General features: G+C 40.9%; 1 protein-coding gene across 3 annotated transcripts; it reads right to left on the bottom strand.

The window, feature by feature from the left end:
* Positions 1 to 2,180: 2,180 nt before the first annotated feature.
* fam171a1 (family with sequence similarity 171 member A1) lies at positions 2,181 to 172,285 on the bottom strand. Of its 3 annotated transcripts, none has more exons than XM_059972235.1 (8): positions 171,983 to 172,285; positions 65,570 to 65,797; positions 54,953 to 55,045; positions 50,621 to 50,779; positions 38,785 to 38,961; positions 6,456 to 6,572; positions 5,929 to 6,052; positions 2,181 to 5,123 (listed from the first exon to the last, which is right to left on the bottom strand). In XM_059972235.1, the coding sequence occupies exons 1-8, from the start codon at positions 172,080 to 172,082 to the stop codon at positions 3,557 to 3,559; spliced, it is 2,565 nt and encodes an 854-aa protein (XP_059828218.1). In that variant the 5' UTR covers positions 172,083 to 172,285; the 3' UTR covers positions 2,181 to 3,556. The 3 variants fall into 3 exon arrangements, with proteins under 3 accessions (XP_059828218.1, XP_059828220.1, XP_059828219.1); XM_059972237.1 differs by lacking the exon at positions 171,983 to 172,285 and adding an exon at positions 129,801 to 129,880; XM_059972236.1 differs by lacking the exon at positions 171,983 to 172,285 and adding an exon at positions 96,958 to 97,071.
* Positions 172,286 to 263,843: the final 91,558 nt, after the last annotated feature.

Genomic DNA, 263,843 nt, shown 5'->3' on the forward strand with positions numbered 1-263,843 from the left:
ATCATGAGAAGTAGAGGTCCCAGATCCTTGTGGGACAACACTAGTCACAACACTCCAATCTGAATGTACTCCCTCCACCACGACCCTCTGCTTTCTGCAGGCAAGCCAATTCTGAAACCACCTGGCCAAACTTCCCTGGATCCCATGCTTTCTGACTTTCTGAATAAGCCTACCGTGTGGAACTTTTGCAAGATGTGGGAAGTCACACTGTCTCCTTGATGACTACATCTGTGGGAAATGCACTCAGCTGCAGCTTCTCACAGACTGGGTTAACGAACTGGAACTGGAGTTGGATGTATTCAGGATCATTTGGGATTTTGAGAATATCATGGGTGAGACTCTTCACTGAGGAACAGGCTTCAAACAGATGGGTTGACTACCAGAAAAGCAAGGGGTCGAGAAAACAGTTTGCCTGTGGCTACTCACCTCACTAACAGGTATACCTCTTGGGCTACTGTTGAGGTTGATCCTTCAGGTTTCAGCAGCTGTCAAGTCTCTGTCACTGTGACCAGCTGTGAGGCTCAAAGGGAAAGGGTACAGTTAGATGGGATTATAGTGATAAGAGATTCAATAATTAGAGGGACAGATAGGGGGGTTTAGTGGCCACAGGGAGACACCAGTATAATGTGATGCCTTCCCAGTGCCAGGAACAAGTATATTTCTGAAAGGCTGCAGAAAATTCTAGAGTGGGAGGGTGAACAGCTGGAAGTCATGGTACAAACAACATGAGTACAAGGAGTTAGGCAAAAAGTTAAAAAGCAGAACCTTGACGGTAGTGATCCTCAAAATACTCTGGTGCCACTGAGGTCAGAAATAGAAAGCTTGGCCAGATGAATACGTTGTGGAGGAACTGCTGCAGAAGGCAAGGGATTCAGGTTCTTAGATCATTGGGATCTCTTCTGCAGTAGAAGCGACCGGCACAAGAGGATGGGTTGTATTTAAACTCCAGGGGGACCAGTATCTTCACAGAGAAATTTGCTGGTGCACGAGAGGCTTTGCTACACCTAAAGATCTGATGCGGTGGGGGGGGGGGGGGGGGAAAGAGGGAATGTGTGGGACTCTGGACAGAAGCAATTAATGGGATAAAGCAATAACTAGCTAGAGCAGTTTAGTCTTCAGAATAGCCAGGGCCTCAGTAAAAGCAGGGAAAGGAACACCCAGTTAAACTGCATTTACAGTATTTCAATACACAAGGTTAACAGTTAGGGTGAGATTAAATAACTGAGAGAATGGCAGGAGTGGCAGGCAATGTTCCAACATACAGATGCTACAGATATGTGGGAGGTGCAGTTGAGCCAGGAGGGGTGTTGCCTTTTTGATAAGGAAGGACAACAGTTCTGAGAAATGACCTTGGAGGGTTGTCCAGTCAGGCCATAATGAATAGAACTTAGAAACAAGAAGGGCAGGGTGATCCCAGTGGGGCTGTCCATTAGCATCAAACATCTCCACAGTCCAAGAACTGTGCTGGATGCTCCACGACTTTTTGTAGGATTTTCCTTTCACAGGGCACAAGTGTTTCCACACCAGGCAGTGATGGAACTGGTCAGAATGCTCTCCACGGCACATCTCTAAAGCTCCAGAGTTTTAGATGATATGATGAATCTTCAAACTTCTAAGACAGTAGAAGCACTGCCCCCACTTAGAGAGTAATGAGTATGTGCAAGCTGCTAGAAGAAGTGGTGGAAGCCTTGGTAGTAGAGACTGAGGGTTTCAGAGGCACTGTTGCAAAAGCCTAGGTGAGTAGCAAGTGGGTTATGCACACTGCAGCCAAGTTGCACCAGTGTTGGAAAGACAAAATGTTGTTAAAAGTGATGATGGGTGACAATCATGTGAACTCATTAGCCCACGATGGTGTTGAACAAATTCAGGGTTGTTGAAGCTGCACTGAATCAGACAAGTGGAAAGTATTACATTGTAGGTGATTGTAGAGGTGTTGGGAGTGTCAGAAGCCAATTATGCAACAACCATAATCACACCAGTCTCTGTGCAGTTTCCACTTCCACGAGAGCTGACAGTGTTATACAAAAGCATTTTCTTGATTAACTACAGGTGAATACCACATGCCAACTTAAAACAAAGACCTGGTGTTTGTTACCTGCACCTCGACTTCCAGCCATTAACATGTAATCCATAATTAACCCATAATACTTTAAACAGCTTCAGTAAAACAACACAGCATCTTCATTCCAGGCGCAGATTTATTATAATCTACACTAGTGGTCATCGAGTAAGCAAATATTTAACACTTCTTCATATTTAACCATTTTAATCCATGACAAAAACAAAACTGAAAGCCAGAGAAAAATTGATTTTCTATTTATATAATTTAAAATACAGGATTATAAAAAGTGACAAGAAACATTCCAAAATTAAAATAAAACAAGGAAATATACCTTTTACCCAAGATTTATTTGAGCAATAGCCATGAGAAACAAGCAAACAATCCAAAAGATTGTACCGCAAAGGAATCCTGGCACTGTAAGATGTTACAGAGAGATAAAATGTTGCGTATACACACTGATCACTCACTCTTGACCACTCAATAATCTCAATTGGAAATACATTGGAAATGCTAGCAATTAAAACATTCAACTGCAGCCAAACACACAATATTTACAAAACATCCAGTCCTGGTACTTTCTTCATGTCTCATTATACGTCCTCTAGTCTAGTCTGTAGTTCAACAGCAAACCAGTAATACAATACACATTACTACCTACAGTATACTGTTGTATTTTAAGCATGACAAAAAAGCACAAATGATTGGTAATTGCATGCAAATCATTAAAGAACTGTCAAAAAACTGACAATTATGAAAAGCAGAATTTCAAGAGTCCAGAGATAAGAACTATTGAAATAGGGTTTGATTACTGGAAATCATGAAGGCACTTGGAGAATACCGGACCAGATTTTTTTTTTGACGAGGACAGTTTGGTTTTATTCAAAGGCTTATGCCATCACTGAGTGTTGTCATTCACAGCATACAAGGAGCTAAATGTTCTATCAATATTAAACATAATTCTAATAGAATAAAAGATCTTAAAAGAAAATAGTTTACATCAAATATTAGACAAGTGATTTAAGCAACATAAATTTTAAAAGCAGCAATGCATAGCCTTTCTCTCAAATATTCCATATCTGTGGACACAGCATCTATGTATATCTTTTAATACACTATCACCGTAAAATTCTGACAAATAAGTAGAAATCCTTCAACTGCCATCATTAACAGGGATATTTGAGTAAAATATCTGGGGATGGAATTGAATATTTTGCACAATAGGCCATTTATGGTAAAAATAAATCTGAAGACATTTGTCTTGCTATAATCATCTGGCAGTCTTATAGGTCTTCATTCAAGCAATATTTGCTTTGGAAACTCTCTCTCCACACTATCAGAAAGATCAGAACATCATTCACAGTTCTTTTTCAAATATATTCATGTGTTTAGCTATTTTTAAAGATCTGAAGTTCTCAAAACTGAACAAGCATTTTCATAAAAGAATATTTGGCAACTTTATTTTTTAAACTCCAGCAAAAGTAAACCCATAAGCTATCATTTCAAATTAAATGCGATTAAAGGTCTTTCCTCCCGTTTCTGCCAAGGGCTCTTTTTATCCTCATCTTGGTCTGTGCTGTCATTATCATCGTTCTCATTGATTTGATCATTGTCATTAATACGATCATTTTCAATATTTATCATCTGATCATCAGTATGTTTTGGAGTAGACGGAAGACATGCTTCAATTTCTTCAATTCTCTGGATGTTTTCATTCTGTAGACATTTTGTTGTGCTGCTCTGTCCTTCTTCAGCAGATCCTTCCAGTGGCTTCATTGAAGCATCCTCTGGACTGCAAACGGCTGTACCACTTTCACTGCCACTCTGCTCCATGTCATCCACGTACACCAGTCTCGTGTATGTCACGCTGCCAGAAAGATTCCGTTCCCGTGCCTCTTTCCCCTTTCGAATGGGCTTTGATTCATTCATATCCACACCGGAATCCAAGCTGGCATCGTTGCTCCCATTCTTCCCAGCTTTCTGCAAGTCAATATACGAATGTCTGACCTGGGCATTGGCACGGCCATCTAGGGATACAAACCAAGCTCTAGGGTGAGGGAGTGGCTTTCCTCCAGCAAGTTCCAACAGTGCTTTTTCAGTAAAGAGTTGCACTTCACCATTCATTTGAGCCATTGCAGCTTCTGTGAGTGTCGCTGGGATAGATACAGATTCGGACATGGCACTTGACTGTGGGCTCCAGTCTTCCCCCTCTGCTTCCTGAAGCTGCTGCTGTGATAGAGCTTGTGCTGCCACTTGCTGCTGCTGAGAATGTGGGTGTAACTGTTGGTGAGAAAGTGAAAGATCTGCCTGAAGCCTCTCCAACTCTACCTGTTGTTCTGTTGGGGCAGTCAGGGGCTGTCCTGTGGATCCATATTCCATGGGCAATTTCATATAATGGGCAGGTATGACTAATGTAGGGAGCACTTTTCTATAAACATTGTCATTCACCTCATCTGCTGAACTGCAGCAAAGCAATTGACCTGGCTGGGGGAAAGCAGTTGGTCTTTCAAGGTGGTCAACGGACCGAGACATCATGTAATCAGTTGCTTTTCTGTCAGTGTTTTGTGCTTTGTCGGGAACATAAGACAGTTGGTAATCCGGGGCTCGGATGCTACTTTTACTGTCAGTGGTGAACAGGCTCATTGAAGCTTGAACTTCTTTATCCCTTTTATCCAACAGTGGCTGGGAAACAACAGAGTTGTAGCTCTTCCGATATTCTTCTCTGACAGGAGATTCAAGATCTTCAGAAATATCAATTGATCTAGCCATTTTGAGGCGATAACTTCTAGGAGATCTACAATAGTTGTCCTTTAATGCATCTCTCAAAGTTGGATCTCGATGTGAAATTAATTCTTCTCTTGAACTGAATTCTCGTGAAGTACTATACAAGGGTTTAAGCATTGGTGTATGAACATCAGCCTCTCCATTGGATACAAGTTCCATGTGAACGGCACTAATTAAATTGAGGGGAGACATAGAAGTTGCCTGGTCCTTCTTTGAAATGTCCAATGCAGAGGACAGCTGAATTTTCCTGTGGTGTAGACGAGGCTTTAGGCATTTTCTCCTGCAAGATAAATGGGTAGGATGAGAAGAGGAGAAAGAAAATTTCAGTTTGTTTTGGAAAGGTCTAAACATAATTAAAAAGATCAAATGGACACTTAAAAAAAAGCAAATCAAGCAAAAAGAAAAAGCTACATGACAATTTAAAAATCAATTGACTTGCGTACAGAAAAATAAGCTTAGGATATACCTTGCAAGCACAAATCTTATAGCAGGAAAGAGGAAGTTTGGAATTATTTATTGACCAAATTTATCGCAAAAATCAATTGTTGGAACAGGTATTGTATAAAAATTCTATAAATTTGGAAAGAATTTTCTGAAGGAAAATCTCCAAGACTGTAAAGTGTTCCCAACAGCTTCTTATTAAATTGTTCACATCAATTTTTGTTTACCACAATGAATAAACACGTACTTTTTAAATATACAAAATGGTATATTACCCTTTTTCCTTCGCACTGTATTTTAATCTCCCAATCCAAACAATTTCGCAGCTAACAGATGTTTCCCTGAGAGCATGGCTGAAATTGGGCACTCATTGAATGAAGAATCACAGTATGGAGCAATTTCCTACCACACTGTGGTACAACATATTGAACAAAATGCATTAATATAATTGAAAATTACTGCAGTGGAACAAATAGCCTTTCAAGCACCTTATGGTTTTAATAAATATTTTAAGGATTGCACAAGAAATAGCACATCTCAAGTTATGATTAAAATATTAAAAAATTCAGTTTCATACTTTGGAAGTGGACTATGCTGTATTTTAAAGTGCTCAGCTTCACTTTGTTTTTCCTTTTTGGATTTACCTGCAATAATAGATGAGTAAGCAAAGCAAAACAAGCAAAATGATGGTCATCCCTCCGAGAATGGCCAACAGGAAGACAGTATGGTAGACAGTGATGTCGCGGGCTCCAAAACCACCCAGATTACCTAAAACAAATACATTGTATTATATAAAAATAGTTTCTTCTTTCTGGTAGAGGGCCAATGTATAGAATTTTATTAAAAACAAAATAATTAAGAGAGAGTTAGTTGCAATGCATTTGTGCCTGGAAATTGGGCCCATTGCACTTTGATTTAACTCTTAAGTTGTGCAAAATTATGTGTTCTGTGCTAAGTGCCTGCTGTTTTTCAATGTTAGGACATACACAGCAGGCAGTTAGCACACCAAAAAAGGTGAAATCCTGATTCTAGGTCTACTTCTCCTAAGACTGAACGGTAATACATAAATTTATTATCCATGTCACTGTTTTAGTATACAGTACCACTTTCAACTCCCAAGCACCTGTAACAATCCTCAAATGTGATCATAATGATAATAATATTTATTTACCAGGGCTTTGAGGAGACATGGCTGCAATCCAGTAACCCAACTGTGGAGCGAAATACGTCCAAGTTAAAGAATCCCCTTCCTTTTGTACAATGCCCAATCCACTATGCAGCCAAGCACCTGAAAAAGACAAAATAAATTTTGATTTAAATCATTGTTGGATGTTTGAAGCAGTTTTACCTCAAAGTTAAATGAAAAATGGATGTTTTTGTGCAGAAAGACACCCAATTTTCTTCTCTAATTTAAATCAGAAAATGTAATAAAATTTGATAATAGCTTACAATAATCTGTCTTGGCACATTTCTTCTGATCTATGTGTATCGATTAATCATTTATATCATTGTATTTCTTTGTATTCACCTGATTTAAAGGCAGTGGGCTCAAAGCATCCCATTCTCCATTCTCCAACCTGGATGGTGACTCACTGAGGAGGACACACCTGTTGAACCCAACTGATCGCTTTGACATTTGGTAAAACTACACCGTGGCTTTGGCAACCAAGCTCCTGGGCTATTTAGCAGTTCTTACAGTGTCTTGAAAAAGCATTCATCCCCCATTACTATTTTCACATTTTACTGTCTTATTTTTAAAATTTTAAATATATTGAAGTTGGATTCTTTGAGCTAATCTTCAAAACATTGGACGTCATGTTAAATCAAAAAAAAATTCCAAAACTTGTCAGCAACTTACTAAAAATTAACAAACAAAACCGTGAAGCTGAAAAGGGATTCATCCCCTTTGTAATTACTACGCTAACTTTCCTCAGGTGCAATACTGGATATTAGCTTACCAACTCACCTGATTTATAGATGTACAATACTGGAGGATCACCTGAATAAATACACCCTTTCTCTGCAAGGTCCAACAGTATGGTAGATTTTCAACAGCCCACACCAAAATGAACACCAAAGAACATTCAAGGCAAGTCAAGGGAATGATAATGGAGAACTACAAATGTGGGGAAGGGTACAAGACCATTTCAAAGGCAGTGAACATACCTTGGAACTTGGTGTAATCCATCGTGAAAAAGTGAAAAAAATATGAAACCACAGCCACACTGCCTAGGTCAGGCTACCCCTCCAAACTTGGTCACCAAAGAAGAATGGCGTTTGTGAGAGAGGTTACTGTAATGCCAACAGGCACTCTGAGTGAGCTGTAGAAGTCAGTGGCTGCAACCGGAGATAAAGTTCATGGCTCCACAATCTCTAAAGCCTTGCACAAAAGGGGAAGAGTGGCAAGGAAGAAGCCCTGGCAAAAAAAAAACATATCCTTGCCATAAAGACTTTGCAAATTGCCACTTAGAAGATACTGTGACGACGTGGAACAAGATCTAGTGATTGGATGAGACTGAAGTGGAGCTCTTGACCTCAACGCTAAGCGGTACACATGGCATAAATCTTAGACTGCTCATCAGCCAAGTAATATCATCCCTATTGTAAAGTATGGTGCAGGTAGCATCATACTATGGGGATATTTTCTGCAGCAGGGATTGGAAATCTGGTCAGGATTGATGGGAAGATGAAGGCTGCTAAATGTAGAGCAAACCTGCCTCTGTTAGAAAGCTTGAACTGAGGAGGAATTTCATCTTTCAGCAGGACAATGACACAAAGCACACTGCCAGAGCAATCATGGACTGGCTTCAAATGAAGAACACTGATGTTGTCCATTTAGAGTCCTAACCTTAATCCGATGGAACACCTCTGGCAAGACCTCTAGACTGCTGTTCACCACCGCTCCCAACTAACCTGGCACAGCTTCAGCAACTCTGCAAGGAGGAAATGGGTAAATATTGCTCCATGACATAATGCAAAGCTAATAGAGACTTATCCAATAGCTATGAGAGATGGTTCAACTACGTACTGAGTAAAGAGGGATGAATACTTCTCCGTTTTTGAATTTTTAGTTTTTCATGCTTTACAATTTTCTGTATTTTTTGGGCTCTACTGTGGGGAAAAAAAGGAAATTGAGATTCACAAATAAAAATTCTCAGTTAAATTGACCAAAATCCCTAGTTGTAATACTCATTTATGTGAACAAAGGGTTGGGAGCTGAATACTATTACAAGGTACTGTAAATATCTATCTTTCATTGAAGCAAATAATTAAAACAGAAATATTAAAAAATGAAAATGACGTTTAGTCATCTAAAAATAATTCAACATAATTAAAAAAATTAACTAAATCAAAATCATTAAAACTTTTCACTCACTTGCATGATAACCCACAGTTCTACAATCAACTTTGAAATGGGATCTAAGAGTGGCTTCATCAGTAGAATTCTGGGAATCCCAGCCAAACTGGATTCTGTTAGTAGACTCATCAAATATCCTATATCCATCAGAGAGGCTGGGATAATGTTTGCTGATGCATGCACAAAATTCCCACTGTTGAAATAGCTGAACAGTGGCACTTTTGTTTGGAACTGCCAGCATTAACTCGAGAAACCCAGCCCAATAAGTGATGAATTCAAAAAAAGGACAAATCATCGTTTTTTTTTAAAAAAGAGGTGAAGTGAGATTTAAATTGCTTTGTGTTGACAACCAAATATGTGCATCAATTATTCATGTATAATTCACTGAAACATCTACACAGCGTAAATATGCAGGGTAAAATATGCATGGTATAAAGCATTAGATGTGAAAAGTTGTGAGACCCATGGCAATGCCAGATTCTTGTCATTAATTTGGTCCACCACCCAATGTTAGGTACAATCATTTCTTCATCATTCAAAATCACTCTGCTTATACCCCTCATGATTTTAAATGGACACAACAGACCTCTCACACTTTTCCCCACGGGGAAACATTCCAGCTTCTTCAGTTCTGAAATTTTAGTTAGTTTAAGTAATTTCTTGTACCTTCTTCAGAGCCTCTGCATTTTGCCAAAGTTGAAGTGCCCAGAACAAGTACAGTAGACCATCTGTAGCCCAACCAGTGTTATTCTAAGGTTCAGCGTGCCTTCTTTACTCTTGTTCTCTACCCTTCTACTTGCAATGGCCAGGATACCAAATGCTGTTTTAAAAACTATTTTTTCAACTGTCCTGCAAATTGCAAAGAACCATGTTCATGCACCTCTAGATCTCAGCATTCCTTTATCCTTTTACGAACGATGCCCTCTAATCTCTTCCTCCTCATTCTTCCTATAAAAATGCAACATGCTCCATTTCACCTGCTTGTCCTTGAACTCAATTACAATCATTCTCATAATTCATTTAACAAGTCTACAGGTTTTGGGTCATCCATAAAATTAGAAACTGACCCAAAACTACCAGCGCTTTAATATACATTTAGAAAAGGAGTGGCCAGAGTGCTGAGCCCAGGGTAATTCTACCTTACACTTCTCTTCAGTCTGAAAGACAGACTTTCACTATTATTTCATTCCCTGTTCAGTCGACGTACCCACTGATATAAAATCTTCCAACAGACTCACTCAATCAATACAATGAAACCAAGTTCAGGCACTAAAGCAAAGTAACTATTAGCAGCTTTAGTACATTTATAAAAGAAGAAAATCCGTTTCCAATATTTGTCTTTTATATTGTAATACAATACATTAAGATGAGACAAATGAAACAGTTTAGATGTGAATATTTGTAATTAAAGTGGGACACCTAAAGATTTAATGACCTATTTGCTTTTCAGTCACGTTTGTTGCTATGTTGCTTTTACTAAAGAATAATGAATAATTTTATTACTAGTTATAACGAACATCTTTACATCAGCAGAGTTAGAGATCTTCATCATCTTTTTGATAGGAGAAATAATTAACCACCTATCAATTACCTTGTATCTACATCCCAGGGCTATTAATCTGTGTGCCAAGGGAAATCCATCCTTCCTACCTGCCACTTCTACTCATCACAATAAATTGCTCGGCGTCTTCCTTTGTTCAAAACCAGCCCAGCCTTGTTGATTTCTCCTCATAACGTGAACTTGAATTTATGGCAATATTGTCATAAATCTCTTCTTCACCTTCTTTACTGTTAATACTTCCTGTTGTGAGGTGATCAGATTTATACACGACACTCACTTAACAATCACTTAACTATAATCTGATATTGCTCTACAAGATCTACCTACTCTCAGAATCCATGTTTCAGTCAATAATAACTAGTGTCCCATATGTATTCTTAAACAACTTATCTATTTGTACTGCTGTCTTCAGAGATCCATAGACACATTGTGTTGCCCTTAAGGCATTTATTTAATTTTATTACATTCCACTGTAAATAATTTGTTTGCAACTATTTCTAGTTAAAGCTAAAGATAAAGTTCATTGTCTGTGATGTATCGTGGCATATGATGTCACCCCTGGTTTCGCTGCATCTTGTGGGTAAGTTCCGGTTCGGAGAAGGTGGAAAGGTGGGGCTGTGTGTGCAGCATGATTGTGAAGAGCTCCGTGTCTACCCACAAAGAAACATTAGAGAAGCAACGCCGTAAGTTCATGTAACAGTATTTGAAGTAAAAATTTTAATGCGGATTCTGTTAAAAGGAAGCAGCGGTTGGAGCGGCGTGCTTGGCGGATTTTCAATTTCAAACGCGGGGTCAGCTCGAGCCCAGCGGCGGTTTGATGCGACCCCCTCCCTCCCGAGTGGTTGAAGGCACTCGCTAAAAGAGCGCGCGTGGTCTCAAGAATGAAACAGATACTGTATATATCTTGTATTATTTTATCAACAGTTTCCACCTGTGTTAATGTGGAAGAGTGAACAGTAAACGGTTAATCTTACTGCAACTCTGTCTTCATTGGCTCCGGGTTAACTTGGTGTTTAGTCAGAGTTTCAACACACTGCACAAGAACACTACACACATAAACCAAAATCCCTTTGTTTTCCTAACCTGATCATTACCTCACAAATTACCATAAGACCATTAGAACATATCCCTTGCCTTAATGCCCTTCTTAATGCAGTTGTCTCCTTTCTGCCATCTAACCAACCACTAGCATCTCATAGCTGTCCAAAGATTTCCTTCTCACTATCAACTGCTCTGTCAATTTTGCCATTACCAACCATCTTAATCCTGGCTTCTCCAGACAAACTCAGGCTGTCAATATCTGTACTGCAAGACAGAAGGAGCCCTACCTTCCTGACACCAACATTCAACTTCAACCATTTATTGGAAACCATTAATTAGCATGTGAATCTAAATGCTATTACATTTCCTTTGATTTGTATCGGCTGATGTCATGTTATGAAAATTTCAAAATAATAAATGTTCCTAGTTTCATTACACTACTCACTCTTTGTTTCTTAGTCATGTGAAGGAGCCTTCATTATTCAGACAGAAGAAACTAAATTTCAAACTCTGGCTTACAAACCAAGGGACTTCTTAAGAAACTCCATGACAATGGGAAACAGTAATGATGCACTCTAAACAGAAGTAAACTCTATTATAATAAAAATTAGTTAATATTTAAATTTACAGACAAATTCCATTTAGTTGCATAAACTATGTTGTAAATCACTAAGGACATCAAATAAAATCTGCTGAAACTTTTGCTGCATAGAGACCAAGAGGGAATGTGTGAACATTGTAGAATAAACCAAAAAAAAAAGAGCTCCTTGCAAAATGTCCCATTTAAAAAGACATCACTTTTTAATGTCCCTCAACTAAGATCAATGACAGGTTGACAGGCATATACAACAATTAGAATGAGCTGAATCGTGACTATGAATTCTTGTACAAACAGATCAGTATCAATAGATGTTAAAAATAAAAGAGTACACTTTTAAAAGTTCCATTAATTGTATGTAACCTAAATATTTAAACCATTAGATCTTCCAACTGCATCCTGGAAAAGGAATAAAATTCAACTGTTTTTGTGGCATTGTCAGATTTAGCTACAAATATTCCTGATTGGTGGGCATTCTGATTTATTTATTATACATTGTTTCAGAATATGCAGAAACAATCAAATAAAAATAATGTAGTAACTTGAAGAAGATAAGGTGAATGAGAGCTATGAATGATTTCACCTTGCACTGGCAAGTCCTTTTGTTTCTATGAAGGATTATATAATCAAATTTCTCCTGATCAAACTCAAGGCACATGCCTACAACTTGGTAAGCCAGTTTATGTCTGTCACCTGCACTGAGACACAGGGAAACAGACAGTAAGATCAAGTCCAGCTGTACTTCAGTTTGACCTACAATTCAAAAATCAATTAAAAGAAAACTGCAAACACCAGAAATCTTAAGTACAAACAAAATACTGTAAACACTTCATTGGGAAGCATTTGTGGAAAGAGAAAGAGTTCATATTTCAGGTTAAAGATCCTCATTATCCATTCTGATGAAGAGCCCTCAACCTGAAACACCAATTCTGTTTACAGCATTTTCTGTTTTTGTTTGACTGCTAGATTTATTTACTCTCTCCAATATACTCCGCATTGGATAGCTGGCCACAGGTTTTTGGAAATTTGACGCTTTACATACAGAGTGTTTTGTGAAAGCTACAATCACTTAAGCATGTTCCTACTCAGAATAAAAAGACTTGTTTAATCTTTTCCAGAAACCCCCAGAAAATGTTTCAACGGACTTGCAATTGCTGTTCAACATCTGTGACTTTGGTTTTGGGATACAATTTCTGGACCATTCATTAAAGTTTTCTTCTACCAATCAACTATTTTCTAAAACATGTTAGTAAACTGACAAATACAATAGGATTTAGATTTCCCAGAAAAATCATTGGTAAAAATTAACGGAGTATCAAGAATCTTGTATTTAAAATTACAAGACTGATTCAGAACTAAAAGTTCCAAATGTTGGCTCAATGTGTAAACATTGCATGGGTCTGAATTATATAAACAAACAAAAATTGTTAGACCCTCTCAAATGTGTTTTGTGTTGGTCTGCTCATATTTTTGGAATACATCTTAACCTATCAAACCTCTGCAAATGGCCAGCCTCAAATTTTATGACTTTATTTTGCATTTTACTGATCTCAATCTTCCTTGAATTACATTACAGTATAATTCAATCTGGAACAGTCGCAGGTGGTGAGTGAACCAATTCTTAGCAGCTCAAAGTTAGGCATACATGAAACACTGTGAACCATCAATTTGAAACTGCATGGCACAGCATGCTCCTCCTTTTCCTGCCAGGTCCAACAGTTGGTGCAGAAGGACAAACCAGAAACTACACAGGGAACCGCAGGTCATGTATGCACCTGAAGAATGAAAGCAGCATGCAATAGATAAAGCAAAGTGCTCTCTCAGTCAACAGAGCAAAGCAAACCTCTGTAACCCTGTCACATTGGCTCAGCAATGGTGGTAAACAATTAAACAGCAAATAGAGATTCTGAGAATACCATAGGCAGAACACAGCCTATGCCTATGCCTATGACTACCAAAAGGTTGATGCATTTGCAACCATTTTAATCTGCTAGAGTCAAGAGGATGATTCATCTTGACTTCCTCTTGAAATCATAAGCATTATAAATGCCCACGTCAACCAAATGGAGTCACTTCACGTGAAACCATGGAAAAGCTGAAAGCACTGTACACGGCAAGGTTTATGGAACCAGGGAGCCTCTTGAGCGTAATAGGTGGAAGTGCTACACTGCGGACTTGCTGTGTTTCCAGCCAAGATTTTCAAATAGTCACAACACTAGCATTCAGCTCATGAAAAATCACCCAATTATGCCTGGCTCACGAAAATCAGAAGAATTAAATTTGGCCTATTAGTATAAAACGAGTTCACTTTCAATAATTAGTAAAGTGATAGTGAGTGTCCTTGACAGGACGATTAAATGGCACTTTTTGTATCTATTTAATACTTAAGCAATATTTGAGTAATACTGTAAATATGCTGTTTGATTAAGCATTCTTGTTCACTTAAATAAGTCATTACTGCGTATATGTAGAAGTACATGAATGGCGTACATCATCACAACACTTTGTCATACACGCACACCTCGCTAAAGGAAAAAATAAAACATATACAGTTACTTACAGCTCTGTACTTTTCTTTCAATTAGTTTTATGTTTTGGAGTTTTAAAGGAACCTGAGATGACTACCAAACTATTTAGTGAGATGACAGCGTTGAAAAAAAAAGAGCAACACATTACGTACTTCTTCAGGAAGGGGCAGAAACAGATGAGTTAAAATAAATGGCAGAAAACAGACTAAATTCACCAGTTCATAAATAGTGTGTTGTTGTTTTGTATGGCATTCACACTTCTAATTTGAAGTGTGGCCTGGGAGGGGCAGGCACTAGTCTGTCTGTTGGGGAGCCGAGGTTGGATCAACCTTTGTCTGGCATCTCAATCACAGCCATTCCAACGTGTGTGGCCCTGAGTTGGCATTGCCTGAAGGAGTCTTTGAAGCACTCAAGCCTCCACACAACATCAATATGAGGACCAGGTGATAACAATAATAAATAAATAAATAAATAAATAGATAGATAGATAATCGTCAATGAAAATAAGCAGAAATGGTTGACTACATCAGAAAGTTAGATGCATTTGATTGCACAGGAGATAACTGGATATTATATACTGAGAAAATTGAGCTTTACGTTCAAGCAAATGGAATAGCTAATTCAATTCAAGATTAATTGTCATTTAACCATATATGAATAGTCATGAACACAGGCAAATGAGACAGCATTACTCCGGGGTCAAGGCACAAATACAAGACCACAATCATGTAATAAGAGCCCCAAGGCTCATCTCCCTTCTCCTCCACCTGTGACACTTAAGATTAATGCACTTTAAGTAAATATAGAATATCAGTAAAAATACAACACAGAATATGCATGAATGTAGTCCAAACCCCTTAGTCCATTTTAAATCTTTAGTCTCCACAACTGCACTACGGCACCCCCAGTAGAGTGCCGGCAGCTGAAAAGACAACAACCCCACAGCTTGAGGGCCAAGACCCTTGAGTGCTGCTAAAAACCTGCAGTTGGCCATAACAGCACCTGTCTTCTGCCGAGTGAATCCCCAGGAGGGCAGCTCTGGCTCTGTTCTGGACACAGCAACACACCCCGGTGAAGCTCTCCAGGTAGCCGCAAACAGGCATAAGCGTGGCTTCATGCCTATTCCTCACTATGACCAAGGACTAGGCCCCTCCATCCATCCCGTTCGTGTCTAACAAATCATACTTGTGGCATACCAGATTAATAAAGTCCAAAAGATCTTGTGATCACAGGAAGAGTGACCGTAACAGCCACACGCCTTTTGACTGAGCCTCCACTGACTCAGGCAGCAGCACATTGCACAACTCCTTCATTATCTCCGCCAGCAAGCTGATGGTGTAGACCTACAGTACTTTGAGTTATTTAACTCAGAGCAGGATCTTGCGATCATTAGATATGCATTTAAATATAACGGTAGCACCTTTGTTGACCCCATAGAAGTTGCTGCAAACAGTTGCATTGCCATCTTGACAGAAATTTTTCAGTGTAAGATAGAATGAGAAGAGAGTGCCAGTTTTGCTGAATATAACAGCCAGAAGAGCATATAGTTTGCATGGAAGTTTGACCACTCCAACAAAACCAGCTGAAATGAGCTCTGCTGATATCATGAAAGTGATACAGGAACATTTAGAACTGAAGTTATTGAGATGATCCAAAGGAAAACCAAAAAAGGCCCCATACTGCCCCAGGTTTGCGTGGCCACTCCAAATGCAGCAGAAATAACAGTTCCCCCATTTTTACCAGCACCGGGATGAGCTTGCCCTTGATGGAGGCTGCCTTATGCGGGGATTGTGAGTTGTTTTACCATCCAAACTGAGAGCTAAAGTGTTGGAGGAGCTACATGCCGGTCATCTAGGCTACGTCAAAATTAAAGTGTTAGCTCGAGGCTTTGTCTGGTAGCCTAGGATAGATCCGTAGCTTGGCATAGATCAGCAGTGCAGCTTGATGTGCTCTGTTGGGGATGCCAGCACATCCAAAACTACTTCCTGCAGTTCAAAAGTCAACTCCTACAAACACCATGTTGGAAGCCACAGAAATATGAAATACAGTTACTCCTGGCTCTTGTGTTTTTCTTTCAGTTAGTTTTATGCTTTTGAGTTACACAAAGGAACAGCACTCACTGACAACTAATGCCCAGTTTGGGTTTTATCAGTGTCAGTTAGCTCCATATCTCAACACACCCTTGGTGTAAATATGGATCAAAGAAACAACCTGAAAATGATCATCTTTGGGTCGTGCTTTTTAATCTCCTTCTTAACTTGTTAAAGTTTATCTGCAGAGCCACATCCCAATGTCACTGATACTGACAGTCATCACACCCTTGGATCGCTCTCTCCACCCTGCAGAATGCTCTGCACCCCCTCAGTAATGTCATTTATCCTGACGCTGAGATAACACACTGATAGAACTATCCAGATTGCCCCTGTGTAGGTTCATTAACATGGCATTTCCATCGCCCTCATCTACAACCGCCTTGTTGCTTTCAAGTACTTACCTGATTTGCTTTTTGCGAGTTTCAATGTAAAGAGTTTTCATCCATCTCTTTAGAAGTTAAAAAAAATTTCCACTTCCACTGTGTTGTTACTAATTTGCAGAATAAAGCATAGAAAAAGACACTATCTAACAATTTTTTCTAGAGAGTTATCTAATACAATATATCTCAGAAAATTATGTTCTAAATAAAATTGCAAGCCCTTTTGGCCACACCTATTTTAAGCCAATGGTGATGTAACTGGAAGAATTGTCTGTAATGAATGTTGCAATACCTTGAAGTACATACTCCTACCTCAAACAATGTCATCAATTAAAGTGTGCATATCAATGAATCTCTCAGATTCTGATCACAGAGGTCTTTTTTGCTCAACCAAAATTACTGATCCCATGAGTCACATAAATCACTGTTTCATTTGGATACAGATCAGGCCAATGTTTGCAGACATAAAAACTTGGTTTCAAGTTTATTTAGATAGTACATTTAACCATATGTTGGCAAGAGAGCAGCTCATGAAAGAGAACAAACTGGTGCATAATAAACATGATGATGAATATAGAGATGGTGATTACTATGGAATAAATGTTCAAATAACTTTGAACCCCAATCTTAAAAATCTGTTGGCAAAATCTAGTACAAAACTAGACATTTGTAAAGTGCTTTAACATGGCACTGGCCAGAAGATTCCAAAGGTCCACGTCTAATCATGAAAAGTTTCCAAAGAAAAATGATAAAATCCTCATAAAAGCTAGCAAAATGCAAAATTTATTTATGGGGACTTTTACTATACAGGCATGAAACAAAGGAATTTATATTACATGTCAGAGAAAAGCCTAGAAGTCTACTGCAGGGTGAAAATTTCCATGTACCGTAAATTCCGGACTATAAGCCGCTACTTTTTTCCCACGCTTTGAACACTGCGGCAACGCTGCAGCCTATACTACGGTGCGGCTAATGCATGTTTTTTTTTCATGCCGCCAAAAACATTTTGCCTCGTAACAGTAGACCAATAAAATTGATGAGTAGTTCACAGAGGTCCAATGAAATTGTACGATAAATCAAGCACACTTTCACAATTAAATTATTGTAAATCAGTCATTTGTACTCACCCTCATCAACATGGAAAACACTCGAAGAAAAGCATATGATGCAGCTTTTAAGTTAAAGGCAATCAATCTGGCGGTTGAAGAAGGAAATTGAGCTGCTGCACATAATCTTGGCATAAAGAAATCGATGTTGAGACGGTGGCGACGCCAGCGTGAAGAACTGAGTCAATGCAAAAAGACGACAAAAGCTTTCAGAGGTAATCATAACAGATGGCCCGAACTTGAAAACTTTCTTGAAGACTGGGTTAACACACAGAGAGCAGGCGGCCGCGGTGTTTCCACCGTGCAGATCAGACTGAAGGCTAAAGCAATCGCCACCAAAATGAAAATCGAAGATTTTAGAGGTGGGCCATCGTGGTGTTTTAGATTTATGAGACGAAAAGGCCTGTCCGTCAGGGTACGCACGACTCTGTGTCAGCAGCTCCCTCCCGACCACGAGGAACAACTTGCTAACTTCCGCACATTCACTCAAACAAAGATAGCGGACAATTCCATCGGGCCAGATGATATCATAAATATGGATGAAGTACCTTTGACGTTTGACCTGCCTCTCACTCGGACTGTTAATAAAAAAGGTGACTCGCCCATCACACTGAAAACAAGTGGCCATGAGAGAACGCATTTTACTTGTGTTCTGAGCTGCACAGCATCCGGACTAAAGCTTCCACTGATGGTGAATTTTTAAGCGGCTGACAATGAAAGTTCAGTGAAAGCTGCCATCAAGAGTACAAACTCAATTCCAGCTGTGATTCCTGGGGGCACCAGGAAGTATTTGCAGCCACTGGGCATTTAAAGTGGCGCTGCGCGTTGAGGCTTGGATGACGAGCGGCGAGAAATCCTTTACCAAAACAGGACGCATGCGAAGAGCATCTTTAACTCAAGTCTGCCAGTGGATCCTAAATGCGTGGAGCGGTGTCACAACTTCCACCATCACCAGCAGGTTTCGAAAGGCTGGACTGCTGTGTGATGAAGAGGACCGCGTGCGCTCAAGTGAGAGCGACAACGAAGAGACTGAAGTGAGTGACGAGATCCTGAGATTTTATTCTATTCGGACACTGAAGGACTTTGATGGTTTTAGTGTGCAGGAGGAAGATGAAGAAGGCGATCAATAACTTTTCCTGGTAGGCTGCAGTATATATATTTTTTTTACCAGTCGTTAGGAGATACTGGAATGTTGTTCGTGCACTGTTCAGTAAAAAAGTATATGCAACGTAATTTGTGTGTTACCGATACGTATGTATATTTAAAAGTAGCTGTGTTACAGGCACTGTTCGAAAAAAAAGCATTTGCAATATATATTTGTTTATGTTACCATACGGATTTAATTAAAAGTTAAAAAATCCTCACGTGTAATATCTTTCTGTGTAAATATCTCATATTACAATGTGGGACACCTGCGGCTTAAAATCCGGTGCGGCTTGTACAAGTACAAAATTGATTTTCTTTCTAAAATTAGAGTATGTGGCTTTTAATCAGGTGCGCTCTGTAGTCCGGAATCTACGGTACTCCAAAGTTCAACTGGACCTTGTATATCAATAGTTCATGTGGAGCCTTCTAGGTTCACATAGCAACATATGACATTGTCTGCAACAAATTCTACTGCATGACAATGCCCACAAAATAGACCAATTTCAAGCATTTAAAAAGATGGGCAGATAAGTCAACATACAGAACAGGAGCATCAATAAGTCAAATGGATCTTTAAATGCCTTCATCATTCAGTATCCTCTGATTGAATTTCAGCCTCGATACCACTTCCTTATTCTCTCCATACTCCTTGAATCCCTTGTAGTTCAAACATGGCTGAGGTGCAGGGGGATTTAGGAGTTCTAGTACAAGACTCCCAGTAGATTAATTTACAGGTTGAGACTGTGGTAAAGAAGGCAAATGCAATGTTGGTATTTATTTCAAGGGAGATGGAATATAAAAGCAAGGAGATAATGCTTAGAGTATTGTCAACAGTTTTGGGTCCCATATCTCAGAAAGGATAAAGAGTTAACATATGAGGAGCAACTTACCGAACGTTGAAAGGTTTAGATAGGGTGGATGTGGAGAGGATGTTGCCTATGGTGGGGGTATTCAGAACAAGAGGATACACCCTCAGAACTGAGGGGCAACCCTTTTGAACAGCAGTAAGGAGGAATTTTTTATCCCAAGAGTAGTAAATCTGTGAAATGCTCTGCTGCAGCCTGCAGTGGAGGCCAAGTCCGTGTGTCTATTTAAGGCAATAGTTGATATTTTCCTGACTGGTCAGGGCATCAATGGATATGGCAAGAAGGCAGGTATATGGGATTGAGTGGGATCCGGGTTCAGTCTTGATGGCTGAATGGCTTAATTCTGCTCCGATGTCTTATGGTCTGTTTATCCCTTGAACTCTCTGCTATAGAGAATTTCAAAATATTCTTCCTCATGTCTGTCCTAAATTGGTGCTGCCTTATTTTGAAGCTATAATCATTAAGCAATTAAACCTCAGATCTGATTGTAGTATTCCTAGTTGTAGACTCTTATGCCAGTGGATACTTGCTCACTGAGTCTACCTTGCAAGCTTCTCAAAGGAAACATTTTCTTTCCTTCAATGCACGCAGTTTTCCAAATGTGGTGGCATTAATCCCTATGCAGTTGTAGTTATGGTCTTCAAATTAAAGAAAAGTCAAGAAAACAAACAAACCTAACATACATATACATTGTTACAAACAAGAGAAAATCTGCAGATGCTGAAAATCCAAAGCAACACACACAAAATGTTGGAGGAACTCAGCAAGTCAGGCATCATCTACACAAAAGAGTAAACAGTCGATGTTTCAAGCCAGACCCTTCATCAGGGAACGTTTTGGGCTTCATCAGGACTTCCCTGATGAAAGGTCTTGGCCAGAAACAGCAACTGTTCACTCTTTTCCATAGAAGCTGCCTGACCTGCTGAGTTCCTCCAGCATCTTGTGTGTGTTGATTTAGAGTACGCACGAACAGTATTTTATATAAATATGTATATTTACTCCCCATCATAAATTTCTACAAAGAACCATAAGCCACATTGCTCACAAGATGAGGATAATGAGCTAAGAAAAGTTTCATGTTTCTCAAATTCATGTTATTCTAACTTTCAATTTTAGGCAATTGTAAGACAGAACATAATACATAATTTGCCATCTTCTGGTTTGGTGAATTTTGTAATTGAAGCTGCTGAAACTTAGATTCTCAGAAAGCTAAAGTTCTTCAGAATATTATTAACAGGCAGGAAATTTACTGCATCAGCAACAATTTCACCAAATACCAACATTGCTGGACACAGTGACTGTTGGTCTGTCTAGCGTGTGAACACACACACACACACACACCCCACCCCTCCAGCAGCAGGAAATATCAATCCTGACAGTTACTGTTCTTTTTGTAGGTTATGTTATCCTAAATTATAAAACAAAACCTCCTAATTATTGCTTGTAGTAGTAATTTGGTTTACACTGTGCAACAAAATCTATTTATTGTCATGTACTTATGTTATTTTTGGTAGAAATGGATAACCCTAATTATAATGATTTGGACTCACATACCAGTTCCTCAGATATGCTAATATGCATCTGCATTCACTGAATTCTTCCTGAAAAATTACTGGCTTGTGTAGCAATTTCATAACTTTACATTAAAATATTAGAAATATTCCCTTATATTATTTTTGATAATTTGTATCTATGTTTAAAAATCTGTTAGCCATGTAAGTAAATCCATTGTAACAATATTTGTTATATGCAGGCAGTATCAGGTACAACAGTACACAATTGAATAGATGGAATTCCCATGCCAGGTGCATATAAAGCAAGGAAGGCATTTCAATCTAAATTAGAAGCAAACCACATCCACCACCAGTTAAAAGCACTTCGCTGAAAAGGAAGCCCTGGGTAAATCCCAATTAAACTCCATTATATTTTAGATGCAAAGTCCCTTTCATTAAGGATTAATTATGATTTATGGGCCATTCCTAGTAACATACACACACAGATGAACATCTTGTGCTGCTGGAAGATCATCAGTTTAGTGAAAGACAGTCTTTGGTCTGCATGAAAATCGTTAGTCTACCAGTACAGTGTGAAGTCCATAAATGAATCACATGAGGGAGGGTGGAATAGATGGTTCCCTCTCCTTCAATTCCCCATTCTGGCCTCTTACCTCTTTCTCTCACCTCCCACCTCCCCCTGTTGCCCTCCTTCTTCCCTTTCTCCCATTGTTCACTGTCCTCTCCTATCAAGTGCCCTCTCCTCCAGCCCTTTACCCCCCCCCCCAATCTGACTTCACCCATCATCTTCAAGCAAGACCTCCATTCCCTCCCCCTTCCCATTTTTTTCTGGCGTCTTCTCCCTCTCCTTCCAGTCCTGATGAAGGGTCCTGGCACAAAACATCAACTGTTTATCCATTTCCTGGTATGTTGCCTGACCAGCTGAGTTCCTCCAACATTTTGTGTGTGTTGCTCCAGATTTCCAGCACCTGCAGAATCTTTTGTATCCAAAAGGGAATGCTGCTCACTGGTGCTTACCATACTGCAGATAGACATGCATTGAAGCTTGGCGCAGCCAACACATAGGCTCTGTGGGAAGGGACCAGCCTAGGGAACTTCTGCTAATGGACACTGAGGGCATTTCCTCAAACAGTGGAAAGGTCTATGATACCAGGGAGCTGGCTAAGTGATTGACAATAGTACTACATACAAAAAGAAAATGTACTAACATTTCTATGTATAGAGCCAGCAACACTGAATGTAAAAAAACCTTTGACTATGTTATATTCTTCTGCACATATTTTCAAATTGTAAATAAAGATTATATTTGAAACAAAAGTATGCAAGAAATGTGTTCTTAGTCTTTAAAACAGAGACCAATCATCTTGAATACAATGAAAATGTAAAACAAACTCCCCTTTTGTTGTGAAATGGGTGATAGCTCTCTTTCCCTTGTTGGTGAGAGAGAGAGAGAGAGAGAGAGAGAGCCTGTAGCATGCTGAACTGTCAGGTTTTCATTGACTGCAGATCACGGTCTCTCTTTGGGTGCTTTGCTGTTGCTGGGTAGGTGTTGGTGCTGAAGCTTTTTGCTGAAACAGGTAGGCGAAGGGAGAGATTGATGCATTGGTGCTTGCTGCTTGTACAGGGGGAGGGGGCTTTAGGATTCTAATGCTTTTTGTCATTTGTTCTTTTGGAGTTCTGTTTTTTCATGGATGTATTTCAGGTTGGATATTATATACATTTTCTGATAATAAACGGAACCATTTAAGGAAATTGGCAAGTTTCATTCAGTTAATGCTTTGTCAGGTCCCTGCAGGAAAAATATCAGTCTAACAGACAGAAGGCACATAATCCAATTCTCAACAAACCAACATAAAACCTTAACATTTCACATTCCAGGTCATTATCAAAAATATCCAACCACAGGAATAATGCCATAAATTATTTGAATTTGTTCAATTAGTAGCTTTAGGCAAAATGAGGCAATACCTGAAACGTGAGCAAACCAAACTTCTCTTATATGAGTCAAAACCTATTGAACTCTGGCAAGCAGAGGATCACTGGTAGCATCTGCCCTGTAGGATATCTGTATATGCGGACTGAAACACAAGTTAGAAATCTGGAAGCCAGTAGCATGTGGATCTGACTATTACTTTTGGCACTGGATTTGCAGGAGTCTGGTGATGAAATAAGATCTTCAGCTAAAGGGCTATGAATGCCACTTCACTTCCCGAATGCCAGCCATGAATGACGTTCATACCCCTACCACATTTGATTGAATAGGACTGCCAGTCTTGAGTACAGTGGCAAGTGCATGCAAATAGTAGTTTTATTTGTTCTACTTTGCATAAAGTTGCTTTTAATAATTTAATTTCCTTTAACATTTATTTAATTCCGTTTGAAAGTTATGACAGTCTTTTGCCAGTGGCAAGCTCTCAAAAGCTAATCAGGACTCTGGGGGCAGGTGCTCAGATCTAAGCTCATTCAGCCCTCATGACCCTCTCGACTTTATGGGACAGCTGTGATATCCATTCCTATAGGTCACCACGAGCTGATCCACAAATGGTGACAGTGGTCACGGGAAATAACCAGAGTGAAGAATGTGGGGAGGAAAAAGTGCTGACAGTGAACAAGATCATTTTTTTGGGTATAAAAATATTAAAAGGAAACTTGGAGTCAAAACATTTCTAAGTACATTAAAAATAGTCTTTAAGAATTCCAACAAAAAAAACACTGAAGGTTTGATGTGGTTGGTGATGATGGAGGAACAGAAGCAAGCATAAACACTACTCTTGGGCGATTTTTGACTAGGGTACAATAGCTTTGGCAGAGAAAAAAATCAAAGATAAAAAAGATACAAGACTTTACTTGCTCAATATAAATTAGAAACATAGAAAACCTACAGCACAATACAGCAGCTATAAGGAGAAGCACTGTCAACGTTTCGAGCCGAGACCCTTCGTCAGGACAGTCAGAAACATCGACAGTGCTTCTCCTTATAGATGCTGCCTGGCCTGCTGTGTTCCACCAGCATTTTGTGTGTGTTGTTTGAATTTCCAGCATCTGCAGATTTCCTCGTGTTAGCACAATACAGGCCCTTTGGCCCACAATGCTGTGCTGAGCACGTTCTTACTTGAGAAATTATCTCCGGTTACCCATAACCCTCCACTTTTCTACGCTCCATGTACCTATCCAGAAGACTCTTAATAGACCCTATTATATCTGCCTCCACCACCACCGCCAGCAACCCATTCCATGCACTCACCACTCTGCATAAAAAAACTCACCCCTGCCATCTCCTCTGTGCCTTCTTCCAAGCACCTTAAAACTGTGTCCTCTCGTGCTAGCCACTTCAGCCCTGGAAAAAAAGCCTCTGACTGGTCAGCTATGGCCAGCCTTTTGGGGACACAGCTGCACCACACAACTGCCTACCACCCACAGCCGAACGGACTGGTGGAGCGTTTCCACCGTCACCTGAAGTCGGCTCTCATGGCCCGCTTGAGAGGACCTAACTGGGTGGATGAGCTTCCCTGGGTCCTGCTCGGAATCCGCACGGCGCCCAAAGAAGATCTGCACACCTCGTCGGCTGAGTTGGTGTACGGCGCACCCCTGGTTGTCCCAGGGGAGTTCATACCAGCCCCACGGGGGCAAGAGGAAGAACCCGCAGCAGGCCTGGGCAGACTACGTGAGAGGCTCCGTAACCTGGCCCCCATACCCACTTCGCAGCATGGGCAGAACCCGACCTGCGTACCCAAAGACCTGCTAAACCGCAAGTTCGTTTTTGTACGACGGGGCGGACATCGGGCACCGCTACAGCGGCCCTACGAGGGGCCGTTTATGGTGATTGGAAACAATGAGTCCACATTCGTGCTGGACATTGGGGGGAGAGAGGAGGTTTTCACGGTGGACCGACTCAAACCGGCCCATGTGGACGTGGCGCACCGGTACACCAAAGCGAGATACCCAGGTGGCGATCAGTGCCCGGGCGCAAGATTCGGAGGTGGTGTCGATGAGTAGGACCGCCTCTGGCCATCTTGTGAACCAGTCCACGATAGTGAGGAGTTGCCGCACTCTGTGCGACACTAGCAGGGGGCCCATGATATCCACATGAATGTGGTCGAAACGTGGGGTGGAACTGCAGTGACAGAGCCTTGGTGTGCCGCTGCACCTTGGCAGTTTCGCAGTGCATGCACGTTTCGGCCCATTCACTGACCTGCTTGCAGGGTCCGTGCCAAACAAACCTGTTGGAGACCATCCGACGGTTGTTCTGATGAAGGGGTGCGCTAAGTTATGAATGGAGTCGAAAATGCGCCACCACCAGGCTGCCGGGACGACGGGACGGGGTTGGCCGGTGGTGACATCACAGAGTAGGGTCCTCTCACCTGGGCCTATGGCGAGATCCTGGAGCTGCAAACCGCAGACTGCGGTTCTTTAACTTGGGATCTCCTCGTGTGCCTGCTGCGCCTCCGCCAATGCTTCATAGTCTACCCGTTGGGACAGGGCTTGGATGGTAGGGCAAGAGAAAGCATCCGCCACGACATTGTCCTTTCCCGAGACATGCCGGACAAACGTCGTGTATTCAGAGGTGTAGGACAGATGTCACTGCTGGCGGGATGACCAGGGATCGGACACCTTCATGAACGCAAAGGTAAGTGGTTTGTGGTCCATGAACGCGGTGAAGGGCCTACCTTCCAAGAAGTACCTGAAGTGCCGGGTTGCCAGGTATAGCGCCAACAGTTCCCGGTCGAAAGCACTGTATTTGAGCTCGGGTGGTTGCAGGTGTTTGCTGAAAAACGCTAGGGGTTGCCAGCGACCCTCGATGAGTTGTTCCAGCACCCCACCGACTGCCGTGTTGGATGCGTCCACTGTGAGGGCGGTAGGGACGTCCATTCTGGGGTCCACTAGCATCGCGGCATTTACCAAGGCTTCCTTCGTTTTAATGAAAGCGGCGGCAGACTCCTCGTCCCAGGTAATGTCCTTGCCCTTACCTGACATCAGGGCAAACAGGGGGCGCATGATTTGGGCATCTGAAGGGAGGAAACGGTGGTAGAAATTTACCATACCCACGAATTCTTGAAGGCCTTTGATTGTGTTGGGTGGGGGAAATGGCGGTCTGCGTCCACCTTAGCGGGCAGAGGGGTTGCCCCGTCTTTAGCAATCCTGTGGCCCAGGAAGTCAATGGTGTTGAGCCTGAACTGGCATTTGGCCAGGTTGATTGTCAGGCCGTATTTACTCAGTCGGGCGTAGAGTTGACGGAGGTGGGACAGTTGCTCCTGATGACTGCTGCTGGCTATGAGGATGTCGTCCTAATAGATGAAAGCAAAGTCCAGGTCGCGTCCCACCGCTTCCATTAACTGCTGAAACATCTGTGCGGCATTCTTCAGGCCGAACGGCATGCAGAGGAACTTGAAAAGGCCAAAAGGGGTGATGAGTGCCGTTTTGGGGACGTCGTCCGGATGCATCCAGATTTGATGGTATCCCCGGACGAGGTCCACCTTGGAGAAGATCCGTGCGCCGTGCAGGTTTGCTGCAAAATCCTGTATGAGCGGCACAGGGTAGCGGTCCGGTGTTGTAGCCTCGTTCAGCCTGCAGTAGTCGCCACACGGTCTCCAGCCCCCTGATGCTTTGGGCACCATGTGCGGGGGGAGGCTCATGGGCTGTCGGACCGCCGTATGATCCCTAATTCCTCCATCCTCTTGAACTCCTCCTTTGCCAGTCGGAGCTTGTCCGGGGGAAGCCTTCGAGCATGGGTGTGGAGGGGTGGTCCCTGCGTCGGGATGTGGTGCTGTACGCCGTGCCTGGGCATGGCTGCCGTGACGCAGAGGCAGACCTCCCAAACAGAGACCGGCCCAGACTGTGGACATTTGGGGGTGTATCGCTGATTCTGGGGGGGGGGGGAGGTTGTGTGACAACCCACTTCCCAGCACACTCGAACCGGCTCACAAATCGGCGCGCGCCGGCATTGAGGTCAGTCCCAAAAAGGGCGCCAAGCCTGCTTCACCAGCATGGGGAAAAGCCCACACGTGGGACGGGACTGTGAATATGCACCCCCTACAGCATTCCCGCCCTCCCCGGGCGGGATCAGGAAGGCTTTAAAGCGAGGCCGCGAAGTTCGAATAAAGCTCTTTTGCAACCGCAGCTCATCGACTATGTGTTGTTATTTCAGCGCTGCGTGTAGCACATTGCTACATGACTATCCATGTGATCAATGCTTCTCATCAGCTTACACACCCCTATCAGGTCACCTTTCATCCTTTGTTGCTCCAAGGAGAAAAGGCCGAGTTCACTCAACCTATTCTCATAAGGCATGCTCCCCAATCCTTGTAAATCTCCTCTGCACCCTTTCTATGGCTTCCACATCCTTCCTGTAAGTGAGGTGACCAGAACCAAGAACAGTATTCCAAGTGGGGTATGACCAGGGTTTGGAGACCTGAGCTATTAAAACTGTACTCATATGTTCAGGCCTAGTATCAGTTGAAAGAGAAAATAACTTACTCTGTCTCAGATTTTTCACACGACAAGGGAACTTGGAACAGTTTTTCGTGGTTCAAGGGTAGCTCTTTGCTGGACACACCCATGAAATTTTACCTCTGGCATTATGTGGCGAAAGGACATTCTGCCTTTTTATTGAGCCCCATAGAAAAATAGCTAATTCTTTACCATTCCCCTGCCCAAGTTTCCTGCTACAACTTTCACAAATTTCCCATCTTACAAAGCCAAGCCCTGTGGTTTCTGGCATCTTCAGTGAACAACAAAAATAATTCAGTGTCTTTTATTTAACATTAGTTTTCCTGTAGCATCGGTTCCAAGCTCAACTGCTGATTACCAGGACATGATGGCTTTGAGGAGCTAAGAAGTTTAAAAGCAGTAGGCTCTCTTTTAGGGCATAAAATTACTCCTTCTTATGAAAAGTCTTTCAGATTAGAAGAGTTCATCAACAAATAAAAATAAAGATTAGGGATAGCTAGTTAGGTAGTGAATATTTTTTGTTGCTGAAATAACTTGTCACAGATGTAAAACACTTACTTAGAAAAGATGGTAAATATTTCTATTTTCTTAATAAAACAGATATTTCTGATTTAATACCATAGTCTCTGCCTTGATACAATAGAACTTGCTTCCTCAGTCTTATCTAAGTTTGGTGGAGTCAACTTGAATTCAGTCTCAAAAGAAACACCACCAGACTACAGTGCTCTAGCTAGGAGTGTAAGTGCTGTTGTAACTTTAGGCGCAAGATACAATTGAACAGTTGTGAAGTTACTTAGAATAATCCATGCATGTTTAGTAAAGATTACTATTTAAAACTGGCCGATATTGGAGAAATATTTTGGCAGATATAGTAACATCCCTCTTATGGCCTCCCGTCTCCAAAACTTTACTATTTTGGCAACATTCCTAAGATGTGTGAAAGAAAGTGAAACCTCTTACTTTTCTAAATCTTTGGCATTTCTTGCAGGACCACATGCATCATAAAATATCATCGCGTGCAAACACCCTGCTCAATTATGTTGGTTTTCTACTGTGCTTCATAATAGACTTTTTTTCAGTCTACACAAACAAAATGCTGGTGGAACACAGCAGGCCAGGCATCATCTATAGGGAGAAGCGCTGTCGACGTTTCGGGCCGAGACCCTTCATCAGAACTAACTGAAAGGAAAGATAGTAAGACATTTGAAAGTAGGAGGGGGAGAGGAAAATGCAAAATGATAGAAGACCGGAAGGGGTGGGGTGAAGCTGAGAGCCAGAAAGGTGATTGGCAAAAGGGATACAGAGCTAGGGAAGGGAAAGGATCATGGGACAGGAGACCTCAGGAGAAAGAAAGGGGGAGGGGGAAGAGCATCAGAGGGAAATGGAGAACAGGCAGAGTGATGGGCAGAGAGAGAGAAAAAAAACAACTAAATATATCAGGGATGGGGTAAGAAGGGGAGGAGGGGCATTAACGGAAGTTAGAGAAGTCAATGTTCATGCCATCAGGTTGGAGGCTACCCAGCCGGTATCTAAGGTGTTGTTCCTCCAACCTGATTTTGGATTTATTTTGACAGTAGAGGAGGCCATGGATAGACATATCAGAATAGGAATGGGACGTGGAATTAAAATGTGTGGCCACTGGAAGATCCTGCTTTCTCTGGTGGACAGAGCGTAGGTGTTCAGCGAAACGGTCTCTCAGTCTGCATCGGGTCTCACCAATATATAAAAGGCCACACTGGGAGCACCAGATGCAGTATACCACACCAGCTGAATCACAGGTGAAGTGTCGCCTCACCTGGAAGGACTGTCTGGGGCCCTGAATGGTGGTGAGGGAGGAAGTGTAAGGGCAGGTGTAGCACTTGTTCTACTTGCAAGAGTAAGAGCCAGGAGGGAGATCGGTGGGAAGGGATGGGGGGGTATGAATGGACAAGGCAGTCACGTAGGGAGCAATCCCTGTGGAAAGCAGAGGGGGGAGGGGAGGGAAAGATGTGCTTGGTAGTGGGATCCCGTTGGAGGTGGTGGAAGTCACAGAGAAGTTTCCACTCCCCCTCCTACTTTCAAATGTCTTACTATCTTTCCTTTCAGTTAGTCCTGACGAAGGGTCTCGGCACGAAACGTTGACAGCACTTCTCCCACTGCTTGGCCTGCTGCGTTCCACTAGCATTTTGTGTGTGTTGCTTGAATTTCCAGCATCTGCAGATTTCTTTGTGTTTGCTTTTCTTCAGTCTTATGGTTTGTTTATATTCTGTGTATTTTGCCTGAACTTTCTCTTTTTGTGTGCGTAGTAGGGGGATTTGAGGATCAATATGCCTGAATTTTTGTGTGGAGAGGAGGAATTTGGGGGTTGATGATTGTGCTGCTGGTCTTTTCTTTCTTGGCTTCGTGGCTATCTGGAAAAGAACGATTTCAGAGTTGTATACTTTGATAATAAATGAACCTTTGAACCTTGGACAAATTTAGTTTAAAAATAATCTAGCTTCATGTTTTTATGGGTATTCTGGAGTTAATATGGGCAACATTCCACTGGTAAAAAGGTATAAAGTTATAAATAACTTTTTTGATGACAGGCAAAATCCTTTATTGACAGTCCATGAGTTTTTAAAAATCTTAAACCAACAGACGTATTAACATGTATTAGGAGCTACTGTAGCCCTAAAAAGATTACAATCCAGTTTGAAAGGCACAGTTTAATATCAAAGATACAAAAAAATCTGACTTTCAGCTTATGGTTGTAACAACTTGACTTTGAGGATAGTAAATACTTATTATAGCCAAAGTATTCTGTAAATTGTATGCAAGTGTAGAAACTGCAATCTAATTCTCCTCACAAGAGCCCAAATAAAAGGAACTACACTAATTTCATATTTAGTACAATCCTTTACTTAATAGCAGTTACAAATACTTGGACAATCATTACTTTTTTATTCTGAGAGAAATGTTGAAATTTAAGTGTAAATTTTTATCAACAATTCTTTTTTATTGCAACATTTCCAAGTAAACATTTCAGCGTATCGTCCTTGAAAATGCACTTTCAATTCACATATCCTGTCCTTCACATTTCAGTAAAATGACAGTTCAAGATCACGCACTTAATCTCATTCTTTTTGTTGGTTTAAAATGGAAGGTCAGGAACCCAAACTCACTGTGGTGCTATTACTGCTGTCCAATTTCTTTTTTGTGTGCATTTCTCTTACCAGGCTCCAATATAGTAGTAATGTAAGCAGCTGCTGTTTATGTGGTGCTGCAAAGAGCATGTCTAATCAGTCTTATACATCAAAAGCCTGCCAATCCAGTTTACAACCACTGGAGTCAGTTACAAAACAAGCAGGAAAAGAGAAAGACAAAGGAAGAACAAGTATAGAGAGTGGGGGTAGGGGAAGGAGAGTGCAGAGTTGACAGGGGATGCTATAATTAGAAGCAAAAGTAGACAGCAGAAGAAATATATGATTTAAAAAAGCAACAATTAAGAGGAATAATAAAAAGCAATCACACTTACTCATCAACAGTAAATAATTTAAAAATAAACATAGACCACCTGCAGAGTTTTACCAATGGGCATTCGATTACATGAGGGTCAACAATATACTTTTGCACATTTTGCTTTATGACCATAGATATAACCCATAAGTTGCTTTGTAAAATTACCAGCAGATTAACTGTGTCTGGCATATACTTTACTCTTGAAACTTACACCTGATGGTCTAATTTATATGAAAGGGGGTAAGATTTTGACCGGATAACTGGAGTTACCAAATATCAAAGAGAAATCCATGAGCTAGACTTTGACAGTTCTCAGCTATACAAAAACAAATCAGTTCTGGAAATACCAGAGAGCTCAGTCAGAATCGGAGTCATAGAGAGGGGCAGCAAGGAAACAAGACCCTTCGGTCCATCAAACCCACACTATCTGCACTAATCCTACATTAATCCAGCTGATTCTCATCAAATCCCACTCACCCACTTAATTCACAGTGGCCAATTAACCTACCAACCTGCACGTTGCTGGGATGTGGAAAGAAACTAGAGCACAGGGAGAAAACCCATATAGTCACAAGGAGAAAGAGCATACACCGTGCAGACAGCACTCAAGATCAGCACTGAACGCGTCTTACCGGCAATGTGAGGCACCACCTCTACCCAATGTGTCACTGCAGTTCACTTCCAAAGTAAACTTACTAAATTTATCTTCATTTGCATTTGTATTTATTTTATTTCTTACATCCAAGGGAGTAAAAACCTTGTCTCCGTCGCAATGTACAAGCAACAAAGAGGGGAAATGTGGGAGGATGTTGCCCAAACACTGAGACTATATGCATAATTGTCTTGTATACATGTATGTACAGTCTGATATGCAATCAGATCAATGTGTATTGATCAATCTGATGGTCTGGTGAAAGAAATAGTCCTGGAGCCTGTTGGTCCTGACCTTAATGCTACGGTATCGTTTGCCAGACGGAAGCAGCTGAAACAGTTTGTGCTTGGGGTGCCTGGAATCTCTGATGATCCTCTGGGCCCTTTTTGCGAACCTGCTGCTGTAAAAGTCCTGAATAGAGGAAAGTTCACATCCACAGATATGCTGGGCTGTCTGCGCCACTCTCTGCAGTGCCCTGCGATTGAGGGTAGTACAGTTCCCGTACCAGGCAGTGATGCAGCCAGTCAGGGTGCTCTCGATGATGCCCCTGAAGAAAGTCCCGAGGATTTGGAGACTCATGCCAAACTTCTTCAGCCGTTGAGGTGAAAGAGGGACTGTTGTGCTTTTATCACCACACAGCCAGTACATACAGACCACATGAGATCCTCAGTGATATGTACACAGAAGAACTTGAAACTACACACTCTCTCAGCTACAGTCCATTGATGTCAATAGGGGCTAGCCTGTCTCCATTTCTCCTGTAACCCATAAACAATTCTTGTTTTTTTTGACATTGAGGGAGAGTTTGTTTTTGTGGCACCACTGTGTCAGGGCATTGACATCTTCTCTGTAGGCAGTCTCATCATTTTTGGAAATAAGGTCTATCAATGTCATGTCATCTGCAAATTTGATCAGCAAGTTAGAGCTGTGTGTGGGAACACAGTCATAGGTATATAGGGAATAGAGGAGGGGGCTCAGGACACAGCTCTGTGGTGCTCCTGCGTTGAGGGTCAGAGGGTCAGAGGTGAGGGTGCCCATCCTCACCACCTGCCGGCAATCCAACAGGAGATCCAGGATCCAGCTGCACAAGGAGTCAGGCCAAGATCTCTGAGCTTCTTGTCGAGCCTGGGATGAATTATGATGTTGAATGCTGAACTATAGTCAAGAACAACATTCTAACATAAACATCCCTCTAACCCACTGTGAGTGAGGATGGTGTGCAGGGGTGTGATTATGGCATCATCTGTTCTTCGGTTGTGTCGGTGTGGGTGGTAGCATGATGTCTTCCTTGACCAGCCTCTCAAACCATTTGCTTATGATGGAAGTGAGTGTGACAGGACGCCAATCATTCAGACATGTTTTCTTTGGTACAGAGCAATGGGTTATGTTTTGAAACAGTAGGGCAATCAACACTGGGAGAGGGAGAGAGTAAAAATGTCTGTAAACACCCCCAGCCAGCTGTGCCACGCGCACTTTGAGTACTCACATTAGAATGCCATCAGGCTCTGCTGCCTTGCAGTTGTTGACGCATTGGAATGACCTACGTACCTCCACCTCAGAGATGACCAAGGTGCAGTTCATGTCAGCAGCTCTCCTCGGGGGTTCAGTGTCAATGTCTTTGAGATGAATGTAAAGAAGATCTAGCTCATCTGGGAGAGAGGCACTGATGTTGGCTGCACTGCTGCATTTCCCTTGAAGCCTGAAATGGTATGCAGACCTTGCCATATGCCACATGTGTCGTTGGCACAGAGCTGTATTTATCCCTGTATTGATGTTTGCTATCTTGATGACTCTTCGTAAATTGTAGTAACATTTCTTGAGCTCCCGTCGGTCTCCAGAGACGAAGGCTTTATCTGGAGTGGTGAGTGAAGTACACACAGAACTATCAAACCAAGGTTTCCAGTTTGGGTAGACCCAGACAATATTTGGGAGCAACATCCTCGATGTTGATGAAGTCTGTGACCAGTTCTGTGTACTTGGTGTTGTCCTCAACTCAGAACACATCCCGGCTGACGTCATCAAAGCAGTCCTGTAACACGGAATCTGATTGGTCAGACCAGCAGTGAACGGTTTTCACTATGGCCACAGGCCACAGGCCACTATGGCAAGATGGATCAGACTTCTCAAATAGCAGACAGAGGAGCACTTTCTAGGTATTGTGGAAGGTAGACTTAATTCTGCTTTAACTCCTTCCTCTCATTACTATGCACACTTGTGACCTTCCTTGGAAGTGAGGTTGATACAGACAATGCTTAGCTCTTTGTAACTACGTGTAATATTATTGAAACATCCCAAAATGTGATTGATGAGAAGTGGCTGGCAATTGATGTTTTCTCCACTGAAGAGGAAACCTTGCAATAAACTGGATATGAAGTAGTTAACTGGCCACTGACAAATGCTGACAAAAAATTTTGGAAAAACTCAGAAGATTGAGCAGCATCTGTGGAGGCAAAGGGAAGGTTGTCGCTTCAAGCTGAGACTCTGCATCAGGACTGGACTACTTTTGCTCCAGATTTCTGCATCTGCACCATTGCATCTCCAGACTATGTATGCTTATTTGTCTTGCGCAGAGAGCATGTATTCACAATTACCATAAAATGTGCTTAATTGCAACTAACTAAGCATTCAAGTATTCAAGCATTATACCACCTATGCAAAAGTAGTAATTTGAACCTTGATCTCCCAACAAGATGGCCATACATGCTTGAAGAAAGGACAATAAAACTAGATAGTTTCCTAATAGAACTGATTATCTATGTGTAAAGGGGGTTTCTTTTTTTTCTTTACTGTTGGGAAAGGGTTTCCTTTTGTTAACTAGCAGGAATGCTAATTTACTGATAACGAGAATGGTATTCCTTTGTAAACCAAATGGGGATTAATGTTCTTTCTTCTGAGTCTGTAAGCTTTTGTTGACGGGCTTTTGGGCAGATCAGCGCAAGGGGGTCGAGAGAGAGGACGCAATGCTCTAAGCTGGGCGAGGATCGGACCCCAAAGGGGGGTCCGAGGCTGGGAGATTCTCCGAGGGGGGGGAGGATGAAGCTAGATGTGCTTGGTTGACCACTAGGAGGGTCCTGAGCTGTTTGGAGAGTCGAGGAGTTCGGAGGGTCCTGAGCTGCGAGTCCGAGGAGTTCGGAGGGGATCGAATGGTGGCCAGAAGACTTCAGTAATTGAGCTCCAACGGCTGTGCACGAAGTGGTTTGGACTTTGATAAGTTTGGCGCCTTTTCTTTAATTTTCTCTTCATATATACTGTATCGTTATTAATCACTTAGTTATAGTAACCTTTATAAATTGTACTCATTTAATCGCATATGGTGTACTGTCTGGTTTTGGGCGAGGCGGGGACATCACACAGCATCCACACCAGCTGATTACCCAGTTTGGCGGGGCCGAAGGCTGCTCCCCCTAGACAAGAACGAGCTGAGCGAGCCTGAGGAGACCCAGGGAGTTACATTGTGGGGTGCTCGTCCGGGGTTGATTTCTGTGGAAGCTGTGTGATCACCCTCTTTAAATTGTGTCTGCGGCGAAGAGCTGGTGTGCCTTTGTGGGTGTGCGATTGCTGGTTATCGCTGTGTGTGTGTTGGGTGGGGTGGTTGCTGTTGGCTGATGAAATGGTGGTGGGACCATGGGTTGTCCGTACTGTTTGGAGATTGAGGAGTGACAGGTTGGGATGTTTCAGCAGTGGTGAGCTCCACCCGGTTATTGGAATAATGTCCAGCCCTAAAGGGGCGGAGCGGACCTCTCAGTTGTTGGGTGAGTGGCAGTGCTTGGCTGAGGAAAAACGACAGGGACAGGTTGAAAGTTTGAGTAGGCGGGCTGGTGACTTTGTTAGAACTGTCAGGCCCAATTACCTCGAAGTGACCGCTGCCAGTTCTGGGAAAGTGTGGGAAAATGCGTGTGGTTTGACTGGAAGTCAAATGCCGCAGCTGGGGGGCTTATTATATCTGTGGCAGGAGATTGGTGGGAAGTTTTTAGGGTATCCCTTTTTGCCTAGGGGGGCAGATAAATTGCTTGTGGTGCCAAGGGGATCTGTCAAGGAGATCAGTTGTTCCGTTGATTCGAGAGGTGTCGGGAAACTTAGAGGAGGCCCAGTGGGGGAACGGCTTGGGGTCTCTGGGGGAGCACGTTCCCAGCAATGTACCAACGAACTCCCGAAAGGAACAGACTCTATTCCTGAAGGCTTAGAGGGACCAAAGCGCACAGGTGTTGTTACGGATGGATGGAAGTCAAGTTAAAGCCATCCTCGGCACCGGGGCGCCAGTGAAGTTGCTGTACAGTTTGTTTCATAACCGTTATTGGAAGCATTTACCCTTGACAACATTGAGGACACTGGAGATTCGGGGTACCAGTGCTGGTGATTATCCAGACAACGGTTGTTGGTCAGTGAAAATGGAGTTCTTAGAGGCAAATGTGGAGGAGACTGAGGTTCATGAATCATTAATGCTGATGTGTCCGGACCCTGTTGAGACGGGCAGTGTTTCTGTTCTAGAGAGAACCAATATCCTGCTGGTGTGCTTGGGGGCCTGCCCAGAGGAGGCTGGTGAGCACTGTTTGGAGGAATTGTCGATGCACCCAGGGTTTCGAGCTGCTTGTGCGGACGTGTGTAGCAGCATTGGGCTGATACCGAATTCAAACAAGAGCCAGTGGTGGTAGGGCCTGGGGGAAGTATCTGAGGGTGAGACCCTCTTCGTGGACACTGCGAAATACCTCGGAGAGAGAGAGGTTGCGGCGACTGGCCCCTACAGCCGTGGAAGATGTAGGCAGCGTGTGTATGGATTATATTGCGTTGAAGAGGCGCACTGTCAGTGACCAGAATATGGCCCTGAGGGCCAGAGAGGCAATGGCCTGTCTGAGTGGTGTGAAGTGGTTTAAGGTGCAGGATCTGAGGAGTGGATTTTGCCAGATCCCGATGAGTGGGGCCAACAAGGAGAAGACGGCTGTTATAAATTCCCTAGGAGTCTTCGGGTCCGAAAAGATGCCACAGGGCATATCTGGAGCCCTTGCAACCTTCCTGCGGGGCAGGTGGAAGACTATAGGGGATGTGGAGGCGTTTGGAGTTTTGGTGTATGTGGATGATCTCTTGGTATTTGGATTTGCCTCAGGAGAATATGAAGTGAGGTCGTTGCAGAACTACAGAGTTAAAGTGTTTTCGGGACACGTGCCAGGGCTGGCGAAGGTCGCAACTCGTGAGAGACTGTCTCTACGGAATCAAGTTTGAAATGAAGACGGAGAGACTGGAGAAAGTGATCTGGAACCATTCGGAAGACTTACAAGTTGGAGAGAATGAAGAAAGTTGTCTGACTGAGGGTAATAGCAAACTGAGAACCCGGAGAGGGGAGTTTGCAGAGGTGAAGAAATTACAGACGAATCTCAGAAGAGAGAAGCGGAAGCTTGAAGGGAACCTGAAGATGACCATCGACAGTTCAAATGAAGTGTAAAACCTGAAAGTTGATCTGGAAGAAGTCATGAGGAAGAAAAAGCTGGAGAGAAGTGCAGTGAATACTGAACAGGAGGCTGAAGAGACTGCGGGAGCAGTGCAGGCCACGTGTTTCCGTTTGGAGAAGATCAAACAGCAGCTACCGATCACAGGAATGAGGAAGAATACAGATTCGATGGATGATGTGCTGGATGTGTGGTACATGCTGCCTTTTGCTGACTTTCCCTCGATTGAGGAAGAGACCTTTGGCCCTTCTCCCATTGAGTCAGGTGTAGCGGGGAGGGTTAGCTGTGTGCAGTGTGGGGCATGAGTGAGAGGTTGAGAGAGGAGTTGGTAGTGGGCCCAAGGTATCCCCAGTTGTGTCCGAGCCTGAAGGGTTTAGGTGAGGGGGTACGGAGGCCTCAGAAGGGTTAGGGAACTCCCAGATAGTTGGCCTAAGTAGCGCCTGAGGAACAGGGCGTGAGGGTTACTGTGTGGGGAAGAGATGTCACTGTTTGTGCTTGGGTTACGGTGCGTTGGCAGGAAAGGTGGCGAGTTATTTAGTAGTCATGAGGACATGACTTTTATTTGGTGGAGGAAGTGTGTAAAGGGGGTTTCTTTTTTTTCTTTGTTACTGTTGGGAAAGGGTTTCCTTTTGTTAACTAGCAGGAATGCTAATTTACTGATAACGAGAATGGTATTCCTTTGTAAACCAAATGGGGATTAATGTTCTTTCTTCTGAGTCTGTAAGCTTTTGTTGACGGGCTTTTGGGCAGATCGGCGCGAGGGGGTCGAGAGAGAGGACGCAATGCTCTAAGCTGGGCGAGGATTGGACCCCAAAGGGGGGTCCGAGGCCGGGAGATTCTCCGAGGGGCGGGGGGGATGAAGCTAGATGTGCTTGGTTGACCACTCGGAGGGTCCTGAGCTGTTTGGAGAGTCGAGGAGTTCGGAGGGTCCTGAGCTGCGAGTCCGAGGAGTTCGGAGGGGATCGAATGGTGGCCAGAAGACTTCAGTAATTGAGCTCCAACGGCTGTGCACGAAGTGGTTTGGACTTTGATAAGTTTGGCGCCTTTTCTTTAATTTTCTCTTCATATATACTGTATCGTTATTAATCACTTAGTTATAGTAACCTTTATAAATTGTACTCATTTAATCGCATATGGTGTACTGTCTGGTTTTGGGCGAGGCGGGGACATCACACAGCATCCACACCAGCTGATTACCCAGTTTGGCGGGGCCGAAGGCTGCTCCCCCTAGACAAGAACGAGCTGAGCGAGCCTGAGGAGACCCAGGGAGTTACATATGTATTGCTTACCAATTTTCATATCCAACTTCCATGCTGGGATAGTGTCACCATGCTTCAAAGGGCTACTGGCTGGCAGAGGAATAGTCACACAAATAGGCCCATTCACTTGGATTTCAGTTCCATCACTATTCAACAGATGAACGCTCACTCCTGTGACAGGGCTTAGCTCAAAACTGCTGCTGTTTCCTGTCATAAAGAAAAGAAAAAGGTCATTTTGGAGTAATGAAAAGATTAACCCTGTCATGTCTGTGGAAGAAAGAGATAATACGGCTATCAGACGTTCGCTATTTCTGCATAGACAAAGAAAACCACGATGGATTATGAAGTCATCCATATCTTGAGTACCAAGACAATATACGCTAGTTGTGGCTATCCGTTTTCCCTTTTAACTGAATATAAGCTACGATTAGGTGAAGGTAAATTTCACAGAACTCACAGCACAAGGACTGCACAATTACACAAATGGTAGACACATTTCTAGTAATTGATGAATTCATCACCAGCTTGTAAGTGACTCACAAAATCAAGTACATGGTTCCAAATTATTTGTGCAGCACTGGGAATGTGGAACTCCTTCCCATTCAAAAATGGACTTGAATAAACATTCCCAATTCATCTAATGATGGCTGCATCTACAAAGTGACTAGCGTTTCACAACCAAAAAATCAAACTCCCCATTGATGATGAATAGTTATTTATTGACAATGAAATAAACTGCTAAAAGCAACTGACAGATCTTTCTACCTGTAGCACAATTCCTGAATGGAAGGAAAATAGTACTGTACGACCAAGAGATAATAAGTAAAATTTGAAGAGAATTTACTCGTGAATTTAATAATACAATTTAGGCATTCAAAATATCATATTGCATGAAATTAAAAATGTTTGTTTAATTAATGGTCTATTGGTCCTGAAAATTACAGTATTATTTTAATACAACTTATTTTTTTTTTTTAAAAGGACAGCCTTCAATTTTATCCAATTAAGGATATAATAATAACTCAAGTAATTTTAATCGATAGCCATTCAAGCTTGAATGGCTAGGATCACAAGTTCCAGTTGGATGACAACTAGTAGATTTTTTTTATTACAGATCAGATAGTCTGAAATCTCAGGTATACAGTGAAAGTTAATATCTGAATAATACACAATTCCTGAAAATATTTATCCTTCAGCCAACATCTTTATAACATAGATTAGATGATCATTATTGTTTGTGGGATTTCACTATAAATCAATTATCTGTCCCAATTTCCAACAAATATTAAGGGTTGCTTACAGAGTAACTTCTTTGGCTTTAAGACATAATGTGGCTATAAAATGACAAGCAAGAAATAGAAGCCCTTGCTTTTTCAGTGTGATGTTAATTATTATATTAACAAATGGTGTCACGTAATATGAGTTAAAGTGGCCACTCATTATGTCCTGAGCAAAACAAAATCCCACAATAATATATAGTAATCGTGTGCAATTTTCTCTTCAATGTTATCAGGCAGACTACCTTAACACGAGATGTAAAACTATAGATGTAAAAGAAAATCATGAACAATTTCAGAAAGACCATTTAACCACAGGATGCATTTAAAGTTAAACACTGCAGATTATGGAAAAACTGAAACACAGAGTGCTGGAAAAACTCAGCGGTCAAAGAGCATCTATGAAGAGAGGAACACAGTGATCAAGATCAATCAAGAGGTAAACATTAGAGGTTCCAACAGCATAATGAACAATTCAAAACCCACAGGAAACTTAAACTATATCAGAACCAAAAGTGACCATGGATGTTTCAAATCATTGTACAAGTTTTAAAATGTTCATGGTAAAGCTGTTAGGAGTTCACTGGGTTCATTAAAAATATGGTTAGATCTGAAGAGAGAGAGCTATTGAATAATATGATGGAACACTAGAATAGATTTGTCTTTGTTGGATTTCATTTAACTGCTGATGGGACTAAATCCGTATCTTAAAAAGGTCATTAATTTCAGGATATGTCTGTGTTTTGAGAAATATTCTTTAAATTAATATAGAAATTCAGTAATGGCAATGGAATGACTCAGATATAGCATACATGTTAATATACACTGATGAAAATCTCTTACCCCGTAAGGGGATGATATAAAAGCAGGATCTAGTATTTAAGTGAACATTTAATTGGATCAATTAACATTTCACACTATTACAACATAGTAAAATAGTTACAGTGAAATTTAAAAGATACCAAGCAATGAAGTAATATAGCTTTATTAAAAACACAATTTTACTGGATTAAGATGTAGATTCAGTGGCATTGGGTTAACAGGGCCATCGATTCATCAGGGCAGCAGCTAATTTGTGACAACTCTTACAGAACAAAAACACAGAGAAATTAGCCGAGATTCCCTTTGTTTATTTGGAACATTATACCACTTAACTGGGATAGGAGACTGTTGCTGAACAGTTTCTAACTAGCATCAATCATGTGCATGTGTGGCCATTAGACACTACACTCACTTGGAGTGAACAGTTTTTAAATAGCATCAGTTGCATGTGTTTGTGTTCAAAAAACAATGACTTTTGTCACTGATAGTTGGCAAGAAATAACAGCCAAGACAATTTTGAATCGTTTAACTCACTGGTTTTAAGCATTTATGCTTGGAGATGCCAGAAACTGCTGGGAGTGAAAGTGAAATTATTTCATTTCTTCAACAAGTTAGAAATTACAAAGAATTTGAAGGCATTGACAATCATCTTGAATGTTACAATGAAAACTGAAGATTTGGAGGATCCAGTTGTTGAAACCATTGCATGAAGGCACTGAGTGTCTGTGCAGATTTAGTCTATTTACAGTCAAACAAACTCTGCAATGTACACTGGATTAATTCCTCCATCAATAATTATTAGGGGCCAATACAGTTTTATAGTACTGTAGCAGTATTAGTGGTGTTCTAATTTGTTCAGTATTTCATTTAAGTACATAATTTGTTACTCAGTTAAACAGTAGCTTGTTCTTTTTAACTATTTCCATGAAACTTTGTCTAATTGAGACAGTGGCTTAATTGGGTCAAGGCATATTGGTCCCAATTAACCAGAATCCACTGTATATAGTTATGTGAATGTGTATGTATATCTAATTCCTTCATTGTTACTTTTTTAATATTCAAAACTGGACAGAGAAGACACAAAAAAAATTAGTTGACCACATATTTCTAAAATTATCCAGTGACACCCATTCAGGATTAGATAGTAACAAGAATTAATATTTTTGGAAGCTGAAATTGACCAAAATCTAAACACAAGATATTCTGAAGATGCTGGAAATCCAAGCAACACACAAAAAATACAGGAGGAACTCAGGCAGCATCTAAAGAAATTAACAATTAGTTAACGTTTCGGGCTGAGACCCTTCTTCAGGACTGGAAGGGAAGGGGGAAGATGCCAGAATAAAAAAGTGGGGGAGAGGAAGGAGGATAGCTAGAAGATGATAGTTGAAGCCAGGTGGGTGGGAAAGGTAAAGGGCTGGAGATGACGGAATCTGACAGGAGAGGAGAGTGGACCATAGGAGAAAGTGTAGGAGCAGCACCAAGGGGAGGTGACAGACAGGTGAGGGGCCAGTGTGGGGAATAGTGTGGTCTCTTCGTGGCACAAGAGGCAGCCATGGACCTGCATGCTGGAGCATGACCAAAATCTGTTGTGTAGTCACATGTTGGTCCCATAATTTCTGGAAGTTTTGAGCAGAGAAACATCAATTTGTCTTTCTGTATGACATGAACTACTGGCCACAGAATGAAATGAGGTGGGACTGTTTTCATCCTCACAGACAACTTGAGGAAAATGTTCAAAACTTTTCTGGCTGTATAGAGTAACTCCTGCGGGCTATCCAGCAATGGACAAATTCAATGATTCTTCATCTGGAAATAAAAGGGTCCAGAATATTAGCTCTGCACATGTGTTGTCAACCTCCCGAGTATTTCAGCATTTTTATTTTTAATTCAGATTTCCAACATCCATAGTATTTTGCATTCTTAGAAGTTAAGAAGCTTCTTTTTCAAAGACAAATAACTGACTTCACAATAGGCAAATGAACCCATTCTAGATTTTCATAAGAAGTTCCAATTAAAAGACAAATTCTGCAGTAAAATTTACTCACTAATAAAGTTGAAGTTTATTTTCAAAAGATTTCCCTTGAAATAACATCAGAAAAATAAGACTTCTGATGGCAACTAACCAATGATAATGCAGAACTGCTTTCTGAAGAGTCTCTGCAAACACTTATTCACAGGCTCACATAGCTTTCCCAAAAAATGCAGCAAAAAAGAGCAACGAGGAATGTTTTCTTTTGATGGAAATGACCTGGAACTTGTTCGCTTGTTTCTGGTTGCAGGTTGCCGTAGTTAGAATGAAGCAGTGACCAAAGTAATCCAAGACTAGGCTGCAATCAAAAGAACGTGACTGCAACTGGTAAGAATGTGTGCTCTCTCCCAGACCGTAAGTCCTCCATAACAAGAGATTTGATATAACTGCACTAACTATCCTTGTAACCTAACTTATGATTTTACTAAAAAGAATATAGTAATATATCACACAGGACTATGAATACAGAAAACAGATTTTGTTCAACACTTAAAAGTCTAGATAAAAATCTCATCACTTTGTTTCTTTACAGTAAGGTTACTCATTATGTTGCCAATGTAAAGAAAGATAAAACTGCATAATCTATTTTGAGCTTTTTCAGAAGAAAAGTTAATTTGAGACAAAGTTCCGATGTTTAACCTAAATGGATGCAGGGTCTAATATCAAACTAAGCTACTTCACAACAGTTCAGAATCATGAGAGAGGAAACTCGCAGTTGTGTTGTCACAGGAATCCTGGATAAAGTCACAGCATCAAACAGTAAAATACAACATGCTTGGTAGTGGTTTCCTGATGACAGAGAGAACTTTAAGTAATATTAATAGGAACAAAGGTAATTCGGGTGGAATAGTAACCAAGGGGATGGAATTAATGATTCATTGGTTCGCCACAGCAGCTGAAAATCTGAAATTCAGTTATTTAAATTACTGAATTAAATAAACATATATCACACCAGCTATCTGTTTCAATAATCCTTTAAGGAAGGAGTGTGTCTAATCTGCCCCTTCCCCAAACACATTGTGGTTAGCTTGACTCTAAACCATCCTCTGAAATGGCCTGCAAACCATTCAGTTGCATCAAATCATTACATTGAAGACAAGAATTAAACCAAGTGTACCATCTAAGACTGAACTCACAACAGGATACATCAGCAACAAAAACGATCGCACTCCAGGCCAATTAGACAACATGACACAGACTCAAATCCTTTAAGTAATATCTCAGACTGTTCTATTACCATCTTTCTGCCTCACTAGCAGAACTGACCCACAAGAGGCGACATCAAGGAGCTAGGGCTTTCCTCTTCGGAGAGAAGGAGTACAAGAGGAGACATGACAGGGGTGTACAAGATATTAAGAAGAATAGACAGAGTGGACAGCCAGCGCCTCTTCCTCAGGGCACCACTGCTCAGTACAAGAGGACATGACTTTAAGGTAAGGGGTGGGAAGTTTAAGGGGGATATCAGATGAAGGTTTTTTACTCAGAGCGGTTAGTGTGTGGAATGCACTGCCTGAGTCAGTGGGGGAGGCAGAAAAACTAGTGAAATTTAAGAGACTACTAGACAGGTATATGGAGGAATTTAAGGTGGGGGGTTATATGGGAGGCAGAGTTTAAGGGTAGGCACAACATTGTGGGCCGAAGGGCCTGTACATTGCTGTACTATTCTACACTCTATCAAAGTGAAATATAGTAAGGAAGAAACGATCCATCAGAATCCAATGGAAACATGGAATTTCACAGTGTCAGATTCAGGTTTAAAATCACTGACATCCAATATGTCATGAAATTTGTTCTGCGGCAGCAGTATGTTGCAATACATAATAATTAAACAAAATCTATAAATTACAATAATAAACATATACAAAAAAATTAAGTATCGCAAAAAGAGAGCAAAACAATAGTGAGGTAGTGTTCCTGAAACATTGAGTGTGTGTCTTCAGACTCTTGTACCTCCCACTTGATGGTAACAATGGAAAGAGGGCAAGTTCTGGGTGATGGGGGTCCTTAATGATACATGCTACTTTCTTGAGACATTGCTTTTTGAAGGTATCCTCAATGGAACTGGCAGAGTGTACTTCAGCAGCTTTTTCTGATCCTGTGCAGTGGCACCCACTCACCCCTATCCCTTCCCCGATAACAGATGGTATTTCAACTGGTTAGAATATTCTCCATGGTACACCTGTAGAAATTTGCAATAGTCTTTGGTGACATACGAAGTCTCTTCAAACCCCTAATGAAATACAGCCACAGTCACACCTTCCATGTAATTGCATCAATATGTTAGACCCAGGAAAGATCTTCAGAGATGTTGGAAATCCAGGAACTTTAAACTGCTCATGCCTTCAATGAGGACTGGTGTGCATTTCCTCGATTTCCCCTTCCATACGTCCACAATAAATTCCTCACTGATGTTGAGTACAAGGTTGATAGTGTAATACTAGTCAACCATCTGATCTATCTCACTGCTATTTGCCTCCTGATCATCATCTGAAATTCTGCCAAAAATAGTTGTGTTATCAGCCAATTTATAGATTGCATTTGAGCTGTGCCTAGCCACACACAGTCACAGGTGCAGAGAGAATAGAGCACCTCACATCCTTGAAGTGGGCTAGTGTTGAGAGAGGAGGAGGTATTATTTATGATCTACATAGACTGTGGTCTTGTTATGAAGAAGTCAAGGATCCAATTGTAGAGGAAGGTACAGAGGTAACCTGTAGTTGCAGAGGATGTAACATGGCAACCTGTCTCAATGACCATAATCCAGCTGCACTTACATCCACAGTGATGAAGTGTTTTGAGAGGCTGGTGGTGAACTATATCAACTGCTGGCTGCGAAGCCACTTGGATCTGCTTCATTTTACCTAATGGCACAACAGGTCCACGGCAGATGCCACTGCATTGACCCTTCACTCAATCCTGGAACACCTGGACAGCAAAGATGCATACATCACGATGTTCTTTATTGATTACAGCCCACCATTCAATACTATCATCCCCTCAAAACTAATCAATAAGCTTCAAGATGTTAACCTTAGTACCTTCTTGTGCAATTGGATCCTCTACTTCTTCACTTGCATACCCCAGTCAGTTCGGATTAGCAATAACATCTCCTGTACAATCTCCATCACTTTCCACTTATGACTGTGTGGCTCAGCACAGCTTTGACACCACATTTAAGTTTTCTGATGACACCACAGTCATAGGCCAAATCAAAGGTGGTGACAAATCAGTATAGACAATAGACAATAGGTGCAGAAGTAGACCATTCGGCCCTTCGAGCCCGCACCGCCATTCTGAGATCATGGCTGATCAATTCCTATCAATACCCGGTTCCTGCCTTGTCCCCATATCCCTTGATTCCCCTATCCATAAGATACCTATCTAGCTCCTTCTTGAAAGCATCCAGAGAATTGGCCTCCACTACCTTCTGAGGCAGTGCATTCCAGACACCCACAACTCTCTGGGAGAAGAAGTTTTTCCTTAACTCTGTCCTAAATGACCAACCCCTTATTCTCAAACCATGCCCTCTGGTACTGGACTCTCCCAGCAACTGGAACATATTTCCTGCCTCCATCTTGTCCAATCCCTTAATAATATATGCTTCAATCAGATCCCCTCTCAATCTCCTTAATTCCAGTGTGTACAAGCCCAGTCTCTCTAACCTCTCTGCGTAAGACAGTCCAGACATCCCAGGAATTACCACCCAGTTGGTGGTAAGGATAGGGGTGGGGGGAATAGAAGGTATACAATCAGTACCAGAAAGGCAACAGAAATAGGAGGACCTGAAGGGAGCATGCATGAGCTTAAGGAATCCAGAGTTAAGGATTACCACACATATAGAATGAAGTGTTGCTCTAGTTTGCTCTAGTATACAAGAGGAAAATTGGAAATCTGGCTGATTGATGTCACAACACCAACCTCTTACTCAATGTCAGCAAGACCAAGAAGCTGATTATTGACTAAGGAGGAGGAAACCAGAGGTCCATGAGCCAGTCCTCATCTGGGGCTCAGAAGTGGAGATGATCAGCAACTTTAAATTCCTTGGTGTTATCATTTTGGAGGGCCAGTCTTGAGCCTAATATGTAAGGTGCAATTATGAAGAAAGCACGGTAACACCTCTACTTTCTTAGTTATTTGTGAGGATACAGCATTCAGCATTCAGCATTGTGAGGATTCTAAAACCTTGACTAACTTCTATAGATGTGACAGGGAGTTTATATAGACTGGCTGCATCACAACCTAGTATGGAAACACAAATGCCCTTCAATGGAAAATCCTAGATAAAGTAGTTGAGCACATCTATATGGAGTATTGGAGGAAAGTAGCATCCATCATCAGGGACATTCACTACCCAGATCATGCTTTCTTCTCACTGCTGCCATCAGGTAGAAGGTCCAGGAGCCTCAGAACTTGCACCACCAGGCACAGGAACAGCTTCTACCCCACAACCATCAGGCTTCTGAACAAGAAGGGATTCAGATTCACTGTCCCATCTCTGAACTGTTCCCACAACCTATGGACTGTTTCAAAAACTCTTCATCTCATGTTCGCAATATAATGTACATTGTGTTATTATTATTATTTTCTTTTTTTGTATTTCCACAGCTTGTTGATTTTTGCAGATTGGTTGTCCATCCTACTGGTGCAGCCTTTCATTAATTTTAATATGGTTATAGGATATATTGAGTACACCCTCAAGAAAATGAATCACAGGATTATATACAGAGACTTTGATAATAAATTTAATTTGAACTTTGAGAGGCCCAGGTTTTGGAAGTTGTTGATTAGAACTGAGAGCATGATTGTGTTGAACACTTATCTGTAATCAATAAACAGTCACCTTAAGCAGATTTTGCTGTTGTCCAGGTGATCAGACACGGACAAAGAATGTGCCATATATTAAAAAAAGCTGCAGATGTTGAAAATATGAAATAAAAGCATATTTTACTCAAGATAGGCAACATTCTTGGAAATAAAAATAGATTTAGTTTGTCAAGTTAAATGCCCTTTATTAGAATGCAGAAAGAGAGAAATCCATTACTTTTAATTCACAGACACAGTGGGAGGAAGAATGGGAGGAGGGAGGATATCAGTGATAGGGCCGTGCCAAGGCTGTCATGCAGTTAATATGTAGAAGTGCTCTATAACGGACAATAACTGTACTGGAAGTAGTCAAGAGAGGGGACACAAACAAAGAAATGTAAGAAGTTGTGAAGTTCAGGTTTGTAGGAGACATATAGCAGGTTAGGCTATGCCAGTGGTGAGAGAAAAACATCCAAATTCAGACAGGTGATTTACTGCAGAAATAGAGAGCGAAGGTACAGTTAGAAAAAATAAGTTACCTAGAGCATAGAATTTGACATAAATCCCAGAAGGCTGTAAGAAGCTGTTCTTCAAGTTTGCTTCAAACCTCATTAGAACAGAGCGGCTAGGTCAGAGTGGAAGTGGGAAAGAAAATTATAGTGGCAGGCGGCGGGAGGCTCAGAGCCACTCCTACAGCCGAGCATAGATGATCCACAAAAGATACTGAAAAAAATGAATTCACATTTGGGTTCTCCAGTGCAGAGACCAGCACATTCTGAATGCAGTACACTAGATCACTGGCTCACCTTAAATTATCTTGGATGGTGAGAAGAAATGAAAGGATACAATGTCATATCTCCTGCATAATGGCGCTGACACAAGAGTGGGGCAGGAAGTTGATGAGAGCAGTTCATTTGAAATGCTGTATGCAGAGCGGGGAGAAAGATGGGTCTGATGGTGGCATCTTGTTGGAAACTGCAAAGTAAAATCTATTGGATATGGAAGCTGGTGGGATGCAAGGTGGAAAAGGACTGAGAACAGAAGATTGAGAAATGGATGAGCTGTGCTCATGGATCTACCAACTGTGGTAGATGGGAAGTCACAATTCAGGAAGTATGACATCTTAGAGGCACCTGTATGGAAAGCCTGAACATCAATGCATATACGATGCAGACAGGAAGTGGTGAGAGGTTGTGATAGCTGTGCAAGTCTGTAGGCTGATAATGGACGTTTGTCACTAGCCTCTCCTGGAAAATGGAGATGGAGTGATCCAGAAACAGAAGGGAAAAGTCAGACAGGGAATGTGCGAACATGAGAGAAAAGGCGAGTTTTCTCTTCTGAGTACAGAAAGCAGCACTAATGCACCGAGAAAGAGAAATGAGAAAGGAGTTAGATTAGGACTGTAAAGCAGATTGTTCCTTTAAGCATATAATATGATCGGTGAAGCTAAGGCCATTGTTGAGATGCCTGAGGCTACATGTTTGTTCTGGAGAATGTAAATAAAGCTTAAAGAGAAGTTGTTCAACAGCAAAGAGGAGGAAGCTACAAAAATATTCCCACCCCAACAGTGGCAAAGCCAGGTGCAGGAGTGCTAAGGATAAGGCTGAAGCATTTACAGCTAAGAGAAATACCTAGACAATATAACTTGTTTTCTTTCTGAGACTCTGTTGTCATAGAAACAGTCTTCAGTCCTTTTAATCTTTCTCATCTGATGTCAAGAAACACTTGAACACACGAGAAACAGCAATGACAATGGGATAAGGCAACATCTTAGCTGAGTACTAAGTAAGTCTCTAACCACGTACAAATAAACTGGAGGAACTCAGCAGGTCGGGCAGCATGTCAAAACGAGCAGTCAACGTTTTGGGCCGAGACCCTTCGTCAGGACTGAAGGGGGGGGAAGGGGCCCCATAAAGAAGGTGGGGGGGGGGAGGGTGAAATGTGTCAGGTGTGTCAGAGGAAAGATCAAGGGGTGGGGGAGGGGATAGGCAGGAGAGCTGAAGAAGGAATGTAAGGGGAAAGCACTATGGGTAGTAGAAGGCAGAATCATGAGAGAGATGATAGGCAGCTAGAAGCAGAGACAGAGTGAAAGTGGGATGGGGGAAGGGAGAGGGAGGGAATTACCGGAAGTTGGAGAATTCGATGTTCATACCAAGGGGCTGGAGACTACCCAGATGGTATATGAGGTGTTGCTCCTCCAATCTGAGTTTGGCCTCATTATGGCAGTAGAGGAGGCCATGTATGGACATATCCAAATGAGAATGTGAAGCAGAGTTGAAGTGAGTGGCAACCGGGAGATCCTTTTTGCTGTGGCAGACGGAGCAGAAGTGCTCGACGAAGCGGTCCCCCAATCTGCGTCGGGTCTCGCCGATGTACAGGAGGCCGACCGGGAGCACCGGATGCAATAGATTACCCCAAAAGACTCACAAGTGAAGTGTTGCCTCACCTGGAAGTACTGTTTGGGGCCCTGAATGGTGGTAAAAGAGGAGGTGTAGGGACAGGTGTAGCACTTACGCTTGCAGGGATAAGTACCAGGTGGGAGATCTGTGGGAAGGGACACGTGGACCAGGCAGTCGTGGAGGGAACGATCCCTGCAAAAAGCAGAGGGGTAGAGAGGGAAAGATGTCCTTAGTGGTGGGGTCCTGTTGAAGGTGGCAGATACTAAGTCCCTAACCAAGCTGTTCCAGTACAATCCAAACACTGGTATCTACCCAACAATGTAGAAAATTGTCCAGATACTCCTTCTGCACATACTTCAGGGCAAATTTAACATCGATAATTAGCAGCAAGTCAGACTATTTCTCAAGGAGGACTACAGCTGTTCAAGGTTGCAGCTCAATGCCAGCTTCAAAGGTCATTATAGATTAGCAATAAATGCTGACATTTCCAGCAATACCCTCATCTTATCAATGAATTTAAGGAGATATCTTACCTGTTTGATTTACATCAATTCCTTGTAAATGTGGGAAACCGCCTACTTCCCAAGGAGTGACGGCTACTGTGAGAAAAGCAATCAGGTCCCGGTAGGTTAAGTTCTTTGGCAAGTTGAGAGACCTTCTCTGGAACTGAATCTTAGGTTGAATTAGGGTGCCTGTGGAGTAAGAACAACAGGGATTTTTTTTTGTAAGCCATCATTATGACAGAATTAAACTTTGTTAAATATAATGAACCATGAAAACGATTTACATCAATTAACAGCACAGTTTAGGATAATCATTACATTAGCATGTAGCATCACATCAGTTAGATCTAAAAAGCAAGTTCAATCTACTGGAAAATAACCAGCACAGATCCAACGTGTTGATGTTTGGCTACATTTTATTTTTGTGGTTAAGTTTTTCCCTTGGACCTGAAGTACCTAGTGTTTAATTTTTTTTAAAACTCTGTTGCCCATTCATTTGTTGTTTTCTTTACTCGAAAAGGGTGTTGAAGCAATGCAGTAACACTGTGGCTTTTTCTCACCTATGCCCTCAACCTCACCAACTTCTCACTTTACTGACCAGGAATCTTGAGCCACGTCGTTTGGCCCTGACAGTTTGCAGACCACTGTAGTAGAGGACCCTGATCAGGTAACATCAAAGACATGGGCATCCAGAAAGTGAGTCACGTGGCCGTGGCCTTGTGGAACTGGATACCAAGGGTACCAGTTGATAAAACGGCACAGATGGACAATATCCATCACTGGTGTGACAGTTCTATTGGGAGTAAACAGTCAGTTCTGCACATTCATCCATTTCAAGGCATGCTGTACTATGGAAAAGCTAAACCACTCATTCACACCTCACCCTGTAGTACCTTAACACAAAGTGCACTGCAGATGCTGTGGTCAAATCAAGACGTACAAAAAGGCTGGATGAACTCAGCAGGATGACTGTTTCTTTCAACGGATGCTGCCCGACCTGCTGAGTTCATTCACCCTGTACCTTCACTGTTATCCACCACAAGCTGCAGTCGTTTCCAGCTTCTACATTTACCCCTTTGGCCCATAACGTTGTGCTGAACTAATTAGGCAAATGATGCCTAATTAAACCAATCCCTTCTGCCTGCATGTTATCTGTATCCCTCCATTCTCTGCATATTCCTGTGCCTCTATAAGAACATGCTAAAATGCCACCATCTTATTTGCCACCACCACCCACGACAGCACATTCTAGGTACCCACTACTTTCTGTGCAAAGTACAACTTACCCGCACATCTCCTTAGAACTCACCCCCACTCACCTTAATGCATGGCTTTTAGTTTTTGATGTTTTGACTCTGTGAAAGATACTAGCTGTCTATCTGCGCATCTCATAACCTTATAAACTTCTATCAGGTGTCTCCGCTACTGCAGAAAGAACAAAGTTTGTCCAACCTCTCCTTGAGCGCATGCCCTCTAATCCTGGCAGTGTCCTGGTAAACCTCTTCTGCACCCTCTCCAAAGCCTCATGTCCTTCCCATAGCAGGGTAACCAGAACTGAAAGCAACACTCCAGATGCTTCCTGACCAGTTTTATAAAGCTACAACACAACCTCCTGACTCTTCACCAATGCCTTGACTTACAGTGACAAGCTGGCCATACGCCTTCTTTACCACCTATCAACGTGTGCCTTTACTTTCAGGGACTTGGACTGAAAGATCCCTCTGTACATGAGGGCTGTTAAGTGTCCTACTGTTAGCTGTGTACTGTCCCTTTACACTTGACCTTCCAAAGTGCAGCACATCACATTTGGCTACATCCAATTCCAATCATCATTCCTTATCTGCAACTGATCTTTATCTCAACTATGCCCTTTGGCAATCTTTTCAGTCTTCCACACCATCAATAGCACCACCAATCATTGCATTACTAACTCACCCATCTATGTTTTATTGCAAGTAAATACAACAAATAGCAGAGGTCTTATTATGAATTTCTGTGGATCAACAGCAGGAACTGAACTTTAGCCAAAATAAGACCCCTCAATATCTACCCCGTCTTCTTTGAGCAAGCCAATTCAGCCAAGTCACCATGGATCCTATGGTGATCCTATGGATAAACCTTCCATGAGAGAGCCTATCAAATGTCTTACTAAAGCCCATGTGGACAACATTCACTGCTCTACTTCATCACCTGCTGAAAAAAAATATTAAATCAACTTAGTAAGACATGACCTGCTCTACACAAAGCCATGCTGACTGTCCCATGGATTTCCAAATACTCATATAGCCTATCTACTTCATCTTTACTACACCCAACAGATGAGCTCCCACAGGCCTCTTGATGTGAGAATTCCATTAACTCACTACCCTCTGGGTGAAGAGATTTCATCTAATCTCAATGGTGAATCCCTACTTTATTACTGCAGATTCTAGACACTCCAGCTGAGAGAAGCATTACCTCTGAACCAATCCTATCAAACCTTCCAAAAATTATACATTTTTCCAACTGGATAATATAGAAACATAAGAAATAGAAAGTCACAGTCATTTGGCCTGCATTCCTTTTTCATCATCCAATAAGATCAAGAGTAATCTTTTCTATCAGCATCTCTTTCCCATATTGATCCTACAGTCCTTGTTCATCTCTTATTACTCTTTTGAGATATTTTTGTTTGTTTGTTTGGTGAGATACAGTGTGGAGTAGGTCCTTCTGGCTTTTCGAGCCAATGCCACCCACCAATCTAATCCTAGCCTAATCACAGGACAATTTACAATGTAGCCTACCACCCGGTACGTCCTTGGACTGTGGGGGGAAGCCAGAGCACCCAGAGGAAATCCACGTGGTCATGGGGAGAACGTCTGTGTCAGAATTAAGCAGATTCAGTCTGTTTAATTTCTCCTCACAGTTGGGGTTTAAATGGGATGTTTTACATTAAATGCACGAATGATTTTCTAAAGTAAATTTCACTAACTGCTTATTACCACTCAAAACTGAAAACAACATTTTTCCATTCTAATTCTTTTTCAACTTGTTAACCCCTTTCATAATAAGTAATGTCTAAACAAATGGCCATTGACATTTCTAACTGTAAATTAGGTTGTGATGTCTTAACATAGAAATCAGTAAATATTCCTCTGCTGAAGAGGAAACAAAACCTCAGCTTCTCTGGCTGTTACAAAAGCCAAAGCAAATCCAACAGTAAAGTACAGACAAAATTTATTAATTAAAGACTTGGGTCTTGACTAAATCTTGGCATAATGGTTATATATCAACAAAACAGCCCGATACATAAAGAGCACCATTGGTTTCACATTTTTATGTGTGAGTCAGACACTGTTCCCTGGCAAGTCAGATTCCTCAATTGTGCTGTGAACTTCAATTGTTCTGCAACCCAGCAATAAAGTCTGTCAATAGAATTATTAAGAATGTTCGCTTATCTAATTGCAGCATCCATGCAAAAGTTTATCAGGAGAAGTAACTTGGCCCTCACACTTTCTTTACTTGTTCAAAGAGCTAAGAGAACAATCAGCAAATTCCCTTTCCTTCTGAGGACAGTTTCATGTTTACTTCTGTCCACCACCAGATAGTCTCCATCAACCACTGAAGTCCTGCATCAGGCAACTTCACTGAGGCTGAAAATTTAGTAGGGATGTGTTGCACAAGATCACCCAAAGATGGAATTTTGTAAATTCACTCATCCAAGCTACAGGATGGTGTGCAACACCTCCTGTGAAAATGGAAAAGAATTATTCTCTTGCCTTCTACAACGTGACTAATTAACACCCACTATTTTATGTATTTATGTATTGAATCTCCAAACCATGCAAACAAATTCTTGCTATTCACCTCTCCTGTCTCATCCATTTGTGATAAATGTCCTAATATTTATGTCTACAATGAATACTTGGCTAAATTATGTAATTTTAAACTGTTTTTAACTGACATGTGGCTGTTGTGTTTTACTATTTATTGTTATGTTTATTATTTAGTGTTGCGTTTATTATTATGTTATGATTGCACTGCTCCTGGGAAACGCTGTCTCATTCTGCCCTGCAGAGCTGATGTACGGTTAGAATGACAATAAAGTTTTTTTATCTTGAAACAACAGGACACCAGAAGCATTATTATTTGGCTTTAAAATTACAGGAAAATATTTACATCTTTACAAGAATAATGTACTGCATTTTTAGGCTATTCTGGAAAAAAATAAGGTATTATTTTTAAATTGTATATTTATTTTAAACCCCCACAATGAAAAACTTAAAATAATAAAATCTCCAATAATTTCAAGTTATCTGCTCTGTCAGGTCTAAGCCAATAAATCTCAGGCAGACATCTCAAAATATGAGGTTCAGTACACACCTTGAAATCCAGAGACAATCTGTACAATATCATCGTATACCATCAGGGTTGCTGACCGCTCCGGATGCAGAAGGAGACTCACAGATGAAAACACTGTTAAAGAAATTATATATGTGTATTTACATACATCATTGAGGTTCGGTACAGGCAGAAAAGTACCAGTGATGAAGAACATATTTTGCAAAAGCTGCATCAATACGTACAGTCATCAGCTCTGGACACGTATTTTATACAGGATGGTCACTGGGTATTCAAAATAGTGTGTTAGCAAGAATTGATTCACACTTGCAAGATTAGAACTGAAGGGCATGACAGCATAATGGTAACTCATAACTGTATGAAGAACCATATCATGACTTCTATTATAGACAATCTCATCAGACTGTGAATTAATGGTTTCCATTCAATTAATTTGTAAAGAAACAAGATACAAGGTCACTGTTCAGTGCATTCCCTCAGCTCTTTTTTTTATCTATTGGATCCATATAATACAAATGCAAAAACATCTTATAATATTGACTTCCAATTTGCTTCTTGCAAATAACAACTAAAGACTTGAGAATTACATGTTAAACTGAAATTATAAATTTAAATTTGGTTCTTAATATTTAGTGTATATTTAGTGTATATAAGTATGAAGACCAATGAAAACTACTCCTCATTTCTCCCAATTTCAAGGCCATTCTTTGCACTCCTTATAATCTAAACCACTTTCAGTCTTTATCCATTAACTATTAATATTTAAATTGGATCCCTTATTATGCATATCATCATAAGAATAATAAAAAAAAGAATTTAAACTATTGGACAACATTAGTGAGATGAGATTGACATAACATAAATGTTTTATCTGAATGACACCTGGCCTACTGTGCCACATATCATTGTTGGCACTTCCGATTTCTTAAATAGTCAAATTTAAGAAATTGTCTATGGTTAGCCAATAAAATGCACTGTACATAATTCTAGATGCAAATCCAGTATGTCTAACAGATAGCTTTCTGAGGTATCACTTAAAGCAGCTCAGACTATAAACAATGGTTGTAATTTTTGAGGGCAGCAGGAATCATCCGAAATGACATTTTTAGATTTATCTGTGCATGTGTTGGTGAAGTCAGAACATAATGTGGCAGCTTGTCTTTGTGCATTTTTGGTAATTTTCCAGTGCAGTTGACAGTCAACTACACTGAAAAGACAGAATGGGAGTTCCATATACAGTGCCTTGAAAAAGTATTCAGCCCTCAACCCTCTCTTTACATAAAAGAGTATTACAATCAAGGACTTTTATCAATTTAAACGAGAATTTTTATTTGTGGATCACATGCTCCACTTTCACAGCAAAATGTAAAAATTCAAAAACTGAAATGTAGTAGGCATTTCAAAAGTATTCATCCCCTTTGCTCAGTACTTAGTTGAAACACTCCTCATAGCCAGTACAGTCAGAAGACTTTTTGGATCAGTCTCTATTTGCTTTACACAATGTGATGAAGCAAGATTTACTCATTTGTCCTTGCAAAATTGTTCAAGTTATGTAAGATTAGTTGGGGAGTGGCAGTGGACAGCAATCTTGAGGCCCCACCAGAGATGTTCGATTGTACTGTATTAAGGTCAGGACTCTAACTGGGCCATTCCATGGTTGCTCTGGCAGAATTCTTCGGGTCAGTGTCCTGCTGAAAGACAAACTTCTTCCTCAGTTTAGGCTTTCTGGCAGAGGCTAGAAGGTTTTTTACCCAGGATCTCTCTGTGTTTAGCAGCATTCATTTTAACATCAATACTGACCAGACTTCCAGTCCCTGCTGCTGAAAAAGTATCCCCATAGCATGATGCCACCTCCACCACATTTTACAGTAGGGATGATGTTACCTGGTTGATGTAGAGTATTTAATTTATGCCACATGTACTGCTTAGTGTTCCACTGGTCATCTGACCTTCTTCCACATCTTTAGAGCATCTTCTAAGTGATGCTTTGCAAAGTCTTTACAGGCAAGGATGCACTTTTATTTTTTTTAAGATAGGGCTTCTTACTTGCCACTCTTTTCGTGCAAGGCCCTAAGACGGGGGTCGGCAACCCGCGGCTCCGGAGCCACATGTGGCTCTTTTACGTCTGTGCTGCGGCTCCCTGTTGCTTTGGGAAATAATTGGTTGTGGCGACCCTTTTCCTGGCACATCCGAACCGACTCACAATTAGATAGCCTACGGGGTTTTGCAAGCACAGAGCTTTGGAGCCTCTGCGCCATGGGGGAGGGGGGGGGGCAGGTTGAGGGAGGCTTAAAAGTGAGGCTGAAGATTTCGAATAAAGTTTTTTCCTTCGACTGCAGTTACCGACACCGTGTCGTAATTTTAGCGCTGCGTGTAGCACACCGCTACATGGTCAGTATTTAATTAAAATGTATTTTATGTTAGTTTGTTAGTTTTTGAAATGTAAATCTAAATTTGAAGATTATGGTGATCTTGTACAATCTAAATAAGACGTCGTGGCGACCCATTTCCTGACACATCCGAACCGGCTCACAATTAGCCAGCGTTCAGGCTAAGGGAGATAGCCTACGGGGGTTTGTGAGTACGTGTCTTTTGCAGCATCCGCGCCCATGGGGGGCGGGTTGAGGGAGGCTTAAAAGCAAGGCTGTTTAGTTCGAATAAAGCTATCTTTGACTGCAGTTTACTGACTGCGTGTAGCACACCGCTACAACGTGTTTTTATCGCTGGCTGTCCAGAGGGGAGGTGCTGAAACGCTTTGTCGCGTGTCTGGAAGAAGTGAAAACTTTCCTGGGCAGCAAAGGGCTTACCTTTCCTGAGCTGGAACAGCCAGAGTGGCTGGAAAAGCTACACTTCATGGTAGACATGACAGCGCACCTGAACACGCTGAACACAGCTCTTCAGGGGAAAGGATGTACAGCCCTGCACATGTTGGAGGATGTTTTGGCACTCGAGCGCAAGTTGACGTTGCTTGCCAGAGATTTACAGAAAGGCATATTGTCTCACTTCCCCAATTTGAGAGAGTTCAAACAAGGTCACGACATGATAAATTCGGGGTATTTACATTCTGCAATCATCGCAATGCAAACATCGTTTGGGAAACGCTTCTGTGAGTTCAGAGAGGAAAAAAACACATTATCCTTCCCGGTCACTCCCCTAAGCATCGATCCATCCCTACTGAATACGACTGCATTGTCAGGTGTGAGTCAACCTGAAAAAGTATGATAAATATTTTAATTGCCTATTATTTTACGTATATTCATATGTTTTCATTGTTCAGTGAAATAGTCCTTTTATTTTTCAGGTTGACAGCTGGCTGACGTTATTTTTGGTTTGCTGCTGGCGGCAAATTTAAGTTTGGCGTTTTTCATAAATAAAAGAAGGACTCAAATAGCCGTTGAGTATTTTACTTAAAAGTAACCTTCAACCCAACGTCTTTTTTTCGGAGTTCAAAATGTTTTTGTTGCATGCAGAAATGTAATTTCGTTTTCTCTGCAGGAGTTCATCAATTTCATAAATGCAACACATTATAGTTTGTTTATACATAGCATAAAGGCAAAACAAAACGTTGTATGCAGTGTTATTTCATTTTAAATGTCAAACGGGTTTTGCGGCTCCCAGTGTTTTCTTTTCTGTGGGAAACGGGTCCAAATGGCTCTTTCAGTGGTAAAGGTTGCTGACCCCTGCCCTAAGAGATTGTGGAGCCATGAACTTAATTTCCAGTTGCAGCCACTGACTTCTGCATCTCACTCAGAGTGACAGTTCGTGTCACAGCAGCCTCTCTTGCAAATGCCATTCTTCTCGGGCAACTAAGTTGGGAGGGGCAGCCTAACCTAGGCAGTGTGGCTCTGCTTGCATGTGTTTTCCACTTTTTCATGATGAACTGCGCTGAGCTCTGAGATAGTGAGATGGTCTTATACCCTTCCGCAAACATGTGTTTCTCTATCATTTCCCTGACTTGTATTGAATGCTCTTTTGACTCTATTTTGGTTTCATCTGCTGAAAATCTACAGGGTGACCCTCCAATTTTCTACATCAACAAATAAGATAACAGTATATTGCTCTGGAGGAAAGCTAGTGTAGTAATTACAAAGGAAGTGAATACTTTTTCAGCCACACAATTTTGGTTTTAAATTTTTAGCAAATTGTTGACAGGTTTTGGAATTTTTATTTGGATTTGACATGATGCACAAAGTTTTGTAGATTAGCTCAAAAATCCTACTTCAATGCATTTTAAATGTAGAAAACGAGGCAGTAAAATGTGAAAAGAGATGAGGGGGCTGAGTACTTTTTCAAGGCTACTCAAGGTATACTACAATGTTCATATCTACTCAAGGTAAAAGCTACAATGTTCATATCTGAACTAATGCTGTGTGATTATTCATCTAGATTTCTATATTACTATCCCAGTAATTTAAGATGTTGTTATCATATACAAATTAAATATGGAGCAACTTTGACAACTGCAGTTTTTCTTGGGGATTACACCACAATCAAGCTTGACTGGGTTTCAGGAATTGTTCATTAGACATTTTAATATTTAATTCTAATTTTAATTTATGAGGTTTTTTAAAAAAACTTGCTAATTTGGAAGCACACTTGCTGCTTGACTGTGCTTTGTTTATTGACCTCTGCTATTTTGCAAGCATGCACTTTCTGTTAGCAAAAAAAAATACAGAAAACTACATTCTCATTTCTTAAACATATCAATTTCGAATGCGATATGATGCTGGTCAACATGAAGGCAAGACTGTGAGAGAGGATTCTGGGGGACCCTCTCTGGAGCAATACACAGAAAATGCTGGCGGAACTCAGCAGGTCAGGCAGCAGCTTTGGAAATTGATAAACAGTTGATGTTTCAGGCCAAGACCCTTCATCAGGACTGGAAAGGGGAAGAAACCAAACTAGGAAGGTGCGGGTGGAGGAGCAGGGCAATCTCTAAGCTGATAGGTGAAGCCAGGTTGGGGGAGGAGGGGAGGATGAAGGAAGAAGTTGGGAGGTGATAAGTGGAAAAGGCAAAGGGCTAGAGAAGAAGGAATCTAATGGTAGAGGAAAGTGGATTATGGGAGAAAGGAGGAGGGGCACCAGGGAGAAGTGACAGGCTGATAAGGACAAGATACCAGAGGGGGGAGATGAAGAGAAGTGGGGGGGGGGGGGGGGAGTGGAAAAAATTTCTGAAAGTTGGAGAAATCTTCAACATCATTGTTTCCTCACCTGGAAGAACTGTTTGTTGTCCTGAACAGAGGTGAGTGGGAGTTTTGTAAACCCATTGATTCCCAAGGCTATCTTGACTATACTTCTTCCTACACTGTCTCCTGTAAAAATGCCATTCCTTTTCTCAGTTCCTTTGTCTCCAATTCATCTTTTCCCAGGACGAAATTTTCCTTTCCAGGACATCGGAGAAGTCCTTCTTTAAAGAATGGGGTTTCTGTTCCTCCACCATTGATGCTCACTCGCCCAAAATCTCCATTTCCCAGACATCTGCACTCAACCCATCTTCCCACCACCTTAACAGGGATAAATCTCTTCGTCCTCAACTACCATCCCATGAGTCTCCTCATCCAACACACCATTCTCCCACAACCTCCGCCATCTTCAACAGGACCCTACCACAAAACACATTTTTGCCTCCCTCCCAGCTCTCCAGCTTTCACAAGGATTACTCTTTCTACGATACTTTGCCCATCTGTCCCTCTCAGCACTTATCCTTGTAAACAGCAGAAGGGCTACACCTACCCATTTTACTTCCTGCCTCACCTTCATTCTGGACCCCAAGCAGTCCTTCCAGGTGAGGCACCACTTCACATGCAAATCCCTTGGGGTCGTCCACTGTATCTGTGTGTCCTCCTCTACATTGGGGAGACCCGACATAGTTTGGAAGATTGCTTTATCAACCACCTCATCTCCAGCCACAAGAAGCAGAATTTCCTAGTGTCCAACCATTTAAATTCCTATCCCTATCCCCATTCTAATATATTGGTCCATGACCTCCTCTTACGTCATGATGTGGCCAGTCTCAGGATGGAGGAGCAGCTCCTCGTATTCCATTTAGGTAGCCTCCACTCTGATGGCATGGACATTGGTTTATCCAATTTCCAGTAACTTTTTTCCCCCTCGCTCCTCCCTCTTCATTATTTTCCCACCCTGGCCTCTCACCTTTCCACCTCACCTACCCAGGTGCTCTCCCTCCCTCCCCTTCTCCTATGATCCACTCTCCCCTCCTATCCTACCTCTCCAAAACTCTGCCTTCTCCACTTATTACCTCCTGACTTCCTACTTCACTCCCCCCCCCCACTGACCTACCTTTGAGCTTATCCTCTTCCTCCTTCCCCCACATTCCTACTCTGCCTTCTTCCCTCTTCCTTTCCAGTCCTGATGTAGAGTCTCGGCCCGAAACATGAACTGTTTATTAATTTCCAAAGATGCTGCCTGACCTGTTGAGTTTTAACAGCATTTTGTGTGTTTAATATGCCTAAGGTAATTTGCAGTAGTAGGCTCGGAAAATGTAGGCATCAGAACATTTTTTTTTGTGGCCTGCTTAATTTAAGGAACTCTGGTTTATGTATGTGCCAATCTGCTGGGAGGTGACCTAATGAGAATTCCCAACACACCTAAACTCACTAATAGAAAATCAAAGCCAGCATACTCCCAAGCTCATGGGTAACAGAGATGTGTTGCTTCAATCTACATAACACAAACATCAAAGAGTTCAAAGTAACATTAACTTTTGATGTCAGGTTACCCTCACAGGAGCTAGTTGCTGCAGAATGTAAGCAGAGCAGGTGGTCCTCTCTGTTACAGAGCATGAAAGGCTATCACATAGTTTTAAAAAAGTAGTTTTATAACTACTATCTTATAACTCAGCTTTAAATTGAGTTTATAATGTGAACGCAGAATACAGATGGCCAGTAATGGCACTCAGTAGGAGAGTAATAATATTAAACTCTCTTCCAAGATAAATACTTTCATCATGTGCCAGGATTTCCACTGGTTTAGTTTATTCATAACAATTCTTTACTGATCATAAATTTATTCTTCACTGGTCACAAGCAGGATCTTTTGCCAGCTGTCGGCACAATCCTTTGGCAGCTAAAGGCCGTCAGCTTGGCTCAGTTGGTGACATGATCGTCTTTTGATCAGACGTTTGCAGATTTGGGCTGAATGACACAAGTTTCTACTGACAAGCTGCTGAGGGAGAACTGTTGCACTGTTAAAGATGCCACTTTTCAGATAAAACTGGGGCCACATAGGTGAGTACAGAGCAAAAAACTGAAAGGCATTTGTTTAAAGGGAGCATATGTTTAACGTCTAATGCCACATTTCCCATTATTTTCTATCTATTAATTTTAATTCAATTTCAAGAATAATGAAAATTAAATTTTACTTCCATGACAGACAGGCTAAAACGAAGTACCAACAGGATTTATAAATTCTGCATCCAATTGTTTAAACAAACTAAAAGGTAATCTATATTAACTGAGCTCCATTTCCTGTCTTTAACATTATCAAAATGTTCCTCATCCAATGAATTACTTTTAAAATAGCCACTGTTTTGTAGTTAACTGCCAGTAGTAAAAGACTTGAGCATGGTTTAAATTTAAACAGAAAAAAATAAAGCAATATTTTCAGCAAGAGGTAAGGCTTTAACGTGTTCTCCATCCTTTTTTCATCATCTCTATAAAGAATTGCTGTTTATTACAGCTACAGAAGGGTATCAATTGTGTTGTCAGCAAAGGACCCTGAACAACGCTCCAATCAAATCAACTGAGCTCCAGCAACTTCATGAGCCCATTCATAGATCTTATTGGTGAACCACCTGTGGACCCAAGCCAAAGCCACTTCTCCCCAAAGCCAACAGCAGGCAAGCCTATTAAAAGCATCCAGCAAATCTACCAAAGGATTGATAATGCAAGTGTTCTCTACGTACCACAGCTGGATCGCTGAGGTTTGGGTAACCTTTTATTCTAGAGTGTAGAAATGGAAGAGTAGTTTCCCATTAGTTCTGAAGACAAATTCAACTATAGTGGGAAGCCTGTTGGAGATGAGATGCAACATTGTGGCAAGAATGACTGAGAAGTATGTTGGTGCAAATCCATAGCCTTGTTTGACACTGGTCTTCACTGAGAGGTTCAATTAAAGACCTTTCATACAACCATTTAAGGTTAGTTGTGTTGTGTCTTATTTTGTGCATTGGATGTTTATCATATTCATTCTTGAAAAGAAAAGATTATCTTTGGAAAATTTGACCCAACACCTTGAACTTAGAAGACTGAGAGGTGATCTTTCATAATATACAAGATTCTAAGAGACAGAAAAAATTGCAGATACAAAAACTTATGAAAGAACTCAGTGGGTTGAGCGGCATCTGTAGGAAAAGGTGTGGCGGGGAAAAGGAACCCTTAATCAAATGGTATTCTACAATACACATGGTATGAACACTGAATTTTCCAGTTTCAGGTAACCGCCCCCCCCCCCCCCCCCCCCGTGCTCTCACTTTCATTCATGCTCTCTCACTCTCCCCCCCTTCTAATTCATCTTTAGCTCCCCCCCAATTAGATGTAGCATTGGCATCCTGTTTCCATCCACCTAATGCTCAAACATTTCATCTACTAGTTCCATTTGCTCTACATCTCCTCACAAATGGTTCCCATCGTCAGGTTCCAGCACTAGTACTTGGTAATTAGCTTACTACAAGTTTTCTGTCTCAGCAGCTGTCTCGATCTTTACTTCCACCTCCCACCCATTTGGGGAATCTATAATGGGAAAGCTCCCATGATATTGAGATTATGTCCTATTTTTTCTCACTTTTCTTGCTCAGTAGGGTTTTTTTATTCACAAAAATTTTCAATCTTTAAGATAATTTTTTTTGAGGCATTGTAAGTGTTGTTACTTCGATGTACCTGTGGATTTTTGAATAATAATAATAATAATAATAATAAAAAGATTTGAGATTATGTTCTTTTAAGACAAAGATGAAGAAGAATGTTTTGATTTCTCTGTTTAGAGAGCTGTGGATTCTGAGTCATTACATTTTTCCAAGGCTGAGATAAACTGGAAATGAACCATTAAGGAAAGAAAGGATTAGGGGGACAAGGCAGGAAAGTGATGCTGAGGCCAACATCAAACATACGCTTACTAAATGGCAGAGCACAGTTGAGGAACCAAATGGTATTGTCAGGTTAGTTTCTCCTATGCATCAATTTTTCCATGCTACTGGTGTCACAAAAGGATACAAGTTTAATTATACTGCTATCAATTGTACTCTGTTATGTTTCTCAACTTGCAGATTTAAAATGCAGTTCACATCTCGTTTATAGTTTTTAATGTCCAAAAAGAGGAAAACCTACTTGTTCAACTTTGTATATTAAAATATTTTTCATATCAATGTGTAATACTAAAAAACACAAACCATGCCATTGAAAAAATAGAAAATAAATGCAACCAAGCTAGTTCAATCAATTTAAAGAACTAAGACCCAGAACTAGATATAGGCCATGGTAAGTGTCGCTTTGGGATGGCAGTACAGAGCAAGATGTAAAAATTACTAAGTTGTTATAAATAAGGGGAATAGAGAAGTAGTGTTCATGGACAGTTCAAAACTAAAACTTATTAACTTCTGAAACTGTCCTTCGCCAAGGAAATGAATGGAGCTGCTAACCTGTGCTGGGGTTAACCTGGTGCGGATTTAGTGGATAGGATTAGTCCGTCACCTTATTCGCTGGAAATCTGCAGAAAGTTTTACTGTAAATCATGAACTCCTGTCTTGTTTATCATGCTCATATGAGCACCTTGTCAAAGGTCTTCTGACAAGCCAAGTAAATAATATTCACGGCCTCTCTCTTGTTTATCCTGCCTAAGGTTCATTTGCTGGCCTCACTTGTGGGATCAGGGTCAAACAAAATGTCTCTGTCTCCAAACAAGCTTCCACATTGAGAAATGGGGTACAGATGTTTCTGCTCATTGCCAGTTAGGTACTGAATTTTCTGGCTTTTGTAGGTCACATGGTTATAAATCATGAACCTAAAAAGGAGTGTCTTAAGCTTATTCAGAACAAATAAAGAGCTTCCTACTGATTCCTCAAACTTCACAGTACTGAATATTGGGTGAGAACAGATGTTCATTACAGCTATTTATTGCTCTTCATTAAGGCTGTGGAGTAAAGTTCCAGATAGAGTTCATTGCAGCAACACTAAAACTGCAGAGATTATAAAGTGGCTATAAATTTGAAACAAAGAACAGTATCAAAAACATTTTAGTTCTAAATTTAAATCTGATTGACAGAATGCAATGTCCTTCCATTTCCAAGTGCAAAGCCTTTCAACAAATTATTCCTGTATATATACAAGTTTCTGGCATTTCAACACAATTTACTGTCATGCACCAGACTTCATGATCTGGCACAGAGAAATGCAAGGACTTCACTTCCTTTTAATAATAGTTAACACTTCCTTTTAACAATAGTGTGTATCCTTTGCCTTCTCTTTCATAAACACACACCCATGCTTCCACCACCCTCCTTGCCTTCTTAGCAATCCCTTCCTTGCCACCCAACACCCATACACAACTTCCCACACACACACACACACACATGCACACACAGGAAACTAATGCAAAGAGCAAGAGCAAAGATTACAAACTTACAGGGCAGTTTGGTGGCACGCCATGGTGAGGAGTTTGGCACATAACCACGTTTTGTTGCAATAATAAACAGTTGAGCTTCAAGTGTATACTGAAAGCTGATGAAGGCTATCCCATCCGCCTTGGAATATTCTGAAGCAAATGAAGTCTGGTTGGTAAAAATCTCAATGAAGACTTTACCCAAAGGCTGATGTGTAGTGGAATCACTCACATGGACTTTTAATGTCACTTCTGTAAAGAAAAGAGGAGAATATTGTGTGAAAGTACGAAGTAAGCAGAAAGTTAGGTGAACTCTGAAAGTTATGTACTCTGAAATTTTAGATATGCATTACAACTCCCTGTTCCTGCTTATCATATTACAGAGATAATTTTTCATACAAAGCAACAATAATAAGTATTTTTAAAACTACAGGAGTAAAACATGCAGAACTAAATAATAATAGAGCACAGCAGAAAAAATTAATGAGTGCTGATATAATATCCTTCAAAGTTCTTACACGATGCAGTATCAGAGCTCTGCTGTTTGAATGGCTACTTACATTGACTGACTGCTCTGAATGTCCACTGGTCTCCAGTGCAGAGAGCAAAAGCAAAAATCAATAGCAACCTGATACCAAAAGCAACAAACTTCACTATCTTCTATTTTCTATTTGAAGCACATGTCAAGTTGCTGATTTTACAGTCCGAGGTCCCACAGACAAATACTGGCCATGTAGTTACACCACAGTTAGCTTTGGTGCGACATTTCTGCAACTCCCTAATGGTAAGGAAGGGGCACAGCTCAACTTTATTTTCCACAAACATACCAATTGCACATTTTACCTAATGAGATTTTACAGTATGCACAATAAGACTTACTGTCCCCTTTGTACCACCTTGATATACTTACATTTTGCTATGACCTGCATAGATGGCATATAATAGTTTTCACTGTATCCCTGTATATGTGACAATAATAAAGCAACTACAGACACGCTTGAACTAGGACACTTGAAAACATTTATTAAAGGACATACATTATGAAATATTTATTAAAGGACACAAACAGCATGTGTTAAGTTAAACACCATAGTCATAATACAAGGTCAAAGAGAACATACAGCATGACACAAGGACAATGGTCCAAGAAATCCCAACATCAGCCACATTCACAAAAAAATTTCTCCAGCTATTTCCCTCAATTCCTCTTAAGTTCATTCACTAACACACTAGGGGAAATTTACAGTAGCAATTAATCCTCTAACATGCATGCCTTTGGAAACATGGGGAGTATGTGCAAATTTCACTCAGGCAGCATGTAAAATCAAGTCTGAACCAAGGTTTCTGACACTGGAAGACACCAGCTCTACCATCTGTGCTACTGTTCCAGCCCACCAATCCAATCTCAAGAGATCGCAGAACTCATTGCATTAAGTCCTTTACTGCTTACAACAGGACAAAGCTCCTGTGTCCACAACTTCCTGCAAGGATTGTACACAAAGATTCACTGAAGATAGCAGAGAGTGTTTGTAAAAGAAACACATTCAATGGTATGGGAAGAACTTTCCCCAGCATCTACTGAAGTACAGAAATTGCACTACATTGGCTTGGTGATAGTAGAGGTATTTTTTTCAATCTTTGCAACTGGAAATTTGTGACTGGGGATTGGTGCTGAGATCCTTGCTGTTTGTTATACACAGGATGTGAAGGCAGGGAGGTACGATAAGCCAGTTTACAGATGATGAAAATTTGAAGTGGTGTTGTTAGTAAGGAGAACGATATTGATGAAATAGGACTTTATGCCCTGGAGCAGAGGAGAATGGGAGGATATTTGGCATATAAAATTAGGAGTGGTATAGACAGGGTAAAGGCAAGCAGGCTTTTTCCATTGTGACTGGGTGAGACTAGAATTAGAGGACATGGCTTAAGGGTGAAAGGTGAAAAGTTTAAGGCTAATATGAGGGAGAGCTTCTTCACTCAGAGGGTGGTGAGCACGTGGAATGAACTGCCAGTGGAAGTGGGGGGGGGGTGCAGGTTTAATTTTAACATTTAAGAGAAGGTTGGGTAAGTGCATGGTGCAGGCCAATGGAACTAGTGAGAATTGTAGTTCAGCATGCATTGTTTCTGTGCTGTAGTATTCTATGACTCTAATAGCTAATACGGGTAAAATGAAAGCAGATAGAATTTTAGCTCGAAAAAATGTGAGGTTGTACCTTTAAGAACCGGTAAGTGTACAATAAATACGAGTGCTATGACCCAAGAAAGTACAGAAAAAAAAAGCCTTTGGTATACATGAATAAGGATCCCTGTAGAAAACAGAATAGGTAGAAATGATGGTTAGGAAGGTTTCATTAGCCAGGATATAATAGCAATGAAGCAATGATACAACTGCACAATATAAATCATCAGTTAGGTCACGCATGAAGTACTGTGTGCGGTCTGGTGGTCACACATAGATAGGAAGAATGTGATGGCACTAAGATGATGTAGAGATTTACCAGTTAGCTACAGCATTTTAGCTACAAGAAGGAACTGGAATGGCCATGATGGTTTTTCTTCAGAAGTGATGTTTGGGAGAAGGGGAACCTGAAGGGCATACAAAACCTTGAGGGGCGTAGCAAGGGCCAACAGTGAGAAACCTTTTCCCTTACCAGAGGTACCATAGATTTAAACTAAAAGTCAGAGCGGATTTGAGAAAGAAGTTTTTCCACCCAGAAGTTGGCTGAATTATGCAATACCCTAATGGTAGATGGTAGAGCTGAACTCTCACAATATTTAAGTATAGGATGAGTGCTTGAAAAATCATGGTATAGAGCAGGGGTCGGCAACGTTTACCACTGAAAGAGCCAATATGGACCCACTTCCCACAGAAAAGAAAACACTGGGAGCTACAAAACCCGTTTGACATTTAAAATGATATAACACTGCACATAACGGTTTTTTTTTGCCTTTATGCTATATATAAACAAACTATAATGTGTTACATTTATGAAATTGATGAACTCCTGCAGAGAAAACAAAATTACATTTCTGCATGCAACAAAAACATTTTGAACTCTGAAAAAAAGACGTTGGGTTGAAGGTTACTCCATAGTTAGCCTACCTTGGATCGAAGAATTAAAAGAAAGCGCGCACTGGCGGGTGTCAGGCATTGGCAGTGGTGATGTATATTAATAGCGATAAAAAACACGTTGTAGCGTTGTAGCACTACACGCAGCGCTAAAATAAAGGCTCTGCAGTCAAAGGTAAGTTTATTCGAACTAAACAGCCTTGATTTAAAGCCTCCCTCAACCCGTCCCCGTGGGCGCGGATGCTCCAAAAGACACGTACTCACAAACCCCCGTAGGCTATCTCCCTTAGCCGGAACGGTGGCTAATTGTGAGCCGGTTCGGATGTGTCAGGAAGTGGGGTCTCCACAATGTTTTTAGATTGTACAAGATCACCATAATCTTCAAATTTCGAATTACATTTCAAAAACTAACAAACCACGGGGAGCCGCAGCACAGAGATCAAAGAGTCGCATGCGGCTCCGGAGCCGCGGGTTGCCGACCCTTGGTTTAGAGCAATATAGACCTAGTGCTGGCAAATGGGATTGGTACTTGGCAATGCATGGATATGGTAGCTGTGCGCTAAGGGCTCCCAACCTTATTTATGTCATGGACTACTCCAGTTAAACAAGGGTTGTGGACCCAGGTCGGGAACCCTTGCTGGAGGCTCTTTTCCATGCTGTATAATTCTATGACCAGCTGGTATGAACACCGCTACTCAAGGAATAATAAGTAGTTCTTGTGCTGACACAGATACAGGGGTAAAGAATTCCTTACTTTAGCCATTTTACAGTGTACCTTGAAAACAAGGAAATGTGAAAAAAAATTAAAGTTGCAAATATTAAAAATTTTAAATGAAAAATAAAATGGCTGGAAACCAATCAGGTGAAGTAAAAGCTGTGGAAAGTGAAATCAGTTTGACTCCACTGATCAGTAACACTTCATGACAACTGGAAAACAAAAGGAAACAAGCTAGCTTTCAGTTGTATGGGGCACTTAAAGGATTCCCCATCTGACATAGTTTTATCCTATCATAAATATTTCCTTTACCCTAACCATTCCTCCCCCAAAATTCTTTTCAACTTTAACCTATTTATTTTATTTTCCTTTCCCAGTCCTGACATAAAATCTCTGAAACAAATCATTAATTCCGTTTTTCACTCAATATACTGTCTCACCTACTGAGTTTCCATCATTACATGTAACTGTTTACCTCTCTGAAAAATATTCCGAAGGTAATTTATAAATTCCTCTGTACACTAAGGCATGTGCAGTTTTATTAAACAAGCATGGCTCCTTATGCCTTGCTCCATGAAAATGCTAACCTTGTGGATCACATGATATTTAGCACAAATCTCTGCACCGTGGTTAGGGTATACACTTCTGTGACAATGAATAAACAGATCCACAGTGGCAGAGTGGTTAGAATAATGCTATTACAGCTACCAAAGACACAGGTTCAATTCATCTGCTGTAAGGAGTTTGTCCATTCTCCCCGTGACTGCATGGTGCTCTGTTTTCCTATGTTCCAAAGATGTTAATTTGTCACATGGCTGTAATTGGACAGTATGCTGTATCGCTAAGTAAAAAAAAATCTAATAAAAACCCAAACCAAAAAGAGTATTATTGAAGAATATAATTATTCAATTTCATGTATTTAACTTCAGTTATTCAGAAAGAAAATCAATTTATTAAGAGCATTTCAAGATATTCAAATATCCCAAATTGCTTCTCTGCTAATTAATGGAAGAATACATGTTGCTGGAATACAGCTTGCCACATTAGCTGTGGACATGCAACTAAACATATACACCGTATGCACGTGGTCTTATATGTTCTATGGCTTGACCACATTTGTATATTGCAGTATAATTATTTGAAGTTTTTTTTCAAATTAATTTTGCATTGCCAAGAGGAGCAACACATCTCCCCTGAACACAGTATATAACTTCTCACAAACAAGAGAAAATCTGCAGATGCTGGAAATCCAAGCAGCAAACACAAAATTGCTGAAAGAACTCAGCAGGCCAGGCAGCATCTATGGACAAAAGTACAGCCAATGTTTCAGGCTGAGACCTTTCATCCAGAATTGCAGCGTAATTCAAGCACCTCACGATTGGAGGAAACAGTTTATATTGGCCCGTTTCCGACTGCTGTCCAGTTACTCTTACTGGCAAGCATCAAGCGTCGGTGCCCAAGAGGTATAGTTTACAAGCTGATCTGCTGCGTACGCCTTAGAAAAGATCAAATTTCAGCACTGGCACTTGCTACCTGGGTGTGAAATCATAGGTGAACAACAGATATATTTAGGCCTTTTGGGGTATTTTGCCTTTTAATTGTGATTATGGCTGATGTCTATGATCTATGACAATAGCCAAACACCTAGAACATTAAATCCATTTTTCTTCTCACAGATGCTGTCTGACTGCAGTGCATTTCCTGCATTCTGCTTCTATGTGAGATTTCTCGCGTTGGCAGTTTTGGTTTTTCATTGCCTGCTTTTAAATAAAGTCATAACTCGAGTGTGATCCCTCATTGTTCAGAGCACCCAGGCTTTATACCCGCACTGAAAAGAAAACCCACTCCATATAATCATATTGTTGTATCACAGGATCTATACAAACATATAGTTAGAATAAATTATGCACTGAATTATTTCTCTCCTCTGACAAATTTATCCTGAGACAGGCCAAAGGAGCTAGTGGAAGATGAGGTACCTAATCTCACAAAATAATAATGTCTCATATCTTTTTCTCTGCTGACATAAATGAAGAAACTCTCTCTCTCTCTCTTCAGTCAGTCAAGATTCCATCAGCTAAGTCTATGGTTGTTTCTGCCAACACACTCCCTGCCCTTAGTAAAGCATTCACATTAGACTGCTATAGAAGACAGAAATAAAATAAATTGCTGTTCTGACATTGCATCTTGATAAATTATAGTTTTCCCTGCAATTCATCAGTAGTCTTCTCATTTCATTCAATAATTGTAAAATTTTTAGTACCAATTACTGAAAAAAATTGGTGAAACCATGGCAACACTGTTTGTTCTTGGAATATGGAAGTCTGAATGGAAAAATTCCCACAGAGAACACATGCAACATAACCAAGGCAGCTCCACGATGTCCTTTTTGAATCAATACATTCAAGCTATATTATACCCTGGGGGAGGGGAGTTATTATAACCATAGCAACATGAAGGTTAATTATCACAGGCAACAAAGCAAGACTTGTAATGGGAGCTACAAGAAGACAGATTGTCACCACAAAAGAAGGAAATCCTTTAAGAAGAAACAGTGAGGAAGTAAGAATGACAATGGGGAATCATGCTACAAAGATATAGTGTGCTCGGGGCAGGAGATTGACTTATTAATGTTCATCCAGGGTCTTAAAATAAAACCAATCTGAAATGGTTTACGAAAAGAGTTGTAAAGTGATAGCAAAACTAATCGATTTCTTGGCCCAAACCAACTGGAAAAAGTATACTTTAATAATAAAGAAGATTTTAAAGAGCTTTGGTTAAAAACAAGGCCAACTTTGCTCCACTGCTTTATTTTCTAAAACTGGAAAGAGTTCACTAAAAATATCACTCGTTATCCAAATCCACTATCCACATAGTGCAAAGCAGATTTTTAAGTCTTCTAACTGGTGAAGGAGTCAACATTGAATCGAATGCTGACACCCCCTGAGTAAAAACAAAATGGGAATCCAAAATTCTCCCCTGATAAATGCACCATCTGCTGTGGTACTGAGTTTATAATAAAATAAGGTCCCAGGTTTGAATTCCCATCTGTTGTTCTCTAATCTCACTTGGATTGTCAGTAGGGCATTACAATTGGCTTCAGTGCCTTGGGGCTAAAATAACAAACTCCAGTTTTACCTCTTCTTCATGGAATCCTCCCACTTCACCTGTGCCATGCATTATTTATCAGTCCTGGTACAGAAACAGCCACTCCCTATTAGCTGCTCTTGGCACTTCATAAAACCAGGTGGTGATCAGTCCTGCCCAATTTTCTATGACCCCGAGTGCCTCCTTGACTAATAATCAAAATCTCAACATTTCCATTTCTTGAAAGAGCAAATCCACACTGTGGCAAAGAATGTCTCTACAGTAAAATCAAAATGATATAGGAAGCTTTGAACAATGCAGTATCATGGCATAGGATACCAGAAATGTAATTCTCATAAAATATCAGCAAGTACTGTGTAAGCATTTTCTGTCATTGCTATGTGTGGTTCAAAACTGCATTACAAGATACTGGAAATCCTCTAATGTTCTGAACAATTACCATATAGCTTGCTTAGCACATACATAATGACTGCAGAATCATCAGCAGAAAACAGATACATCAACAAAAAACGAGTTAATAATAAATAATTATCTTTGAAGTAATCTGCAACTTCTGCTGAATTCAAATTCCCAGCTTTTTATTTTGTGAACTAATAACCTGGCTCTATTTATTTTGTTTGATTAATACAAGGTGATTGCACATGCAAGAATTAAAAATATCGGCCCATTCCAAACCTAAATACTTAACAACCAAATAGTCTAATGAGCCAAACTATTTTGAATGTGTCACTATATGACACAACATTCCACACTTTATAACTGTAAACATAATGGCTTGATGTAACAATAAAGCCATTTCCCTCATTGCATCTTGCTTCTTAAAACACTATGCATAGCTATTGCGGTACCTAAATAATGCAGACAAGATTCCCTTAAATTTACACCAGGCAGAGGGAATAAAAATAACTTTTCATTTATATATAGTTCACTATACCTACACGACATTTATAAAGCAGTCAATTGGACTTGATCAGTTAACATTTATGTTGTCTTTACATGAATGCTAGCTATTGAAATTTATACTAATGGAAATAGGACATCAATAGTAAGATGTGTGTAAACAAAGCCTTTTCCCCAAAGTATACATTCAGTTAAAGGCTAAATTAGGCTAGAGATATACTGAAGCGAGCACGGCACATTGGCATTGCAGACAAATACCATCAATCTGTTCAGTTTGGACCTCTGGTGCTGTACACAGTTGCACATTCTTCCTGTGACCAGTTTCCCTGCTTTCTCTCACAGCACTAAGTTGTTGGGTTAATTAACTGAAAAGTAACCCAGGCATATAGAGCTACTCAAAAAATTGGGAGATGCGATTAACATAGAACAGTACAGCATAGCACAGGCTTTCTGGCCAATGATATTTTACTATATAAACCTACTCAGAGATCCCTCTAATCCTTCCTTCCTTCCTACATAACCCATAACCCTCCACTTTTTTTTTACATACATGTGTCTATTTAAGTCATTTAAATACCCATATTGTATCAACCTCGATCACCACCCCAGCAGTGCAGTCCAAGAACTAACCATGCTCGGTATACCTCTGACATCTCTGCTAAACACCTTTGGTATTGGGCATTGCCGCCCTGGGGAAAAAATGTTGGCTGTCCACTCTATCTACGTCTCTCATAATCTTATGCACGTCTGTCAGGTCACCTCTCAAACTCTGTCACTCCAAGGACAAAAGCCCTAGCTTACTCAACCTTTCCTGATAAGACATGCTCTATAATTCAGGCATCCCTGTAAACCTACTCTGCTCCTTCTCTAAGGCATCCACATCCGTTTTATAATGAGATATGTATGAGAGAATAGGCTTTAGGGACATGAGAGGAATTAGGATTGCTTAGAGCTGACATTGACTAGATGAACCAAATTGTCTCCTACGTTAAAATTCTTATGATATTTGCTGTGAAGTTGTTGATTTGCATAAGAATACTCTAATGGATCTTCAAAGTGCAGCAGTTTTTCTGCTGGTACAGCTCTTGCCTGAGTCAGAAGATCCATATTTTAATTCCTTCTTCAGAGAACCAAGGGCAAAAATCTCTGAATACCTGCCAGAACAATACTGAGGGTGCTGCACTGTTGGGTATGATCTGAGACAACGGCCCCCGGGGTTTTCTCAGATAGCTATTAAAGAAATAGGCCTTATTTTGAAAATCAGGGTGATTCTCCCTGGAGTGATGACTGATGCATTCTTCAACCAAATTCTCAGACAGACTAGTCATTAATTCACATTGATGGCTGCGAATATTGGTGTGCTGAAGCAAACATAGCTTCTACACTACAAAAATAACTTCAAATAAAAAAGTCAATAAAATAATTATCAAAGTACATATATGACCCTGACATATATTTTCTTACGGACATACTCAATAAATCCATAATAGAACAATAACCAAAATAGAATCACTGAAAGACCACACCAACATGTGCAAATACAAAACAAAGAAATAATAATAAATTAATAAGCAACAAATATCAAGAATATGAGATGAAGAGCCATTGAACATGAGTCCATAGGTTGTGGGAACAGTGCAGTGACGGGGCAAGTGAAGTTGAATGAAGTTATCCCCTTTGGTTCAAGCGCCTGATGGTGGAGTGGTAATAACTGTTCCTTAACCTGGTGGTGTGAGTCCTGAGGCTCCTGTACCTTCTTCCTGATGGCAGCAGTGAGAAGATAACATGGCGTGGGTGGTGGGGGTCGCTGATGATGAATGCTGCTTTCCTGTGACTATGCTTCATGTACTTGTGCTCAATGGTGGGGAGGGCTTTTACCTCTGATAGACTGGGCCAAATCCACTACTTTTTGTAGGATTTGCCATACAAGGGTATTGGGGTTTCCATGCTAGGCTGTGAAGCAGCCAGTCAGAATACTCTCCGCCACACATCTATACAAGTTCATCTAAGTTTTAGATGTCATGCCAAATCTTTACAAACTCCTAAGGAAGTAGAAGTTTACAGAACACTTCCGTAGCCATAAGCTACTTAGTGATATGTTGGAGGGATATGAAAACACACAATATAAATGTATACACACCCTTCTTTCATTTTTACATTCCTTTTATGTCCAGTTATATAAATGCATGCAAAATCTCAGCAGGCTGAAGATGTACATATGTGTGTGGGCGAGGAGAAACCTGTGGCTAGTAGATAGCAAGGTACATTGAGTGATCCAGTTACTAGCACCATTTCCAATTTGTGAATTGCACATTGTCATTGCAATCAGACTGACTGTAACCCTTGAGACTTGGAAAAAAACGTCTATTGCATTCACAACTCTCTGCTTCACTGTCTAGTTTAGGATGGAATCGTAACTATGGTTAGGATGTCATGAAATGACTTTCATGGGCAGTTATCTACAAAGGCCACAGAACTGTCCCCAAAATTAGGGAAACTCCTGCAGCAGAGTAGTTACTTCGGCAAATAATAGAGTTTAAATCTCAAGTCTTTGAGCTAAATGATATCATATAGGACAGCAGCTCTTTCAGGTCATGGGCAAAGGAATGAAGTATCCCCCGGGCACCCTTTCCTGATCACCATTCACCAAGTACCATGGTGAATGTTTATCTACACATTGTGTAAGGGCATGGCCCAACACAACTTGTGGTTTCCTCAAAAGTTTTATGTTCTGTCCTTTCTTGTTTAATATTATGAAAGGGCAAACTTCTTGGCAAAAGCACCTGAAAATTGCAAGTATTGGTTGAGCTCTAACATAAGCTACAGCATCCAGAAAATGAAAATGGGAAGTTTCCTATTTCTGTAATGTTTGTATTATGGATTACGTTACTGTGCCTAGATAGGATCAGCTAGCCACATCCTGAACAAAATACATGAACTGTATAAATTGCTGCAAATTATGCAGAAAACCTCTGAAAAAAAGAATTCAATGGAATAATGTTCAGCATGTGTACTAAGAGCCCTCTGTGTTCCCTTTTACCATTGCAAAGAACAAAGTTAAATTCTTTCAAAGAACTATGGAAATGTTGGTCATTTAGCCAGTCAGTCTGTATCAGTGTTTACTCTCATATGAACAAATAATTCCAAATGAATTTATCCACTCTGCACATAACCATTCAAGCCATTTGCTGCGTCAACTTATCTGACCCAATCATAAAATTTTGATATATCCCCTCAAACACTGTGCCATCGCTTCTCCTGCCCTCTTCTTAAAGAGAACCTTTCATCTATGCTTGCCTCTTTGACCAATGGAGCCAGCTTGCTTCCAGTTATAGCGTCCCATTTTTCTATATTAACACCTTACCCTATTGTACCTGCTTCCACTGCTTCCCAGACCAAGACACTCCAGTCACCCATCCCTCTCCTATATTTATATATATAATCATTTAAATTTTCTCCTCTCACTTAAAGCAATACCTGTTCACTAACTTTTGGCTCTACTTCATTGTAACAAGTACACAAACTCTAAAAAAGGCAAACTCAAGACCAAAAAGGTATTACTAAAACCTACCGAATGAGACTAATTCTTTCCTTAAATGAGTTTCAATGGAATTATTATTCAAACTGACAATTCAATTCAGGTTTTAGTTTGGCTTTATTGACATAGGTGTTCTAACATTCTACAGGTGCTAGGGAATGATACAAAACATTTTAAAAGCAAGGTGGTAAAAAAATGGATGACTCTGCCTTATATTGAATAGAAGCAGTCCTTGGAACTTAAAAGTTATCAGCCTCTAAATTATTTGGTTCAATAGATAGGTTAGAATTGGATCAACTCCCTCATATACAATCAGAGTTCGGTACCTTCTCATGAAAATAAGAACTATACCAGAAAACAGCCATTACCAAGTCAAAATTGGCCAATATCATCAGCTGCATTACAGCCTGGTATAAGAATGCCTTTGAGCTGAAAATCCTGCAAAATGTAGTGGATTTGGCCCAGTACATCATGGATAAACTCCTCCCAACAACTGAGCACATCTACATGAAACATTACCGTAGAAAAGGAGCATCCAACATCAAAATCCTCACCACTGAAGCCATGCTCTTTTCTTGCTGCTACCATCAGGTAGAAGGTACAAATGCCTCAGGATTCACACCACCAAGAACATCTACTACCCTTCAACCACCAGGCTCTTGAACAAAAGGGATAACTACACTCACTCTATTTCTGATGCTCTCACAACTGATGGTCTCACTTTATGGACTCTTTATCTTGTTATTTCATGCTCATTATTGATTGCTATTTATTTATATTTGCATTTGTACAGTTTGTTGTTCATTGATCCTGTTTACAGTTACTGCTCTAAGTATGCCCACAGGAAAAAAGAATCTCAGGGTTGTAGGTGGTGACATATACACACACCGATAATACATTTTACTGTGAACTTCTGCCCTATAAACTGTTTGGCACATTTAATTTGGTAAAGAGTTTGTACAGTTTGCTTAGCTGTAGCAGCATGTCACTTGGCTACCATTTTGAGAACTTTGAAAAGATTCATATCTTACTGCTAGGAGGGCTCAATTCATTCATACCAATAATACAGTTGAGCTTCAGAGATGACCTATCTAAAGAAAATGGTACAATAATAATTGTTTAGTACAATTGATAATGGACAATAATATTAATAATACTGTTCTCTCCTCATCTAACTCTATCACCCACTGAGGTAGATCAGGAGAGAACATTATTATTATTATTATTATTATTATTATTATTGACCATGGTCTTTACCTCCCATCTCCAGCCCCCTGGCTCCATCTCATCCCTCTCTCTCACATCTTTCTATCTTTGATATCTCTTGTTTTCCTTTTCAAAGTTCTTTTGATGACTCTGACCCAGAGTTACACTGACTTCGGTTCTTCGCGGGAATGGGACCCGCTCTCAGGGCCTCACAACTGTCCACTTTTTGACATCCCAAGGATGCGGCCTGGAAGACTAGCATGCCTTCAGGGTGCCGGATGTTCGTGACTCTGGAAACAGGCTGATTCAAGGGCGGTGCCCATGACGAAGGCGTCGCAGGAGAACATGGAACATTGGGAGCAGCAGGTTAGCTGCCGGCTATGCGTCCGGAGACTTGGGCTCTCTGGGTGCAGAGCTCAGAAAAATCGAAGCAACAGACTTTTAACATCATAAATCAGTGAGTCGTCTGTTATGTCTCCCCTCTTGCTGTGAAACAAATACACCTCTTTTTCCCTTATTGGAGGGGGGGGGAGGAGAGCGAGAGAGAGCGAGAGAGATATGTCGAATTACAGGGTGAACGAGTATTCTTTGGAGTACTGCAAGTCTGTGTCTTCACTGATGCTTTGCTGCACACCTGAGTACTCGGTGGGGGACACTGATGCTTTTTTGCTGGTGGGCTTGCTGCTGCTTGTGCATGGGAGGGGGGGAGCTCTCAGGTTCTAACGTTTAACAGTAATTCATTCTTTGGGGCACTCCTTTTTTTCATGGATGCTTGCGAAGAAAATGAATTTCAGGATGTATACTGTATACATTTCTCAGACATTAAATGCACCTGTTGACCGTCTTTATACTGGTCATCTACACTTAGTCCTGATGCAGAACCTCAATGTGAAATGTCAACCTTCCTTGGATAATACCTGACCAAATGAAGCTCAGTTTGAACCACCACAGTTTGCTTTTTTTGGCTGCAGAATAAAGCATCTCCATAAACAGTTAAAAGATTTTGCAGAGATGTAACAAATAATCTGCTCACAGTGCTATTTGCCCATAACAAATGGTGATGAAGTGCTTTGAGAGGTTGGTCATGGCTAGAATGAACCGCCTCAGCAAGGACCTGGACCCACTGCATTTTGCCTATCATCACAATAGGTCAACGGCAGACACAATCTCAATGGCTCCTTGCACAGCCTTAGAACACCTGGACAATACAAACTGGACGCTGTTCGATGACCATAGCTCAGAGTTTAACACCATGATTCCCACAATCCTGATTGGTAAGATACAGAACCTGCGCCTCTGCACCTACCTCTGCAATTGGATCCTCTACTTCCTAACCAGAAGGTCACAATCTGTGCGAATTGATAATATCTCCTTCTCGCTAATGATCAACACTGGTGCACCTCAGGGGTGTGCCTTTAGCCCACTGCTTTACTCCCTCTATACCCATGACTATATGGCTAGGTATGCCTCAAATGCCATCTATACATTCGCTGATGATACAACCATTGTTGGCAGAATCTCAGATTGAGATGAGCGGGCTCATAGAAGCAAGATATACCAACTAGTTGAGTGATGTTGCAGCAAGAGCCTTAAACAAAAGTGTTGATCGTGGACTTCGGGAAAATGAACCAATCCTCAGAGGGATCAGAAGTTGAGAGAGTGAGCAATTTCAAGTTCTTGGGTGTCAAGAGAACACCCAAGAACTGAGAATCTGAGATCCCAAGATCTGAGGGTCTAACCTGGTCCCCACACATCAATGTAGTTTTAAAGAAGGGAAAACAGTGGTTATATTTCATTAGGAGTTTGAAGAAATTTGACTTGTCACCTAAAACACTTGAAAACCTCTATAGATATACAATGGAGAGCATTCTGACAGGTTGCATCACTATCTGGTATGGAGATTAGGGGTGCAATGGGGGCTACCACACAGAAAGAAGGTACAGAAAGTTGTAAAATTAGTCAGCTCCATTTTAGAAACCAGCCTCTGTAGTATCCAAGCCACCTTCAAGGTGCAATGCCTTCGAAAGGAGGTGTCCATTATTAAGGACTCCCATCACCCACAACATGCCCTCTTCTCATTGTTACCATCAGGAGGGAGGTACAGAAGCCTTAAGGCACACACAGAGCAATTCAGGAACAGCTTTTTCCCCTCTGCCATACGAATCCTAAATGGACACTGAACCCATGAACACTATTAAATATCTTATTTCTGTTTTGCACTATTTTTAATCTAGCTATTTAATATACATATAAATTGTGTTGGTGTGTGGCCAAGTGGTTAAGGCGTTCATCTAGTGACCTGAAGGTCGCTAGTTCGAGCCTTGGCTGAGGCTTTGTGTGTCCTTGAGCAAGGCACTTAACCACACATTGCTCTGCGACGACACCGGTGCCAAGCTGTATGGGTCCTAATGCCCTTCCCTTGGACAACGTCGGTGGCGTGGAGAGGGGAGACATATATATATATATATATATATATATATACACACACACACACACTCTATATATATTGCAATTGATTTACTTATTTATTTTTTCTCTATATTACTATGTATTGCATTGTACTGCTGCTGCTAAGTTAACACATTTCACGACACATACCATTGATAATAAATCTGATTCTGATTGATAATAAATCTGATTCTGATTCTATTCTTTCAGATTACATTATCTTTTCCGGCTCCACGTCATTGTAACAACTGGAAAATATGAGCAAACACAGAAGGCCCAATCCCACTATGTAGAATGCATTAATCACAGTTGGGTGTACAGGAACAGTGGCAGACAGTAATTTTACAAGGTTGCTTACCAGAATATCCAAAGCAAATGTGGAAATTGAAGAGGTAATGTTTCCATTAGTTCTGTAGTCAAGAGGCATTGTCAATATATAGAAAAGTAAACAGAAGATTTGAAATTGGGAGAGAAATATATTAGAATAATACCAAGACAAAGTACAATACAGGAGGCTATTTGGCCAATGATACTACATACAATTCATACATAGTTTTGCAAAAATTTATCCCCTTAATTCCCTTAAAAATTATTGAAACACTCATCACCATCATCTCAAATGCAGTATTCTGGATCAGAACTAAACCAGAATGAGCTGAGAATACTCAGCAAGTGTGCAAAGAAAAAGTAAATTGCTTTAGGTCTCCAAATTTTCATAAGAATTGTAATATTAACTCATTCTCTCTGTTGAGGTATTGTATAATCTGCTGTGTCTTTCTAGCATTTTACAATTTTATTTCAGATCTCCAGCGTCTACAGTGTTTTTGTTGTAAACGTTCTCTCATCCTTCATCTGGTGCAATTGTGACCCTTCTATATTTTTCATCTCAGCCCCAGTTTCCTGACTTCTCCCCATACTCCCTCATGCCCTAACCAGTCAAGAATCTAATCACCACTGCCTTAAGTACACATAAAGACTTGGCGTCCACAGCTGCCTATGGTAAAGACTTCCACAGATTCACTACTCTCTGGCTAAAGAAGCTCCTCTTCATCTCTGCTCTAAAAGGATGCCCCTTTATTCTGAGGCTGTATCCTCTGGTCTTAGACACTGCCACCTTAGGAAACATCCTTTTCACATCCATTCTATCAAGGCCTTTCACCATTCGATAGGTTTCGATTAGGTCACCCTTCGTTCTTCTAAATTCCAGTGAATACAAGTCCAGAGCCATCAAATGCTCTTCGTATGACAAACAGTTTAATTCTGGAATCATCTTCGTGAACCTCCTTTGAACCCTCTACAGTTTCAGCACATCCTTTCCAAGGTAAGGGGCCCCAAACTGCACACAATACTCCAAGTGAGGCCTCACCAGTACTTTATAAAGTCTCAATATCACATCCTTGCTTTTTATATTTTAAGTAACTCTGCATCCTCTAAAATTATGACACCTTGCTTAAAATGTGATGTCAGAATCAGAATCATATCACATATCACCGGCATGTGATATGAAATTTAACTTAGCAACAGCAGTTCAATGCAATACATAATCTAGCAGAGATTATAATCATAATAATAATCAAGTAACTCAATTATGTATATTGATGAGATTACAAAAAAAGTGCAAAAACAGAAATACTGTATATTAAAAAAGTGAGGTAGTGTCCAAAGATTCAACGTCCATTTAGGAATCGAATGGCAGAGGGGAAGAAGCTGTTCCTGATTCACTGAGTGTGTGCCTTCAGGCTTCTGTATGTCCTTCCTGATGGTAAAAGTGAGAAAAGGGCATGCCCTGAGTGCTGGAGGTCCTTAATAATGGACAGTGACTTTCTGAAGCACTGCTCCCTAAAGATGTCCTGGGTACTTCGTAGGCTAGTACCCAAGATGGAGCTGACTAGATTTACAACCTTCTGCAACCTCTTTTGGTCCTGTGCAGTAGCTCCTCCATACCAGACAGTGATGCAGCCTTCCAGAATGCACTCCATGGTACAACCACAGAAGTTTTTGAGTGTATTTGTTGACATGCCAAATCTCTTCAAACTCCTAATAAAGTATACCCACAGTCTTGCTTTCTTTATAACTACATCAATATGTTGGGACCAGGTTAGATCCTCCGAGATCTTGACACCCAGGGACTTGAAGTCGAGTATAAAAAGAGAATAAGGGAATAAAGGAGGCATATGGCATTCTTGCATCCTTTTGACAAGACCATGGGAGCATAAAAGTCAAGCAATCATGTTGCACCTTGATAAAATTTTGGTTATGCTTCAGCAAATTTGAAGTTCTGATCACTAAATTTCAAGAAAAAAAGTCAAGGCTTTGGAGAGGGTGCAGAAGAGTTTCTGTATTTGAGAGCGTTGGCCACAAAGGGAGGCTGAACAAATATGGAAATTTTCCTCTAGAGAGGTGGCTGAGTGGTGAGTTAATAGAAGTATATAAAAATCTGAGAGGCATAGAGAGTCGCAGTCCATTTCCCAGAATGAAAATATCTAGCTTTAATGCGAGAGAGAGCAAGTTTAAAAGAAGATTGACGAAACAAGTTTTTTTTTAAAAACTGATTGATTGGTAGCTGCAATATTCTGTCAGGGGAAGTGGTGGAAGATAATATGATAGCAAAGTTTAAGTATTTACACAGACTTGTGAATGGACAGGGCGTGGAGAGATATAACCAAGTGCAGTTTAAATTGGCATCATGGTTGGCACAAACATTATGGATCAAAAGGACCTGTTCATGCAGTGTACTGTTCAATGCTCTGTATCAAGTGATTTAATGCACTGACAATTAGATTTATGGCTAGCTAATTACTGTGTTCAAGTCAGCTTAAAGAAATTCAGAATAGCATTAGACTGCAGGACCTCCCAACACATAAATCTCAGGCCAAATTCTACCAATTATTCAGATAAAAGTTGAAAAAGTTGTAAACAAATGGAAAGGCACATTTAAAAGTTAATGAGGTGTGCTTAGCTTCCTAAAGCATTGTAAAATTGGTTAATGGGGTAAAAATGGTTGGCATTAACTTCCCACCATGCCCTAAGCCAATGATACAGCATGGTCCCAAAACTTACTGCATGTCAGGTGATTCATTATTGTTTCAGATGAAAGAAAAATGCTTTAGTGTAGAAATTAAAGTTGCCACTGATTGTGGCCCATGGAAAAAACATCTACATTTTACAGCATTAATACCTCATTAATCATGTTTTAGGACTCAGATAATAATGGTGCAAACATTCATACTGTATTCATTAAACAAGGCATCATTTAAATAAATGTACATGCACAATTAACACAGCACTCATGGAACAAATGCAAATTAAAACCAGCTTCCACAAACTATGAAAACTCTCACTGATAGGGACTGCTTAGTTTAACTTCAATTATAATCTTACTTTAGCAGTCTACATTTTTGTCCCAGAACATTCTCCATCTAACCTCACAACACAATACTGCAATACAGCAGGTAATTGTTCAGAAATCCCAGTAGTATGGATCACCCCTTAATCTGGAACAACAACTAGGTTTTCAGGATGCACCTAAAGCCAAGAGCACCCATCGGGTGGTCAGAGCTGGCTGTATATATAGGCAATGAAAAAGACTCATCGACCTAACTTGTCAGAGTACCTGTATGTTTCTTATTCCCATTAAACTGAAAGAGTTCAACAGAAAATTGATCACAGTATATCAAAGTGAAATAAAAGTACTTGAACATTAAGGAGTGTAACATTTAATAGTCCAGAGAGTCTGTTGGTGAGCAATACTGAAGTCCCAAAGGTGGCAGATTACTGGAGATCTTGCAAATAATAAAATATTACAATAAATTTAATTTTCCTTCTCAAAGTTTAAGTGACTTTACACTTATAGTAATATTTTAAACAATATTTTCACATTTTTGAGCCTTCTCAATGTTTATAATTCTATAGTATACTGTGTAATTCTGCACCTTTCATTCCTACCATTTATAGTTTTTCAATATTGATGCATAATAATTTGCAAAGTAATACGCAAAACACTTTAAAGGAATTTGAGATTATGTTTTGCGAAGCACATTTTTTAATATCATTTAATTTTCCATTCCAGTTTTTGAACACTGATTATGCATCACAAGCCATTCTTGTCCAGTTGTTGATTCCCAGTTGTTAAAACTACTAAGTTGGCTGGCTCCACTGACATCTTCAATTCACTGCTAGCATTACATCTAAAAAGGGGAAAGAATAATCATCTGGATTGCCAATAACAACTCTTCTGGTTCTTCACTCATCCCATCACTGAACTGTTCCCACAACCTGCAGACTTACTTTCAAGGACTTCCTCAATATTTCTGCTTGTTTATTTATTTATTTATTTATTCTTTCTTTTTGTATTTGCACAGTTTGTCATCTTTTGCACACTGGTTGTTTGTTTTGTTAGGTACGGTCCTTTACTGATTCGTATTTCTTTGCACTTACCGTGAATGAAAATGAATCTAAAGGTTGTATATGACTACATACGTGTACTTTGATAAAGTTACTTTGAACTTTTGTTCACATTCCATCAATAGATTTGGGCCTTTAAGCAAAAGCAGTATAGTGCCAACAAAAGATTTACTTAATGAAAACAGGAGCTGCTGAAGTGGATTTCAATGGTTAAAAGTGTATGTTGACAATTTCTTTTTATATCAGAAGAACAGCAACTCATGTTATACTCCTTTGTGTCACCAATATAGGCAATATCTGACATTTGTCCTTACACATGTTCTTACTGGAAATATAATTAAATCTGCAAGCATAATTACATAAAATTCTATTTGCATCTTCTATCTGCAAACGTCCTCATACTGACAGGAAGATCTATTCAGGACAGTCCTAAATACAATATATAGGACTTCTGAGACAAATCCACAGACCCTTCCAGAATGATGGCCTAACTCTGTGCCAGCAACATCTGCTTAATTTTGCATCTGTTACCACAGCCAGAAAACCAGCCAAAAATTGAGAAAACGGGTAGCTGTTACCTACATGTTTTTTTACTATTAGGTTTGCATTAGTATTCTTTAAGCTGTACTTTTAGAACCACAAGAAATTTATTAGCATCCAACAATTGACTCATCACATCAGTGTCAGTTGAAAAGTACTATCTAGCCTTATCACACCTTCCAGCAACAGGTCCATCACCTTGCACATCATGACTTTTCAGATATTTTACACATTGAGGGTTTCTGCCTTGACGACTCTTTCAAGTAATGAACATCAGAGTCCTATCAGCCTCTAGATGAAAAAATTACTATTCCTCTTCTCCCTTCTAATCATCCGAGTAACTATTTCTAACTCTATGTTCTCATTTATGAGCCCTCCAGAGATCAGAGTCATTAAACCATACAGAAAAAACGTAAGGATAATCAATCACTGCATCTGCACCAACCATCAAGCACCCATTACCCCAGGGGTGCCCAACCTGGGGTCCACCAACCCCTTAATTAATGGTATTGGTCCATGGCATATAAAAGGTTGGGAATCTCTGCTTTACACTAATGCTCATTTTCCTTTCACACCTCTATTAACCACCAAAACCATACCAATGCTACCACCCATCAGCATTCAACTCTCTACACCTTTGGTATGGGAGCAAGAACAGAGAATCTTGGGAAAGCCCATGTGACCACCAAGAGAATGTGCAGATTCCACACTGATAGCATATGAGACAAGAACAAATCCGAGTTCTGTATCTGCAATGCAGCAGGGCTGAATACTATTCTGCCTAGGCCCTTCGTAACTTTATACAACAGAATAATCCTACACTTTGTCTTCTTCAGCTTATTTTTCTGGTCTTTCCTTTAGCTACTATTTTCCAGTTCTGGCAATGTCTTTGTAAATGCCATCTGCATTCTCTCCAGTGTAATCTTGCATCTGGAAATGCATTAAAATGACACTGAATATTCTACTTACGAGGGATGATTGATAAGTTTGTGGACTAAGGTAGAAGGAGTCAATTTTAGAAAACCTAGCACATTTATTTTTCAACATAGTCCCCTCCTACATTTACACACTTAGTCCAGCAGTCATGAAGCATATGGATTTTGGACCTCCAGAAAGTGTCCAGAAAGATAAGCTATACAGCTCTCGTTACATGCACATGCAGTTAAACTCTGAGTGATTATGCAGAAAGTTTGAAGTTAAGAACTCACCTCCTTCTACCTTAGGCCACAAACTTATCAATCACCCCTGCTGTGGACACTTTCTGGAGGTCCAAGATCTATATGCTTCACGACCATTGGACTAAGTGTGGAAATGTAGGAGGGGACTAGGTTGAAAAATAAATGTGCCAAGTTTTCTAAAATTGACTCCTTCTACCTTGGGCCACAAACTTATTAATCATCCCTCATATATAGCAGCTATATATGGAACAAGTCAATGCACCTCACTGGGTCATATTGAGCAAATGCTGAAATAAAATTAATGAGCTTATAAAGCAGGTTGACAGTGTTATCCATGTTGATGTTGAAGGCATTTGATAAAATCTGAGACATTTAAGCTGGTATGAAACGTTACAAGCCCATGGATGTAATGCTGCCAAATGGAAAATTAGGTGTCTTTCTTTGAGTCTGCAAATTTCCAGTGTTTTATTTTTTTTCCTTTAATTATCCTCATTCAGTTATTAACTTGATACTGCAGCGGTGTGCTACACGCAGCGCTAAAATTACGACACGGAGTCGGTAACTGCAGTCGCAGGAAAAAACTTTATTCGAAATCCTCAGCCTCACTTTTAAGCCTCCCTCAACCTGCCCCCCGTGGCGCAGAGGCTCCAAAGCTCTGTGCTCGCAAACCCCCGTAGGCTATCTAATTGTGAGCCGGTTTGGATGTGCCAGGAAATGGGTCGCCACATAACCGGCGATACACCCCCCAATGTCCACATTCTGGGCCAGAACCTGCTTGGGAGGTCGGCCTCTGTGCCGAGGTGCCGGAAACTCGGCCGGTTGTGCCAGGTCCACATGGGCCGGTTTGAGGCGGTCCACCGTGAAAACCTCCTCTTTCCCCCCAACGTCCAGCACGAACGTGGACCCGTTGTTCCGGAGCACCATAAATGACCCCTCGTATGGCCGCTGCAGCGGTGGCCAATGCCCGCCCCTTCGTACAAACACAAACTTACAGTTCTGCAGGTCTTTGGGTATGCAGGTCGGGTTCTGCCCGTGCTGTGAAGTGGGTATGGGGGCCAGGTTACCGAGCTTCTCGCGTAGTCTGCCCAGGACTGCTGCGGGATCTTCCTCTTGCCCCCGTGGGGCTGGTAGGAACTCCCCGGGGACGCCCAGGGGCGCGCCGTATACCAACTCGGCCGACGAGGCGTGCAGGTCGTCCTTGGGCGCTGTGCGGATGCCGAGTAGGACCCAGGGAAACTCGTCCACCCAGTTGGCTCCTCGCAGGCGGGCCATGAGGGCCGACTTCAGGTGACGGTGGAAACACTCCACTAGCCCGTTCGACTGTGGGTGGTAGGCAGTTGTGTGGTGCAGCTGAGTCCCCAAAAGGCTGGCCATAGCTGACCACAGGCTGTAGGTGAACTGGGTGCCTCTGTCGGAGGTAATGTGGGCCGGTACACCAAAGCGAGATATCCAGGTGGTGATCAGGGCTCGGGCGCAAGATTCGGAGGTGGTGTCGGTGAGCGGGACCGCCTCTGGCCATCTTGTGAACCGGTCCACGATAGTCAGGAGGTGCCGCGCTCCGCGTGACACTGGCAGGGGGCCCACGATATCCACATGAATGTGGTCGAAACGCCGGTGGGCGGGATGGAACTGCTGCGGTGGGGCTTTGGTGTGCCGCTGCACCTTGGCCGTCTGGCAGTGCATGCACGTTTTGGCCCATTCACTGACCTGTTTGCGGAGTCCATGCCAAACGAACCTGCTGGAAACCATCCGGATAGTTGTCCGGATGGAGGGATGCGCCAAGTTATGAATGGAGTCGAAAACACGGCGCCGCCAGGCTGTCGGGACGACGGGACGGGGCTGGCCGGTGGCAACGTCACAGAGTAGTGTCCTCTCACCCGGGCCTACGGGGAGGTCCTGGAGCTGCAAACCGGAGACTGCGGTTCTGTAACTCGGAATCTCCTCATCCGCCTGCTGCGCCTCTGCCAGTGCCTCAAAGTCTACCCCTTGGGAAAGGGCATGAACGGTAGGGCGAGAGAGCGCATCCGCCACGACATTGTCCTTACCCGAGACGTGCCGGACATCCCTCGTGTATTCAGAGATGTAGGACAGGTGGCGTTGCTGGCGGGACGACCAGGGGTCGCAAAGGTAAGTGGTTTGTGGTCCGTGAACGCGGTGAAGGGCCGACCTTCTAGGAAGTACCTGAAATGCCGGATTGCCAGGTAGAGCGCCAACAGTTCCCGGTCGAAAGCACTGTATTTGAGCTCGGGCGGCCGCAGGTGTTTGCTGAAAAACACCAGGGGTTGCCAGCGACCTGCGATGAGTTGCTCCAGCACCCCACCGACTGCTGTGTTAGATGCGTCCACTGTGAGGGCGGTAGGGGCGTCCATTCTGGGATGTACTAGCATTGCGGCGTTCGCCAAAGCTTCCTTCATTTGAACGAAAGCGGCGGCGGACTCCTCGTCCCAGGTAATGTCCTTGCTCAGACACGACATCAAGGCGAACAGGGGGCGCATGATCCAGGCAGCTGAAGGGAGGAAGCGGTGGTAGAAATTGACCATATCTACGAATTCCTGAAGGCCTTTGATCGTGGTGGGTCGGGGGAAGTGGCGGACCGCATCTACCTTAGCGGGCAGAGGGGTTGCCCCGTCTTTAGTAATCCTGTGGCCCAGGAAGTCAATGGTATCAAGTCCGAACTGGCATTTGGCGGGGTTGATTGTAAGACCGTACTCACTCAGTCGGGCGCAGAGTTGACGGAGGTGGGACAGATGCTCCTGACGACTGCTGCTGGCTATGAGGATGTCATCCAAATAGATGAACGCGAAGTCCAGGTCCCGTCCCACCGCGTCCACAGACTGGAACGTCTGTGCGGCATTCTTCAGGCCGAACGGCATGCGGAGGAACTCGAAAAGGCCAAACGGGGTGATGAAAGCCGTTTTGGGGACGTCGTCAGGATGCATCGGGATTTGATGGTACCCTCGGACGAGGTCTACCTTGGAGAAGATCCGTGCGCCGTGCAGGTTTGCTGCAAAGTCCTGAATGTGCGGCACAGGGTAGCGGTCCGGTGTGGTAGCCTCGTTCAGCCTGCGGTAGTCGCCGCACGGTCTCCAGCCTCCCGTCGCTTTGGGTACCATGTGCAGGGGGGAGGCCCATGGGCTGTCGGACCGCCGGATGATCCCCAATTCCTCCATCCTCTGGAACTCCTCCTTCGCCAGTCGGAGCTTGTCCGGGGGAAGCCGCCAAGCGCGGGCGTGGAGGGGTGGTCCCTGGGTCGGGATGTGGTGCTGTACGCCGTGTCGGGGCATGGCCGCTGTGAACTGCGGTGCCAGAACCGATGGGAAATCCGCCAGGACCCTGGTGAAGTTGTTGTCGGACAGCGTGATGGAGCCGAGGTGAGGGGCTGGCAACTGGGCTGCACCCAGGGAGAATGTCTGAAAGGTCTCGGCGTGTACCAGTCTCTTCCTGGGCAGGTCGACCAGTAGGCTGTGAGCCCGCAAAAATCCGCACCCAGAAGCGGTTGGGCTACGGCGGCCAGTGTAAAGTCCCACGTGAACTGGCTGGAGCCGAACTGTAGCTGCACCCGACGGGTGCCATAGGTCCTTACTGTGCTGCCGTTCACGGCCCTCAGGGGCGGACCCGGTGCCCTGCTGCGGGTGTCGTAACTCGTCGGAGGTAAAATGCTGATCTCGGCACCAGCATCGACCAAAACCCGGCCTTCTATCCCACACATACAGGAGGCTATCCCGATGGCCAGCCGCCATAGCCATCAGCGGCGGCTGGCCCTGGCGTTTCCCGGGAACTTGCAGGGCGGGCGACAACGGCAGGCTTCTGCACCCCACCGCTGGTGGTAGAAGCACCAGTGTTCCTTGGGCCGGGGGTTGGCGGGCTCTGCGGCCGGGCCTGGACTGGTTTGCTGCTGGGAGCGTGGCTGGGAGATCTGTGCGATGGACGCCCCGCTCACCTTTTTGGCGTTCCACAGCAAATCCGCCCGGGCTGCCACCTTCCGGGGGTCACTGAAATCCGCGTCGGACAGCAGCAGGCGTATGTCCTCGGGCAGCTGCTCCAGGAATGCCTGCTCAAACATCAGGGCGTGTGTCTGTCGGCTAGAGACAACATCTCATTCATTAAAGCCGATGGAGGTCTGTCGCCCAAGCCATCCAGGTGCAGTAAACGGGCAGCCCGCTCACGCAGTGAGAGTCCGAAAGTCCTGAGGAGCAGGGCTTTGAATTCCGTGTACTTGCCGTCTGCTGGGGGCGACTGTACGAACTCCGCGACCTGGGCCGCTGTGTCCTGGTCAAGGGAGCTCACCACGTAGTAGTAGCGGGTGTCTTCTGAGGTGATCTGGCGAACGTGGAATTGGGCTTCGGCTTGCTGGAACCATAGGTTCGGGCGCTGTGTCCAGAAACCCGGCAGTTTCAACGAAACCGCATGAACAGAGGCGTCGTCGGTCATTTCTGGTCCAAAAATCGTTTGGACCGTCGGGGTCACCAATTGTAGCGGTGTGCTACACGCAGCGCTAAAATTACGACACGGAGTCGGTAACTGCAGTCGCAGGAAAAAACTTTGTTCGAAATCCTCAGCCTCACTTTTAAGCCTCCCTCAACCTGCCCCCCGTGGCGCAGAGGCTCCAAAGCTCTGTGCTCGCAAACCCCCGTAGGCTATCTAATTGTGAGCCGGTTTGGATGTGCCAGGAAATGGGTCGCCACAATACCACCAAAAACTTTGCATCATGTGGGCAACTTTAGTTCTTTCCATGCTTCTCCCTCTCTGCAACTTATATTACACTGATTTTCTCAGTTTTCCAGTCCTGATTAAGGGTCACTGATATGAAATAGTAACTGTGTTTTTCGTCTATAGATACTGCCTGTTCTGCTGAGTATCTTCAAGTCTTTTATTTTTATTTCATATTTTGTATACCTGCAGATTTTGATTTTAATTGTGTCAGAAGATACAGGTAGATGAGATGAATGAGTGGACAAATGAAATCAATATAATACAGGGAAAGATTCACAGCAATGTTTGTTCTGCAATCCAACCTGAACTCACTGAGGTGCAAGGAGTTTTCGAGTGATGGACAAGCATCCATAGGGGTAAAACCACACAGATTAAGTTGTGAGGGTGGAGGAGGCTGGTACTGTACTTTACAACATCCAAGTAGCATTGTTGCATTAAAAGCCAAGGCCAAGTTTTTGGGAAAGCACAGCTTGCTTCTTGGATACCGTGGGCTGTATAACTTCAACTGTTTATCAGTGGTGACTTGCCACTGACTCTGCATTTTCAGGCAATAAAAAGAGATGTGAACTGTCAATGTTTTTTACAGAATCAAATCAACCAGGTTTGTCCAAATGGTGATTTACAAATCAACTATTTGGACAAAATTCATATTAGCTGCTGAATAGGGATAAAGCCTGTCATTTCAGACCTTTAGGATATTTGCTTCTGTACTTTATTCTCCGTGATTACAACCAGTCCTTATTTACTGACAGCAAGGACTTCGGGTAGAAAATTCATTGCCCTTAACAATTCCTATCAACTTCAATCACATCTGTCTCATTCACTCAGATAAACCATATCCTATTTTCAGGTTTATTCCAATTTAGGTGGATGAGCATCTGTCAAAATCATCTTGATCTTTGAGTATAGTTACATCTAAATCAATTCCAGCAGCCTTTCAATTGGTAACCAAAGACATTAACATTTGTTAAAAGAATAAACTTTTGGAAATATTGAAACTAAGAAAAAGACATTAAATGGAAGAAAAGTAAAAATAATGTTTCGATTATACATTAGGTTTCTCATTCTATAAATGACTTGTTGAGTCAATATTGATTGATGAAAAAAAAGCACATTTAGTGCTCATTGAAGAATTTTGCCTATTTTGCCTTATTAAAGAATAATGCCTGGCACCTGATCAATATTCAACTCAGCAGGAACAATCTAGTGACTATTTAAAAGTTGCAGAGTAGACAATGATTTTAGTGCCTTTTCTTAGATTTCAGTCACTGCACTGCTTAAGAAATGCTGATTTTTGTCTTCAAAACAGAAAAAACTTCTATTTAATCAAGTTGAGTTGAATGTCCTGTGCTTAAGTACATGTATTCAGAAGTGCAATGAAAAAGTTACCAGAATCACAGGAACATAGTATTAGAAAGACAACATCCACAATCAAAACATAAATTACAGAAGAAAGAGTGCAATTCGAACAAAAACAAACAAAAGTTCATTTGAGTGGAAGTGGGCATGAAGTTGCTATACTGAGGTGATGATTAAGGCTGTGCTGGTTGGTTCAGGAACCAATTGGTTAACTGTATTGTGGACAGATGCAATGGCAGATGGCTTCGAACAGGAGGCAGATGAAGTGACCAAGAGTCATTCAGCAGAAAGAGCAAGTTTTGGAGGAACTTGACATTTGAACAACATCTATGAAGAGAAACAGTTGTTTTCTCCACCCAACCACCCCCCATAGGTGCTGAGACACCCACTGTGTTCCTCCAGCAATTTTTTTTTGCTCCAGATTCCAGCATCTGTAGTACCAATACCCAGCAAGGCAAGTCAAGTAAGAAAGTAGGTTTGTACGCCTATTCCAACCTGAAGACATTTTCTGAGACAGGGAGGATCTAAAGCTTTCTTATTGTGCAAGAAGAGTATTCCAACTCCTTCTGAACAAGAGTCTTATCCACATTTGAAATACATTGTTACCGGCCAGGCCTTGGCCAGTTTGTGCATCTCTTGCTTGTATGCTTCCAGGAGGACTTTAAAATCTCGATTAAAGATTTAGAACAAGAAAACTGAGGGATGCTGGCACTTAAATTTTGATACTAATTCAGATATTGGCAGTTTGTGGACTACCTAAAACACTCAGATCTATTATATAAAACACTACAAATTCTAATTCCCTCAGTTTATGTCACAACTTGCAGAACTCAGCTCCTTTATGGGTTTCAGACTTTTTTTGATGCTGTACAGTGATAGCATTGTTTTCCCATCCTGGTTTCAAACTGTTGGCATGGACTCTTGACATTTACAGATCAAAACAAAAGCTTGCAAGTGCAAAAATAAGAAATCATGTGCCCCACATTGTTTAGATAGATAATTTACTGACTTTGGGGCAATCTTATGATTTATAGAAGGCAACCACAAACCATTTACACTTCCATGAACTGTTCTTTAGTCCTCTCAAGTTTCTTACAGGCTCCAATATACGCAGCTAAGTAGAATTTCATTCCAAACTGTCAAAATAAATCTGCTTTTCCTTGCGGTCTGCTGCACAGCAAACATTGACAACAAAAAGAGAATGTCATTGCCTTAAATATGGTTCAAGCAAACGGAACTCCATTTATGGCTTTTTAGTGTAAGGCACGGAAATCTGGTTGACAACTGAGCAGATTGGTCCTGAATCAAGTGCACTGAAGCAACAACGGGGACATTGCTGAAAGAAATAGCCACACTATTCATATTGGCATTCTGCTTTGATTGAATTTGAGAAGTACATCTAGATATCATTCATAAATTACTATTGCAACTCCCTCCCTAAAAGAATTGCTATAAATGAAACAGAAGTAGAAGTCACTACACCGAAATGTCAGAGATTTGACAGGGTTATTGGAGCAGGGTTAAAGCGAAAACCCATAAAAGGGTGACTATAACCATCAAAATTTTCAGGGCTGGCATTTAAAAATTGCATTTACAGTAATTTTCACATTACCATCAATTCCTTTGCTAAGTGGCTCAACTGAGAACTTACTGGGCAAACCCACATATGCTAGTTGGCTTTTTGTAATTTCTCATTTATTGAAAGACAATTTACTGAACTGCAAATGAACAATTGCTTTAGATAGGATGTTGCAATATCAATATTTGTAATTATATAGTACAGCTACACTTAATTTTGCAACCCAAACTTTTTATACTGTCTACACTCTTAGAATCTTATTGTCGTTGCATTCCACTCCCATTGCAGCTGTGGTTAAGTTGATTAAGGTTATTTCTTGTACAAATATTCTACCACATCTCAGTGGAGTTTTGCAACTGGATTTCTGGGGAAAAGGAACATGATAATTTCAAGTTCCAAGTACATTTATGATCAAAGTACGTATATTATATACAACATTGAGATTTGTCTTCTTGCAGGCAGCCACAAAACAAAGAAACACAATAGCATCACAAACAAGAGAAAACTTACAGATGCTGGAAATTCAAACAACACACACTAAATGCTGGAGGAACTCAGCAGGCCAGGCAGCATTTATGGAAAAAAGTACAGTTGACACTTCAGGTCAAAACCCTTCGGCAGGACTGAAGAAGAAAAGCTGAGGAGTAGATTTGAAAGGTGGGGGAGGAAGGGAGAGAGAAATGCCGGGCGATAGGTAAAATATGGAGGAAGAGGGATGAAGCTAAGAAATGGGAAGTTGATTGGTGAAAGAGACAGAAGGCCGTGTGTATTGTACATGCAAACCTGGGGAAAGTACCTCTTATGTGCATGCAACACTATAAAGTTTCAGCAGCAATACAGTCTGGTTTTGCTGTTAACAAACACTATTTTTTTAGTAACTACATAATACAGTAACTTAAACCAGGTAAACCAAGGGTTAGCAGTGTTATTTAGCAGTGTTATGCATATATAGGTGTATAGATAAAGTTCCCCGAGCAAATTCAAGCTCAGGTGGTAAGAGTTACAGTCTCACGATGGTATGTAATGAAGTTCAGTTCAGTTCACATCCATGGAATTTGAAGCGAGAAAGAGATATTTGTATCCAAGGCAAAATCCACGATAGGAGAAAAACAAATAAACAGGTATCGTTCATCTTCCCGTTGTCCTCCGAATCCTCACACAAAGTACCACCAACGGTAGCTTATCACAAAAGGGACCATCTTCAAGGGAACCTCCACCAAGGCAAAGGTCGACACAGTAGTTACCCCAAACACACAACATGATAGCCACTTATCCAGTTGCACAACATACAAAATAACTCCAACAGTGATTTGCCACGGGGGTGCCTTTCTTCGGTGAACTACCACACCCAAACAAAGGGCAAACACACACGTGGTATTCACAAAGGTTTTCCCCTCACCAGAGAACCCACTTCTGCAGATTAACTCTGTGACAAACACACTTTCATATCCGAATTGAAACAAACTCACCCTCACGGGCTACTTGGAGAGAGGGTCCAAACAATGATCTCTTTGTCACTAGGTTTCTTCTGTTTCAAACCTTCTTCTCCTCTCCTCTCTCTGCAAACTTCTTCTAGTTGCAGCCATCTGGTGAGAGCCACTTATCAATACTCCAGATTGATGTCAACTCACCCCTTTTGGGCTACTGAAAATTTAAACCAGTGACTGCACTCACTAGAGTCTTTCATTAACCGAAACAATCTGGACCCTGACAGTGTGTCTCTCTCTTTGCGTCTGCGAGAGAATCATCTGACCCTTCAAAACAAGCCGCAAACTGGTATAAACATTCACTGTCCATCAAATAACTCCACCTCTCTCTCTCTCTCTCTCTCTCTCTCTCAACATGGCAACTCAGCAATTCTTTAGTCAGCAGAAATCCAACAGTGTCCAAAAGTCAGTCTCATTCTCTCGGCCACTTAAAGTGACAGTCCACAGGAAAAAAAATGAACCCTAGGGGTATATAACACATGGAAGAAAGAAAAAAAAGGGGGGCAGGGATGGAGCACCAGAGGGAGGCAATGGGGTGATGGGCAGGCAAGGAGATAACATGAGGGAGGGATAAGGGAATGGGATATAGTGAAGTGGCAGGGGGAGGGGGGGACATTACAGTAAGTTTGAGAAGTCGATGTTCATGTCACCAGGTTGGAGGCTACCCAAATGGAATACAAGGTGTTGCTCCTCCAACCTTAGTGTGTCCTTATCCCGACAGAGGATAATAGAACTACTTTAAAAACAAGCACACATCAAAAACTATCAAACACATAATGTGTGAACAAAATTAAACAAATAACACACAGAACATGAACTGCAGAGTCTCTGAAAGTGAGTCCTCAGCCACGGTACCAATTCAGGCCGAGGCAAGTGAAGCTAGTCTAGCAGCCCAGTAACTACAGGCCACAGCCACTGAGCTGAGCGCTGATGGCTGCAGGCCACAACATCACAGAGTCACTTCAGCACTGAAGTGAGTAAGCCTCACTGAGTGGTGAGCTGAACACCGGTTTGTCCTTCACCCTCACCCTTGACACCTTAGACATTTTAAATCTGCCTCACGAATTAAATAGGTCAAACACCAGTTTGCTTTTTTGCTCTCAGGCCCAGGCTTCACACTTCAATCTGGCACCAAATCTGCTCTAGCAATGGCCGTTATAGCTGTACCTGGATTCTCGAGAGTCCAGTTCGCCAATTCCTGCAGGATACCACAAAAACCCCAGATCATACAAACAGTTCAAAAGTACAGCTCCCAAAGGCAAATTACACACTGTGGATTTCAGTGATCATAGTGCAGAAAAAGTATAATTAACAGAATAGTTAGAGTTTTGTTTGCTGTCTGTCTCACCAGTGGCATCTCCGATAATCTATGCAAATTTGAGATGGTGTGTCAATTACTTATTAATGAAAAAGTAATGAATGGGGATGGTGTTAGAATATCAATTGGCACAAGCAAAAGGGCCATTAAATGTTTTCCATTCAAGCCTGCAAAAAAAATCACTTCAGAGGTTAGCCTCCCTGCTTCATATGAAAGTCTGAAGTTAGGGCACATTCCCATTGATATTGAATGCCATCCTTTTAATATGAGCGCAAACAATGCACCTTGGTAGGATATTTATATGGTGAGGTGAACATCACTCATCTTAATGCCATCAACTAAACTTGCACACATTTGCATCTTTTAAAGGGGTCACTGAATGCAAAGAAAAACACTCTCTGTTTTTGTTCCATTCACATCCAAATGACATATGGCCAATATCAAACAACAACACACACAAAATGCTGGTGGAACACAGCAGGCCATGCAGCATCTATAGGGAGAAGCACTGTCGACGTTTCGGGCCGAGAACCTTCGACGTTTCTCCCTATAGATGCTGCCTGGCCTGCTGTGTTCCACCAGCATTTTGTGAGTTGTTGTTGTTTGAATTTCCAGCATCTGCAGATTTCCTCGTGTTATGGCCAATATCAGCCAGCTTCTTGATCAATAGGACATAGCACACATGCTCCATTTACTCAGTAAGCAATTGAAAGAATTTTAATCATCTGTTAATAAACATAAAATAAAATGCAGTCAATCTTGTCAAATATATTTATTGCTTATGGAAACAAATGATAAGTTAGGCATTTAACTTACAGATTGGGGAAAATACAAAGAAAGAATAGGGATAAGACTCCCATCTACTAATGAGTTATTTCCTCAACTAAAGAAAGTCAAAACCAGAATACACAAAAGCAAGACACTGTTCATTTAAACAGTTGCACTGAAACTGAGGATCAAGGCTCTCAATTAGTATAATTTATACAGGGTTTCTTCCACTGTGGGAGGAATGACCTTACATTGCCCTGCTCCTCGGGAGGATTTTCTTTGAAAAGATTTTTTTTTTAGCTAGTTACACCAGTAGAGATTGAATTCTACATTCAGGCTTGAAGTATTTAATCATATGGAGGGGCGGGGAAATTATTCAGCTTTGTGCTGACAGTGGCCATCTGTACTCTTACCTCTTTGAAGATGAATCTGTACAAGATATTACAATATATTGTAGAGAAACCAGAATTTCCATCAACATACCCAAGGCAAAGGAAAGACATTTTAGTTAATGCCAGGGTTTGAACTCACATAAAATGCTGGATAGTATTTTATAAATCCATGTGAGTACCAAGTTGTCAGCTGGTACTTTCCACAATCCAGATCTACGTGCTGACGGATGTAGTGAAAGTGGGTGCATGTGCTATGAAGGCTCTGCAAAGACAGGATACAATTTAAGGCTCTCCTGCTAAGCACACTGAGGAGATGAAACCCATGAAAAATCAAACCATTAAGAAAAATATCTGTTAGGTCAATAAAATGTGAACCTTGCACATGAATAGAATTCTGTGGTATGTAATGTGAATTTTGCCATACTGTATCATATACTTGCAGATTTTATGAATAACCCATTGCTTAGTCATTAATGTTTAAACATTAATCAGTCTAGGAAAACATCATCAGTAGCCACTCAATTACAATACTCATTAACCAAAAGATAAAGTCATATTTTCATCCAGGCATTACCAGTTCTAGTTTACAGTCTGCGATGGAAAAAATGAAAAAGATTTAGAGAGACTGGCTCCAGAGTTATAAGATACGACAGATATCTGTTAAGTTTTGAACTCAGTCTATGAAACCATTCTTGTTTTAAATGGATGATAACCATACACTAACACATATCATCAATCTAAAACGTATGAAGTGAAAAACCTCCAAGGACAAACCAGAGCACATATCTACCAGCTGATTCCTGAGCACACATTTAGTACGAAGGACTGCAGGCAGAGGTCTCGTGTGTTCCTTAGCGTGTGGTCTACTGTAAAACTTACCTTGCTTACAAAACCAATTTAATTGTCCACTTGAATTTGGAGCAACAGTGGTAGAATAATATGGATATTTTACTGCAGTTATTCCTGGATGGAAACATTAATTTTTACTCCATTCTGCATCATGATAAATAAACCATCTTTATTTCATTTGCACTCGTTACTATTTAAACGGATCTTATGCAAATAGCATGCTGTGCAGCCAATTAATTCAATTAACTATCATTAAAATAGAACTCGTGTATCCACCTCAATACAGGTTAAGGTTAGTAAAACTGCAAGTACATACCTCTTTCAGTTCTTAAAATGCAACCCCTAAAATATTCTAAACTATTGTTGCCTTTAACTGTTGTAGCTGTCTTTACTATCTACAGACTGCACAAGTGCTATTATAAAGTTAGCAAGCCATAGACCACAGGAGCAAAATTAGGCCAATCAGCACATCAGATCTGCTCCTCCATTCCATCATGGTCAATTTGTTATCCCTCTGAACTCCATTCTCCTCCCTTCTCCCCGTTAATTTTTGATACCCTGACTTGGACTCCGCAACTGTTTGTGACAATAGATTCCATAGATTCACTACATTCTGGCTAAAGAAATTCTCCCTCATCTCTGTTCTAAATAAACATTCCTCTATTCTGAGGCTGTGCCCTCTGTTCCTAGACTCACCTACTATAGGAAATGTCCTCTCCACATCCACCCTATCTAGGGCTTTCAATATTCAATAGATTTCAGTGATATTCTTCTAAACTTTAGCAAGTGCAGACCCAGAGCCTAAGGGTTTTCATACATTAACCTTGTGGAATTTACTGTTAAGATTGGATGGCACAGTAGCATACTACAGCGACACTACTACAGCTCGGGCCATCAGAGTTTGAGCTCGATTCCGATGTCATCTGTAAGGAATCTGTACCTCCTCCCAGTGAAATACATGGGTTTTCTCCATGTACTCCAGTTTCCTCCTACTGTCTCAAAATGTACTGGTTCGTAGGTTAATTGGTCACTGAAAGTTGCCTCATGGTTAGGCTAGGGTTAAATTGGGGGTTGCTGGGCAGTGCAGTTTGAAGGGATGGAAGGCCCATTCCATACTATACCTCAAAAAATAAATAAAATAAACATTTCCATAAGTATAATCTACCTCATTCTATGTTAATACAATTGAACACCTAAAATAGGTTACCATTACTTGCTTAATACAGTGCTTAACGGCACATTACATTAAAGAATCAAAGTTATACTGTATGGAAACAGGCTCTTTGGCCCAAATTGTCCAAGCCAAACAAGGAGCTTTCCTAAGCTAGTCCTAGTTGCCTGAATTTGGCCTATAGCCCTATAAAGCTCTTACAGCCATGAATATGTTCCAAGTGTCCTTTAAGTATTTTAACTATGCCCCTGTTCCCTGACAGCTCATTCTATACACCCGCCACCATGTGTGGAAGAAATTTTTGCCAGCAATTTCATCCCTTGCTTCCTCAATGTCCAAGGAGAAACTGGGCCAGAGCCTAGGGATTTATTCACATTAATGGAACTCAAGACACCTCTTTCATAATATTGCTATGTTCCAGGACATCACTGTTATTTTCCCCAAACTCCCCAGCTTCCACGACCTTCGCCACAGTAAACAGAGGTCACTGAAAATCTTAACCATCTCCCAGGGCTCCAAACATAGATGATAACACTGATCTTTGAGTGGCCCTGCCCTCTCCCTAGTTAACTATTTGCTCTTCTATACGTATAGAATGTCTGGATTTTCTTTTAACACATCTACCAAAGATTTCTCATGCCCCCTTCTTTTCCCTCCTGATTAAGTGTGGGCCTACATTTCTTATACTCAAGGAATTTGTTAGATCCCAGCTGCAAATAGGTGATAGATTCCCAAATTCTCCAACATTGCCCTTCACCCAAAAAGGAACACAACTCTGCCCATCTCGCGTCTGAAAGCCTCCCACTTGCCAGACATCCTTTTACTTACTAAGAGCTGCTCCTGATCAAACTTTCCAATTTATTGTTTAATGCCACCAAATTAACATGCACCAAATTAGAATTTTAACTTGTGGATCACTCCTGTTTTTTCTTTCTCACAACTATTTTAAAAACAGGATTATGTCACCAGTCCTAAAGTACTCCCCCAGGCATTGAATCAGACTCATTCTCCAAGAGGAAGTCGAGGATGCCCTTTCTCTGGAGGGCCATCTTCATACTGCCTGAGGAAACCTTCCCAGACATACGTAACAAATTCTGCATCATCTAATCACTTAGTACTGGGCAGTCTCGGTCAGTATTTCAAAGGATAAACTCACTTACTACTACAACTTCATTATTCTTACAGCTATTTATGATCTTCCTATGCATTTGTTCTTCTAAAATCCACCTTCAGTGCAATCCCAAAGCAATCACACCCTTCATATTTCTATCTATATACAGCCACTCTAGATGTTCCTCCTGAATATACTCTTAAGTACTGCCAAGGTATTCTCCCGAATTGAAACCGCAGCTCCTTCCCCTCTTTTTACCCAACTTCTATCACGCTTTATGATATCAGTACCTTCCAACAATATGCTACCACTCTTGTGCATTCCTCAACTGTGCTTCTGCAATAGCAATAATTTCACAATCCCATTGTGATAGGATGGATCAAAAGCCCTCCCAAAGTTCCTATGAATGGCTTGTAACCCGCACAGTTCACAAGCCAGAAATGTGCTCGCAAAATGACCATCTATATGCCAGAAGACGCCTGCAGCCCCAGAGCTGTCGGCAAATCCATCCCAGTCATTTCTCAAACACTCATTTGTATGTATGCGTTTTATAAAAGTTGGATGTTTTAAAGCTGGTAAGGGCCTGTAGTCAAGGCTGGGTCTGGAAATATGAAGCAGGATTCCAACAGACGGTGTTCTATTTAAAAAAAATCACTTAATGGCAACATGAAAGAAACCTATATGCAACTTCAAAGGAAATATGCACATTAGTCGAGGTAACATGATAGACGATCCGAAAAGGGAGCTAGATCATTTGCAACACACAGACTGGATACATTAATTTCTACAGTAAATGGAACTTTCAAGCAATTTATCTTCAAAGGGATATATTCTTCCTGGTGAGGGCTGGTATATTATATGTTTATAAATTTAACTTATTTACACTTACAAACCTAATTTTTCCACGCACTACAAAACTTTCTTCTGTCCAGCCCCCAACTGGCAGGGAGCTGCAGGCTTCAGTTGCTGCCGATGGTGGACAGTTCTAGGGTTTAGAGCCAGTGATGGTGAGAGAAAGTGAGAGATGCATTTCCAAGTAGGCACGGTAGCACTATGCTTTACTGCACAGGCATTCCAGGTTCAATTCCCACGCTGCCTGTAAGGAGTTTGTACGTTCTCTCCGCGACTGCACGAGTTTCCTCTGGGTCCTCAGGTTTCCTCCCACAATCCAAAGACCCTCCAGTTGGTAGGTTATTTGGCCATTGTAAATTGTCCCATGATGAGGCTAGGATTAAACCAGGGGATTGCTGGGTGAACTTGCAAGCGATGGTGTTCCATGTTCCCATACCCTTTGTCCTAGTTTTGTGCAGGGCAGTCCCAGCAGCTCAGCTATGGTGATTTGCTCAGCTGTTTGGGTGATTTGCAACAGAAACTTGATGTTCCTCTCTACCTTATATAATTTTAAGGCATGATTTCTTGTAGCCCAATTTATTTATAACTGAGTTTGAAATCTCAGATCAGGTTTACTCGTCAGACCGCTTATTACTAACCGGGAAGCACAGCATCTGCGGGAAAACTTTCTTCATAGTGTTCGATGTTTTCACTCTGGCTCTCCCAGTCCTATCCAAAGCAGTACTCCTTGTGATATCAAGACATGGTTGAGCACAGTAGATACAGCAAACATGATGGGACCAGCTAACACCTTGTTGTTGCACTGAAATCCTAATGCTTCAAAAGTAGCTGCAACTCTGGCCAAGCTTGTGCAGTTACAATACTGGCATCTATCTGACCACATGGAAAACTGCTTTGTTATGTACATCTTCATTAGAAATTGCAATAGAAACGCCAATTATCATCCAATCAGTCCACTATGATTCATTAAGGTGATGATGTGACATGTTCCTCTCTTATCGAACATTTTTATACTTCTTAAACTGTAATTTATAGGTTTTTAAAAAAATTATTATTACAAATAACAATGCACTGCTGCCGCAAATCAACAAATTTCACAACATATGCCAGTGATATTAAACCTGATTCTGATTATTAAGCAGCCGTTTTGTCTGTCATGCCCAACCTGGATTTCGACAAGATTCCCTGGCTTCAGGTCTCATCACAGCCCTGATTTAAACATGGACAAAGCAGCCAAACTCTTGAGCTGATCTAGAATGACTGTACTCGATACCAAGGCATTTGATGGAGAGTATGGTGTTAAGGATCCCCGCTAAAACTGAAGTCAATGTTATCAAAGATAAACATACAGAGGTGATTGTGCAGATCAGATCATCTTCCCAGCCACAGGACATCACTGTGTCCTTCAGGTACTGCCTTAGGCCCAACCTTCTTTCCAACACAAAGTACTGGTACAGGTTGAGTATCCCTTAATTGAAATGCTTGTGGCCAGAAGGGTTTTGAATTTTGGATTATTTTGGGGGATTTTTGAATATACAATGAATAGCTTGGGATCACCATCTTTCCCAACTCTGAATTTATGTGCAACCAGTAAGCAGTCTTCTCTTATTCTTGTTCATCACACACACACCATTTACCGCTGAGTCACCATCACCTAATCTGCCACTTCAATGAACAGAAACCCAAAGTTCAAAGTAAGTGTATTATCAAGTGACATACATGTACGCAACTGAACTCCTCACTGTTCTTGTCTAGAACAGCAGGTCTGCTGCTTGGTATCCTGAGGCAAATGACCCTCTTTCAGACATCCCAAAACCCTCCAGTTAGGAGTGTAATAGAATATGCTCTGTTTGCCTCAAAGACTTCAACTCCAATAATTCTCAGGAAGCTCAACAAGACTGAAGATGATGTAACTTATTTGATTGGTATCAACAACCTAAACATTAATTCCCTCCATCACAGGCATGCAAAGGCAGCAGTAGAAAAGTCCGCAGTACATTACATCAACAAAATTCAGTGCTCTCACTCCTCAGGGCATTTTAACGTTACCTTCCTAACCTGCAATCTTTGCTCTAAAGGAGAAAGGGGGCAGCAGCCTGAGAATGCCACCGTCTGCAGATCCCCCCCCCCCCCCCAAGTCACATACATCCTGACTTGAAAAATATATTGTCATTCCTTCTCTGCAACCGGGCCTATATTCCAAATTCACGTGCCAATAACCCGGATTGTCGCTGACCTTCTCTTGCTCTCCCTCAGTAATAATATTAATTGTAAATTCCAGTCCTTGGTATTGAATAAAATGATCTTAATATATGTTTAGAATATTTTCAATCATCTAACTCACAAACAGCTCCAATACCCTTTTTGCTGTTTAGAAATCATTTTTTTATCTGTTTAGATTTTCCCCTCAACTAAAAAAGCCAGTTTTTATGGTTTTAATACACTGAGGTATTTCTATATCATAACAATGTGCTTGATTCCTTTGGTCTGCTCTCCACATTATAAGTGAATTCAATGGATATTCATGAATGGCACAAGGAGATAAGAAGCAATACACTACACTAAAATTGTCTTAAAATTAACATGTGGAGTTTTCAACAATTCTGTTTGACCTTATAAAACAAAAGGAATCAATGCTCTGCATTATGGGTAATTTTAGACAGTTCTGAGGAAAGAAAATCTTTCAGAGTTAACATCTGCTTTCATTTCATGATTGGAACTAAGCACACCCAGGCTTTTGTCCAACATACTCTGTTGATGACATATGGATACCTTAAAGAGATTGATGGTTATCTGTTTCATAAAACAAGTGGATGGGACTAATAATTGGATTTAACTTTTGTCAATTTATTGCAGCACACCACAAAACTAACTCCAAGAAGAACATTTCTTTGCAATAGGATATCATGCAGATTGGATCAAACAATATCTCCTGATATCATTTAAAAACACAAGTGAGAGAGGCAGAGAGAAAGTTTTTGGGAACAAGAATTAAGTTTTGAAGATGCACAGATTTATATAAGAACATTATTTGCCACTGAAAAGCAAATAATTCAAGGCACTTTACTACAGAGCCTTAATGCAAGTGTTGTGCTTTTAACAACAGAAGGGACCTCATTTCTACTGAGCATCATCAGAAATAATTTTGGAAATATCTGTGGATTTATTGCCGGCAAGTTGTTGCCAAATTCTTTTGCTGGTCCAAATAACTCAATATGAGCAATGTGCAGTGTTAGTGCTAGCTTGCCTTTATTATGAAAGTGATTTGCATTAATAAAGATTTGTACTCCATCTCTTTATATAATATTATAGCATAAATTCTTAATTATTATGTAAATATTGCATGAGAGACTAATGAAGAATCCTCTATGTATTCAACACTCCATGGTGCAGATATGCCTGCATTTATATGGATTAGCATTAATGTGCTAAATATCCAAGGACTAAAGATCAAACAACAGTTTACAGTGGGGTACTAACAGCCAACAAACAAACAACCACTCAAATCTGTTGACAAAACAAAATGCTCAGTATGACACTCTAAATGTAAAGTATGTAGAGGCTTCTTAAAACTGCCATAGCTTCAATTTATTCCCTTTCCAAAATCAAGTCCAGATTATTTCTTCCAGACTTTCCACCCCACACTCAGCATCTCATCTCATGCTTCGCTCTCAGGTCTTGTGAGCATTCTCTCAAAAATAATATTAATCAAAACTGGATATTTGAAGGTCTTCTCAAGTCTATGGTTATTCATTTACAACTTCTCCCTCCAGACCTTTTGCTCGTATTATTTATGAAGCTCCATGAGATGCTTTATACATTTAAAAAGGGGCTGGATAAATACAAGCTGATGTTGAAAGGGATTTAAATAGAAACCTTTAACCGTGCGCGCAAATCAGAATCAACTTTTTCCAGAGTCTGTCTACGTTCTGCATTTGGATATGGTTATTCTATATCTGGTTTATGTCACAATTTTAAGCCACATTTGAACTTGGCATTGTTTCGTTTCAATGCAAAACAAATAACATTTTAAGGACAGACTTTACATTATCTACAAAATGACTGCAACATATGATCCAAAGGCAACAGTAACACACATGCAAAATATTTACTGTTGCAGTTAGAATTATGAAAAACAAATCAAAACACTTTATGGATGTTGCAACGTACTCTCATGTTCCTCACAAGATGGAAGCAGGCCATTTGGCCCATTGGGTCTATGCCAGCTCTTGGAGCATTCCAATCAGTCCAATTCCCCCACCTATTGTTCCCTCAAATGTTCATCAACTTCCCATTTATTCTGCTATCACTCACTTATATTAAAGGCAGGTCAGAGCTGTCATTAAACATACCAACAAGTCGGTGCGATATGGGAGAAGACCATGTGGTCACAATGAGCATGTGGAAACAGGAGGTGGTACAAGAGAACTTCAGGTGATGCTACTGTCTCCTAACTCTAGTAATGTAGCTCAGTCCTAACATTCGCTACTGGCTACATGAAGTTTATACATTGGCTCAGTCATCCTGAGAATGGTAGGAGAAACAGGGCGAGGGGTGGCAGAGCTGATAAATAGACAAGAGAAAATAGGAGAATGAAAGTGATCAGAATGTTCTGAATGGACTCCTTTTACGTCATTTATTTACTTAATTAGAAAATATGAGCAGCTAAGTTAGGATTGAACCCCGATTACTGGGCCTTTGCAGCAATAGCATTACCTGCTGTATGTATCACTATGTAGATCCTTAATTCAAAGCAGACATTTTAAATCATAACTGACAATATCTCCATACGACCATATAGGATTTAATAACACAATGGACATGAGGCATAAGATAGTTAGTGTCTGAGTACAAAAACATGGGCAATAATCTTGCGCAGAAATTGCATATTTTTGCTAGGAAAAACTGTTAAATTAGATTAATTGTAATAAAAGTGGTATGCCTATTTCAACTTTAAAAATATTGGCCAGTCTCCATACTAACACTAATCTCTGCCTTCCTGCTTATTGAAACAAGTTTATCTCAGTTCATGAATCACAAGACTCAAAGTGATTAAACACTGCAGATTATGGTCATGAATTCCTAAACATGATGTAAGAATGAGGTCACCAACAGTATGGGGCAGTTTGATCTTTTTGAGTAAAAGCTAGCAACAATGTGAGTATAGAGAGAGCAAGGGAGGACAATTTAAGGAGGGGAATATATTAAGTGATGAGGGGGAAGAGGATTTAAGGATGTTCTTAGCTTTAAAATAAGAATATGTCTAAGATTTTCTCCACAGATACACATCCAGGTGGGCCATTATATACATTTTAATGTTTTGTGAATTAAATTTCCAGGTTTTTAACCCCTTGTGAAAAAATGACTTTGATAATGTTGGTGTTAAAGCCTGATATTTTAAAAATCAGTATTTAAAATGGATACATTGTTGGTTTTAAAAAATATACTGCCAAGGAAAACTACTCAAACCAAATTAATGATAAAAACTGATCGCTGAAGTCAGTCTACTAGAAGTCAAGTGTGGTTATTTCCTACCACAGTTATGGAATGGCAAAATACTGAAAATCTATATTGAAAATCTATACTGTCAAACCAGATGTGACGAGCTTAAACTTATTCTTAGTTAGTGAATTGAAACAAACCACAAACATGATTTAGGTAACAATTAGGATGTTAAATATTTCATAAATATTTGAAATTAATTACCAAAGAAGGCCAACAATAATTGGACCAATACAGCTTGCACAAAGTAAAGCAACTATTTATGTTCCCCTTCCCCATCACCTTTCTATTAAATTACCAATGTGATAAAATAGGAAGGAGGTGGAATTTGTAGAGAGGGTGCAGAGGATGGTACCTGGACTAGAGAACATGTCTTATGAGGATAAGATGTGCAAGTTAGGGGTTTTTTTGTTTTGAAGTAAAAAAGGATGAGAAGAGACTTGATAAAGGTGTAGCCAGCAACTTTCTCTCAGGGCAGTAATGTCTAATACCAGAGGGCATAATTTTAAAGTGAATCAGAATCAAGTTTAACATCACTGGCAAATGATGTGAAATTTGTTGTTTTGCAGCAGGGCAGTACATAATAGTTTTTTTTTAAAAAAACTACAAATTATCATAAGCAAATATGTTAAAAATTACATAATTAGTGTAAAAAGAGAGCTAAGAGCAAAAATAATAATAAATTATGGGTTAGTGCAAGTGCACATTGTCCATTCAGAATTCTGATGGCAGAGGGGAAGAAGCTGTCTCTAAAATCATTGAGTGTGTACCCTTGGGTTCCTGTACCTCCTCCCTGAAGGTAGTAATGAGACGAGGGTATGCCCTGGATGGTGAGGATCCTTAATGATGGACGCAGCCTTTTTGAGGCATTGCCTTTTTAAGAGGTCCTCAATGCTGGAGAGTCTAGAGCCCATGATGGAGCTGGCCAAGTTTGCAAGTTTCTGTCACTTTTTCAGACCTTATGCAGTGGCCACTCCATACCTGATGGCGATGTAACCAATTAAAATGTTCTCTACAAGTATCTCGGTAGAAATATGCACAGGTCTTTCCAAGTCTCCTCAAATTCCAAATAAAATGCAGCCACTGCATGCCTTCTTTGTAATTGCATCGATATGCTGGGCCCAGGATAGATCTCACAGTTGTTGACACCTAGGAACTTGAAACTGCTCACCCTTTCCACTACTGATTCCTCAGTAAGGACTGTTGTGTGTTCCCTCGATTTCCCCTTCCTGAAGTCCACAATCAATTCTTGGTCTTACTGACGCTGAGTGCAAGGTTGCTGTTGCAACACAACTCAACCACCTGACCTGTCTCACTCCTGTACAACTCCTGGTCACCACCTGAAATTCTACCAACAGCAGCTGTGTCATTAGCAAATTTATAGATGGCGTTTGAGCTGTGCCTGAGTGTAGAGAGAGTAGAGCAGAGCATGCATCCTTGAGGTGTGCTAGTATTGACTGTCAACTGGAAGATGATGTTATTTCCTGTGCGCACTGACTGTGGTCGCCCAATGAGAAAGTCAAGGATGAATGGAGGAAAGTATGGGGGGGGGGGGGTGTCAGAGGTAGATTTATTTTTCACCCCCCTAGAGAGTGGTAGATGGGTGGAATTTTCGTAGGGACATTAAGAGAAACTTATATAGGCAGAGAAATGAAGGGCTATGTAGGAAGGTTACACTGATCTTGGAGTAGGTTGAAGGGCTGCATGTTCAATGTTCTACATTCTAAAATGGACACAAACAAAATGAACGCAAGAGATATCATTTTTAAAGGAACACGCAGTATCTAAATCCACTTGAGCCAGTCAAATTCATGCACTTATTACTTGCACTATTCAGATTATAGCAGGATGAAACCTGTTTAATAACCTAACTGATGACAGGATGCAAAATGTTTTCAGGACAAGTTCACACTACAGTGAGGAGACTGGATATACGACTGGTCTTTCATTATAGGTGAACATTTGCAGGTTTACTTTTCCTTAGGGTCATGGCCATGGTTGGGGAAGCATTAATGTTTATAATTAGCGTAATATTTAATATCATGTGGCATTTACTCAAAATCCAGTAATGAGCGGTTTAAAAACAAATTGAATTTGTTAAGCCATATTAATTTATTTATTTCTGGCCACCCAGCAACACCTGACAACAGAACAATTTACAATGACCAAGAAACTTACAACCAGCACATCCTTGGACTAAGAGAGCAAACTGAAGCACCCAGAAGAAACTCACATGGTAACAGGGAGAACTACCAACTCCTTACAGGCAGTAACTGGAATTGAACCCACCACCGTGCTGCCCAGTTACTGGAAATTTCTCAACACAGAGTTGTCATCTTTAAAGTAATTAATCCACTTCATGAGTTTACACAGCTTTACTTAGGTAACCAATAGATTTAGAAAAGATTTCTTAAGTAAATAAGAAAATGGATGTAGTCAGTATGGTAGACATGGTTTTCGTGGATTTCAGTGTGTCTTCTGATCCATGTGGTAGGCTGGTGTAGAAAGAAGGCACAAAAATCTGATACATTTTCAAACAGAATAAGGTTTAATCTCACTGCCTTACACGATGACCAAAATTGTTGCTTTGTGTCAGCCCTACAGTGCAAAGGCAAACATTACTGTAAAGTACAAATACTGTAGTCCAAAAAACAATAATGAGGTAGTGCTCATAGACCAGTCAGAAATCTAATGGTGGAGGGGAAGCAGCTGTTCTAATTCACTGAGTGAGGGTCTTTATCCTCTTGTACCTTCCCGTGGATGGAAATAATGAGAAGAGAGCATGTCCTGGTGAGGGCCCTCAGTGATGGACGCCACTTTCTTGAGGCACCATGGAAGGATTTTGGCCACGATGGAGCTGGTTAAGTCCACCTTCTGTAGCCTTTTGCAATTCTGTGCATTGGTGACAAGCCAAATCTCAAACTTGTCAGGAATTGGAGCTGCTGGCATGCCTCCTTTGTGACTGCATCAATCTGTTGAGCCCAGGACAGATCCTCTGCGATGTTGATGCCCAAGAACTTAAAGTTGCTCATCCTTTCCACCACTGACACCTCAAAGAGGACTCATGTACATTCTCCTTACTTCCCCATCCTGAAGTCCACCATCAATTCTTTGGTCTTCCTGACAGTGCAAGGTTATTGTTGAATTTATCTCATTCTAGTATGCCACCTTGGCACTATCTGAGGCAATTCCCTGCTCCCTGCAGACCCACTCATTATGTCTATTATAATACCTCAATGCACTGTGTAATGGGTTGATCGGTATGAACAAACCACAAGACAAGGTTTTCACTGTATCACAGTACCTGCGACAATAATAAACCAATACCAGTTTGGGCAATATTGGCTTGACAATAAGAGGCAGAGTGCATCAGTGGATAGGGTTTTTCCTGACTCAAGGCGCATCACAAGTAGGGTAGTACAGGGATTGGTTCTGGGACCTTAGTTGTTTGTGCTAAGATCAGGATCAAGTTTACTATCATCAGCATATATCGTGAAATTCATTGATTTGCGGCATAATAATAAATTCTGCAAACTACTGATCCTTAATGATGGATGCTGCCTTTTTGAGGCATTGCTACTTAAAGCAGTTGTGGATGCTGGGGAGTCTAATGCCCATGAGAGATCTGACTGAGTCCTCAACTTCCTGCAGCTTATTTTGACCCTGTGCGATGGCCCTCCTCCCCACCCCCACACCAGACAGTGATGAAGCCCGTTAGAATGCTCTCCATGATACATCTTGTACCTTTGTACCAACGTCCTGGATAAGAATGTAGACAACCTGATTAGTGAGCTTGCACAAAAAAATTACGGAGTTGTAGGTAACCAAGCAGTCTAAGAATATTTGACACATACTGTACATCAGTGGGAAAGCTGGGAGGAACAGTGGCAGCTGGAATTTAATCTAGACATGTGAGGTAATGCATTTCGGGATGTCAAATTCTGGATGAACATACAGATTAAAAGGCAGGATCCTTAGAAACATTGATCTATGCAGGGCCCTTGGTGTGCAAGTCCTCAGCTCACTGAAAGTGGTGACACAGGTGGATAGGATAGTGAAAGTGACCTTTGGTATGCTTGCTATCATAGGCTGGAGCATTGAGGATAAGAGATGGAACATTATGTTGTAGCAGTATCAAACATTGGTTAAGTTGCTCTTGGAATATTATGTACAAAGCTTACTATGGGAATCCTTGTGGCCACACCCCTCAATGATAAGTATACCTCTTTGGATACTGTTAGGGGACGACCTAGCTTTGCTCTGAGAAGACGGTACATACTATACACATGGGTATAAACTTATGGCATATTGCTTTCTTTCTTTTTTAACCAGGTGTTTTATAGTTGTTGCACTTTGAAAAACAATTAAATTAAACTCTAGCAATTTATATCATAACATTTTAAATACAACTGGATTTTCAACTTTTCACATTCATCTACCAGCACTTTGGCATAGATGCAGTTAACATTGATAAATAATAATATGTTTCCTGAATATGCTGCTGCCAAAAGTTCATAAAGTTCAACAAATTCCCATAACATTAATACACATTTTCCTGGGAACTAAAAATGACGTAATGGAAATTCTCACTTCATAAAATATAACACTGAAAATCTTTTGTATTCAAGATATTCATTAATATGCCAAGACAACCAGAGATGTTTCACCATCCTTACTGACACAAATACACAAAACAATATGTACTGTAGTTTGATGGGGCTATGTACCACAGAAGAATTAATTTTTGGGTAAAATTATGTAAATTACATCAGGGCTTCAATGATCCAGAAATTATTTGGAGACTCTCATTCTTATGTTTAGAGCCTAGTAGTTAGATTCTGGTTCATTAGAAAAAGATAACATCTTCCCAAGCCTGACAGAATTTCCTGGAGATGTTCACTAATTTAGCACAAATAATATTAGACATTCAAAAACATTAGTGAGTTCTAGTCAAATTAAGTTTCAATATTGTGGTAGTTGGCAAATTAAAGGAATTGTTGGCCTCTCAGAAATAAAAGCCTGAAATACTCCTTTTTTTTATATAAAACTCATTCATACCACTTTTCTCTATCTAACATGCAACCAATATTCTCGTAAGTATATTTGTACTGTGCTTCTTCATTAACAATTTCTGGAACAATTATTTATCATGTTGAGTTGCATCCAGCTTCCCACTCTAAAATTGTTTCCAACATTACGTGGTCAGCAATCCTCTTGGTTCATTTTCTGATAATACTGACTATGCAGCACTTATACTGAATTAAAAATAAATTCTCTAAACCACTCTACTAAAGAAAAAAATGATAAAATGTAAATCTATAACAGGGGTGTCAAACTCATTTTAGGTCACGGGCCGGATTGGGCAAAATGCAGCTTCATGCGGGACGGATCAGTCGGGCGCATGCGAACGCAGCTTTCATTGCCTCCGTTTTTTCAGCCTGTTCTCATGTGTCTCAGTCTCTGCTATAACTACAAAGTGTTTCACTTCACAAATTCCGTTTCTTATGAAGAAGACTGCTGAGCAAGCATTATTTTTATGATTGGTATTAACTTACAATCATAGGCTTCATATCGCCGGGCCATTAATAATTAAAATAATAGATCTATTTAAAATGATCTCGCGGGCCGGATATGGCCCGCGGGCCTTGAGTTTGACACCTATGATCTATAAGAATGGGCAAAAGTAACAAATGAGTGAAAAATTGGTTATGAAAACATATAAAGTAATTTAAAAATTTTTGAATGGAAGTGGAAGACTACAGGGGAAATGTTTTAAATAAAGATAACTCTACATGCTGTTTTTAATGGCAAGGCATGAGCACAGAAGGATGGAAGAGGGGATATGAACACTAAAATCTTCAATTTCCAGTAATATCTCTTCCCTCCCTATCGCTTTTTCCATTCCTCATTCTAGTTCCCCTCTCACCCTTTCTCTATTCTTCACCAGCCCATCAACTCCCTCCCATTCCCCTCCTCCTTCACTTTCTTCTGTGATCCACTGTCCTCTCTTATCAGATTCCTTCTTCTTCAGCCATCTGCTTTACCAATTCCAGCTATCTCCTCCCAGCTTCATTCCCCACCCCACCCACCCACCTTCTGCCTCACCCATCACTTGCCAGCTTGAACTCCTTCTCTTACCCCAACCTTCTTATTCTGGTTTTCTTTCCAGTCCCGATAAAGATCTTGGTCTGAAACGTTAGCTTGATCCCCAAGATATTGATTAATATTTCCTCTGGCCCCTCAGCACCAATAACATTGAGAACTGTTCCTGAAGAGAGTCTGACCAATGGATTGGGAAGGACAAAAAGAAAATACTATGAGCACTCAACACATCAGGCAGCATCTGTGGAAAGAGAAACAGCATTAATGTATCATGTAAACCATCCTTCATCAGAAGATCCCAGTCTTTCTTTCCACTATTGTCGTTGAAATTGCTGAGCGTTTCCAATTCTTATTTCAGGATTTACAGCATTGGTAGATTTTGATTTTTGATAGCATACAACCTACTACTTCAACAGGCCAGGCACCATCCATAGATGCAGCCTGACCTGCTGAAATCCTTCACCACTTTGCACGTGTTACTCTAGCTTATGCCATCAGTTATTTCTGTGTAAAGAAGCTAGGGGAATCATGGACAGAACATACTGGTAGCAGGTAAAAGGTCTCTCTGCCCATGCAGATTTTAAAATTATTCTCTCAAAAATCTGTCCAGTTAAGTGTTGTGTGGATGACTTCACTGATACATCACTAGGTTTCTAAAATAAGCAATATGATGCAATGGTCTGATCATTTTACAGGACAGTACTTTTTATAGTTAGAGAAAGCCAGAGAGTAAAACGACTTCAGCTAGTTCCGTCAGCATTAGACGTCAGTTCCCTCATTCCGTTCACACACAGCAAACACTGCATTGTCCGGTGGACGCATGGTGACTGGCATTCACGAAGAAGTTTTAACCACAGGTAGTACTAAATTCAGCCACTACTTAACTGTAGAGCATCCTTCTTGAAAGTAGCGACCACCCTTTGATCACAAGGCAAATGTTACTAAGAGAGACCAAAAAGCCCACTGGTTAATCCATCTCATGTTTCTATGGAAACCTATAAATCCACCATATCAAACTGCTTCCACAGATTTTTACCATTAAAATATACTGTGCCAGGCAACAAAGTTTATGCATAAATAAATTTAACTTTAGTTGTGACCTCTAAATCTTGCAGCAGTGTGTAATTTGAAATAATTCTTTAATTCAGCATTTTAAGCACCTTTGCAGCCCTCCTCTTGTAAATCTATTGACCAGACTATGCTGGGAAATACCAGTAATTCTGCAGTGAACTACTGGCACACTGCCCCAATTTCAGTTGACCTTCAGGCAAAATGCAGTGGGCTCTGCTGGTGATTTCCTGGCTGCATTCTTCAGAGATGGACTCTGCGTGAAGTCAAGTAATGGAAGACTAAACTTACTGAGTTCTCCAATGCTTTTGCTTAAAGAAACTGCACCAGGTTAGATTTGGCACAGGAGCTGTCAGCTATGGGCATTTTATGGCTTTGAGGATAAAATAATAAGGCCAGTTACAAGTTCTAGTTGCTTCCGTGCTTTCTTTTCTTCATAAATCAGTAAATGACATGATTTTTATGTTTTTTTCTCCAATAATGCCAGGGCCATTGAAAAGCCTTAAAGAAATGTTTAGCCTCTGCCAAATTTGTTTTTGTTGATGTGGCTTGTCTTGGTTCTTCTAAGCAATTGAATTGCATGGTCTTCCCATAACACATTGCTTTGCCAGATCTGTCCTTATGGTTCATCCTACAAGTTCAACTATTTCCTACTGGACAGCTTAAGTGTGTGGCCTCAGTGGCAGCTACAGATAGCAGACTGCTTTCAGCAAGATTTGAGCCAACGTGTAAATCTTACTTGTAAGATGACATTTTCCTAATTTTTCCTCGCACTTGCCTGACAACCTCATTTCCTTTAGTAATGATCACAAGATTCACCCCTGCACATAGGTGTTAAGAACTAAAAATAAAATTATATATGCAGTCTAAATTTCATCACGAGTTTTGGTGCTAAAGTTTTCTTTTATAATTGATGTTTTGCATGAGTCCATGTACAACTAAAATTTCAAAATTCAAAGCACGTACACAACCTTGAGATTAGTCTTCTTGCATGGAGCCACAAAAATAAAGAAACACAATAGAACCCATTATAAAAAACCCTATACAACAAAAACTATCAAGCACTCAATCTGTAAAAAAAAGAACAAATCGTGCAAACAATAAAAAAGTAAGCAAACAACAAAAACACACATAGGATGAACCGCAGAGACCCCGAAAACAAGGTCACAGCCACAGAGCCAGGCAAACACCGAGGCAAGTGAAGCTGGTCCAGGAGCCTGATGGCCCCACACATGATGGTGTGGGACCCAGGACTCCTACACAGCAGTCGCGAGAAGAGAGGGAAACCGGTCAAATGCTAGCAGATGGCACTGAGCACCTGTTCATTTTCCGCTCTCGTTCTCAAGGATTTTAAATCTTGCTTGATGCTTTAATTGGCGCAGAGTAACGGAGCCGACCATGGATTTGCATTCCGCCGTTAGGAATCGATGCAGCCACCTCCAGCGATGGCCAACCCAGCCATACCTGCGACTCTCTGATCTCATCATCACTGAATCCCCCAGGAAATCGCAAAAGCATTAGATTGTTCAGTCAGCTCATAAGTACATCCTTAAAAGGGAAGTTATAAGCTGCGATTGCTCACAGTTCAGAAGAAGTAGTATATTTAGAAGAAGAATATCTAGTTGACTGGTGGTGTGCCACAGGAATCGGTGCTGGGTCCTTTGTTCTTTGTCATCTATATCAATGAATTGGATGATACTGTGATTAACTGGATCAGCAAATTTGCGATGACACCAAGATTGGAGTGTAGTGGACAGCGAGGAAGGCTATCGTGGTTTGCAGTGGAATCTGGACCAGCTGGAAAAATGGGCTGAAAAATGGCAGATGGAATTTAACGTAGACAAGTGCGAGATGTTGCATTTCCGTAAGACCTAGCAGGGTAGGTCTCACACAGTGAACTGTAGGCACTGAGGAGTGTGGTAGAACAAAGGTAACTGGGAATACAGATACTTACTCCATTGAAAATGGTGTCATGTATAGATAGGGTTGTAAAGAAAGCTTTTGGCACATTGGCCTTCGTAAATCAATGCATTGAGTACAGAAGACGGAATGTTATGATGAAGTTGTACAAGACGTTGGTGAGGCCTAATTTGGAGTATTATGTGCAGTTTTGGTCACCTACCTACAGGAAATATATAAACAAGGTTGAAAGAGTGCAGACAAAATTTACAAAAATGATGCTGGGCCTGGAGGACCTGAGTTATAAGGAAAGATTGAGTAGGTTAGGACTGCATTCCAGAACACAGAAGGTTGAGAGGAGATTTGATAGAAGTATACAAAATTATAAAGGGTATAGATTGGATAAATGCAAGCTAGCTTTTTCCACTGAGCTTGGATGGGACTACAACCAGAGGTCATGGCTTAAGGGTGACAGGTGAGAAGTTTAAGGGAAACACAAGGGGAAAGTTCTTCACTCAGAGGGTCATGAGAGTATGGAATGAGCTGCCAGCAGAAATGGAGCACGCAAGCTTGAATTCAACGTTTAAGGGAAGCTTGGATAGGTATGTGGATAATAGGGATATGGAGGGCTAAGGTCCCAGTGCGGGTTGATGAGAGTAGGCAGTTTAAATAGTTTTAGCATGGAATAGATAGGCTGAAAGGCCTGTTTCTGTGCAGTACTACTTTATGACTCTGTGATTGCTGATATCTGCAAATTCTTCGTAGCTCGGAACTTGCTGAAGTAGTAAAATCATTTAATTTTCACTTCAAGCCGTTTCTGGCATCTCCAAACCTTAATACTTGAAACTGTAGTGAGCAAAACAGTTCCAAATTGTCTTATGGCTTATTTCTTGTCAACTATCAATGACAAAAATCACTGTTTCTTTGAACACACACACAACTGATGCTATTTAAAAACTGTTTGCTCTAACCATAACAACCATAGCCAGTGTGTCTAACAGCCACACAGGTGCACACAACCAACACTAGTTAGAAACTTCAGCAAGTCTTCAATCCCAAAAACAGGAAGGGAATCAAGGGTATTTTCTCGATTGCGTTGTGTTCTTTAAGAGTTGTCCCAAATAACTGACTGCCCTGATTAACTGATGGCCCAGTTAATTGAAATCTACTGTATTCAAATGAAAATAACCTTAGCATTAAAAATTGGAACTAGAAATTTTAAAGAAATACAAACTTCATTCACAATAACTGTAAAGATAGAAGACAATCACTATTCACAGAGAATGGAAACAGGCCCTTTGGTAGCTGGGCCATGCTAATCAAGATTCCCATCTTGCCGCAGTGAACACAGTATCCCACATGTAGCCTTAGCAATGTTTTGTACAACTATACCTTAACATCCTAACTGCTAAACTCAATACTCTGATGATGGCCAAAAGCCTTCTTCAATATCATCTTCAGGGAAACATTATGACGCAGGATACAGATATTGGCCAATCAGACCTCAACCTAAACCAGTGTCAGATCCATATCCCTGAAAGTCACGACTCTTCAATTATAATCCAAATATATTTTAAATGTGAAGAGCACTTCTGTCTCTCCCATCCTTTCAGAAAATGAGTTACAGCCTACTACTACATCTGGATGAAGCTTTTATTCTCCTGGAACTTCTATTGCTTACTTTTTGTCAATGTGCCTGGTCTCTGACTTCTTTGTTGAGGGAAACAGGATTCCTTCATTTTATGCACCTCATTTAAATATCTCATTGGCCTCCTCTGTGCCGACTAAAGCAATGCTAGCTTTTCTTGTATTCCACTTAAAATTTTCTGGTGCTGGCAATGTCATCATAAATATCTTCTGCAGCCCTATGGTATAAGCAGATCCTTCTTGTAACATGGTTACCAGAACTGTAAACAACATTCATGCTGTAGTCTACTGAACACCACTTCCAGCTCCATAATCTTTCTGCTCTTAAATTCAGAGCCATGGCTAATAAAGAAAAGCATCCTGTTTGGCTATTTGATTAGTTTTTGTTACTTTGCGAGGGCAAGTGGATATACTCTCTTGATGGCTGTGCTCCTCCACATTATTTGATTTTCTCCCATTTATTCTGTACTCCTTGGTCTTAGAGTTACGGAGCAGTACATCATGAAAGCAGAACGTTCAATCCAACAGACCACAGTGCCCACCAAGATAGCTCCACTTGTCCATATTCATCTTAATCTCTCCTATCTGTGCACTTATCCAAATGTTACAATGTCTTTGGCCCTCTACCATCAGGAAGGTGCCACAGGAACATCAGGACTAGGATTACCAAACTGGGTGAGAATTTCTTCCCAAGGCTGTGAGACTAATGGATACCCTGCCACGACCAATGTCTTGTCACTAGACAGCAAGCTGTTAAATGTTTACTGTTTACCTGAGTTGCACACTTCACATGCAATTCTAAATTATATTTTATTAACTTATTTGTGGTAATATTTTGTTTTATATGCTCTATGTGATATGTACTTTGGGTGCACCATGGTCAACAGGAATGTTGATTTGTTTGGTTGTATAACTTCCTCAGACAGTTCATTCCACCTACACATCACTCTTTACATGAAGAAGTTGCCCCTCAGGTCTCTCTAAAATCTTTCACCATTCACTTTCTGGTTTTAAGTTCCTCTCCTTCTGAAAAAGACCGAGTGCATACACCTATCTATGCACCAAATAATTTTATACACTTCCATAATATCATCCCTGAATCTCCTACACTCCACAGAATAATATCCTAATCAGCCTAAGCTCTCCCTGTAATTCAAAGTCTTGAGACCTGACAGAGTGTTCAAACCTCTCTACATTCTTTAAAAACAGAGAAACATAGAAAACCTACAGCACAATACAGGCCCTTCGGCCCACAAAGTTGTGCCAAACATGCCCCTACCTTAGAAATTACTAGGCTTACCTATAGCCTTTTATTTTTCTAAGCTCTATGTACCTATCCAAAAGTCTCTTAAAGACCCAGTCATATCTGCCTCCACCACCATTGCTGGCAGCCCATTCCACGCACTCACAACTTTGAGTAAAATACTTACCCCTGACATCTCTTCTGTATCTATTCCCCAGCACCTTAAACCTGTGTCCTCTTGTGGCAACCATTTCAGCCCTGGGAAAAAGCCTCTGATTATCCACATGATCAATGCCTCTCATCATCTTATACACCTCCATCAGGTCAACCCTCATCCTCTGTCACTCCAAGGAGAAAAGGCCGAGTTCACTCAAACTATTCTCATATGGCATGCTCCCCAATCCAGGCAACATCCTTGTAAATCTCCTCTGCACCATTTCAACAGTTTCCACATCCTTCCTGTAGTAAGGTGACCAGAACTGAGCACAGTACTCCAAGTGGGGTCTCACCAGGGTCCTATATAGCTGCAACATTACCTCTCAGCACCTAAATTCAATACCACAATTTATGAAGGCCTTCTTAACTACTTTCTCGTTGAATGCAATCTTTCAAATTGCAGGGCAACCAAACTGGACACAATACTCAAGCGCGATTTCATCAACATCTTGTCCAACTGCAACATAACAGCCCAACTCCTATACTCAAATGTCTTGACTGATGAAGACCAGTGGGCCAGACACCTTCTTCACCAACCTATCTATGAAATTGCTTTCAACAAAGTATCTACTTGTATTCATAGTCCCTCTGTTCCACAACACTCCCCAGGCCTGACTATTCACTGTACATTATGCCTTGACTTCCAGAATCAATGTTCTGATGCTCGTCCCCATATATCACCACCATTTGATCAAACTGAATTTGTTACCTTTATGCACAACTGCTCAGGCCGTTATTTCCTGCTAGCTGAAACGTTCCTCTACAACAATTACGTACTTAATTAATGTATGACTTGGTTTTTTAAAAAATCATGCCTACTTTAAAGACTTCATCATTACTATATATTACAATAAAAACAACAACATAACTCTGTGCAGTCTCACTAGGCAAGGCCTTGCAGTCACAAAACACCTGTCAACCATTATACTTTGCTTCATGTTACTAAGCCAATTTCTTGCTTTCTCACTCTCCTTGGATCCCATGGGCTTTTACTTTTTGACCTACCAGATGGATCCTTGTCAGAAGCCATACAATCTACCTCAAATGCACAACCCCCATCAACCTTCTTTGTTTCCTTCCTTTAACAATCCATGCTATCTGTCCCTGATTATACCAGTGCTTTTCTGAATAAAGGTGCAGTGTGTTCCTCGGTACTGATTCCAATAACTTGCCCGCCATTAAATTTAAACAAACTTATTTAAAAGGATTCAATCTCTTTTCTCCCTTTTAAGGGAGGATTAACATTAGCAGTCCTCCAATCCTCTAACACTGTTCTTAACGACAGAGCCTTCTCCTAGTCTAGACTCTTCGGTAAGATTTCAATATCAGAACCAAGAAAATAAAACAGGTGGAAAAATGTTATTCAGCTTTAAAAAACAAGGCTGAAACCAGTTGGTCAGACATCTGTAGAAAGGTCAAATACCTTTCTTATCTATTCCAATTCCCCAAATCTTTGTAAAATACAGTATCAATGTTTTGTATATTTTTATAACCAGTCTTGGTTAGTTTATGCTGGCTTCCAACACCACAGGAGTATTTCTTTAATTTTTTTAAAAAAATCACTCACTGACAAGTTCTCCCAAACTGAAGGGGTAGTTCAGAAACAAATACATTAATGACACTGCAGTCACGTATAAACCTGACCAAGTGCCTGTGCCCTGAAGGACATTCTCAGTGTCATGGTCTGCTTCTTTCATCTATTATTTGTTTCATTTCAATAGCATGAAAGAACTCAGATTTCATTCTGAACTGATCAATTACCAAAATATTAACCTTTTACTCACTGTTGTTCTTCATCAAATGGGTGCAGATTTCCATTTTTACTGAATTTTGCTTCAGATGTTCCTATTTGTTTACTCTCTTGTTGCTACAGGTAAATTAAAAACTAATTGAGTTAGTGACAGTGTCTGCTTCCTCATTGCAACAATACTGACTGGAGGTTACTCAGAATGATTGCTGTACAAAAACAAAATCAAAATCAAGCAAACACACATTAAAACACAATTCCACTTTGTTTCAACAAAGGCACATGGCAAGACACCAGCCATGTCGTGTAACAGGATACATTTTCCTTACTTAAACACACACTCGCTTGAACTACTCTGCCACGCTGACATGACATATGGAGAATGGGCTTTATTATGACGCAGACAGGCATGAAATTTCACCCCAACCCTGACCCAAATAACTGAAAATTACAACCTACCTCTTACTTCTGGATGATTTTTAAACAGAACAAAGAAAGACTGCACTGCATTTATGAGTCTTTGGAATAAAAGATACATAATGTGATTTTTAAAATTACAACTTAAAATATAAGTTTTCCACTTTGTTAAAAAAAAGTATTTAAAAATCCTGATACTTTCTTGACTACTTATAAAATTTTTTGTGACAGCAAATGAATATGATCACTTAAGATTTCCCACAACAAATAATACTTTTCTAAAAGTTTGAAAACCTCAAAGTGAATGCCATTCATCTCTTGAGCCAGTTCTGCCATTTAATAAAACCTTGACTGACTATAATATCAACGTCATATTTCTGTTCACCTGCAGTAACCACTCATCCTCTTGCTTATCAAGAACTTTATTTTTGACTTCAAATATTTCACAGACTGCACTTACTTCTCCCCTTTGAAGGGAATTCTAAACAATAATGACCCCCAGAGAAGGGGGAAATATATCATCATCTCTGATTTAAATGGGCAACCCCTTACTGTTGTTTAAAAAAGTGTTCCTAGCTTCTGAGATCTCCCACTAGAATATCCTCTCCACATCCACCCTGTCAGGACTCTCGCTGTTTAAAACAGATCTCCTCTAACTCATCTAAATTCCAGTGGATACAATCCTAGCATGTTCAACTTATCCTCATTAGACAATCCACCAAATCCAGATATCAGTCTAGAAACAAGAAACTAAAGATGATGGAATCTGGAAAAACATGCAAAATGCTGGAGGAACTCTGCAGGTCGTCAGGCAGCACCTATGGAAAGAAATGAACAAACAACAGTTCAGATCAAGATCCTTCAACTGAACAGGCACAATCCAGTTAAAGATTCTCAGCCCAAAATATCAACTGTCCATTTCCCTCCATAGACATTGCTTGAACTACAGATTTGGCAATTTTGGAGCTCCTTATTTTAGAAAGATATATTGCCATTGGAGAGGTTTCAGAGAAGATTCACAAGAATGATTCCAGGAATGAAAGGGTTACCGTATGAAGAACGTCTGGCAGCTCTTGGGCTGTATTCCCTGGAGTTCAGGAGAATGAGGTGGGGATCTCATAGAAACATCCCGAATGTTAAAATGCCTGAACAGATTATATATGGCAAAGTTATTTCCCCATGGTAGGGGATTCTAGGACAAGAGGGCATGACTTCAGATTGAAAGACATCCACTTAGAACAGATATGCAGAGAAATTACTTTAGTCAGAGGGTGGCAAGTCTGTGGTATTTGTTGTTACAAGAGGCTGTGGAGGCCAAGTCATTGGGTGTACTTAAGGAAGAGATAGATAGGTTCCTAATTAGCCATGACATCAAAGGGTATGGGGAGAAGGCAGGGGAGTGGGGATGACTAGAAGAATTGGATGAGCCCATGATTGAATGGCGGAGCATACTCGATGGGCCAAAAGGCCCACTTCTGCTCCTATATCTTATGATCTTATATCAGTCTAGTTACAATTTTTTTGCTTAACTCTTCCAATGTGCCACCATTTATTCATTTAATAAGGAAACCAGCCATGTACACAGTAATCCAGCTGTGAGCTCACTAATGCCCTACATAACTGAGGCATTACCTTACTACTTTTGCATTATATTTCTCTTGCAATCCTGCTAACTTTCTTAATTACCTGCTGTCCTTGTATATTAGTATTTTGAGAATTAGTATTAGAACCTCAGATCTATCTACATCTCTATTTGTATCTTATACTTCTTTATTCTTTAACATTTGCCAAATGTCACATGATCCTTCTTTTGCTTTACACAGCAGAGTCAAATATTATTGCCATAATTGACATGAAGTAAATGCACAACATCAACTGTGGTACACCTGAAATTCTGGTATCTCTTGAAGTTACAGGTAATAGATCATAACTGCTAAGACAAATATTTTGGTTGAGAAGAACAAACTCTTATTTGTTGATTACATTTTGATTTTCAAGAAATAGACTAGGTTATACACACACCATCAAGCACTTTCCAAAAATGTTAGTTGGTCAAGCTGATCCTTCACTCATATTTATTAATGCATAGTGCTGGACAGGGACTCAATGTTGTAAGCTGGTGGCTTTTCACAGATTTCCAAAATCTAACTGCTGTTGCCAAGAAATAAATTCCAATGATGAACAAAATGGAGCAAATATTTTTATACCAAATAACAGCTTTTTTAGGAAGATACCAACAATAATCTCATAAGTGTAAAAAATATATACAAAAATTAAAAGTCTTTGAAGAGAAAGTCATCCATTTGGATAGGTACATGGGTGAGAGGCATATGGCGGGATATGGGCCAGGCGCAGGTCAGTGGGACTAGGCAGAAAAATAGCTCAACACAGCCAAGAAGGGCCAAAAGGCATGTTTCTGTGCTGTAATGTTCTATGGTTCTATTACCTGCTACTACAAGAGAAACCACCTTATTATGTTTCCCAATTTTAGGGCTCACACCACTGGAAGGCTACTTACACAAAGTCCAGTGAAGCCTTCCAATTTTTCCGGGCACACTGTAAAAATCACTTATTGTAATGAAAGAAGGAACTGGGCTACTTTTGTTAAATGGTTAATTATAGAGTTAGCCCATACACAACTCTAGTTTAGAATGCACAAATTAATCCTCTGGATGCGTATTTAGAGTCCTAGGATGTAAATCTGGAAGCACATGTCTGCATTGCAGCATGGTAGCTGGAAGATTTGGTGTAGTGTTGGCATCACCAATAGTTACCATGACAATGCTGCGCTGTTGTAAAAACCATCTGGTTGATTCACATCCTTCAGTGAAGAAAACCTGTTATTTCTGGTCTAGACTGCAGGTGGCACCTATTCCAACCAACATTGTCAACTCACTTCCATCTGAGGTGGTTTAACATGCCACTCGATTTAGTGACTTGGCACTAACAATCACATTGCATGCACAGATATGGAGCAGCCCGTATTTTAACGATTACCTATCTATTAGTGAATCTTAGTTAAACCCATTTGTACGTTTTATAACAGACTCCTACAAAGAGATGCATGTAAGCTGAGTGCCTTTAAATAGAATGTGAACAGGTATGCTTCATTCTACTGGGACAGTCTTTCCTTTTAAGGTCCATGTTATTTCTTAATTGCAAATCTGCGGTTCATTGCTGCATGATGATTGATGTCATGGCGTGTGGCTTGCAACCTCATGTGCGTTAAAGATACAGAAGTGTGCGTTTCCAGAGTGTCTGCAAGAAGGTTCCAAATGCATGCCACAATCAATTTTCCAGCTTTATTCAATTTTAAACTGCATTATTGAATTTCGATGCTCAAATATTTCAAGTGGTCTATATATAAAAAACATCCACTGATAAATCTTCAATCCATATGTGCAGGGTAATTAAGAAATCAAACCGAAGAGAAAAATATTGTTTTGCTCTGCATATCTCTAATATTCATTTAATCATCAAGGTGTTAAAAGTTGTCCCCCTACTGCTATCGATCTAGATATGGCAGCTACCCTGAACATAAAATTCTTATGATTGTGCATTTGCAAGTGCAAAAATACACCATTAATAATGATTAATGATTATTAATAATGATTGTATAATGGTAATGATTAAGGGCAGCATGTTGGTGTAGCAGTCAGCATAACGCTACTACAGTTCCAGTGTCCCAAGTTCAATTCTGCTGCTGTCTGTAAGCAGTTTGTATGTTCTCCCCATGACCATCTGTGTTTCCTTCGGGTACACTGGTTTCCTCCACATCCCAAGATGCACAGGGTAGTAGGTTAATTTGTTACATGGGTGTAATTAGGCTGTGTGGACTCATTGTGTTGGATGGGCAAGTTATCAGGCTAAAGAAAATAATTATTTTCTCTCCCACATATTCACAATCACCTACTTGGTGTTCTGCAGCCCCAAATATCCAGATTCTTCTGACATTCAGCATTGCAAAACAAGTGGAATGTATTTGTATGCCTGCTCCAGCACATTGCTACTCCTAAACTGTAGTTGGACAATGACAATCAGAATTACCACTAGTTAGAATGCAGCATCTTTCTCCCCAACCAGTGCCATGAATTCTACCCATCTCAATTATTAATGGTTCTGGCACAGTTATAACCAAATAAAAACTGAGTGTTTCACATTGCAATTACTTGACAAAGAATATTCCTATAGGTAGATAATTTCTGGGCAGGCTTCCCAGCAAGACAGTTCAGTATCTCTGGCGTCAATGCCTTTTCATATGCTCTCATATGCTCTGGGGTTTAACATTACTACTTCCTGGTGAGTTATTGTTCCTAATGAAATCCCCAAGAAGAGGTTAAATGGTGTTTAAGAGACCTTGAATCTCATGCTTTACTTCATTATGCATTTGATTATTCCCTCACTGCACCAACATACTTTTCTTCTGCAAATAACATTATCTTCATTAACAATTTCCATTTGCGGGCTCGAATAAAAAAAGAACCCAAAGAAGGAACAGGGTTCAAGTATCTCTGTTAGCCATACAGTAAACTTCCTTTTACAATCCAGTACATTATCAGTGCTTTTGAATTAAATTTTAAAGTTGCTAATTAAAAGCCCTTGACTAATTTAAAAGCCTTTGATCAGTATTAGAAAAAGTCAGTAATATTACATGATCCACTAAAAATTTTGAAGTAGAGACTAAAAAGCAATAACTTAATTATAATAACTATTATTTTTCATATAGTCTGCAAAACAATTTTATATCAGTATTAATAGTATTCTGAATGTTAAAAGCTCACAATTAAATTATAAAACAATTCCTTGAAATAAGAAACAAGCCAAATCAGACACCAAATCTGAATAAATGTACAATGTCCTCAATAAATATATTCTTTCAATGAAATAAATCCTAATGCTATAAAATACAATATGATTTCAGCTTAAATAAGGCTGACAGCCAACAGATTTTTTTTTAAAAACAATCAAGAATCCAATCAAATGGACACCCTAGAGAGCCATTTCAAAGCACCATCAACAGTAACAGCTTTAAGCAGTTCATTTCCTCATCCTGATCCCAAGCACAAAAGGATGTGCTGCAAACAGAGGGAAAAGTTTATATTAATTAATGAAGGCAAGGCAGTATTCCAGTTTAACATCTTGACTTTTAGTTTTTACTGCCTACTCTAGGCAGCATATACAAGTCTGATAAAATATATCCTTAGGGCCCAATACAATAACTCAAAACTGTGCACATACAACTGTAACAGATGAGAAGAAAAGAATCATGTATGCTCTGATCAATATTAAAAGTCATCCCCATATTTATTTTCAAACTTAAGGTGCAATGGTACCAAACTGCAAATTCAGTTTTTTGCAATGTTTTATTTCACATCAATACACTCAAACCAAATATCAAAATATGTACAAAACTGCAAAGTGCAATTTCTAAAAATATAGCAAAGCATTATTTGAAAACGTTTCTTGAAACAACTTAAAGAATCACAAATTAGAAAATGCTCAAAATGTCCTTAATATATAGAGAGGGTTTATAGAGTGGGTATTTAAAGAGGGCATAGCCTACAGTTCCTATTTTTGTTCTAATGACTGCTTCCATTAACCATCAAAACAAAAATTTTGAAAGCACAACACCCAACTGTCCATGACATTTTCTTCTTCCCACCTACATGGATCTTATACGTAACCTGGAAAGGGTAAGGGTGATAGGGTGCAAGGTGCAAAGTACCACAATCTCTGAAAATTTAATAAGCCTACCTACAAATATAGAATCAACAAAAACACAAAACTTTCAGAACCGAATGACCATATAAAAGGGCAAGAAAACCTATCATCTTCTTTTGGCTGGATTATTAAATGGTTGTTATCAGCATTTACACCTCAGCAGCAAGAATCCCAGCAAGTTATTCACTGAAATGTAATAATGCATGCAAGCCTAGGATCTTGACCCAAAATGCCTACAATTTCTTTCCTCCCACAGGTGCTGCTTGACCCACTTTGCTCTTCCAGTACAGTGTTTGTTGCTGCTTGCATACACTGAGTACACAAGATGGCAGAATACATTAGAGGTAATAGACCTTGCTTAGATGCAGCATCAGCAGATGGTTGGGATCACAAAAGTGTGATGTGCAACAGGAACGGCGATCTAAACGCCATAACACAGTCTATTCCTAGAATCATACAACAAAATGGAAGTGTTTCTGGCCCACTGCATCAGTTCAAACTGTTTTATTATTGCCAAGGAAGACAGCTTTGGTTATAAAACATCAATTATCTCAGGTCCTGGGCTGAGATACTTCCTCCACTACAGAATAACAACCTTTGCATGACCTTGCAAACTTTTATTTTATAGTATTCATGTAAGTATTCATGTATTTAAAAAAAAACAAAGTTGCAATTTAATCTGCAAGACTTTGACTTGCCCACATCTGCGAAACAATCTTATAATTTTAAATGGGGTCAAAACCCAACAAAAAATCATCACAGCAACATTGTGGTTGAATCTTTTCCCTTGATCCCCAGTAACTGTATTCCTCTATGACCCCACGCAATGGAGAAGATCGGCTGTGGAGATCAGGCTGAGTTGCTCCAATCATCACGATACAGTGTAATCTCCCAAGCCCAACCATCTTATACTGTTTCACTCCATTCTCTTTCCATCATGATATTTGCTGATTATTTCACATTGTTCAACTCCATTTGCATCTCCACCACAAATGCATGCACTAAAACATAACAATGTTCAGACATGAGCTAACAAGTGGCATTAAAGTTCTTCATTCAACAAGAGCAAGTTGAACCACTGCCCATGATATTTAACAGTAAAATCCTCTACACAGACAGATTTAGGTCTCCCCATATATGAAACACAAGTAATTATGAAGACCAATGGATTACTGCCTTATATTGTAAAGATGATGAAATATACAAGGGGATAAATCTTGTTAGAACAGCACAGAACATTGGTTAAAAACCATGTACTATAGGCAGTCCGGCTTACTTGTTTGAGGCAGATGGTACTGCACTGGAGAAACCTCACGAAAGAATTCACCAGGTTGACTCTGGAATAAAAGACTTTTGAGAAAGTCTGAATAGGTTAGGCCCATACTCATTGGAGTTTAGAAAAATGGCGGGAGATCTTATTGGATCATAACTTTTTGGAAGGCCATGACAGGGTGGATGTTATCAGGATAGATCCTAACTGTGGAGAAATTCAGAACTAAGAGGCATACTGTCAGAATAGGACCAAGATGAGGAGGAGCATCTTCTATTGAAGGGTCATGAATCTTTGAAACTTTTCCACCTGAAAGAGCTCTGGAGGCAAAATCACTGAAAACATTCAAGGCTAATCAAGCAAAATGCAGAACATGGAACAGAGCCAAGGAAACATCAGATCAACAATAATTTTATCAAATGATGGTGAAGGCTCAAGGGACCATCCGGTCTGTTTTTCCATTGTCTATGGCTATCACTGAATCTCCAGGTCGTGGATGATCACCGATCAGTTGAAAAGCACTGGACTACCCACACATGTCTGACTAAACAGGTCAGAGAATGGGCATCCTGCGGAGAACAAAATTCCTGACACCCCAAAATCTTTTCATGCCTTCAAGGCACAAGCTGGTAAAATGGTCAGAAACTCAAAGAGCAACTCCCAAACAAACATATACTCTAAGCACCACCTGCACAGTCTCCTTCAATCCTACTTTACCTTAACATGGAAATATATTGTTATCTTAGTAGATCAAAATTCTGGCATTCCCTGTGCACCACGTTCGCTGTTAAGGATTGGAGCAGTTCATGAAATAGCTTAACACCACCTTTTATAAGGCATTCAGGGATCAACAAAAGATCAAGATCCACACACAGTTGTCAAAGTTAATGTATTACTCTTCAAAAAGTTCTGAAGCATGCAAAACTAGTTGTTAGTGGAGGCAGGGCAGAAGGAATGGGGAGTATCTACAGTCATCAGTAATAATGGTTGCAGATATTAACCCATGGAATGCTGGCCTTTATATCAAGGCACATGAAGTACAAAGTGACAGTAGTTATGGTACAAGCAGCACCAAGCCCATACAGAATCATAAAGCACAGAAGCAGACCCTCCAGCCCACCTTGTTGATGCCAACAATGATGTCTGCTCATGCTAATATAATTTGCCTGCAATTGGCCCATAACCCTCTACTTCCTTCCTATCAAAATGCTTCTTAAACATTGTAAATGTATCTGGCTCTACATTCCTCCAGACCAGAGAACCACTACCTTCATTGTGGAAAAATATGGCTCTCAAATTTCCAGTAATTTCTTCCCTCTCACCTTTAACCTGTGCCCTTGAGTTTACCCAGCTCTGATTATGACTACCAACATTTCTCAGTTCAATAGATGTTTATAAGATTACTCCTTATAGCCTGCCCAACCTCACCTTATAATTACAGCCATCCATTCCAGACAACACCTTTGTGAACATTTAAGTGGCCCCTGTTCAACTCTCAGTTTGAGACTCCTGAGATAAATAAAACAAGTTTAGGATTTTTGTGGAGCCAGACTGGCCAATTCTCTGGATTATTGGATGTTATTCCAGTTAATACTCCAACACACTTCTAATTTACTTCCTTTTTGAAAACACAAAGAAAAAGTTACACAGTGAAATAATAAATTTTCCAGCAAGTCTGGAGGGACTAAAAGGGTTGCAGGAACCAGGGCTCTAAAGAGCCAAAAGAAAAGAACACAGGAATACGAACCATTGTGTGCTGTTGGGTACATTGGAATCAAATTTATAGGACATTCAGGAGTCCAACAGATGAACTACATATCAATACTTGTAGGTACCTTCCTGCGAATTAAGAGGATACAGTGCTTGTTGCTTTTATGTTTCAGTACACTGAAAAGATATTGAAAATTAAAATGTAACATTGATATTAATAAAGATAAATGTGCTTTACAGACTGTGAATCACAAGCACGCTTTTGCCATGATGCACCAGTAAATTTATTACAGCATTCAAATCACAACAATCCACCAGTCCAAAAAAAAATTGCAACATCACCCCAACTACGTCACAAGTAGAATCAAAAATGGACTTCGGTGCCATTCATTAAATTATTATATTTCATTTATTCATTGCATGCATATCACTTTCAGAAAGAAGTCAAAGAGAAAAGAATTGCTTCATGCAGTGGTGCACTGGATTTTTCTATGAGATTAAATATGCAGAATTTGTTATCCGAAACTGGATCCAGGCAGCAGGAAAAAAAAACAAAGTGTGCACGATATCAACTAGAAACCATTTTGCAATATGCTTGGTTCAATTTACAACTGAAGCAGACTGCCAAAGATTTGATTTCAATGGTAAAACTTTGCAAGTGTCGGCTGCATGCCAGCTGGCCAACAGACACTGCATATTGAATTTTCTCCACATGTAACCTGTCAGCAGCTTTTCCACAACGCATTCTAGTCTTAAGACTGAAAGGATGGACATTGCTATCAGGCGATTTCCACAAATGCATGGTTTGTCATATGCAAACTGTTGTGTAAAAGGTGTCCCTGAAATTTTTTTAAAGATATGAACTGGTGAGTGAAATTTCGAATCTACATGAAAAAATGTCTAAGTATACTGAAAACTCTTCACAAAAGTTGGCAGAAATCACTGGAAATGAGATTTCTGAAAAGTCCTCCTTGTTCTCCTCCCCTTCTTCATTGACTTATTTATTCAATGCTTTTTTGGAAAATGATGAATCTGCAGACTCAGTCATGTAAAATTTGCAATCAATATATTTCAAGTAGAACATTTTGAGAAATTGCTTCAAAGTCATTTTTAAAAATAAACTACAATTATGAGCTTTCAAAGCTCCTTTGAAAGTCAGTTTTCACAATAAATTTCATTTTTTTCTGCTCTCAGGTTAACGAGAGTCAGGAAAAGACCAGCTGTTCCATAAAGTATATTCCAGTCATATTGCGCTTAAGGACTAAACCCTGTAGTTATATTTTTGCTACAACCATTAGAAAAGCTACATTTCATACTTTTAACAAAGTGATGTATTCCCTAAGTGCTTTAGAAAAGGAGTTATCAAAAACTAAAGACAAGCACTGAGCTGTAAAGGAGATATTGAAAAGGATTATCAAAATCCTGATGAAAAATGCAGATTTCGAGAAAAATACCTAAAAAGGAGAGAGCACAGAAGAAATTGTAGAGTTTAGGGCCCTGGTACCTGAAGGCATAGTCACCAGTGGGGCAAATAAAGTTGGAGCAAGCAAGCAAAAGGTTAGAGAGGCAGAGATAGAGAGGGACAAGGCCATAAACAATGGTACGAATTGTGTAAGTCAAACTCCTGCTATATTGGGATCTATTGTGAATTATTAAGCCCCCTGGTAATGATTAAATGTGACTGAATCAATGATGGCAGAATTTGGGCTCAGTATAACAGAAGATTAAAGGCAAGAATACAGATTTGCTGGAGTGAAACTAGTAGAGTCTGATGTCATACTGATCAATCGATTTTTGTTTAACTTATACAACATTAACTAGTCAGCTAACAAAAACCACTGCAACTATGGGCAAGATCATTACAATGACACAGGAGGCAACCAATCTGGTCTACACCAGCTCCCATCAGATCTAACCTGTCCTATTCCTTCTCTCATTATACTTTCACATGCCCAATGAATTGACAGTAAAAAAAGCTATACCAAGAAGTGATGTACAATAACTTAATAAAATTTCTTGTATGTCTTAGGAATGTGGGTGGAAACTGGACCAGCCAGCAGAAACCCACACAGTCATGGGAAAAATGTGCAAACTCCACAGGGACAGAGCCAAGGCCGAATCCACTGCCTTGACTGTAAGACAACCATAATAATTGCTGTACCACTTCTGTATAGGTAACTAGAAACGCTGGCCACTGTAGCACGTCTTACATTGCATTCCCCCCAATAGTCTTAAAATCTGTCTTGAGTGCATCTTCAGCACAATTTTGCTCTCCATTAGGGATATATAAATACTGTTGTGCATGTCTGCCCTTTTCTGAATGGAACAGTCTCCAGAGTCAATCTGTATTTTCAGTGGCATTCCCTCTAATAAGCTCTTCAACCTTCATTCACACCATCCAGTCCATAAAACAACTGTACATACAACTCAGAATCTAGATTATTATTGTCTTATATGATGTGAAATTTGCAATTTCGCAGCAGCACTATAGGGCAAAAACATAAAAATAATTACACATCACAAAATAAATAGTGAGAAAATGATTAATGAGGTAGTGACTGTAGATTCATATATCATTCAGAAATCTGATGCTGGGGAGAGAGGAATAAGTTGTTCTTGAATTTCTGAGTGAGAGTCTTCATGTTCCTGCACATATTTCCTAATGGTAGTAAAGAGAAGGCTGCATATCCTGGATGATGGGAATCCTTAATAATGGATGCTGTCTTTTGAAGCTGGGAGGTTTGTGTGTCTAATGGGAGTTGACTGAATTGGCAACCCTCTGCAGCTTCTTGCGATCCTGTGCATTGGAGCCTCCATATCAGGCTCTGATGCAACCAGTCAGAATGCTGCCCACCCCATCTACAGAAGTTTGGAAGAGTGAGGGCATACCAAATCATCTCAAGCAAGTAGACATGTCTTCTTTATTAGTGCATTAATATGCTGGGCCCAGAACTGATCCTCAGAGATATTGACACCCAGAAACTCAAAGCTGGTCACCCTTTCCACTGACCCCTCAATGAGGTCTGGTGTGTGTTTCCTCGACTTCCTCTTCCTGAAGTCTACAATCAATTCCTTGATCTTAATGACGTTGAGTGCAAGTTTGCTGTTACAGCACCACTCATGTAGGTCCTCAGGTCTCCAAATTTATAGATGGCATTTGAGGTGTGAGTGTGAGTGAGAGCGAGAGAGAGAATAAATAAGAATCCTTGAGGTGCACACGTGTTGATTGCCAGTGAGGACCATAAGACATAGGAACAGAATTAGGCCACTTGACCCATTCAGTCTACTCAGACATTCCTTTAAGGCAGATTTATTATCCCTCTCAAGACCATTCTCCTGATTTATACTTGTAAGCTTTGATGCCCTGACTAACCAAGAACCTATCAACCTGTACTTTAAACATGCTCAATGGAAATAAATTCCACAGATTCACCACTCTCCAGCTACAGAAATTCCTTCTTATCTCTGTTCTAAATTGACACTGTGCTCTCTGGTCCTAGATTCCCCAACTACTGGGAACATCCTCTCCACATCCACTCTATCTATGCCTTTCCAATGAGATCCCATCCCCTCATTCTTTATAACTCCAGTGAGCACAGAACCATCAAATGCTCCTCCTAAATAAACCCCTTCATTTCCAGAATCATTCTCCAGAAGCTCTTCAGGACACTGGACCCCACCCCCCCCACCCCCCCCCCCACCATGCCGGCACATCTTTTCTTAGATAAGGGACCCAGAACTGCTCACAATACCACAAGTACAGACTGGCTAATGCCTTATAAAGCCTCAAAATTATATCCTTGCTTTTATATTCTAGTCCTTGCGAAATGATTGCTAACATAACATTTGCCTGCCTTACCACTGACACAACTTGCAAGTTAACATGTAAGAAATCCTGCAAAAGGACTGCCAAGTCCCTTTGTACCTCTGATTTCTGAACTATCTCCCAATTTTAAAAATAGTCTATGCCTTTATTCCTTCTACCCAAGTGCACAACCACACACTATATTCCATCAGCCACTTCCTTGCTTATTCTCTCAATATGTCCAAGTCCTTCTGCAGACTCCCTGTTTTCTCAGCACTATCTGCCCCTCCACCTATATTTGTATCATCTGCAAAATTGGCCACAAAGCCATCAATTCCATCACCCAAATCACTGATATATGACATGAAAAGTGGTACCAATACGAACCCCTGTGAAACACCACTTGTCACCAGCTGCCAATGAGAATAGACCCCCTTCATTCAGGTTCCTTGCCTCCTGCTATTAAGTTAATCTCCTAACCATGCCAGTACTTTTCCTGTATATCACAGACTCTTATCTTGTTAAGCAACCTCATGTGCAGCACCTTGTCAAAGGCCTTCTGAAAATCCAAGAAAACAACATCTTCTAACTCTCCTTTGTCTATGCTGCCTGTTATTTCCTCAAATAATCCCAACAGATTTGTTACGCAAGATTTTTTCCTAAAGAAAATCATGCTGACTTTGGCTACTTTATAATGTGCTTCCAAGTACCCCAAAACTTCACTTTTAATAATGGACTGCAACAGCTTCCCAACCACTGAAGCCAGGCTAACTGGCCTACAATTTCCTTGTTTCTGATTCTTCCCCTGTTAAATAGTGGAGTGACATTTGTAATATTTCAGTCTTCTAGAACCATTCCAGAATATAGTGATTAAGCCTCCAGAATCTCTCCAGCTACCTCTTTCAGAACCCTCGGAGGAGTCCATCAGGTCCAGGTGACTTATCTAGCTACAGACTTTTCAGCTTTCCAAGCACCTCTGTGTTATTATTAACAACTACATTCACTTCTTGCCTCTGACACTCTCAAATTTCAGGCAATCTGCCGGCATCTTCCACAGTGAAGACTGATGCTAAATTCTTAAGTTTGTCTGCCACTTTTTTTGTCCCCAATTACTACCTCTCCCGTGTCATTTTCCAGCGGTTAAATTCTCACCTCTCTTTTACTCTTTAGATATATATGAAAAACTTTTGGTATCCTCTTTTATATTATTGGTTGCTAGCTTCATCAGAAATACCTCATCTTTTCTCTCCTTATATTTTAAGTTACCTTCTGTTGTTTTTTTACTCCCAAAAGTGTCCCAATTTTCCAACTTCCCACTAATTCTTGCTACATTATATGTCCTCTCTTGCTTTTATGTTGGTTTTGACTTCCCTTGTCAGCCGTGGTTGCCTCATCCTCTTTTAGAATACTTCTTCACCTTTGGGATGTATTTTTCCTGCACTGTCTGGATTGCCCCAGGAAACTCCAGCCACTACTGTTCTGCCGTCATCCCTGGTAGCATCCCCTTCCAATCAACTTTCACCAGCTCCTCACTCATGCCTCTTTAGTTCCCTTTACTCCTGTGTAATATTGATATATCCATATCTTTTCCCTCTCAAAATGCAGGGTCAATTCTATCATGTTATGATCACTGCCTCTCAAGGGTTCCTTTACTTAAAGCTCCCTAATAAACTCAGATGATGGTAGTGAGTTGTTAAAATTTCACTGAACACTTTAGCTTGTTGGCCAGCACAGGCTTCCAGTACCCAGTCAGGTACACCCTCGTGGCCTGATACCTTGTGAGGGTTCACCTTCTTTGAAGGATGTTATATCATTGGCCTCTGAGACATAGATCAGAAAGTCGACGGATACTGTGGGGAGTCACACAGGCGTGGTGTTATTCACCATATCAGCAGCTCTCATGATGTATAGATTTCTTTTAACGTCTAAGGGAAATTGTGCTGATTCTTCCGGACTATATTCCTGTCTGTAGGCTTTGGCTTCATTTTAAAACTTACTACTGAGTACCCTTTCTTCCGGCATAAGCAAATCAGGTTTTTTTTTAAAACAACAGCTGAGTGCAAGGACTGACTTTTAGTTCATCTATAACACTGGCTCACATCACTTGTAGTCCCACCATGTTGTTCTCGTATCTGAACCAAAGCCTTGGGAGCTGCCCTTTGACATTAGAGAGGCGGCTAGCACAGCATGAAATTCTTTGGAAGTCTTGGCTGTCATCTTTACGAAAAGTTACAGTCCCACACACCAAATCAAATACAAGGAACTTTGAAGCTTTAACAGTTTTAGTGGGCTTTATTCTGTCTCTTAGAAAACACTCAGAATGATCTCTGAATTCATCACCCAGATCATGCCTCCATCAAGATGGTAGTACAGGAACATGACACTAAGTGTTTCAGTAACAGCTTCTTCCCCTCTGCCATCAGGTTTCTGAATGGTCAATGAACTCATGGACACTTCCTCAGTATTTTTACATCTCTTTGTTGACAGCTTAATTTTATATAAAACATGATATATAAAATTATGTATTGCAATGTACAGCTATCACAAAACAAATTTCATGACATATGCCATTAATATTAAATCTGATTCTGATGCTTGTTGTCTTCTGCTGTTGTAGCCCATCCACTTCAACGTTTGACATGTTGTATGTTCAGAGAAGCTTGTTTGCACACTACTGTGGTAACTCTTGGTTAGTTGAGTTACTGTCACCTACCTGTCAACTTGGCCATTTTGGCCATTCTACTCTGGCCCCTCTCATTAACAAGGCATTTTCACCAACAGAACTGCTGCTCACTGGATGCTTTTTGTTTTTGCAAAATTCTCTGTAAACTCTAGAGATTGCTGTGTATGAAAATCTCATGAGATTAGCAGTTTCTGAGATACAAAAACAACTCTATCTGGCACCAACAATCATACCAGGTCAAAGTCCCTTCGATCACATTTCTTCACTATTCTGATGTTTGGTCTGAACAGCAACTGAACCTCTTGACCATGTCTGCATACTTTTATGCACTGAGTTGCTGCTACATGATCGGCTGATGAGATACTTGAATTACGAGCATGTGTACAGGTGTATCTAATAAAGTGGCCACTAAGAGTACATGTGGGCGATGGTGAAAGAGGAAAGGAATGAGACTAATTGGGAAACAGTTCAATAGCTGGTACAAAAATCGATAGGCAGAAAGGTTCTTTTAGTTCTGTGAGGTGCAATGACACTTGCAAATTATCTCCAAATTTCTTCTTGGTGTTTGACAATGACACTTGTATTAATAGATCAGTAATTTTGTAAATCTAACATTATATAAATTAAGTCTTAAAAATGGTCTTAAAATCTTATAAAATATACTGAGGTGTTCTTTATTTATATAATCAGTTTTGTGTATACATCATATACCCTTTTAACATTTACAAATGCATTGCAGCATTTATTGGAAATAAATAATACCTGGAGACATGCACATGAGATAATGGTTCATTCTGCATTATAATCAGATGCAATGCAGTCTTTTTCTTAATGGATTTTTTAAACCCTCTTTCAATTTCTCTTGACTTAGCTCCTTCATCCTAAATAGCCTTAAAACAAATCTGAAATTTAAGCGAAGAGCATAAAATAATGATGGAAAATAGCAAGCTCTGCAGAGAAGAAGGTCAAAAACAGATAACACAATGCTATTTCTAGCTCGGGGCATGGGAGTTTGGAGTTCAATTCCGGCATCCTCTGTAAGAAGTTGGTACGTCCTTCCTGTGAGCACGTGGCTTTCCTCCAGGGGCTCCAGTTTCATCCCACAGGCCAAAGACGTACCAGTTAGTAAGTTAATTGGCCATTGTAAATAGTCCTGTGATTAGGCTAGGGTTAAATAAGTGGGTTGCTGGATGGTGCAACTCGTTGGGCCAGAAAGGTCTGTTTCACTCTGTACCACTAAATAAAATAAATAACCCTCACTTACAGAGTTAACTCAAGTCATGGCTCTGAAAATAATCATGGATTATATACACTTTTTCAAACCCCATCATTACTGAAGTATACAACTTAAGATTGCTGAATCCAAACCTTACGACACTTGTGCTCACTCCCTTACCAGGCAGTTTGCTGAAGCAGAGCTATCGTGTTCTATGCACTGCCATACAGAAAACTGAACCGCTACACAAATTCTATCTGGTTTCAAGTAGCTTGATTAAAAAAAAGTGATTTTTTAAACTGAATTTTTCCAGTATTCAGTGTGTACACCATGTGCTAAAACAAAAGACAATCCCAAAAAATAAACAAAGGATTTGATATAAGCATAACAATTCATTGCAGAAAGAGCTACGTCTGACAGCATGCATTACCAAAAGAGATCAAAATTATTAGGCACAAAATACAAATAGTTCACTTCTTCATAAAAGTCAGAGAACATTACAACACAGAAAGAAGCTTTTGAGTCCATCTAGTCCATGCCAAACTATTAATCTGTTCAGTCCCATTAAGAGGCACTCCATATCCCTCCCAATACCTACCAAAATTTCTCTTAAAAAGTTGAAATCAAACATGAACCTACCACTTTTCTGGGAACACCTTGTCAGGCCCTGGGGGTTTATCCATCCTAATTTGCCTCAAACAGCAAACTCCTTCTCCTCAGTAATCTGTATACAGCCCATGACCTCACTGCTGTCTTGTCTCACTTCCTTAGAGATTCTGTTCCTAACTCCCTAGTAAACACAGATGCAAAAAATCTATTTACGATCTTCCCCATCTTTTTCGGCTCCAGGCATAGATGATCACCCTGATCTTCAAGCAGACCAATTCTGCCACTTGCTATTATTTTGCTTGCTACTTGTGGTTCAACAGCAGGATAAACTGTTGTATTTCATGCAAGAGATCACAGAAAATGATGACTTAATGGGTGATAATTGAAATTATTTTCAATTCACTGTTTATACTAAAATGAAAAGTCAGTGTCATTTTTGAGTTGCTATTTTTTGCCAAATGTTCCCGTGGAAATTTGATTAATGTTATACTGACCAGAAGAAATTTCAGGTTGCTAGATGCAAGAGAATTAGAGCAGCATCACGGGCACCTGTAATGTACTCTTACTGTTACCAATGGGAAGGACGTGGAAAAAGCCAGAGGTATTAGATGAGGACAGTATTCAGGAAAAGGGCACTGTTATGGAAAAGGTAGATTCCCTCCTCTCAAAGAGCAAATTGATGCAAGTTAGACCTGCCATATGGAAGCATTGAATAGAAAGCATATTAATATTTTACTGTGCAAGCATTAAAACAGCAGCAAGTCCTTAAATAAGCCTGCCTGTACCATAGACGTATCACTCACTACAGCAACATAGACTGGGGATTAGTTGATCAGCTCGAGTGAAGAAGTATGATTTCAGAGTGAGAGGAGCAATGCAGCAGCAGTGCCTGTTGGAAAGTAGCAGCAGTAAAGCACACATTCACCATCATAATATGCTGAGGGCCCACCAATATTCTTACAATTACATTAATTGCTGTTTTCACCAGCTGCTCTTAGTATTACATATCCTTCTCTAATCCCACAAATTAATGTTCATGGCATTGTTTATTTATCAGGTATGAAAGTGGTTCCAGGAAACCATCTGGCAGCTAAACTACAGCCAGACTTCACAATGTTGTAATAACACAAGCCAGTCTTCCACTGAGTCTGTGATTCTACTACGTTCAAGCACTTTTGTTCAAAGGTATACTTTTATGAAATTCAAGAAACTACAACAGATTCAATACTAAGTGGATAGCTATCTTCTCTAGTTCAACCACTGACCTTAAATGTTAACTCTGTTTCTCTCTCTGCAGATGCTGCCTGACCTGCCAAGTATAAACAACGTCTCCACCAAATTTAAGATCAATGAACTGAACGGGTCTGTTACAAGTCTAATTCACTCAGTACTCTGATCAGCTTATTCTCAACTACCACCATGTATAGGGAAACATGTTGAAATGTTTCTTGTTCCTCATTGAAATGGAGCAGACATACAGAAGCAGCATTGTTTTATTTTATTTTGGAGATACAGCACAGAACAGGCCCTTCCCACCTAATGAACCGCTGACACCCAGCAATCCACCTAGTTAATCCTAGCCTAACCACAGGACAATTTACAACCAACTAATCAGTACGTCTTTGGACTGTGGGAGGAAATCCGAGCACCCGGGGAAAACTCACATGGTCACAGGAAGGACATACAAACTTCTTACACAGGACACTGGAATTGAAGTTAAATCTCCGATGCCCTGAGCAGCAATAGTGTTGTGCTAACCGATACATTTACTAGGTGGCTCACAAATTAGGAGCCAAAAGGAAAGAACTAACTGAATAAATGTAAATAGTTGACAATGTTATAATTCAATAATGAAAGTTAATATAATTTGTTAACTTTCACACTTCATATTGGTAAAACCAAGACAGAAACCTCAAACAACTAACTTGTTATTGAAGGGCAACACAGACAAAATGCTGGAGGAACTCAGCTGGTCAGGCAGCATCTATGGAAATGAGTAGAGTCATACTCTCAGCACTCAAGAGGAAAGGAGAAGAAGCTGGGGAGGGGAAGGAGTCCGAACTGGCAGGTGAAAGGTGAAATCATCTGATGGGGAGAGCGGGGAGGATGAACCGAAAAGCTGGGAGGTGATAGATGAAAAAGGTAAAGAGGGACTTTAGAAGGGCACATGCTGCCATTTATTTCTCCTAACCCTACAGCCCAATACTAGTGAACTTGCAGTTTCAATCTAGAGCCACTCAAATCATAAAATATGTGCATCATCATAAACCAAAGCTTGGATCAAACCCTAATATCACCCTGTGTATAAGCATATTAATTTAATTATTAACTCATTACAGCATCAGATTGCTGAGCCTCTGGTGCATCATCAATGGGGACAGGAGAGGTTCTGGAGGATTGGAGGGTTATGTATGTTGTTCCATTATTCAAGAAAGGGAGTAGAGATAGCCCAGAAAAGTATAGACCAGTGAGTCTAACTTCAGTGGTTGGTAAGTTGATGGAAAAGATCCTGAGAGGCAGGATTTGTGAACATTTGGAGAGGTATAATATGATTAGGAATAGTCAGTATGACTTTGTCAAAGGCAGGTCGTGCCTTATGAGCCTGATTGAATTTTTTGAGGATGTGACTAAACATGTTGATGAAGATAGAGCAGAAGATGTAGTGTATATGGATTTCAGCAAGGCATTTGATAAGGTACCCTGTGCAAGGCTTATTGAGAAAGTAATGAGGCATGGGATCCAAGAGGACATTGCTTTGTGGATCCAGAACTGCCTTGCCACAGAAGGCAAAAAAATGGTTGTGGACAAGTCATATTCTGCATGGAGGTCGGTCACTAGTGGGGTGCCTCAGGGACCTGTTCTGGGACACCTTCTCTTGGTGATTTTTATAAATGACCTGGATGAGGAAGTGGAGGGATGGGTTAGTAAATTCGCTGATGACACAAAGACTGGGGGGGGGTTGTAGATAGTATAGAGCAGTGGCCCCCAACCACCAGGCTGCAAAGCATACGCTACTGGGCCACGAGGAAACGATATGATTTGGCAAATGCTACACCTATCCCCACACCTCCCCCCTTACCACCATTCCGGGCCCCAGACAGTCCTTCCAGGTGAGGCAACACTTCACCTGCGAGTCTGCTGGAGTCATCTATTGCATCCGGTGCTCCCGGTGCGGCCTACTCTACATCGGTGAGACCCAACGCAGATTGGGAGACCACTTCGTCGAGTATCTACAATAGTACCATCACAATAGACAGGACCTCCCGGTTGCCACCCACTTCAACTCTGCCTCTCATCCCCATCCAGATATGTCCATACATGGCCTCCTCTACTGCCATGATGAGGCCAAACTCAGGTTGGAGGAGTAACACCTCATCTACCGTCTGGGTAGCCTCCAGCCTGGTGGTATGAACATTGAATTCTCCAATTTCCAGTAATTCCCTCCCCCTATCCCAGGTCCCTCTCTGCCTCTCTCCCCTTTCAACTTTCTGCTTCTTTATCTCTACAGTTCTTTCATGCCCCTCCCCCTCCCCCTTTATCTTTCCTCTGATTGGTTTTCCACCTGGCGCCTCTAGGCCCTACCCCCTCCCCTATCTCTATAACTGGGCTTCGGTCCTCTCTTCCCCCCCATTCCTGATGAAGGCTCTCGGCCCGAAACATTGGCTACTCTTTTCTCACAGATGCTGCCTTACCTGCTGAGTTCTTCCAGCGCTGTGTACGTATTCTTTGATCCACAGCATCTGCAGTTGTATTTTTGTGATATGATTTAGCAATATGAAACAATATGAGTCAGCTGCACCTTTCCTCATTCTGTCATGCCCACTGTTGAACTTGAATGCACGCGAGATCATTACTCATGCAAAGTCATTACCCACGCGAAGTCATCAGTCACCTAAACACAGTAATACCCCAGCGCCAGGGATCACTGGTTGGCCTCGGGTAACTGGCCGCCTCACGCAGCCAGTGAAAAATGCCGTTGCTACCGGCCTGTAGCGCGGTGCCACCTCTAAATCTGCTTAGCATACCAAATGTTCGTGGGGAACCTGATGCTAAAAAATATTCGCAGACGACCTAATTTGGGCTCAGGATTTTGTAAGTGGCAGAGCAGCTACATTGCTGCGATCTACTGAAAGTCATCCCTCGAGGCAAACTTTTGCCGACCGATAGACCCTACCTACCTACAAAGGGGGGTGGGGCAGGCACGCGCCCTGTCGCACTCCTCGCTCAGTCGGTCGGTCACTCTACCCGGACTGCAACCGCCGCGGCCCCAGTACAGGGACCTCCGGCCCTTACCTTGTCCTCTCACTGGTGTGTTGCAATGATTTTATATGTTCATGCAAGGAACATATGCGCTGTGTTTTAATGTTAAATTTTTTAGATAAACCCTTTTAGAAACGAAATTGAGTGTATTGACCACTTATAAGTGACTTATAGTATAGTTGACTCATCACCTATATTCCGGTCATGATTACCACCACCTCTCCTCCCCTCCCACCCCCAATTGGCTGGTCCGCAAGAATATTGTCAATATTAAACTGGTCCGCAGTGCAAATGGTTGCTGGCCCCTGGTATAGAGGGTTGTCAGAGGTTACAGCAGGATGTTGATAGGATGCAAAACTGGGCTGAGAAGTGGCAGATGGAGTTCAACCCAGATAAGTGTGAAGTGGTTCATTTTGGTAGGTCAAAAATGATGACAGGATATAGTATTGATGGTAAGACTCTTGGCAGTGTGGAGGATCAGAGGGATCTGGGGTCCAAGTCCATAGGACAGTCAAAGCTGCTGCGCAGGCTGACTCTGTGGTTAAGAAGGCATATGGTGCACTGACCTTCATCAACCGTGGGTTTAAGAGCCGAGAGGTAATGTTGCAGCTATGTAGGACCCTGGTCAGTCCCCATTTGGAGTACTGTCCTTAGTTCTGGTCACCTCTGGAAGGATGTGGAAGCTATAGAAAGGGCGCAGAGAAGATTTACAAGGGCGTTGTCTGGATTGGGGAGAATGCCTTATGACAATAGGTCGAGTGAACTCGGCCTTGTCTCCTTGGAGCGACAGAGAATGAGAGGTGACTTGATAGAGGTGTACAAGATGATGAGAGGCATTGATCATGTGGATAGTCAGATGCTTTTCCCCAGGGCTGAAATGGCTAAAACAAGAGGGCAGTTTCAAGGTGCTTGAAGTAGGTACAGAGGAGATGTCAGGGGTAAGTTGTTGTTGTTTTTTTTTATAAACACAGACAGTGGTAAGTGGTGGAGACGGATACAATAGGGTCTTTTAAGACACTCCTGGATAGGTACATGGAGCTTAGAAAAATAGAGGGCTATGGGTACCCCTAGGTAATTTCTAAAGTAAGAATATGTTTGGCACAGCATTGTGGGTCGAAGGGCCTGCAGTGTGTTGTAGGTTTTCTATGTTCTATCTCGCACCAAATAGCTAAACTTTTCCTCAGATCAAGGAACTATGACAGAGGCTAAAAGCCTATCCACTGGATTTCACACAGCTTTTATGTCAGTTACTCATAGATCCAGACCATGCTTCGTGATGTTCAAACACTCTTCAAAATGGATACCTGCTATACAAAAGTAAGGGTCCTCACAAAGGACACAGACTGGCAATGGACAAGATATTTCGATCGCTCATGATGGCTTGTCAACACTGCATTTGCTCCATCCAATGGTAGTGCAGCAGGCAGTGTCCTTGCTTTAATCTAGACCATGCAATTGAGGTCAGTAGGAAAATACATCTGTATTGATAAATCACTATTCATGTTAGAGTACTGAGGTATTTCACTTCAGGCTGAATTCGTACTAACCCCTCCCCCCACGGATTACAATCCTCCAGAAAGCTGTAGAGCGAGTCTTCTTAATTTGCTTTTGAATTGATCAATAGTTTGTTACTCACTTTGTGAGGGAAAGTCACATAATGCATCCAATGCTAGAAATTCAAGTGAAGGAAATAGGCAATCAATTTTTCAGTGAACAATTGAACATTTTTAAGGATACAATATACTTAACTGAGCACAACTGTGCTTTAATACATTTTGACCAGTTCAAAGCCCATTGTGCAAATTATCTTTTGTTTTAAAGCCCCAGTGTTGGGATTGTGAAACTTCATGGGTGTTAACCAATTTATAAATTGATGATATACAGCGTACGACAAGATTTAGTGGATTAGGAGAGCTACTAAACGCCATATTTTTACAGAGCACATTGTACAGGTGCTGTCATTAAGTGAAATTGCTCTATTGATTTTCTGTATAATTTCCAATAAACTTGATTCATTGCTTACAGTCATTGTCAACTAACCAATAAATTCCATAATTTTTTCCACTTTCACAAAGAAAGGAAAATGTAAGAGGTCAATTCCACTTACAGAAACAAGAATATTCTATTCATATCTGAGCAATAAAATATTCAGATATTGAGCAAGCCAAGAGCCAATAAGTCAGTCTTAAAATAGCAAGTTTACGATAACTACTGCAATCAATTTCATCACAAACTACGGTTCTTTTTTCTAGCCATAATTGGTAATAGTAACACAAGTTTAATTTACTGACAACATTTAATATCTATTACTTTAATAAAATGGTATTTATTTTCAATTGGAACAGTTTGCACACTTCTTTTCAGAAATTGCTTGACCAGTAATTTAACATTGAGTGCCCAGAAAGACAATAAATAGCAGTAAAATGAAAATGATACAGGGACTGGATATTGATAGTGAATGATCAGCCATGATCTCAGAATGGCGGTGCAGATTCGAGGGGCCGAATGGTCTACTTCTGCACCTATTGTCTAATTTGACCACAAGATTTTCTGCAGGTGCTGGAAACCCAGAGCAACACACACAAAATGCTGAAGGATCTCAGCAGGTCAGGCAGCATCTATGGAAAAGAATAAACAATCAATGTTTCCAGCATTTTGTGTGTAATTTGACTAAATGGATTTTGTGTATTATGGGAGTATGCTATCAATGACAATTTAGTTCTAACATATCCATCATATGAACACTTCATTCAAAGTACATTATCAAAGTATGCATACTCTATACAACCTTGAGATTTGTCTCCTTAAAGGCAGCCCCCAAAACAAAGAAACTCAATAGAACCCATTAAAAAAAAACTGACAAACATCCAATATGCAGAAAAAGTAACAAATCATGCAAGCAATAAAAGTAAAAGTAAATAACATTCGGAACTCAGGTTCACAGAAATGAGTTCACTGCCAGAAAAACAGTCCTAGCTGCAGCCAATCCAGGAACGTGTTAGTTGCGGGCCACAGCCTGAGATCAAGGCAAATAAGAGTCAACCTCGCAGAACAGCGAGCAGGACACCAGCTCGTCCTTCTCCTCCAGCCGTGACACCCTGACCTTTTCAATCTGGCCCACTGCCAAAGCTCGGGTCATTCCTCGCTCTTGGACCCGGGCCCTGCCGCTTCAATATGCTCTTGTGCCAGCCCCCACTACCTTGATTCCCCCATACCAGGCTTTCCCAATCTGGACCAGCACTTAAATTGGCCAAACACCACACCAAAAACCATCAAATCTTCAGTTTATACTGCAAAAATGCCAGGTCAAGCAGGCGGTTCAAAAGCTCAACTCCGAAAGGGAAGCCACAGCTATTGATTGCAGTGATAATTTCTGAGAAAAAGTGTGATTAATAAAAGTTTATAGTTTTGTCTGCTGCCAGCAAGCCATTACTGTACTTCACCAGCCCCATCTTAAACATTTTAAGAATCAGACCCACGGTATTTCTAATCTGATAAGTGACTGAATTTTTAATTATTTCAGAAAGCAGTCACACCAAAACTCTAACTTATAGAAGTAACAAGTGCAAAATCAACAACTCCACAATAAAGAACTGGGTTTTAAAGTAAACAAAACAACTTTTCCCCCATAGAAAAAAACAGTTCAAGGTTTCAAATGGTCAACTGTTCCATTGCTCAATGCAATGAAGAGATCATCTGGGCACGTGGATAGGAAGTACCACAGGTGCAGACGTGTGATAATATAAGTCAATTGTCAAGTACAGTGGATTCGGGTTGACTGGGACATATTGGGACCAGTACCATTTGCCACAATTAAGCAGCTGCCCAATTGCCAAAGTTTCATGGAAATAGTTAAAAAGATATACAAGACAAGCTACCATTGAACTGAGTAACTAATTATTTATTTAAAAGAAAAACAGAACAAGTTTGAACAATACAGCTGCAGTACTATAAAACTGTATTAGTTCCTAATATTTGACAACTAAAGAATTCATCAGGTGTACACTGCAGCATTCTTGTAATTAACTTTAAATACACACAATCTGCCCAAAAACTTAGGGTTGATAATGGATTGTCTTTACATAATTTTAGGCGATTGTTTCATTGCAACATCCAAGATGATTGTTGATCGCTCCTAACTCGTTGATGTAGTGAAATTGTTTCATTTTCACTCCAGGCCATTTCTCACATCTCTAAGGCTGAATGCTTGGAGCTACAGTGGGCGAAACAGTTCTGAATTGCAATACTGCTTAGTTCTCACCAACTATCAGTGACAAAAATCACTGCTTCTTGAACACCAGCACATGCAGCTGAAGGTATTTAAAAACTGTTCACTTAAAGCACAATGTAGTGTCCAAGGGCCACACGTCTGACACTAATTAGAAACCGTTCGGCAACGTTGGGTTCCAAATAAACAAAGGGAATCCCAGCAACTTTCTTGATTAGTTTTTGTTCTTTAAGAGTTATCCCAAATAAGCAGCTGCCCCAATTAACTAATGGCCCAATTAACCAGAATCCGCAATATTCAGGTCAGCCTTACAGACACTGCATTTGACTTTCAGGGTGACCTCATCAGAGCTTTTAGTTTTTCTCTTACTCTTCACTAATTCATCGTCAAAAATCTTGCAAATAGCTATAGTGTGTGTGAACAACGTGGTCACCTCGTATATAAACAGGAGATCCTGCAGCAAAAGAAGGAAACAAATGTAGAAGGCACAAAGATTGCTCTTCTTGACATCTGTGGTAAAATTATAATACAAATATAAAGAAAAATCGTATCTTTGGGTTCCTCAAAATGCGAACATCTTTCCCCTTAGAACTGGAGTTATTTTCTGTGGTAAAACAGACCATTCTTAATGGGTGGAATAAAGTCAAACAGAAGGATCCATTTAAAAAATACTGCCAGGATGCTCATAGGCTCAATGTGAAGAAAGGCTTTCTTTACAAAATTCTTACTCAAATCTGAATCACTTGATAAGTATTCACAAGACTACCCTTGTGGTTTCTAGTTGACACAAAAAAAAGCCAATTTGGAATGGAGAGAACAAAGATCTTTACAAGTCAGTTATAGCACTGGTCAGTGGGGTATATTTATTGTTCCAATAACTCTTTGTACCAAGTGTTTGAAAGGAATCATGATAAACAGAAGAAAGTTCAAGGACAATCATCAAAAGCCCATAGATATTCTAGTTCAGCAACCAATTGAGTAACCCAACATCATCAGCTTAAGATGTAGTGCAAATATTTTACTGCACGATATTGTATTTCAAAGGGCAGAGGTTTACTTTAATATGTTACCACAATTATTAATATGTAACCTTGAATGAATATGGGCTATACAAGTTCAAAATCATGTACTCAACTAATATCAGACTGCTACTTTATCAGCTAACAAACTTTTTGTGCAAAACAAGAGACTGACAGTAGTATCATAACACTCGCTCATTTCATGCCCCAGCTTTAATGCTCTGTTGATATAAATGAGAATCTACTCCTCCTCCTCTTCTGAAGAGTTACTGTAACATTCAAACGTAGCGAGCATGAATCTGTAATAAATGCGATACATCCTTTTCTGGGTGATTCTGTCCCTTTAATCACACAATTGTTCCACTTGGAGGCCTACATCATTGAGCAAACATATTCAGCAACATAAATACAGCTGTGTGGGGGCCATGCCAGGTTAGTCATGTAATAGGATACGAAACCAAAGGAAGAGATGGTATTCTCCAGGCACTTTCCAGCCATTTCTGCATAATAACATTTTGCTTCTTACTCTATCCATCACACCTTCCACCAAATGCACCTTTAATTCAATCAGCCAGTGCAAGGAAGAACTAGTTTTAAATTAAAACCTAAAAATAAGTATGCAGAATATAACACTGGAAGATCCTGTTCCTTGAAAAGAAACTCTTGTCACTTCATGTTAACATTAGGTCATACATTGCTATGGTAACATTCCAGCTTTGCATTGCCTTACTTACCCACTGAGATTGTCAACAGCTCAACATTAAATACAGTTCAAATCTGAAGAATTCATTTCTTCAACACATACTCAAGTGAGCAACAGAGATCAGTTTGGCACACCTCTAATACCTCAATTTCATTTAATTTCTCTGGTGATTAATCTATTTTCCTTACAAGCGACAGTTTGATGGAACCTTTCCTTGAAATTTTAACAAAGTGCCTGGAACTATGCTTTCCTTTCTAATACCCGATAGCAGACTACTGCAGCAAACCTATTTTGCAAACAAGTACAAGGTAAGAAATGGGGTAGCAATTCTGAATTATGTTCAGAATTCAGAATAGGATTTATATAATTTTTCATATTTTGGTCCTATATTATCATTCATAAAAGTGATACCCAAAAATAAGTCAATCCCCTTACTACTAGCAATTACTGAGAAGTGCATTCTCCAAAGTTGCCAGCCCCATAAAATCATTCCCCCTTTGGAGCATAGAATTTGGAATCAAATTTCTGTCATTACACAAAGCCAGAATTCAAAACTGTCTAATGAACAAATTGAGTCATTTCCTATGATAACAAATTTGATGGCAACTCAAACCTGCTTCTCCCTCCCTGAATTTTTACCAGTTTCCTTTTCATTCCCCAGTGCTACCAATATTCTGAACCACTCAAATTGCAGTTTCTTCCAGTACCTTACGTCAGTAGCTCCCAGTTTCAAGCAATGAGCAGTCTCTTTTGGCTCCACTAAAACATGAGGAGGTTCATCAAGTCAAGTACAGGTTTCCCCCGCTATCCGAAGGTAGAGCATTCTTATTCCTATGAAACCATTTGTAAGCCGAAATGTCTTCAAGTGAATAAGCAAGTACCATTAGTTTATATCGGAAAATTCTTTGAGCATTCCCAGACCCAAAAAATAACCTACCAAATCAAACCAAATAACACATAAAACCTAACATAACACAAACATATAGTAAAAACAAGAATGATATGATAAATATACAGCCTATATAAAGTAGAAATATTGGATGTACGATGTACTTTCACTTATCAAAATCAGGAAGACAGCAAGCCAAAATCGAGTTGGAGAAAAAAAAACGGCACGTACACGCATGCGGACATACAGACTTATGCACGTACACGCATGCGCACACAACTGCCCGCACAAGGCTTCACGGTCATGGTAGTCTTTTTTGGGGAAAGCACACGTATAAAGCGGGCGTCTTTTTATCATAAAAGCAAAAATCCTCCTTAGTTAGCGAAAACAGGTACTAATGTAGGTCTTTTGTAACAGCGAGCTGTCGTAAAGTGAACATTCGAAAAACGGGGGCCACCTGCACTCAAATTCACAAACACGTAGATATAGTTGTAGGCTGGATCATGCCAACCCTGTCTACCACTCAGAATCATTCCTCTGCATTTATTTGAACAGAGGGACTGCCTTACTAGGATAACAAGCAAAGCAGCAAAACAAGCATCATTCTGAAACTCTCCTCACAGATGGCAGGACGGGCTAAAGGAAGAACTTTTCCAGTTATAAAAGCTGTCATTAATTCGAATAACTTTTAAAAGTTTCTAAAAGAGACATTCAAAAGCTATTAAAACTGAACAATAATTAAAATCACCAAATTATAGTCATTCACCAAAGCAAATTAAATATTATGAAGAACTTACTTACTTCTTGGCCTCCTCATCCTTTGCCTACAATTCCCACAACACTCCACACAAGCAACACTGAGCATTCCACCTCCCCAATCTGTCAGCGAGTCCTTGCTTCCCTCATCTCACAACAACCACTCAGAAGCTTGGGATTACTGAAGTTTCAACCGCTGAATGCCAACGGTTCAAATGGAAACTTCTGAAGAAAGTCAGCGGGGAGCCAGCAATAGAGGAAGGAGCACAAAGGAGGAGTTTGGGATCAGCAGCTGAAGGAGCAACAGCAAGAGATGCATCAAAAACAGGGCTGCAAAAGAAACCAGAATTAAGAGTTGTGCAACTGAAATAATAAAAAGGAGTCAAGTCATGGAGGTATGACAAAAATCTGGTCAGCAAAAAGAAAACTAAAAATATAATTAGTGTAAAAGCCACTGTAGGTCAGCTAGCACAGGTGGATATTAAACTTGGACCAAGGACAGAAAGAACAAAGTTTTAAGGGCTGAATGGTTAACCAGAAGAGTATTGCAATAATCAAGTCTAGAGATAATAAGGGGTGATAAACAGAAGGACTAAAGCAGGGGCTGACTTAGGATCCTACAGAGTTTGTTCGATGCGCACTTTGGAACATCCAATTTTGGTTGTCAGTAGATGGAGGATTCTGTGGCTAGGGACCAGAGTTTATGCTGGTAGGGACTAAAGTCTGTGATTCCAGTCTCTGTAACATTTGGAGAATAAAAGGTTGACAGTTAATCTGAATGCTCTTTTCCATCTGTAGTGGGAAAAAAACAAAGACAATAACTATGTCTTTTGAACAACTTACTCATAGTAACAGAGAGAAATTTCAGAAGTAAATGCCATTATGGACAAAAAAGGTAGACTGCATACATGCTCTCTGGAAGTTCTCCACATCAATTTATATTGGAAAACAGTGGAGAAATAGTGTATGGAAATAAGTGCAGGTAATCTCCATATTACAAACAACTAATTTAGTAAAACATCTATAAATGAATGAGCTCCCACAAGATTATTAACTTCAAAATTCCAACATAGATGCACATTTGTTCCTACAAACAGCTGAACTAATTTCCTCTCTCCCTCTCAATTGTTCTATCCTAACAGTCTTAAGTATTTTTGATGCCATTCGCAGTAACACTGTGGAAGTATGGTTATCATAATCGTGACTTTTACGCATTTTCCAACAACAAAAATTAACCGATGGATCGCTGTAAAAATTTAACCCTTTGGTTAAGAGTGGAGTCTTGTAATGGGATTAAAAGTTCATTAGAAGTAGTAGATTGTTTCAGAGTTAGTTCAAAATAAATAGGCAGTACTCACCTCATTACTGGTTTCAGTTGGCTGTTAATACTGAGATTTGGATAAATGGTTAAGGGAGTTGTATTCTAATAACACACTGCTATCATTAACAAAATTGAGATACAGTAAATAAAAGTGAACAAAATTGACCTTGGGGGGAAAATAGCTATGAAGAGGAGAGGTCAGGAGGGAAGAAGGGAAAATGTGCATACAAGAGGGAAAGTAGTGAGGGAGAGCAGTGTAACCATCAACATCTACAAAATGATAATTAAAAAAAGGGGGCAGCATTCAACAAAAATATCCATCCCACCCCACTGTATCCAGTGCACCATTGAAAATAAATCAGTAGCTGGAATCAAAGAAGACTGCTACAATGTTTTATAGGCAGATTTAACTTTAAACAGGAGGAAGTTGTGAATTCAGGCAGAGAATAGTGAGGTAGAGTACTGGGCAAAAGTCTTAGGCACATGTAAAATATCGGTACAGTAGAGATGTTTTCAAAACTAATGAAATTAAAAGTTTCTCCCGTAAAATTCAAAAATTACTGTAAAGAGCAGTAAACAGTAAAAAAAATCTTAATTAAATCAATGTATGGTATGACCACCCTTGCCTTTAAAACTGCATCAATTCTCTTAGGTACATAGTCATGCAGTTTCATCCCCATAATATTCCCAAATAAAAGTTTGGGGGGGGGGGGGAACTGGTAGATTTTTCCAAGCCTCTTGGAGAAGTTGCCACCATTCTTCTGCTGACTTTGACCATCTGACTTACTTCTGTCTCTCCAGGTAATTCCAGACGTCGATGATTTTCTATCAGAATATGGTTACAACAAATGCTGCCACTGAGCCTAGAACTTCACCTTTCCAGGAACACTGCTTTCCATTACAAGAAGAGTGGTGTTCCTGTTGCATTGACAGAAAGTGGTTCTCTTAGCACAGTTTTGCTTGTGTGCCATGAATAATACAACCCCAAATTCCATCCTGAGTTGTAGAGAGTGCCTGGTCTTTAGCCTCCAGGGAAATTAGGCTTATTTTGACCAATCTGCAGGAGACTGAATCTAATGTAGTATACAGTACCAGGGACAGAAAGCTAAGCTACATACATGACTTACTGAACACCCTGAGATTTCTTAAAGATTACATAACAGTAACTCCTTCATTTTCACCATGTTCCAATTAAACAACGTCTATCCACTGAAAACCACCTTTTATAGAACGAGTAGTTACAAAATACAATTGTGGTATATAATAGGGTACATTTTCAAATTAATAAGAACCAACCATTCTAGAAATGCACTACAAAAATTTGTCGTGCTATTAGGAGGGGCTTCCAGAACAGGATTCATAGATGAAGGAAAACCAGGAATATACTTCCAAGGAACTTTCCGGCTGTGCATTCCTCATCAAATTAAGCCCTTATCCCTCAACATAAGAGATCATTATGATTGTGAGATGCTATTGAATGAGTATTGCTCAAATTCTGTTGTGCACCTTGTAGCAGAGCAGATGAATTATTAGGGTGATGGATCAGGTGCTAATCAAACAGACTGCTTTGTCTTGGACTTTTTTTTTTGAGTGTTGCGAAAGTTGCATTTATCAAGCTAGTGAAGCCTACTCCATTACACACCCAACTGGTGGCCTGGAGATACTGGTTGTGGAATGCTTTTTTAAAAATTGTACTTTCCTCTTTCGTGCTGTGCAATTTAAGTTCCATGGATTCCAGTTAATTGGGACACATCGAAGCTAGTACATTTTGGCCCAATTAAGTGCCTGCTCTAATTAGCCAAGTTTCATGAATATAGTTAAAAGGTATAAAAGAGGCAAACTACCACTTAACTAAGTAACTAATTATGTATTTAATGAAAAACAGAACAAATTTGAACACTAACAAAATACTATTACTGTACTATAAAACTGCGTATTAGTTCTTAATAATTATCAATGGAGGAATTCATCGATTGTACATTGCAGTATTCTTTTGAATGACTGTAATAAACAAAATCAGTGCAGACGTCTAATGTAGATGAGATGCTTTCACTTAATTTTCAACAATTATATTCTCCAAATCTTTATTTTCATTGTAACATTCAATACGATTGTTGTTACCTTCAAATTCTTCATAGTTCCAAACCTGTTGATATAGTGAAATTGTTTCCTTTTCACTCATAGCTGTTTCTCACATTGCTAAGCCTGAATTCTTGTAAGTGCAGTGGGCAAAACAGCTCTGAATTGTATTACTGCTTATTTCTCTACAACCATCAGTGAAAAACAATCATTGGTTTTTGAGCACAAACACATGTACCGGTAATTGACACTACTTAAGCTGTTAGCTCTAAGTGCAGTGTGGTATCTAACGGCCACACAGGTGCATACGTCCGACACTAGTTAGAAACTGGGCAGCAACAGTCTCCTGACCCAATTAAGTGGCATAGTATTCCAAATAAATGAAGGGAATCCCGGATATTTTCTTGACTAGTTTTTGTTCTTTGCCCCAAATAAGCAGATGCCCCAACTAACCAGAATCCACTGTGTTTCCCACGATTATTCTATACCATTGGCCATTACAATATGGTTGTCCCTTGATGCCAATTAATAATTCTGGAATCATAAGCAGAAAAATATACCTTGACTACTTCCAATGACAAAGCTTACATGGCTCCAAAAACGTCAAGTGGAAAAAATTCTTCATAACCTGTTATATCTCCTGCCCTTGTTCACTTCAGTGGAATCTGTCCCAGTTTTGAAATCTCTCCTCAAAAATGCAGTTCCATATTCTGCAGACTGGCAAGAATGGCACCAGGGATGCTTTTGTATAATAGAGTAACCAAATCCTTATAGTGTACTCTTCTGGACAAGGAATGTTTCATATAAATTCATAACTGGGTCTCTACTCCTGCAGTTTAGAGCAATACAATATTTATGGATCAATATGCATAACAGTGATAATGTGATAATTAGTGACCTTTAAATTTAGCTAAGGAATTGAATACAGACGATCTTTCAAATCCTTGCCATACCAACGAATGCTGGGTTTATTTTTCCCCTTAGTCCTAAAAAACCAGACATCAAAATTTATATTAGCAGTATTATAAAAAAAATAGGGTCACTGTCTACACCAATATGACTAACCAATGCAGGCTTTTATTTCCACCCAATGATAATAAGTTTATCAATGTTGAAATTATAATCTAACAAAAAAAGACTTGAATATATAATAAAAAGCAAAATAATTGGTGGTTTATGATTAATGAGCGGAGCTAAAGATGGCGAAGAGGGTGACTTCTCCCAGCTCATCAGAGAAACAGATAAAGTCTTCCTATTCTAATGTCTCTGTTTTCCTTTTCAGAATGGCTGGGGTCCTATCAGGATTTTGACCTACAGTGGCATGCTACTATCTTGGAGCTCACTGATTGGACTGTGTTTAATAGGTCCAGGTTCCGCCTGAAGTCAGGCACCTTCAGGGATTTGCGCGGATACGAATTCTCACTGGTGTCGCAAACTGAAGCGTAGCAGGAGCCGGAACATCGAAGACAGTGTGAGTGGCTGTCAGAGGGTTCTGCTCTCAGTAATCGATCTCTCTCTCTCCCTCCTTCACCATCTTAAAGAGATAGAGACACAGAGAACGTTTGCTGCCAATTCTCAAACTCGAAATAAAAAGCAATGCTTCAGACTGACTGTAACATCGAAATAGCGACTGCTGTCTCCAGTCTTGCTGTGGAAAGAGCAATATCTATCTCTCCCTTGTTAGTGAGAGAGTGAGTGCCTACGGGATGTCAAAAACGTTGTGGAGTGAACATTTAGTTTTTGGGGTACTGTAGACCACTTCGGGTATTTGCTGTTGCTGGCATGATGGGTGGTGGAAATGCTCATGCTTTATGCTAGAATATTGTGTAGTGGAGGAGGAGAGGGAGGGGAGGTTTAATGCCATTTGCTGCTGTTTCTCTGTGGGAGTCAGGACAGGGGATTTGGGGTTCTTATGTTTTTTTCTGTCATTCATTCTTTGGAGGTTTTCTTCTGTTTTGAGGATGTCTGCAGAGAGTAAGAATTTCAGGTTGTATATTGTATACATTCTCTGATATTAAATGGAACTAATGAAGTCACTGAACTAGAATCCAAAAGACATGGATAAGAATTTTCAACCCACACTAATACTAATCACATTTTGAACTCAGAAGACCTGGTGACCTTGAAATTGTTGATGAAACAATAAGTTTTTAAACAGTATTCTTCAGGGAAGGAAACCCACCATCTTTACTTTGACTGATGTTTACATGACGGCAGATCCACAGCATATAGGTGTACCAGAGTTGGAGTTGGGCACCCGACTGCTCTAGCCCACTCAGCACCTTGGCTGGGGTGATCATAGTTATAACATTTGCATTTCTTTCTCAGCCAGCTGCTTTTCAAATATAGAGTTATTACCATGGCATCACCCTGGAGCAATTTAGACAATAGCAAAATGTACCCATGGCATCACTAGATCTAGTCAAGGAGACAGTTCTTGGATATCCAACCAACCAGCCAGATATAAAGTCCTGTCAGGGCTGACACACCTGCTCAGGTATGCATGATAATTTCTGTTGGTACTTCCAATCTCAAATACCTGCAGCTGTTTTTGTTCTTCATGACCCAACAAAGTATCTTTAAAAACAAGCTTTCAAAAAATTAAATGGTGTGGAGAGGAGGACTGAACTGGGATACATGGGAATGTAGTAAACTGGTGTCAGACTATTGATTACAAAACCATTAAGGTTCCTGATGAAAAAACGCTGAAGATAAACTAATTTTCATGATCACAAAAATCTCTCCCAAGTTAGCAATTTGACTTAAAAGAGATTCTCTGAGTTCAAGGTCGTACACAGGGCCCATATGTCTAAAACTAAATTATCTCGCATTTACCCAGTTGTTAATCCCTGCTGCGACAAATGCAAAAGGGGCGAGACTTTCCTTATTCACATGTACTGGACATGCCCTAGCTTGGAAAAATATTGGAAAGATGTTTTCCAAACTCTAATCCAAATACTTAATTACAATCTGGAACCTAACCCTTTGCTCTTTTTGGCACCTCCGGAGAGGGGGACACACACCTAAGTCCGACCAAACGTCGCATACTGTCTTTTACCTCTCTTTTGGCCAGGCACGCAGTCTTGCTCAGGTGGAGGGATGCTGCCCCGCCCACCCATGCTCAGTAGCTTAGGGACATCATGTCCAAGCTATACCTTGAGAAGATCCATTATTCAACTCTCAATTCGGACATAAAGTTCCAAAAGGTGAATTATTTCAGAATTCCCAGCCAAACTAAAGGTTCATCCCTTCTTCCTTTCCTCTGCACAGAACTCCCTGACTTTCAGCATTCTCCGGTAAAACTCTACGAACTCAGACATGTAAACATACAACAGTTTATGTGTTAGGAAAATATACCTTCTCTATAGCAATGCAGCTCTGCGGGGATAAAGGTTCTGTTTTAACCCCTTTTACTAATGCAATGATGGCTTGGAGAAGGGAATCGGGAGGGGTAGGTCGGGGCAGGGAAGCAACCAAAGCATGATTGTACTATGGGTGCAACTCCTTCATAGATGTCAATTGTACATTCGTTATGTACTTCACAAACCTCCTTTGTACTATGCTTTCTTGATTTAAAAACAATAAAAATATTGCTGAGAAAAAAGATTCTCTAAAATGTTAAATTTCATCAATACTGTGTTTGCATTGGAACATTTCTGTCTGTTCAATACTTCTTGGAATTTCTATTAGCAGTATTTGGTTTTGTGTAGTAACAAAATTAACAATTGTAAACAAATACAGAAAACGGTGCAGCACAGGAACAGGCCTTTTGGTCTATATGTTTTGCAAAACTAATTACATTGGTGATCATATATACAACTAAACTAATCCTGTCTGCCTACAGTGTCCAGATCCTTTCACTTTCTGCACATCTACATACCTATCCAAGAGCCTCTTGAACACCTCTATCACATTTAACTCCACAACCACCCCAGGCAGCACATGCTAGTCTTCCACTCACCCATTTACCCCTTCCTCCAAAACACACACACACACCTTCTTCGCACTCATTCCCTCTCATCTTAAATATCTTCCCTCTGATATTCGACGTTTCAACCCCAGGAAAAAGAAAAACTGTCTGGTCATCTCTACCTCCCCCAGAGAAAGCAACCCAAATTTGTCCAACCTCACCTTATGACACATGCTCTCTAAAAGAGGGAAGGAACATCATATTAATCTGCACTCTCTCCAAAGCCGCCTTCTTATCACTCTCTCCATCCTTCTTATAAGGAGTAGAGCAGAACTGAATGCCATACGCTAAATTAATTATGTAGAATAAAAAAGGGAAATAAATTATGCAATAGAATTGAAAAAATATAATCCCATTTCATAACTTGCAAAAAAAATGTGCAAAAGTAGAGTCTTCTACTTTGAAATCCTGTGTTTTGATTATTAGAAAAGTCTTTTCCATCCTCTATATTCAGTGGGCTTTTAAACAAGTTAGTAATAAGATCAGGCCAGGTACTATCCCTGGGATATTATTAATTTATTAATAAATTATTTCCAAAAGTCTATGTTGTGAAAGAGACAGACTTCACACATCACCCAGTTTTCAAAGACAGCAACCCACAGAGGACTTCATTCACTATAAATTGAAGAAATACAGCTTGCTAATTGTTTTTAAATTCTAGCCATAATGAATGATTGCTCAAGTCCCCTATGGTAACAAAATAACAAAAAAAAACATGATAATGGTACCTCTGTTATTGCCTTGTAAATGTTCAGCTCGGCACACTGATGTAAATGTATGTCACTCATATATAGAAATTCAAAATCAAGCATCATTTTATCAATTCCATATACTAAACAATAAGATACAGTTTTAAAAATGCCTCCTGTCTCAAGCTCCTGGGGTCTAATGTCACTATGGGTTTCCCTAACAGCTCAAGTTTCATCCCACATCTCAACCACTTACTCAGAAGGCTAACTGACCAGAAGGTAAATTAACCTTTGGCAGAGGTAAATGAAATTAAAGGGGAATTAAAAGGATAGATGGGGAATAAAATGAGGGAGAAACAGATTGATGGGACGGGTGTTAGAGCATGAATTCTGTGGGCCAAATGATCTCCTCTCCAGTGGTGTAATAAGTATGAGAAATTTACAGTGTCTGCTAACAGGAAGAATAAAGGAAAGGACCAGGATATCAGGGACATGGAAACACTGCCTGCAACTACCCCCACAGTCATCAACTGACCTACGAGGTGAATTAACAAAAGAATCTTAACGAAGACAGCAATCAGATTCAGAGAATCTAAAGTAATTGTTTTCATGTATCACACTCAATGTAATTATGCAGAAAACAAGTGAACTGATTCTGACTTCTACATTTCCATTAACAGCAAAACAAAGATGCAGTGTAGCTCGAGGAGCCAATTAATATTCAGTAACTATACTAGCAGATAATTAGATTAATTCAGCCATGCAAATTTTGCCAAATGTTTGTAAATCTACTCCTTGATGAAGTAACAAACTGTTTGTAATTGGCAGCATATAATGCCATTAAATAAAATAAAACAAAGTTAAAGGCAATTTAGTCCTACAACAAAACTAAGCTTCGTCCAGAGTATAACTTCAAATTAATTGGTCAAAAGTTCAGACAATGTTTCCACCATTGATAGAAAACTAGTAAATGAAAAAGTTAAGCACTTTATTATGTTATTTTAACTCTGATCCTTTAATTCTTAGCTACAAAACATAAAAAGTTATGTACAAGTAACCGTCAGTCACTGCAGCTCCCCAGCACACAGACAACAAGCAGCAAACTGGTGGCCAGATAGACGCATGCCAGACCTAATGCACAGAACAAACAGGAGAGTGGTTCATTCTGAAGCAGGAGATCTCCACTATCCTAAATGAATCCTCCACTACTGAAATTTGTTTTGACAACTCAAGCATGCCAGCAGGTACTCAGAGAGATTTCTTCTTGAAGGACAAGGCTTGTTCTGGCACTATTCCTTTTCCTCAACTATATAGCATAACATGTTCACCAAATGTCTCACTGCCAATATTGGAGTTACTTTCGTCCAGCAAGCTATCTTCAGTTGATTCACACAAAGTGTGTGGTCTTCACAGGTCAGCAGCAAGCACCAGCAACTAGCCAAAAACTGCAAATTCAAGGCCACTTCTATATCATTCAGTTTCTAAACCTTTGTTAATTCATCCCCTCACTTCTGCTGATTAGGTCTTTGCCCACATTGCAGCCAAGCTGTCATTGTTAGCATATATTTAAAAAAAATCAAATAGTGGTGGGAACATTCAGCAAGTCGGGCAGCAACTGTGGCAATGGAAAGAACTGATGTTTCAGGTTTGGGCACTTTCAAAATTATTCTGAGGTTCCCACAACTGAAACAACAGTTTCTCTTTCCACTGATGGCTGCTTGACTTGCAGAGGGCTTCCAGCATTCTGCTTTCATTTCAGATTTCCACATTTGGAGATTTTTTTAAAAATTTCCATCTTCAAGCACTACACAAGACAACAGAACCACTCATTGCAACTTTGGTAACCTGTTTTTAATGATGATGTCTAGTGTCTACTGGGCCTGAACACCTCCCTCTGCAACTGGATCCCAGACTTCCTGACTGGGAGACCTCAGTCAGTCCAGATCAGAGGCAGCATCTCCAACACCATCACACTGAGCTCGGGAGCTCCCCAGGGCTGTGTGCTCAGTCCACTGCTGTTCACTCTGCTGACCCACGACTGTGCTGCAACACACAGCTTGAACCATGTCACCAAGTTCGCTGATGACACGACCGTAGTGGGTCTCATCAGCAAGGACGACGAGTCAGCTTACAGAGAGGAGGTGCAGCGGCTAACAGACTGATGCAGAGCCAACAACCTGTCTCTGAATGTGAACAAAACAAAAGAGATGGTTGTTGACTTCAGGAGGGCACAGAGCGACCACTCCCCGCTGAACAACGACAGCACCTCAGTAGAGATCATAAAGAGCACCAAATTTCTTGGTGTCCAACTGACGGAGAATCTCACCTGTTCCCTCAACACCAGCTCCATAGCAAAGAAAGCCCAGCAGCATCTCTACTTTCTGCGAAGGCGGAGAAAAGTCCATCTCCCACCTCCTATCCTCATCACATTCTACAGGGGTTGTATTGAGAGCATCCTGAGCAGCTGCATCACTGCCTGGTTCAGAAATTGCACCATCTCAGATTGCAAGACCCTGCAGTGGATAGTGAGGTCAGCTGAGAAGATCATCGGGGTCTCTCTTCCCGCCATCATGGACATTTACACTACACGCTGCATCCGCAAAGGAAACAGCACTATGAAGGACCCCATGCACCCCTCATACAATCTCGTCTCCCTCCTGCCGTCTGGGAAAAGGCTCCGAAGCATTCAGGCTCTCACGGCCAGACTATATAACAGTTTCTTCCCCCAAGCTATCAGACTCCTCAATACCCGAAGCCTGGACTGACACCTTGCCCTATCATCCTGTTTATTATTTATTGTAATGCCTGCACTGTTTTTGTGCACTTTATGTAGTCCTGTGTAGGGCTGTAGTCTAGTGTAACTTTCTCTGTGTTGTTTTTTTATGTAGTTCAGTCTAGTTTTTGTACTGTGTCATCTAACACCATGGTCCTGAAAAACGCTGTCTCATTTTTACTGTGTACTGTACCAGCAGTTATGGTCGAAATGACAATAAAAGTGACTTGACTTGACTACTGTGTGGAATTTGAACACTCTCTGTCTGACTATATGGGTTATATCTGGATGTTTCAATGTCCTACCACAATCTAAAGACATGGTTTTACTGGTTAATTACCCACTATATATTGCCCCTCTTGTAGCTGGGGAGTAGAATTATTGGGAGAAAAGATTACAGAGAAAATTAGTAGGAGGGTGGGGTGGCTTTGGGAGCCAGCAAAGACTTGAAGAACCCAACAGCATCTTGCTGGGTTTTAAGTGTAACGTGCTGTAAGGATTCACTGCTAATGTAATGGCTTCTCTGTAAGGTTTCACTGCTGAGGTAACGGTTTCTCTGTAGCAGCAATGTTTGGGTTATGGCTGGAGATAACAGGACTGTGGGATGCATGTTAGCCAGTCAGAGGTTGTTGTTCTGTCTTGTGAATCTGGAAGGACGTTTTTTCGCAGTTTTGGTTGAGGAGAGATGAAGAGGGAAGACACGTATGAAGAGAGCCGGTAATCCACTGGACGGAGTGGACTGGGATCTGAGGGTCCAAAGGTCGGCGACACTTGGAGGAGACCAACGGTGGAAGAATGACTACTGAGTGAGCTCCAACGTGAACTTTCGACTTTCCCTTGAATTGGGCCTTGTTTTATTTTCATTACTAACCTTAGATTCAGATTAAGATTCATAAAGTTCAATCATTTAATTGTATACGGTGTACTGTCTGATGTTCTGCGTTATGGGTTTGTAACTGTGGTTACAACTGTAACTGGGAAACATGATTTCCCAGTTTTTGGTGGGGCCAAAGGATGTTTCCCCTAGACAAACACGAGCTGGGCGAGCCTGAGGGTTACATGAGGAAAGAGGGAAATAATGTATAATAATGACCCTAACTATTTCACCCAAGTTGGAAGGTGGTGGCTTCAGATCTAACCAATCGACTAGTTCATAAAGCCAAAGTTCTTGAGTACAACTGAAGTGCTGCAATATTAACAAGTAGTTACCTTGGACAGGGCATAAACCAGAGAACTCACCTGCCTGCTCATGTAGATTTAAAACACTTTTCAAAGAACAGCTGAAGATGTCTTAGCATTTCAATCAACATTTATCCATTAACCCACATTGCACAGTAAGTTATACTGGCAATTTATCTGTTTATGCAATACTACAATTAATTGTAGGCAAATATACAATGACTGCAACTTTACACAAGAAAGCTCATGGGTTTCAAGCACTGACAGCATCTAATAGACATAAAAAGGCTGGTAGAAATGCAATGACTCTCCCACTCATTATCTACATTCTTCAGTTCAAATCTCTATAGAATGCTTTCTGTAAGGCAGACATGAAAGTTTTCATAGCAGCATTAAAAGAAAAATAAGAAAACTTTTCCTCAATGTCCTGCCGAAATTTATCTCTCAATAATCTTTACTATATGAATTACTTCATCAGCGACAAAGTTTAATAACGAACAGCTGCAGCCCCAACATAGATCCTGTTGGCCGGATACCCAAATATTACGCCTGATCTCAGTTACTCTTCACTGAACGGCTTCCTTGTCGAGTTAGAATCAAAACCAGCTTTATTATCACTGACATGTTACGAAATCTGGTGTTTTGCTGCAGCAGTACAGTGTAATACATAAAAATTACTACAAGTTACAAAAATAAATAAATAGCACAAAAGACAAGTAACAATGGACTATTCAGAAACTTGATGGCAGAGGGGGGAAAAGTTGTTCCTAAAATGTTAAGTGTGCATTTTCAGGCTCTTGATCCTCTGCCAGGAGGGTAGCAATGAGAAGAGGATATGTACTAAGAGGTGAGGGTCCTTAATGATGGATGCCACCTTCTTGAAGTTCCGCCTTTTGAAGGTGTTCTTGACGGCAAGGAAGGTTGTGCCCATGACAGCACTGGCCGAGTCTACAACCCTCCATCGTCTCCTGTAGTCCATACCAGGCTGTGATGGGACCAGTCAGAATGCTCTCCCTCATTTAGCAACTTTCTTTTGTAAACTTCCACTTTATCTAATATCTTCTTAGAAATAGACCTAATTAATTAATTAAATGTTCTCTTGACATCTGTACAATGCCCATCGATATTCCCCTAGCCACCATCAAATAAAAGTTAACCGGTTGATCTTTACAAATCCATTTTCATTTGAACATTTTCAGTATTCTACATTCAACTGATGTCCTGGCAACAGCTGTTGAGCTACCATTACGCAATTCCATCTCTCTAAACTTTACTTTCCATATGACTTCCATTATTTTTGAATTTTTCTTTGCCAAAAAAAAGGGGACCAAATTCCTAAGGTAAGTTTTGATTTTATTTACGGCATACAAGGAACGCTTTGTAATGCCAGCAACTGGGGTTTAATTCCTGCCACTATTTGTAAGGAGTTTCTACATCCTCTCTGTGACGACTTGGGTCTCCTTGGGGTGCTCTGGCTTCCTCCCATGTTCCAAAGACATACGGGTGAGGGTTAGTAAATGGTAGGTATGCTACATGGGCACCAAAAGCGTGATGACAGTTACAGGCTGCTCTCAGCATTGGACGGCAGTGATCGGTGACACACGACAGGTTTCACTTTATTCTCGATGTACATGTAACAAATAAAGCTAATTTAATCTTTATTCCTTTTATCTTTCATCTTCTTTTAAAGATATGGTGAAAACTATCTGGTCCTATAGATTTGTCATTCTTTAATGTCAATTTTTTGTTTAATACTGGTAAGGTGTACCTTTAATTAATACTCTGAACAAAATTGCTGCTTTTCCACTTTCACTATTTCTATCATCTCTTTAAGAGAATACCACTGATAAATTTTGCCAATTTGTATCATTTTGCATGAATTCAATTACAATTGATTATGATTGTTAGTTAAACAACACACATAAAATGCTGGTGGAACACAGCAGGCCACGCAGCATCTAAAAGGAGAAGCACTATTGACATTTCAGGCCGAGACCCTTCATCAGGACTAACTGAAAGGAGAGGTACTAAGAGATTTGAAAGTAGTGGGGGGAGAGGGAAGTGCGAAATGATAGGAGAAGAACGGAGGGGGTGGGATGAAGCTAAGAGCTGGAAAGGTGATTGGCGAAAGTGATACAGAGCTGGAGAAGGGAAAGGATCATGGGACGGGAGGCCTCGGGAGAAAGAAAGGGGGAGGAGGGAGCACCAGAGGGAGATGGAGAACAGGCAGAGTGATGGGCAGAGAGACAGAAAAAAAAACAAACAACTAAATATGTCAGAGATGGAGTAAGAAGGGGTATTATTATTATTAGTTTGTTAGTTATACCTGCTTCAGTACTTTTTGTTGAGTTCAAGATCTCCTATCCACTTAGTATTCCAGGATATTTTACTACATCGAATACTCCCAAATACTCAGGAAATTCACACTTCTGGCTGTGAGCACGATTGTTTAACCCATGTACTATGTTTATGACAAGATCCCTTCTAAACACTTTCTCGACTGCACTCTTGTCCAATCACATTAACATATTCAAGAAGAGTTGTTACTAAACACTCATAATGGCGGCTTAAATCTTTATCAATTTATCATGTCCTGATAGTACTTTTCCACTGTCTGCTTATTGTTGATAATATTCACTTAAGATTTAATTCTTAATCACTGCTACTCCTTTCCCTTAACCATCTTTCCTATGGATTTGTTAACGTGGTATATTTAGTTCCCAGTCATGACCCTCTCAATCATCTCCAAGAAGTGGCGATCAGATCACAAATGTATTTTCATTTCTTACTTTTCAAGATAATTTGTCAAATGTATATCAAACCATACAGTGAAATGTGTCATTTGCATTATCAACCATTACACGGGGGGGGGGGTGTGCTGGGGGCAGCCCACCAGTGCTGCCATGCATTCCGGAGCCAACGAAACTTGTACACAAAGCTCAGCAGAACAACACAGAACACAACAAGCAACAAAAAAAAAACCCAGCAAAAACGAGCCCCGTTCTTCCCTCCCATCCACACACATACACAGTCCTTTAACGCCAGAACAGGTCTCCAGTGGACAAAGACTTAGGCCTGCAAGTACCAGGCTCCCACCTCCCCAGTGAACTCGCGGAGATTTGCAAACTCTGTTCTGGCCAATGGGCCTCAACTTCCCTTTTTCAGATTCATCCTTAGGCCCTGATCCTCGACATCGATCCCAAGGCATGCAGAACACCGGGCCTGAACTCCAGACTCACAGGTGGTGGAACCCTAAATACTAGTCCTTGAGCTCTGGTCTCACCAATTTGTGAGCCCAAGGATCAGTGGAACTCATTCCTCCTGGTCACGTGGAACTCTGACTCTAGGATCCGCCAACAATTTGCTGCTCTGAGTGGCCCATGCACTCTCTGCTCCAACCATGGATGTCCCACACCCGCATCACCGGTCTCTGAATGCAGAAACTTACACTCTGGCCTGACCGCTAATTCTAATTCCCCCAATTCTCCCAAATACCTGTTCCTAAACCCTAATATGACCCCAAACTTCCTGCTCTGTCCTCAAAGCCATCCTTACAAACCTATAAAACAACTAAACGTTTAAAAAATAACTGAATATGAGCTGCAACTTAACACAGGTCATAGCTTGGAGCCATCTTAGAAAAAAACTTGTTTTGGATATAATGAGCACTCACTAATATCACAATTCCACACTTCCCTGTCCACTCTAATATTTTACTCAATCATTTCTTATTTCTGTTTTCTAGTTATGTTGCATAATACCTTTTCTCTCTACAGTAATGCAGACTATTGGTACACTCTTTTCGCTTGTAAAATGCTATCCACACAATAGTCACAACTCACCAAAATTCTTACCCACCTCAACATTACTCATGTTAAACTGTTTCAACTAGCTTACATAACCTGATAGGAACCACTTTTAGATCCATTTTAATCTCACACATTTCCCTTGCTCGAGAATAGGAGCTGGTGCTCCACAAAATGTAATTCCACCCAGTGCAACCCCCAATGACTTTTCCACTCCTCTTCCTTTAGTTGAACTTTTATCTCCTTATTCCACTTAACCCTTCATCCACATTTCACATTTTTATTAACACATAAATTCACAGAACTTCTTTCTAAAGCATCCTTTGAAATTTTTCCAATTATTACTGCAGCTGTTTGAAAAATATAGCTCTTGTACTAAGTTATTGCAAGACACCCATATTGTCAGGAGTTAAATATGTACACAGTGGCCACTTTATTAGGTACACCCGCTCATTAATTCCAATATCTAACCAGCCAATCATGGTCAAGAGGTTGAGTTTGTTCTTCAGACTAAACATCAGAATGGGGAAGACATGTGATACAAGTGACTTTGACCATGGAATAATTGTTGATACCAGGCAAGGTGGTTTGCGCATCTCAGAAACTGATAAATCTCAAGGGATTTTCATACACAAATCTCTAGAATTTATAGAGAATGATATGAAAAACAAAAAAAAAATCCAGTAAGCAGCAGTTCTATGAGTGAAAATGCCTTGACATTGACAGGTCAGAGGAATGGCCTGATTGGTTCAAGCTGAAAGGAAGCCAGCAATAATTCAAAAACCATGTGTTTCAATAGTGGTGTGCTGGAGAGCATCTCTGAGCACACAAGATGTCAAACCCTGAAGTGGACAGGCTACAGCAGCGAAGGCCATGAGCTTACACTCAGTGGCTGTGCTATTAAATACAGGAGGTACCTGATAAAGAGGCTACTGAGTGTATTTGAAGACTCAATGAGTCCACTCTGCTATTCTGACCTAATCTGGATGAATGGGCACCTGTGCCTTTTACAGAATGTAACTGACTTTCATGGGGCTGGAAAGCACAAAAAAGGTGATTGTGTCCCTATATACATACACTGCAAGCATTCAACCACAAATCAAATTAACTTATTCTCAATATCTTTGTCACTGTGTTACCCCAACCAAACATTATAAACAGTGAGATTGTTTCAATTGCAAAATCAATATTAATATTTATACATTGTATTTGATTTCCAAGGTAATAACATGAAGCAGCAAATGTGATCATTATTATTGGGTGGGATACCAGTTGGTAGTATGGACCATTTATTCAGAGACACAAGTTTGAATTCCAATGGGGATAATGATTTCAAGTAATTACATAAATCTGAATTGAATTGACTTGACTTTATTTCTTGCATCCTTCACACACGAGTAAAAATCTTTGTTATGTCTCCATCTAAATGTGCAATGATAGTAATTTATAATAAATAGAACTGTCAATGTAGTATAGAGTACATTCAAGTCAGTGTGAGTTCATCAGTCTGATGCCCTGGTGGAAGAAACTGTCCCGGAGCCTGTTGGTCCTGGCTTTTATGCTGCAGTACTACTCCCTGGATGGTAGCAGCTGGAATAGATTGTGGTTGGGATGGCTTGGATCCCCAATGAGCCCTACAGGCCCTTTTTATACACCTGTCCTTGTAAACATCCTGAATCATGGGAAGTTCACAACTACAGATGTACTGGGCTGTCCGCACCACTCTCTGCAAAGTCCTGCGATTAAAGGAGGTACAGTTCCCATACCAGGCAGTGATGCAGCCAGTCAGGATGCTCTCAATTATGCCCCTGTAGAAAGTTTCAGAATAAACTAAAAAGCAAGCCAGTCTCAGAAATGGTAACCATTAACCCTCAGGATTGGCATGAATACTCATCTGGTTCACTAATGTCTCTCAAGAAGATAAATATGCTATCCTTGCCTGTTGATCAGGATGATTTCAGACCTACCAATATTTGGTTCTTAACTGCTTCCTCAAATCAGGCACAACTAAGGATAAACAATAAATGGTGGCATTTCCTTTAGTATTCATAACACAAGGAAGAAAATGTAAATTACAAGCTTAAACGGCAAACCAGCCCACTATATTAGCAAATGTTTTCATGAGGCTTGGGGTTTGAAAGTAGAGAACATAAAATATGGTGTGCATTGAAATCAATGGGAGAGTTAAAGTGCGCTGTCATTGCATGCTATTGTCTAGACCACATCACAACCCAACCACCAGCAGAATCAGAACCACTCCCAAACCTCCCATGGTCTAAGTTTCTGCCATTACTAAAACATGTTTCACACTTGTCAATATTGTCATAGGTCAATGTTTGTAACATCATGCATTTCTTCGTAAAGAAAATTTTTTAAAAAACACAAAATCTGGTTAACCAGAAAATTTGGGAGACAATCTCATTCCATCCAAACAAGGAGATTTCGGATGTGACTCTGATAGAGGTTGCAGATTCTGACTGCTCTCTACTGTCCATGCTCGATTACTTGTATGAGCACTGAAAAAAGGATGCAGTTGAAGATAAATTATTCATAAATGATATTATTGTCCATATTTTGAACACGAAGTAAAAGAAAATCTGGAGACGCTGCAAATCCAAGCACCACTCACAAAATGCTGGGGGAGCTCAGCAGGCCAGGCAGCATCTATGGAAAAGAGTAGTTGACATTCCGTCTAATCACAAGCAAAAGGAAATCTGCAGATGCTGAAAATGCTGGATACTTTCTTTTGCTTGTGGTTCCTCCAGGATTTTGTGTGTTGCTTGGATTTCCAGCATCTGCAGATTTTCTTTTGCTTGTGATTGGATTAAACATCAACTACACACTTTTCCATGGATGCTGCCTAGCCTGCTGAGCTCCTCCAGCATTGTGTTTGAAAACAGTGTTTAATGTTTCCATAATTTGTAAATGCTCAGTTCCAGCCATATGCAGTGAAACACAAGACATTGCAAACATAGTAACATAAAATGGAAATTCTTAATGAAGTTTTGCCATTCATGAATTACTGATTTTGCATATCCCTGGAAGTCAAAGGGAAGGGTGCATGTGTAGTACTTGTTGACTTTATGTTCACACCCAAAAGGGAAAAGGGTAGAGTGAATTTCTGCATGAGATGATTCTATGGCAAGAGTGGATTTATCTCCATGGCCACTTATAATCATGGAGCAGCTAAATTACCTTGCTTGACATTCAACTCGATCCACTCCCAGCAATAGTTCACTTGGGTACTGCATAACAGAAAACACAACAGGCTACTTGAGATTATTATCTCCTAAATATATAAACTCTAAGAAGGCAAAACTCAATGACATCCAAATCAGAATCAAGTTTAATATCACTGGCATATGTTGTGAAATTTGTTGTTTTGCCACAACTGTACATTGCAATACGTAATAAAAATGAACTATAAATGACAGTAAATATATTTTTAAAAATTAAATTAGTACAAAATAAGAGCAAAAAATATAGTGAGGTAGTGTATATGGGTTCATTGTCCATTTAGAAATCTGATGGCGGAGGGGAAGAAGTTGTTCCTAAAGCATTGAGTGTGTCTTCAGGCTCTTGTACCTCCTCCTTGTAGCAATGAGAACAGGATAAGTCCCAAGTGATGGGGGTCCTTAATGATGGATGCTGCCTCGCCTTTTGAAGATGTCCTAGATGCCAGGGAGGTTAGCACCTACAATGGAACTGGCTGAGTTCACAACTTCTAGCAGCTTTTTTAAATCCAGTGAAAACTTAGATCTGACCTTTGTCATCATTATTAATGCTATAATATTCTACACTTTATTATATATATCTGAGATTCTGGCAAGTCCTGATGCATGTTTTCCAAATTTTGGAAGGGTACCCTCAATCACTAACCATTCAAAACAGCTGAACAAAGGAGATAACCAACTGTAATATTACAACTTAAGGAACTGCATTTAAAGTATCTTTGTAGAATATAAGGTAGGGCACACCAGCTCCCAATAGTTTGAAGACTGTATCTGAACATGTATTTTTGATAAATAAACTACATGATCATAACTGATTCTGTGTCTGTAAATTTCCATATTTCCATTCTGATAGAATCTGCAGAAGGCACGATATACAGACGATGCGATTTCAAGAGCTTCTATCAGAACGCAGGAAACCGTGCCATCCTCGGTTATCCAGGCTATAAAATTTTACTTTTCAGATGTATTACACTGTCAGTCTCCAACGACCGAAAGCAAGACGCAAAATACAGCAACTTCAAAGGTTTACCAATGTCATTTGTACACGAACAACGGAATTACGAAGCAGAGGCCACTCGGCCCCTCGTGCTTATTCCACCATCCATTAAGATCAGCCATAACCTTCTTTATTTAACGCACGGTGTATTTTTAATGGAAGTGCTTGTTTTGAAACCCCCCCCCCCCCATCATCTTTATGGCGATGTAAGTGATCCCTATCGTTAAAAATTCACAGCAGAATAAAATAAGAATTATTTTTAGTTTTTAAAAAAAATCAGTGTTAGAAGAACAGGAATCGAACGTGTTAATAAGCATATCACAACCTTAAAAAACCGAAGGTGCTAAAACGGCGGAGGGGGTGGGTCTCTGTCCGCGATGACTTCCAGTTAACCGGAGGGTGAACTGCGGCTGAGATTCCCAGCTAACGTCCTCCCAACAGCAACGTGCTCATTTTAAATCCGATGCACAAAACGCACCAAAAACACCGCGCTGTGGTTGCGCTGCTCACTTGGATGTCCCGATTTCGAATTACATCCACTGCACTGAAGGATTATTATTTTGAAAAAAACACACACACACACACACGCCCTAACATAAACGAATGATACGTTATTGGTGGTGGTGGGGAGGGGAAAACAAGAGGAATCGATCGTAACCGATGACTCTCTGCAACACCCTGACCTCTCGCATCTCAACAACTTTAAATAATAGACCCCGACGCTTTTCCCCTCCTTCCCCATTCGAGAAAAGCCATTGGAGCTGCGGTTCCCGAGAGCAGGGCTCGCTGGCGATCCTCATTGTTTCCTCCTGCCGCCGCGTCCCGGGGCTTTTTGTTCAAATGACAATAACAGGTCCGGCCGGAAAATCCTCAGGCACCTCCATCGCCAAAACACCACCAGACACACATACACACCACCCCTCCTCACGAAGGACACCACCCTGGTCCCCCTCACCACAGTCGTCGCCTCTTACCTTGTGCACGCCGCTCGTGGAGGGTTTTCGTGACCGCTTTCCACACATGGCAACCGAGGAGGCAAAGCAGGAGGGCGGCGGAGCGCGAAAAGCGGCTCATCCTTCTGTCAGCAGGAGGAGACGGGCGCCAATGCCGAGGGGCCGCCCATATTTAACGCCACCGCCCCTGGACGGCGTTTGCCTGCCTCGCTGCTTCCTTCCTTCTCTCTTCCTCCTCCTCCTCCTTCTCCACCACAGCTCCAGCTGCCGTCTTCACTGCTTTCCAACCTCAATCCGTCTGGATTCAGCTTCCCCGGCGCTTTAACTCCCTCCCTTCCCCTCCCCTCCCCAGAGAGGCGCGACCAGAGGCAGCGGCTGGAGCTGCGGCGCCACCCGCTGCTCCCGCTTCACTCTGCACTCGTCTGACGCGCCGAGGCAGCAGGAGAAGGGGCCAGCTCCCGACTGAGGACCGCTCCAAACAATGCAGGAGATCGCTTTGGCCTTGCTAATGTATCAGTCCCAGTCCATGCCTATTCCTATTCGTGCCCCCCCCCCCATCTGCTTTTGCGAAAGTTATCACTGAACCTGTTCCCCTCCTGTTGAGACAGTGCGTTCTGGGTCATTGCATCTCGCTGTATGGTCGGTTTTACACAAGGAAATCGGATTATTTGGAGCGGGATTTTTGAACGGATCTCTTACGCGATAAAGATGAACTTCTCAATTTTCCTCGTCATGGCCCTTGCACTCAATTTGTCTGACTGCACTACATTCTCTCTGTAACTGTAATAATATATTTTACATTTGTTTTGTAAAACCTCAATGGAATGATTTAGATTAAAGCAAACCAAAGCATTTTACTATATCTTGATGCATGTAACAACAATAAACCGATTACCCAAGGAGAACATGGGTTATCACCAAAACTGGGAATTGGATAGGTATCTTGACACCTGTCCGGACCGTTTGAGAGGTGTGGCCATGTAGGACAGGAGGCAGGACTTAATCTTCTTCAATCCAACAATCCTTAAGGGCCCTTAAGATACTGTGCCTGGTTTCGATGTCTGACACGATCTAATCTCCAGGGCCTGGGTTCAATTCTGGTTCTATATCTGAGGAACCCGGCTGCTGGCTACAGATCCGATTCCATTACATGAAAGGACTGTCACTGTATAACACTGGGATACAGGAGCTTGTAGACATGGATCACCAGTTAGCATTAACCGCAATTTCAAAAAGTTCGTTAAAAGAGCTAGTAAAGGCAGAATGAAACATGATATCCTGTAAATTACTTTTCTACAGATTGTATTTATTAGAGTCAGGCGCAAATATGTGAAGGACAAACATCTCCAAAAAACTGCCAGATAAAGCTGCTATTGCAAAGTGCAGTGGACGTGAAGGAAATGTGCCTAGTCCCATGATTTAAAGAAGTGGAAAATGTTTGCTCTCCAAAAGGAAGATGAAAGGTGAGAACAGGAATAAAACAGGTTGCTTCTCCGTACTTTTGTCAGAATGGCCAAGAACAGGGCCATTAGAGCTAACCACTGAGTATAATGGTACAGACTTTGACCTGCAGCATTTTCAAATTAAGATTTATTTGGATGATGGACGAAGCAAAATATGCATCCTTTGTTCCCACCAATGTAAGAAGGGCTTGTGGCTGGAGTGTTGGATATAATCAGATTTGGGATTCTGAGTACCAATGGGTTTAATATATTGAATACATATACCCAATATAGAAAAACTTATCCCCTCTAATACAAAACAGAAGGGATTCTGCAGGTCAAGCAGCATCTGTGGAAATTACATCTATGGAAAAGTTGACTTTTCAGATTGAAGAAGGGGGACGGAGAGAAGGACACGATAGAACATGATAAGTTAAGCTTGGTGGATGGGAAAAGAAAGGGCTGGAGAAGAAGGAATCTGATAGGAGATGAGAGTGTACCATGGGAGAAAGGGAAGAAGAGGGGCAGCGGTGGGGGGGGGGGGGGAGATGATAGGAAGGGGAGGTAAGAGGCCAGAGTGGGGAATAGAAGAGGGAAGGGGGAGGGGAAAATTGCTGGAAGGACAAATTGAAATTCACGCCATCAGTTTTTAACCATATAAGAATTACAGCATGGAAACAGGCCATCTCGGTCCTTCTAGACCATGCCAAATGCTTACACTCACCTAGCCCCACTGACCTGCACTCAGCCCATAACCCTCCATCCTTTCCTGTCCATATACCTACCCAATTTAACTTTAAATGACAATACCAAACCTGCCTCTACCACTTCTACTGGAAGCTCGTTCCACACAGCTACCACTCTCTGAGTAAAGAAATTCCCCCTCATGTTGCCCTTAAACTATTGCCCCCTAACTCTCAACTCATGTCCTCTTGTTTGAATCTCCCCTACTCTCAATGGAAAAAGCCTATCCACGTCAACTCTATCTATCCCCCTCATTATTTTAAATACCTCTATCAAGTCCCCCCTCAACCTTCTATGCTCCAAAGAATAAAGACCTAACTTGTTCAATCTTTCCCTGTAACTTAGGTGCTGAAACCCAGGTAACATTCTAGTAAATCTTCTCTGTATTCTCTCTATTTTGTTGACATCTTTCCTATAATTCAGTGACCAGAACTGTACACAGTACTCCAAATTCGGCCTTACCAATGCCTTGTACATTGGAGGCTATGTGAATGGAATATGAGGTGTTGCTCCTCCACCCTGACTGTGGCCTCATTGTGGAAATAGAGGCCATAGACCGATATGCCAGAATGGAAATTGGGAAAGGAATTAAAATGGATGGCCACTGGAAAAATTCGCTTTTGGTGGATGGAGCAGAGGTGCTTGACAAAACAGTCCCCCAATTTACGTTGTCTCACCAGTGTGGAGGAGGTCACATTTAGAGCACCGGATACATTAGACAACCCCAAGAGATTCACATGTGAAGTGTTGCCTCACCTGGAAGGACAGTTTGGGGCCCTGAATGGAGGAAGTGAATGGGCAGGTGTAGCACTTCTGTCACTTACAGGGATATGTGGCAGGAAGGAGATTAGTGGTGAGGGACAAATGGGCAAGGGAGTCATGGAGGGAGCGATCCCTGAAGAAAGCAGAGAATGGGGGTGGGGTGGAGGACATGATGGCAGAAGAATGATGTGTTGGATGCAGTGGCTAATAGGGTGGTAGATAAGGACAAGAGGAATCTCTGATGCCTTGGAAAGGAAAGCCTCATACTGGAAACAGATGCAGTGGGGACAAAGGAATTGAGAGAAGGGAATAAGCATATTTACAGGAGACAGATTGGGAAGAGATATAGCCAAGATAGCAGTGGGAATCGGTAAGTTTGTAAAAGATATCGATAGATGGTTTGTCTCCAGAGATGGATACAGAGAGATCAAGAAAGGGGACAGAGGTTTTCGAAATGGACCAAGTGAATTTAAGGGCAGGATGGAAGTTGGAGGCAAAGTTGATGAAATTGACAAGTTCAGCACAGTGCACGAAGCAGCACCAATGCAGTCATCAATATCATGCCGGAAGAGTTGGGGAGTATTCCAAGGCTGGAACATGGACTGTTCTACGTTGCCAACAAAAAGGTAGGCATAGTTGGAGCCCATGTGTGTGCCCATGGCTACCCCTTGAGTTTGGAGAAAGTGGGAGAAGCCAAAGCAGAAATTGTTGAGGGTGAGGACCAGTTCTGCTAGATAAAGGAGGGTGGTGGTGGAAGGTTACTAATTGGGTCTTTTGTCGAGAAGGATGTATAGTACAGAAAGATCTTGCAACACCAATGTTGTGTTAAACAATATTAAATGTGGAACAGGTAGAATACACATACTTGCAGCCACTGTGTGTGGTGGTCAAGGAAATGAATGTTAAGATGGCAAATGAGGTACCAGTCAAGCAGAGGATGGGATTGAGCTTCATGATTATTGTTAGACTTGGCAGACTGCATTATACATTCCTTTAGTTCATTCATTCATTCATTTAATTTCTTTTTACAGTATCCACGGGTGCAAGAGATGGTTGTTTCATTGAGCCTACATTGAAGAATTAACAAAATGTTAGAAACACTAATCAAGTCAAGTAGTATCTATGGAAGGAGAAACAGATTTAATACTTCCTGTCTAAGATTTCAGTCAGATGTTTCTTCACTTGCTGAATGTTTGCAGCATTTCATATTTATAACATCTGCAGTGTTAAAAAAATTCATGTATTGCTCCTAAAGTTTTAATCATTAATCATAGAAACAGTGTTGGCCTGTTGGTGGAACATAGACCAGAACAGGACAGGAAAAGGCCCCTCAGCCCACTACATCTGCATCAATCATGATGCTAATCTAACAGATCTCATCGAGCTATGCCTGCACACAGTCCATGTCCCTCTATTCCAGGGGTTCCCAACCTATTTTATGCTATTGTTCCTTATCATTAACCAAAGGGCCCACAGACCCTAGGTTGGGAACGCCTGCTCTATTCCCTGCCTACTGATGTATCTGCCTAAATGCCCTTAGCAGTGTATTCTAGAAATATTTCAGCAGCAACATCTGGGCATGTGTTGGTAGGTAGTGACTATGATGCCATTCCCATGTATCATGACTGGTGGTAGAGATTAATGGTGATACATGCTAATGTCAGGTCATTAGACTCTATTACTGAAAGGATCATTGCTTTGTACTTTTGAGTCACAAGCTATGCTATGAGTTATGAGTAGCCCAAGCGAGCAACCGCAATGGCTCTGGAGTGCACGGACGATAACGAGGATGATATTTGTTTGCATCTGTTAGACTGAGTAGTCCCGGCTGTCTTATAATACTGTACCAATTGATGGAATCAAGTTGGCTGAATACTTATTTCTACGATGGTGAGCCTATTGGTAGGAGATTGCATGGGTCATCCACCTGGTATTTCCTGCAAGAAATGTTTGCCAGTGCTTCAGACCTGTCTTTAATATTCATATGTAGGGTTCAGTCTTCACTGAGAAATGGACAGATGTTCTTGGAGCTTCCTCGTCCCTTTGTTTTCTCTCTCTGACACCATGCACAGTAATTTGTGGCAGAACTGGAGAATGATTGGTTGATTGTAGAATTGCTTAGCTCTACTTTTCTGCTTGTTGCTCATTGCCATGGTAATTTGTGTTGCAGCACTAGGAAAGCTTCTTCATTTTAGTCACACTTAATATTCCCCATGAAATATCTACCTGATAGTAGAATCAAGGTTATTATTGAATTAGAACTGTCATTCATCTTCTTATTAAGCTTATAGTAACATGTATAAAAATTAATTTTGAGTCTGGAAGGCTGAAATGTGTAGCTGGAAGATGACAAGCTATTGGGAAAGAAGATCAGAAAGGGAATGAAACGACAGGATGTATTTATGGATTGTACAGATAATCCAAGAAATCATTCAGTCTGTATTTGGTCTCTTCCATTTATGTGCCCCTGGATATCTCTTTCTTTTGTTCTGCTCATTCATATAAAGATGCATTGATTTTATCAAGACCCCTTTCTCCTCTGGAGCAACATGCTACTTTGATGGAGTAAAAAATTCCAAGTTGTCTTATAACAGTGTGACCAAAGAAAATTTGGACTAAGTCATATGAAAAGATATTAAAACAGATGACCCAAAGTGGGGTTAAATCAATGAGTTTTAAGAATCATCCTATGAGATTTTGAAGGGTAATTGCAAAGCTGAGGGCCCATGGAGTTGAAGGAACAGATAACAAAGATGCAAACAGTTCAAATTTGAATATTCAAGAAGCAAGAAATGGAGGACTGCAGAAAGGACTGTAGGATTGGAGCAAGTTACAGGCATAGAAAATGGCCAAGCCATGTAGAAAAGGGATTACCTTGAATCATGAACTCAGCATACTATGGTGGTACTGGGGTGGGGGTTGGGTGTGGTTGAGTTGAGGTAAGTTAAAAGAACCCAGAGTGTAAGCATTGTTTTAAAATATAATTTGGGTATGTGGGATCCACATTCTGAATAGGGTTAAATTTTGTAGAAGAAAGTACAATTATGACATCCGATTTCTTGACTCCTTCTGACTTGTTTTCTTTATCTAAAATGATCTTGTGATCAACTATGAAGTGCCATTTGAAATAATGCAAAGCAGATGCAGAGGTTACATGGTTCTATGGAGCATTAAGAATGAAAGTGGTTCTGGCAGCTCTGCTGGTTATGACTGTTCCCAGGAAGTGAGGCATCTCAAATAGAGTGCAGATCATCATTGGATCAAATGAATTTGTAGTGCCACCTGCTGCCAGAGGACTCAATCAACAGTTCATTCTTTGCAGACAAAATGGGATGCAATCAATAAAGCTTATAACTAATTAATCATGAAGAGATTTCAACACAATTCAACATAGAAATATTTGGCCTTGTCTATCTTTTATGCACTTTTGAAAAAAGTGTAAAAGCTCTTTAAGATCTGCCCAGCATTAAATATGTCTTTTGAAAAGAGTACTATTGACATTTCGGGCCAAGACTCTTCAACAGAACCGAAACGTCGACTGTATTCTTTTCCATAAATGCTGCTTGGCCTGCTGAGTTCCTCCAGCATTTTGTGTGTGTTGCTTGGATTTCTAACATCTGAAGATTTTCTCTTGTTTGTGATAAAACGTGTCCTACTCATGAAGAGAAATAGCTGAAACGTGCTCACAGCAGAATGCCATTATTCAATGAAAGAGTTAGAGATTCAAAGAGGGATATACACTGAAAAACAGCAGTCAGCTCTTTAAGACTGTATTGACCATTGACCATCCATTTTACACTAATCTTATGTAAACCCATTATCTTATTCTCCCCATATTCTCATCAATTTTCCCCAGATTCTACCACTACCTGGACACTTTACTGTGCTCAGTTGAGCTACAAACCCTCACATCTCTAAATTATGGGAATAGACTGGAGAATCCAGAGGAAACCCATGTGGTCACTGGAAAATTGCACAATAAAAACCATTTACCAGGTGCACCAATGTGCCACCATTTTATGCCTGGTTTTGTGGTTACTGCTGCAGAATGCCTATTGAACAAGAATAGTCTATTTTGGAACTGCTGCTGTTTTCCAATGAGAGGCAGGGTAAGCATATGCTGAAGGTACTGTAGGTATTTGAATGTATTTGAATATACTTACCCTATGTTTTTTTACTTATGCATTAATCCAGACAGCAAATGATGATAATAACTTGTCGCATTAAGGTTGTAAAAGTAAGCTTTTCATATTTAGTTTATTTTTATAACATTGTTTACAAGGCATCCAACAGTACAAGATCTGGTACAAGATCAGATGGAAAATACAAATCATGCACTTCGAAGATATGCAGACATGCCTGCCTTTCCCCAAGGTACTAGGTATTGTTACCATGGAAATGTAGTTGCTTTGTGCCTTATTACAAATGGCAAACAATAATCACATACTGTAAATGCGGCACAGAAATGCAGCTTGAATTACTTGATAGCAGCCCTTTCCCTTAGTCAAACGGTTAGGGTTTTAAGGAGTCAGTGTGAGTAAATAAACTATTCTGAGCTAGTGTTGTCTTATTTAACAATATATTAAATTCCATTTGATTTTAAATCTGCCAAGGCCATTGGCTGAAGATTTTATTGAAGGCCTGGTCCAAACATGGATAAAAATAAAGAAAAATTGAGATTATTTAGATATAAGATAGACCAAAAGTTGACAAGGGGGAAGGCACATATGGGATCCAATGAAAGTTGCAGAGAGAAATAAGGGCCAAGATTACAAAGGTCATGTCCATAATTTTCTAATAATCAGATAATAGGTGGGAGTGGGTGCCATAGGCTCATATTGGTTTTATAAAGAATGTAAAGGCCAGTCAATTTAACTTTGATGTTGGTGAAATTATAGAAATAATAATCAGGACAACAATGGATTAACAATATCCCCACAACCTTACTAACGGCTTACTATGTCAACCAGCAAAGACTTTTGATGGGTTAACAAGCTGATGAGGCAAAGTAGTTCATGTGCACATGAACTTTCGAAGATCTTTGATAGTAAGCAGTCCATGTACCAGATTCTGTGCTTTATAAATAATTGTAATTGATGTGAGATGTGGGAAGGTAGGGAGACCTCCAGTGTCCCTAATGATTCCACCTGCAAGACTTCCAGTGTCCATGACAACTTCACCTACAAGAAGACCATCCAGCAGCAGCTTCTAATACTCCACGTTAAGGAGTTGGAGCTGGAACTGGATGAATTCTGGATCATTCCAGAGGCTGAGGAGGTGATAGACATGACATATACAGAGGTAGTTATATCCAAAGTGCATGATGCAGGTAACTGGGTGACTGTCAGGAGGGGGATGAGTGTTAAAGAGCCACTGCAGACTACACCTGTGGCTATCCTCCTCAATGACAAGTTTGAATACTGTTAGAGGGGGATGGATGAACTAACAGAAGAAGGACACAGTGGTCAGGTTTCTGGCACTGAGTGGGGCTCTGTGGGAAGGAGTAGAGAAAATGTGAGCTGCAGTGATAGGGGATTCATTAGTTAGGAGAACAGAAATGAGATTCTGTGGACAAGAATGAGATTCCTGGATGGTGTGTGCCAGAGTCCCAGACATCTCGGATCGAGTCCTCAGTGCTCTAAGTGGGAGGGTGAGCAGCCAGAAGTCATGGTCTATATAGGTAGCAATGACATAGGTAGGAAGAGGGAAAAGGTTCTGCAAAGCATTAAAGGAGGAAGGGTGGTGTTACTAGTCAGGGAAAATGTCACAGCAGTGCTCAGTCAGGACAGACTGAAGAATTCATCTAGTGAGGCATTATGGGTGGAACTGAGAAATAAGAAAGGTGTGACCATGTTAATGGGGCTATATAAGTCCGTGGGATGTAGAGGAATAAATTTGTAGAGAGATAGCAGACGGTTGAAAGAAGTTTAAAGTTGTGATAGTAGGTGATTTTTAACTTTCCCCATATTAACTGGAACACCCATACTGTAAAAGGACTAGATGGGATAGAGTTTGTCAAGAGCATTCAGGAAAGATCCCTTACTTGGTACATAGAAATCCCTATGAGAGATTGTGCAGTACTTGATCTCCTATTAGGGAATGAGACAGGGCAGGTGGCAGAAGTTTGTATAGGGGAGTACTTTGCATCTAGTAATCGTAATGTCAATAGTTTCAAGATAATTATGGAAAAGGATAGGTCTGGTCCTCAGGTTGAGATTCTAAAGTGGAGAAAGGCCAATTTTGATGGTGTCAGAAAGGATCTGGCAAGTGTGGATTGGGACAGGCTGCCTTCTGGCAAAGGTGTACTTGGTAAATGGGAAGCATTCAGAAGTGAAATTTTGAGAGTACAAAGTTTGTGTGTGCCTGTCAGAATAAAAGGAAATGATACCAGATTTAGAGAACCTTGGTTTTCAAGAGATATTGAGGCCCTGGTTAAGAAAAAAATGGAAGTGCATTGCAAGTGCAGAAGTTGTAGGGACCCTAGCCGAAATATTTAAATCATCCTTAGTGACATTAGTGACACCATAGGATTGAATTATAGCTGAAGTTTTTCTGCTGTTTAGAAAAGCTCTAAGAATAAATCAGGAAATTATAGGTTAATGAGCCTGACATCAGTAGTGGGGAAGTTATTAGAAGGTATTCTAAGAGGTTGGATATATGAGTATTTGAATAGACAGGGATTGATTAGGGATAGTCAGCATAGCTTCATGCATAGTAGATCAAGGATGTTACCAGCAAAGTTGATGAAGGCAAGGCAGTGGATGTTGTTTACATGTACTTTAGCAAGGTATTTGACAAAGTTCTGCATGGGAGGTTATTCAAGAAGGTTCAGTCGCTTGGCATTCGAGATGAAGTAGTAAATTGGATTAGACATTGACTTTGCAGAAGAAGCCAGAGAGTGGCAGTAGATGGATGTCTCTCTGACTGGAGACCTGTAGTCCTGTGACTAGTGAAGATCCACAGGGATTGGTGCTGGGTCCATTGTTGCTTGTCATCTATATCAATGATCTGGATGACAATGTAGTTAACTGGATCAGCAAATTTGCAGAAGGCACCGAGATGGAAGGTATTCTTCACAGCGAGGAAGACTAGCAAAGCTCACAGCAGAATATGGAACAGCTGAAAAAATGGGTAAAAAGTGGCAGATGGAATTTAATATAGACATGTGTGAGGTGTCTCATTGAAACCTTTCAAATGTTGAAAAGCCCAGAGAGAGTAGATGTGTAAAGGATGTTTCCCACGGTGGGGGAGTCTAGGACAAGAGAGCACAGCCTCAGGACAGAGTGGCATCCATTTAAAATAGAGATGCAGAGAAATTTATTCAGCCAGGGGGTGGTGAATTTGTAGAATTTGTTACCACAGGCAGCTTTAGAGGCCAGATCGTTGAGTATAGTTAAGGCAGAGATTGATAAACTCTTGACTGGCTATGGCATCAAAGGTTACGGGGAAAATACTGGAGAGCGGGGCAGAGGAGGGAAGAAAACAATCAGCCATGATTGAATGGCAGATCAGACTTGATGGGCCAAATGGCTAAATTCTGCTCATATGGCTTATGGTCTTATGGTTGCACTTTGAGAGGTTCAACCAGGGTAGGTCTTACCCGTTGAGTGTTGTGCACTGCGCAGTGCAGTAGAACAAAGGGATCCGGGAATACAGGTCCATAATTCACTGAAAGTGGCATCACGTAGGTAAGGTCCTTAAGAAAGCTTTTGGCATGTTGGCCTTCACAGATCTAAGTATTGAACACAGGAGATGGGATGTGATGTTGAAGTTGTATAAGATATTGACAAGGCATAATTTGGAGTATTGTGTGCAGATTTAGTCACCTACCTACAGGAAAGATGTAAAATTGAAAGAGTACTGAGAAAATTTATAAGGATGTTACTGGGACTGGAGGAACTGAGTAATAAGGCAAAATTAAACAGGTTAGAACTTTATAGAACATAGAAGATTGAGGGGATATTTGATAGAGGTACACAAAATGATGAGGGGTATAGCTAGGGTAAAAACATTGCAGAGTTTTTCCAGAGGTTGGTTGAGACTATAACTAGGGATCACCAGTGAAGGATGAAAGGGGAACATGAGGGGAAACTTCTTAATTCAAAGAGTGGTGAGACTGTGGAACGAGCTGCCAGCACAAGTGGTGGATGCAATTTTGATTTCAACATTCAAAAGAAGTTTGGATAGGTAAGTAGATGGGAGGGACATGGAGGGCTATGGTCCAGGTGCAGGTTGATAACTCTAGGCAGTTTTAATGGTTCAGCATGGACTGGATGGGCCAAAGGGTCTGTTTCAGAGTGGTAGTTTCCTATGACTCTTTGACTCTTAATTGCAAAAATCATAAAAACAAGGAAATTGTGTTGGAACACTGTAAAACATTGGTATGGTGGCAATTTGAGAGCAGTAGTTAATTCTGATATGTTTGGAGATACCAGAAATGGTCCAGAAGAGATTTAATAGAATAGTCCAGAGGATGAAAAACCTCTTAATAAAGACAAACTTCTGGCTCCCTGCGACACTTCAGTTCGTGACACTGGTGAGAAATTAGGTCTGCAAGTTCGCACCCTGAGGGTGTCATCTTCCAGGGCTCCTGGAGATATCGAAAACGCAGCTGATCAGTGAGCTCCAGGAACGGGAATGTTGTGCCGTGAAGAACTGCAGTTTGAGTGCAGCTGTAGATCACGTACTCCAACAGGACCCCAGCCATCTTGAAAAGGAAAAAAAGAGGCATTAGAAGAAGAAGACTTTAAATGTTCCTCTGATGAGCAGGGAAAAGTCGCTCTCTAGCACCACCTTTAGCTCTGCTCATTGGACTTTCACCTAATGGCACTCACATCTACTGTGAATAAATGGTTTGAGAGAATGGTCCTGATCAGAATCAACTCCTGTCTATCAAGGACCTCGACTCACAGCAATTTGTCTATTGACTCAATAGGTCTACAGCAGATGCAATCACTCTGACTTTCTACTCAGCCTTGGATCACCTGGACAATAGTAACCCTTACGTCGAGCTGCAGTTTATTGACTACAGCGCCATACCCTCACTTCTATTCAAAAAGCTTCAAAGCCTGAGTCTTTTTACCACTTACAACTGGACCCTTCATTTCCTCACTGGGAGACCATAGTCTGTGCTGGTCGGAAGTAACTTCTCTTCCTAACTGGCACACCTCAAAGATGCAGGCTTAGCTCACTGCTCCACTCTCTCTACACCCATGACTGTGTGGCTAGGCCCAGCTCAAACACCATCTATAAATTTGCCAGTGACACAACTATGGTTGGCAGAATTTCAGATGGTGATGAGGAGGCGTTCAGGAGTGAGAGAGATCAGCTGGTTGAGTGGTGTCACAGAAATAACCTTGCACTCTATGTCAGTAAGACCAAGGAATTGATTGTGGATTTCGGGAAGGGGAAGTCAAGTGAACACACACCAGTCCTCATTGAGGGATCAGAAGTGGAAAGCGTGAGCAGTTTTAATTTACTGGATCTCATCATCTCAAGGGATCTATCCTGAGCCCAACATATTGATACAATTACAAAGAAGGCATGACAGCAGCTAGATTTCATTAGAAGTTTGAGGAGAATTGGTATGTCACCAAGAGCTCTGGCAAAGGTCTACTTGATGTACTGTGGAGAATACTCTAATTGGTTTTATCACTCTCTGGTATTGAGGGGCCATTGCATAGGATCAGAAAAAGCTGCAGAAAGCTGTAGACACAGCCAGCATTATCACAGCACTAGCCTCCTCAACATCCAGGACACCTTCAGAAGGTGATGCCTCAAGAAGGTAACATCCACAATTAAGGACCCCAGTCACCCAGGACATGCCCTCTTCTCATTACTGCCATCAAGGAGGAAGTACAACAGATTGAAGGCACACACTCAACATTTCAGGAACAGTTTCTTCCCCTCCACCATCAGATTTCTGAATGCACATGAACACTTCCTCATTTTTTTTTCTTTTCCCCCCTTTCTTTTTGCACTGCTTATTTAACTTTTTTTTAAATATATTTATTGTAATTTGTAGTTTTTTTATTATTATGTATTGCAATGTACTGCTACCGCAAAGCAACACATTTCATGCCACATGCCGTTGGTATTTAATCTGATTCTGACTCCAAATCTGAGAATAAGCTATTCTATCTATGGACAAACTGTGTCAAGTGATTTTCTTCTGAGCCTTGAAAGTCTTTGTTTCCTTGACTGTAAAGAATAATGGAAATAAAAGCTGAAAAACTTACTGCACTGAGAAAAAAACATCCAGTCTATTGTGTTAATGCAACAAAAAAAATTGATTGCAATCCATCCCATTTCTGGGTTCCCAATTTGCAGCCTTGTAGATGACTGTTTTCCAAATATTCATAACGTTCGCTCTAAATTGGTAAATTGTTTATTATCGTGAATGTACCGAGGTACAGAGGAAAAACTTGTCTTGCATACTGTTCTTTCAGATCAATCAATTAAAAGAATGCATTGAGGTGGAACAATAACAAAATGCTGAATGCAATGTTATAGTTACAGAAAAAAACAGTACAGTTAGACAATAAGATGCAATGCCTCTTGTGAAGTCAAGAGCTCGTGGTCAGTGAGGGAGAGGGGCTGCTGAAATGTCAAAGTGTTGGGCGGACAGTCGTTTATGATGGTCTACAGATCATGGTCTCTGTGGCTTGCTATTACTTGGTGGGGGCTCAGGCTTTTTGCTGGAACAGGTGGGGAGAGGGCTCATGCTTTTGCTGCTGCTTGTGCATGGGGGGGGGACTTTGATGTTTTAAAGTGTTTCTGTCATTCATTCTTTAGGTTTGTTTTTTTTTCTCTATTTTGTGGATGTCTGTGAAGAGTAAGAATTTCAGGTTGTTGATGTATACATTCTCTGACATTAAATTGAACCACTGATTTAATCATATTAGGGAAACATTCAATAGTCCTATAATAGCAGAATAGAAGTTGTCCTTGAGCCTGGTGATAGGTAATTTCTGGCTTCTGTATCTTTTGCCCAATGGTAGGGAGAGAGAAGAGAGAGTGAGTGAGTGAGTGGGTGAGGTTTTTGATCATACTGGCTGCCTCACCGAGGCAGTGAGATTTGTAGACGAAGTCCATGGCGGGTGGCCTGTTTCCGTGATGCGCTGAGCTATATTGATAACTCTCTTCACTTACTTGTGTTCACGAGTCGAGCAGTTGTCATGCGCAATAGGATGTTTCCTACAGTGCTTCGATGAAAATTGGTGAGAGTCAAAACGGACATGCCAGATTTCTTTAGCTTCTTGAAGAAGTGGAGGTGCCGGTTAGCTTTCTTGGCCACAGCATGGTCGGTCTAGGACAGGCTATTGGTGATATCTTTCTGCCTCAACCACCCTTCCAGTTAACATTGATAAAGGTAATGTCCCTGTTTTTCTCTAATCTTTCTACCAAATAGTTTCAACTTATGCTCCTTAGGTTTTTATTTTTTTGCTAAAGGAATTCAGCTCGTCTTGTTAAACCTCTCAATTAAACTGTTCAGTTTCCTTTGTATCAAGTAAGTAACCCTAACTAAGCAACCTCTTCTGTGGTATTTAATGTCTTTGTGAGGAATCTTTGTGTCCTCTCTAGTGCCATCACATACTTGCTTGTAGCATTTTGAGCTGAACTGTGTGCAGCATTCTACCTTTTGCAAAATGTTTCATAAGTTTCTAGAAGACACCCTCATATTTCATGTCTCAATGGATAAGATATATAACATAAATGCCTTTCAAACCATCTAAACTAACTTTCCTACTACCTTTGGGATATTTTAGACATGTACCTCCTCTACCCTTCTTAATATCCTACAATTTATTGTGTATTTCCTTGATTTAAGGGAGTATTTAAACACCTCATAGTAACGTTCAATGACATTTACAATCACCCATCAGCAAAACTGCTTGGCTGGTTTCAGTATGACATCCCTCTGGCAGTTGTCATCATTTAGATCAGAAGCTGTGATCTTAGTAGCCTGTTCTGATAAAGGGATGTACTGTACAAACCTACTAGCAGTGTGCTCTGTCAGCATGGTGCTGCTTTAATAAAGGATACAGAACCAATGGAAGAAGGATTGGGGTCAGTTTCGAAAGGATCAGAGCAATGGAAGTTAATGATGAAGAAAAGTGCCCATACGATGTTTGTTCTTTGTGCAAAGGGCCTGTCAACCATTCTGCCCCCCCCCCCCCCAACGGTGCTTCCAGAAGGTATCTGTAGTTACTAATAGTCCATCTGGACATTTGAAGAATGCTCCTTTAAACTGAAGAACATGTAAGTGGAGTTTTCTCTCTTGAACGTGGAGTTTGAGTGACGCCCTAATGCCCTAATGCCCTAATGCCCACTGAGATAGGATAGAGATCAGATTCACGATGGTTTAAAGTCATTTTCTGTACGCAAGTGTAAAGGAGGATCTGACCAAAACACTAAAGATAAGGGACACGATAATAATAAAAAACACAATTAACATAAATACATAAGATAGCTTATATACATAGATTAATTGTATGTCCATAAAGTGATGCTGGGCTGTAAATAAGGTGACTGACAGGAAATAAAAAGGTAGTGGGGAAGTTAGTGGAGGGAGGCGTTGATTGGTTTTACTGCTTGGGGAAAGTAATTGTTTTTGAGTTTGGTGGGTCCTGGTGTAGATGCAATATACTGATGAGAGTGGAACAAACAGTCCATGAGCAACTGGGGTGGGATCCTTCATGATGTTACTGGCCCTTTACTGGCACCCTCCTGTATATATGTCCTTGCTGAGAGGTAGGCCAATGCCGATGATGCATTGAGCAGCTTTAACTACTCGTAGTAGAGCCTTCCTGCCCACCACAGTGTGGTTTCCATAGCAAGCAGTGATGCAGCTCTTTACTGCACCTCTATAGAATGTGCGAAGTCCAGCGCTCCTCAGCTTCCTCAGAAAGCAGAGATTTAGATGAGCTTTCTTGACTGTGCAGGATGTGTTCTGGGACCATGCGAGACAGGGAGTGAGGTGCTTTCCCAGGAGTTTGAAACTGCTTGCCGTTTCCACTGCCGTGCCACTGATGTAAAAAGGGGGTGTGAGTGGTGCGAGTTCTCCTGACGTTGATAAGTCTTGTTGACATGAAGAAAGGGGCTATTTGTCTGGTAGCAGGCCCCGAGCTCTTCCTCTTACTCTCTGTAGGCCGTCTGATTGTTGTTGGCGATGAACCCCACCATTCTCACGTATTCGGTGAACTTGATGATGTGATTGCCTGGGTGTCTGACCGGGCCGTCGTGTGTGAGCAGAGTGTACAGCAATGGGCTCAGCACACAGCTTTGAGGGGTCCCCGTGCTGAGGATGAGAGGGAGGGAGGAATGGTTGTGTATCCTGGCTCTGTTCGTTAGGAAATCCAACACTCAGTTGCCCAGCCGCATCAGGTATAGCAGGCTGTAATTATCCTGAGACTAGAAACCTGGGAGTGACCATGAGCAAAGCAGTACATACATGTAGAAGCCAGTATTTCAGATTACGGAGGTCCCAGATCCTGGTGAAGGCAAAGAATAAGAATGGAGATACAAAATTCTGAAGATGTTGGAAATCTAGAATGACACACACGAAATGTGGGAGGAACCCTGCAGGTCAGGCAGCAGCTATGGAGGGAAATGAGCAGTCAATGGTTTGGGCCTTGAATCTTCATCAGGACCCTTCACCAGCCCAAAGAGGTCTGTCGGGACTCGGCCTGAAACATCAACAGTTCATTTCCTGCCATAGACGCTGCTTGAGCGGAAAAATTCCTCCAATCATTTGTGTGTGCTGCAAAGAATAAGAATGTATTTTAAGCCCCAGCATTTAAAATAATTTGCTGCAGGGGAAGTCCAGTTTAAAAAGTCAATTGTTTTGTGAATAAATAACTACTCTCATTTTTCAGAGCTGCAGTGTTGAAAAGATAGATTTTGGGCATTGTGCTGTTGTTGACATTATTTTGGGAAATTCTTCACCAGAGGACTGATACCCAGTAAAGTTAGGATGAAATTTTCTGACAAAAGCTAAGCCATTGAGAAATGTACACAAAATTGCTGAATTCTGGAATATGCTGATTTTCAACTGTCAGGCCCCACTTTTCTTTGGGGTTCTGTGGAAAAATTTCTAGGTCTTAATATCTTCTTTTTTGACTCAGTATTAACTATTATTATTGTTACTATTACATTGTGAAACAGTTTGGAATATCTTTTTTAATATTAGAAGAGCTATATAAACGTGCACTGTTAATAAATGGGGTTTTACAACTGCTTGGAACTATAAAAGGGAATGGAAATCATCAGTGTATTGACATCCTAACTTGCTGTTGATCATATTTTTATCCATTTTCCCTATTTTTTAAAAAATGTGTTTACTTGCAATAAGTGCCCCTGAAAACCTGTATGATGTCGGGTGATGAGATGCCGTTCTGAATCACTCCCTGAGAGCATGCTGCCTTCATGCTACAATACTTGCGATTCTGGACACCCAGTGCATTCAACACTGCTGAGTCCATCTTTGTCCCTATCTCTTGAGAGGTTGTGAGAGGGGAGAAAGAGAAAGAGGGGGAGGACTAAGAGGGAGAAGGGGGAGAAAGGGGGGGAGGAGAAAGAGGGAGAGGGAGAGAGATAAAAAGAACAGACCTTAAGGTAAGAGGGAGAGGAAGAAAGAGTGGGAAGAGATGAGGAGAGAATGAAAGAGAAAGAGAGAGAGTGAGAGAGATCCAAAGATTTACTGTAGGAATTCAAACACAAGACATAGACTGTTAAATCTGCATTATGAATATTGATGTAAAAGAAGAAGGGAGACGAGTAGCAGCATATAGAAATGGAAGACTGGGTTGAGGCTACAGAGGCATATAAGTTGATGAACTGTGGTTTTTAAGTTACTGGTTGTAAAAACTGTGATCAGTCTCTGTGACTGTACTAGTTTTCAATCTTATTTCTACAATGTCATTAAAACCCCCTCCAAAAACATGATAACATTATCTTGCAAGACTTCGTCACGTGAATATTGGTGCATTACAAGATGTACATAAAATTAAATGTCAGGAGGTCACTGCTGGACAAAGGCAGCAGAAATTAGTAACAGACGTCAGAAGTTAGTTGATAGCATGTCAGTAAGAATTGAAAACAGCATTTATGAACAATATTGAAAAGGAAGAACACCTGAACATTCCGAACAGCTGCTTGGTCCACGAGAAAAGGAAACAAAGTCAAGGTATATCAAACTTGGTGCTGTACACATTGTACTGTAGTTACTGGATATGAGAAAAGTCTTTATGTTAAACATTTTGATTACAAAACCATCCTGTTACATTTTTCAGTTTCCCTCCAGCAGCTGTTTCCAGGGGGAAAAAATGAGTGTTACAATCTTGCATCAGGTATGCAAAAACATATGTCCTCTAAACTGGTTTATTATTTTCCTAGAACACTTATAAAGGTCTCATGTGGTTCTGATTACTCAGCACCTTTCTACAAGCCCAAAGTAGAGTGTCAAGCATTCACATTCAAATCTCTCATATCACTTCATCCACTGAGATTCTGCTGAACAATGCGTATTTGATCAACTGTCTCTGAAACATGACATTTCTATTTCTGAACCGAGTTAACCAAAGTGGGGAAATAGGTTAATTTCTTTGAAAGGAGTATATTGTATAAGATAGGATGTAGGGTTTCTCAGTTGTATATCATTTCTACATAGTACCATGTCAGATGACAGCTTTTTGAGTTCTTAGTCCCTTCTCTTAACTATAGTAATGATGTAATCTCACTACTGAATAAGTAAAAAAAAGAGAAGCAAATTAATATAATTGTATTGGTAATAGTTCCTCTTCAGATGTCATCAAATTGCACTTGAAATTACAACAGTTTGCTGATGAAGCTACGATTTAGCCTTACATCTAACCTCACTTTTATAATACCAAACTTAAAATTCTTGAGGCAATATAAATGGGTGCTATAACATGCTAATCATTTTGTTTGCAATGAAAAATATTCTTTGATGCATATAGCTCAGCAGTGTGGTATTCCATTTAAGTTATTTGCATTAAGAATCTAATTAGTCGGCTATGAGAATTATGATTTTAATTTACTGGAAGTAAGATCATGTTGAATCATTTACACATTTCAGTAACATAATAATTTACTTGCTTGGCTAAATTATACATTTTAAATATTTAAAACATTTTCAATCGTGATGACTCATGCCTATATACTTAGCAGCATAAAGTCAGTTTGAAGACCCTGTTCAAAAGGGTGCAATTGCCAAGAATTCTTAATACTTGTTATTTATGATCAGTTTAGTGGAGAAGCAGCACATTGTGTGATAACAGAACAACCTAGTGGACAGGAGGCAAATGGCAAATTTCTCTCTCAATCAATTTTGCTGATTATGCTATAGTAAGTGATGGAAATGATTCTGTTTGAATATTTTATACATTGCTATTGTCCCCTTATTGCATTGTTCTGGATAAATTTAGCAGGACAAGTGATAGCAGTTCTGCCTAAGTGATCCTTAGCTTCCAGTTTGCTGTCACTTTCATTTTCCATTCTACTTCCTTAATGTCCTTTGAAAGCACCTTGTTTTCTTTCTTTCCCAGTTCAAGCAAAAAGTTTTCAAGCTGAAACATTATCTCTTTCTTTATCTGCCTGACTTTTTGGATGATTCCAACAATTTCATTTCTTACTTCAGCCTTCCAGCATCTCCAGTTTTAATTTATTTTCATTCCTGAAGTTCCTGTTTACTCTTCATCTAAAATTTATTTTCCAAATAAATTAATGGTTAGTTATACAACAGCATTTTCTGCAAATTCTCAGCTCACTTCATTGACTGAGTGATGTAGTCTGCAAGCGCCATTTTAAAATCACTATTAAAGATAATAAAAACTCAATTTATGCTTGTTATAATTTACAATTGGAAGTTCTGTGGTTTCACCATTTTCAGTTAGATTATATTGATAAAACTAACATAAGATTCAAAGTACATTTATTATCAAAGTATGTATGCAGTATACAACTCAGATTCATCTTCCCCACAACACAGGAATGCTACACCAAATGTTTCAATATGCTTAATGAACCCAAGCCACCTCCAGAAGTACTATTTATTTACTTATTTATTACTTTTATTTACTTATTGAGATACAGCATGGAATAGGCATTTCTGGCCCTTCAAGAAACGCTGTCCAGCAACACTCCAATTTAATCTGAGGCTTATCATGGAACAATTTACAATGACCAATTAACCTACCAACAGGTTGGACTGTGGGTGGAAACTGGAGCAACCGAAGAATTAATACTGGCACCATCATCATCGAGTGCCGTGTCGTATGATGTGGCCGATCTGAGAAGTTCTAACAAGCTTTTCAAAACTCTATGCTGTCCATCCCTTGATGTAACTCATGAACCTTTTGCACTGTCGACTGCGACTTTTTCTTCCATTAGTGTTTCCCGTCGCTGCAAGATGCTCGAGCTTCTCTTTCCTCAGTACATGTCCCAGAAATTCCAGTTGCAGTTTCCTGATTGATGATGTCAGCTCTCTTCTTGTTCTGGCTTTACACAACACTTCCTCATTTGTTACTCTGTCCTTCCAACATATTTCATTTACTCTTCTCAAAAACCACATTTCTACAGCTTTGAATCTTCCCTCATTTGCCTTGATATTGTCCAACATTCCCTTCCATGTGTCAGTGTGGAATGAACCCAGCACCGCAACTCTCTGAGTTTCGTACCCCTTACGTTATTCATTAATGCTGTCACATTGTAGAAAAAAACAAACTGGGTTAGTAAAACAGCTCCTTTTCCACTAACTTACAATATCAAAAGAGAACTGCAAGGCCAATTGAATTTTGAATAATGTCAGTGAACTCAAAAAGGAAAATGCTTATCTACTTGAACAAAAATTCAGAACCACATAAAATAGAGAAATGGACTGGTTTAGTTTGGCTTATTTTGATGCATCTACCCATTTACCCAAGGTTAGGTTTCCGTTAAAACTGTCACTTGGAATTCAGTTAATGTTGAATCCAATACTATCTGTGGTCAAAGTTACTAGCTGCAAGATGGCTGAATGAAGAAAAATCACAATAACCATATGTTTTATGCTGACATCATTGTGCATACATTAATACCCTCAATAATGAGGAAACAGTATGGGTGACAACATCTGTTCAGAAGAATAAGCACTGTAGACTTATAGAGCCTTTGAATGTTCTAATCCACTTCTGAGTTCCTGGAATAGCTGGGCAGAAGATTTACTGATTCATCCAGAAAGATATGTATGTATTGGATGATTCATCTTATATCAGAGAAGTTTAAGAATTAATTTAATTGAGGAATTCAAAACCATGGCAGGTTTTGATCGAGAGTGTAAGAAGTAGTAGTGATCAAATAAGATTGATTTAAAAGTAGGAACCAAAAGGGGAGGTTGACCTTTATTACTGGCTAAATTACAGTATATAATTTGACATGGACTGCCCACAAAAGTGGAAGAACAAGATAAAATAGATTTTTTTTTAAAAAAGAGAACTGGATATACAGTAGGGAAAATGCAGGGATACATGGGAAAGGTGAGTTCAGGTACATATTGAATGAGGAATTCAGCAAGTCAGATAGCATCTATGGAAAGGAATAAACAGTCGTTCCAGGCCAAAACCCTTCATCAGTCCCCGATGAAGGGTCTTGACTCAAAACATTGATTGTTTATCTATTTCCATAAATGCTGCCTGACCTGCTGAGTTCCTCCAGCATTTTGTCTGTGTTACCTTGGATTTCCAGCATCTCTTGATTTTTTCATGTTTATATATATTGTACGATTTGTTTTTTTGGCTCTAAACTGGTATCTGCTGTAATATATTCAGAAGCACAATTTTGGAATTAAAAGAGATATTTGAACATTGGAATCATTAATGTTTTAAATAAACTTTGTTTTATTTGGATTAATTTAACTCATAAAACTGAATTTGTGTTTGTCATGAAATTACAGTTTTCTGTAACTGGCATTAAGGGTCAGGGTATTGGAGTCCAATATTGTCTACAGTAGATAGTGAGGATAAGAAATCTAATAGAAATGTTATAAACACTTCCAATATAATTATCTAATTGCCCCAAGGGACTTGCTTAGTGATTGACAAGACAGCTGAAAATAAAATAGAGATGCATGTATGTGAGTTTTGACAGAACACGTCACTAATACTTGTGAGAAAATAGTAGCAAGTTGATAACTTATCTGAGCAATACCAATTCTGCTGTGGTTTAAAGGAATAATATTTCAGGAAATATTATTAAAGAGTGATATTGCTAGACATATGGTAACTTTTCACTGTAAGTACCTATAGTGCCACAAACTAGTTCTGGGTCAGGTGCAGTTAAAACTGAAATAAAATTCCCCTTACACTGATCTGACTCTATGCTTTAGAGCAGGGGTCCCCAATCTTCTTTATGTCATGGACCAACACCATTACGCAAAGGGCACGTAGATCCTAGTTTGGGAACATTGCTGCGATAAGGACACGTTACTTGAGAATCAGTTTGATTCCATGTAAACTGGGCTTTGCATCAGAAAGTTACCGTCAATATTTCACTCCAATAATTTCCCATGTAATCTTACTTGACATAGATGCTAAATTTTACTGCAGCTGTCTTTTAAGTGATATAGTAAACTGAAATCCTTCCTGCTTGCACAGGCAGATATTGAAGTTGAATGAAAATTTTGCTATCACTTGGCCTAACAAGCATATTTGGTGTTATGTTGAGATATGTGACTGGGGCTAGATTGAGAAGTATTGTAGTGTAGTTAAGTTACTACCACTTACAGATCTGGATCATTGTTGCAGAGGGATAAGTTATAATTCCTTCAGGGCAAATGGAAAATTAAAATTCAAGTCACTAAATTAATGTTAAATTATGAAGAAAAAAAGTTAATTGCAGAAACCATGGAAACAATAGATTGTTGTAAAAAACCCTCTCTTTCATTAATCCTCAGGAATGAACTTTGCATCCTTACCCAATCTCGGTTTTGTGTGACTCCAGGATGATCAACACTTTTGACTAATCTGTAGTTTGGTTCCAATATGAATGGGAAATACATACTGGCACCATTGAAAGACTAAACTTAAAATTAGCTGTAGATCCGTATTAGCTGCAGAGTTGTAAATCAGCATCTGCAGATTTTCTCTTGTCTGTAGATCCATGTTGGGATTCTTTTCTTAGACACTGACCCCTTTAAAGGTTAAAAATCATTATCTAGAGCACAGGCTTTTTCTACTGTCCCAGCCAAAGGTTTTCCTGCATGGAGTTGGAGACATTTCTGTACGCGGATCACATGACATTGTAGGGTAATGTGATTGGTGGAAACACACATAATTCCCAACCACCGACATTGAGTTGCAGTTCAAGTTAAGAGGCTAATCTGATGTGATTACATAAAGTTCTGTTACCCTGCTTTGTCTTCAGTTTTTGGAGTACAATAAATGAGTTGTTATGCTTTTTTCTGAAACACAAAATGTCTCACATTATTTTATTTGCGAAAAACTACACTGGTGACCTTGACGCTCTAGGATGATTCCGGTGTTATTGAGCATGTCCAGTAGGTACAGTATGTCCCACAGAAGAAATTGTTCTCAAATGACAGGGGTAGGTGACCACGGCTGACAAAGGAAGTTAAGGACTGCATAAAAGCCAAGGAAGCAGCATATAAGGTAGCAAAATTGAGTGGGAAGGTGGATGATTGGGAAGCATTTAAAATCAAACAAAATGCAACTAAAAAAAGCTATAAGAAGGGAGAAGATGAAATACGAGGGCAGACTAGCCAATAATATAAAGCAGGATACCCGAAGTTTTTTCAGTTATATAAAGAGTATAAGGGAGGTGAGAGTTGATATTGGACCACTGGAAAATGATGATGTAATGGGGGACAAAGAAATGACAGATGAATTTTATGGGTACTTTGTATCTGTCTTCACCGTGGAAGACACTAGATGTTCGCCAGTGGTCCGTGAATGTCAGGGAGCTGGAGTGAGGGCCATTGTTATTCCAAAGGAAAAAGTGCTAGGCAAGCTCAAAGGTCTTAAAGTGGATAAATCACCTAGGTCAGATGGACAAGCCCCAGAGTCCTGAGAGACATTGCTGAAGAGATAATGGATGCATTGGTCATGATCTTTCAAGAATCACTTGATTCTGGCATGGTCCTGGAGGACTGGAAGATCGTAAGTGTCACTCTGTTCTTTTTGTAGGAAGGAAGTCAAAGGAAAGGAAATTATAGGCCAGTTAGCCTACCCTCAGTGGTTGGGAAAGTGTTGGAGTCAATTATTAAGGATGAGGTTTCGAGGTACTTGGAGATTAATGATAAAATAAGTCAAAGTCAGTAGAGTTTTTGTAAAGTGAAATCTTGCATAACAAATCTGTTAGAGCTCTTTGAGGAAGTAACAAGCAGGGTGGACAAAGGAGAGGCAGTGAATGTCATTTACTTGGATATTCAGAAGGTGCTAATCAAGAGGTGCTTATTCAGAGGCTGCTTAACAAGATCAAATGCTATGGCATTACAGGAGAGATACTGGCATGGATAGCAGAATGGCTGACAGGCAGGAGGAAGCGAGTGGGAATAAAGGGGGCGTTGTCAGATTGGCTGCTGGTGACTAGTGGTGTTTCTCAGGGGTAACAATTGGGACCGCTACTTTTCACATTGTTTGCCACTGATTTAGATCATGGAATTGATGGCTTTGTGGCAAAGTTTGTGGATGATACGAAGATAGGTGGGGGGTAGGTATTGCTGAGGAAGCAATGCGATTGCAGCAGGACTTAGACAAATTGGAAGAATAAACAAAAAAGTGGCAGATGGAATACAGTGTTGGGAATTGTATGCTAATGCTTTTTGGTAAAAGAAACAATAGTGAGGACTATTATCTAAATGGGGAGAAGGTTCAAACATCAGAGGTGCAGAAGGACATAGCAAGACTCCCAGAAGTTAACTTACAGCACGTGTCTGTGTTAAAGAAGGGAATAGAATATAAAAGCAAGGAGATAGTGCTGAGCCTTTACAAGACACTAGTCAGGCTGCAGTTATAGTATTGTCAACAGCTTTGGGCTCCACACCTCAGAAAGAATGTGTTGACGGAGAGAGTTCAGAGGCGGTTCATGAGGGTGAGTCTGGGAATGAAGGGGTTAACATATGAGGAGCGTTTAGCAGCTTTGAGCTTGTACGCACGGGAATTTAGAAGAATGCTGGGGGATCTCGTTGAAACCTACCAAATGTTGAAAGGACTAGATAGGGTGGAGGTGGGGTGGATGTTTCCTATAGTGGGGGTATCCAGAATTACAGGGCACAGCCTCAAAACTGTGGGGTGACCTCTTGCAGCAGAGGTAAGGAAGAATTGTTTCAGCCAGAGAGCACTAAATCTGTGGAATGCTCTGCCATGGACTGTGGTGGAGGCCAAGTCTGTGTGTATATTTAAGACAGAAATTGATCGTTTCATGATTGGTCAGTGAATCAAAGGATATGGTGAGAAGGTAGGTTTATGGGGTTGAGTGGGATCCGGGATCAACTGTGATGGAATGGCAGAGCAGACTGTAAAGGCTGAATGGCCCAGTTCTGCTCCTATGTCTAAAGTCGGCTAATGCAGTCACCTTGAAACTGCTGGAGTTTTGGGAGCAAAATGTCTATTAGACCTTAAGACCATGAGACATAGGCCATTTGACCCATTGAGTCTCCTCCACCATTCAATCATGCCTGATCCTATTTTCCTCCCCTCAGCCCTGCTCCCCAGCCTTCTCCCCATAACCTTTGATGCTGTGTCCAATCAAGAACATTGACTTAAATACACCCCTCCACAGCTGCCTGTGGTAACAAATTCCACAAATTCACCACCCTCTGTTTTAAATGGATGCTCCTCTATCCCGAGGCTGTGCCCTGTTATCCTAGACTCCTCCATCATGGGAAACATCCTTTCCACATCTACTCTGTCTAGGTCTTTCAACATTCAATGAGATTCAATGAGATCCCCTCATCCTTACAAATTCCAGTGAGTACAGGCTCAGAGCCATCAAACATTCCTCATATGATAACCCTTTCATTCCCAGAGTCATCCTTGTGAATCACCTCTGAACCCACTCCAATGCCAGCATATCTTTGCCTAGATAAGGAGCTCAAAACTGTTCACAATACCAAGGTGATGCCTCACCAGGCCTTATAAAACTTCAGCATCACATCCCTGCTCTTGTATTCTAGACCTCTTGAAATGAATGCTAACATTGCATTTGGCTTCTTCACCACTGACTCAACCTGCAAGTTAACCTTTAGGGTGTTCTGCACAGGCACTCCCAAGTCCCTTTGTGTCGTAGATTTTTGGATGTTCTTCCCACTTCGAAAATAGCTCACACATTTATTTTTTTCTGCCAAAGGGTATGACCATGCATTTTCCAACATCATATTTCATTTGACACTCTTTTACCCATTCTTCTAATCTGTCTAAATCCTTCTGCAGCCTATCTGTTTCCTCAACACTGTCTGTTCCTCCACCAATCTTCATATCATCTGCAAACTTGGAACAAAACCATGTATTCCATCATCAAAATAATCGATATTCAGCCTAAAAAGAAACAGGCCCGACACCGACACCACTATTCACTGGCAGCCAACCAGAAAAGGATTCTTTTATTCCCACTCACTGCCTCCTACCAACCAGCCAAAGCTCTAACCATGCCAATAACTTTCCTGTAATACCATGGGCTCTTAATTTGGTAAGCAGCCTTGTGTGTGGTACCTTGTCAAATGCCTTCTGAAAATTCAAATATACAACATCCACTGCATCCCCTTTCTCTATCCTACTTGCAATCTCCTCAACGAATTCCAATAGGTTTGTCAGGTAAGATTTTCCCTGAAGGAAACCATGCTGACTTTGTATTATCTTGTCCTGTGTCATCAAGTACTCCATCGCCTCATCCTTAACAATTGACTCCAACATCTTCCCAACCACTGAGGTCAGGATAACTGGTCTATAATTTCCTTTCTGCTGCTTCCTCCTTAAAGCATGCAATTTCCAGTCCTCTGGAACCATGCCAGAATCCAATGATTCTTGAAAGATCATTACTAATGCCACCACAGTCTCTACCACTACCTCTTTCAGAACCCTAGGGTGTAGTTCATCTCATCCAGGTGTCTTATGCACCCTTTGGTCTTTCAGCTTTTTGAGCACTTTCTCTCTTGTAATTGTAACTGCACTCACTTCTCTTCCCTCACACCCTTCAACGCCTGGTACACTGCTAGTATCTTCCACAGTGAAGAATGATTCAAAATACTCATTTAGTTCATCTGCTATCTACTTGTCCCCTATTTTTATTTCTCTGGCCTCTTTTACTTGAGGTCCAAATCCACTCTTATCTTTATTTTTTTAATGTACTTGAAAAAGCTTTTTCTATTCACCTTGTTTTGTTTGCTAGCTTGCTTTCATATTTCATCTTTTCCCTCTTAATGATTCTTTTACTTACTTTCTGTAGGTTTTTAATCCTCTGTCTTCCTATGAATTTTTGCTTTGTTATATGCCCTCTCTTTTGCTTTTACATTAGCTTTGAATTCCCTTGTCAGCCACAGTTGTTCTATTTTGCCATTAGGGTACTGCTTTGCTTTTGGAATATATCTTTCCTGCACCTTCCTCATTTTTCACACCATTGCTGCTCGGCTGTCATCCCTGTCAGCATCTCCTTCCAATTTACTTTGGTCAACTCCGCTCTCATACCACTGTAATTTCCTTTACTCTACTGAAATACTGCTATGTCAGACTTTACTTTCTCCCTATCAAATTTCAAGTTGAACTCAATCATATTGTGATCACATTCTCCTGAGGCTTCCTTTATCTTCAGCTTCCTAATTGCTTTTGGTTCATTTCATAACACTTAATCCAGTACAGCTGATTCGCTGGAAGGCTCAGTGACAATCTGCTCTAAAAAGCCATCTCGAAGGTATTCAACAAACTCACTCTCTGAGATCCATTACCAGCCTGATCATCCCAAGCTACCTGCATGCTAAAATCTCCCATTACTATGATAACATCGCACTTTTGACACACCTTTTCTATTTCCCATTGTACTCCGTTGTCCACATTCCAGATACTCTTTGGAGGCCTGTATATAATTGCCAGGAGGGTATTTTTACCATTGCAATTTCGTAACTCAGCTCACAGGGATTCACTTACAACACTTATGTGCTGTACTGTAGTTGCTTACAGTACTGTATTGGCTACCCTGTTTGATTCTGCATCCTTAATGCACTGATACCCTGCTGGCTGCAGTTATGTCCTATCATCTGCCTGCGCTCCCTAGCAGTCTAACTGCACACTATCTTTGCTTTTTTGCTATCCGTCCTATCCTGAGTCCCTTCACTTCCGTTCCTCCCCTGCCAAATTAGTTTAAACCTTCCCCAACAGCTCTAACAATCCTGCTCGAGAGAATTTTGGTCCCCCGTGGGTTCAAGTGCACTCTGTCCCTTTTGAACAGGTCATACCTCCCCCAGAAGAGATCCCAATGATCCAAGAAGCTGAAGCCCTGCCCCATGCACCAGCTTCTCATCTGCCAGCTCATCCTGTTTATCCTAGCATGTGTTACAGGCTGCAATCCCGAAACTACTACCCTGGAGACCCTGCTTCTCAGCTTTCTGCCTGGCTCTTTGCTTTTCCTCTGATGTCATCGGTACCAACATATACCAAGACATTTGACTGCTCTCCTTAAAGTTAATAGCTCTCCTTATAGGCTCATCAGGCCGATGCTTATGCCGGTTTCCGTGGCACAAAGCAACTGAGAGTACGAGACTCCCCCCACCACCCCGGATAGGACACCAGTCTACCATGAGGTTAACCCCCAGCATTTTGCTGGTACCCATTTTCAGCTGGGTGGACTGGTGCAATGTGTGGTTAAGTGTCTTGCTCAAGGATACAACACGCTACCTTGACTGGTGCTCGAACACACAACCTTCAGATCACTAGTCCAATGCCTTAACCCCTTGGCCATGTGCCACAGCTGCTCTTCCCCCCCCCCTTCCAAAATGCCATGGATGTGATCCAAGACATCCCTGACCCTGGCACCTGGGGGGCATCATACAATCTGGTTGTCCTATTCATCCACAGAACCTCCTGTCTGTTCTTCTCACTTTTGAATCCCCTATCACTACCGTTCCCCTCTTCTCCCTCTTTCCTTTCTGCACTACGGACCAAAGCTTAGTGCCAGTAATTTGGCCTGTATGGCATTCCCCTGGGTGGTAATCCCCCACAACAGTATCCAAAAGAGTATATTTATTTTTGAGGGGATTGGCCAGAGGGGTGCTCTGCATTAACTGCCTATTCACCATCCCATTCCTTCTCCTGACATGACTTTGCTTGGTTTGTACAAGCTGAGACCCAATTCATGCTGTGAGAAATCACCACTGAAGACACCAAATATTTCCACGTGGTAGCGTCACTAGGCAACTCCACGGTTGTGCGAGCGGGAGTCTACCAGAACACTTGCCTGAACACAATAAATACCGATCGCTGGACGCTTGCTTTTTACAGAATTTTGGACTGTCGGAGCCTGAGCACACCAAACAGCTGCTCTACTTGCCTGGCCTCGGCGATGGTAATCCTTCAGAGCTAATGGACTGCCTGCTGCTTCTCCTGGGAAATCACATGCTTATTTTATTTTTTAAAAAGTCTTCATGCAGCAGGTGCCTGATTGAGGTTACACAACCCTCGCTAATGCACTCGAGAAGATTATAAGGAGCATGCTAGAATGGCTGATAGTCTACACTCAGTGAGGCAGAGGTGCATATTTCCTCCTGCTTTCCCTGCCTCAATGAGCCTGGTCAGCAAGGCCCCCGACATAAACACATGAAACAGACGACTAACTAAAGCTGCAAATTGGACAACGTCAGGTCTGTGTTTTTACCACACTTGTTTTGGTACGAACTCTGGGAAGCGCCAACCGCCTTGCAGCTTTGACAGTGACAGCGAATTGGGACATCAGAGGTCTATGATCACTGTAATTCCAGCTGCCAGGGACATCTGCAGTTCATTACGGACACCCTTTCAGGGCGATGCTTCAAATGAGCATGCTGTCAGTATCGCCTAACAACGAGAAGGCAAAGAATGACAAAACTTTGCTGGAGGCCGCCAATGGTGGCAGGACACGATGGTGCTCTGCTTCAGTGGGTGATGTTACACATGGGACTTTTTCCTGGCTAAAGTGGTTAGACCTCTGCTTACTGCAGATTTCCTCTGTGCTACAGGACTATTAGTTGATCTAAAGAACTGCCGGCCTGGAGATGTCAAGGACTTTGGCTCAATACCCTGCTCCCTCAGTAAGTTCACACCAACGACTCTGCCAAGTGCATTCGCCACCACATGTGAATTTGCTTGACTGTTAGGCGAGTTTCTGAAGCTCACCAGGCTCACATTCTCCACTACAGTCACAAAACAAGGGGCTGAGCACCGCAGTTCCACAACTGGTCTACCAGTCCATGCCCATATGTGTACACTGGACCCAGAAAACCTGACAACACATGGAAAGACATGGCAGTCGAATACCAGGCTTACCGAACAGCAGTCACAGGACTGAAGTTGGTTGACATTAAGTTCGTAAAGCTGGGGTTTCTCTCCTGTGTGATGTCTCAACCAGTCGCTCTCATCCCATAGTGCCCGCAAACTGGAGGCAGACCGTTTTTTACTCCACTTATGGCCTCTTGCATCTGGGCTGGAAAGTGATTGCACTAAAGTTTGTGTGGAGTGCAGTCTGTGTGGAGTGCCAGTGGGCAGAGATTACCCATCATGTCCAGGCACCAAAGGCAACTTTCGAGGTCTCTGAATGATGGTTTGACCATGTCAATGTGGACCTTGTTGGTCCTCTTCCCCCCTCCTGCAGCTTTACACATCTCCTTACCATGGTGGACTCTACCACCAGGTGGCCAGAGGTCATCCCTCTAGCATTGGCGATGGCCTCAGACGTGGCTCGGGTGCTCATCAGCACTTGGGTTGCTCGGTTTGGCATGCCATCTGATACTTCCTCTGACTGCGGTCCTCAATTCGTATCAGACCTCTGGGCTGCGATGGCCAAGAACCTCAGCATTAGGCTGCATAAACCATGGTGTATCACTCATAGTCCAAAGGACTACGGAAGTGGTTTCAGTGCTCCCTGAAGGCTGCTCTGAGGGCTTCCCTGACCAATGAGTGTTGGCATGACCATCTGCCATGGGTCCTGCTAGGGCTCAGAACAGCTCCAAAAGAGGACCTGCATTCATCCACAACTGCATTAGCACACAGAATGCCAGGTGATTTTACTCCTAACACCAGAACTGCCTGGTCAGCCTCTCAATAGCACTCCTCCCTCCTCAGTAAATTCAAATCATATGCACCTCCCACCTTGGCATACAGCACTCTTGAATACCCGTTGACCTACATTCCACCTCATTTACTTTCGTCCACAATAATACACATCAACATCCCTCTACGCCCCCTTACAATGGACCATTTCCCCATCTTGGATCGGAGAGAAAAGTTTGCCATAGATAAAAGGAGTAAACCTGAATGTGTTTCAGTAGATCGCCTTAAAATGACCCACCGAGATTTGAAGGATTCTGCTACCATACCCCTGCCTTCACAACCTGACCATGAGCATGTCAACACAGCTCCGGATGAACCAGAGGCACTTGCTGAACCTCCACCCATGGAACACAGGACTCAATCGGAGCTCGTCTGAGCTCCACACAGGCTCACAATGCTGGTTTAGTCAATTCTGGGGGGGGGGGGGGTGGGCTGTGATGGATACATACATAGTTCACAACCACTGACGTTGAGTTGGGATTCACTTTAAGAGGCTGGTCTCACGTGATGATGAGATTACGTGAAGTTCCATTACCGTGCTTTGAGCTCAGTACAATAAATGAGTTGTTACAGTTTTTCTTAATGCACCTCACATCATTATATTTTCGAAAACCTACAACATTATCAGAACAAAGCATAGCAATTAACGCATTGGACGAGCAATCGAGAAAACTGGATAAGTGACCTGGAGATGCAAGTTTATATACTAGCTCCACAGATGAGAAACTTAAATTCAATTGACTTTAAATACAAGTAGTTCTGTTATAATGTGAATGGCTATATTCCTAAGAAATATTATGCCATACAAAGTTGCTCAATAGTAGAACAGGCTGTAGTTGCCTTTAAAGAACAAATGGATTTTTGAACAAGAGAACTCCAAGAAAACAGATTTTCTCAGTCACAATTGTGCTACAGCCAATGAGACCTGCATAAATGTAAATAATGTTCCATAATCCATCAATCACATCCTAAGCGATTTGCATGAAAAACACATTACTGCAGAGCTACCTGTAATCCGGATTTGAAAGATTGGATTTGTAAACTGTCTTTAGCCGTGGTGCCTGAGGGTTTACATGCTATCAGAAAGCAAATGTAAAATGGTAATGAATTTCTATGCACAGCTGAAAGCTTTCTGAGCTGTGTGTCAGGAACATTATTATCCAGTGAACAGAGGAAAGGATAGAAACATAGAAAACCTACAGCACAATACAGGCCCTTCGGCCCACAAAGCTGTGCCGAACATGTCCTTGTTTTAGAATTTACTTAAGGTTACCTATAGCTCTCTATTTTTCTAAGCTTCATGTACCCATCCAAAAGTCTCTTAAAAGACCCTATTGTATTCACCTTCACCACCGTCACTGGCAGCCCATTCCACACACTCACCACTCTCTGCATAAAAAACTTACCCCTGACATCCTGACATCTCCTCTGTACCTAATTCCAAGCACCATAAAACTGTGCCCTCTTGTGCTAGCCATTTCAGACCTGGGAAAAATGTCCCTCAAAGCCACTTTGAAAAATTGGAAAATCCTGACCAACTCCTGGGAATCCCTGGCATGTGACCATTCAAATTGAAATAAGAGCATGCAGGACAGTATTGAGAATCTCAAAGCCATATATTGGAGACATCATTAAGTAAGAAGTGTTAAGGAGTGCACAGCCTCACAAACCTCCCCTCAGTAACCTCCTGCCCTACCTGTGTCTCTTCATCCTATGACAACCACATTCCAGAAACAAAGTACATCAGCCTCATCGGTCTCTTCAGATGTAATGTCATATCAGGAGAGACTGCCAAAAGAGAAGAGGATATGAGTGACACAACATAAGTTGAACTTTTATGACTTCATGAAAATGCTGACTCTTGCAAATCCCAGGTTCCCTTTATAACCAGCTGTATCAACACAATCCCAGTTCCCAACAGATGACTTCACAGAGACAAGGTTTATATGAATATACACATTTTTTGCAACAGGACTTTAAGGAGAATATCTTAACCAATTTCTTGAAAGTAGTTAGTCTGGGAGGACAGGGGACCTTGTGATTAATCAACAAACTGGAAGTTTACCAAATAATTGCACTTTGAAGCATGTCTAAGCACACACTTATCATATATGTTATATCCTAAAATTGAGATTAAAGATTGGATTATTATTCTTGCACCAATCAAGTGTCTTTACATTTAAAACAAAGACCCAAGGGAACAATTCATCTGATTTCTATAGTGAATTATCCTTCAATTAAACTATGACATTTTGGCAATATCATATCATAAATAAACAATTCCTGAAAATTCCAAGATAGACCTAGCTGCTTTGGAATGCTATTGACTTTGTGTAACATATGCAAAACACTGTTTAAGTCAAATACACAAATATAAAAAATTCAGGAAAGGAAACTGACACGTGACGAGTTACCACATGAAAGATTATTGGGAAAGTACAGTATATTTTATTGGGTAGAAACTAACAGACCGGCTGGCAAACAGGAAATAGGTCTGCATAGTTCAAAGTAAATTTATTATCAAAGTACATATACGTCGCTATATACAACCCCGAGGTTTGCTTTCTTGTGGACATACACAATAAACCCAAGAAACACCATAGAATCAGAGAAACAGGATGGGCAAACAATCAATGTGCAAAAGACAATAAGCTGTGCAAATACAAAAGAAAAAATAAATAAGCAATAAATATCAAGAACATGGGATGAAGAGTCCTTGAAGTGACTCCACGGTTTCTGAGAATAGTTCAGTGCTGGGATGAGCAGTTAAGTGAAGATATCCCCTCTTGTTCAAGAGCCAGATAGTTGAGCATGATAGTTCCTGAACCTGGTCTTGTGGGCTTTGAGGCTCCTGTACCTTCTTCCTGATGCAGCAGCGAAAAGAGAGCATGGTCTGGGTGATGGAGGTTCTTGATAATGGATACTGCTTTCCTGTGACAGACGCTCCATGTAAATACGGTGGGGAGGGCTTTTCCTGTGACGGACTGGGCTGTCTCCTCTACCTTTTGTAGGATTTTCCATTCAAGAACATTGGTGCTTCCATACAAGACTGTGATGCAGCCAGTCAATATACACTCTGCTACATATCTATAGGAGTTTTAGATGTCATGCTAAATCTTCACAAAATTCTAAGGAAGTTCACTGCTGTGCTTTCTTTGCAATGGCACTTACGTGCTGGGCCCAGGACAGATCCTCTGAAATGTTAACATTGAGGAATTTAAAGATGCTCTGATCCCCTGATGAGGACTGGCTAATGGACTTCCTTCTGAAGTCAATAATGGTCTTGCTGACATTGAGTGAGAGATTGCTGTGGCACCTCTCAGCCAGATTCCCTATCTCCCTCCTGTGTACTGATTTGTCACCACCTTTGATTCGGCCAGAAACAATGTTATCACCAAACTTTAAAGTACTGTAACATTATATAATGTACGTTATATGTTACATAAAAACAATTAAATATAACATTGGTAAAATGTAACTAGTGGTGTACTACAGGATTAGTGCTGGCAGCCAACTTTTTTATCATTTATAAGAATGCCCTGTACGAGGGAACTGAAGGCTTTAAATTTGCTGAAGACACAACACTAAGATGGAGAGTAGATTGTGAAATGGAAGCTACATAAGAGATAGTGAGCATAGATCTGGCAAATGGAGTCTGATGAAGAGAAATGTCAGATTGTTTATTTCACATTTCCTTGAATAAAGTTCAGACATAGGCTGAAAATAGGCAAAAATGGACATCTTGAGAAGAAAATAACGTCTCTGCTGATGTTTAATGCCATTGTTACCTTGAAACAACATCCTAAGGATCATCATCAAGCCAAGACTGAACTGAAACAGACACACTATTGCTGTGAGCAGGTTTGAGACTGTGGTGAGAGACCCGCCAAGGTTTCAACGGCAGCACCTTTTCATCTGGTCTACTACCTTGGAGAACCAAGGGATTAGCCACTTTGGGGTTTCTTCAGATCACACATTTAGCTTGAATATATTTAGCTTTCCTTCAGTATTGCTGGGTCTAAGTCCTGAAATCACTTATCTGACTATACTGTTGATGGCAGGAGCACACACAGGCCAACTTCTATCACCTTCCCAGGGGCATTGTGCAATGAAACCCTGAAGGGTCTTGACAGGTGACTGTGGAGAAGATGTTTCACCTAGTGAAGGTTTCTAGAAATCAGAAATCGCTTTTAACACATTCCCATTCCAAGGAGAAATTCAGCAATATTTATGCTCTCAAGGGCTTGTGAATCTTTGGAGCTCTCTCCCTCTAAAATCCATTGAGGCAGGGACTCTGAATATTTTTCATCCTGAGGAAGAGAAGTAAGAAGACGGGCTTGAGGCTACAATCAGAGCAACATGGGGCACTGTGGCAGAGCACTGTCCTTTCTTCATATGTTTGTTCGAGGTGATCAGCACCTCATACAATTAAATAAAATTAAAGGTCATTAAGTTTTCTTTATGTAAAAGTGAAAATGATATTCCAAATGAGCCTAGAGAAAGATATCATTCACTTTTAATTTCTACGTTGTGAGATAAATATCAGCAGTCTGTTGAACTTTAATGTTTTTATTTAGTCTGCAGACTAGTTTTTAGTAATTTGTCTTAAACTTAAAATTAAGCTTTTTCCCTAATTGAACATGGATGAAAACCCATCAGAATTAAAGTCCTTTGCCAAACAATCAAAATAAAATGTTGGCTGTGTACACTGGAAAATTTGACGGCACTGAAATCCAATGCTCCACAAGAACACAGAACGGAACAAGCAGATGTCTTTATTACACTAGGATTCACACTGCATTTACACCATAGACTCTGGAGATCCTGTATCGTGTAAAATGTAGAGCAGAGAGCAGCAATTTTTGATTGAGATTGTCCTGTAGACCATCACCAGTTTGACCATCTGAGCCAATGACCTGTCCTAACTTCTCTCTCACAATAGGATTAACTTCTTCTTGTGGATTCCAGGCGTTCTGCTCAGGAAGAGCAAGGTACTCTATGAAATAGGCCAATGTATGAACCTTACAAATACACCCTCTGCAAGCTACCTGGCAGGCCTGTATACTACAGACTCATCATGTTCTGTTTCACTCTGACACTAGACTTGCAACATAAACCAAAAGCCAGTACGACTCCGTCTCAAAAAGAGACTTACTGGTGGAAAGGATTGGGATTAACCTGATAGCTCTACTGAAGAGTGATATGGTGGGATGAATGGTCTCATGTGCTATGGGGATGAGTTGTGTCTCTTTTACTCTGTTTGGTTTAGATACTGTGTGCATAGCCTGATTTTAAAAAGGTCTCAGACCTCGGGGACTCCAGGTGTAGTTTTGAAGCACACCTGGGGATTTATTGAAATATTTTGTTAGTGCATACACTGGGCTCCTGAGCTCCCTTGACGATTTGTTTCCAGTGGCTGGTGAAGGATCTGTCACTCAGGCAGGAAAAGAACAGTTCCAGTCACTAATATAAAAACTGCATATGTGTATGTGGCCAGACAAAGGGGATTGCAGCTATCTGACTGTTTAATTTCATGTGCAAACCAAGATGCATCTGGGTATGACTGAGCACTAAGTACGTGTGACAGCATTAACTGAGCTGACGCACACTGCATTAAAAGATCCCCAGCATTTTCACTAAGCGTATCTCATCATGTCTGCCACATTGCAATGTAAAGCCTTTGCCTGAGGATTTATTTTTTAAAATTTTTCATTTAGAGATACAACAAGGATCTGGCCTTTCCAGCTCAACAAGCCACAGCGCCCAGCAACCATTGATTTTACACTAGCTTAATCACAGGACAATTTACAGTGATCAATTAACCTACTAACCAGTATGTCTTTAGACTGTGGGAGGAAATGGAAGCACCCGACAAAGCCCATGCATTCCATGGGGAAGAGGTACAAACACCTTACCAAGGTTGCTGGGATTGAACTCTGAACTCCAAACTCCGACCCCTCAAGATGTAACTGCGTTGCACTAACCGTTACCCTCCTCTGGCTTCCTAAGGTACTTTAGGATGAAGTATTTAAATCTGCTTGTTGTAGGAGATGGCTAGGAATGAATTTAAGTCAATAGTATACAAATTTTTAACTCAACTACTGATCGTTTTTGTAACTGCAATGCTTCATTCGGGAAAAATATCAATACTGTCCTAAACTGCTGAACCACTAATGACTTTCCATTCATTGATTTTCACTTAGGAAGCATTATGGGATCATTGCTACTTAGCAATTAAACTGTGAAAAATTATTAAGATAACAGATAACTGTACTAGAAAATACAAGTGTAAGTATGAGGAGTAATTTTAATTCAAGGCACATAACACTACAGTACTGAAACAGGCCCTTCAACCATCTAGTACATGCCGAACTATTAATCTGCCTCATCCCATTGACCTGCATCCAGACCATAGTCCTCCATACAACTCCCATCCATCCACATAACAATCAAGATTTCTCTTAAATTTTGAAATCAAATCCAAATCCACCATTCCTGCTGCAGCTTGTTCCTCACTCTCACCACTCTCTGAGTAAAGAAGTTCCCCCTCACGTTCCCCTTAAACAGTTCTCTTTTCACCCTTAACTCATGACCTCTAGTTCTAGTCCCATCTAACCTCAGTGAAAAAAGTCTGCTTGCACTTACCCTACCTATAAACCTCATTATTTTGTATACCTCTATCAAATCTCTCCTCTCTCATTTATGTTCTAGGGAATAAAATCCTAACATAGAACCATGGAACATTACAGCACAGAAACAGGCCTTTTGGCCCTTCTTGGCTGTGCCGAACCATTTTTCTGCCTAGTCCCACTGACCCGCATCTAGACCATATCATATTCAACCTTTCTCAATAACTCAGATTCTTGAGTCCCCGCAACATCCAAATTAGGGTTCACCAATATCTTATACAACTTCAACATGACATCACAACTCCTGAACTCAGTACTTTAATTTATGATGGGCATTGTGTCAAAAGTCTTCTTTATGACCCTATCTACTTGTGATGCCACTTTCAAGGACATGAATTTGTATTCCCAGATCCCTCTGTTCTATTGCAATCCTCGGTCCCCTCTTGCTGATCATGTAAATCCTATCCTGGTTTGTCCTCCCAACATGAAACACCTCACACTAATCGGCATTAAATTCAATCTTCAGCCCAATTTCCCAGCTGGTCCAGATCCTACTGCAAGCTTTGATAGCCTTCCTCGCTGTCCACTACACTACATCATCTGCAAAATTGCTGATCCAGATTACTATATTATCATCCAGATCATTGATATAATGGCAAACAACATCAGACCCAGCACCAATTTCTGCGGCACACCAGTTGTCACAGGCGTCCAGTCAGAGAAGCAACCACTTACTACCACTCTCCAGCTTCTTCCGCAAAGCCAATGTCTAATCTAATTTACTACCTCATCTTGAATGCCATGCGAATGAACCTTCTTGACCAAGCACCCATGTGGGATCTTGTCAAAGGCTTCAGTGAAGTCCATATAGACAGCATCCACTGCATTGCCTTATCAGCCTTCCTGATAACTTCCTATAAGCTTGGTTAGACATGACCCACTAAAGCCATATTAACTGATGCTAATCAGTCTCTTTCTATCCAAATACTTCAAGTTCAAGTTTATTGTAGTTGAACCAAACACTTGTACACTGCCAAACAAAACGTTACTCTGGACCAAGGTGCACAACACAGTACGTATTACTCACATACAGAGCCTATAAAAAGTGTTTACCACCTTGAAATTTTTCATGTTTTATTATTTACGACATTGAATCATTGTTTAATTTGGCTTTTTTGACACTGATCAACAGAAAAAAGATTTGTTTGCGTCAGAGTGAAAACAAATCGTTACAAAGTGATTTAAATTAATTACAAATATAAAATACAAAATAATTGATTGTATAAATATTCACCCCTTCCCTTTAATATAACGCAACAAATCATCACTGTGCAGCCAACTGGTTTTAGAAGTCACATAATTAGCTAACTGGAAATCTGTTTTTGGAGCCCTGTGTGTCGTTGAGGGTTTCAATTGATTGTAGTGAAAATACAGCTGTATCTGAAAGATCCAACAGTTGGTGAGTCAGCATCCTCACAAAAACTACACCATGAAGACATTGACTTAACTGTACTTCAAGGGATACTCAGTGACTCGGAAATTTTCTTGTATCCATCTCCTGACTTGTGCTTTTCAATAACCTTTTTGCAGAGTTGCCTGGAGTGTTAAATCAATCATCAAGAAATGGAAAGAATATGGCTCATCTGTAAATCTGCCTAGAGCAGGCTGTCCTCAAAGACTAAGTGACCGTGCGAGAAGGGGACTAGAGAGGGAGGCCTCCAAGAGACCTATGACAACTCTGGAGGATTTACAAGCTTCAGAGGCTGAGATGGGAGAGACTGAACATAAAGCCTGGGTGTTTCACCAGTCCTAGCTTATGGGACAGTAGCAAAGAGAAAGACACTGTTGAAAAAACCTCACATGCAATCTTGGCTAGAGTTTGCCAGAAGGCATGTGGGAGACTCTGAAGTCAACTGGAAGAAGGTTCTGTGCTCTGATGAAACCAACATTGAGCTTCTTGACTATCAGACTAAATGCTATGTTTGCATGAGCCAAACACCCCACAATATCAAAAACACACCATCCCTACCCTGAAGCATGGTGGTGACTGCATCATGCTGTGGGATGCTTCATTGCAAAGACCCTGGAAGGCTTGTGAAGGTAGAGGGTAAAATTAATGCAACAAAATACAGAGAAATCCTGGAGGAAAACCTGATGCAATCTGCAAGAGAACTGTGACTTGGGAGAAGATTTGTTTCCCAGCAAGACAATGACCCCAAGCATAAAGCCAAAGCTACACAGGAATGGCTTAAAAACAACAAAGTTAATGTCCTGGAGTGGCCAAGTCAGAGTCCAGACTTCTATCCAAATGAGAATTTGTGACTGGACTTGAAAAGGGCTGTTCACTCATGATCCCCCTGCAATCTGACAGAGTTTGAGCAGCTTTAGAAACATAGAAAACCTACAGTTTTGTAAAGAAGAATGGAGGAAAATTGCAGTGCCCAGATATGCAAAGATGATGGACACCTCTTCACAGAGAATCAAGGCTATAATTGCTGCCAAAGTGGCATCTATTAAATACTGATGAAGGGTGTGAATACTTATGCAATCAAATATTTTGCATTTTGTATTTATGATTAATTTAGATCACTTTGTAGAGATTTGTTTTCACTTTGACACGAAAGTGTCTTTTTCTGTTGATCAGTGTCAAAGTCAAATTAAATCCACTGTGATTCAATGGTGTAAAACAATAAAGCATGAAAACTTCTGGGGGGGGGTGAATAATTTTTACAGGCACTGTACATAACATGAAGTAATATCACCACAAGTAAATTACAAATAATGAGGTGCATTTATACAAAAGTTATAAAGTAAACAGTATAATGCTACTGGTGCTTCATGTGTGATGACACCTGGGTGGTGGCAAGGAGTTCAGTAGTCTTATGGGCTGAGAAAGAAGCTGTTTCCATCCAAGAGAATTCTTGTCCTAATGCTATGGCAACTCCTGCATGATGGTGGGGGATCAAAGAGATTGTTGGACAGATGGGAGGGACAATGCTAACAGCCTTGTTTGCACACCACTCCTGATAAATATCTTTGCTGGAAGAGGAACTCCGATGATCCTCTCAGTGGTCCTCACAACCCTCTTTAGGGGCTTACGGTCAGATGCCTTGCAATCCCCATACCAGGTGGTAACACTCAGGTCAGAACACTCTCAAAGGTGCTCCTGTAGAAATTGTTTAGAATGATTGTGAGCGAAGCTTCACTCACCTCAATGTCCTCAGGAAGTGGAGACGCTGCTGTGCTTTCTTGACCAAGAGGCGGTGTTGAGGGTACAGGGGAGATTGTCTGTTATGGTCAATCCCAGAAACTTGGTGCTCCTATTTCTCTCCATGGACAGTAAGGAGTGGTCAGCCTGCAGCTCCGTAAAGTCCACAATCAACTCATTCGTCTTGTTCATGTTGATACTTAAGTTGTTCTGCTCACACTATTCTACCAGCCACTCTGCCTTCTCTCTGTACGCCAACTTGTCATTGTTGTTGACGAGGCCAACCACGGTTGTGCCATCAGCTAACTTGGTGATTCAACTTGAAATGGATCTAGCAGTGCAGCCATGCGGTCGTGCATCAGCAGCGAGAACAGCAATGGGCCAAGAATGCAGATCTAGGGAGTGCCAGTGCTCAGCATTATTGAGTCAGAGATGTTTCTGCCAACATGGAATGCTTGTGGCCTTTCTGTCAAGAGGTCCAGGATCCAGTTACAGAGAGAGGTGTTGAGTCCCAAGCAGGACAGTTTACCCACCAGCTTCTGAGGTATAATTGTATTAAACATCAAACTGCAGTTGATATGAGGCACCATTTTTAGGTGGGAGAGGATGGAGAGGAGGGTAGAATTTATGGCAGCATCAGTGGATTGATATGAGCAGTAGGCAAACTGGAAAGGGTCCAATGTAGCAGAAAAATGTTTATATCTGGTTCTTTGGAAATACCGTCCAATAACCTATCTACTACTGATGTCAGGTTCACTGGCCTATTATGTCCCAGCTTATTTTTCGAGCCTTTCTTAAACAAGGGAACAACATTAACTATCCTTCAATCATATGGCACCTCACTGGTGCTAAGGACACTTTAAATGTCTCTGCTAGGGCCTCTAGTTTCTGCTCTTGTCTCCCACAAGGTCCAACGGGACAACTTGTTAGCCCCTAGGATTTATCCACCCTAATTTGCATCAAGACAGTAAACACCTCCTCCTCTGTAATTTGCATATTGTCCGTGACCTCACTGCTGCTTTGCCTCACTTCTATAGACTCTGTACCCGTCTCCTGAGTATGTAAATACAGATGCCAAGAATCCTTTTAAGAACTCCCTCAGCTCCATGCATAGATGACCACTCAGATCTTCAATATGACTATCTTCTTCTTAACCAGAGCCTCAATATCTCTCAAAAAACAAGGTTTCTTAAACCTGTTATCCTTGTCTTTTATTTTGACAGGAACATGCAAACTCTGTACTCTTGGCCTGAAACCAACCTGGCTCAGTACACGTTTACCAGATCCTTTCTGCTACCATCAAAATTGGCCTTTCTCCAATTTAGAACCACAACCCAAGAACCAGACCCATCATTCTCCAAAATTACATTGGAATTAATGTCATTATGATCACTGAATGCTAAGTGTTCTCCTACAGAAACTTCTGTCATCTGTCCAGTCTCATTCACTAATAGCAGATCTAGTATCATGCTCCCTCTAGTTAGGACCTCTATATATTGATTAAGCAAGCTTTCCTGAACACATTTGATAAACTCTATCCCATCCAGTCCTTTTACAGTATGAGAGTTCCAATCAATATGTGGAAAGATAAAATCACCTGCTATCACAACCTTACATTTCTTGAAACAGTATGCAATCTCTCTACAAATTTGCTCCTCTAAATCCATCAGACTATTGGGTGGTCTATAACATAATCCCATTAATGTGGTCATACCTTTCTTATTCCTCAGTTACACCCATTTGGCCTCAGAAGACGAACTCTCTAGTTTGTTCCATCTGAGCACTACCATGACATTTTCCCTGACTAGTAATGCAACCCCTCCCACTCTATCACGACCAAAACATTGGAAGCCCCCAGAAGTTGAGCTGCTAGTCCTGTCCGTCGTGTAACCAAATCTCATTAGTGGCTACAATGCCATAATTTCATATGCTGATCCATGCCCAAAGCTCATCTACAATACTCCAGGCAAAGAAATACACACAACTTAGAACATTAGTCCCATCAGGCTCAACCTTTTGATTTCTGATTCTGTATGTAGGCTCAACATAATTTTTCCCCGCTTCTACTTCATTATTACTCTGGTGCTCTGTAACTGTGGATGAACAACCATCCCCCCCCATCGAACCTTCTCGCAAGGATATTAGTCCACCACTAGTTTAGTGCAAAATGTCCTACCTGTACAGGTCCCACCTTCCCTGAAAGAGGGCTAATGATCCAAAATTCCAAAACCCTCCTTCCTGCACCATCAACTTAGCCATGTGTTAAAAAACATAGAAACATAGAAAATCTATAGCACAATATAGGCCCTTCTGCCTGCAAAGCGGTGCTGAACATGTCCTTACCTTAGAAATTACCTGGGGTTACCCATCCCCCTCTATTTTCTGAGCATGTACCTATTCAGGAGTCTCTTGGACCCTATCGTATCCACTTCCACCACAGTCACTGGTAGCCCATTCCATGAACTCACCACTCTCTGCATAAAAAACTTATCCCTGACTTCTCCTCTGTACCTACTTCCAAGCACCTTAAAACTGTGCCCTCTCGTGCTAGCCATTTCAGCCCTGGGAAAAAGCTTCTGTCTATCCACATGATCAAAGCCTCTCATCATCTTTTACACCTCTACCAGGTCACCTCTCATCCTCCATTGTTCCAAAGAGAAAAGACTGAGTTCACTCAACCTATTCTCATAAGGCATGCTCCCCAATCCAGGCAACATCCTTGTAAATCTCCTCTGTACCCTCTCTATGATTTCTATATCTTTCCTGTAGTGAGGTGACCAGAACTGAGCACAGTCCTATATAGCTGTAACATTGCCTCTTGGTTCTTAAACTCAATCCCACAATTGATGAAGGCCAATGCACTGTTTGCCTTCTTAACCACAGAGTCAACCTGCGCAGCAGCTTTGAGTGTCCTATGGACTCTGACCTCAAGATTCCTCTGATCCTCCACACTGTCAAGAGTCTTACCATTAATACTATATTCTGCCATCATATTTGACCGACCAAAATGAACCACTTCACACTTACCTGGGTTGAACTCCATCTACCGTTTCTCAGCCCAGTTTTGCATCCTATCAATGTCCCACTGTAACCTCTAACAGCCCTCCACACTATCCACAACACCCCCAACCTTTATGTCATCAGCAAATTTACTAATCCATCCCTCCACTTCCTCATCCAGGTCATTTATAAAAATCACAAGAGTAGGGGTCCCAGAACAGATCCCTGAGGCACATCACTGGTCACCGGTCTCCATGCAGAATATGTCTGGTCTACAACAACTCTTTGCCTTCTCTGGGCAAATTATCTGAATTTGTAGTGAATTATCTGAATAATCCAAAAGTCTAGCCTCACTAGCACGTGGCATGGGTAGCAATCCTGACATCACAACAATGGAAGCCCTTTTGTTTATCTTAGCTTCTAATTCCCTGAACTCACTTTGCAGGACCTCATCATCCTTCCTACACATGTCATTGGTACCAACGTTGACCATGACTTCTGGCTGCTCATCCTCCCACTGAAGAATGATGTGGACTTGATCTGAGGTGTCCCTGACCCTGGCCCCTGGGAGGCAAAATACCATCCAGGAATCTTAACCTTGTCTACAGAACCTCCTTTCTGTTCTACTACCCCTATCGCTATAGCTTACCACTTCCACCCCCTTCCTTTCTCACCCACAGAGCTGGATCCAGTGCCTGAGACCTAATGGTGTGGCTTTCCTCTGCAAGCTCTAAAGTCTAAAGTGTTATACCTGTTATTCTGGGTAAAGGTCACAGGGGTACTCTGCTCTAGCTGTCTATCCCTTTCCCCCTCTTGATGTCACCTATTTACCCATGTCCTGCACCTCGGCTGTAACTACCTCCCTGTATGACCTGTCGATCAACCCTTCATCCTCCTGAATGATCCAGTGTTCATCCACTCCAGCTCCAATTCCTTAATGTGGTCTGTAAGAAGCTGCAGCTGGGTGCACTTCTTTCTGATGTAGTTGTCTAGGACACTGGAGGTCTCCCTGCCTTCCCACATCCTTCAGGAGAAGCATTGCACTATATTGACTGGCATCCCCATTGCTCTTAGCTGTGCAAAGTTCAAAGTACATTTATTATCAAAGTATGTATACACTATGCAACCTTGAGATACACCTCCTTACAGGCAGCCACCAAGCAAAGCTACCCAAAACAACCCATAAAAAAAAGATTGTCAAACACTCAATTTGCAGAAAGAAAAGCAAAAGTTCATGCAAACAATGCAAGTAAGCAAATAGCGTATAGAAGGAAAATGAGTCCACAGACATGAAGCCTGGAGCAGGCGAAAACCTCAGCTCAGCGCAAAGCAAAAGTTGCGGAGCTGCAAGCAGAACTGGCTCAACCCTTGCCTCTGGTCCCAACACCTTGCCTTTTCAATCTGGCCTGGCGTTCAAATCACCCAAACATCGGGTTGTACCTTGCTCTAGGACCCAGGGCCTATCGTTTCAATATGTTCTGGGCCTGGACTGTGGGTTTCGAACCATCCTCAACCTTTCCAAACCGGCCTGGCACTTAGAGTGATCGAACCTTGGATCATAGAGTCATAGGAAAGTACTGTGCTGAAACAGGCCTTTCAGCACATCTAGTCTGTGCTGAAACATTTAAACTGCCTAGTCACATCGATCTGCACCAGGACCATAGCCTTCCATACCTCTACCAACCCTGTACCTGTCCAAGCTTCTTTTAAATTTTGAAATCGAGCTTACATGCACTACTTGTGCTGGAAGTTCATTCACACTCTTGCAATACTCTGAGTGAAGAAACTTCCACTCATGTTTCCCTTATATCCTTCACCTTTCACCCTTAAACCATGACCTCTGGTTGTAATCCCACCCAACCTCAGTGGAAAAGCCTGCTCACAGTTACCCTATCTACACCAATCATAATTTAGTATACCTGTATAAAATCTCCTCACAACCTTTTACGTTTCAAGGAAATTAAGTCCTAACCTATTTGATATTTCCTTATAAATCAGGTCCTCCAGACCCAGCAATATCTTTGTAAATTTTCTCTGTACTCTTTCAGCTTTATTTATATCTTTCCTGTAGGTATTTGATCAAAACCCCACACAATACTCCAAATTAGGCCTCCCCAATATTTTATACAACTTCAGCATAACATCCCATCTCCTGTACTCAAAACTTTGATTTATGAAGGCCAATATGCCAAAAGATTTCTTTGCAAACCTATCTACCTGTGACAACACTTTCAACGAATGATGGACCTGTATTCCCAGAACCCTTTATTCTACCACACTTCTCAGTGCCCCACTGTTCATTGTGTAAAACCTACTATGGTTGGTCCTACCGAAGTGTGATATCTCGCACTTGTCTGAATTAAGTTCCACCTGCCATTTTTCAGCCCATTTGCCCAGTGGGTCTTTCCACACTCACGGTTTAGGTAGATGGGCCTCGACTTTGCTTCACACCCACTTGCTTCAACCCTCAACAGTCTTACCTCCACTCACTTCAACCCTCGACTCTGTCTCACCTCCGCTCACCTCTCCCTTGTTTGCAGATGTCATTTACCAGAAATGTTATTGGGAAAAGTGTTATTAATAATGCATTTAGTTGTAATCTTTGTTTTGTTTGCCATCAATACATAGTCACTGTGCTTCACCAGTGCCATCTTAAACCATAATAAATATGAAAGAAAAATTAAATGAAAAAATCTACCTACAGCCTATGCTTCTTCTTGCAAAACTTCTCTGAAACACAGCCCAAACTCCCCACTCTAACACTGGCCCACTCACACAATAGCCGCTCCACTAAACCTAACTTCTTTTTGGACCATGCCAGGTGCTCCAATGTCTCCGGGTGATGTTTGACACACACAATGTCCTGATTGCCCTGCCATGCTTCCTTTGATATCTCTCTGTTGCTATGACACTCCAACATCACCTGGTGATACATGATGTGTAGAATGGCCTGTTGATACTCGATGATTTTGTCTGCCCTGTTGATAGTAGACAAACAGAAATCCATGTCCAAATGAGGAAATTATAATTAGTTCCCCACCGCATAGCCGTCTTAATTATGCCATCTTACTTGGTGATTTTAATAAGTGGGCAGGATTTTCATATTGATATGTCAGTGAGGTTCCTATCATTTAGGTCAATGCAGTTTAATGCTTACTGAATTCAATGTCTACCAAAACAAGTTTGGTGCAATAGGATTTGGTAGATAGGTAGTCAAGTTGTGTTTTAAAATGTATGTTTATAGGAGTATTTAGGTTGTGTTGATTCCAAGCTTATTCCCAACATATCCATCTTTACCCCCATCGTCATCCCATCTCACTCCTTCCTTTCCATCTGCTCTGATTTCACTCCTCATAGCTCTCTGACAAGCTGCAGGACACTAATTTTTTGTAGGCCTAGACCCTGGCAAGCTGCCCTGAATTGCTTGTTTCAGGCAGACAGCTGGCCAGTGGGATATTTGTTAATAAAGCCTGGTTGTTAAAATGGACTAGGCCTCACATTCCACTTCCTGCTGGCTTCTTGCCCAGAAGTTGACATATTTCCTCTGGGATTTTCATAGTTTTTATTCCCATACAGTTATTTTTCAAAATAATTCATCTCCTCAACTTGACGTTGCAGTGGCTTTGATATCATGGCTGATACTATTTTCTTCCTGTTTCGGTTCATTCCGAGTACCACAATAGAGCTGTTAATTATTTATTCTTTTGGAGGGGCATAACTGTATTTATCCATTCCTGAAGATTAACTAGTAACTCAGAAACATATTTGAGTTGCATTCACATCAATATTTCAATATTCTTGATAAAGTAGCCTGAATAAATTGATTCCCCCTCTCAATCCAATGCATTGTTTAACAAACTTGAGGAGTGCGATAAATCTCAGATGCCTTGATTTGCTTTTTTTTCCCTTGCATTGACCCTACAACCTTCTGAGGAATTTGTCTGTATGTGATGTTATTATGATTTCAATGTAAATATTTCATCACAGCACCAGAAAGTGACTACCCATCAAGCTCAATATAAGCTACGGCAATTAGGTGTGTCATTATCACAAAGAACTTAACTGCAATGAAAGCATTCAAAATCCTTTAAAAAACTGGGCATTTGTGATATTTCCAGCAAAATCAGTTAGCAAATTATCTGAATAAAAGGGAATCAGTTACACTTAAAGAGGAAAGTCTGTCCCCACATTGTCAGATTGTCAAAAAATAGGAAATGCTACTCAAAATAATTCAGTCTTAAATTAATTTTTATGATGCTGTTGTAAGAACCGTGCAGTGCTTGACCCCCCCCCCCCCCAGTCACATGATGGACCCTTCTACCATGCAATTCAGATATTGAATTGGGGTGGAGCAGGAACTGGCTGTGTTAGACCCAATCTTGATGTCAAATACAATTCATATGACCCAAGAACACAAGAAATAGAAGCAGTAGCAGACTGCTGGTCCCCTTGTACCTGCCTTGCTATCCAGTAAGTTCACGGTTGACAATTTACCTTGAAACTAGCTTGAATATATTCAGTGACTCAGCCTCCTTAGCCTTCTTGTTGGGCCAGGAGACTAACTACTATACTAGATAAATTTAAACTTCATCTCACCTCAGTTATGAATGGTGAATCCCTCATTTTGAGATTTCAACCTTTTGTTCCTGAAATCTCTTCAAGGCATCATCAATGCACCCAGTCTGGCAAGCTCATATGAATCTTAAATATTTCAATGAGATCAGCACAGATTTTCTATACTCTGAGGCGTATAGGGGTGGGCTGCATAATCCCTTCTCAAAGGAGAATATCATACCCAATTTTGGAGTGAATCGGGTGAAACTTTGGTGCACTCAAATCAGCTATCTTTTTTTTTCTCCAATTTTTCTCAATTTTCTCCAGGCTCCTCCAAGTTTAGTAACATTAATCTAGATTGCTGTTACTTCAACATGCACAACCTACCCATGACACCTGCCTCCAACCAATGCTGTGCTCACGACCAGGAGTGATGGAAAAAAGGAAAAAGAGTAACGGTATGATTTGTGAAATGAGAACAAGTTAGAGACAACTGTATATATAAATGGGAAAAGCAGTCTCTGTGTGTCACCATGATAATGATATAGAAACAACATAGTGGTCAGATTTTGTAAGAATCTGCTAATGCGTATTCACAGCAGTGAAAGTTTATGATTTCTTCTAAAGGTATTTTAAAAAGGGAGATATTGGAGCTTTTTGCTACTCTACCTATTGTACGCATATTGGGATGTTGAGTGTTAAGTTATGTTCATTTTGGTTGAAGAAAGGAACTACAATGCTTTAGAACACTTTTTGTACAACAGCTTGTTCGGGCCTGTTTCTTATTTGTCAACTTTTTTTCTAACCTTCTGGCTTTTTGAATATTAGTCAATTTCTATTAATTTTTTCAAGCTGGAACACTGCACAAAAACTTCATGCTGACACATGCTGAAAACTACCAAATTCCTCAATTTTAAACTGCTGTCGTAGTAGATCATCATGATGGTTCTGTGAAAAATGAACTAATACTGATTTCATGAAGGGAACACCTCAGTTGTATTCACTCTTTTTTCATGTAGACAAATTTGCAAGCTGATAAAATGGAAGAGGTTCTTTTCTATGGTTTGATACTACTTTATTCAGCTTTTCCTTTTTCATTTTGAAACTCTGAAACAATCACCATTCTTTTAGAATTAATTTCTTCTTTTAGTACTGGTTCTGCCAGGACATTTGTTTTGCCTGAACAACATTTAAAGTCAAAGTCTTAGCACTGGAGAACATCCAACTATTGTATGTGTTGTTCTTTTAAGTAGAAGTTAATGCTTAGAAAAATAGTCCACCTCAAGTACATTTTCCTCCCTTTGTACACAATGCCAACTCCAGCATGTGAACTGTTGCCAAAAGTGTGCTCCATGTGTTGTGCTTATTTGCTGATAGCTTCCTAAACTTCCTGTTTGGTTTTATGATCTTGATTGTTACATTGGGCACAACAATACTTACTATACATACAGCATTTAGATCAGGCAGTTATTCTATCATATTCTAGTTTGAGCCATCTCAGATTTTGGGTTCTTTGTAAATCAGCAGGAAGGTTTTTAAATTTCCAGTAGCATTTGCCAACAAAAGTTTAAGCTCTCTGCATTTCATTGTTTGGCACATTTTTCAATAATAGACTTTAGGCATCCATATTAAATCTATTGTTGGAAATAGGGTTACACATGTTTTCCAAATGGATATGTATGTCCGGTTGAAGAGAATGTTCTCTCTTGTGACAGGCAAGAGTTCAAAGTAAATTTATTAATGAAGTACATATTTGCAAGGAGTATCGAAGGAAAGGTGGATAATAATGCTGAAGATGAGGAAGCTGGTTTACAAACAAGACGTAATGTGTTGTGAGGAGAGGCTGTTGATAGGCCAAAATTGCAGTCAACAGGATGAGTTGCAACATAAAAGGTGGACAAAGTCGAAAAGGGTGAACACGGGACTGAAGGTGTTGTATTTGAAATGGGTGCAGTATACAGAATTAGGTACTGTAAATGTAATTGCAGCACAGTTGCATGTTGTCAGGTATGGTGCTGTAGGCATCACGGAATCATGGCTGAAAGAATATAGCTGGGAGCTTAATACCCAAGGATGCACATTGTATTGAAATTACAGTTAGGAAGGCAGAGGGGGTGGCATTGCTCTGTTGGTAAAAAATTAAATCAAACCATTAGAAAGAAGTGACATAGGGTCAAAAGTTGAATCATCATGGATAGAGCTAAGGAAATGCAAGGGTAAAAAGACCTTGATGGGGGTTGTATACAGACCCCCAAATAGCAGTAAAGATGTGGCCTACAAATTACAATGAGAGGTAGAAAATGCATGTCAAAAGGGCAATTTTACAGTCGTCATGGGGGATTTCAATATGCAGGTAGATTGGGAAAATCAGATTGGTGCTAGGTTCCAGGAGGGCGATTTTCTAAAGTACCTATGAGTTGGCTTTTCCGAGCAGCTCATAGTTCAGCCCACTAGGGGCTCAGCTATTCAAGATTGGGCATTGTGCAAAGAAACAGAATTGATTAGACAACAAGGTAAAATAACCCTTATGGGCAAGTGATCACAATAATTCACTCTGAAATTTGAGAAGGAGATACTAAAGTCAGATGTATCAGTATTACAGTGGAGTAAAGGGAATTATAGAGGCATGAGAGAGGAGCTGACCAAAATTGATTGGAAAATAACACTGGCAGAGATGACGGCAGAACAGCAACGGTTGGAATTTTGGGAAGCAATTTGGAAGGCACAGTACATATACATCCTAATGAGGAAGAAGTATTCTAAAGGTAAGATGACAGAACTGTGGCTAACAAGAGAAGTCAAAGCCAATATAAAAGCAAAAGAGAGGGCATATAATAGAGAAAACATTAGTGGGAAGTTAGACGATTGGGAAGTTCTTAAAAACCAAGAAGGTAAATAAAAAAGTCATTAAGAAGGTAAAGATGGAATACAAAAGTAAGCTAGTTAATAATATTAAAGAGGATGCCAAAAGTTTCTTCAGATATATAGAGTGGAGAAGGAAGGTGAGAGTGGAGTAATGGGGAACAATGTGTGGATGAACAAGTATTTTGCATCAGTCTTCACTGTGGAAGACACCAGCAGAATGGTGGAACTTCTAGGTATGAAGTGTGTGAAGTTACCATAACTAGAGAGAAGGTTCTTGGGAAGCTGAAAGGCCTCAAGGTAGATAAGTCACCTGGACCAGATGGTGTACACCCCAGAGTTCAGAAAGAGCTAGCTGAAGAGATCATGGGGGCGTTAGTAATGATCTTTCAAGAATCACTAGATCTGGAATTTTTCCAGAAGACTGGAAATATCAAATGTCATTCCACTTTTCAAGAAGGGGGAGTGGCAAGAGAAAGGAAAATATAGACCAATTAGACTGACCTCAGTGGTTGGGAAGATGCTGGAGTCAATTATTAAAGATGAGATCTCAGAATACTTAGAGGCACATGATAAAATAGGCTGCAGTCAGCATGGTTTTCTCAAGGGAAAATCTTGCCTGACAAATCTCATGGAATTTTTCGAAGAAATAACAAGCAGGATAAACAAAGTAGAATCGATTGATTGTCTACTTGGATTTTCAGAAGGCCTTGACAAGGTACCACACCAGGCTGTTTAACAAGCTACAAGCCCATGGTATTATAGGAAAGATTCCAGCATGGATAAAGCAGTGACTGATTGCAGGAGACAAAGAATGAGAATAAAAGGAACCATTTCTGGTTGGCAGCCAGTGACGAGTGGTGTTCCACAAGGTCCGATTAGAACTACTGAGGCTTGCCCAAAGCCCTCTATTTTTCTAAGTTCCATGTACCTGTCCAGGAGTCTCTTAAAAGACCCTATCGTTTCCTCCTCCATCACTGCCGCCAGCAGCCCATTCCATGCACACCCCATTCTCTGCGTAAAAAACTTACCCCTGACATCTCCTCTGTACCTACTTCCCAGCACCCTAAAACTATGCCCTCTCATGCTTGCCATTTCAGCACTGGGGAAAAGCCTCTGACTATCCACATGATCAATGTCTCTCATTATCTTGTACACCTCTATCAGGTCACCTCTCATCCTCCGTCACTCTAAGGAGAAAAGGCCGAGTTCACTCAGTCTATTCTCATAAGGCATGCTCCCCAATCCAGGCAACATCCTTGTAAATCTCCTCGGCACCCTTTCTATGGTTTCCACATCCCTTCTGTAGTGAGGCGACCAAAACTGAGCACAGTACTCCAAGTGGGGTTTGACCAGGATCCTATATAGCTGCAACATGTCGCACGTGATGAAGACCATGGAGCAGCTGATAATACAGAATCTGAGGCCACAAACCAGGCACGCCCGGGATCCTCTTCAGTTTGCGTATCAGGAGAAGGTGGGAGTGGAGGATGCTATCACATACTTGCTGCACAAAATCCCTCTCTCACCTGGACAGGGTCAGTGGTGTTGTGAGGATTACATTCCTGGACTTCTCTAGTGCCTTTAACAGCATCCAGCCCAGGATCTTAAGGCACAAACTAACGGAGATGGGAGTAGACTCACACATGGTGGCTTGGATAATGGACTACTTGACAGACAGACCTCAGTATGTGCGGTTGGAAGACTGTAGGTCTGACACGGTGGTCAGCAGCACAGGAGCGTCGCAGGGGACCGTGCTGTCTCCAGTCCTGTTCACCCTGTACACATCAGACTTCCAATATAACTCGGAGTCCTGCCATGTGCAGAAGTTCGCTGATGACACGGCCATAGTGAGGTGTGTTAGGAATGGTCAGGAGGAAGAGTATAGGAAACTGATACAGGACTTTGTGATATGGTGCAACTCAAACTACCTGTGTCTCAATATCACCAAGACCAAGGAGATGGTGGTGGACATTAGGAGACCTAGGCCTCATATGGAGCCAGTGATCATTAATGGAGAATGTGTGGAGCAGGTTAAGACCTACAAGTATCTGGGAGTGCAGTTAGACGAGAAGCTAGACTGGACTGCCAACACAGATGCCCTGTGCAGGAAAACACAGAGTCGACTGTACTTCCTCAGAAGGCTGGCGTCATTCAATGTTTGTAGTGAGATGCTGAAGATGTTCTATCGGTCAGTTGTGGAGAGCGCCCTCTTCTTTGTGGTGGCATGCTGGGGAGGCAGCATTAAGAAGAGGGACGCCTCACGTCTTAATAAGCTGGTAAGGAAGGCGGGCTCTGTCATGGGCTCCTCAGACAGGATGAAGAGATCATTACTCCCCAATGCCATTCGGCTCTACAATTCAACCACCAGGGGCAAGACATGTTAAGGTGCCGGGGTTAGGACTGAACTTAAGTTACCACTCAATGCACTTTAGTAAACTATTTAAGAACTTTTTAAAAGCTATTTATTAATGCTTTTGTGAGGGTGATTTTAGATGCATATCATATTTTATACTGAGTTAAATACTGTATGTAATTAGTTTTGCTACAATAAGTGTATGGGACACTGGAAAAATGTTGAATTTCCCCTTGGGGATGAATAAAGTATCTATCTATCTATCTATCATTACCTCTCGGATCTTAAACTCAATCCCACGATTGATGAAACCCAATGCACTATATGTTTTCTTAACCACAGGGTCAACCTGCGTAGCAGCTTTGACTGTCCTATGGACTCTGACCCCAAGATCCCTCTTACCTTCCCCACTGCCAAGAATCTTACCATTAATGTCATATTCTTCCATCATATTTGACCTAGCAAAATGAACCACCTCACACTTATCTGTGTTGAACTCCATCTACCGTTTCTCAGCCCAGTTTTGCATCCTATCAATGTCCCACTGTAACCTCTGACAGCCCCCACAACACCCCCAACCTTTGTGTCATCAGCAAATTTACCAACCCATCCCTCTATTTCCTCATCCAGGTCATTTATAAAAATCACGAAGAGTAGAGGTCACAGAACAGATCCCTGAGGCACACCACTGGTCACCAACCTCCATGCAGGAATATGACCCGTCTACAACCACTCTTTGCCTTCTGTGGCAAGCCAGTTCTGGATCCACAAAGCAATGTCTCCTTGGATCCCATGCCTCATTACTTTCTCAATAAGCCTTGCATGGAGTACTGTATCAAAAATGCTTTGCTGAAATTCGTAAACATTACATCTACTGCTCTACCTTCATCAATGTGTTTAGTCACATCCTCAAAAAATTCAATCAGGCTCGTAAGGCACAACCTGCCTTTGACAAAACCATGCTGACTATTCCTAATCATATTGTGCCTCTCCAAATGTTCATAAATCCTGCTTCACAGGATCTTCTCCATCAACTTACTAACCATTGAAGTAAGACTCACTGGTCTATAATTTCCTGGGCTATCTCTACTCCCTTTCTTGAATAAGGGAACAACATCCGCAGCCCTCCAATCCTTCGGAACCGCTCCCATCCCCATTGATGATGCAAAGATCATCGCCAGAGGCTCAGCAATCTCCTCCCTTGCTTCCCACAGTAGCCTGGGTACATCTCGTCCGGTCCTGGTGACTTGTCCAACTTGATGCTTTCCAAAAGCTCCAGCACATCCTCTTCCTTAATATCTACATTCTCAAGCTCTTCAGTCTGCTGCAAGTCATCCTTACAATCACCAAGATCCTTTTCCATAGTGAATACTGAAGCAAAGTATTCATTAAGTACCTCTGCTATCTCCTCCGGTTCCATACACACTTTTCCACTGTCGCACTTGATTGGTCCTATTCTCTTACATCTTATCTTCTTGCTCTTCACATACCTGTAGAATACCTTGCATTTTCCTTAATCCTGTCTGCCAAGGCCTTCTCATGGTCCCTTCTGGCTCTTCTAATTTCTTTCTTAAGCTCCTTCCTGCTAGCCTTATAACCTAGATCTCTATCATTACCTAGTTTTCTGAACCTTTCATTAGCTTTTCTTTTCTTCTTGACTAGATTTGCAAAGCCTTTGTACACCACGGTTCCTGTACCCCATCATCCTTCCCCTATCTCATTGGAACGTACCTTTGCAGAACCCCACGCAAATATCCCCTGAACATTTGCCACATTTCTTCCATACGATTCCTTGAGAACATCTGTTTCCAATCTATGCTTCCATGTTCCTGCCTGATAGCCTCATAATTCCCCTTACTCCAATTAAACACTTCTCTAACTTGTCTTTTCTTATCCCTCTCCAATGCTATGGTAAAGGAGATAGAATTGTGATCACTATCTCCAAAATGCTCTCCCACTGAGAGATCTGACACCTGACCAGGTTCATTTCTCAATACCAGATCAAGTACAGCTTCTCCTCTTGTAGGCTTATCTACATATTGTGTCAAGAAACCTTCTTGAACACACGTAGCAAACTCCATCTCATCTAAACCCCTCACTCTAGGGAGATGCCAATCAATATTTGGGAAATTAAAATCTCCCACCACAAAAACCCTGTTATTATTACACCTTTCCAGGATCTGTCTCCCTATCTGCTCCTCAATGTCCCTGTTACTATTGGGTGGTCTATAAAAAACACCCAGTAGAGTTATTGACCCCTTCCTGTTCCTAACCTCCACCCAGAGACTCCATAGACAACCCCTCCATAACTTCCTCCTTTTCTGCAGCCGTGACACTATCTCTGATCAACGGTGCCACGCCCCCACCTCTTTTGCCTCCCTCCCTGTCCTTTCTGAAACATCTAAAACCTGGAACCATTCCTGCCCCTGCACCATCCAAGTCTCGGCCACAACATCATAGCTCCAAGTGCTGATCCACGCTCTAAGCTCATCCACTTTGTTCATAATACTTCTTGCATTAAAATAGACACATCCCAAACCATCAGTCTAAGCACGTCCCTTCTCTATTACCTGCCTATCCTCCTGTTCGCACTGTCCCCAAGCTTTCTCTATTTGTGAGCCAAACTTCCTTTCCTCAATCACTTCAGTTTGGTTCCCACCCCCCAGAAATCCTAGTTTAAACTCTCCCCAATAGCCTCAGCAAACCTCCCCTCCAGGATATTGGTCCCCCTGGGATTCAAGAGCAACCCATCCTTTTTGTACAGGTCACACCTGCCCCAAAAGAGGTCCCAATGATCCAGAAATTTGAATCCCTGCCCCCTGCTCCAATTCTTCAGCCACGCATTTATCCTCCACCTCACTCTATTCTTATACTCATTTTCACATGGCCCAGGCAGTAATCCTGAGATGACTACCTTTGTCGTCCTGCTTCTCAACTTCCTTCCTAACTCCCTGTAGCCAGCTTTCAGGACCTCCACCCTTTTCCTACCTATGCCTTTGCTCCCAATATGTACCACAACCTCTGGCTGTTCTCCCTCCCACTTCAAGATATTGTGGATGCAATCAGAATCATCCTGGACCCTGGCACCTGGAAGGCAAATTACCATCTGCATTTCTTTTCTGCATCCACAGAATCGCCTGTCTGACCCCCTAACTATAGAACCCCCTATCACTGCTGCCATCCTCTTCCACAGGGCCAGACTCTGTGACAGAGGTGCAGCAATGTTGCTTCCCCCAGGCAGGCCGCCCCCACCCCAACAGTACTCAAGCAGGAGTACTTACTATTAAGGGGACAGCCACAGGGGTGCTCTCTAGCCTCTGACTCCTGCCCTTCCCTCTCCTGACTGTTACCCACTTATCTGTCTCCCCAGGCCCCAGAGTGACTACCTGCCTATAGCTCCTCTCTATTACCTCCTCACTCTCCCTGACCAGACGAAGGTCATCGAGCTGCATCTCCAGTTCCCTAACACAGTCCCTAAGGAGCTGCAGCTCGACACATTGGGTGCAGACATGGCTGTCTGGGAGGCTGGGAATCTCCAGGACTTCCCACATCTGACACCGAGCGCAGAACACCGGTCTCACACACATGCTTCCTGTCTATATTCTACACAGGTAACCTACCTCTCCTCGACCCTTTATCGCCAAATCCCCATTGAGTCAAAGCCCTCCTACTCTGTCAACCACTTCTCCCAGGCCTGCTGTATAAATCTGTCGTTTTTTTAAACTCTTCTCACTTACGCAGCCATGCCCCGTTCAAACTGCTGAAGAAATCCTGATAGGTGGAGGAGCGGGTAGTTTTGAGGAAGCAGAGAGGCTACAGAAGGACTTGGACAGATTCGGCGAATGGACAAAGAAATTACAAATGGAATTCAGTGTCAGGAGTGTCTGGTTATGCGCTTTTGTAGAAGAAGTGAAAGGGTTGACTATTTTCTAGTAGAGAGAAAATACAAAAAAATGAGGTGGAAAGCGAATTGGGAGTTCTTAAGCAAGATATCCTAAAGGTTAATTTGCAAGTTGAAGCTATGGTGAGGAAATCAAATGCAATGTTAGCATTCATTGCACGAGGACCTGAATTTCAAAACAATGATGTAACATAAAAATGTTATAAAGCACTGGTTGGGCCTCACTTGGAGTATTGTGAGCAGTTTTGGGGCCCTTATCTTGGAAAGGATGTGCTGAAACTGGAGAGGGTTCAAATTAGGTTCATGAAAATGTTTCCAGTATTGAATGGCTTGTCATATGAAGAGCGTATGATGGCTCTGGGCCTGTATTCATTAGAATTCAGAAAAAGGATGGGTGACCTTATTGAAAGCAATCAATTGGTGAAAGTCCTTGATCAAGTGGATGTGGAGAGGATATTTCCTATGGTGGGAGAGTCTAAGACAAGAGAACACAACCTCAGATTAGAGGGGCATCCATCTAGAACGGAGATAAAGAGTAATTTCTTTCACCAGAGAGTGTGAATCTGTGGAATTCATTGCCACAGGTGGCTGTGGAGAACAAGTCTGCATGTATATTTAAGGCTGAGGTTGATATATTCTTGATTGGTCTGGGCATGAAGGGATACGGGGAGCAGGCAGGAGATTGGGGCTGAGAGGAAATTGGATTAGCCATGATGAAATGGCAGAGCAGACTCAATGGGTCAAATGGCCTAATTCTGCTCCTATATCTTATGGTCTTATATATGTCACCATATACAACCCTGAGATTCATTTTCTTGAGGGGATACCTGATAAATCCATAATGGAAACAATATGCAGTAAATCCATAATAATAACCATAATGGAATCCATGAAAGCACACACCAACATGGGCATTCAACCAGTGAGCAAAAGACAACAAACTGCAAATACAGAAAAGAAAGAAATTACAATAATAAATAAGCAAGCATTAAATATTGAGAACATGAGATGAAGAGTCCATATGTTGTGGGAATGCTTCAGCGATGAGGTGAGTGAGGTTATCCCCTTTGGTTCAAAGCCTGGTGGATGAGGGGTAACAACTGTTCCTGAACCTGGTGTGTAGGTCCTGAAGCTCTTTTACCTTCCTCCTGATGGCACAGCAAGGACAGAGCAAAGCCTGGGCATGTGATAATTGTTCAAAAGTTCTGCATGTTTCTCAAGAAGTCAACAATGGATTAGGCTATTGAATTAAGGGTTTCATTACTCTTATTCTCACTTAAACAGCTGAGCCTTAGTTACATTAGGGCACCACTGATTCTGGGAGTTGTGACATTGATTATTACAGTCACTGTGGAAGGAACAGATCCAGATACTGACTGGTCCTGCCCAGGAAAGCAGATGCAGCTGGAGTGGTCAACTATTGAAAGGTGTGATGTATTAATTCTGATAAGAGAGCATCTGGATCTACAAAGAAAAGGATGGACAGCACAGGCAGTCTGAAATTGACAAAGTAAGGTTATAGTGCAAAATCAAATCTTTTATTGTGAATTTTTAATTTTTAGGAGACGCTAACAAGCGGCATACTGTTTCAGTTAATAAGAGTCACTGCCTCATATCCCCAGCATTCCTGGTCTTTAGTGCTGCACAATTTCCTTCTAACTGCATGGGTTTCTGCTGAGTGATTTCATTTCTTCCCACATCTCAGAGAGTTGGCTGGTTAATTGTCCATTGTACATTTCCACTAATGTATAACTGATAGAGTCATAGAGAGAAACATGTCCTACAACCCACTAAGTTAGAGTTCACTACTAACCACCCATTTACACTAATTCTATATTAACCCCCTTTTTGTCCCACTCTCTTATCAACTCCCCCAGATTCTACTGCCCATTTATTACACATGGGATCATTTGCAGTGGCCACTTAACCTATCAACCCCCACATCCTTGGGATATGAGAGGAAAGTGGGGCACTCTGAAGGAAACCCATGTGGTTAGAGGGAGCATGCGTAAACTCCACAACGATCACATCCAAAGACAGGATTGAACCTGGGTTTCTGGCACTGTGAAGCAACAGCTCTATAGTCAGCCCACTGTGATATAATTCTGGGTTAGTTGATGGAAATAAGGGGAGAATAAAATAGGATTAGAGCTCATTGGTCTTGATGGTCAGCAGGGACTCGGTGGGCTGAATGGTCAGTTGTTGTGCTGTATGACCTTCATTCAATGTTGTTAGACAAATGGCCAGAGAATACCAAACACACAATGTTTCCTTGGAAACTCAGCAATTTTTTTCTTGCCTATATCCAGTAGATAATCGATAAAACTTTCAACCATTTAAACAATTAACTTTTATTCTTACTTCTAAGGTGGTTCATTGTCTTTTCGTAACCGATTCCTTTGAGGCTTTGGAGTCTCCTGCCTATGCTGGATAATCTGATAGTGACACCTCAATTTATCTCCTTGGTGACATACTTCATTAAAAGATGAGTTAGAGGCTTTACATTCATGTCAGCACAGAGGCTACTCACTTACACCTTAAACGCAACGCTCAGTTCAACTCCTGCCTCACCTCAGCTCCTGCTGTTAACAAGCAAGTTTTCCCATTTCCAGTGAGCTTCTCGAGATCCTTCTTTCCCTCTTCTTTGCAAAGAGTGAGGTTATCCAGAGCTCTGCTCTGTTGTGCTAATTCACTTCATCTGATTCATACTTCATCACTGTGTTTGCTGACTACATTGGCTTCTGTTAAATCCTGCATTAATTTCAAAATACAGATGTTTGTCTTTAAATCCCTCACTGTTCCTTATCTCTATAATTTCTTTGGCTCAGCAATACTTCTTCAGTTTTCAGCTTATTGACCAACCCCCTCTGTAATTACAAGAGTCAAGAACGCAACCCCTGGAGATGGTTCCATGAAGCTCTCTTTTTCCTTTAACGCTTTCTTTAAAACTGCTTGAACATCTGGGGACATTGTGTTAATGGCAATAACAGACCCGATATCCTCATCTCTCAAGGCTTAGAACAGGAATGTATTGGAATGTACATTCTTCCTCTGGAAGCTAAAAATAATAATGAAGAAACTCAAGACTAACCAGGATGGAGCAATTAGAGTGATTACAACACAAAGTAGCTGCAGCGTGTATGAATTAATTCAGCAAAAATCTGTCTCCAACAAATTCTACTATTAATAAGAACAAGAGTAACAATACAGATGGAAGACCATCAGCTTCAAGTTCCCCTTCAGTCACTTATTATTCTGACATTAATTTTTCACAGTTCCTGGGTTCCTAACACTGTTTTAGGAACACCATTAGCAGAATCAGAATCAGATTCAATATCACAGGCGTATTTCGTTAAATTTGGCAGATGTAAGGAATCCTCCCTAATGACCTGTCAATAATAGCACCTTGCTAATGTTGGTCACATCGTGAGGATAATCTTGCTAAATAAGACTAGAGAGCAGAGGAACCGAATTAGGTTGTTCGGCCGATGAAATCTGCCCTGTCATTTCATCATGGCTGATCCATTTCTGCTCTCAGCCCCAATCTCCAGCCTTCTCCCCAGAAGTTTTGACAGCCTAACCAATCAAGAACCTATTAACATCTGTCTTAAATACAGCCATGACCTGGCCTGCACAGGTTTTAATGAGCTACCCCTCGTACTAAGTTCCAGCAAGTACAGGCAAGAGCCACCAAACACTCCTCATGTGATAACTCGTTCAGTCCCGGAATCATTCTCATGACCCTCCTCTCCAATGTTAGCACATCGTTTCTTCAGTAAGGGGCCTAAAGCTGCTCACAATACTCCGAGTGAAGCCACACCAGTACCTTATAACATCTCAGCATTGCATCCTTGCTTTTATATTCTAGTCCTCTCGAAATGATTGCTAACGTTGCATTTGCCTTCCTCACCACCAACTCATTCTGCAAATGAACCTTTAGGGAATCCCGAATGAGGACTCACTAGTCCCTGTGCACCTCAGTTTTCCAACGTGCTTTCCATTGCACAAAGCTTTCCATTTGAACTATTACTTAGCAAAAGTATTTGATCACAGAGTAAAACTGTCATTCAAAAAAATTATACTGAAGAAATTATGCTACAAAAATGAAATCCTACAAATGCAGGAGATATGAAATAAAACATAACATCTGTGGTAACAGGAAGAGAAATAATCTTTCAGTCCTTGATCTGAAATATTAACCTTGTGCTTATGTCCACAGGCATTGAGCATTTCCAGCATTTTTTTAAATAACTTCACTCAAAGATTGTGTTAGTTGCAGTAGGTTATCAAATTATTCCAATGGATTTATAAAATGTATACAACATTAAATAAATATATGCTCACTAATGGTAGCATAGAGTGGGTAAAAACATATAACTGTGTAATGCAATTTAACCTTGTGCAGACTGCAACATGAAATAAATTGGAGATTTTTTAAAGATCCTACTTGAGAGACTGCATTGGAAAATCTAGATGCAGTCTCCCTTCATCGTTTTAAAGCTGAGCAACAATTGCTGAGTTTATCTTATGGATTTTTCTTTGCTTATTTTGTGCCGACTGCTCTTTCCCCTCTTTCTGGCAGATTGCCGAACCAAGATTCAAAACCTAGCCCACATTTTACTGGTGGGTTGTTAATCCATGCCTTGCCACACAGTGGCACACTTACATTATTTTGTTGGTGCTTATGTTGTGGGTTTTTCGGTATCCTTCTTGAAAATAATGTTATTGAATTTAAAATATACAAAGTAGTAGACAATTCATCTGCATACTAAATAATATCACAATTCATTCATCACACTACAATGTTGATAATCAAAATTGTTTCTCATTGTGTTGTTCTAAGACAACCTATACTAAATTCAAAAAGATGAAGCAATTGGACAAAATCACTGGGGATGAGCGCCTCATTAATTAAACACTTTTCTTTTCCATTCACTAAAAAGGTTCAAGGGTTAAGTACAGGGATGAAGTAACTGGACATTTAGGATCTTGGTGAGTGGAACAAGCACAATTGTTTCCTAAGCTCAAGGATAGAAAGACAGCTGAATTTAAGTCAGTTTAGGTACAGAAATAAATAAATATTGAAGGAAGAATAGAACACATCAAGGGAAAGAAAATCTGAATTAGAAATAAAAGTAAGACTTCTTTTTGAGAAAATAAATATTAAAAACTTTTAAGAACAATTGTGGATGAATCACCACAATTTCAACAATTCTCCCTCAGAATGTAGAAATTGAGTAACAGTGCTGGAACATATAGTTATCACTAAGTGTTTTAAAAGTTAAGATTAAGTTTTGCATTTACTGTGTAACTCTATTGAAGCTCACAGGGCTGTTGATGACAAGTTCTTGCTTCCCAGAGCCTCAGAGGCTCATGAACAAAGACTGGCTAATCTCCAGCAAATATTGTTTTTAAAAAGCTTCCAGCATTATTTCTTCTTTTCATAAACCATTAAGTGCCTTAGAATAGATTATTAAAAGAATGTTAGTAGATTTAGCGTATATGAATCAATATTCTCTCCTCCCATTCCTTAACTCTTCCCAACATAATCATTCAATAATTTTGCTTGTTTTGGCAATGAACTGTCTGCTTAACCTTTGTGTTTTTTTTGTAAATCCTGCCTTTACATTATTAATTTTGATCCAAACTTGAGAATCATCCCAAGGCATGCCTTCTGTTTAATTCATTTTGAATAGTAAATTATTGTTTGCCATTATTGTTTGAAATAGCAATTCTAGTGCTGTAGATTAATCTTCTAACAGGAAGAGTAAGCTACTTTCAAATCTATTAACTGGAGTTATTATTATTGATTATTACTATTGAAATACTGCACAGTAATGATAAATGGATCTCAGTGAAATTGCTTTTGTATAAAAAGTCAATAGCTGGCCCAGTAAAATCAGTACCCATTATCCTTAGGTGGAAGGTTCTTATTAGTTACATCCCTAATGAGTCATCTACATTAACTAATACCAATGACATTACTTTCAAAAGCTGAGAAGAAGGTTAGTGTCCATTTCCTTCCTGCAAGGCTGAACCTGCTGGGAATAGTGACCAGTCCAGCAGAGTGCACTCCCAAAGCAGTAACTGGGAACTGTTCCCTGGCAAGCAAACTCTCACATACTCCCAGGCCTTTTCCTTACAGAAAGTTAATGTGTCCTGGAATTCAGATGGCCTTCTGCTGTTTCTTTGTGAGCTTCCATTTTGTTTTGGATATATCCTTTGTTCATTGGGCTGTTAGTTTAATGGCTCAGAACAGGCTTGCAAATATAACTAAGAAGTGGACTCTAGTTGAGCTTGCTCAGAGAAAATTAAAGAAATGTTTATCTGATGCCTCTCTTCCTTTCTATCTAATCAATTGTAAGAAAAAGTAAGGAGTTCAGTTGCAGAGATGTGCAGTGCAGTTGTAGGTGTTTGAAAGGGAGATATTTGCAATTGACCTGGGGCTAGATGTACGTTGTAATTTTCCAGTGGTTGAATAATATGATATGGATTAATTACAGGGATTTAATAGTCATTTCTGACTTTCATCTCCTGTTTGAACCTCAAGGCTTCGATCTAAATACTACATTGCTTAAGCATAACAAAGTAGTTACTTGTGGCTGCATAAAACTCAAGGCAGACAATTTAGAAGACCTGATCAGCACATAAGTTCTCCAAATCCTGCAATGTAACAATGTTTTTTTTTCCTTTTTGGGGCACCTTCCCATGCAAATGTCTTTTCTTTAAACTTTCCACATCTGCTAACCTATCCCTTCTTTTGGCACCTGTCTATGCAGCAGCAGGAATAGCAACACTTGACCTCTTCTTCCCTCTTCAACATCCTGAGGCCTAAACGTTGTTTCCAACTTGTGCAGCAATTTGCTCGCTCTTCTGATCATTTTGTGTATTGGATTTGATGCTCATGATGAAATTGGATGAAATTGCTTCTATTTTGGGCTGGACGCAAACACAGACTAGGTAACTGTTTTGTTGAACACATTTTGCTCTCTCTCCTTTTCTGCCATTTCAGATTTCATTTATCTTTTCCATGCCAGTCCAGGCTTGTCCTGTCTCTATCTGCTTTGTATTCTGTGTTGTGCATATATCATGTTTATTATGGTAACTAGTCACATTAGTAGGGACATGGTAAAAACAAAGGGAATAAGTTATGTACTTTGTGGCATTTTTAGCTTTTGACTGTTGAGATATCACTGAGATAATGCTCAATAAGACTTAATATATGTTTGCTAATTGTTAATAAAGGATTGAATCAAGAGTTTGACTTTTGGAGCTGCAGGCACAATACACATGTATAACAGACCATACTGTCAAAGGCAAGTGGTAATTGTTTTGTTTTGATCTTGGATTAGTTTTGCCACTTCAAATCACTTAGGGCATTCAATCACTGCTCTTCTCCTACCTAACCAGCTTGTTTTTCAGCTATACAACTGAATATTTGTAGTTCTCTACAAACCGGGTTCAGTTGTTGAGAAAATTCAAAGATAGAGACTGATAGATCTTTAAATGTTAACTGAATCAAGGGGCTGAAGTTCAGTCCAGGAAATGCAGGCAAAAAGATTATCCTTTGTTTATTTGAACGGTGGAGCAGGCACAAGGGTTTGTCCCATTGAGAAAGGGTAAAGATGACAGGGCTAAGGAACCGTGGTTGACCAAGAGATGAGGAACATCTCGACAAGAGGAAGAAAGAAGACTATTTAAGGTTTAGAGAGTTACAAGGTAGCCAGGAAAGAGCTAAAGAATGAACTTAGAACAGCTGGAAATGGATCGGAGAAGGCCGTGGTGAGCAGGATTAAAGAAAACATCAAGTCATTCAACATGTGTGTGACCAACAAGAAGAAGAGCAGAGCGAGAGTAGGATCGATCAGGGATGAAAGAGGAAACATGTTCTTGGAGTCAGAAGAAGTAGGGGAGGTCCTTAATGAATACTTTGCCTCAGTATGCATCAGTGAAAAGCATCTTGACAAATTTGAGGACAGCATAAAACAGGCTGATATGTTGGAACATGTTGACATTAAGAAAGATGATACGCTGGAACTTTAGAAAAATCATTAGGATAGATAAGTTCCTGGGACCAGACAGAATATATTCTATGCCATGTTACCATGGGAAGTGAGGGAAGAGATTGTTGCACCTTTGACAATGACCTTTGCATGCTCACTGGCCATACCAGCAGTACCAGAAAATCGGAGGGATCCAAATGTTATTCCAATAAACATTGAGTCCTATCAGTGGTGGACAAACTATTGGAGAGGGTTCTTAGAGACAGAACTTACAAACATTTGGAGAACCATAGATTAGGGTTCGTTAGCATGGCTTTGTGAGGAGCAGATTGTGCCTCATAAACCTGTTAGAATTCTTTGAGAAAGTGACAAAACAAATTGACGAAGGTAGAGCAGTAGCTGTGTATATGAATACTTATAAGGCATTAGAGAAGGTTCCCTATAAAGAAGGCTCATTTAGAAAGTCAGGAGGCATGGGAACTGAGGATTCAGAATTAGAATGGCCACAGAAGGCAGAGGATGGTAGTAGATGGTACATATTCTGCCTGGAGGTTGGTTAGCAGCAGTGTTCTGCAGGGATCTGTTCAAGGACCCCTGAACCTCCTGATTTTTATAAATGACTTGGATGAGTAAGTGGATAGAAAGTTTGTAGAAGACACAAGGTTAGTGAGGTTGTGAATAGTGTTGAAGTTTGTCGTGGGTTACAATGGGACAAAGTGATACACTTTCAAAGGTCAAGCTTGAAGGCAGAGTTAATGGCAAGATTCTGAATTGTGTGGAGGAACAGAGAAATCTTGAGGTTCATGTCCACAGGTCCTCAAAGATGCTGTGCCAGTTGATAGGGTGCTTAAGAAGGTGCATGGTATGTTGGCTGCGAGGTGATCTTTCAGCTCTATAACACTCTGGTTTGACCACACTTGAATGCGTTCAGATCCGGTCTCCTCATTATATGAAAGATATGCAAACTTTAGAGAGGGTGTAGAGGAAATTTACCAGAATGCTGCCTGGATTAGAGAGCATGTCTAAAAGCTAGGGCTTTTGTCGTCTGAGTGAAGAGGAATGAGAGGTAACTTGATAGAAGTGTATAAGATGATAAAAGTCATAAATAGAATAGACAACCAGAGACTTTTTCCCCAGGGTGTAAATTGCTAACATGAGGGGACTTAATTTTAAGGTGAATGGAGGAAAGTGTAGGGGGGATGTCAGAGGTTTTTTTTACGAAGAGTGGTGGGTGCAGGGGTTGCAGATTCATTAGGAACATCTAAGATAGACACATGAATAAAAGAAAAATGGAATGGATATGGGAGGGAAGTCTTCGATTAATCTGAGAGCATGTTAAAGATTGGTACAATATCATGGGCCACAGAGCCTGTATTGTGGTGTACACTGCTATGTTCTGCATCAAATGAAGTGCAGGCAAAATAGAAATCAAATAAGCTGATTGAATGGGAGAATAGTTCTTGCCCTAAGCTGACAAACTATATAACCAGTCACTTGATATATTTCTGGTCATTATCAAGTTTGAATTTTAACCAAATACAGCATACCAAGATGGGGTAAGTAGCATTTGTCAGCTCTGCAGTATAATTGTAACTCTATCCACTTAACTTTGAGAATACTGGAGTAAGAATTTGAAAGTGCAGCTGAAATCTTTTGTTTAAAAATGTTAGTATTTCCCTTCGGAACCACAGAATAAATAAACTAGACAGAGCAAAATATTGGAACCTTGCAATCTCTTTGGATGACATAAAATTTCAAGCAGGGTCATTGCAGCGGCATAAACCTGAAGGGTTTTGGCCCAGAACATCGTCACTACCTCCTCCCATAGATGCTGTCTGGCCTGCTGAGTTCTGCCAGCATTCTGTGTTTTTATTTATTTCCAGCATCTGCAGATTCACTCGTGTTGTCTTCAGACATCTGCTTCGGTTTATGTGCAGTGAAGAGCTCATCGTACCTTAGGAAAGGAAGAAACCTTCTTGTTGGGGCTGTGAAGCGTACAGCTGGGAGTCATTCCTCACTGAGGTTAGTACACACTGTTTCACAAGCTCGAGGATATCTGATACATAAACTGTATTTCAGGCATTTTAATACAAAAATCAGCTTCAGACTGAATGGCAGCATAGATAGTCATATATATAATATATTTTATTATATATTATGTCTTACAATAGACTTTTATTATGTCAATCTTTACACACGAAAACAAAATTATTTCAATGGTTCAGAGCCATTCATCATTTTACCTTTCTTGGTAAAGGTATAAGAAGGGAAACATGATGAACAACACAGACTCTAAACTATTTCAGTCATTTGACAGCAATTGGACAGGAAACATTACAGTGGGAGATTTGAATATAAACTAGTTATTTTTATTCAAGGGTGATGCAGGAAAGCTGCATGAAAGAAGACAAAATAAAAGCTTAAATGAGACATCCGACGTATACAGGGAAGACAGAAAAAGAAATTCAAATTGAAACTTTAAAAGATTTACAAAATACTAGCATATTGGTGTGGGAGAAATGGGTTTGAATTCATGGGAAATTGGCACCAGCAGTGGGGAAGGAGGGAGCTGCACCGATGGGAAGGGCTCCACCTGAACAGTGATGGGACCTGGATCCTAGCGAATTGCATAAATAGAGCTGGGGATAGGGCTTTAAACTAAATAGTAGGCGGTGGGTTCCACAGATTGGAGAAGTATGAATAAAGTAAAAAAGAATAGTGTGCATAAAGATAAAGAAAAAAAACAAAAGATAGAAAAGAGGAAAGTAAGAGTGGAGTGAAGAAAAGTCAAGTGCAAAAGAGTAAAAGATTACAAGATTTTAAAAGCACAGTGAGTGTAAGGGCACTTTATTTGAATTGCAGTGGTATTTGAAACAAGGTCAGTGAACTTGTGGCTCAGATCAGAAAAAAGGGGTATGATTTAGTGGCGATTATAGAGAGGATTGGGAATTAAATATTCAAGGATATCAGGTAATACAGAAGGATAGGCAGGAAGGTAAGGGAGGTGTGGTAGCACTCTTAATTAAAGATGAGATCAGGATGATAGTGAGAGACGATATAAGATCTAAGGAGCAGAATGTTGAACATCTGGGTAGAGATTAGGAACAGTAAAGGGAAAAATCATTGGGGGGAGTTGTCTATTGACCATTGAATAATACCATTACAGTGGCACAGGCAATAAACAGAGAAATATCTGAGGCATGTAAAAATGGAACAGCAGTTATCATGAGGAACTTTAATTTACATATAAATTGTGTGAATCAAGTTGGTTGAGGAAGTCTCGAGGAGGAATTCATGGAATACATCCGTGATGGCTTTCTTGAACAGCATGTTACTGAACCTACAAGGGAACATGCTATCTTAGATCTGGTCCTGAGCAATGAGACAGGTGAAATTAGTGTTCTTGTAGTTAGGGATCCTCTTGGAAAGAGTGATCACAGTATGACTGAATTTCTCATACAAATAGAGGGTACAACAGTTCAATCGAAAACCAGTGTATTATGCCTAAACAATAGAGATTACAATGGGATAGAGTAGACTGGGAACCCAGGCTATATGATGGGATGGTTAAGGAACAGTGGAAGACTTCCAAAGAGATTTTTCGTAGTGCTCAACAAAAGAATATTCCCGTTAAAAGCAAGGACAGTAAGGGTGGGGAGAACCAGCCTCGGATAACTCAGGAAATAAAAGAAGGCATCAAACTAAAAGCTCGAGCATACAAAGTTGCCAAAAGTAGTGGGTAACTGGACGACTGGGAAAACTTTAAAAAGCAATAAGGTACCATTAAGCGTGCAATAAAGAAAGGGAAGCTAGATTATGAAAATAAATGGATAGTAAAAGCTTTTATAGTTATATAAAGCAGAAAAGGACGGCTAAAGTGAATGTAGGTCCCATGGAAGGCGAGAAGGGGGTATTGATATTGGGTAATGAGGAAATGGTCAAGGCTTTGAATGACTATTTTGAGTCAGTCTTCACGATGGAGGACACATCTAATATGCCAAAGAGTTGGATGCGATGGGAAGTGAGGACTTCGATACAATAGCTATCACTAAAGAGGAAGTGCAGAGCAAACTGGTGGGCCTGAAGATAGATAATTCCCCTGGTCCTGATGGAATACATCCCAGGGTACTGAAAGAAATGGCAGATATTATAGTAGAAATTTGGTGATGATTGATCAAATTCTCTGGATTCTGGGCAGGTCCTGGCAGATAAGAAAATGGCAAATGTCACACCACTGTTCAAAAAATGGATGTAGGCAAAAGCTAAGTAACTATAGGCCAGTTAATTTAATATCTGTAGTTGGGAAAATGCTTGAAGCTATCATTATAGAAGAAATAGTGAGGCTCCTGGTAAGAAATGGATCCATCAGGCAGACACAGCATAGATTCAGCAAAGGCAGGTCCTGTTTGACAAACTTACTGGAATTCTTTGAGGACATAATAAGCATAGTGGAGAGAGGGGAACAGATGGACGTTATTTACTTGGATCACCCGAAGGTGCTCGATTGAGGTCTACATAAAAGACCTATACATAAGATCAGGATGCATAGAGTTGGGGGTGATGAATCAGCATGGATAGAGGATTGGTTAACTAATAGAAAGCAGAGAGTTGGATACATGGGTGTTATTCTGGTTGGCAATCAGTGGTGAGTGGTGTGCAACAGGGGTCAGTGCTGTTCACGATATACAATAATGATCTGGGACCAAGTAGTGTATCTTAGTTTGCTGATGACACTAAATTGAGTGGAAAAGCAAATTTTGCAGAAGATAGAGAGTCTGCAGAGAGGTATAGGTAAAGTGAGTGGGCAAGGGTCTGGCAGATGGAGAACAATGTTGGTAAATGCGAGGTCATCCACTTTGAAAGGGAAAATGAAGGAGCAGATTATTATTTAAATGGCAAAAAATTGCAGCATGCTGCTATGCAGAAGGATTTCGGAGTGCTTGTGCGTGAATCACAAAAGGTTGGTATGCCGTTGCAGCAAGCTATCTGGAAGGCAAATGGGATGTTTGCCTTCATTGATAGAGGGAATGAATTTAAGAGCAGGGGGGTTATGCTGCAACTGTGCAGGGTACTAGAGAGACCGCACCTGGAGTACTGTGTGCAGTTCTGGTCACCTTGAGGAAGGATATACTGGCTTTGGAGGCGGTGCAGAGGAGGTTCACCAGGTTGATTTCAGAGATGAAGGGGTTGGACTCTGAGGAGAGATTGAGTTGTCTGGGACTGTACTTACCAGAATTCAGAAGAAGGAGAGATCTTATAAAAACATATAAAATTATGAAAGGGATAGATAAGATAGAGGCAGGAAAGTTGTTTCCAATGGTAGGTGAGACTAGAACTAAGGGACATAGCCTCAAGATTTAGGACGAAGATTTAAGACAATACATACTCATGCAATCATCTGTTCGAACTTCTTCCATCTGGCAGATGTTATAAGATTTTCTATGCTTGCACTTCCAGACTGAAAAATGGATTTTTCCCCAGAGCTATAATTACTCTGAACCAATTGATCAGGCATCATCCATAAATTTGTAATATTGCTACTTTTAATACTGGTTTTATGGCTGTCATGCATCTGAGTTGTACTTTTGTACTGCAGGACATTGCTTGTACTGGCTGGTTACTTGAGTTTATTTATTGTCTATTTATTTTATTTGTTGTTTTATAGCATTGAGTACGAGAGTTGCAAACTCATTTTCGCTGTATTGGTGCACGGCAAATTGTACTATGCAATGACAATAAAGATATTTCATTTCATTTCAGATGAGGAGGAACTGCTTTTCCCAGAGAGTGGTGAATCTGTGGAATTCTCTGCCAAATGAATCAGTGGAGACTATCTCAGTAAATAAATTTAAGACAAGGTTGGAGAGATTTTTGCATAGTAGAGGAATTAAGGGTTATGGGAAAAGGCAGGTAGATGGAAATGAGTCCATGGCCAGATCAGCCATGACCTTATTGAATGGCAGGGCAGGCTCAATGGGCCAGATGGCCTACTCCTGCTCCTATTTCTTACGTTCTTATATAGCATCAAAAGGTGCTGTGAGTTTTTTATACAGGCAGATAGGTGGTGTTTCCATAGGTGCTTTCTCAGTCTCCTGCTGTAACTTTAGAAAATTCCTAGCAGAAACTCTGAATAATCATCTGTTGGAAAATCTGAGAAGCCATATTTCATATGGTAAAGGAAACTCAGAATGGGGCAAAATAAATTAGAAATACAAACAGAGATCTTCTTTAAGAGGATAAAGGGAAAGTTAGGTTTCCAAAGAACAATGTGATGTTGGGAATGTGAAAGGACAATAAGACATTGTTGACCTAATAGACGACAAGGGCTGAATGAAAAGTAGCGCAATGACTAACGGATACTTGTGCTTTATTAAGAGCATCAGAAAGAAGTTAACCTTGTATCTTATGTGGATAAAAAATGTGGATAAACAGTGGCATTAGTTGGTCCACATATACTGGGAAAACATATAGAAGCCATAAAAAAAAGCCAAGTACATCTCTAATGAGCTAAGCATACAAATCTGGAATAGGTGTAGAATATTGCAAACCTTCCACCTCCCACCCCAAGTATGGCCCTCCATTCAATGAGATCATGGTTAACTGACTACAACGTCTACTCTGCATTCTTGCCAAGGCTACTCCCTTCCTTATCAAAATCTGCTCCCTTTGAGGGGCTAACCACGGTACTAGATGCTCCCATAGGATAAAACATCCTTTCAATATTCACCCTATCATCACCTATTAGGTGTTTATGTTTTAAGTCTGTTTCAATTACTAAACTTCAGTAGATTCAAGATGTGGCTGTTCCAACATTCCGTCTGTGGTGAACTATGTGCCTGTTGGGACACGCCCCCTGCTGACTGCTCCTGTGGCTCCTCCCACAGGCCCCTGTATAAAGGAGATCTGAGGCCAGATGCTCGGCCTCAGTCTCCAAGACATTGTATGATAGACACTCACTCCTGGTTCCTTCTTCCAGTCAATAAAAGCCGATATCTCGCCTTACGTCTCAGTGTGAGTTATTGATGGTGCATCACCGTCATAGGACAAACTTGCATTGCACCTGTCAGTCTAGTAAACCTTGAGATAAGTACAGTATGCAGGACTCTAGCATGGTCTTATCGATACACGATATAGCTGAAGTATCACTTCCTGACCTTTATATGAAATTCCTCTTGCAAAAATGATTGTACCTGAAAATCAATGACTAGATATCCAATTCCCTTGGCATCTCAGGACTCTGCACCATTCCGCTATTTTGCTAATAAACTTATTTTTAATTTTTCCTACCAAAATGGAAAATTTTACATTTTCACATGTTGTATTTAATTTTCTAGATCTTTGCCCACTCACTTAATCTACCTTTGCCCATTGTAGATTACTTTTGTCTTCTTCACTATTTACTTTGTGTGGCGTGTGGCATTGGACTAGCAATCTGAAGGTGGTGAGTTTGAGCCCCAGCTGACGCAATGTGTTGTATCCATGAGCAAGGCACTTAACCACACACTGCTCCAGTCCACCCAGCTGAAAATGGGTACCGGCAAAATGCTGGACTGGCGTCCTATCCGTGGGGGGGGGGGAGGGGGGAGTCTTGTACTCTCAGTCGCTTCACGCCACAGAAACTGGCATAAGCACTGGCCCGATGAGCCTATAAGGCTCAGGACAGACTTTAACTTTAACTATTTACTTTGCAAACAATTTTTGTTTCATCAGAACATTCAGCAGATGTACTGTACCTTCAGTGCCTTCATCTATCTACATAAAATGTAGAAAATTGAATTTCCGGAATTGATTCCGATGGCACACCTGTCATGTCTTCTTGATAACCAGAAAGACTCACTTATGACTCCTTGCTGTTTCCTGATAGCCAAACAATTTTCGACCATACCATTATGTAGTATGCTACATTGTGAACCTTTATTTTTTTTAAGCTGTGATATTGTGACATACCAAATGCCTTTCAGGAATCAATATGGTACATCCACCAGTTCCTCTTTCTCAGTAGTACATTTCCTTTGCTGGAAGTTGTACATTTATATCAGTTATTGACTTCCTAATAGCAATATGCTATTTCTGATTCTTTCATTTATTTATTCGTGCTTGATGCATTTCTTCTACTTCTTTAGGGTTTTAATCTGCAATTTCCCATCACCTACTTAACTCTTTTACTTATTTCCTATTAATTTCAATTCCCAGAATATTGATGATGGTTATAGTCCGTACCTATATTTTCAATTTTGTCCTTCTGTCAAATTTGTTTTCATTTTTCCTTATGTAAATGATTTCTGAACTAGTTAAAATATTATCTGAAAAATATAACAACTTATTTATAAAAGAAATGCAATGGAAGTTCTCAAATGATATCTGTTAAAATACATTGCTCATGTTAAGATGTATGGGATTAAGGAAAAAGAGGCATTATGAACAGGAAATTGACTAAAGGGTGCAGTGAAAAACAGATCTAAAAGGTGGTGCCTCTGGGGATTAGAGTTGGCTTCAATATTGTATAAATGATTTTGACTTGAGGGTTTGAACACCGCATGAATATTTACTGATTACACAAACAATGGGAGCTTGGTTATTAATGGAAAAGATTATAGGATATTTCAAAAGATCAAAAAGAAATTAATAGAGTTGGGTGACTGATGAGTTAAAATTGTATAAATGTGAGGTTAGATATTTTGAAATAATAAATAATATATACAGAAAATGCTGAAATGGAACAAAATGAAGCTTTAGGATTCTTACTTTTCCAAAAGTATGGCAAGCTAAAGATTTTTAAAAAATCAAAGCCATAGGTTGAAACAAAGTAACACAAAGCTATATTCACTAAGTCATGGATAAGAGATTATGTCTCGTTTAATTTGTCCTGCAAGAAAGATCTCAAGAGCATGGAAAAGACAGAGGATGTATTTAGATAAAAATCATAAATTTGAAGAAACACTGACCAAACTGTGAGCCTTTTCACTGATACAGAAATGGTTTAATGGAAATCTGATGGGGCCATTTGAAGTCCCAAAGGCCATTCATATATAGTCGAGGATCAGGGGGTTAAGTAGACAGGAATGCAGAGCTGAGGTCACAATCAGATCAGCCATGATTTTCTGTGATGTCCAGAGCAGGTTCCAAAGGCTGGACAACTTATTCAGCCTCTTAGTTCATATATTTCTATAGTTAGTTCCATTAGCCAATGACTCAGTTATATAAGAATGGTTAGAATAATAAATAATCCATCAGAGAAGATAATGGAAGAAAAATCATCATAGCTTTAAACAGGAAATCGACAACTAGTATATTAATATATAACCCAATATTTAAATACAAAGATCTGCTGGGGCAGAATAGTAGATAATTTCCTACAGTTATAACTGCGGCAAGGATTCATAAATGATGGAGGAACTCAGCAGACCAGGCAGCATCTATGGAAAAGAGAAAACAGTTGACGTTTCAGGCTGAGCCCCTTTATCTGTACTGGAAAAGATATAAGAAGTCATATAAAGAAGGTGAGTGAAGGAGAGGAAGAAGTACAAGGTGGTAGGTGATAGATGAAACTGAAAGGGGGGAGAGGTGAAGTAAAGAGCCGGGAATTTGGTTGGTGACAGTGATAAAGGGCTGGAGAAGGGGCAGTCTGATCGGAGTGGGTAAATCTTTCTTACCCAAGACCATATAACTCTAAACCTTTCGTACCCACGACCATATACCTCTAAACCTTCATACCCAAGACCATATAACTTATCTAAGTACTTCTTCTTCCATATCCTGATCACATTCCATATACTGGCTGCATAGGAAAACGCATTGAGGATGTTGCCATGATTAAATTTGTTTTCAGAAAAGCAAAGTTTGAGTATGCACAGGAAGTTCAGAGACCTTTGTGATACCAGAGACAAGTGACTGGTATTCCTTTGTGATCAGATGAATGCCTTATATGCACAATTTGATACATTGAATAATTGAGGAAACCCCCCCCCCCTCCTCCTAAAGAACAGGCACCCTGTCTGCCCGTAGCCAAGGTGTGGGTAAACACATGCAAAACTGCAGAGCCAGATAACATACCTGATCATGTTCAGAGGCACTGTGCAGCCCAACTAATGGTGGTCTTAACTGACAGCTTTAGTGTCTCTTTGCAACCGTCCCTGCAGGCTTCAAGACAGCCAACATCATTCCAGTGCCAAGGAGAACGACGGTAGCTGCCCTAAACAACTATGGCAGCACTCACAAGCCAGGCTGTGATGAATGGAGTTAGCCTGCAACATCGACTGTCTACTCTTTTTCATAGATGCTGCCTGGCCGCCAGCATTTTGTGTGTGTTGCTTGGCTTTCCAGCATCTGCAGATTTTCTCGTGTTGTGCCACTGACTTCAACAATTATAAAGTGCTTTGAGCAACAGGTAATGGATTGTATAAAATCCCACCTTCCAGTTACATTGGACCTGTTTCACTTCACCTACTGCTCAAATTGGTCTACTGATGATGCCATTGCCTTGGTCCTCCATTCCGTCCTGTCCCACCTCATAAGCCAGGACATTGTTCATCGACTTCAGCTCAGTGTTTAATACCTCAGATGCTGGCAGCTAAATTGTCCTTGTTGGGATTCAACACCTCTCTCTGTAACTGGAACTAGGACTTCTTTATGGAAAGACCCCAGTCAATCTGAGTTGGGAGCAACAACTTAAGCTCCATCATGCTGAGCACTGGTGACCCCCCACCAGGACTGTGTGCTCAACTCAGTGCTTTCACGCTGCTGACTCGTGACTTCACTGCCAGATCCAGCTCAAGCTACATCATCAAGTTGGCCGATGATACTAATGTGGTTGGCCTCATCAGCAGTGATGAGTCGGCAAGCAGAGAGGAGGTTGAGAGGCTTGTCAAATAGTGCAAGAACAGCAACCTGAGTCTCAACGTGGACAAGACAAAAGAGATGATTGCAGACTTCAGGAAAGCACAGGTTGATTACTTAATGGCTCTGCCGTGAAGAGCACAAAGTTTCTTGGTGTGTACATAATGGACAATGCGACCTGGACCCACAACACCTTCTCACTAGTCAAGAAGGGACAACAGCAGCTACACTTTCTGAGGAGATTGCAAGGCTCCCCACCCCTTCCTAAGCACTTTCCACAGGACTACCATCAAGATTGTCCTGTCTGGCTGCACCAGCATGTGGTACAGAAGCAGCAAGGCATTAGGCCACAGAGAACAACAAAAACTGCCAAGATGATCATTGATCCCTCCTATTTGTAACATTGACCAGAAGCCTTGCAGACAAAGGGCCTGAAGAATTGCTGAGGATCCTTACCAGCTATTCCACAATCTCTTTAACACACTACCATCACGGAGAAGGGACGGGAGCATCAGGACTAAGACAGCCAGACTGAGTAACAGTTTCTCCCCTCAGGCTGTGAGTCTAATGAATACCCTACCACCACCAACGTCTTGTCAGTGGGACAGTGAACGGTTGACTGTACTGTTTACCTGTGCTGGCACTACATGCATATGTGTTATATTTCATTTTGTACTTAGGTAATATTTTCTTTTATATGCTGTGTGATATTTGTTTTGTGGGTGCCCTGTGGTCTGGAATAATGTTGTTTGTTCAGTTATATATATGTACAGTCAGATGACAATAAACTTGAACTTGGGTGGAGGAGTTACCCGTCAGATTCCTATTGAATCCTTCAGTTCAGTTTTTCCATCTATGATTCTATCTGTGCTGTCCCCCTCTCCCCTTCCCCGCCTCTCACTCCCCCTCTCTTCTGACAATTTAACTCATTATGTGTGTGCCCTGGATAAGTGGGTATTTTAAGTGCCAGCCTGTGCACTGGGGTGTGCCCTGGGTGAGTGACTATTCTAGGTGCCAGTCTGTGTACTAGGTGCTGGGTGAGTGTGTATTCTAGGTGCCAGTCTGTGTACTAGGTGCTGGGTGAGTGGGTATTCTAGGTGCCAGTCTGTGTACTAGGTGCTGGGTGAGTGGGTATTCTAGGTGCCAGTCTGTGTACTAGGTGCTGGGTGAGTGGGTATTCTAGGTGCCAGTCTGTGTACTAGGTGCTGGGTGAGTGGGTTTTCTAGGTGCCAGTCTGTGTACTAGGTGCTGGGTAAGTGACTATTCTAGGTGCCTGTCTGTGTACAAGGTGCTGGGTAAGTGACTATTCTAGGTGCCAGTCTGTGTACTAGGTGCTGGGTGAGTGGGTATTCTAGGTGCCAGTCTGTGTACTAGGTGCTGGGTGAGTGGGTATTCTAGGTGCCAGTCTGTGTACTAGGTGCTGGGTGAGTGACTATTCTAGGTGCCAGTCTGTGTACTAGGTGCTGGGTAAGTGACTATTCTAGGTGCCAGTCTGTGTACAAGGTGCTGGGTAAGTGCGTATTCTAGGTGCCAGTCTGTGTACTAGGTGCTGGGTGAGTGAGTATTCTAGGTGCCAGTCTGTGTACTAGGTGCTGGGTAAGTGAGTATTCTAGGTGCCAGTCTGTGTACTAGGTGCTGGGTGAGTGGGTATTCTAGGTGCCAGTCTGTGTACTAGGTGCTGGGTGAGTGAGTATTCTAGGTGCCAGTCTGTGTACTAGGTGTTGGGTGAGTGGGTATTCTAGGTGCCAGTCTGTGTACTAGGTGCTGGGTAAGTGACTATTCTAGGTGCCAGTCTGTGTACTAGGTGCTGGGTGAGTGGGTATTCTAGGTGCCAGTCTGTGTACTAGGTGCTGGGTGAGTGGGTATTCTAGGTGCCAGTCTGTGTACTAGGTGCTGGGTGAGTGGGTATTCTAGGTGCGAGTCTGTGTACTAGGTGCTGGGTAAGTGACTATTCTAGGTGCCAGTCTGTGTACTAGGTGCTGGGTGAGTGGGTATTCTAGGTGCCAGTCTGTGTACTAGGTGCTAGGTGAGTGACTATTCTAGGTGCCAGTCTGTGTACTAGGTGCTGGGTGAGTGGGTATTCTAGGTTCCAGTCTGTGTACTAGGTGCTGGGTGAGTGGGTATTCTAGGTGCCAGTCTGTGTACTAGGTGCTGGGTGAGTGGGTATTCTAGGTGCCAGTCTGTGTACTAGGTGCTGGGTGAGTGGGTATTCTAGGTGCCAGTCTGTGTACTAGGTGCTGGGTGAGTGACTATTCTAGGTGCCAGTCTGTGTACTAGGTGCTGGGTAAGTGACTATTCTAGGTGCCAGTCTGTGTACTAGGTGCTGGGTGAGTGGGTATTCTAGGTGCCAGTCTGTGTACTAGGTGCTGGGTGAGTGGGTATTCTAGGTGCCAGCCTAGGCTACTCACTACAGACCTACACATTTTTTTTAAACCAATAGATTCACCAGAGAACAGACAATTTTGTTTTCTACGATGCAAAATTAAAAGGATTGTACATCCATCTCCGGAGCTTTGGATGCAAGCAAGCTCTTATTTTGACTTAAAGTGGCAAGCTGAGTTAAGTGCCCATTTGTAGCTGGGGACACGAACTCAAAAGACCCCGAGATGCATCTCAGTGGAAAAAAACAACAAAGCTCATTGGAGGGCCCATGTAAGTTGATTAATGACCAGTAATCATCAGTACTTAAAGTTTACTTTCATTCGAGGTTATATGTCGAGACCTTCTCTGTCTATTAACACATCCAGACCTTGGGGTCAGAGGAAGGGTTGTTGGTTTACAAGCTTTTATAATGACTAAAGCTAGCAATTTCTCAACTTGGATGGGGAGGGTTTTCTTGGGAATCTATGCGGGAGGCAAACTAGCCTCAGAAATTTTAAGCTAGCAATGAGAAATATTCTTTAGAGGGTCAATCAGTCCAAAATCCTTGAGACTATTTATTATTTTTCAAGATACTCAATGAATGAATTAATGTTGTGATTAATCAAAAAAAGGAAGACTAATTTATCTTCATAAATAGGACTGTATTCAGCATTCTTGTGAATTGGGACATTCTTCCAATTTCTATGGTGCCTAAAAAGCCATATTTTCAACTGTGTTTTTCTGCTATCCTAACCAATGCTGTGTGCCCAAAGGCCTACAACTGAATTTTCTGCTGATGACTAATAAGCTGCACATTTTAGCACTTTCTGTCATCATTTCACAACATTTTAATGTACTTTATGAAGATGACAGCTACTTGTTTCAAAAAGAGACAAATTCAAACAATTGGAAATCGGAGTGCCTCCTACAAAAGAAAATAGTAAGAAGGACAAAGGTGAAAGATTGAACAGACATCGGGTTTAAGTTTAGTGCTTCAGATAACTTCTCCTATTTCACAAGGAGAGTTCTTTCTGCTTCGGCATTCTCACAGTAACACATGACCTAATCTGCTTATTACCATTTGTTAATTGTATTAGCCGTTATACTAATTCCTTGAATTATCCTTATTCCTTTCTGTGCTATTGCCCAAGGAAGCTAATCCCTGTCTCTCTGTCACTGTTGGGATCAAATATAGATGAGTGAGGATAGAGTCATGGGAATTGGTAGAGACTTGGAGACGGGTAATTGAATTCCCAGTAAACTGCAGGGCACACATAGTGTGGCTTGTTTCGCCAGTCAGGAGCAGGTTGTTATGATCAAATGTTAAAAGGCAAGATTGAGATCAGACAAAATATGCAAAGGCATAATAAATGTTGTACCCTTAATGAAATTGCAGGTTAATTTGTCATTAAAGTACACAAGTGATGAATTACTACTTTGGAAGATGAAGTCACAACATAAATTGTTCTGTTCTTAAGTACTGTTAGGGACAGATTAGTTGCTGATAATGAGAGTTAGGGTCCCTTTGCCATGACTGACGGTCTAAAGCTCAATTCCCACAGGGGATATTTTCTGATATCTGTGCCTTTGGGAACTAAGAACTCTAAGGATGCACTGCATCTTTTCATCATGCAGTCTTCCCCTTTCCCACGCCCTACATCTCTTTAGCCAAAAACTCATTATTACCACCAAGTTCACAGAAAATAGTAATTTAAAATATATTCCCTTTCTTCCTGTTTGTCTTCAGCTCAACTTTGTTTTCTTTTACAACTTTAGAATTTATGATGTTTTGCTAAGAAATGTCTTCAACATATTTTCTTCTTTCACATAAAGAATTACATAGAGATAATGTCCAGTTATTCTTTATTTTTTGCTTCCTCTCTAACGTCCTCCTATCATGTACTTCCTTAGGAATTATGCATTATGGATACAGCACAGTCCAAAAATAGAATGAATTAGTGCCCTGATTTCTCATTATTAGCTCTGCTTCTAAAAAAATTTCTTTGTAATGTTCAAAGTAAATTCATTATTCAATTATTCATTGTTCAAAGTGCACATATGTCACCATTTGCTAACTTCAGATTCATTTTCTTCATTCACTTTCTTTGCAGTAAGTGCAAAGAAACACATTAGAATCAATGAAAAACCACAAATGAGATGGGCAAAAAAAAAACAATGAGCAAAAGATAGTAAACTGCAAACATAAAAGAGAAAAAAAAAATCAGCAATAATAGCGAGAACATGAGACGAAGAGTCCTTGAAAGTGAGTCCATGGGTTGTAGGAACATTTTGGTTGATAAGGTGAGTGAATGGTAGATATGTGGATTACAGCCAAAGGAAAAATAGTTGGATTTGTTTAATACTTAGTGCAAAGGTGTTTATCAGATGTGTCAAAAATCAAACTTACAACAATTTGTGAAAATAATGAAAACTATATAGAGATAGAGAGAATAATAATATTTATAATCTTGTTTCGTTCAAGAGCCTGATGGTTGAGGGGTAATAACTGTTCCTGAACCTGGTGGTGAGCATCCTAAGGCTCCTGTACCTTCTTCCTGGTGGCAGCAGTAAGAAGAAAGCATGGCCTGGATGATGGGGGTCCTTGATGATGCTGCTATTTTCCTGTGGCAGTGCTCCTTGTAGATGTGCTCAATGGTGGGGAGGGCTTTCCCCAAGATGGATTGGGCTGTATCTACTACTATCTGTAAGCTTTTACATTCAAGAGCAGTGGTCATGCCATACAATGCCATAATGCAACCAGTCTCTATACTCTCCACTGCACATCGATAGAAGTTTGTCTAAGTTTTAGATAGCATGTCAAATCTTCACAAACTTTTAAGAAAGTAGAGGTGCTGCTGTGTTTTCTTTGTAATGGCAATTATAAGATCATAATACTATAAGAAAAAGGAGCAGAATTAGGCCATTCAGCCCATTGATTCTGCTCTGCCATTCTCTCATGGCTGATTTATTACCCTTCTTAACCCAATTCTCCTGCCTTCCCCCCATTAACTTACATCTTATATTATCTTATGTGCTGGACCCAGGACAGATTCTCTGAAATGCTAATGCAAAAGAATTTAAAATTACTGACCATCTCCAACTCTAATCCCTGCTGAGGGCTGGCTCATGGGCCTTCAATTTTTTCCCCTTGTAATCAATAATCAGCTTCCTGGTCTTGCTGACATTGAATGAGAGGTTTTTGTGGCACCACCCAGCCAGATTTTCAATCTCCCTCCTGTATGCTGATTTGTCACCACCTTTGATGTAGCCAAAGCCAGTGGTGTCATCAGCAAACCTAAATATGGAATGGGAGCTATGCTTAGCCTCAGAGTCTCGTGTAGAGCCATACACATGAATATAGGCAAATGAAGCAGCACTCTTCCAGGGCCAAGGTACCAACAGAATAAAACACATAGAGCTATGACAGCTGAAAAACATGCAGTCACAAAAAATAAATATATAGCCCAAGTCCCAGAATGCTCTGACCTGTAGGTTGATCATATGTGGGATGCTGTCCTGGCCTAGTTTGTCTTCTACAGAGTGAACACTGGAGCGCAGCACAGATGGGAGGGCCCAGTCTCCAACACAGTCCAGATTCCAGCTGAGGCATCTGCTCTCTCCCACATTGCCTCCAGCATCTCCTCTTCTGGGTGGCTACAATACACGTCACTGTGGTATGAGGGCCTGGTCCACGTGACAACTGAGGCAACATAACTTCCCCCATCGTCGGACTCGCCAACAAAATAGTGAACTGGACTTGCAGTATTCTACATTATCAGTATCCAGCAGGGTCTGGCAATCTCAATATAAGAGCCCAATACAATCATTTACACTGTTTGTTGGACTGCATACTGCCTCCGCACAGCAACGGTATGCAACTGATCCAGGTGACAATATGCCAGGAGGCAGCAAGTCCAGCTCCATTACATTGAACAACTTTCTGATGGGTTGACCTGCAGTACTTGATATTCTTCTTCTTATTCTTAATAAAGCAGAGTCCAGCAATTGAATTAAATATGTAAAGGATAAACAATTACAGCTTTGGTTGGACCTGGAGAGGTCGCTGGGAATGGTGTGCTCTGCTATCTTACTGGATGTTTCACCTTCAGCCTCTCAAAGTACATCATCACTGTGGATATAAGTGCTACTGGATGATTGTCATGAAGACAGGTCACCACATTCTTCTTGGGCACTTTGAAGCCTTTTTGAAGAAGGAGGGTATCTGAGACTGCCAAAGTGAGTGGTTCAAGATGCCAGTAAATACCCCAGCCAGGTGGTCAGCCCAGGTCTTCAGTACTTGACTAGGTACCCCGCCTGGGCAGAGTTCACCCTCCTGAAGGATGCTCTCATATCAGCATCAGAGACTGAATTCACAGAGGTTGTTGGGGGCTGTGAGAATTTACAAAGATGCCCCCATGTTTTGTCAGTCCAAACAAACATAAAAGGCATTCAGCTCACTTTGCCCATATGTTGCTTGGCTTTATGTGGAAGTACAAATTCCTCTTCTTTGTAATCATCCCTTTCTTTTTCATTACTTGTTCATTGTAGCATCAGACAAGATACTGTTCTCACACTCCTCCACAGTATTCAGAGCTGGACAATCACCTAGATGGATGTGAATGCCCTGGGGTAGGTTGACCCTTCAGTTTCCCTACTCTCCACCATTCATCATTTACCAGGAACTTTTAAGTGAACATTAAACAATGTTAAGTCGTTTACAGTAAACAAATATGGGTACCACGGCAGCATTGCAGTTACCGCAATGCTATTACAGCTCAGGGCACTGGTGTTCAGAGATCAATTCCAACATGCTCTCTAACAAGTTTGTACGGTCCTCCCTGTGAGCACATGGATTTCCAGTGTGTGCTCTGCTCCTCTTCCCTCCCACCTCCCAAAGACGCACCTGTAAGTAGATTAACTGGTCATTGTAAATTGTCCTGTGATTAGGCTAGGGTTAAGTAGGTGGGTTGCTGGGTGGTGTGGCTTGTTGGGCCAAAAGGCCCTATTCCATGCTGTATTTCTAAATAAATAAAATGAGGACTTCAGTTCCACTGTACATTTCAAAAACAATTGATGAATTTCAGTCCCAAAATCAGAATCCAACTGCTCCTGCCAAAGGCTTTTGGCCTGAAACATTGACTATGCTCTTATCCATAGATGCTGCTTGGCCTGCAGAGTTCTTCCAGCATTTTGTGTGTTGCTAGAATCAAACTGGAGCCAGGATTAAAAAAAAATAGTTTTCATGCAGCATTGTAATGTGTGACATTTAATTAATGTTGTTAGCAGTTCTATTAGATATTAAGCCTCTTCAAATTTGAGACTTTTACTCAAATGTCAAAAGAAAACCCTAGATTTATTTGATCACATGACTGTAGATGCTGAGATCTGGCAGCTGGTATTGAAGTATTTGTGGGGAGAGAGAGAGAAAAAGAGTTAACAATTCAGGTTTGGAATCCTTCACCCTAACAGAACTATGCTATCTTTAATCACTACCACATCTTCAAAACCCCTGAATATTTGGAGCTTCCCAGATTCACATCCATAGTACATCGAGACCCCTGTATGGATACTCCAGATGGGTTTCCATCCTTACAAAGGAGATGAAAGGACTCTTATCAAAGTTACAGCAAATTGTGATACGATTGTGATCAAGGTAGTCAGCCTGTCCCTTTTCTTCATCTGTACAGTATGCACTCGTTGCCCCATATCCCTGCAATGTCTCTCTATAGTTACCAGACTAACCAGTGGAAAATTTTCTATTCTCTTCACCAACCCTGCCCCTCAGCTATAACCAGAGAACCCCCAGCAATGACCTCTCTTCAGCTTACATACCGTTACCTTTGCTGTCTCCCAGTGGTGGGGCTGCCAAGAATTCATTCTAATGAAAAGGGACAGTCAATCCCAACTGCAGAACAAAAATCCCCAAAAGCACCATAGTGTCAATGTGTCTCCTGTAAGCATGAACATTGCATGAAATACTTTGGGATGTGAAAGAGGAAAAAGGAAACAGCACAGGATCCACAAATTAACCATTCCTGAAATTTGACATTAAACTCTAAAGGAAAAACCCCAGGCCATTCAGAAGCAAAGTTAAAACTAGTCGTTCATTCTTTAAACTCAGTGGACAGACATTTCATTCTCCCTAAAACAGGAAGCTGGACACTTCCTCCCTTTGCACTTGCAATCACTGCTGTTATCCACAGCTTTATTGAGGAATCCCTTAAGTTCATCTACACACAACTGTATGTAACAGAAAGGAAATAGAAAGGAAAGTTACTCAAGAATCTTCCTGGTGCCCAGTTACCTAACACCACCTTGTTTAGCCCACATCTGGCACTGAGTCACTCTGGGTCGGGCATTGCATTGGACCCGAAGGCTTTGCTTGGTGTCAGGCATACATTGTTTAGAAGATAGAACATAGAATAGTACAACACAAGAATTAATACAGAATTAATACTTTATATTAACACCCTTGAGAAAGCGTCATTGATCTGAAACATTAAATATGATTCTCTCTGCTCAGTTGCCTTCTGAAATGCTACCTTTTCTGGCATTTTGGATTTCCTGCACCTGTTATTCTTTTTTTGCTTTTCTAAATCATACCTCTGAGTTTTCAAGGAGGTTCATTCTAAAAAAGAAAGAGGAAAGACTTTCTTGGACAAAAGAAGCAGTACAAATTATATCAGTTTAACAACGAATGGCTAATTTGCTTTCCTTATTGATAATTGGCTTCTAGAAATTAGTCACAAAGCTAAAAATATTGCACAATGGGGCTTTTACCCTAAATAACCAGTGACTGAAGCCAGAGACTATGTAGTCAGTTTTCAAGATGATATCAGTCTGGGATAGGCAGGACTATGATTTCAGTGATTTCTACAAGTACTTTGGTAGCCAAATGGCAGATCAAATTGAATCTAAACAAAACTGTAAACTTTCTTTACACATAAGAAGGAAGCATCAATGATTTGTTTCCTGTTAGCTATTTCATTGCAATATCTAAAATCAACCAAGGAATCTTAATGGGTCTAATGAAAGCATCCACTCAATGCATGGTAGTCATTAACACAACTGATAATTGCTGAACAAAAAACAAATTGCATATGCCCTCAATCTGAAATAAGAAGAGATTTCTAGAGATGCCAACAGCATCTGTGCAGAGAGAAATAAGATTAGCAGTTTGGTCAATGAACTTAAGAAGGCTATATATCAAACAGGTTTTGAGTTGCAAACATGCAAGAGCAGTGGGGAATGGAATGATATGGTGGAGATCACGAGGGAGAGAAGGACAAAAGGCTGAGGGAAGATATAAATTGGAGATGAATTAAACAGGAAATGTCAGAAAAAGGAATACAATGCTAGAACTTTGATTCAGGATTCTTTTATGTTACTTCCAGTAATAAGTGTAAAAGAGAATGAAATGATAGTTACACTGAATCTGATGCAACACAAAAAATACACAAGATAAAAATCACAATAAATATAAATATGTAAGATAGCTTATATATAGATATAGATATATATTTATAAAAAATAGTAGAAACATAGAAAACCTACAGCGCAATACAGGCCCTTCTGCCCACAAAGCTGTGTCGAACATGTCCTTACCTTAGAACTGCCTAGGCTTACCCATTGCCCTCTATTTTTCTAAGCTCATGTATCCATCCAGGTGTCTCTTAAAAGACCCTATCGTATCCACCTCCACCACTGCTGCTGGCAGCCCATTCCACACACTCACCACACTCTGTGTCAAAAACTTACCCCGACATCTCCTCTGTACCTACTTCTAAGCACCTTAAAACTATGCCCTCTTGTGCTAGCCATTTCAGCCCTGGGGAAAAACCTCTGACTATCCATGCCATCAATGCCTCTCATTATCTTGTACACCTCTATCAGGTCACCTCTCATCCTCTGTCGCTCCAAGGAGAAAAGGCTGAGTTCAGTCAACCAATTCTCATAAGGCATGCTCCCCAATCCAGGCAACATCCTTGTAAATCTCCTCTGCATCCTTTCTATGGCTTCCACATCCTTCCTGTAGTGAGGCGACCAAAACTGAGCACAGTACTCCAAGTGGGGTCTGACCAGGGTCCTATATAGCTGCAACATTACCTCTTGGCTCTTATACTCAATCCCATGATTGATGAAGGCCAATGCACCGTGTGCTTTCTTAACCACAGAGCCAACCTACGTAGCAGCTTTGAGTGTCCTAAGTGACAATTGTTTGTCCATAAAGTGACAATAGATACATAAGTGTCTACATACGGTGACAGACAAGAAGCGATAAAGTAGTGGTGGTGGGGTGGGTTAGTGGGTGCAAGTATTGATTAGCTTTACTGCTTGGAAAATAACTGTTTTTAAATCTGATTACCCTGATGAGGATGATACATAGCCCCCTCCTTAATGGGAGTGGGACAAATAGTCCATAAGCAGGGTGGGTGAGCACGACAGAAGTAATGCAATATGGATAATAGAATCTGGAATTAAAAAAAAATGCAAAAGTACTAAGCAGGTGAGATAGCAGCTGTGGAGAGAGAAACAGCCCATTTCAGCCCAGTGTTCTTTCATCAGCATTGTCCACTTCAATTTTAATTTGAAAATGGTGGATCTTTGATATTGTTGTATCTGCAGGGCTGTAAGATGAGACGCTGTTCCATAAGCTTATGTTGAGCTATCGTGTTAATGAAAGAGACCAAAGACAGAAGAGGACTGAATGGGAGTGGTCAGGATCATTAAAGTGATAGACGACTGGAAAGTCAGGGTCACCCCTGAAGGTTAAATCTATGTCCTACAAAGTGATCAATGTTGTCCTTTTCCATTGCACAGAACAACATATTTAATTCACTGAAAATAGTACATTAACTGGAGGTGAAACAAAATGAGTTACTGCTTAATCTGGAAGGCGTGTTTGGGTGTTTGGATGGTGGAAAACAAGCAGTATAAGACCATAATACCACAAGATAAAGAAGCAGAATTAGGCCTTTCAGTCCATTGAGTCTGCTCCACCATTCCATCATGACTGACTTATTATTCCTCTTAACCCCATTCTACTGCCTTCTCCCAGTAAACTTTGATGCCTTGACTAATTGAGAGCCTATCAACCTTTGTTTTAAATATACTCAGTGACTTGGCCTTCACAGCCAACTGTTTCACTACCCTCCGGCTAAGCAATTCCTCCTCATCAAGTTGTAAGACACGACCTGCCATGCAGGCTCTCCCCAGATAGGCCATGGATTTCCAAATGCTCATATATCCTATCCCTAAGAATTTTCTCCAGCAATTTCCTGACCACTGACGTGAGACCCACTGGTCTATTGTCCCAAGATATTCCCTTGTTCCTGTCTTAAATAGAGATACGACATTAGCCACTCACGAGTCCTTCAGAACCTCACCTATGGCTGGATTGGACACAAAGATACTAGTCATGGGCCCAGTAATCTCATCCCTTGCCTCCTTCAATGTCCTGGGGTAAATCCCATGAGGCCCTGGGGATTATCCACCTTAATACTCCTTAGGAGGCCCAACACTTACTCCTCCTTAACCTCAAACACCCCAACAGTTAGGGCCTAATGTATTTACACACTCAGCACTGATCTCCTGCTCCTCTATATTCTGTTCCTTGGTAAATACTGAAGCAAAGTATTCATTAGGCACCTCACCTCACTCACATTCTCTGCATCCAAGCAAATGCTATCTCCTTTAGTGGTCCCACCTCTCTCTAGTTATTCACCTTAATCCTACTTGTCAAGGACTTTTCATGTCTCCTCCTGGCTTTCCTAATTCCCTTATTTAGTTCTTTTCTGGCCTTTATACTCATCATGTGTTCCATTTGACCCTAATTGCTGAAGTTTTACGTACTTTTCCTTTTTCTTCTTGACTAAATTCATCACCTCTCTGGACATCCAAGGTTCTCTTATCTTTCCATCTCCATCCTTCCTTCCAGCAGGGACATACCTTTCCTGCACTTTGTGCAATTGATCTTTAAACACCTTCCAGATGTTCGTCATGGACTTGCCAGAGAAAATGTGTTCCCAATTAATGCCTCTTAATTCCTGCCTAATGCTCATGTGGTTTGCACTAATCCAATTTAAAATTCTCCCACAAGGACCACACCTATCCTTATCTGTAGCTATCCTGAAAGATAAGGAGTTGTGCTCACTGTTCCCTAACTGCTCACCCACTGAAAAGTCACACACCTGGCCAGGCGCATTACACAACACCAAGTCCATTACAGCTCCTCTTCTTGATGGACCATAAATATATTGATTTTTAAAAAAACCTTCCTGGATACACTTAACAAATTCATCCCCATCTAAACTACTTACCTTAAGAAGATCACAGTTCATGTTTGGGAATTTGAAACTCCCCCATGACAACAACCCTATTATTTTTACAGATTTCCTTAATCTGATTAGTTATCTGTTCCTCAATGTTCCACTTACTATTAGGGGGTCTGAGGTATAGTCTCACCAGTGTGATTTCCCCCTTCCTATTCTTGAGTTGCACACAAATGGATCAGTGTCTGATCCCTCCATTATGTCTCCCCTGAGTGCAGCTGTGATATTGTCCCTGATTAGTAGCGCAACTCCCCTCCTCCTCTTATCTCCTCCTCCATTTTTTTATAAAACTTCAAAAACCTCGTACATTAATCACCCATTCCATCCCCTCTCTCAACCAAGTTTCAGTAATGTCTACATCATGGTTTCATGTATTGATCCATGCTCTAAGTTCATTACCCTTACCCATAATACTCCTAGCATTCAAATATATACACTTCAAACTGTCCAACCAATCGTACCTGTTATTTCCATTTTGCCTTTCAATGCTTTTCCTGACGTCTACCTTCTAGTCTGATCCTTCTCTTACAGACCTGGGGCACCGGTTCCCAGCCCCAGCAGGATGAGTTTAAACTCTCCCAAGTTGCATCAGCAAGCCTCACATCCAGGATATTGGATCCCCTCCAGTTCAGGTGCAACCCCTCCCTCTTGAGCAGGTCACCACTTCCCCAGAAAAGGTTCCAATGATCCAAGAACCTGAAACCCTTTCCCTGCACCATCTCCGCTGCCATTCATTTACCCCATTCCTACCTGCACTAGCCCATGGCATCGGGAACTAAGGACACTTGGGTTTTCATTGAACATTCTGACAAGCTTCCACTAACGTACTGTTGAAAGTATCCTGACTAGTTGCAGCAATTCGGAGTGATAGAAATGTAGGAGGCTGCAGAGAATAGCAGACTCTGCCTGGTTTATCACAGGCATTGCTTTCCCATCACTGGTGGTATCTACAGGAGGAGCTGCATTGAGAAGGCAAAAATCCCCATCATGTTATCTTTTTATTAGCTATCATTGGGCAGAAGATATTGAAACATAAATGCCTCACCAAGTTCAAGAACAGCTACTTCCCCTCAACAGTTCTGTTCTTGAGCCAGCTGGCAAAAATCCTAATCACTATAGCTTAGCACACTATGACCACCTTGTACTAAACAATGGACCTTTTTTGCTCCAATTGTGTTTTCTTGTAAAAATATGTATAATTTATGATTAACTTATTATTTTTGTGAATGCTGCTATTATGATGTCATGTGATTGTGATTGTGATAGTGCTGCAAGTTTTTGTTGCATCTGTGCATACTGAACATGTATTTGTGCACGTGACAATAAACTGATTTGTACAGCTCGTGTTTGCATAAGAAATGTTTACCATAGGAAATCAAAATCTCTTTTGAAGTCACATTAAAAGTATTGTTTCAGCTACAAACTTCACAGCATTAGGGTGTCTTAAAGTGCATTACAGCCAATGAAATATCAAGTTGTACGAACTATCATGTTCATGCTTGCTGGAAGTCAAAAGATTATGAAGGAAATTATATAAAGTTAGCATATTTGTTTGAATAAATCACTGGTGTACAATATGAATAGAAATAGAAATTTATTGACTAGTACTGAGGCCACAATGTAACAAAATCTTGTTTAATTAAAGTTACTCTGTATGGCTGATGAGCTCCACCTATACCAGTGAAGTTAGTCTTTATCTACATTGATAAACACCAGAAAAATACAAATAAAGCATCCTAAATTGTCACAAATAAATATTATGGTGAAGATTAAAATTAATTGGGTTACATTCAATATTTTTCTCAATATTCATTTATTTCAAAACAAAAATTTTGAAGTAAACAGTGCTCAGTTATAATAGCACAATATGAGAAAGTCAGCTAATTCTCTTAATTTTGCAAAGAAGTTTGTTTGAGTTAAAAGAAAAATATGTGTATATCTTTTTATGTCAACTCCAGGCATTCTGGAGTTCAGAATTCAATTACAGTGCTGTTCTGTAAGGAGTCTCTGTACATACTCCCCATGGAATGCAATGGTTTTCCCTGGGTGCTCCAGTTTCCTCCCACAATCCAATGTGCACTGGGAGATTAATTGGTCATTGAAAATTGTCCCATTATTAGTTTAGGGTTAATCAGGGTTGTGGGATTGCTGGGGTGGTGTGGTTCAAAGGGCTGGAATGACTTATTCTGCACTGTGTCTGTAAATAACTGGCAAACTGGAGTGCTCTGTGATTTAAAAATATTAACCAGTTAAAACAAAAGAAAACAGCTTTAGAGAAAAAACTATCAGAATACATCCTTTTTGCAACAACCAATCTACTGGAGGAAGTCAGCATGTCGAGCAGCATCTCTGAGAACAAAGGAATTGTTGACCTTCTGGTCCATACTCAATTTTCAAAGGTCCCAATGCAGAGTTGCGACCCGAAACTTTGACAATTCCTTTCCTTTCACAAATGCTGTTTGACCCATTGAGTTCCACCAAAAAAATTGTTAGTGGCTCATCCCAGTATCTGCAGTCTTTTGTGTCTTTGGTTCGCTGGCTGCTTTTGTGCAGTTTATATGAAGGTAATTAAAATAAAATTTTCTT

Source organism: Hypanus sabinus, chromosome 6 (assembly GCF_030144855.1).
Source record: "Hypanus sabinus isolate sHypSab1 chromosome 6, sHypSab1.hap1, whole genome shotgun sequence".
In the NCBI taxonomy this organism is placed as follows: domain Eukaryota; kingdom Metazoa; phylum Chordata; class Chondrichthyes; order Myliobatiformes; family Dasyatidae; genus Hypanus; species Hypanus sabinus.

What these genes read in the sequence shown, in the direction of transcription:
- fam171a1 (XM_059972235.1), bottom strand. Translation starts at nt 172,082, where the DNA reads ATGAGCCGCTTTTCGCGCTCCGCCGCCCTCCTGCTTTGCCTCCTCGGT. An exon ending in GAAGTTGGATATGAAAATTG is followed by an intron (nt 6,573 to 38,784) that starts GTAAGCAATACA and finishes TGTCTTTTTCAG; the next exon opens with GTGCTTGGCTGCATAGTGGA. An exon ending in CATGTCTCCTCAAAGCCCTG is followed by an intron (nt 6,053 to 6,455) that starts GTAAATAAATAT and finishes TATTTGTTTTAG; the next exon opens with GTAATCTGGGTGGTTTTGGA.